The sequence below is a fragment of the Crassostrea angulata genome, chromosome 8, assembly GCF_025612915.1.
Source record: "Crassostrea angulata isolate pt1a10 chromosome 8, ASM2561291v2, whole genome shotgun sequence".
Taxonomy (NCBI): Eukaryota; Metazoa; Mollusca; class Bivalvia; order Ostreida; family Ostreidae; genus Magallana; species Magallana angulata.
Genome location: NC_069118.1, coordinates 5,626,486 through 5,901,941, shown reverse-complemented (window position 1 = coordinate 5,901,941; position 275,456 = coordinate 5,626,486). Strand labels below are relative to the sequence as shown.

The window sequence follows — 275,456 nt, the reverse complement described above, 5'->3', positions numbered from 1 at the left end:
TTTTAGAATTCCAATGTTAAAGTCCTCTTTAGATTTTATAGAGAGGATATGGAGACATTCATTCTGCCCTGTCTTATGTGAATATAACTGTGGTAACTATTATAGATAAAGACTGGCGAATGTAGAAAATAGATATTAAAATTCTTCGCATGCATAGTTATGTACATACTAGTAGATAAATATCTATATGGTATACATGTAAATGTTCATTACAGTTTAACAAGGAGTTCAACAACTGCTACTCTTGTCTTGAATATAGTAAGAGTGGATGGATGGGGAATATATCGTAGAATTATGTCATATAATGGATTACCAATTATTATACCGAGATGTCTGAGTGTCTCAGACCTGACATTGAGTCTGTTTGTATTGTATTTCTCTTCATTTTATTGTGCATTGCACTCGTCGACACGAAATGGGTCTATATATAAACACTACTAAAGGAAAATAAGTATTGAAAGTTTCACATGTATGCTAAGTGCCTTATTTAAAGACCTCTGGTTTTCTTATTGTGGAATTTTCACCCGCTAACGAACCTAAATTTAACCTGAATTGTCTCGAGTTAATGTAATTCTGTTACTGGACACGCTTGATAATTGCGGATGACATTTTCAGACCCGATCGACATCAAGTTCAATACTTGTACATTAAAAGGCGCCGACACTTACCCAGCAAGGTAAGCAGCCACCCAGCCAGACCGCGCGTATTGATTACAACCTTTTTACTCCATTGAAGTTCTCACTGACCAAAAACGTAAACACACAAATCTTTTATTTAAAGGAAAAATATTTACAGATTAGAAAAACGTAAAGCGCTTTCTCTTTCCCCCTCTCGTTCGTGTCAATATTTGCTGAAGGTCCGCCATGCACAAGTGTTGCTTTTTTCAAACACTCTGAATGGTCAGTTGATCGCTATATTAACAGTTTTAGCAGGCTTCTAAAGTTATCATCTTGCGCTCCATTAATAGCCATTTTTTAATGATTTGGTATTTGAGAATAATTAAAGTCACTTAAAACGTTAGAATACACAGGAAATAAAAGATTCACTGAAATTGACTCTGAATACGTACCATTGGCCATCAGTGAAAGTTGTGTATGATTAAAATAAAGGTAATCTATTTTTCAAATACAATTAGTTATACTACATTTTATGACAAAAACTGATACTGAGTAGATAGAGCTATGTTATGAACGATTATTCTTTGAAACCGTGTTTGCATCCAAATTTACCAGTTCTTGTCATTCGAACAATGCCATCAGCTAAATTTGCTGATATTGATGTCATTTTTGTTCCTTGCTGAGAAATACCGGTTTATGCTTCCAATGGTAAGAACTAGGAAGAACCGGTCAAATCTTCCCACTGTAAGAAGGACTGGTTAACACTTTCAATGGGAAGAATTACCGGCCAAATCTCCCCATGGAAGTACCGGTTAACACTTTCCACTGTAAGAAAGACCGGTTAACACTTTCAATGGGAAGAATTACCGGCCAAATCTCCCCATGGAAGTACCGGTTAACACTTTCCACTGTAAGAAGGACCGGTTAACACTTTCAATGGGAAGAATTACCAGCCAAATCTCCCCATGAAGTACCGGTTAACACTTTCCACTGTAAGAAGGACCGGTTAACACTTTCAATGGGAAGAATTACCGGCCAAATCTCCCCATGGAAGTACCGGTTAACACTTTCAATGGTATGAAGTACCAGTAAAATATATCCACGAAGAGAAGAGCCGGCTACACTTCCTATTGAAAGAATTACCGGTCATATCTTCTCACGGTGAGAAGTAAAATATTAAATTGAAATTTAATATAATTTAATAATAACTGAAATTTAATATAGTTAATTTTTTTATAATATTCAATATCTTCTGTATAATCAACTTTTTTTACGTCTTGCTTTTGAATTTTTAAAATTCTAAATTTCTTTTCTTGTTTACATGGTTTTGTTGTTGGAGGGGAATGGTTACAGACATGTGCTTACTCATAGTATATAAAGAATGTGAGAAAGAGATCTCGATATCTCAAACTTTCCAATGTAATTATATCTAAAACAGTTTAAACAATTTACTACAGTAATATCTCTAATAACCAAACAATCTCACTGAATCATTAAAAGCAAGGAAATATGACCGGTGTTGATACCAGGGGTTAAAAAATAACGTTAAGTGAATAGAGGATGTCAAGAGTAATGCACAATTCGCATCTATCATAACCCATTAAACACTCGAAGCCAAAGCAAACACTACTCCGATATTACAGACAGCCAATCGAACGCGGCCTGTCATAATCTATGTACGGCCTGTATTTAAGAGTCCTTGTGCTACAAAAGAAGCACATCATTCCGATACTAGTTCTCGTTTAAAAACTTATTTTAAGACCCATTTTGCTTGAGTGGCTTTGCGTAGGTATTACTATATTGACTATAATTATCTACCAACATTGCATTGTTTGCATCTCTTTAAGGTGCAGTATCTACCTTGAATATTTACTTGTCTGTTAGTGTTATGTATATTCTCAAATTCTGAAATTTTTCGAGAATTCTTTAAAAATCTTCTCTAGAACCATACAGCCAGAAAACTAAAACTTGTGTGGAAGCGTCCTCACGTACTGTAGATTTAAAATTGTGAAAGTCATGACCCCCGGGGGTAAAGTGGGGCCACAATGAGGGTCGACTTTTTACATAGGAAAATATCGAGTTAATCTTTCAAAATCTTCATTTCAAGAACCATTTGGCCAGGAAAACTGAAACTTGGAATATATAGAGCAATATCTTTTCAATGTTTTTCTAAAAAAAAATTTGCCTAGAAAAGCTGTAACTTTAGTGAGAGCAACTTCAGATAGTGAAGATTCAAATTTGTTCTAATCAAAAACTTTAGGAATGGGGTGGGGCCACATTGAGGATCCAGTTGTACAAAGGAAAACATTTTAAATATTCACAAAAACTGAAATTATTTATATATTCTTTTACTTATATTCAAGCATTATTACATATTGCTGATTCTTTGAAAGTGTTTAAACTTTGGCCCCTGGACAATTATTGGGCATCACAAGGGGTTTAGAGTTTTATGATGGTATATATCCTGTATATAAACAATTGTTTAGGGTCTTTTTGAGAACTGCAATGTTGGATGTGATGTGATTAGATAATCATTCTGTTAGAAAAGGGACTTTTAATCAATTTTTTTTTACAGGATTTACATGTATTATGTTATATTGTCCAGATATTTTGTATTATGACTCCATGAAGCTGATTTTATCATGCCTATTAAATTGTTGCTCATGTGAGTGATGTGGCCCATGGACCTCTTGTTTAAAATTTATTTATTCATTTATTTACAGACTATACAGTATGCTTCGCTATTCATTCATCGGGCATGCAAAAAGAAAGCGAGCTGAAAAGGAGAGTTGGTGACACAAATATAAAAATATTGTTTACTTCGTGATTTTCTATTTTTTCTACTGTGTCAAAAATGATTGTTAAAATACACACTTATGCTTAGATTATGAATAAAATATAAAAAAAAAACCCAATAAACTATGTTTCGTTGTGAATTATATATCTAGCAAAGGCCAAAAACAAAATAGACGGAAAGAGAGCGCAAAAATAAGAATTAACGCCAAACTAATTAGGCAGAAAAAAAATCGATCATCGAAATTTCGACATAATAGGTCGTCTGGAGATTTGCTAAGTCTAAATATGTTAAAAGGATTCACGTATCCTTTTACAGATAATTTCAATCGACATTTGTATGTTTTGTAAACTATGTGTTTCTGTTTATATATGACCATAAAATGGAAAATATGGAACACAATTTCACATCGAGGTTCTACCGGTATATTCAATCTGAAACTCGATAAACACTTTATATATTAGAAGTTTAAAGGAAAAGCAGAAAAGAAGATCCTTTTTCGATTTTTTTAGGTTAAATGTTGCATGGCAAATTTTGTATGCTTCTAATAATTGTTGACCTAAATAAATGACAACAATAACTTGCTAAGAGAGTGGGACAACAATTCACAATTTTCTTTGTTCGGCTTTACTCCCAATATTTTGTGCAAACAGATTGCGTGCAGAAAAAGGAACAAGGCTTGCAAAGGTTTAAATTTTCCAAACAATAGAAATTAATGAAATTGGTGGAATATGATGACACACTTCTATTATCTACATGAAAGGAGGAATTATCTCATAATCAATTCTAAATATACGACAAGACTGGGCCAAAGGCCAGTAGGTTAGTATGTAGAATGGGTTAAAAAAAGAAAAAAATCTTTTAATATTGGTTTTATATAGATGTGCTATATATTGACCAGGACTTAATAAATGCATTACACGCATGCATTTATAATCAACAAAAATTAATTTCACTATAGAATTACAATATAGAAGGACATAGACAATGTTTCAATCATAAAAAAAACTTAGTAACTCGACTAGTGACATTCACATTTTGGCGAAGCTTTGAGAATGGCCATGACAATAATCATTATGGGTATTATCCGAAGGGGGGGGGGGGGGGGGTAAATGTGAAATTCCTGAGCTTGAATCCTATTGAATTCACACTGAATTGTTGTAATACAGAATATAAAATATATGTAGATTACTGAATAATCAAAATAGATAATTAAGAGGATTCCTATTTAACAAAAACGTTCAATGGAAACCCAGTTCACAACAAGAGTTATTATAATATTGCCTGTCGTTCTTTGCCCAAGGTTGATTGCAGTCACATGATCGTGCTATAAATTCTGTTAAAAACCTTACTACACTTAAAAAAATATAAACCTCACTACACTAAAAATAAATTTTCATGATAAAATATACATGTACTTCTAGTTTGAGCCGACCAATGATGCGAGTCGGACCCGGATCTTCCTGAAGCAAAATCGACCGTTCATTTCATTTCGCGGCTGTTTGATTAAGTCACAGAAGTATTTGATGGTCCTAAGTTTCGTTGATTTCGTTTTTGAGTCAATCCGCAATACAAATGTTTATCCAAGTAAGATATATTTTATCATATAGTTTGAATGAATTTATGTCTGAAAGTAACGGTGAATTTAACTACTTTCCTGAAAATAAATAAATTAATATGAGTGAAACCTCCGTAAAGTTGAGCATCAGAAAATGTTATGTTTCTTATTGTAATTTCTCTATATTCCGTTACTTACACATTGATCTTTTAAGAACGCATTACATAAATTGTTGAAAATATCTCATTTTCTACTTTTTAAGTTTACATTGTGAGGACTTTTTCAAAATTGATCACAATGAAATTATTTATTTTCAGAGCAAAGCTTATTTTGGCCTTTTCGCAACAGCAGATTTTAACAGTGCAGAACTTGCAAGATTTTCACAATTTGACAAACTACTACAGAACATGATAAATCAAAACTTTGGCTCCAGTTTGGTTCTTTTTAAGTGTACATAGTGCCTTGACTTTCACCAGTTTTGATTTAGAAGATAATCAAACACAAAAATGCAATCCAATGACTGAAGTTTCTAATTGTTCTTGAAAAAAGACAAATTTACGAGATTCAATTAGGAAAAAAAACATGAAAAGGTGGGAAGAGAAAAACAATTCGGCAACAAAGTTCTGTATGTCTGCCCTGGTGTTAACTTAATATTGTTTAAATATTTTCGTTGTGTCAGCGAGTACATAGTAATATTTATGAGAAATTTCATAAAGTGTTTTCTTGTCGCCGAATCATTACCAATAACACACGTCCTGTCCTTAGGGTACAGTAATATGTAGGCGAATCGTAAATTATTGCGTGTTATTCAATTAGTAACATCTAACATAATTATTGAGATAATTAAACGCACTTTTATCTTTCTAAAACGATTAGAAAGGTCACATCGCGACCTTATATGGCAATAGGACGTCAACGGGTTTACTAATTACCCAAAAGTCAAGGGAAATATTATGTCCTTATTACTGCTTTGAACAAAAATTCATTTCAAACACTTGATAAGTAAGAATTACTCAAACAGAGGGTTCAAGGATTTGAAATTAATAGTGTTGGTTGGATCTGCATTTGTTACGACAAAATAGCAACATAACAATATCCAAGCCTTGTGGTTTTATCAAACAACTTCTGTTCTGTCCTTCTGTCCTTAAAAAAATCGTAATTGTTATTGAGTCAAATACATAAACTATAGAAAATGAATAGAAATATTTACATTCTGCTCAGCGCGGGCTTAAACTAAATGAGTGCTAATTATACCTAAACGCCCCTAAAAAGTCATCAAACAAAACGCCATGTATCGATTTTCAAAAGGATCTTTTTACGATTTAAATCAATATTTAAATTTTCTCGCTGACATGGTTAATGTGCATGTCTACGATATTTATGGTTACTAGTACAACCAAACAAAACGTGTACTCAATTATTCATGTTTCATGCTCATTTCAAGAACAAGGTTGCGATATTTCTTAATGCACATGGTTTATTGCAACCTGCCATTTTGAGTAGATATTCCTTTATACCTGGGAGCACGAGAGTAGCAACAACATATAAAGGATATTAATTAGCGACATATATTGAAAATTTATTTTTTTTCATTACAAAAGACATTAACGGCTACATGTCAATCGTCGACTTGGGACAATATCTGCATTGCAAACAGTTCCTATTATTCAAGTGGTTCTAGATATTAGCACTTCTTTCATTTTGCTTACGTGTTCGGCATGTCTTTGTTTTACTTTATTCCCCTCCATCTATCATTGGTTATCTGTGGTTTATTACAAAATTCCAGGGTTCGATTTATATATGATTTTAAGTATTTCAAATTGTCTATTTCTACGTTTTATGTTTTTGTTTGTTTTTTTCATTCTGTTCATTCCTTTTTTGTTTTCCGAACATTTCACTTTTTCTCTTCGTCTTTTAATGAGAGTAATGTTGGAAACGACTCATATTGAAATCTCTTTTTGCTTTTTGTCTATCTCTAAACAATTATAGAATACTAAACAAAATCTAGCAAAAAATGCAGAACAATTTCAATTGATATTTTTTCTCAATTTTTACGTATTCCTTCCTTTATCAGAAATCAACCGAAAACAGCCCGTAATGGTTACTTTAATTGTTCATGAATTCTTTCATTGGCCATGCTTTGTGCTTCTACAAGATTATTTAACTTAAAAACCATCCAAAAAATGGTTTCCCAGGTATATTACGTAACCAGAGTACTGTAATAACAGATAGCAATTGCCTATTAAGACATTCTCCTTATTTCCAATTTCCGGTACATGGGCACTGCGCAGAGAGTCCTATTTCATTATGTAGGGCAAAGAAATGGGGAAAAGCTAAGAAGTATGTGATAACAATTTACATGATTGTAAACTTCACCAAGTCAATTATATGGTCAAAACATTTATGTACATCATATATGGATATGATTAGCTGTCGGACTAGACAGGCTCTATTGCAGATACAATGTCATTTCATTATACCTCAATGTGATTATTCTATAAAACGCAACATCTGATTGATTGATTCTAGACAATCACGTGCCAGGGCAATAAAACTTCATATTTCCCTGTCATCGTCATATATTTCATTATATCCCTCCCCCTCGAATTTTCATTCCATGCTTATGAAAAATCCCGAGAATGAGCATTCGAGGTAATTAAATGATTAATTCTATTAAAAATTGTTTTAAATCTTTTTTATGTCAGAAAAAACCTGTCATAGAAAGAAACCGGTAAACATTAACTACGTTATTGCTTTACTGGAATTAAAAAACGAATAGAAACCGATGTATTCTAAATTATCACATATTGTTCGGTATAATAAACAATTTATTTTATGATTGTGATGGAATATTCCCCCCAAAAAATCACATTTCTCTCGGGTGTTGCCCTCAGGGAATATGATTTTTCTGGGGGAATAAATCTTCATATTTCCCTCACAATCATGCAATAAATATATAATATCACCCGACTATATTTGTATTTATTATGTTTATATGTAATCATAATTATTATTTGGCATGCCCCATGACGCCTTAATTTGGAAAAATAAGTTCTATTCTATCTTTACTACAGTACATGTACTTTGAGTCTGTGTTCTCTGTCCTTTCTTTGTATAATTATGCCATTTTTTTCTTCTTGAAGAAGAGTGAGCCTTTCCCATTAATATTAATATTCCATTCTGTTTTTATTTATTAAATTGATCTATTTCCTCGTGTTTAAAGGTTGGGGGTTCATTTTATACAATTAATCACAGTCTCTGGAGATACTATGCACTTGTAATCCAAAAACAATGAAACTTAATACCCAAAAGTTAGCTTCAGAAGGCATCTTTTTTCGATTCTTCTTTCTCCATAATGTATGTTTGATATTTAGAGCTTAGGCTATTTGAAAGAACAATATCTAAAACAATATAGTTCATTAGTACTCTTCTATATCTCTTATCGTTCGTCTTTCAATAATAAAAAAAAACACCCCAGAAATGATATATACCCTAGATAGCGGTAAACGAGGGTCATGAATCGGAAATCATTTTTAAAAGAGTGCTTTCAAGGTGGCATGGCGGGAAAAATATCGACGGATTTCCGGGAAACGTCTTGGTCCGGGTTACAGCGATGCTTTCATGTTACATTAATTGGTTCGGTTGGGGAATCATTTCAAAGGATTAGTTTCACTAGATATATATTATTTACACTGACATAAAGGCCATATCACTTAACAGTGTCACGAGTACAGTTTTAATTAACGAGTCTAAATTACAAGGTTTTTAATTAGGTCAATGGGTCCTAGCTGTTGTATAAGGGTAAAAATAGCGCTTTCCAAAATGAAGTAAAAAATAAAAAACAATAAAAATACGTTATTAAAGAAATAAATAAATGAAAATCCGATTCCACATTGGTTGTTTCAAATAAAATATTATAGTGTTCCTGGTTTAAGAAGGGTGAATGGCCGTGACCATTTTAAGATTATACTGATCTCCTCGAGAAGAAGATATCCCTATAAAGATGGATACACGAAGATAGTTCAAAATACTCAAATTTTAACAAAAATATTTGGAATTTTTAAAAACTAAATAATAGTTAATAGCTTAAATAATCATACATAAAATTTTGAATAAGACATAATGGGTAATTTGTTAACCACGCAGCCACCTTTAGAAACTGATAATACTAGACTGTAAAGGGTATACATGTATAATGTTAAGGCAATCACCAATCAATTTCATTTCTGCCACAGTGACTGTAACGTTCATGTACTCTAGCTGCCTGAAAATCAGATTGAAGTCCAACCCCTTCTACTTGCGAATGGGGCTAATTTCAGCCAGACTGCTATTTATAGTTTGTGCGGACTTGACAGGATAATAATGATGAATCTAAAAAGTTATAATTCACTCACAATTAATACTACAAACATAAAGACTCTGAAGTGTCTGCTCTGTGTGGTTATTCACCATTGTCGATTCGATTGACTGAGGGAGCATGGGCACTTCAAGTTCTGACAATGTCTGCATGCAGATCATAATGTCGTAATGTGGACTAGTTTTTTGAAAAAGCGATAGCTTTATCGTTCCCGGGTTATGCTCTGGATAGCGGACACCGTAGGAGAAAAAAGTCAACATTCAAAAGTAATCATTGTTATCTCATGTATATCTCGGTTTGAAATCACGCTGTGACGTCACGTCATCATGGCCGCCTTCGCGAATTCGCTCCCCATTCTAAAGAATCAATTGCGGCTGGGGTTTCTTGAGTTCACTCTCCTTTATTATTTCTGGGAAGTCAAAATAAAAATTAAGTTTAAAGCCCAAATTGTTGACATGCATGTACCAGAGACACCACAGGAAACTGAGCTGCAGACAAAAGCTCAACTGCTCTGAATAGCGGGAAATGGGACCTTTCAACCAAACCATTCAAGACCATTAAGTCGTTATGAAAGGGTTCAAGTGTCTTACTTATACCGTCAATTACCCGAAATGACTTTCATTCAGCTAATTGTTCACTTGGCATACTAACCCCTTTCATTATGAAATTAACCCGAAGGTTGTAAAACATGCTTCCATATTTTTTCTGTTTCAACTTTTTTTCTTTCTTGTTTCAGATCAAAGTCCGGCGCTGAAAATTTTATGAAGGAAGAAAAACTTCACCCAGTCCCATTGCTTGATACGTTATTCACAAAGGCCTTAATTTAGAAGTTGATAATGGAATATAATTGATTGCAAGAACCCACAAGTACTTTATGATGATGTGATTTAGCTTTCAGATAACTTTGGGAATCGGTCACAAGGTCTACATGTACGTTTATAGATCGTAACGCGCTTCTTTATGAAATATATGTGATGTGGTACTTTCTGGAAACCAGACACGCACTACCATTCTTCCAAGTGAGAGAGAAAGGCAAATACATGTATGTGCCACAAAGGAATACATTACTTCCTCATAAAAAAAAGGGGGGGGGGGGTCATAATACTTGGAAAGGTCCACACACCATATTGATAACGCGTGGTTGACAGCCTCCTCCCCTGAGCCTCTCCAATCTTGCTATGATATTTAATGAATCATCGAGTCTCAAAGAAACGGTCCGGTACTTTTTTCATATATAACATATTCTGCATTTATCTCATACGTGTGGTGTATATTACCCGTGGGTTAAACCTTTGCTCAAATACTAGACTAGTACTTCCGGTGTTGTATAGCAGTGTTTCCCCCATAGTAGCTTTTCCCCCCGGAAAACCTACTATATAGTAGCCTTTCCCCCCGGGGGGGGGGGGGGGGGGAAGCTACTATATAGTAGCTTTTCCCCCATAGTAGGGTTTCTCCCTCATGTTTTTGGTTCAGATTTTATAAAAAATATTTATGGAAATCCAGTAAGGATTAAAATCAATGTTTCTACACTCCCAGGTTGCATACATGTATATCTGCATTCAGCTGTACAGGTTAAGTTTCGTTTTGCCGATTTATTATTTTTATAGACAATGCTGAAAGTTGAAGATGTGTGTAATGGAATTACACATAGAACTTAATTTAGGTAATTTATTGAAAATTTTTTACAAGTTATACACTTATATGCTTAATTCTGTGTTCTGAAATTGTATTAAATGAGAATGTTTTAAGAATTTCTTGATAAATATATCAGACTGTTTGTCTGTTTGTGAGAATTTCATCCAGGCTAAACCTCTGTTTTAGAGAAATTTTGTTTCCGATGTTTCAGAGCCCGATTTTTAAAATCGTATAATAATAATTATAGTGCATATTCTTTAGGGTCCAATGTCTCATAAACTAGAGATGACCATATCATAATATTTTTATAGTGGCAGTGGTTTACCACTTGAAGATGACTCTGAAAATTTCAGCCCTCAGGGTAGGGGCCCTTGATGTTTCATGGCCCTATGTTTAAAACCCCATTTTAATGATTGAATAGTGTTCTTTAAGTGGCATGGGGACCCGAATCTCAAATTCTAGAGATGACCAGTTAACCATATTTTCACAGTGGTAGTGGTATACCACTAGTAGATGACACCAAAAATTTAAGCCCCCATGCAGGGTAGGAGCCTTTGTTGTTTTCGAGCCTGATGTTTGAAATCCAGTTATAAAGAATATGTATTTTTTAGGGCCCCATATCTCAAAAACTCTAGATAACCACATGCACATATTTTTACGGTCATTTAAAAGTAAAAACATCATTTAAACATAGGTAATCACAGATTACAAAGCTCACCGAGACGAGGCATCAACTTTATGAGGCATCACCTTTAAAACCACCTTTATCATATGATATGAAAATCATAGTTAATGATCTTGGATATTCATGGATACTGTTTTGACACAATATCGTATATCATATGTAAAAAAATTGTATGATAATCCTATGTTCATTTCATACATTATTATAAGATACAATGTTTATCAATACAATAATATAAAATATGATATTGCATCCAATGATACTTACAATATATATCATTTAATACAATATAATACTGTAATAAATATTGATGCAATATGATTTTGTAACATATAATATGACATTGTATCGTGTTATACATTATTGTATTTAATCACATAATACAATATCATAATATCTAATATAAATACAATATAGCATTATTTGATACTATATCATATCACATAATACATCACAATATTGTAACATATGATATTAAATTGTATAATATAGTATAATTTTGTATTGTATGATATTGTATCATATTTGATACACAATATTGTATCATATGATACAATATAATTTGATAAAACATTGTTTCATATCATATGATACAATATCATCTGATACAGTACGATATTATATAATACAATATCATTTTATACAATATCATATCATATGATACAATATCATATTATACAATATCATATTATATGATATCTTATAATATCATATAATACAATTTCATGTATTATATAACAATATATTATATAAACCAATATCATATTATACAATATTGTATCATACGATATGCTATAATTATAATATACAATATCGTATCATATGATACAATATCATATATTGCAATATAATATGAAACAATATCATTCGATAAAATAATATATTATACAATATCATATTCTACAATATTGTATAATAATATACAATACTATACATAACAATATCATAATACAATATCATATAATAATGTACAAAAAAATTGATACAATATCATATCATATCATATAACTTTTTACAATATAATGTATGATATTACATTGTATCATATAAAACAATAGTGTATCATATCATAGAATACTATATCATAAGAATCATGTTAAATCATTTAACAACAAACACATCTATCAAGCAGGTTTGAGTGAGGTAGGAGAATTTTTAGCATCCTTGATAATGGAGATCAGGCTCTGCATCTGAAGCTACCTCTGCAATTCATTTATATTATAGTTAAATCAATTATGCAAGCTATTATCTATAAAACATGTAACCTGTTCCAAAAAACTAAACCTCATCCAGCATCCGAAACCTATGGCTCAGATTCAGCATTCAAGCCTGTCAGATGCATCAGTATCATGAGATGCATCATCCCTGCAAGTTTGGTGATGTAAGGACCAGTAATAACTAAGATATAATCATCAGAGGGCACCTGCTCTAAAAACTTTAACCAGCTCTTAAAACCTTAACCTCATCCAGCATCCGAAACCTATGGCTCAGATTCAGCATTCATGCCTGTCAGGTGCATCAGTATCATAAGACGCACCATCCTTGCAAGTTTGGTGAAGTTAGGACCAGAAATAACTAAGATATATTTTTTAGCATCCTTGATAATGGAGATCAGGCTCTGCATCTGAAGCTACCTCTGCCATTCATTTATATTATAGTTAGATCATATATGCAAGTTTGAAATAGTGCTATTACCTACATATATTAAACATGTGACCTGTTCCAAAAAAACTAAACCTCATCCAGCATCCGAAACCTATGGCTCAGATTCAGCATTCAAGCCTGTCAGGTGCATCAGTATCATAAGACACACCATCCATGTAAGTTTGGTAAAGTTAGGACCAGTAATAATTAAGATATGATCATCAGAGGGCACCTGCTCTAAAAACTTTAACCAGCTCTTAAAACCTTAACCTCATCCAGCATCCGAAACCTATGGCTCAGATTCAGCATTCAAGCCTGTCAGGTGCATCAGTATCATAAGACGCACCATCTATGCAAGTTTGGTGAAGTTGGGACCAGTAGTAACTTAGAAATGGCTATCAAAGGGCACCTGCAACAAAAACTTTAACCTGCTCGAAAAACCTAACTTCATCTAGCATCCGAAACCTTCGGCTCAGATTCAGCATTCAAGCCTGTCAGGTGCAAAAGTATCATAAGACACACCATCCATGCAAGTTTGGTGAAGTAAGGACCAGTAGTAAGTAAGATATAATCATCAGAGGGCACCTGCTCCAAAAACTTTAACCAGCTCTAAAAACCTTAACCTCATCCAGCATCCGAAACCTATGGCTCAGATTCAGCATTCAAGCCTGTCAGGTGCATCAGTATCATAAGACACACCATCTATGCAAGTTTGGTGAAGTTTGGACCAGTAGTAACTTAGAAATGGCTATCAAAGGGCACCTGCAACAAAAACTTTAACCTGCTCCAAACACCTTAACCTCCTCCAGCATCTGAAATTCATGGCCCAGATTCAGCATCCAAGTCTCTCAAGTCCATTAGTAGGTCCAGATGCATCATTCATGCAAGTTTGGTGAAGATAGGACAAGTAATAAGTTAGATACAGGACCTGCAACAAAAACTTTAACCAGGTCCGGACGCCGACGCCGACGCCGACGCCGAGGGTATAGCATAAGCTCCCCCCGACTTCGTCTCGGTGAGCTAAAAATACACAATCACTCATATATTTCTTTATCAAAATGATTGAAAATTACGTTTAATTCTGCTGCTTTTTTTTTAATTTACGAACAAAAATTTTTAAAAAGGTACGCGGGTAAAATTCAGTATTCTTCAAAACATTTAATCAATTCATAAGATGACTAATGACATAATAAATAATTTGATAAATAAATCAATGAACTTTTATTCATAAAAGGAGAAACCGAAAATCAAAAATAAATAACCAACCTAAGCGCATATACGACTTTTTTACTTGTTAGTTGATTAGAAGAACAAGCTTATATTTAAAAAAAAAAAGTCAGCTCATCACAATATATGTGTTGGTTGTTTTTTTTGGTTTTTTTTTTGGGGGGGGGGTTTGCTTAGTTTTTTTAATTACCCTTGTTTAATTGTTCGAAGAAATAATATGGTACACAAGTAAATCTTTATTGCATTATTATAGTATAAATTTTTAGGTAATTGAATCGTATATCTTGATTTATATGGCATCGTTTTCAAAATTGTATATTTATAAATCACGTTGCAAACTTAAAAGTGGAAAAATTAGCAAATAGTGAGTGACAATATAAACATAAAGTTAGTTCAGGCTCCATTTCACATTTTCCAAAGTAACCAGCAAAGATACCGACATTGTTCTGGTTGTGAAGACATTTCATTGTTTTTTAAAATGTTTACATCATAATATCTCGCGTTTCGTAGAAACGTGCTTAAAAATATGAATATGCGTAACTTTAAAACGAAATGGTAAACACTAACTTTACACATGCTTGTAATACATAATTAAAATACCCCTTACCCATGATTTAGAACCCCATCAATCAAAGTAAAACTAAAACATTTCAGTTTCTCATTATATCATTGCACCCTGTCTCCCGTTTCATATTTAGAAGAAGAAATATATTATTGTTTTTAAGATCGTCAATTCTTACGGTATTAATTTAAATTTGATAGCCTTTTGGACGAAGGGAGTAATACAGTTCCACTTTTTATTCCCTTCCTCTACAAAATTAAGTCAAGTGTCACCGTGTGCAAAATACCTATTTCGAGTGACATAATGTTTCTTGATTTAGTGCTAATTATTTCTAATTAGACCTTCACCGCCGGACATTAACATGTCACCTGTTATTGATTTAATTATTAATCCCGAGTAATCCTTTTAATTAATTATCTATTGTGTCAAGAGTAACTCTATTTATTTACACCTGTATGTATGTTTTACCTATAAATTAGTCGTTATCCACAATGATCGTCAGTTGGAGACTGGACCTTGTATTGTCCATGCCGACTGCATAGATCGTGTAGAAACGACAAGTTTGGATCGTTAATAAATTGTTATTCGACATACCGACTTGTGTATTTCTACCGGTCATATTTGGTGTAGAATTCCTAAGGGTAAAGATTCCCGGGGCTGCTACATATACTTTGTAGTAGTCGGATCCCAGTACCTACTCACAGCAGCGAGCAATCCCCAGTCCATGGATTTATTCTTTCCCCTAAGCCCTGCGTGGATGCATCCAGTCCGGCCGCGCTTCCCTCTACAACCGTGTGGACGCTGCGGATTAAGGCATGGATGGAACATCTGCAGCGCCATTTCATCTCAATGTTTCAAGTGCGGTAGAAAAGGACATTATGCGCGGATGTGCAGAACTCGGAACTCCGAAGCTGCCATTAACGTCGTCTCTTCTGTTACAACTCGCACTTTTGGAACACAGACAGAAGAAGTCGGGAAAAGAAAATCGGACAGAAAACAAACTCGGGATAGAGATCGCATCAAAAAGTTCAACAAAGATCGAAGAGAAAGAAACAATTTACGTGAAATGCCATTTGCAACCGTAAATGTTAATGAAATTCATAGTGAAATGATAGAAACAGAAATAGAACTAGAGCAAAGCTCGTTGCAAAGCAACGAGTGGGTCTTCCGTTCATATCGGAAGTAAAGCAGGAAGTTCCTGTAAGAAGCAGAGCTCTTAAACCAATAACAAGAGTACCTTAAAAAAAAAGATGAAAAAATCGAATTATTCCTGGTACGACTTAACAAAAACCGAATAATTTTACGTACGACTTAACAAAAACCTTTCCGATTTCAAGAACGACTTAACAAAAAAATCCGAATGTGTTACAGTACGACTTAACAATTAATTTTTAGGTACAAGTTAATTTAACCAAGAACTTGATACTAATTTCTTAACCAAAAACGCGGAATCAAAATTTCCGGGGAAAATCATTTTTTGAACTCGTATATCTCTGTAATGCATCGTCCGATTTTAAAACGGCTTTCAGTGTTAGATTCAGCTTAATAAGCTCTATAAAACACATATTCATTTTTGATTTGATCAGAAAATTCATTTTTTCGAAAAATTTGATTCCCTTCCGGTTTCGACCGGAAGTGACAGATTTTCATTTCCAGCCTTATTACAGAGGTAAATCGATTAAATCATAACCATTGAAAATTTCAAGCCTCTATCTTAAAGCGTTTTTGAGAAACGCCGCGGACAAAATGACTTTTTGAAACTTTTAAAAATGACGTAACGTAAAAACGGAAGTGACGTTTTCAAAGAAACTTCACAAACTTTGAGGTATTACAGTTGCACACAACCTCTGAAAATTTCATCAAAATCCGTTGTAAACTTTTTGAGTTATAAAGCCGAAAAGGAGTCAGAAAAAAAAATAAAAAGAATAATAATAACTAGAGCAAAGCTCGTTGCAAAGCAACGAGTGGGTCTTCCGTTAATGTCAGAAGTAAAGCTGCAAGTTCCTGTCAGAAGCAGAGCTCTTAAACCAACAACAAGAGTAACGAAAATAAAAAGAAGAAAAAATCCAATTATTCCTGGTACGACTTAACAAAATACGAATGATTTTAAGTACGACTTAACAAAAACATTTCCGATTTCAAGAACGACTTAACAAAAAAAATCCGAATGTGTTCAAGTACGACTTAACAATTATTTTTGGTACGAGTTAATTTTACTTTGAATATTACGCTATTTTTTAAACCAAGGAAGCGGAATCAAAATTTCCGGAAAAATCAATTTTAAAACCCCGATATTTCTGTTATGCATCGTCCGATTTTGAAACGGCTTTCAGTGTTAGATTCAGCTTAATAAGCTCTACAAAACACATATTCGTTTTTGATTTGATCAGAAAATTCATTTTTTCGAAAAAATTGTTTCACTTCCAGTTTCGACCGGAAGTGACAAAATAAATTTTTCTGTACATTTGCCATAAGTCAATCCGCAGATTTACAATCACAGAAAATTTCAAGTCTTTATAAACAACCGTTTACGAGAAAAGTGCTGGACAAAATCACTTTTTGAAAATTTTTAAAATGACGTAACTAGAAACCGGAAGTGACTAAATGACTAAAAGTTTGAAGGCTTCAAGGGACAAGAAATTAAAATAATCCCTGAAAATTTCTTGCAAATTGGTTGAAAAGTTTTTGAGATATAAAGCAAAAAAGAAGTCAGAAGGAAAAACAAGAAGAATAATAATAATAAAACTAGAGCAAAGCTCGTTGCAAAGCAACGAGTGGGTCTTCCGTTAATGTCGGAAGTAAAGCCGGAAGTTCCTGTAAGAAGCAGAGCTCTTAAACCAACAACAAGGGTAACTAAAATAAAAAGATGAAAAAATCGAATTATTCCTGGTACGACTTAACAAAATCCGAATGATTTTAAGTACGAATTAACGAAAACCTTTCTGATTTCAAGAACGACTTGACAAAAAAAATCCGAATGTGTTCAAGCACGACTTAACAATTATTTTTGGTACGAATTAATTTTACTTTGAACATTACGCTATTTTTTAAACCAAGGAAGCGGAATCAAAATTTCCGGAAAAATCAATTTTTAAACCCCGATATCTCTGTAATGCATCGTCCGATTTTCAAACGGATTTCAGTTTCGTATTCAGCATGACCAACTCTACAAACTTCGTAAACATTTGAAATTGAAACGAAAAATTCGAAAAATCGAAAATTTTAAAACACTTCCGGTTTGGACCGGAAGTGACGGAAACTAAAATCCAGCCTTATGTCCAAATAAAAACGATCAGTGCTTCAACACAGAAAATTCCAAGTCTGTATCTTAAAGCGTTTTTGAAAAACGCCCTGGACAAAATCACTTTTTTAAAATTTACAAATTGACGTAACGTAAAAAGGAACGTGACGTTGTAGTTGTAAATTTAACATCTTGGGGGCACAAAAATGCTACATCATCCCTGAAAGTTTCATGTAAATACGTTGAAAACTTTTTGAGATATTAAGCTTTGAAAAAGTCAGAAAAATAAAGAAAAAGAAAAAAAATAATAATAAAAAGAAACAATAGAATAACAAGAGGGTCTTCCGTTGGAAACGGAAGACCCTAAAAAAACAATAGAATAACAAGAGGGTCTTCCGTTGAAAACGGAAGACCCTAATAATAGAAAGAAACCGAAGAATAACAAGAGGGTCTTCCGTTGGAAACGGAAGACCCTAAAAATATAGACAGCAGGCGTCATCCAAGAAAGCAGAGGCGGACTTTTGGAAACGTGATCGAAAAACCCTCGAACGTCAAATATTAGAAAAAGACAATACCATCAAGAAACAGAGTGAAGAACTCAGTGCCCAATTAGACGATCTGGCGGAATCGAGGATTAAACAAGAAGAGCTCCAAGTCGCGTTGCAGACATTCAAAGACAAAGTTGAAAAAATGTATTCGAAAGAAGACCAAAACGCGTTACTCGGGAGACCAAGAGCTTCATACCGCCCTCGTACCGCACCAAAACATCACCAAGGACAACAAAATCCCCGTTATGCTTATTCGACCCATCCATGTACCGGAAGTGCTACCGGGAATGCAAGGAGCTATCGGAAACACGAGGACGTGTTTCGGGGGGCAAGAGGGTATTGTCACCGTGTGCAAAATACCTATTTCGAGTGACATAATGTTTCTTGATTTAGTGCTAATTATTTCTAATTAGACCTTCACCGCCGGACATTAACATGTCACCTGTTATTGATTTAATTATTAATCCCGAGTAATCCTTTTAATTAATTATCTATTGTGTCAAGAGTAACTCTATTTATTTACACCTGTATGTATGTTTTACCTATAAATTAGTCGTTATCCACAATGATCGTCAGTTGGAGACTGGACCTTGTATTGTCCATGCCGACTGCATAGATCGTGTAGAAACGACAAGTTTGGATCGTTAATAAATTGTTATTCAACATACCGACTTGTGTATTTCTACCGGTCATACAAGATTGGTCAGTTAGTTCCCTGGGAGAAGCTTATACATTGATGGTGATACATTGGAAAATTAAATTTCCAAACCGGCGTATTTTCACTCAAATGTGTTCTCACGTGTTCATAACGTCGAAGTCAAAACCGTAGATAAGCATCGATTAGATGAAAACGATTCGAGGTATTCCGAAATCCGTGTAAAAGGTGTTCCAAAAAGGGGTGAGAACAGGTGAATTAAACGATGATGACACATGCATGTTATGAAGGCGCATGCCTTAGTTCATATTTGGGGTTGAAAAAAATAAATGCCATGATTATCCTTTTAGTGAGAAATTAATATCATATCAGTTATTGCAAATTATTGTCACGAATGGTCCGCAATAAACATGGCCGGAAAGTAAAAATGGGGGAAAATCCACTATATAGTAGGTTTTCCGTTGGGGTAATCTGGCTATAAAAAGGGGGAAAGCCCACTATATAGTCAGCTTTCCGTGGGAGAAAAACTGCTATATAGCCATTTTTCCGGGGGGAAGAACTGCTATATAGCCATTTTTCCGGGGGGAAAGATGGCTAGGGGGAAAAGGCACTATATAACACCGGTCCAAACTATTTTTGACACAGCCCCTCGCTTCAACGCTTCAGTGACCTATTTTCGAAGATTTGCTAGTACTTTCAACATAACTATATCTACTACAAAAAGTGATATAAAATGGAATTTGTCAGACTTAAATTACTCACATATTATGTGATCAAATTTATCATGATAAAACCCTTGGCCTCATTGGATTTTATCACGTGCCCGACTGTAACGATCATCCCATAAAAGTCAAAGAGAAATTTCTTATCCCATATAACACTGGTAATTTGTTGGCTCCTGAAAAAAAAGTTTGTGCAATGTTCAATGTAAATCCAATAACGCAACAGCAACCAAACTTTAACATTACATTTTACTCCATAAAATCAGTGCACAGAATTATCAAACACCACACAGGACAAAGTGTGCATTGATCTACCTAAAAAAAAACTTCATTAACAACTGGGGTGGAGCTGGTTGTAAAAATATATAATCATGCAAGTAAAATCAATGATCTAAAAATCTACAATTTTCCCATCCATGAAAGCATGCACACTCTGTGCATTGTAGTGATGGCTGCCTTGTTTTGATAGTTAAAAGCTGGTAGTGTTCAAAAATTCTGTTTATGAAAACGTTTAGAAATTCCCCCTCTTCAGTAGCAGCATACAAAGAGGGTCAATTCTACCTATCAACATCCCACATCCTTTATAGTATCACAGATACCATTGATCTATAAAGCAGTAATAAGACAACATCTAGTCACAAGCACACACAACTTTCATTGTTGGCTAAGCCAATCAAAATTTGATAACAAAACAAAGAACAAAATGTACAGATGTCACGAGGAAAGTACTAAAAATCTTCACCATAATAAGAAAGGAATTGTAAAGACATTCTAAAAATATTTTGCAAAAACTACGGGTATTATACTATAAAAGTAGTTGATTCAGACCTCACTGGTTTAAAATGAATGTTGGTTCAATGTTTGTCATAGGACAGTAATGATCAGTTCATACATTCCACTCTGGACAAGCAGAGGATGGAAAACAGTTCCTTGTTTAAATATAAGATTTCTAAAAAACAGGAGATCTGTTGCATCAGTTTGATTTTGATGCAGGAATGGGTGGGCTTTGTTAAGGTACTAAAAACTATTAAAGAGAGGTAACTGCCTAATCAAAAAAATAAAAACGAAAAAGTCAAGGTCTGAAATATGACTAGGACATTTGTGTGTAAAAATAAAACCAAACTAGCACACGTTCAAGATCTCATACATTGTAAAATTTGATTAAATGAATTCATTTAATGACATGCAAAAAAATTCATTCTCCATTAAAATAGAATTCTGAAAACTAAGGACCAGGAGGAATGTTTGTGGAACAATTATCAGCTTGTCTAATTAGTAACTATATACTAATCAAAAAACTTAAAAGGCTGCTAAAGTATGTACCATTACCAATGTATTTACCAGTAACCAGCAATAGCCAGCAGAGTTATAAGTAATTAGTACATGTACAAAATACATGCACTTTTATATTATTATGCTTAAAATCAACTCAAATCAATTAAAACAGATGTAATTAAAAAGGCACATATCAAACTGTGTCAATTAATTAAGATGCATAAAGCTAGGATAAAAGAACCTTTTCCCTTTTTTTTTTAATCTCGTGCAGAAAAAAAATTAATTCTGCCTCAAGGGCAGGCAACAGTTGGAATAGTAAAAATTTACAAGCTTTTTGATATTAGATACCAAGTGTCATTGAACTGAACTAAAAAAAATTGTTTTGCAGCCGCCCGAAGAAATCCTACCAAAGTCTGCAACATTTACATAAAGACAGCAACATGACGGCATTCATCAATCAACGACTGGTCGTGGTGCAGCTAGTAATTAAACCATGATGGAAAGACTGGGCTTCACTGATGGAATTTTTGATAGATATTCTGGTAGATGTAGATGTAGGGGGGTAACACTTAAAGGTCCCGACCTCTTCAAATGTCTTTCCTCCATTCTTTCTCGTCGTGTTCACTGGGCCGAATAAATTCGTCCCCTGGATCATCATCATCTGCATAAAAATGCACGAAAAAACACATTTACTGAGTTATCTCGACGTTTATTTTATTCCATTACATAATGCAATCTCTTTCATCTACTATGGCCTGGAATCTGAATGAGGAAAATTAATGGCTTAAATTGTGAAGGAGAAGCCTATTTATTTTCATCATTTAGTTAAATGACAACACTAAAGCTAACGGGATGCAGGTAATGAAATCTGCAAAAAGACGAATAGCGAATTGAATAAGTCTTCCATGTGGCCTCCTTTTGTTGACATCTTTAAACTAAGGCCATTATAAATTTACACATCAATAAATTTAAATCAATTTGCAAATGAAAGACAGCTCTATGAATACTAACAATTAATTCATAAATAAAACCTGGTCAGGATGGAATAAAACTGCCAGAACTGATCTCTTTTTGTTAACGTGGTGTGACAGAGTTTAACGCAATGTAGATCCAGTGCAGAGGAGTGAATTAAACATCAATCATCCATTTATAATGGTACAACAATTCACTCTTGGTTTTTTTTTTTTTTCAAATATTCATGTCAGCAGAAAAAACCTTTTTTTAAAGCCGTCGGTGCTCAATGGTCTTCATGTATTTTTGACCACCCCTATGTACTATAACGTATCATGTATTTTATAGTAATGGGGTGATAAAAAAAAAGATAAAAAGATTGGGGTTTTGCCAGAGATTTTGGAGAAATAAAAATACATTCAATACTGTGGAATCATCACTGTTCCTGGGGGACCAATGTTCATGGCTTTCGCGGGTAACCCTTGCCCACGAATCTTCATCCCATGAATGTACTGTAAATTCCTTATTTTACACAAGTATTTAATTCCTCAAGTCTGCTGTTTTGCATCAAACCGCGTGAATATGAAATCACGAGCAACAAATTTTTGTTATAATTTCATATAGTTCAAAACTTGCTGAAAAATAAAAGCGAGATTATAAAGTTTGCAATAGTTGATTATCACAATTTTACGCTGATATTAACTCCTCAAATTTAATAAGGAAGCTACAGTGTATATATGCATTTGTTTAATATTTATTTACAAAATAGAACCTGCTACCAACAAAATTACGTCGTCATAGACCAAGAAATTTTTGGCTACCCAGGAACATTGACCACCACAAATAAAAATGATTCCACAGTATGTCATATTGATAATTAATCTTTTTTTCCTAAATAAATTCAATATATTGAGAGCCTGGGCACTTATTCCAAATCCATGATTGGAGTTTGAATTCATAGATTTAAATTCTGAATTTAAACTTAAATTTATTTTGAATTTCAACAATCCCTCCCCCTACTGACCCTCCTCCTCGGACACGCCCCCCTTCAGGTTGATGGCGTCGAGACGCTCCATGATATCATCCACCATCTCATCATCTTCCACGAAATCCACACCAGTGTACGCCTTGCTGGCCACACAGAAGTCTATGAACCTGTTGACAAGTGATGTAGATCAGTAATTGTCTGCTGAGCTGCTTCACACAATAACAAGGTATACCTTTAATTCCATTCTGTCCCCTTTTTTTACCCTCTTGCTGACTTTTTGTCAGCAAAACTTTACCGAACTGTTATAACATCGGAACTGCAGCAGATGAACATATCAAGTTTGGCCACACATTTAACTAATCATGCCTTTTCAAATGTACTGAAATCATTGACCACAGTTGGTCTGTTTGTCTGTAATATATATAAACTGTATACCAACTTAATTCTATGTGGCACAGTGCTAGTAGCCTCCTTGGTGTGAATATTTTAACTGCCAATCATTGTTTTAATATGATTTTATTATAATATATAAGTGTAATATACCCGGTAAGTTTTAATATAGATATCAAAATATCTATCTAGGGTTGGTCACTAGAATTATTCATTGCAAATGAAGCCTTTCGAATAAAAGTTGGTTTACCGTTTGTTCATAGCCACCCAATCATAAAGGATCACACAACAACTTCACCAAGATCAACATTTTAGCTTTCCATCTTGTTAAATCACATCAATAGTACGGTATGTTCAGGAACTATCATAATTATTCGCATCAAACCTACCGGTAGTCAAGTCGGGGATATTTGTATTAATATAAAAAAAAGAACACATGGTACCGATAATCTTTTTTTTATTATGACTTGTTGTTTTGTGTGATGTCATAGTTAAAATTTCTAGTACTTTCAAGTCAGGGAAGCTACATAGTGCTGCATTGATTCCCATATTACAATCAGTAAATACCAAGTTCTTACCCCTTCCAATACTTGTCCTGAGAGAGAGTATTTGGGTCCCCTATTACAATTAGTAAGGCTTTGGCACGGGTTAAGGTCACATTTAGTCTCTACAAGCAAAATCAATCACATTAACTCAAAATGATGAAATTCCAATAAAAGTAATAAATGGAGAAGCATGGTGAGTATAAAAATCATATAAAGCACTAAGTAAAACATGAAAGAGTGACCAGTCCTTCGCAGGATTTGAGAGCCGAGTATTTACCTTTGGGTTCCTGAGGAAGCCCAGGTTGTGTTTGAAGTCAAGGGAGAGGTACTCTGGGTTACATCGGACAGTGGACACGATGATAATCAGTCTCTCCTGACCCTGAAACTCCTCCACAGAGCCCACGTCTATGTCCTCAAACTTACCCTTCTTCAGCAACTGCCGAATCTTCTGGACCTGTTGTAGAGAAGAGTGAATGTAAGTGATTGTTTTTTTTAGAATTACACACACTAAGATTTACATAAAGAAAAAATTGTTTTTTGTTCATCTTTTAATGTGAATTACATGTACTTTCTTTTAAACAAAAGCATTCCTATAAAAAACAAAAAAATTTACAAATAATTTATTCAATGTAAACTAATCTAAAGGTTTTTAAATTTTTTTTTCTATTTTCTGTTGAGACCTACTAATATATGACTCCCATTTCTGTAACCAATTTTCTACGTGTGGTAGTGACATTAAGCTTACATTTTATTAAGAGTAACAACAACCATTACCTGTTTTCTGTAAGGAGTAATGATCCCTATCTGCTGCTGTTTTATCTGCATGCCCCCCTTCTTCTCTATCAGTAACTTCCTCACGTAACTGAACACCACAGCTGCCTCCTCGGGGTTAAAGAACGACGGACTTCTATCCTCCCTCTGGTCTTTTCCTGTGACCCCATGAAAAATTATGGGGACCTTTTTGTTGGGCAATTCCTCCCACCCACATAAACAGGTTCTTATACCTTCATCAGCTTGCGGCATAAGTTCTCCGTCGTAAAATGTCTCATTGGGATAGTGTAAAATGGCAGGGTGGGAGCGATAGTTTCTCAACAGTTTGGTGATTATTCTGTTGTCATAGTGATCAGCTGGCCCCTCCTTGTTCCCTTTGCGTTGGTACACCTGTACTTGGTTCATGTATCTCTCCAATAGAGATATTCCTGACCATCAACAAAGGAAATTAAATTTCAAATAGAAGAGACATTAGAGTGGAAATCCAATTCAAAACAAACCTCTAGAATCTGCCACTGGTTTACAAGAATATTTGAAATAATATCAACTGATAATTGTAACTGTTGCCACACTTTTCAGTTTGATACATACCAGTAAATGTTAATTTCATTTTCTATAGTATACTTTAGAATACTTTTTTGATTACCAGTTATAGAGGTTTATGAAATGCTTATCTGATTTTTTGAGCCTATTGCATGTCACTGAATCACATTTAAATTGCCTTGATGAATGATAAGACTCCCTCTTTTAAACTAAGGTGATCCAACATGCGATCACAAGTATAATCACCCACTGTTTTCCTTACCTAAGCCATATTCCTGGGCTATTGGGGACCTCAGGATTGGTCCTAGCTGTTGGGGGTCCCCCGCCAGCACTAACTGACCACAGTGGATCCCGGGGTCTATGGTCAGTATCCCTGCCACTGCTATCAGGGCCTCAGGCTCTATAGCCTGACCCGACTCATCAATGAAGACATGAGTGAAGTGACCGACAGGGAAATTAGCTGAGGCCAATCTGTGAAAACAGAAAGAGTTAGCAAGGCTTTACACTCTAAATAACTTCCCCGAGTTTTGTTCTCAGTAAGATGTTATTCAAACTATTATTCATATCATTGATTTGACACTTAACAGAACATCATGTATGATCAGAATTCTAATCAACAATAGCACAAAACTACTGATACTCATACTTTGTTAAAACATTTTAAAAACTTTGCAAATCAAACAATGTTAATTGACTGATGGTGTTCTTCAACAGTGTAAGCAATATTTTATGTAATCTGGGAACAAAAATGATTTTCATGGCTGATTGTGGTGTCTGACATTGTCTTAGGGATGATCTGTGCCACGTGGTTTGTGGTTTACCAAGTCCCACCTACCTCCCCGCGGTAGTCAGTGTGGTGATGATCACGCGGTACGTCTTGAGCTGGTCCACGTCGGGAAAGTAGTACTGACCACTCATCTTGCTGTAGTTACAGCAGTCTTTGACCTTCTCCGACACATTCATCCAAGCCCGGGAGGCAGCATTCAGACGTAGCAGCTGCTTCTTGGCGACGATTTTACTGTTAAGAATCCGCTCTGCCAGTAAATCAGCAGCATTGTTGGAGGGAGCACAAGCCAAGATGTGAGAATCTGACTGGAACTTATGAATCTAAACAAATAAATCATAACATACCATAATACAACACGTAGAATAGCAGGATACATGCAATGTAAAACAAATGGATTCTCATCACTTCTAACTACAAAAGCTCCAAATTGAAGTTGGCAAGAACATGTATATTTAAAAAATTAGACATTAACCATGGAAAGCAGTCAATGTGACAATGAACCCTTTCCACCATTATATTATACCTGGAGTAGAGCCTCTACAATGGTGACCGTTTTCCCCGTCCCTGGGGGTCCAAACACTATGTATGGGGCCGGGCGGGAGGTTCCTTTCACAATGTTGGTCACTGCCAGCTGTTGCTCTCTATTGGACTCTATCTTTGTGTCAAAGAACCTGTTTATATTTATGCAAATATGTACATTGTATATATTTTGAATGAATTACAGAAATACTGAAAAACTATTCAACCTTGAACTTGCCTAGAATGTAACCTAGAGAAAACTTCTACGATATAATGTATTGATACAGTATTGTCAATTTTCTTGAAATCTGTTGGACAAATCCATGGTGTTTAGCATACTGACAACAAAGTTTAATTGACTACACATTTACATGTAAATACTGTAAATTCCTTATTTTACAAGTACTTAATTCCGCAATTCCATTGTTTTGTATCAAATCGCGAGAATATATAATCCTGATCACCAATGTTTAGCTATAATTTACTATCGTTCAAAACTGTCCGAAAAAGAAAAGTGAGATATTAAAATTCACGAGGGTTGTCTCTTGTGATTTTACGTGGAAATTAATTCCTCGTGTTTAAATACAAATCTACAGTAATTCAGCTCAGGCTTTTTAATAGACCTAAAAGTTAACATTGCTGGCTAATTAGTGGCTATGTAAAATGTGATTGGTGAATTAAACTATTGCAGCTACTAAAGTTACTTCCCCTTTTGATAATTGACACATACTTCCTGTTAGGTGGGAGGGAATACATGGTCCGTGTGCAGATATTGCTGGGGGTGGGGAACAGTAGACTCTCCAGCCCCTCCTCCTCGGCCAGTTCACAGGCGCGGTACTGAAGCTTCAGGGGCAGGCGGTTAAAGTTGAAACGCACATTGAACTTACTCTTGTTGACAAAGCTAGACACAAAGCTGAAAGGGAAACCACATAGGAGAAAGTTATCTCCCATTTAATGTCAGCAAGGTTGTACAACTATAATAACTATATTTCTATCAGCTGTATTTAACAAAACAATCAATGACTTTAGAGTTAACCTTCGAAAGTTTTAATGATAGTTTTTGAAATATGTGAAGGAATATTTCTCATGTGGGTTAAGGTATAAATAATCAGCAACATTCACCGATATTCATTATTCATGTTTCAGAGCAATAAATTGTCCTTCTTTATTCAGGACAAGACTTGTTACCTAGGATGGAATCCCAGGGCCACCTCTTTCAGATAAACTTCGTGGACATAGCCCTGGTATTCTTTGCGACTGTTCCCTGACCAAACGTAGAGATGATCCCCCCTCAGGACGGACGGTCTGTTCTCAGCCAGTCCGGGCACCTACCAAAACAATGAAGATCATAGATAATATGGGTGTCCATTAACCTGTGTTCATCTACACATACATACTGTATTCAAGGTTATTTTTGCCCTAACATATATGTGGTTAAAGAGAAGTAACTAAGTCTTGCAGTTTCCAACTAAGCCTGTTAGCCCACACTTTCAATGAGAGCCAATGGGGCTAATATACATCTTGAGTAAAAAATTTCCTATATACAGCAGAGTTGGGGTCAATTACTTTGAAAAGTAATTAATTACTTTCAAATACATTGACAATTTTATCAATTACTTGCAATTACAATTACATTGATTTTTGAAAATGTAATTAATTACTCTCAATTACTTTGATAAAAATTAATTCAATAATGAGAAAATATTATTCAGAACCAAAAATGAACTCAATGGTACTTAATGAATTTAATGTTAAAGAAAAATTTTCTAAAAATTTTCAAGAAATCTGATCTGAACTGAAACATAATTGTACATAAGCTCTGTATATCTTAAAGCTGTTAATATATGTTCTCAAAATTTAAAAAAATAAAACTAAAGTATTTGAAATGTAATTAATTACATTTATTCACATATCAAAACTATGTTTATTTAGAAAGTACAACTTTCGGCAGTACAGCATATCAGTATATAAATAATAATTGCTATAATTCACAAGAATGAGATATTTTCTAAAATCAATGGTGGTTCTTGGGTATTAGAGGAGTTCACACCTCCACAAAATTAGATCTTTACCTATTGCCCTGGGCAGTGTGTTATGCTGTATAAACATTATGGGACATTTAATTATTGTATAATCAAAAGTCCATGCCAAACATGTATAAAATCTATTTATAATTATAAGACACCTATTTTATATTTTAAACTTGGAAAAAAAAAGTAATTGAGATGTAATTGAAAAGTAATTGAAAATACACAATATTTTTGGAATGTATTTAAATACATTCAATTACTTGTAATTGAAGACAGACTCAATTACAAATTACTTTCAATTACTTTGAAAAATGTAATTAATTACACTCAATTACAAATACTTTTTTCAATTACCCCATCCCTGATATACAGTATTTTGTAACGTTATATAATGTATTAAATTTCTTTTCAACATCATGGGCAACAAAACACTCCAGGGTTTTCCTGACACTTTGGGGAAAACATTCTGGTATATTGCCCTAGAGGCATGGTATATTTACATGTATGTTATTAATATATATCACATTTTTAAACAAATCAAAATCATTTTAAGAATATATCTACCTCATTAACAAGTTTATTTTAATTATTGATGAATCTTCATAACTTACAAATCGACGTTTGTAAAATGTCGATTGGTGCCTTTAATAAGTAGATAATTTAATACTGTGGTTTCATTAATTTTCGTGGGTATCAATTTTCGTGGATTTTCTGAAAACCACAGTTTCAAGGATACGTAATTTCGTGGCCAATGATCCTATCAATACAAAATGTTTGTTGAAATTGAATTTCAATGAACATTTAATTTCGTGGATCAACTTAACAACGAAATCCACGAAAATTGGTATTCAACGAATATTGATGAAACCACAGTAAACAATTAAGGTGGAATAACACATCATCACAAAATGGCTGACCTCTAATCGAAACATCATTTTTATTCAAAGGATTTTATTGACCATAAAATGTAAATTACTTCATAGCCGAGTGGATAAAGTGTCGGACTTGTGATCCGCACATCACGAGTTCGAATCAATAGGGTCCTTTATTGTTACTTATCAAATTGAATTTTTTAGATAATCATTTTTTATCCCCAAGCTACAAATTTTTTCGTCTTGACATAAGTACAGTTTATTTATCATTATATCTTTCATAACTAAATAATTTACCGTTACTGTTAATTTGAGTGACTTTTTCCAGGTGTGTTATTCCAACTTAAAGTAAGTACTTCTGGGTAGCAGACGCTCTCCAATCATTTTTATTTTCGAGGAACTGTTTACGTTTGCTTAGCTAAATTTTGAACCCGACCTAATTTATATACAGAATTCTTGCACGTTAGGGTGAAATAACAGTTTCAGGAGGGCAAAATATCTGTTTACTTGGAAATATAACTGGTTCCAAGAGGGCGATATAGCTATTTCTGGTGTGAATCAGCAATTTTCAGGGCATAGGAATAAAATTATCTCATTTGTGACATAATGAGAAAACTTTAAAAAATGTTATAAAATGTATAATACATGTATTTCTTTAATATAAACATGAAGTGCATTCCTTAATTAAAGTAAGACAAAATACATGTGCAGCTGTATATTTTAAAATTTGTTTGTAAAGTTGAGGGTATGAACGTTGTACATATATGAACCTTGTACATATACACGTACCTCAAGCAGTAGCAGGTTGCGTTGTTTTGTCATTGGAGCGTCCTTCATGTCGTACCGCCTGATGTCTACCTCCATCTGTAGCTCCTCAATGTTCATCAACATACTGAACTTTTTCTGGTATGTATTTTTATTCAAAGGATTTTCTAATATAGTTCTGAAAGTGAAAAATAAACAACTTGTGATTTAGTCATACATTTTGGAAATAAATGTATGTATACATGTACATGTATGTACAAACAGAATAATGTATAATTTATATATAGCAAAGACAACTATTTAAGTTATAAAAAAGGAAGGAAGTTCATCTTTGTAAAGTAATGACAAAAACCACTACAATTAAAGATGACGATTCTAGATTATGTACATGTAGATGTTTCCTTTCCATAAATCATACAAATTACAAGATTAAATGTATTAAAATAGAATTTACAAACAAAATATCACAAAGTTTTGTTAAAAATTATTGATAATGTAATAAAATATGTAGTTTTTCATTTTAAAAAAGTCAAATAATATCTATTTCACATGTATAAATTCTTAAGCAATTGTCATTGCACAAAAACATTTCCATTCTGAATACATTTTCTGCTTTTTACATAGTTCAACAAATTCACTACACACATGTAACACAGAGAATTATCTTCTTAAAATGAGTAAGATAGTTTTTGTCATTCTTATACCATAGTCTACCATACCTGGCAGTTGTCATTTCAAGTTTCTCGGCCTGGTTCTTACACAGCGATGTCTTAAATCGGCGGTTGATCATTGTCCTCATCTGGCGTGAGACAAGGTATTTCCCCAGAGACAAGGAGCGCTTCAGGTTATCCTCTATTAATCTGAAATAAAGAATCATACACATGATGATATACACTATATGTGGATTACTAGATATTAATCAACATGGGTGTAGATATTTTTCATCAAATCATTTTTTATCCATGACCTGAAATTTCTACTGTCCCACTTGAAGGGCAAGTGTAGGGTGAGTGCACTCTGAGAGAAGGATGAACGCATGCTGAATGGAATTTGGTGAGCACTTATAAGTGGTGAGCAAATGCAGACTGCAAACAGGCAAAACATGAGCGCAAAGTGAGTGGTGAATGCAGGGTGAATGATTTGTGAACCCAAGATGGATGTTTTACTTGGAGTGCCTCGGGAGTTATCATTACAATGGTTTCATCGGTAATCAGGAAGATTTAACCTTCAAAATTAAACTTTATGTATGTATTGCTATCAGCCCTAATATAATATAATCTGATTGAACGATAAGTGAACGCTGAAAGAACAGTAAGTGCAAGGTGAACACTTTGTGAATGCACTGTGAGCACTTTATGAACGCACTGTGAGCGCTTTGTGAATGCACTGTGAGCGCTTTGTGAATGCACTGTGAGCACTTTGTGAATGCACTGTGAGCACTTTGTGAACGCACTGTGAGAGCTTTGTGCACGCGTTGTGAGCGCTTTGAGCACAGTGAGCGCGAAAGGAGCAGAGAGGGAGTAGAAGCGAATGCATGGTGAACACAAGGAAATTGGGAAAGTAGAACGTTTCAGGGACTGCAAATATATATTCATTGTCAGAGACAAAGTTAGCACTAATACAACCATTACGATCACTGAAAATAATAATTCTGTTTCTGCATGTACTTTATAAAAACATACTGTTTATCTGTTTGTACTTCATTGATAAAAATGTCTTTTTGTTCATACTTTGGAGGTTTAACACCTGGTACAGCTTCCATCGTCTCACGATACTCAGCCACTCTGGTCGGAGGTTTGTATGGAGAGGTCGGCTTTAGCTCCTCTGTGATGTCACTGACACACTTGGCATTCAGGAAGCGGATGATGTGGAATTCCTTCCCGGACGATCGACGGAAGTGGAACGCGATGGGGACATGGAATGTACCTAGACCTCTGGCACAGGCACTCACCTCAATGACATAATGGCTTCCTACAAAATCCGATACACAAAAATACAATTAAAATTTTGGGCCAAAACACAGGTACATGTAATATGGTCCTAGCTCTTCTTATTTCTTTAGTACAATACAGAACCTACCGGTAGTACTTTCACCACATAGCTAACTTCCCTTGTCTCTTGAATGTACATACATGTACAAGTGTGTACAATATTTCAAACTGACATATTTTGACTTTTTAAGTCAAAAATCATTATACCTCAACATAAGGCTCACATTTTTTAGGAAGGAAATTTCACCATTTACTAATTAACGACATTAACTGCTTTTTCATCAACAAGCAGAAATCTTCCACTTCTTAATTGCATTTACACAAAATGCCATGACCTTACATTAACCAACGGAAACGGAAACCTACCACTGTTTATGGACACAGACTGTCGCCCCTCCGTCATTTTCTTGGCGTCGTCCAGCTTGAACACCCTCATCCTCTTCAGCATCTCACAGTGTAACAGCTGCACCACCTCCGGGGTGTGGTTCTCCACCCTCAGGCTCATGGTCCTCTCAGTGTTCTCCTGGATCTGAATGTGGTACGTCCCATTGAGGTACTCGGCATTCTCCCCAATAATGGCTATACCTTCTCTGTCTTTTACCAAATACTCCCTTCAAACAGAAAACATGCATATCAATACTGAAAGTAAACAATGAACTATCTTTTTTATCATGTACCGGTAATACAAAGATTTTTAATAGAAATATAATGGGCTTACTAAAATCTTATCATTGAGAGACAAACCAAAAGTAGACACAATTACGAGGGTCAATAAAAAAATATGAAGACAATGTGGCTGTCTATTATTTTTCATGAAAGTCATACTTAAAAGATTAATCTGTGCACCAACACTTATGTTATTGATATGCGAAGTTTTAGTTAATTTGATGAAACGGAATTTTTGTTACCCCTTTTTAAAAACATGTTTTGTCACCACACCGCACGGCAACCATCAAAACATGGCGTCAACAATAAACACGCACAGTTTATAGATATACCCCATCTTTATATCATGCTTAGTCTCTTGTGCCTTTCTCCTCACAATTTAAAATTGCACTGAACCACATAACATCTTATTTGCACACATTTGTTCGAGAATCACAAGTAAGTTCTTCAAAGTTTTCATTTTCTAACCATGTATCTCTTAGTTGACAGTAAGGATAACCCTGAAGTCGGTTGACTTTACTTATTTTTTGACCAAATATTTACAGATATTCTATTCTCTTTCGGACTGTTTTATATTCAAAATACAATTACCACCACCCCCACAAAATTTATTACAGTTAAACACAAACTTGCAAATAATTATTGACTTATTTTTTGCACCATTTAGCATTTTCACAGCTTGTGTCGGCTTTTTTCTGGGTTAAATCCATTTTGTTTGTACCTCTCGTTGCGCGGTGACGTCCGGCGACGTCGATGTTTTTAGTCAATTCTAAAGAGGACTATCTGTCTTTAGTTACTAATATTTGTTCACAAAACAATATATCCCATCATTTTTTGGAATATAGAACACCATGACTATAGTTTACTTAATTTGAGGTTTCAATATTATTTGGTTTTTAGCCCAATTTAAAGAGATATTACTTTCAACATTACATGGTTTATTGTTGACATAACACAAATTTTGACCGTGCGCCGTGACCTCATTTTTGAAGAAATAGATTTTAAATAATTTTTAGAAATAAAGGAATTTATTAACATTTTTTCTTGCAAATTGTTTGAAACTATTGCTAAATTATGTCTACTAAATTTAGTAATGATATGACGTTAAGTAAGATAGCTATGACAAAAGTCTTCGTATTTTTTTATTGACCCTCGTAAGTCATAGAAAGTGCGAAAATGATAAAGATAATTTTAAAAAGATTTTAATCTGATAATATTTAATAAAACATTATCAGAATCAGTTAGACACATACTGTAGACATATTACATTTGACTGTGTTAATGATGAAAAATGGCACCTGCTAAATCAAGTACATTGCAAAATGTAAAATATATAAATACTGGTAGATAAATAGGTACATTCAGAAATGCGCTAAATCAAATCCACGCTAACATATTCCGCCAAATAGCGTACACGTCAAATATAATAAGTTTACAGTAACAGATATAAATTTATCTAAGTAAGAACCTTTGTTTTTTTAACTCAGCAGTCATCACTCCGAGCCTGTGTTTTTTCCCCTGAGAGTGTTTCCCCATCTCCACTGATGAGGTGGATCGAGCACCACAAATCTTGCACTCATAGTAGTTGCCAACTCTCTTGATGTGCTCAGAGTCCATCCCTGACTGGGCCTGTCCCAGAGGTAGACTACTGGCTGAGGTTCGATGAACAATGTCTGGGGTTGGCGAGGATTCGTGACTGGTGATGGGGGAGGGGGAGTAACTGCGATTAATGACCACATGTTGGTTGACGGCTACCTGACCAAACCTTTTGTGGTGAGGACTCCTTCTGTTTGATCTTCCTACATATCCATCACTGTTATTGTTCTGGTTTCCTTCTACTATAGAATAAACGGAATAAATGGAAGTAACTAGTACATGTATTTAAAAAAAGTTCCTTAATCCTAATTAAAAGCAAATCTGTATAATGATATTAAAATTAATAAGACAAGACAATCATCAAGACAATATTTCAATATAAATATTTGAAAGCAACAAGGTATCTGTCAGTCAATAAAAACAGCTTTCTTCCAATTAAATGAATATCCCCGAGTACCCAAACTACGTCACCATTAGCAGAAAACCTTTCGCGTTTCTCTGTAAATTATTTCTTGTGGTTTTTATCATTTGCAATCACTAAATATAATTTGAAACAATATAATTTATAAAATTATTAATAAAAATATTTTTATTTTTATTCAAATAAGCCCTCTGAATACAATGTTTATCACGCGTGCCTATTATATCTTATGAACCTAACTCCGTCACCCACATGCTCTATGATATGGCAGGGAATGAAGACACATTAAAAATTTAGTTAAAACTCAATTTGTATCTAGGCCAAGTTATAATAAGTAAAAATGGTGCATACAATTTAAATTGTATTTAATTTCATTGAAATGAAATGATCGCCAGAATAAAAAACGGGTCCATGTAACAAAAATCACAAAGGCCTTTTCAGAATTTATGGATGCCGTTTGATTTATGTCCTAATATATATCAAATATTTTATATCATTAATTGATATATTACTTATTATTTATTTAATACATTTTCAGAAATGTAGCACATTCTAAATAACGATATACCGGATATATCTATACCCTGTATAAGGCAAAAGTATCGGCATGCGCGATTTGACGTTATCATCAAGAGTAATGCATAAAGGCTATTGCGGACTGAAAAAAAATGTATAAATTACCTTAATCAAATATGTATTACATGTAAAATGTTTCATCTTGACCTCTCTAAAAATGGCTGACCACCGTAAATGATCGAATGGGCCCGCAAGTCAGAAATATCGATATTTTAGTACACCTGTGAAAAGGTTTTAGCTGATTTCACCCAGTTAATGGTGCATTAAATGAACAAGGTTTAATTCTGTTATTTTTTGACACATTCTTAAATTTAACCGTTGCAAATTGTTGACATTTGATTAAAGATTTTTGACATGTAAAATATGACGTCATAATCGTACTTATTTCAAACGGCGAGGAGTTTCCCGAAAGTGACGGAGTTAGGGTAGTGATGGAGTTAGGGGGCTATGCGATATATGATAGCATTTTATACATGTACTGATTTACTGTGCAAAACCTAAAAAATTCATTAAAATGAAAATTTTCTTGTTGTATTTTACCACAGTAATTGTTACTTCCTTCTCTGTCCATTCTCTGTCCACACTATTAACATTTTAAGGGACCTGCAAACTACACATTTAAAGAAAAAATTCTGTATAATTATTTTATACATGCATGTATTAGAACTCTGTACCATTGGCATGATTGGAATGCTGGTCCCTCTCCTTCCTGTGAGAGTTTAGATATGGCGCAGCGGCAGGACCTTTGTAAATGTGTGGGCCCCTCAGGTGAAGCCGACCACAGGTAAACAAAGCTTGAATAAGAGGTCCAAAAGACAAAGGATTTGCATTGGAATTATGTTCTCGGTATTCATTTACATAAATGTTCTGTAACTCCTTCTTCGTCAGTCCAACAATATTGATATTTTTCTTGGCTATGAAGTCCAAAAAGTCAATCCCTTGGCTTTTCTTTTCTGCAAATGTCCTTCTTTTTGTTGACATTTTGTTCTCAAATTAAGACCATCAAATTTCATTCTGTTAAAAGGATTATAGCTACATACAATACTGTATATACATTGCATAAGGCCTATCTGCAAAAAAATGATTCACTATTTACATAAACTGATAAACAGATAAAAATCTATCATAATTTTTCTGAAATCTCTTATTAATATTTTACCTTTGCTCATTTTTCCTCGATTTTTGACACGAGATCAGAACGTTTAACGTTTAAAAATAAAAAAAAACATAAAGGTTATCTATAACAGCTGATCCAAATCACAAAATACAAACCCAGCAAGCCTCTACAAATAATTTAATCCAGCTGTGATAGTTTCATTTTCAAAAAGCAAAATCATCACGATTTTTAATCTAAATCTAAATATAGTTTTGCCGTTACAATTTTTGGAATTTCAGTGTACTTTCATTTTGCGGGAAATTTTACTTTTATACCTTTTGCTAAAATAAGAGCTATTTCATTAGCTCGTACGTAAGATGTGTCGAGGGACCCATTTTCATGAATTATTTAACCAAGTCATTAGTGATAACCTAACTATACAAATGGTAATCAATATTTCTAAATTCTACATGACTATTATTTCCATTATTAAACAAACTTACGGTAAACAGATATTTTAAAGGATTTTGAAAGGAATAAATTAAAAGAGGACAGTGTACAGTCAAAGACAGTAAACAGCTATAGTGAACTTAATTTTTCTTCATACAATTATTCAATCATTAAAACTTACGATGTTTCATGTGTAGATGCAAATTAAACAATTCTTTTGCATGGTCAAAGTTAATTCTAGATGTGTTATCCTATCGGTTCCCGTTAAATTTAAGAGGAACTAATAATATTACTTGCTGTATTGACACATTATCTATTTGTTCAGAGCAGACTGAAGAATAATTCTGGTTCACAATGCACGTTTAAATACATTAAATTTTACTTATTACATGTACCGTATTTGTTATTCCCTTTCCCTGTCGATAAGTGACATTTACATCCTTTCATTACAATTGCACGTATTAATTGATAAAAAAAATAGTACATGTAATATTAATTTTCTTCTACAAACCATTGATCATTGAAATTTTTTCGATTTATTAACAATCCATGGGGGGGGGGGGGGGGGGGGTTTAACTAGTTTCAGCATACATTTACAACCATGAAAGCAGCACATGGTGAATTTTCCCCCAAAAGTTATGTACAATAGCTATTAATGCTATCCATGCACCCCAAAAAAGGAAATATATGAACTAAATTTGATATCATTTTCTTGATTTGAAGATCAATGACTATGTCAACTAAAAGAAATCACTGAAAAATGAGCAAATACAGACAGAAATTGGTGAACATTTTATTTCGACATAACACAAAACACAAAATAATATGGACTGTTGAATCAGTCAAAAGTTCTCTCCCTGTCGAAACACAACCCATGCTTGTAGCTTCAACCTAGACCAGTCTGAGCATTACAGCTCTTCAGCCACGAAATGCTTATTAACCTCATCAATTGGAGGTTTGACACTCTGCTTGGATGATTTGCTTTATGTTAAATATTTGGCTTATACTCAAGAGACATTTTTCGTTATTATTAGGACTATACAGCAGTACAAGTTGGTCACTGATCGCTGCATGCTTTACATACATAAAATACAGACCAACAAATCAAAACTATACAAAGGAGAAATCATTTCTGTTTCTCATGTTCATGATTTAGTAGAACTTGTATTACACTTATTGTGTACATACAATGGTTACATGTTCTCCAATGGCTGACACAAGTTCATATTAAGCACTCGTTAGATAAGTCACATCTGAAACACGACACACCAAAGCAATTTTCTGTCTGTTAGGAATGTAAGAATTGACAACAGGTTGTCAGGTATCTACTGCCTCAATGTTCTATCTATCAACTAACCGTTCATATCCTGTCATAGTAACAAAATCCTAATTGGAAATGCCCAAAACTAGAAGATTCTCTAATCACATAGAAAACAATTTGGGTGAAGAACACCAATTCCTACTTGCCATTCACGTTTATTCAGAACTTCCTAAATATTCCACCAAAGAGGGAAAGAACGTGACAGACTCTACCGAAAATCACTGAATAACAAAACTAGACAGAGAGGTTAAATATCAAATCATATCTAATCATGAGACAATCATTGCACTGTAGGAGAATTCTGTATGATTCATTCACAATCATCGGTATGAATTTAATGTGGTGATAGCACACCTTAAAACAGGTAACACTAATCATGGATATCGTGTCAAAGATCAAGCTCTTCGACTCTCATCATAAATTATTAAGCAATTCTCTCATACTACTAAAAACACTACCTATAAATCTTCAGCAGAACACTGCTGAAGTGTAGACTGCTCCCACTCCACAAAAGAAACTCCACGTTGATATCCAACTGTTCTGTTAACAATTGAAGGATATATAAACTGGTGTAATCAATTGGTATATAAATCCTGGATACAGCACTAGGCAAAACAATATCTGTCACCTCACTCACTGCCTTAACTCACTGACAATCAGCTTGATAGATTCTGATTCCAGATCTTTATCTGTTTTACCGGTATTTCTTAAGCTATACAGACAATCTACACAGATATAATAAGGAATTGGCTGCCAATATAGTCATCAGAGTTCATCAGTCTCACTTGACTGATAGGTTTTGATAACAGTTTTGTATGAGTTATCAACCTCGTTCTTAAACTCCATCCAGAAAATAATCCATGTAACATTATTGGCACACTTTACTGCATATTTTGTTCTTGTAAATTAACAGAATCTGTAGAGAAATTAGATCAAAGCAGGTAATGACAAAAAGCTATGTACCATACACAGCTAAGTAAAAATCCAAGCCTATGTACAGTACAAATTTCCTAAACCTAGCAGCTAACAAAAATCCTCAGCTTGTAAATTTTATAATAATTTATGAATAGTGTATACCAAATGTATTAAAAATATCTACTGAACTGGAGTCAACCTTCCATTTTCATAAATGTTTCTACACTAATATCACATTCATATGGACATTAAAAACGAAATGAGATGGCAGATATACATAAGGTCTTTGACGAAAAAAGAATGACCGCAACATAAATAACCTTCTCTCATTTCTTCACTGGATTTGAAAACGAGAGAAAGGGAGAGAACAAGATAAGAGGGAGAGACAAGATGGTAAATCTTGTCCAGTAATCTCCCTTGGCATGTATAAATTTTTCCCTCCATTGACAGTTTTAGGAGAAGCACTAATTAGACAATTGTCCGGTGATTATGACTGGCTGATTTCCTTGGCGTCCTTCAGCCAGGCGTGTTGTAGACAGTCGGCTGCCGTCGATCGCTTGGTCGGATCAAACGCCAACATGGGGATTAAAAAGTCCGTAAAACTGCGAGCCTCCTCCTCGTCCCATTCATACTTCTCAACCAGCACCTCCAACAGCCCCCACGGTTTTAATTTTGGTATGTTGTGAAGTTCACCTGTTCAAAAGAAAAACATTAATTTCCTTGTACTGTTTTCATTAATTTTAGTGGGCATCAAAGTTTGAAGATTTAGTGAAAATCAAAGTTTTAAAGGAAATATAAGTTCTTGCCTAATGATTCTTTATATTATTAAACATTTCAATTCAATAAACATTTCATTTAATGGATCAACTCATCAACGAGAAATCCTCGAAAATAGGTTTTTAGACAAATATTGATGAAATGATAAGGACAGCTTTATGGACTTGGAGAAGTTTAAATAGGAATATTAGAACTTGGAAAGACCGAAGAGAAAACAGAACGCACCTCTCCGGTTGAAATATCTCCTGGATTTCTCTCCGCCTAGGCAGATCTCCCGAGGAATCGGACCCAACAGCTCAATTATATGTGCCAAGTGGTCATCATTGCGACTAAAGTTTTCGCCTGAATTAGGCTCAAATAAATAATCCCCTGTTGCAAGTTCAAATGCCTGCAAATGATGTGAAACGGAATTCAACGTATTGAAACACACACACATGTATCTGATAGTACATCATATGGTAACAATGTACATGTAGCATGATCATGTACTGTACTTGTAGTAGCTCAAACAATCTTTTATTAAATACTAAAAATATCATTTTCACATTACCTGTTTATCAAAAACAGATATGCATGTACAGAAATTAACTACTACATTATTTAACTAGGAAATCTGTTTTCTCATAAAAGAAACCCAATACTTTTTTGTATCTCGCTGTATTCCAATTTGATTCTATAATGTAGATTCCTTATTTTACGTGAGTACTTAATTCTGCAATTCAACGATTTTCCATCAAATCGCGAAAACTTAAAATCGCAAATGCCAAAATTTTATCATAGTTTCATGTAGTTTACATTTGTCCGAAACTCAAAAGCGAGATTTCAGAATTTGCGAGATGGGCTTCTTGCGATTTTACGCGGATATTAATACCTCGCGTTTCATTAGGAATTTACAGAACGGTAAATCGATTTTTAAAGAACATTACATTGATTTTCAGTATGTAACAAGTCTTACCATACAAGCAGTGCTCCAGATATCAGCTGGAGGACCGTACCCTGCACCAATCAACACCTCCAGGGCTCGATACTGCCGTGTCTGGATGTCGTCCGTGAAGTGCAAGTACTGCAAGCAACCAACCAAACACAACAATAATCTCTAACTGATGTTTGCAAAAATGATTCTTATAAACAGTAAAGAGATCAAGTAGATACTGTGCTTTCATTACCTTTCATGGATTTAGTAAAATTCAGCATCAAGAATATGTCAATTTTGGGACACTGAACTTAACAGTACAATACACTATTAGAAATTGTATTTCTGATCAATTAAAAATAAATTTCATGGATGAACTCAACAAAATCCACAAAAATTGGCATTGATTTTAATGAATATTGATGAAATCACAGCATCCAATTACAAATTCCTCTCTCCTTTCTCTTTTCTCAATGGAGAAGATTTCTCTCCTTTCTCTTTCATCAATGGAGAAGATTTCTCTCCTCTCTCTCTCTTCTATCTCTTAGCTACTCACCGTCCAGCAGGCATTGCCCAGATCTGCGATTTTGACAGGAATATCACAGATTTGTCTGACTGGGTCTGGTCGATTCTGGGAATTCTTATCTGTAATGACACAGGCATCATCAGAGACTAATTCACACACAGAATCTGACTCTTCAATCATTCAAAATAGGAATAAAAGACTATACCCATATTAAAAAATAAAATGTTAGCAGTATAATAATTCAGAGATAGAATTTGGTTGTTTTAGTGGTCGTTTGCACACTGGACCAATATACAAATGAAGACTTCAAATAACAGGCCTAAAGGGAAGGTGCTATGCACAAAGCATTAGTTCATATCTACATAAAATTTGTTGCAGACAATCTGGCCAGCAATAAATTCCAGCCCCCCATCATAATATTTTAGTTATGGACATGAATGCGCTACACTCTAACGATCAGACCTTAATTTCACATATACCAGTCCTTCCACTGATGTTCAGGCTACAGAGCCATAAAACTTAGACTAGCTCACTTACAATCTCAGTCTCACTTTTTTTACAATATATAATCCTTATGTACATGTAAAATTGAAACAGAGATCAAAAGTGAGCTTGTGTAAGTTCTATGGCCCGGCTCCCCGCCACAAGGTCATAAAACTTACACAGCTCACATTTGATCTTGGTCTCACTCTGCCTCTCAAAATATGGTTATTTTCATCCAGTGTAACTTTTGCCCTTCTACACTTGCAGTTTTGCCCAATTTAGAGTTCGCCCAGACATGTTTGTGTTTACTATGAGATAATTTGAGACATTGGAATTCACCCAGTCTTAGATTCACTCACAACGAGGGCAAAAGGAGCACAAAAAAACGGGGGCAAATATTTCCCTGTATACAGTATTCCTTTTGTATAGGAAAGACTTTGATTAAAAGTAAACTGGTCTAAGTTTTACGGCTAGGGGTATAGATCCTAGCTGATCCAGACCTGAGGAGCTGCTCTTTTCACTCGGGGAGGAGCTGTGTACTCCCGGGCTCTGAGACCTCCGCTGGTTCTCGTCCATGGACCCCTCCTCCATCTGACTGCCCTCACCCCCCACATTATTGGACTCACTACACTCCTCCTCCTGGGGGCTGGAGTTTTTGTTGGCGTCTTCCTGAGCTTGAGATTCACCATGTCCGTTACACATGAGCGTCTCCGCGGAACACTTGATATCTTTAGTCACTTTGTTTTCATTCTCACTGATCGCTGGGTCTATAATGCTCTCTATACACTTTGTTCGATTCTCAATGTTTTCAGAATTTTTCTCTTCTTCTGTTTTCTTCTTTGTGTCTGTGGATTCTGCAATTCAGTAAAAATGTTAAATTTACTAAAAGTGAGAAAACATAGTAGTGCAATTTTAACCTGTTATCACAATAACCAAGCAATGATCAACAATAAGCAATCAATGATCATTTCAACAATATTTTCCTGATTTGATAGATATTTCCAACGATGTTTCTAAATTTTCTGCAATATTTTGATCATTTACCTGTGATGTTTTTGTTTGTCATACACCTGTTAATTGTTTACTTGTGTTGTTGTCTGTTTACACCTGTTAATTGTTTACCTGTGTTGTTGTCTGTTTACACCTGTTCATTGTTTACCTGTGTTGTTGTCTGTTTACACCTGTTCATTGTTTACCTGTGTTGTTGTCTGTTTACACCTGTTCATTGTTTACCTGTGTTGTTGTCTGTTTACACCTGTTTATTGTTTACCTGTGTTGTTGTCTGTTTACACCTGTTCATTGTTTACCTGTGTTGTTGTCTGTTTACACCTGTTCATTGTTTACCTGTGTTGTTGTCTGTTTACACCTGTTCATTGTTTACCAATTTGTTGTTGTATGTTAACACCTGTTAATTGTTTACCTGTGTTGTTGTTGTCTGACAGGCTCTCGTCCCCGTTTTGCTGGTTGTTGTCGACGGTCATCTGGTTATTAGCGGTGGAAGATTCCGTGTTGTCCAGCGCGTCGGCTGGTTCTGGCTGGTTCCCCTGTGATGCAGCGTCGTTCATGTCCGGCTCAGACTGGGCCAGGCTGTTCATACTCTCACTGGTCATCATTTCTTTCTCAGCAGCCTAAAGATGAAATCAACAAAATACAGCCTCTACTTCATGCAGATATAAAATTGACCAACCCAATGACATTTACAAGTACATGCAGTAACAAAACTTAACCATTTATATAACTGCTTTAAAATAAATTATCAATCCATTTTCTTAATTAACATTACATGTTTATAAAAACACATGAAAATGTTGCACATATATGAATTTAACTTTTCTATTCTTAGCTTATGAAAAAAAGCTTTACCCTAGAAAGCAAAACTTTAAAGTATTAGCCTCAAAAGATATTAATATCATATGTATAAATAATCTAACCTCCAACATATTTCTAGCAATGAACAATAGTCACTGAACAATACTGGGAGGTGGTTTACTTACACGACAAAAACATAAAGGTGTGTTGACCAGACTTATCAAATAAAATGATAAATGAAATATTGACATGCAACAATTCAGCAACCCAACTTTTTCACTTAAATGATCATACAACACCAAAACGATTGGAGTGCATATATAAGAAGGTCTAAATAAATAGCAGGTTACAAAGTATGTACAATATCACCTAGTATAATATAGAGAGACTACATGCTGGCTACAGCAGTGATACCAGATAGTAAATTCTTGTACCATGTTAAGATTCACTCTAAATGAAATATCAAAAGTCAGAATTATTGTTCTTAATTTTTTTTCATATAGAATCATTTTATCTTTGAGGCCCAGTTTTATTCATGAAAATAAAAGTTATCTCCCTTTTCTTCCATCAGAATATTTTATTTCATCACACAATTTATCAAAAGTCAAGACTATCCCCTCAACAAGAAATCATTCTGCAAAGTTGTTTCAATCTCAATAAAAAATATAACAATGAATTATAAATTGATTTTCAATTATTTCCTTATTTTACTCTTCACTCTTACAGGACCTCCAAAATAATTATATTTAATTTAGGCATAATCAACTAACTTCCTGTGCTGTATAAACTTTCACAAGCTCTCACCCCCTCGGAATCTTAACATGTGACAGGAAGCATGTACGGTTTCTATAGCTACCAATAAATCACACGAGTCAGCAGTATCTATGGGAACCTGTGTTGCCACTTCCTCAATCTGCTGCATCTGCATCTCCAGCAATGCCTGCTGCTTCTTCATCTTCTTCTTCATCTTTTTCTTCTTGTTCTTGGACATTTTGGAGGGATCTGGAGCTCGTTCTTTAGGTGCTGTACTCACTGAAAAACAACAACTTATTCATTCAGAGCAGCTTGGACCCCCTTTCCAAAACCTGTGAAAACACCTGTGGTTCCTCTAAAGAGCTGCATCAACTTTGAAAATTTCAAACACTCAGATAAGTGTTTTCTAGCCTGTACAGCTCTATCATTATTTGAACTAAGGTCAGAGGCACCTCTAGTCTGTCAGATATTGATCTGTTAAAAGGCTAAACATGCAACTCATCCCTAGGATTTCATTGCCCCTATGTTAATAGTTAAAATGTAATATAGATTATCAGATCGTGATGTTAAAACACATTGTAGAAGACAAAATTCAGTATGGAGGAATAGAAGAATTAATTTACTGGCCTTAAAGGAATTGACTCAGACAGCAAGTAATACCCTCAAGGAGAAAACATTGCTTTTGTGATTCAGTTATGGAAATAATATTTCCAAACAGTTAAAAATCTTTTTTCTGACCTTAAGACAGAAATGGCCTAATGATCCATTGCGAACATAACACTAATAATCTACAACTCCCACATCCCATGAGATTTGATTACGTAATCTACATTCAGCCCGTATCCCATTTTATGTCCCACCCACCCACTCACCGGCTGAGCCTGGAAGCTTGGCCCCCAGCTTCTGCCACTCGCACGCGTCAGCTGCCAGTTTCCGTATGTAGGTCTCGTCCACACACATCAACACGTTCTCCGGCTTGATATCCGTGTGGATGATTCTACACTTGTCATGGAGATACTGAAGAGCTTGTAGGACCTGGGAATGGAACAGTAAGATAGACAATAAATATCTTAGGGGATCAACAAATAATGACTGGAAGTAAAATGAAGGTTAATATTATTGCTTCTTTATCAACATACTTTGGATACCCAAAAAATTCACACTTTCTTTCCCCAAGAATTCATGATTTTCTGCCCAATATGGCAAACTTATTTTTTCTTTTAAATTCGAGAAGATATAAACAGGGCAAAACTGAATGATCACATCGCCTACTTCATCCACGTAATCTAATGAAAACAGTTTATATATTGATTTTAATTTTTCAATTGGGCTCAAAAATTGGGTTTCTCAAAACTCTACAATTTATACCATTATCAAAGCACTGTTCTATGATCTAATAATAGCCTCTTCTTTACAAGCTTTTATAATATCATTATTTCTACCACAACTAAACCACTAAAACAATTCTTTCTTCTACAGCCCTCAATTTCCGACTGAGTAGGCGAGGAGTTACCTGTTTAATGATGTGTTTGACATTCTGTAGTGGAATTCCTTGATAATTTGAACGGATTATTAGTTTAAGTAAGTTGTTGCCCAGAACTTCAAACACCATGCAGACATCTTACACAGATGGTTAAGGAATAATCACCAAGCTCTACAGAACATAAACTAAGACGTAGACACGTCAAGATCAATACAAAACTAGAGCAGAGAGTTCAATGTATGCATTCAGAACAGAGGAGCACAGAACTCAATTGTACATAGAACCGAGGAGCACAGAGCTCCACCCAAATAAATGTATACGGAGGAGAGGAGCACACAGCTCAATGTATGTATATGGAGCAGAGGAGCACACAGCTCAATGTATGTATACGGAGCAGAGGAGCACACAGCTCAATGTATGTATACGGAGCAGAGGAGCACACAGCTCAATGTATGTATACGGAGCAGAGGAGCACACAGCTCAATATATGTATACGGAGCAGAGGAGCACACAGCTCAACGTATGTATACGGAGCAGAGGAACACACAGCCCAATGTATGTATACGGAGCAGAGGAGCACACAGCTCAATGTATGTATATTGAGCAGAGGAGCACACAGCTCAATGTATGTATACGGAGCACAGGAGCACTCAGCCCAATGTAAGTATCCGGAGCAGAGGAACACACAGCTCAATGAATGTATACGGAGCAGAGGAGCACACAGCTCAATGTATGTATATGGAGCAGAGGAGCACACAGCTCAATGTATGTATATGGAGCAGAGGAGCACACAGCTCAGTGTATGTATACGGAGCAGAGGAGCACACAGCTCAATGTATGGATATGGAACCCAGGAGTATAGTGCTCAATGTATGTATGCAGAACTGAGGGTTGAAAGGATACGAGTGCCGTTGACTCCAGAGATTTTGAAGTCGTCCAATAGCTGCACAGTACGCTCTCGAAAATGGTCATTCTCGTCACTTTCACGAACCTGTAAAAATTATAAAATGATAAAAACATAAATAAAAAAATGTATACATTGTCAATGTACATTGCCTTATATATATTGTATGAATTATCTAGCTTTATGTGGTGGAATTACCTGTACTTAATACTGACACTTCCAAAATAGGAAAAACATTGATAATTCAAAAATCATAGTTATTTATATGTTTTAATATACTTTATTTCTAATTCCAAAAGAAAATAAAAATATTTTCTGCTCATTTCAATCTATTCTTTAACCTCTTTCCGTGTGTTGGGGGTGTTTGAGATACAAATATCAATAACCAACTGACTGTAATTGTTAATAAAATATTTTTGGAGATGTGAATGACTTACACATTTGAGTAGTTTGATTTCATCCAGTGCTGTCTCTGTGTAATGCTGAGCACTCTTTACAACCTTTAAAGCAACAAATCTCTTGGTCCTGAAACAAAAATTCATTCAATCAAACATAATACTTTTATTTGTCCATTAAGTAGTTCAATTTGAACTTCAGCAGATCTATACACTGTCCAATGCCCATCACCCAGCACTATATTCAGACACCACCTGGCTATATATAGCCAGACATTCTTCTATATTCAGAGCATCAGTGTCATTAATTATCCCCATGTGATGGACGCTAAACACTGTCACACAGTACTTTACTCAGACATTACCTGTCTATTTATAGTAACGAGCACTTAAGTCATGTTCTAACAGAGCCACACAATAAGGAATATACCCTGCTGACACTGTCATTTTATGGCTATTTATAGTATTGAGTACTCACGACATGTCCCAACAGAGCCACACGGTGGAGAAGTGGCCCCAGCCCAGCTTTCTGATCACATGGTACTTGTTGTTGAACAAGTCTCCGATCTTCACAGGATGGTACCCTCCTGTAACAAAACAGAAGTCATGTTTATTGTATGTCAGCACTGTTATAATATTGCTTCAATTATCAAATTATACATCAAATCAATCTGGTTTTTTTAAAATCTGTCAATGTATGGTCATTTCTATGAGATTTGTATCGGATTACAAAAAGCTCCTCAAACTTGTACATGTACTAATTGCTAAACATGTACTGTTAATTTCTCATTTCTCTACAAGTGTCACAGTGGTTTTATTTCTACACGCGATTGTATCAGGTTAAAAAAGTTCCTCAAACTCGTAAATGTTTTCATTGCATCAATAGAAAGTTCTATGTGCCAGGAATCAATTTGTATTGCAAGAATGTAAATGACAATGGAGCTGTTTAATGATAATAGGTCTGACTTCAGGGTCAAAGAATACGTTAATCAATCCATCATACTGCAGAGATATAGATCAGTGCAGAAATAGATTGATTTCTCTCTGTCATGTTGGATACAGACAATCTTGTTTGTGCCACCATTTAAGTAGCATTAGATAAATGTTTAATGGGTCAAGAATAATTGTTCCATGTCTTTTTCCTGTAAAACCCAGGAAAGAAATTACTATAACAGGTCTGAGTTACAGCCTCATCTCAGTAGACCCCAGACAACCCCATTCAATTTGGCACACTCAGTAGCTGTTTCATTACTCTGGCCATTTCATGCAGCCTCTTCTGGTCCTTTCCTCTAGGTTTTATTTGCCCATCAATATAAGAAGAAGATGAAACCAATCTCTTTATTTAATCAGCCAGCACCTCCATCAGTCCAAAGATTGGAAGCGTTCCCATTGTGATATCTCAAACCAAGCAAATTAATTCACAATCCATCATTTGTGAGTTTTTTTATGACTTGGACTGGACTTGTATGGTCTGCTGACTAACAGTACAGTGTACTAGAATGCTATAAACAACAACCCAGAGGCCTCTATCATGGCATACAGATATGTTTATTGTGAGTCAAGCATTGGATAGAATCAGACAGATAATATGCTGTACAAAAAGATATGCATATAGAAAAGATAAAAAAAACATAAAACTTAGTCATCATTAACACACTGCATTGAGCAGATAAAGGAAGGCAGTCATCATTATCTGAACAACTTCAAAAGCCTTGTTGCTTCAACTTGCTCTTTTGCTTTACCATGATAGTCAACACTGCTCATTATCAGCACAACATTTTGCCCAATTAACATAGCGTATTTACAATCAATTTCTACCCAACTTTTAACATTATACAGAATGCAAGTCAAGGCCACTACATGTATCTTGACATACTTTCTCAAGTAAATGGACAATTTAATTTATCTTCTTAATTTCTTAATTTTTAAATAAATCAATAACCACTATCAATAAATATTTGGATATTCAAAGCCAAACACATATTCTCTGAAGACAGCTATAAGAAACCTGAAATATTACATATTAAGATTTTTGGACACCGATTCCACCTCTTTTCCTGTCTCTCTGCTGTCTATTTATATTTACAAACTATCCCTCTCCCTTTGTGAAGTTCGTTTAATTCCTTGGGGAAATCACTTTATCTATCAAGTACAAATTCTGTATCCAGAGCAAACCAAAAGATTAACATTGTTAACAGAAGGCAGCTCGGTGATCAAGATTATCTCTACAAAAAATAAACGACTCTTGAGATTCAAACGGAGAGGTCCCCCTCACTTCATTACAGTGTAATCAACTTCTGTCTTCCATTTCCACCGAGTAATCTCACCGAGCTAAAGTACACGGAGGGAACAGAGGACTGTTTGGTGAGATAGAGAGTAGTAATACATCAAAACTCTTATAAACTGTGCTACAATAACCAGTAAGCTCTGTAATTGTGTATACATATAAATCAGAACTGTCTAGATGGTGAAGTTAAGAGCTGGTTTGTCCTTTTCTTCTTTAGTCATTCTATCAGTCTTATTATTTCTGTCTGATCAAATTTTCAATCAGTTTGTCCACTGATGCTGATTTATCCAAGAAATTTCCCCAGGAGATATTTTCCAAGTTTGATGAAATGTCTTCAAAATAACTACGAAATGTTAATGGAGTCCCTTTGGTATGCACAATATTGATTCCCCGTGATTCAGAGCTGGGCAAGACCTGATTAAAGGTATAAATAATATCAAATTCCAGATGATAAAGACATTTGAGACCTTCATGAAATATTCATCAAGATATCAACTTGTCAACATAAAATCCACCTCTGCTGATCCAGTTAGAGAGAACAGAGCCCCTATCAAGCTGTGAACCATGAGTTGTGTCCCTTTCCTGTCTTCCTCAATTGGTATCAAGTACCAGACAGAGTGTTGAATATCTCTGGTATCTCCTATAAATAGTCCATGTTCCCCTCAGTTTCTGGCTGATTTCCCACTCTTGTGTTTGGACAGATCACTAGGAACAGACTGCGATTTAATCATTCGATTCTGCTTTTCTCTTTCTTGCAATGTTAAACTGGTGTCTAAATTGTCTGATTTCCTAGAAATCTCACCTCCACCCACCTTCGTTTCCCTGCCTGCATTCCCTTCTTTTGACTGATAACATTGGTCTGGATTCTCTTCAATATCTACGTCCTCCCTTGTGGCATTGCTGTTTTTCTTTTTAAGCTCTTGAATGATTTGGTCCTGTTTGTCATTCTGTCCCAGGACCTTGGCACTGGGTCGACCGATTCTACTACTGTTTTCATGGGCCTGTGGTGGATCCTCAGACCTTGGTGTTTCCTGTGATCCATTGTTTTCCTCACCATTCTCCTTTACTGTGTTTTCTTCAATGGATTCAGATTTAGTGACAGGTCTAGCAGTTTTTGTTCCTTCATTCTTAATCTTCCTTTCATTTTTTGCATGACCCTGCTCACCAGATTTCTTTGATGAAAACAGACTGGTCAGAATCTGCTTGACCATGCTTTTCTTTTTCTGAGGTTTTTGGCTTGAAAGAATTTCATTTTTTGTATGATTGATTTCCTTCAAAGTTAAACTGTTCTCCAATTCATTTGAAGGCACATACATGCCACTACCATAACTATCCTTCACTGGAGGCTCATCATTCAGCAGAAAAAACCCTGGGCTGGTTCCATAATATGGGGGCAAGGAAGGACTCACGGGGTTTCTGGATGGAGGGTGAAACAACTCTTCATGGAGGCCTAGTCTTTGCTTTGTATGGTTTGAAACTTGATGAGGTACAGCAAACACATGGACTGGCTGGTCCCCCGATTTATCATCAGGAGGGGGGTAGCTCTGACATCTGTATGTCATAAATGGAGGCGGGTCCTGTAGCTTACTCTTCTGCTCCGCTGCTTTCTTGCTGTTGTTAAAGCTTTTGGACCTGGCTGGTTTGACAGGCTTTGGTTCTGGAGGGACAATCTTTGGAATGAATTGCTGGGGTGTTATGAAATCTGGATGAATCAAGGGATGCCCCGGTGCCATCCGTGGATCACGAACAGTGGCGTACATCCTGGAGGGTGGAACCTTCCCTTTATTTTTCGTTTTCTTGTCCTTGAAGCTTTTGGAACTCTTCACAACTGGGCGTCTCCTTGGAGGACGGAAGATAAAATCCCCATAAGGTGGGGGCAGCTCCAGATTTCTCTCCGGGGTACTGCTGTAGAAAAAATCCTCTGTATAACCACTGGCCATGTTGTCCTGTCTGTAATTTTAACACAAGAGACAAAGCTAACTGAATTCCCTCAGAGGGCCAACAACTGGCATGGTCCTGCCTATGACGAGCTGTATAGAACTAACCACAGATTATCATACTGACCCTAAAGGCACCTTTCCCTTCCCCTAGAATGGTAAAAACCCCACGTCTGCTTTATTACTCTTTATTGACAAGACAATAATGCATAATCCCATAAAAAGGTTGGCCTGCTAAATTAAGGCTCATGGCCACACCATGTCCGACATACGAAGGAACACAAAAACAGATTGCCTGTGCAAGTGTCTATATATGATTACAACCTAGTACTGACAGTTGTAAACATTATGTTTTATTACAGTACAATATAATCTCTAATGGGAACAAGTTATTTTTACATTTCATCACAGATAGTTAAGTTTCATTAAAGAAATGAACTAGATTAAAAATAGATTCAAAATTAATTGACGTTTAAAAGCACAATCATACAGAAAATCAATTTTGTTTTATACTTTGGAGAAAATTTAATTAGAGCACTGGTTCTCGATTATACATGAAACTTTGGTATCAGTGCCTTATAATACAGATATTAGTCCAACCAATTAAAGACTATAATGATGGATTTGTTGCATTAACTAGCGCTGTGTGTCCCTCAGCATAATGTGGCTATCTGTGTGAGTGTTAACCTCAGCCTTACACCGAGGGTGACAATTGGTGGATTGATCTGCAGGTTTCCAATCGGCCCACTGTCATCAGTGTTTGATCTATGGAGTGAGGGTCTCCGGACATCTGTCACACAGACCACTACTGAGCAACATCCACGTCTAGAGATTGAATACAGTTACTTCACCAGATCTTAGAAGGAAGTGTTCCTGTTTATGACATCCACAGCAAAAGTACACACTTGTTCACATGTGCACATCCCAAGTGTAAATCATTTTGATATTTCCAATGTCAATTTCAGATGCATTAATGTTCTAGTTAATACCAAAATATCATAAATTATTTCATTATTTGTCAATAAAATTGCCTAAGCTACATGAAGTGTCTAAATTAATTGCTAAGAGGAAATGATGGCTATTGTGAAGATGGTTGGACAAAAAACACTTTACAATCTTAATTTACTTTTTACAATGTAACACAGTATAATAATCAATACGTTTCTGCATAGAAAGTAGTTTTGTTTGAACAAAAACTTTTTTTTGGACATGATGCAGAGTGACTTCTTTTTAAAATTTAATTGAGCAGTGCATTTTTCTTTAAATAATGCAATTATAAACTTTCAACAAATGTATTTTGACATTCATGAATAAACTATTTTGCAATAAAAAAAAAAAAAAGAACATGGACTTTGAATTTTCAGTCCACCCAAACCCTAACGCATGGTTAATTTTTACAGATTCCATAAATAGAGAGAGATACATCTGTTTCATACAAAGTACTTTACTACTGATACAAACACTATGTAATACTTTCTATTATACAGTATTACAGTATGTATCGATCTGATAATGTACCAATAATCTTTACACAGCGTACCTCTATGATCAGACTGATAACCTACCTATCAATACTTATTATACTGATGATGTACAAATAAACAAACACAGTACCTTTCTATTGATATTGATGAAGTATTGATCAATACACACAGCACACCTTTCTGATAAAACATGTACCCATCAATACACACAGTTTACCTTTCTATTGATACAGTATCATACCAATAACCAAGCAAACAGCAAACTTTCTGACACTACTTGCACATATCAATATAGTGTACTTTTCTTATAGTACTTGTACCTATCAATACACATACAATGTCATAAAGAGAGCGTACCTTTCTGATAGTCCTCAGGATCCTCCTGTTCATCGTCGTCTGAGCCCAAGATTTCCTCTTCCTCTTCTTCCTCATACTGCGGTTCTCTCCGGTGCTCCGCTCTGAAAACAGAACAAAACGCATGGAAGAGTTCCATTCCACATCGGCATACATTGTACATATACTGAGAGTGAATCAACAGAGAATTTCCGACTCTTGGCGCTGTGTATTCTGTGTTTACCCTTGTTTCATTGACATCTCTGAGTCAGCACATTAGTAGAGCAGGGAGCTACTACCAAGTGCTTCATACAGAAACACTTGAGGAAAAGAATTTAAAAACTTACAAAAATAAACACTGCTTAAAATTCCTGTGCACACACTGCACTGCATGTATTGTCCATGCTTAAAACATTGTGATGGATGAAAGCTTTTACATTTTTTCCCTTTATAAAGTTCTTCTCAAGTGGGAGATCTTGTTTGCCTTGATGTAAAATCATAAAATACAAATGTATGTATTTGGATGTACACTGCCTATTTTAGCTTGTCTATTTCACTTGTATGCATAAGCACTGCTATAAATTAATTCGTTTTTCAAACATTTATGAATCCTTCATGAATTCAAAGATGAATCATTAATTTCATTGCTGATAATGTTATGTTATCATAAGAACAATACAGGGAACAGATTGGCCCACAGTAAACTGTAATCAGTACATGTAGTACTTACATTCTGCACAAACCGTGCATGAAGACAGAAGGTAACATCTTCCTTTATCACATTGAAATCAAAACCCCGGCATATTCACATTTGGTGGGTGTTCTTGCATGTACAAGATAAAGATCTGTGTCCAATTTAAAACACAGACTTAATAATCCAACCCATAAAAGGATTTTTTCCCCAAACAACTTGATCCCATTACATAATATCAGCTAGGACTGAATTACTACATGCATGTATCAACAGATTACTGCACTGCAGTATCAACTTCCAATGTATCAATTCCAGTAGATCAGGGGACACTCTAAAACCCTAGAATTCTCACAATCACTGATATGCACAAAGTGTTGCATAAGAAATCCCCAAGTACTGTCACAGAATGAATGGACCCTAATGAAGAGGCCCATACAAACTCCCCATCCTCATCAACATGTAAACTTTATCATTCTCTAGAGTGCATATTGACATTGATGATTTCCTGTTTATCTGTAGTATACAACAGTAAATCTGGATAGATCTGTTTGTTTACATTCTCTGATGGGAAAGAATTGAGGGGGAAGGGTTCAAATGAAAACTTTGATTGTTGAAGATCGACCTGATTATTGAAAGGTTTGATATGTGTCGCCTCTCTCCATAGATTACTGGGGAACACATACAGTGTCCTTGATATTAACTGCACAAATCAAAATAATTGTCAGAGTGTATCTATGGTAATTAAAGAAAGCCCTGTGAATTTGATTACACACTAATGGATGAGTGCAGACAGAAGATTTTATGCAGTCAAGCAGACCTATACATCTCTACAGATCTAAGAATGGAAGGCCCTCTATTTCTGGAGCAGTAAATCTTGTTCTCTCGCTTTATCAGACACTATCATATGTATGAATCATTCTGTTGATATTACAGAAACCCTTTGAGGTAGCTAACAAGTCACTGGTTTGAAACTTACTAAAGATCAAGTCACTGGTTAATTCATGACATTTTAAACTTACTTTCTGAACTTCCTTCAGATCAATTATAAGCTTAAAAATTTCCACCACATTTTGAAATGAATTTAAATCAAAACTAGATGCTGTCATTAGACAGTAATACCCGCACCATGTGTTTGCCCCTAAATAACACTGTTTTATACCAGTTTAATTCAAAAATGAAGGCCACATGCAAACTCCGGTAATACATTTAAAAATTATAATTTTCATAACTGAAGGATGAGATCCCTGCCCATATGATAATACACATCGTGACATGAGCAGCACTTTATGTGCAATTTGGGGTAGAACTGTTTGCAGTGAATTTTCAGTTAATCAATAATCTTAACATTTTATGTCATAGGAAGTATAATGGTCTATATAATTATTACAAACAAAATTAAAAATTAAATTATGCCCCCTCCCCGTGGCGGTTGCCGGTTTTAGATTTGCTTCTGTGTGCCTACATGAACATCATCGTGTGCACAGATTTAGAGAAGGGGTGGGAGTGAGGGGTCCAGACCCCCCTCCCCATGAAAATTCGTAAATTACCAAAAATACACCTTGGACCCCAATGCTCTTACAGACATGTAAACGCTCTAACCCATTGCGCTTCAATGTTAGGTAACATTATTTGGGGGGTAAATATTTAATCAATAGTCAACATACTTTATTAATTGTTTATCTCAATAGGAAGTATACATGTACATCACAATATGCAGGTGTCCTGCACCACCTTAAAGCTGTTATTTACCTAATAAAATAGTGCAAGTGGATTTGAAGAATAGGTCATAAAAATACATGCATGTTACAAATGAATGATCTTTGTCTGAAGTTACGTACACAACACAGGTCTGCATGTCTCATTAGCGGGTACTAGTTTTACCCAGCTCTTCGATTAGATGGGTTCACGTGTATACATACATGGGTGTTGCTAAAACGCGGAACGGAAAACGGAACGGAAGGAAAACGGAAAATCTTATATAATGTTATTTACCTCATAGATTTGTTAAGTATGCTAAAACGATATACTTTATGTACCTTTTTAATTTTTTTTGAAAGATTAGCAATATTAGATTATTTATTCAAGAATATTTATTTCCTCAAAATTAACAGTACATGCATTGACCACTTTATTCTGTCCCAAAATATCCTCGATTCACTTTTTGCTGTATATTTATATATACCTCAGGGTTCAAGCGATTCTCTTTTAGAAGCATTAAACATTCTCATTATTCTTTCTTTAAAACGTCCTCTCTAGCTTATCAGCTGGTATAAATACACGGCTAAAAATAAAGAAGTCTACGGGGTTTTGCATTTTAACAGACCCGGATGATGGTGTTGAAAAATTGTGCAAGGTTCTCTGAGTGACTTCCAAATGGAGAAAAGATGTCAACATTTTCCATTATAAATCGTCCAAATGTGCTGCATGAATATTTTGGGATCGACAGACTATAGTCCCAATATATAATCGGAAAATCAAACCAGGCAACGTCTAGAGCTCTCTATTCGGATCATATGTATATAGCTGCTGGAATAAACAACTGCATGCTTTGTAATGCAAACGTGAACAAAATTGCATTGCTAAAAATACTAGTTTCACAAATTACTAGTTTCACAAATTACCGGGTATTTTAATGTTTACTGTATTTTAATTTTTTAATGTCGTCAGTCCTACAGTTTTTTTCTTCCATCTCAATGATACAGTATCGTCTGTATGATAAAAGATCGTCTAGAACACCAAAATTCAATTTTGATGTAAGTATATACATGTACATCATATTTGAAAATAATATAAAAATACTCAAAACACGCATAAAACGCTTTCACTAACTGCGTACGTTACGCTAATATGCCAGCAATACCATATAAGAGAAATAAGTAAAAAGTTATAGCTAATTTGCTCATTTAATCATGTTAATGTTTCACAATTCGTATACATTTGACTTTTCCGTTTCGTACTCAACTAAAGCCGAATGAATACAATGCTATAATTGATAGACATTCATATGAATATTAATAAGATAGCAACATGTTGATAATCATTCATTAGATATAAATAAAAGATACAAAGTAAATCGTTTCTGGCCAGTCTATACCCTTTTTAAGGGATAAACGTGATGATATTTTCCATTCCGTTCCGTTTTCCGTTCCGCGTTTTAGCAACACCCATACATACATGTCTGTGTTTTCCGTATGCAGAAAAGGATTACGGTAGTTAAGATCAGCTAAAGGAATTCATTATTGTGTTTTAATTGGATTATCATTATGATGTTGACCAATTTAGGTAAGCATAAATACATGTAGTAGCAGCAGCACAATATAATAAGATGCCAGCATGGGATTCCTGCCAGCATACATACACATGTATATAAGTTCTACTTTCACTTTCTAAATGTAATCTCCCTTTGACAGCATACTGTATCATCATCTTTTAATATTTAAATAAGCTTATCATCGTTACCTATCCTATCGCATTTGTAAAGTTTCTAGTTTAGTTTTTAGTTTCTAGTTTTTATTTGCAAAAGTTATTTTTTTCATTTGTCAGACTGCATGCACTGTTGAGTTGACCCCATATTGACCCTGTATAAACAATTTCTTATTAAATTTGGGTATTTCATATGTAAGTAAGTGTAGACACTTATATTTTTTATATGAGTAATAATAGGAAGGAAGGAGTATTTCTTTCTTTAATGTATTATAATGCATCAAATACAATGTAGGTCATGACCTTATGGGACTGTTCTGACCCCACGAAACAGGAAAATACAAAATATCTTCTAAAGTCATTATGATGCATCAACTGGTGTAAAGTACATTAATGACCCCCAGGTGTTGTCTTTAACCCCCCCCCCCCCCAACCCCCCCCCCCTCCACCTTTATGAAATAGGAAATGATATGATACACGTACTGTATATTTTGTTAACTTCTGAGATCTGAGATCCTCATCCCTAAACCGTTTAATTTATTTTTGCTCTTTGTGTCATTGCGCGTAAAATTGTATTGTAAGATTATGCCCCCTTGGAGACACCCTGACATTTCAGAACTAGAAATAATAATGTATTTTATCTTATTCATATGTTATACAGTAGTGCATGTTTGATCCATGTGGGTAATTCCTAGCCTAATGATGTCACTGCTTTGTTTAGGAGACTTTACAATTGCCCCAAATAGGTGAATACACATGGCAGTGATGCATATAACATTTTGTTTATAAATCTTAAAAATTGAATTAAGCAATTTCCAAAATGTTAATGTGAATCACGAGAGAAAAAGCAATCAAGAAATGATTTAAAATTTGCTACTGTACACATGTAAGAATGTATTAAGAAGACTGAATCTTTATATTAAGCAGGTTAGATTGGGGGGGGGGGGGGGATGAATGTGGAGTATAAACATTTATAATTTGAATCATTTATTGTTATTAATTAATTTTAACTTGTCAATGAATACTACTTATTGATCCCAAGGTAGAAATATGACCTCTGATCGTATCTCAATAGATCATTTGTCAATTATGCAAGGTGTAATGTAATTTTTTTTAAGAATAACATTTTTTACCAGTTTATAAAAGTTTTTAGACACCCAAATTATATTTTGATTTTAATAGATTATTCGACAAGGAAGGGGGGGGGGGGGGGAGAGAGAACAGTTTATATTTGAGTTTGTTTGGGAGTGGGGGTTCCAAGTCATATATTTGACAATTTTTTAATGTAATTTAAAATAAGACTAAGCCATACTACAGCCATGAACATGAATAGTATAGAACAAAACACAAACTAATACATGTACATGTATATATACATAGGAAGTATTACAAAACAGATGATTGATCTATATCTGGGTTCTTAAATTGAATCATATATCATGTACATATTATATTATTGTTTCTTTGTTCAAGGCATTTAAGATGGTATGTAGGTCATGATCCCAAGTGCTCTTCCTGAAATTATCAAATATCATAAAAACCATTGAGATCCCCACCTTAATCCAAAGATATTATTCCTCCTTAGGTCATGCAGGCGCATCAGATCATTATGGCATGTAAGTCATGAACCTAAGGGGTCATCCTGACCCCCTTAGAATCAGAAATTGTCAATTATCTTTAAATTATTGATGTTTGATGATCCTATCTCTATTTAATCTTTATTAATTATTAAGTCTCCTGAATGAAGTTTGGAGACTTATTGTTTTTGTACGGTTCTTAATACATGTATATATTCTTCATTTTCTTTTTCTTCTTTCCCGCTCTGAACTTGTTTCTCAGAGATGGCTGAACATAATTGTACAAAACTCTAGGATATGATAGGCCTGCAAATCTAGTTGTGCACCCTGGTTTGATTTTTCTCATTTTGGGTTAGACAACCACTTTTCGGGGTAGGGGGGGGGGGGGAGGGGGGGTGTCAAAAGGGTGTGGGGTCTAACATTGAACCTTGTAGAAAGAATCATAGACTCTATTGTAAATGGTAACTTGAAAACGGACAAAGATAATAATATAGGGTTTTCATAATCATATATTGGCTGTTACTGGCAATATATAGGGTTTATTAGATCTGACCCCTGGGGTCATCCCCACCCCCCAGGAATTTGAAATTACCATATATCTCAGAAACTGTTATAATCATGACCCCTAAACCATATATATTCATGTTTCTGATGTCAAGGGGCATCAAATGTTATGTAGGTCATAGGCCCTGTGGGTGGTCCTGACGCCCTCAAACAGCAAGTCCCTTAATATCTTCAAAACAGTTGAGATCCCCACCCTTAAACCATATATATTCTTGTACCTTGTGTCAAGGGGCATCAAACGGTATGTAGGTCATGGGCCCCGGGGGTTGTCATGACCCCCCTTGAACAGGAAGTGCACGAATATCTCGAAAACGGTTGAGATCCCCACCCCTTAACCATATATATTCTTGATCCTTAAAGGGCATCAAAAGGTATGTACCGGTAGGTAATGGGCCTCAGGGTTAAATTTAATTTTTCAAAACCGTATTAATGCACATCTATGGAACAGTTCCTTTCATATCCCAAGATATGATGTGTCTATCCATTAAATAATAAAAGGAGTTCTAGGATCTATGTTTTTTTTAAAGTGATAAACGTCAATTTTCTGCTACATTTTGACTCCCTGGATGAAATTTAAATTTTGAAAACCTTACTGCACATCTATAGAACAGTCCCTATCATATCCCAAGATATGATTGTCTATCCATTAAATCATAAGAGGAGCTCCTGGATCAATGTTTGATTTTTTAGTGATAAACGTCAATTTTCTGCTACTATTTGACTCCCAGGATGAAATTTAAATTTTTAAAACCTTATTGCACATCTATAGGACAGCCCCAATTATATCCCAAGAGATGATGTAGCTACTCCAAAAGTTGTAAGAGGAGTTCTGGGAACCATATTTTTTTTGCCAAAAAACGTCATTTTTTGTTGCCCACTGATCCCCTTAATTAAAAAAAAAATTCTGGAACCTGATCATGCCTCAATATGACACCCCCAATCATATTCTAGAAGATCATTTGGCTACTGCTTAAAAAAAATGACGTTTTTTAAACCAGTTTTTTTTGTAAAAAAACGTCATTTTTTAGCCATTAAATGACCCCCAGGACAAAATTGAAAATTCCGAAACCTTATTGCGCATCTATAGGATACCCTAAAACATATTCCAAAAGATGATTTGTCTACTTTTGAAAATGTAGGAGGAGTTCGAGGAAGAAGGTTTTTTGTGAAAAAACGTCATTTTTTACCAATTATTTGACCCCCAGGACTAACAGAGAATTTTTGAAACTTTTTTACAAAACAACATGATACCCCAAATCAAACTCCAAGAGTTCAGTTTGCTGGTTTATAAGATGTAAGAGCAGTTTGAGAAAGTAAAACGTGACAGACGGACGGACGGACGGACGGACGGACGGACGGAACAGGGTAACAACAATATACCCGAACTTTCTTTAGAAAGTGCGGGTATAATTAGTTTTCTATTAACAAATGGCATGCACACTTTCTGGGCTTAAATCGAGAAACATTTTTACTGCATACACACTGTTTATTATTCTATTTGCACTGCTCAATATTCTTACCTCTCATCCTTCATATTCTCATAAAACTGAGACCTCCATAGTCCATGAAAACAGCATTTCATGAGGAGAACTGCTTGTGGAAAAATCCTCTTTTATGAAAAAACAACACTGATCTGGTGTAAAAACCTGAGACTAATTCCACAATTGATCTTTGGAGCTCAAAGAAAATAAATTCTCTCAAGTCAGTTTCAAGTTCGCTCAATATTTCCTGCCAACAGGAGCTACTGTATCTATGACACAGTTTTCCGTTCCTGGAACATGTTGAAGATGAAGAATTTGGATCAGTGGAGCAGTTAACAGCAGACCATTTTCTGATAACACCTCTATTCCAAAATGATTAGGAGCTATCCTGTTGTTACATCCAAGATATTGATCTAATTCAGATATGTTGAGGGTTTTTTCTTTAAAAAATTTACTTTATTTTTTTTCTTCTGATAAGCACAAACTAAAAATCCTTGTGCAAACTAAAAACCCTAATAACACTCCAAGATGTTTTTTTTTTAAATCCAAATAATTTTTTATAGGCACCAAAGAATAGAAGTAAAATCAAAACAGAAGCAGTGCTGGTCGTTGAACAAGCAACAAGTTGGAATAGGCTCCACTTTAAATTCCTTTCTTTGAGTGCAAAGACCTGAGAAAAGAGGCTGCTGATGAATAAACAGTCTTGTATACAGTAATGACAGGAGTTTACATCTTGGGGCCCCTGAAGTGATTAGAAGAGAGCTAGCCTGCCCACTCACATGAAGTTTGATTTTCTCATCTCCCTAACTCTCTCCATCTCTCTATTGATTTTGGGGGGCCTTCAGGTTTTTTCCCTCTGTGATTACAAATAGGTTCCCAAACAACAAACAGAATATCGTATGACTCTGTCATACAGACCATCTTCACCCACACAAATCTTAGATTGTACAGGAAATTCAGAGATGGTCATTATCTACACGTACTTATGTGCTTTACAAAACATTGTTCAATGTTACATACTGTATCAATCTCCATAATATTGTTTTATTTTTTTCCTTATAATTTTACATAATCCCCACAATCCTCATAATACTTTGTTCAATAGAATGAAACGTAATTTTATACTACACAGGACTTTTTCAGCCTCATTAGAAATTTAATCCAGATAATCAACATTTACTGGTAATACATGTAACGTATTAGCTGTATCTTTAACAGTTTTATGTAATCTATTGTAACTTTTGAAAGAAGCTGGCAGGTATAATACTGTGTTTTGATTGAAATCAGCACTTGCAGTTTTATTTGTACCTACGAACTAACAATATATTTGTTATCAATATATGGAATCTTTTATTTCAATTTTCTACTTTGATTGATGTTTTCAGTCTCTCAGCAAGGTTTGAGAACTCTTAAATCTGGGAACTATTTGTATAAAATTTCACTTTCAACTGATGTTCTAAATTTCATGTTTGAAGTACTAGCACGTCCAATAGAGTTTTTAATAATACATGTACACTTAATAATAAATTTATCACTGATCATCAATGATTTTTAATTGGCTCAGACTGGCAAATTTTAGACCACCATATTCCTTCATAATAGAAATTGACTGGTTCGACTATTCCATCCTCCTTTCTTAATTTTACACTAATCTCCACTTCTCAGAATTTTCTCAGCAGTGCAATAATGCTACCATTCTGTAAAACACCTAGATATTGTGACAGTGGTCATAAAATTTCTTTGATTTATATATAGAGTATGAATAAGAGACGTACATTACCAATTGGAAGATATGAATTTAGAATACTAAGGGTCAGATAATTTACTGGTATTTTTGAGACCAGAACCTAGTACAGTTTGCTGCCATAGTTCAATTGAGGTGAATCATCCAAGATTTCAATTTCAGCAAGATATCCTGCGTCACTGTAATTACAATGGTGTTTTAAAGCACCCTGTTTGAAAACCTGCACTGAAACTCGTGTTTTCTTCTATAAACAAACAACGTCTAAAAAGTCGGTGTTAATAAAAATTAATAAACTAAACCCAAAAGAGTTGTCTTTCCTTATACTATAAATCTAGGTTCATATCATTTAGACAATTAACAACAGTGGATTCTCTTAACACTCTGTAAGGAAATAAGAATTATGGCCTTCACACCTGACAAATCCTTGCCAAAATTTACACCACAGAATAATAACAGATGGTCCAATTGATTAAAAGGAATCAAAATTAACGCAATCAGATGATATCACAGCAGAACAGGCAATTAAAGTTTCTATATTTGGTGTACATGGTGTATTGAACTGTATTCAGCCTAATACATAAAGCTCTCAAATCCCAAAAAAGATCGGCACATTGAATTCTACAGTACATGTACTATATTTTCTTATCAAACCGTCCCACTGACTGCCTGTATAACACACTGACTGACTGACTGGATCCTTACATTTACACAGCATTTACATAGCATTAACCATTACCAAATCATAAATCACATCAATTCAATTAGTTTGATGCGGATGAAAATCCCATTGCTGGTTCATTTATATTTTAGCCAAATGAATAAAAAACCCCAATACAGTCATGTTAAAATTCTCTGCCAAAAAAAAAGAAAGATTCAAATGAGGTGGTTGGCAATCCTGCCCACTTGCTGCAGGCCCCTTGGAAACTGAGCCTCTCAGAGATCAAGATCCAGGTCATAACATGTATGCATGCATGCAAAAAGTTTCTATTTTCATCAATGCTTTACTGTAACATGAAAACAGGTCTTAAAGTCTACCACTGTTATGTCAGATAATGTTGATTTTACATGGAGATTAATGAAATCATTAATCTCCATGTAACATATCACAAGAAATCCACTTGCTATAGTTTGGTTTTCATTGTTTATTTCCTACAGCCATAGCTACATTTAGTAGATCTGCATTACATTTTTCACATACTTGTGGAATCCTGACTGTTTGTGATAGCTCAATGTTGTGGATTCAAGGAGACCACTTACTGCTGAACTTGCACCACCATCCCATCAAACTCAGTTATGGCATACATGGCCTTTCTTTACCCAAAGGGTTTCAAACAAAAATTATAAACCCATAAACTTATTTTAAAATTATTTTTTTAACTACCAACGAACATTGGTCCAATTTAAATAAAATGATTACACACAGAGTATGTGTGTTCTTGAACAAGCGAATAAATCATACCCCCCAAAAAATTATTCAAACACGATTTTGATCAGGTATATACAGGTACTGGTAAATATAGACCTCCTATAGTATCCAGGTAATGGGCAATGATCAAAGCATGGAAATCTTACACCAGGCAATGAAGCTGTGTATGTGAAGAACATTTTTCTTTGGTGTATAAATTAATAATGAACCCACATATCAGAATTCATGATTTTTATTTTATTTATTTATTTTTTTTTTACATGTATTTGACTACAATAATATAAACAACAGTTTCCATGCCATTCACAGAGTTACATGGCATACATCTAGATAGCTGGATTGTACATGTATTTCATGTACAGGTACTTTGTTTGCATGAGCACTCCAAGCTTCAAACCATCCCACATTCTGTTTGTGACAACTAATAGCTCTCCCACTCAAACATGGATGATCCCGATGTCAAACTCAGACACCATCTTTATAATCAATAGATAAATGTAGGTGAACCTTCTTTGTGAATTCAGTCTTCCCTTCCAACCCCTACTACAGAACACAGATCTACAAATGAGCAGTATTGCTGACTTCCTGCATACTGTATATTTACTATGATATTGAGAAATTTAGACATATAGGTGTTCAATCAAAATCAACAAATCCCTTATCTTTAAACCAGATTCATTTTTAATTTAGGCCATTGCAAGTTTTTTCTTTGTTTAGCATCCATCCAAAACTCAAAAACCTATCTTTCTATCAGGAAAAAAAACCACAAACCTTTGAAAAAAAAACACAACATTTTAAGTTCAACAAAATAAAATTTGTTATATATTTTGAAGTATTTTCTTCAATTTGTAACAAAAATAACAAATACCTACTATATGATTGCCATTTTGAATGTTGTTATATTTGATTTCTGATCTGGATTTAAAAAATGCGATCCTGAGCCCGACATATGAAAAAGTGATCTAACTTTATGAACAAAAAATTGTGTTTTTTCAAAAATTTTTACATCTCAAAACCAATCCGTCCGCTGACGCTAAACATAGAAAAAACTTGGAATGGCCTTATGATATGTTTAATTCAAATCTCATTCTATTACATGACTGTACTTCCACCTGTGTTACACAAACAAGGAATTAATGTTGTCTGGTTTCGTTCCATGCAGCTTTGTCATTCTTAGGTTTGCTAAGGAAACAGAGCAAAAATAGATGTATAGACAGGAAAATCAAATGTCATTTATTTGGGTTTATTCTGTGTATTCAAGATCTGGATAAATCTTGTTTTTTATTGTATCTGGCAAGTGATTCATACAAAGTACTGAATATGATTGTGTTTATGTCACAATAAGTACAATGTACATGACATGTGCTAAATGTCCATTTCTTGTACACAGGCCTGCTTGCACATCTGGTTCCTCTAGACTTCAATCTCAAATTTTCAAAAAATTCAAACAAAACAAACCCAAAACTTTTGTGTAAAGCATAAGGTGTAGTTAAGTGTATGTAAAAAATATCAATGTGTGATGCCTAGGATGTTCCACGTTAGTTTACTCTGTAATATCCACTTATCTGCGTATATACACAAACTAAACAAAAAACAACATTCTACAACAGCTTCAGGACAGCCATGTATTACATGACCTGTTCACCAGACATTCTTGAACCTTCTGTGTTTACAAGTATGCACTCTGCATGTGCAGTTGCGCATCATCATTTATTTACTCTGTAGCACTAGGGGAAGGGGGGTAATTCAATTTAAAGACCAAAAGGCTAGTAACCTCTTTTGCATACCTTCATATTTCTCCTCTAAACAAATTTATCTGTGATACTGTAGTATATAAATCACAAGTAAAGTCATTCAATAAGCTTCATGTGATTTTTGAGGACATACTTGAACTTTCAATATGACCATGATGACTGATCTAATTCATTCATGATCTCTGGAATGCATAATGTAACTATACTTATATACTAGATCGTTCTCGTTGCGAGCAACGAGTGGGTCTTCCGTCCGATTTTGGAGTAAATGAGATAAAATCCTTCACTTTTAAAACTAAATTGTTAATTAACAACAAAAAAAAAATTAGGAAACAAAAAATTCGGCACCCAGGGCTTGAACCCAGGTCGCTGGGCACATGTCCACCACTGTAACGACTGAGCTAATCGGACTCTCGCTTCAGGAATTTGATGCTTAATATCTCGGGAACGCATCAATCGATTTTAAAAAAAATTACATATTCTTAATCAGTAAAAGAGTCTCTATCAACCCGTTAGAAAAATATATATAAAGCAAAAAGTTGAAAAAACCGATTTTTTATCTTTCCTTCCGGTGACGACCGGAAGTGACGGCGGACGATTTTATGACCATGTTGCAACAGGTTAAGTGGATGTCTATCTTCACTGAAAATTTCAGCCCTATATCTCTATTCGTTTTTTGGATCTCTAGCCGACAAAATTGACTTTTAAAAATCGTAAACGGAAGATAACTTCCGACCGGAAGTGTTTATCAAAAAATTGAAACGGCGGTACAAACTTCAGATACCGACACATCAACCCTCAAAATTTGAAGAAAATCGAATGAGCCATCTTCGAGAAATCGCCTGCACAAAATTTGTAAGACAAAAAAAGAATAAAAAGAATAATAAGAAAAGTGAAAAAGAAACAATAGAATAATAGTAGGGTCTTCCGCTGAAGACGGAAGACCCTAATAATATGGAGTGTAAATCTTAGCTTCCTGGCTACTCTTAATAAGAAAGTTACAGATTGGTAGGATTTGACTTCTTTGAGTCAGTGCGAGTTTACACCTCTCAGCAGGTCCATTACTTCCTTGTAACATTTTTTATATGTATACACCTTGATATAAACAGTCAGAGAAAACAACCCTCAAACAGCTCCATTACAAAATCTATTCTCTCTAGAAGTAATTTCAAACATTCATAAAAGAAAAATACATGTGTGTATACCTCATTGTTTAAGCTGTTTTGCCCATACCATCTGATTCATCATTCAAAATATACACAATTAAAATGTATTTTTTCAAATAATTGAGTGCATTAAAGAATAAAGACCATATCAATTAAAGCATCGTTGACTGTCATGCATTTCTGAAAGTGGTAAAATTTTCAGTTGAGGCCTGTATTTTAACAATTCTTACGTACTTTACCCAGCACACAGAAGATCATTGTCAATTAAGTTGTGAACTATGTACACCAATCGAGGATTGCCGTTACCATTGACATTCAAAACTGCTTTACAATGTTGACACATATATGAAAGTATACTTTTTAATTTTGCATCACCACTAACTTCAAAGTCTCTAGTGTTGACAGAAAATTTATTCCAATAAAAAGGTATATCTCATCAGACATTGGTTTAATTACTGTAAAACAATCTACACAAACGTTAGACTAACTTTCACACGATCATAAAGACTCAACTTGTCCACTGTGTATCGATGGGACACAAATATTTGGATATGCTAGAAAATAATACTTTACCAGTTATGTAAAATTTGAAACCATTTGAATTTTTATTTGAATGTTTTATCCTGTCATCTTATACAAATTATACTGGGTTTGATAGCCACCGCCAGATAGCTCAGTTGGTAGAGCACCTGACTAGAAATTCAGGGGCCCCGACTTGCAGTTTTAATCTTGATCTGGTTCGATATAATTTCTCTCATCCTGTTGCACATGTAACAAGCTCTAAGTAATAAAATGATGCCTCACTGTTGATTAATTTTACACCATAGTTCCTAAAATGGACTTTAATATTGTTGTCATTTGATTTTGAAGATACCCATGTGATTTCCATCTAATGTGTCTGAGATCAAATGTTTTGTGTGTTTCAGTGCATTATTTCCTCAATATTTCCTTCCATAGTTTCATGACATGCTCACTTGATATTGAATATAATTATGATAATAATAAGCAAGTGTTTTAAATGCCATGAAGCTCTACTAACTCGACCGAAATAAATCAATTTTTGATGATTCATTCAACCAATTCACACACTGCACATATCAGTTGGGTAGCACTGGAAAACAAATTCAACCCTCTAAACGGAATCAATACTAACAAAGGACGAAGAATTGATTGATAAAGAAGAGAAACGTCCCAAAATTCCTTATATTACTCACTGTTTTCTTCTATCTTCTGGATCCTTGAATTTTTGTTTAGCCTTTGAGCGCTTTTTGCGCGCAAGAGCTGCAAATAGAAGGGAAACTCTACGTTTAAACACCAGCAAAGGAATAATCGCAGGAAAGACCTTTCATAGATTTTTTCTCAAAGACATACCCTTTCTTGGAATCTTGGAACTCATCTTTTTTTCCTTACAAATTCATGTTCATTCCATCATTCATTGTAGAACGCATGCGTGTTTTGTTGCTAAGGTGCATTGTGGGACGAACTAACTTCCGTTTTGCAAATTCGAATTTTCTCTATACATAATTCGCCGCGTAAAAAATCTGGATCCGCCCAGCCCGAATTGTTTCGCAAAAACCATAGTATCAAAACCAATATTCACAAATGCCAATCACCGTAAAGTTTAATCATTGTGAATAGAGGAAACGTTGAATATATATTAAACGGGGCGGGGGGAGGGGGAAGGGTCACCAGTGGACCCCCCCACCACTTTTCACTGGCGGATTTAAGGGGGTGGGGCGTGGAGGGCGCACGCCCCCCCCCCCCCCCCCCCCCACGACTAAAATTTTCAAAGTATGCATGACTGTAGATGATTTGATAAATTTTACATAGAAAAGTTAGCATTTTGTGTTTCACTTTATTCATAATTATGCCTGACTCAATGTTACACCTCATTGATACACTAGCTGTGCTATGCTGACTGTAATTCTGCTGCTCTATAAACATCTATAAACATCTGATCCTAATGCATGTTGAGAGGTTCTGATAACAAACCAATTAAACTGTTGGTCATTTCATTGTGGTGGCTGCATCAAATTCCCCAGGGCCCTGAACTTGGGGCTTCGACCAAGAATCGACTGGAAATCCCAGCAGTTTTGTTTCAAGTGTTGATCCCTATTGCGATGCAAGCAGAAATTTCTGAATAACTGTATATTTTTTGAATTTTTATCTAGGTAAATAGACTATTTTAATTTAAGAATATTGAAGATTTGATGCATCAGATATTTCTAACAGCTAATAGGGGGTCTGATACCGTAACGTCATTAGAATGTTGTAACTTTGATAACCTGGTTAATTTTATGAGTTCATAAATGCCTAAAATATTTTGTTTTTAATCCAATACATGTATTAGGTATAAGTAACAATATGTGTCAAATTGTTATATATTGTAACGTGACGGACTTGTCAATGAAATTAAAACAATAGTTCTATTTACAGTTTATTTACATATTTACACATATACACTACAAGAGTAAAACACATCACTTATGATGAACTTAAAGATCTGTACTCTCCAAGTCTTACTCTCCGACTCCCCCTCTCTTTCTCTCGTTATCATTTTTATCCCCCTCCCAGAGTTTCTCAGCCATAAATCACACATCATAGCACTCCCTGGCTAGAGAGAAAATAAACAATTAAACCAATGATCCCCCTTTTCCCACAGGTCTGATAAGACATCAGAGACCCACCAGCTGCACAGATGGATGACATATTAATTAAGTGCCAGCCGGACATTTAACGGTTCACTCAAACTAACAAGATCTCTAATAAACATAAACATAAATTTGCCAATTTATCACATTGCCCCCCTTTTTCAAAGACATGTGCCCACACATGTTATTAACTGAAAAATTTCTCATTCTGAACCTAAAATATACATCTACACAAATTAAATTTTCATATTAACTATAACAATATAGTTTAACAATCAATTATTCATTTCAATGTGCATAAAACAACAATTGAACAGTCACTGTCTTATAATTTCTTATAAGTCCAAACGATCTACAGGACGACGCACGCGTTTTCCACGACCATACTCATCGCAATCGTTGTTAATAATTGAACTGTTCGCAGACTCATCATCGGAGTCAGTCTGATGGTCGTCAACATATCGCCTCACATCTGTCTCTCCGTGGAACGGCTTTAGTCGGTTGTAATGTACCACCCGCGGTTTAGAATTCGGTGATTTCTGTACACGATACACGAGATCTGATATTGATGTAATTACTCGGTATGGTCCGTCCCAATTTGATTGTAATTTGGGGCTCAGTCCGACCTTACGCTTGGGGTCATACAGCCATACGAGGTCACCATCTTTGTACGGTTGGAATTTTGCGCTGTAATCGTATTCCGACTTTTGTTTGTTGCTTGCACTTTTGATGTGTTCTCTTGCCGCTTCGTGTACATTGCACATACGGTCTTTGAGATCTGCCACATACTGCGGAACACTTGTTGCACTGTTCACAGGTAAACTTCCGTACACAAGATCCACAGGTAAACGCGCTTCACGTCCCAACATCATCATGTTTGGAGAATAAGACGTCGTCTCCTGGTCAGCACTACGGTATGCCATCATCGCCAACGGCAGAACTTCATCCCAGTTTTTCTGATCTTTTTCTACTAGTGTAGCTAGCATGTTTCCGACGGTCTTATTGAAGCGTTCAATCATACCATCCGACTGCGGATGTGATGCAGTAGTTCGGGTTTTCTGAATTCCTAATAATTTTGTCATTTCGCTGAACAAAGCAGACTCGAAATTCCTCCCTTGATCAGAATGCACTTGAATCGGAACACCCAGACGACATATAAACTCGTGCACAAGTTTCTTTGCTACCGTTTCCGCTTCCTGGTCCGGGATGGCGAATGCTTCTGTCCATTTAGTAAAGTAGTCACCAATGACCAATATATACCGATTTCCCTGATCAGTCATGGTCAACGGTCCCATTATGTCGAGTGCAATTCTCTCCATTGGGGCACCTACATTGTAAAGCTTCATCGGTGCTTTGTAGGATTTCGATGGATTTTTTCGTGCAGAACACTGTTCACACTTCCTACACCAATCCTTCACATAAGAACCAATTCCAGGCCAATAGAAGCGTTCTCGGACTCGTGATAACGTTTTATTGACACCTAGGTGACCGGCTGTCACCGCATCATGGAGGGACTTTAATATATCCGCACGATATAACTCTGGAACCAGAAGTTGGTACGTAATCCGTTTTCCAGACTCGTCCTCCCATTTTCTGTGCAATACACCATCACGCACTTCAAGCCTCTTCCATTGGGCCCACAGGGTTTTTACTGGGACACTTTCCATTGATATTTCTTCCCATTTCGGTTTTTCTTGATTGTTAACAAACCTCTTCAGAATCTTACCAATATGGCGGTCTTCACTCTGTGCTTTTGCTATCTGAGTCGAGGATATACCAATCAACCAGTTTTGATTTCCAGCCCTTGTCTTCCGAACGACGTCACATTTACTCTGAACGCGGGAGTTTTGTTCAGTTCGTTCGCAGTAAGCACAGTCCTGACAAGGTCGACGGGACAGTGCGTCCGCATTCAGATGCTTGGCTCCTGATCTATGTTCGATTTCAAAGTCATATGTGCCCAGCACTTGAAGCCATCGAGCTAACTGGCCTTCAATATCCTTGAAGTTTAAAAGCCAACGGAGTGATCCATGGTCTGTCCTCAGACGGAATCTTCTGCCATACAGGTAACAATGGAAATGTTTCACTGCCTCAACAATTGCGAGTAGTTCCTTCCGGGTTACACAATAATTAGTTTCTGCTTTTCCCAGCGCATGACTAAAGTAGCCTATGACTTTCTCCTCACCATCCTGCATTTGCGATAGAACGGCACCAATCGCTCTGTTGCTCGCGTCTGTATCTAGAACGAATTCACCTCCCTTAGGATCCGGATAGGAGAGCACGGGACTTTTCATTAACTTTGATTTAAGTCCTTGGAAAGCATCATTACATTCCATAGTCCAGAAGAATGGTTTATTTTCCGTGAGTGCATTTAATGGTCGCGCAAGTTTAGCAAAATTGTAGATAAATTTGCGATAGTACGAGCACAGTCCAAGGAAACTTCTTAACTGTGTGACATTCACGGGGACCGGCCACTCACGAATAGCTTCTATTTTTCCCGGATCTACTCGAATTCCTTCAGTGGTCACAACATGTCCGAGATACGAAACCTTTTTCTTGAACAAGTCGCATTTCTTAGGACTCAGTTTTAGTCCTGCTGCGCGCAGCCGCGACAATACATCTCTCAGTCGATCTAGAGTAGACTCAAAATCCTGACTAAACACAATCACGTCATCTAGATAAACCAAACAAGTTTTCCATGACAGTCCCTCAAGAATTTTATTCATGAGTCTCTCGAACGTCGCTGGCGCGTTGCAAAGACCAAAGGGCATGACCTTGAACTGATAAAGTCCATTCTCGGTTACAAATGCGGTTTTCTCGCGGTCCTTCTCGTCTACTTCCACTTGCCAGTAACCACTTTGTAAATCCAAGGTACAGAACCACTGTGAACCTACCAGAGCGTCAAGTTTATCATCAACTCTCGGTACCGGAAAGGAATCCTTTTTGGTCACAGAGTTCAACTTCCGATAGTCTACACAAAATCGTAGAGAACCGTCCTTTTTACGAACAAGTACAATCGGCGAGGACCACGGGCTTTCTGATTTCTCTATCACGTCCTGCTTCAACATTGATTGGATCTGAGACGTAGCCTCTGCTCTCTGAGCAAACGGCATACGACGCGGTCGTTGTTTTACCGCTTCCGCTCCTTGGGTGTCAATCTTATGTTTAATTATTCCAGTTCGCCCTAACGCTTCTTTGTTCGCCGCAAAAACATCTCGGTTTTCACTGAGAAAGGCCTCCAGTACTTTTGACTGGTTATCATCCAAATTTACACATGACTCTGCCAGAAGCGTTTTTAGGTAGTCCGGCACACGCGAATCAGTTTGGACTTTCGGACTCAATGTGGCATCAACAGTCACAGCCTCGCAATGACCAACCAGTGTCCTCTGGTAGACTTTAATGGGCTGATCCGACACATTGAGAACACGGATAGGCACATTCTCATTCGTTGGATTCACGACAGCTTTTCCTATCACCAAGTTGTACTTTTCAGCAAATTTCTCAGCGGGAATCAGTAGACCAGATTCCGGCGCGCACTCTCGATCGAGAACTTTTCCTTGTAGAACCATCTCCGATCCAGCGGGAATGACATTTGTTTCATTCAGAACGACTCTGCAGCAACGGATTGAATTACAGGATAATGTCAAACATCGAATCACCTTACCGTCAAGGTGAAATTGCCCATTACCCAAGTCCAGGACACAATTCTGGGCTTGCAGGAAATCAAACCCAAGAATTCCTTCTATGTCCTCATCAATATCCACGATCCAGAAATCGTGCTCTACCGTTACATCGGCAAGAGTTAGAGTCAATGTCGCGATCCCCTTAGTGCCTATACACTTCCCATCTGCCATTCTCATACTCAAATCGGTTGATCTCAACGAAGGGAGCGGATTCAATCGTTCAAAAACAGAACTGTTAATGATTGACACATTTGCACCTGTATCAATTAAAAGTTTCAATTTACACTGGTTTTGCTTACCGATCAGTCCAGTAAGGAACATTCCTGATCCATCCTTAGAAATGCGGGATGATCTCGGTCCGGGTTTCAATCCTGATTTTCCTGCTGCGGATGATTGCTTTTGGTTTTTGCAATCACGACGATAGTGATTTCCTCCGCAACCCCAACAGCGAATTTCTTTAGATGATTTCTTGTTTACGGGAGTTATTTGATGTTTCTTTAGGGATTTCATTTCCTCTCGCATATCCGACAACTCTTTTGAAATTTCTGCGATACATGATTGAATGTCGTTTGTACAAATTGACGTTTCAGTTGCGTTAACGTGTCGTACAGAGGTTGATAATCGTTTTTCTCTTTGTTTTTCGGCTTGGTTGAAAGCATCAAGCTCGACGGCCAATTTCGTTGCTTCATCTATATTCCTTGGACGAGCCTGCTGAATTCGTAGCCTCATATCAGAATCTGTGAGGGCATCAATAAAGTGATCCCTGCACAGGGTCTCCATTAGGTCAAATGGAGCACTCGGATAAGCTTTCCTACTTAGGCGTTTGATGTACTGCCCAAGTTCTGGCAAAGTTTGATCCCGTTTCCGTACATGGTTCTTAAGTTGAACACGGAAAAGTTCAGTTCTGTTCTCGGAGCCAAATCGACGACTGAGCGCTCTCTCGAGTTCCTCATACGACCGTCGCTTTTCCGCCTCTAAATCTGCTAGGACTCCCTGGGCCGCTCCTCTGAGGGATGAAGCCAAAAACATGGACTTCTGTCGAGAATCCCATCCATTGATTTCCGCCACAAGTTCAAACTGAACTTTGTAGTCTTCCCACGGATCAGAACCATCGTACGCTGCAGGTTGAACTAACGGTTTCTTAAAATCTGGCCCACTAGAGTTACTATTCGAAACACTAAAATGTCTTGGACTGGAGTTTCTTAATGCCTCAGTGGTATTTCTTATTTGTTCTTGCAATGTTTCACAATCACGCTCCAGTCTTCTTCTAAGTTCATTAACGTTTGGTGTTGATGTCATTGTCCCGATGCCAGTGTCGCTTCTATCCCGGCGAATTCCAAATAGCACAGTAGGTGTATCTGTGTCCGTCATTTTCACTTAGTATATATCCCACCGCTGCCACCAAATTGTAACGTGACGGACTTGTCAATGAAATTAAAACAATAGTTCTATTTACAGTTTATTTACATATTTACACATATACACTACAAGAGTAAAACACATCACTTATGATGAACTTAAAGATCTGTACTCTCCAAGTCTTACTCTCCGACTCCCCCTCTCTTTCTCTCGTTATCATTTTTATCCCCCTCCCAGAGTTTCTCAGCCATAAATCACACATCATAGCACTCCCTGGCTAGAGAGAAAATAAACAATTAAACCAATGATCCCCCTTTTCCCACAGGTCTGATAAGACATCAGAGACCCACCAGCTGCACAGATGGATGACATATTAATTAAGTGCCAGCCGGACATTTAACGGTTCACTCAAACTAACAAGATCTCTAATAAACATAAACATAAATTTGCCAATTTATCACAATATATATGTAATAAGGCTTTTGTGTAAAGTGTACATAACTGAAAAAATACCACTATTTTGAGCCTGGTTTTACCTTCAAAATACACGAAAACCCAGGAGCTTCCGGGGGCTTCGCCCCCTGGGCCCCAACCAGGACTTTGCCCTGGACCCACGGGGGTCCTCAAGGCGGCCCCCAGACCCCTTGCCTCAATAATTTTATCCACCACCCCCCCCCCCCCAACTACAAATCCTGTATCCGCCCCTGCTTTTTACAGATACAAATGAAGATTCCAATATTTCTTTTATTTTTCTCATTTCCACCTTGAATTCGAAAAGTATGTAAGCCCCATCCACACGGACACACCAACAAGTCAAATGTTAACTGAAGAAACTGGCTTAATTGGTCGCTCCCTTTTTCCGTAAAATGAGACGCTAATTAACATGAAATTGAACATTTGACACGAATATTATATGATAATCATCCAACTCCAAACTCATATTTCTTACGTGCTTGCCAAGCCAAGACGTACTTAAAGTTTTGTTTTTTTTTGGGGGGGGGATGGTGTTGGGGTTCCATGCGCGGATCGAGAACTTTTTCAGGGAGATGAGACTATATATAGGGGAAAATTCAAATATCTGAATTTCTGAAAACTGAATATATTTGCTAAAGAAAAAAAGGACAAATACAACCTAAAAAATATTGAATTCATTTATGATAGATGTCAATTTGTTTTTCTTTGAAGTAAATAAAATCAAGAAGTAAATAAAAAATAAAAAATAAAACACATTTTTTTTCCAAAGATATTGCGGGTTTTTTTTCTTACTTTGGCTCTTAACAAGTGCTGTTAGGATGACATTGTCACTTTTTTTGATAGTCCGAATTATCTGACAATTTTGATAGTTTATACTCAGGCTTGCGAGGAAGTAAGATATAAAAACGTTAAGAAAGCCAGAAAAACGTCAGATATTTCGGACTTATTTTGTGTGTGCAAGCCTTGCGTGGGATGAGAATTGTGCCTAATTAAATCCTTTATCTTTTTATTCCCTCATCATAGACATATAAATGCAACTCCGTCGTGGCTGTATCAATTACTTTCGAAAATGAAATATGGAAAATACGTACATTTGAAAAGTCAGCAGGTGCTGACGATAATGAATAATTAATAATAAAAATTATTTTGCTACTCTCGTCTGTGACAGTTATACGTCATAAGATTTTGATTTTCATTCAGTCTTTCATTTCTATATATAAAAATAAAAATGGAAACAGAGACTCACCTTGCATCAAGCCCTACTGACAAATGATTTTCATATCTTACACATGATTTTATGTTGGCATACACAGACTTTATCATCTTTAATATCTAACAACCAATACCAGTTCTTGCTGATGAATTAAAGAACATTAAATCTCTATCTATTTTGTCAAAAGTTCTTTAATAATCTACAAAACAGCAAGATAATTTTTCCATTTTGTAATTCTTCGACTGATTAACCAATGTAAAATAAAAATTGCATCTGTTGTACTATATCCAGCCTTACATGTAAACTCAAATTGAGCGTCCGAAATTACATTGCACAGTATGTCAAACACCAATTACATAACCTTCATGCATTCAATAGAGATGTAAATATCAACTTACAAATGTGTAACCTCTGTAATTATTACAGTCCTTTAAATCTTTCTTTTTAACTTGAGTTATGATTAATACCTTTTTACCATTTTTTTTAGGAAAGATTGCAGAAGAAAAAAAACGATGTTGAATAAGCCAACTAAATATGTATGAGGAAAGATGCCCGTCGAACGCGATGAAATATTCAATTAAAAAAAAAATCCATCCCTGGAGACTTGTCCTTTTTCAAACGCTGTTTAATGACACGGGTTATCTCCTCTGAATTTAATTAAAATTTCAAATTTCTACGAAAAGGACAACTGTATAAACTTGTTCGGAGCAGGTGTTGTTATCCGAGGAAGACATCTCTCTAAAGCGGTCGTACAAATCTAAAATATCTTGTCAGTGTACTGTCATGTTGTAAATTTTGTATTTACACCCACCCAGTAAATTCAAAATTTACAACATGACAGTACACGTTTTTCTTTTTGTTGACAAAAAAATGGTACAATTCTTTTGGAGTTCTCTTTTTTTAGATACCCCATATATATGTTTTCCTTGGTATCAGGGGTACTTACGCATAAGTTTTCTTTTTGTTGATAACATTTTGCTTTTTTTATTTATTTATCTCGTTCATCCATGCATCATGTAACAATAATAGTAGATAATATTAACTTTCTTACTACATTTATCAAATATCTAGCTACGTACTGATGTAATTTATTACTGTATAAGTAAAAGATGAGACGTATCTGCAATGATATTGTATTTGTTGCTTAACATGTAGGGAGAGGGCGAATTAAGTTTTTACCCCATTGCAATATATAATGCAATAAAATATGTTCAAATAAAGTTTTCTTTTAAAAAATTTATACTTTCGTTTTGCGATAACCAGTAAATTTCTATGAAAATAAGTTTGAGCGCTATCTTACAATTTTAAACACCGTAATAACTTTTCGAAGGTGTACACATTTTTCACCAAACCATGCATGGTTTGTATTCACAAAAACTGTTTTATATAACGTTTACATTGATTACAATTAAGTACTAGTACTAGTATATATTACTTACAACAAATTCCTAGCTACAATGCGGTATAAAAATACATTGTCAAGTACCTGTGTAAATATTGTTAACATTGTCTTATATCAATTAAATGCACTAAATGATTTTACAGTTGAATTCTTATAACATCATACAACGATTTACCTCACCTTGTTTTAACATAATGCGTTTTTGCATGACTTGGTATAAAGGAGCATGGTCAGACCATTCATTAAAATCGTCAACATGAAGATAAACAATAACATGAAAGCAATTAATTCTCTGTTACTATCGCAAAATCATTTACACGAGCACCAATATTATTTTTAAAAATATATCTACCTTCCTTGTCGCCAACTGTCGACCATTACAGTTGAACGATACATGTACGTACAAGGCTAACAAAGTTTTTATCTCTCTAGAAAGATATTTACAACTGTATCATGTGACTGTCTTAAACAGTACAATATTTGAACTACACGTTCATATGTTCGGGGCAGATTATATAAAAACATTGAAAATCCATGTCACGCAGGATTTCTAGAACACTTCAACTTTTTTTTACCCCAGTGCATGTACAGATATAACGTTCACAATTCAAAAAGGCTTAGATAAGTACTCTGTACATCAAAATTCTTAGCCTTGTTTGAGTCTAAAGTGGGGAGGGGGCAGATCAAGTGTTCCACAAATTCTGTGGTTTTCTTTTTTTTCTCGCCTGTTAGTAAAATTTAATATACATTGTCAATGTACTTTACATGTACATGTACCATACCATTATTTCAATATTGTTATTAAGTATATGTAATAACTCATGCCATAAGATGCATGTCTTGTGCAAATAAAGAATAATAATCAATGTTTTGAAATATTCGTACTTGAAGTTGTAAAGATTAACAATTTGTAGAATTAGTACTATTGTAGAGTATGACGACCTAAGAAGAGAAGATTATATAAATGCAATAATTTGTACACAGAAATTGTACATGTGCTTAAAATTTTAAATAAAAAAAATATATGTACATAAATAATAATATTCATTATATGATCTTTCGTTTAAAAAAAACCTTGTCAGAATCTACAAACTTTTATTTTCAGAATGTTTAATTGGTCTTAATCATTTAATTACAATAACTCATTAAGAGTTTGTCAAATCTAATCGAACACCCTCCTTTACAACGACACGAGTTACTACACAAACAATGCAGAACAATTACCCTAACCAGTTGTTTGACAAAAGTTTTTCAGAATCAATCAAGATTTTAGTGAACTTTCCTTGAGAACTAATCAGCGAGAATCTCTGGAGCGTGTCACCTTTGAAAGGACCGAATTGACTCGTGAGTGGCACGCGACCCCGATAATGGGTATAAAACTACCCGGCTCATGCGCACTGCCTGATTCTTCAATACAGGGTTATCAGTGACTATCACTTCGAAGATTGGAATCTCTAGGGTGCAGGAGTTTGAAATTCCTCTCAGGTGAGTTCTTGATTTATCTTTTATAAGTTTTACATTAAATAATGTGATGATGGATGGAAATCACTTGAACACATCGCTAGTTAAGGTCTTCCGTTTCCAACGGAAGACCTTATTGTTTTCGTACTGTTTCTTATTATTATTATTATTATTTTTTTCCACAAATTTTGTGCACGCGATATCTCGAAAACTATTCGGCCGATTTCAACAATTTTTTCACAGATGATTGCCAGTGGTCATAATTCTAGAAGTTTTTTGAATTTTTGAAATCGTCACTTCCGGTTCCGATTTACGGCCGATTTTGTCAGTTTTTACGACCCATTTTGTGCAGACATAAACTCAGAGACTATCAGAGATATAAATATGAAATTTTCAGGATAGGTAGACCATAGTTTGAAGATGTGCAGAACGTATTTTTTTTGCGCCAGTGGCGCCATTTCTTTGAGCTCGCCTAGGCTCGAAAATTGGATACGAATTTTGCATCAAAAATTTCATACATTTTGATCTGTATCTTTTTATCAGTTAATATTTTGTTAAGACATATATAACAAAAGTGGTAGATAATGAAAAGTTCTTTTTAACAAAATCAAGAAATAGGGGCTGGCCCCTTAAATTAGGGGCCAAGACACTCATAAACTCTATTACAAATAACTTAAAAACGATAAAGATTTTGTAATGCATTATAAAAGCAAAGCTGTTGATCGTACCAATATCTATTAGAAAAAATCATTGCCACGCCCATTTATTACGTAATTAGAGATTTTTAGGGGCCAAAGTACTGAAACTTTGACGCAATATATCTAGAGAAGGAGACATATTTTGTTAAGCTTTGTAGAAAGAAAATGCTTGCGTTGATGATTTTAATCGATTCCATCAATCAAAACACCGATGTCTGTCCCCGTTAAGGATCTAGAGGGCTGGCCCCTAAAATATTCAATCATTTGTATCTCAAACATTATCAACAATTTTAGATGGGTGTAAGAATAAAAAATATCATTATCCATGAGAACTTTCGAATGAACTCATGAAAAAGGGGCTGGTCCCTTTATTTAGGGGCCAAGACTGTCGTAAACTCTATTACAGATAACTTAAAAACGATACATATTTTGTAATGCATTATAGAAGCAAAGTTGTTGATCATTACAATATCTATCAGAAAGAATCATTGCCACGCCCATTTATTTCGTAATTAGGGGTTTTTAGGGGCCAAAGTACTAATATTTTGACGCAATATATCTAGAGAAGGAAACATATTTTGTTAAGCATTGTAGAAGAGAAAATATCTGTATTGATGATTCTAATTGATTCCATCAATCAAAACACCAATGTCTGTCCCCATTAAGGATCTAGGGGGCTGGCCCCTAAAATATTAAATCATTTGTATCTCAAAAATGATCAACAATTTTAAATAGGTGTAAGAACAAAAAATGTTAGAATTTATGATACCCTTCGACTGAATTCAAGAAAAAGGGGCTGGCCCCTTAAATTAGGGGGCAAGAAACTCGCAAACTCTATTATAGATAACTATAACTTTTTTAAAGGATATTGACAATCGTATACATTATCAGGGAGTGGAGGGGGGGGGGGGGGTTTGAAATTCCATTGATATTTTAATCGTATCGTTTAAAAATTGAACGGAAGACCTACTCGTTACTCGTAACGAGATCGTATCTAGTTTAATACTTATGATTTAATTCGAGAGACAAAAATCACAGACCGACAAATAGAATTGAGAGAAATAAATCTAAAATGAATACATGCAGCAGCAATTAATGTATGTACATATTTGATGTACATATTCTCTCTGATTTAATGCACGTGCTGTACAAACATGCAGCGATCTGAGCGTATATGCAATTGTGTTAAACTTGCCTTTCGCGCGCCAAGCTTAAGATGGCTCTATACACCCACAGTTTATTCCAATTTTCAATAGAAGACCACAAAAGATAAAATGATCAAATATTAAAATGACGATAGGGACACTATAGGTATTTCAAAAGAATTTTTTAATGTTTTTAGTGTTTTTGTAAAAGAATTTTTAAAGAGTTAACTATTAACAAATTGAGTGAAAATCTTTTGTCATATGATAGATATTTCCTTCGGACACCTTAAAAAATATAACACTTCTTAACATTCAAAAATGTTATTATTGCAATTTTTTTAGTATTTCCCTTAAACATAATTTTTCATATTTTCTTACTCTGTTGACAAATCATCTGAAATAGCTGCTTGATGTTATGAGAAAGTGTATTTTAATAAATGTGACATAAAAAAATTGAATGAAAATCATTGCAAATAAACACAAAAAATATTTTAAATTTTATTTGGTATGAAAGTTCCTCAGGTAAGATTTATCGTTCCTTAGTCATAAGGGCCAAACACTTTAGGGACTTTTTTATTTCTCAGTTGAAGAAAATTTCCTAGATATCATGTTGGAATGATAAATACATACATATTTCATTAGGGGCCTATATAAGTGAATATATAAGATTTTCAATGAAATACTTTCACCGGTTTAGAATTTTCTTTCACAGTATTCAACAAAAAAAAATACGTTTAAGAAAATTTTGGAAAGCTAAAAATTTTATTGACCTCAATGGGATTCGAACTCACGACCTAGAGGATTGTAGAGAATCCACCAACCCACTGCGCTACGCTGTATGATATCAATGAGGGGATAGAAACTATTTAAAAATTATACTTGGTTTTATTGTTTATTTCGATAAATAATACGACACATTGTGAAGGTGTCACATACCACATTACTTGTAAGTAATGAATTTTCCAATTACGAAATTCAATCTATTGAGATTCATTTAACAAATTTTTTAAAAGAGTGGTCCCCACACAATTCGCCTCAGTTTAAATCAACCAGTACCGGAATTGCATGCTTCCAGATTTACTTTTTTTGCGTACTGCGTCATCAAAAAGTGTTGTATAGAGCCACCTTAAAACGATAAGTTAAGTCGATGTATGTGTAGCGTTGATCTTTATTCTGGTCAAGGTGGAACAAGGTTTAAAAAAAAGAAAGAAATTGACAGCGACAAACGGTAACACGAGGTTGATCAAATAGATTTCTTTTCTCGAACAGCTGTAAAAGAAAGTATGTAACAAAACAGACGCTTCGTCCCTCGACCTTAAATTTGTTAAACTGTTTTATGTACACCGATCAAAATAGTTCAATATACATAAGATACTCTAAAATAATAATGGTTCCTAAATTTCAACTATGGCAGACGTTTAATTTAGCAAAAGCAATTTACAGCAAAGTTACGAGTAAGGCATAATTGTTTACTAAATCGAAATCATGATTTATACAGTTATACAGAAGAATTTTTGTTGTTTTAGCGACTGTTCCTGTGAAAAACAAAATTATTTATTTATTTTTTTTTTTGTAAAAAAGAAAAAGGGAATATTTTAATGCAATTATTGTCATGTTGGATGTGTTGCTCCGCATAGATGATTTAAATGTTTAGGGAAGTGAAAATTTAACATGTAAGACATGAGCAGCAACAGTTTTCTGATGTTTAAAAGTTTAGTCTATCTTTCAAAAGATTAAAATAACTCATTTGTTCTAATATTATCTACAAGACAGTATATTTTATGAATTAACAGTTGTTATTATAGTTTTTCATCTATATTAAGATGGGGGCCTTAATTATTAAATTGTGAAAACTTTTAATTATTCAAAACTTTCTGTTACATGCATACGATACATCGTATTTTTATTCTAAATGATAAAACACGCACTTGTAACAAATATTTTTACAACAGTTATTTAGTAGAGGGTTTTATGTATAGGTTTTGTGTGTTACCCAATCCATTGACGTGTCAATTAAATATGTATTAATAAATAATGAACTATTTTAAAAGAAATAAGAGATGAAAGATTGCATAAAATGAACAGAATGGCAAATGCACCAACAAAATTATAGAATAGCTAATTTCATTTTCAGAAATTTATATTTTATTAGTGGCGATTTGATGCAAGACTGAAAGAAATAGCTGTACATCGTATTGTGATGTGCTTTTCTGAATCCGTGCAATAACTAAGGATTGACAATGTTAGCCACGGAAAACAAGACAATATCCGACATTTCGAAAACACCTGTAAATATGACGTCACAACTTACCTTGGATCACATAGACAGTTTTCGCCATGCAGTTACGGCGGGGCCCCGTCCAGTGGTCCCCGGGGGGACAGAGATGAACAATAACAATTCAGTGGTGACTACACAGAAAGACTCGCCTCAGCTTCACGGGAGTTATCTTCCCCTGTCCCAGGGGGTCTCAGGCAACGGGGACTTTGTATATAGTGCTCATCAACCTTATAAATATACTCCATCGAACAATAATACACGTGCTTCACACCACGAAAGCAGAATAAGCAATGTTCAGAAACAAGAAAATGGTCATGCGTTGAACAACCAAACAAACTCAATCGAACACGTGTCAAATGCTCATTCTTATTCTGTGAACAACTTAAGCGGGACTATTGTGCCAATCTTCTACCGTGATACGAGTACAAGCGAAGAAGAATCTTCGGGAAATAAAACCTCAAACAGAGAACAACAATCCCTTTCATCTGACCTGGAACAACCTTGCAAGAAAAGGCGAATTTCGGATCCCCGGGAAGCAACCCAAAATCAAAGGACTGAAATGATTCAAAACCAGCCAGCATCAGTGGTACACAGTGAACAAAAAGACAAGACAGACGTTTCTGTATACCCATATCCGTCATTAGGGAGTGAAAATTTAGACAATTCAGAAAAACTCCGGAAAACACCTGACCCATCTCCAAACCAGGCTCAATTCTACAATAACTATCCATATTATCTACCTTTTTACCACCCGCCTCATCACAGCTTGCCGACTCCGGACTCCCAACAGGTGCCCCAGGTAAACGGGACGACCTTCCTGACACCCAGTCGCCTGCAGAGTCCAATCATGTCGACTTACCAGACACCAAAGGTCAGGGCGAAGCAGACCTGTCAGAGACGGCTGTCCTCACCCACCGACTCTGAGAGGTCATGTGACAGGTCATGTGATGAAGGTAGAAATTTCAAATTTGTGATATTTATATTTCACATTTCCTGGAATTTAATTTTATCAGCGTAAATTAAAGTAAGCATATGCATACATGTACTAACACCAAATATTGCGTCGACATATCTCAGATTCAGAAATTGACGTCATCAGCGATGCCAGAGACACGAGTATCACGGTTGAAAGTAAAGACAGTGACGTTTCTATGACGTCATTGAAGTCTTCTAAGTCGACATCCCCTTCCGACAATAGCAGCACCGGATCACCCTCCACAATTAGCCCGGAAGACGGTTGTCGCAAAAAGACCAGGACTAATTACACACCTTTGCAGGTGCAGACTCTAGAGAAGGTGAGTCAGTATAGAAATATTTGTATTCTAATTCTCATTTAAAAAGTGTACAAAGATTTATTCTTGTATGCAATTCGATGTAAAACTTCATGTAAAATTTTGTAACATTTAAAGATTATAATACATTAATTTTCTATCAAAAAACAGAAAGTTAGCGTACATGTAAAGATAGAATGTTTTTTTTTTATAATTTAGAATGGATTCTAACACATAATGAATACATTCGTTAAAAACTTCTCTTGTTCCTGATTAGGTATTTCACGAAAATCCATACCCAGACGCTGAGAAAATGGAACAGCTCTCAAAAGAACTTGACATTCCGGAAAATAAGTTGAAGGTAATTCACAATGTATTCACTGCCCTCTTTGTGAGCACAATACATTATTATAAAGAATCAAGTAACGTGAAGTTGAAATAAGACCATAAAACAAGACGTCGTACAGAAAAATAAGGATGTGTATTTTGATTTTATTGTCAGGGTGTTTGATTGGTATTCTTTCTTTACTTTAGGTCTGGTTCCAAAACAAGCGCGCCCGCTGGCGCCGGAGGATGAACGACAACGCCCACCAGGTTCCCCGCTACATGGGCTTCTCCCCGATGATGTCGCCCATGTCAAACTTTGGGTTCATGGGCCACATGATGCCCCCGCCTATGTCCCCCGCACAGGTGGTTCCTGGCCATTTTGTCCGTCCTGGTCCACCCACTTCACCATCGACTACGTCACAGAGTCCGAAACAGAACTCACAAGTGACCCCACCCCACCAAACACGAGGTCACTTTCCCCAGTACATGCCAGTGTACCCCTATGGAATGTTTTCACCGTATTACTACAGCTGATTGTGAATTTTAAGCGAGTGCTTTATTTTTTTAATCTTATGAGCACGTTTTCTGTCCCGCCATTTTGTCAATAAAATAGTTAAGTCGCCTGTTCTTCGTCACTGAATTCTTATTATGTGTAAATATGTAGATATGTACAAACACCTGCTATATTCTAAAAGAGCTTTTGCTTTGTATATTTTATTATATCATTATTTTTTTACATCTTATATATTATATCTGATATCGTCGCATGAATGAAAAACTGTATATTTTACACTGAATTGTAAATAAAATTGTATACTGTATTAAATATCTACAAAAACTTACTACTTTTCAGTATCTTGTCAGTATAGTTCATATTATACTCGGCGTAATGATTTGATTTACCGGTGATTTACCCCTGCACACAAAAATACACTGATACGTGTGCGAAGTACAAAAGGGTCTTCATTGATTAAAAGAATTGTTTTAACAGGCATAGCACGATCCCTGTGTCGATAGAAAAATATCGCCACTAGTATATAGATATATTCAAAATAAATGCCATAAACTATATGGTTTGTTAACAGTTTTTATTTTCATAAAGTGGGATAAAAAAAAAATATATTGCAACGATACTGGGGCAGGATTGATATACAAACAAATTCACAGAGGAGCAAGTTTATTTTTTTATTGCAGCTGCTCTTTACATACTTTGCAGTTTACTAGCTGCCATATCAATCTCTTTATGCTCTACAATTAATTACAATTTTATTTCGATTTATTTCGAAAAAGTGATTGGCGGGTACTTCTTTTGAGGTGATTCGTAAGGAATAATTTTATCCTTAAATCTGAAATTCATTTGTAACGTTTGTCATATCTATAAATAGTTTTTTAATAGCCTAAATTAAATTGTCATGTAAACATTAGTTCATAATACATTTATATATCATATATTGCAATAATCAAGAGTTTTGCAACTAAAACAATATCTGAAACTTGAGCAGGGAAAAAAACCTCACATTTTTAAATACACGACAGTGTCAGTTTAACTCCACCAATTTTTACATTTACAAAAAAAAAGATAAGCAGCAAACATATTAACCATTTTACTGTTCCTAGCGTTTGTCACATCATTTTAGGTCTAAAACTAGAATTTTAACTTTAAGATTAAAATTGTGTAAACAAATACATGACATGAACTTTTTTTTATATTGTTTTGTATCTCGCTTATAACAAAACGACTGACAATCATGTTAGAAATGCCATACTGTAGCATTGTAAGCATGCATTTAAAAAAAAAAGAAGAGAAAATGATGTACGTTAGACCAAAATAGTGACCACGCCCCCCTAAACGCCATTATTAAAAATAAACAATTTAAGGCTTGAAAATACAATCTATGTTGTCCTTTAACTCCACTTTTAAAAAAATCATGTCGTTTTTCAAGAAAATACGATAAATTTGAAAAAAGTGGAATATTAAAGATTTCATTTACCGCGTCGGCGATATGCGTGTTACCCATTTTACCGAATTCATTTTTAGAAACGTTTTTGTGACCTAGACGAAAAACGCACATTTTATGCAATCAACAGCCATGATGTCCACAATGTTGCCCCTATCCACGGCTCTACGCCAGTTCTCGTCGAGACAGGTTACTTTGAACAACTCTTTCCTCGCAAAAGTATGTGCAACCCACGTTAAATCGTTTTCGACGTCCCATCATCGCAATGCTGGACCCCCGACCAAGGCCGGTGGAAAGACAGTGTACGTCCGTGACAAACCTGTGATGAACATTGGGACAATCGGACATGTTGACCACGGGAAGACCACATTAACAGCTGCAATTACCAAGATTTTGTCCGAGTCCAATCAGGCTCAAGCCAGGAGGTACGAGGAAATTGACTCGAGCCCAGAAGAAAAGAAAAGAGGGATTACAATAAACTCGACCCTCGTGACCTACGAGACAGAGAATAGAAAATATGGTCATATTGACTGTCCCGGACACAAGGACTACATCAAAAACATGATCACAGGTAATTTTAAGAATTTCATCTTGTTAGTATAATGTAAATTGATAGTTGGTTGTTTATATAACAGAAAAACGGAGAAGGCATGGAACCGCCCGAATTTGTTCGGAGACGGGGAATATCGATCCCGAATTAAATTCTAAAATTTGCAAAATGTATCTTTGGTTTTAATGACCACTTAAAAGAAAAAAAAGAGCTTTTGTTTAACGGAGTTGTTGTTTTATTTCGTATTTTATCACCTACAACTACAATTATTGTTCTGAAAACTCCAAAATAATCTGTTATTTTCCTACCAGGTACTGCTCAGATGGATGGGTGCATACTAGTGGTTGCTGCAACAGATGGTGCGATGCCACAAACAAGAGAGCACATCCTTCTTGCTAAGCAGATTGGGGTTGAGAGAATGGTGGTTTTCATTAATAAAGCTGATGCTTCCGATGAAGAAATGTTGGAACTTGTGGAGATGGAAGTGAGAGAACTTTTAGCCCAGTATGGCTTTGATGCAGACAATACTCCATTCATAAAAGGCTCTGCCTTGTGTGCCCTTGACGGCAAAAACCCAGAGCTTGGAAAAGAGAGAATAAAAGAACTCTTGGAGCAGTGTGATTTTTATCTGCCCGTTCCAACAAGAGATCTTGACAAGCCCTTCTTTTTACCTGTGGAACATGTGATGTCAATAACGGGAAGAGGAACAGTAGTCACTGGAAAGCTGCAAACTGGAGTGATCAAGAAAGGCGAAGAAAGTGAAGTTATCGGATTCAACAAAATGTTCAAAGCCCAAATTATTGGAGTTGAAATGTATCGACAAATTCTCGAGCAAGCCCAGGCCGGGGACCAGGTGGGATGTTTGATCAAAGGTGGGAAAAAGGAAGATCTTAAAAGAGGCGTGTTTGTGGTGAAACCTGGCACCTACCCCTTGAACAATCATGCCGAAGCTAAGGTGTTCTTTGTCTCAGAAAAAGAAGGTGGTCGATCAAAAGCTTTCATGAAGAACTTCTACGCCAATGTGTTCAGCTACACTTGGAACATGAACACTTACTTTGAACTGGTCGACAAAGACATGGTGATGCCAGGCGAGGATGCGAAAGTGAACCTTAAGATGCAGAAGAAGATGGGTTTGAAGGAGGGGCAGAGGTTCACCATCCGTGGAGGGGGTAATGATGGGAGCGTAACTGTGGGATACGGTGTGGTCACAAAGATAATGGATGAGGTCAACTTTGACGACATGCAGGCAGAGCTTATATCAGCTAAAAAAGCTAAGAAGAAGCTTGAAAAAGCCAACAGCTAAATGTCTAAATATTAAACTTTCATCTTGGACTTCTTTAAATATATTGTATTTTAGAAGAGACGAACATGACCTTTGGTCCGCATTTTTTGTACATTGTGTAGATGTGACTGATTGTATGATTGCTATTTTGTCTATATAAAATTCATCCATGAATTCAGTGCTAGACTCGAAGTCTTGATTTTTTATACTGAAAATAATGCTGTTAAGGTACATGTAGTTTACATTAAATTACCATTGGAATTTAAATCATGAAGATAAAGAGAATAACTTAAGGATGGATATTAAGAAAAAAGAAAATGAATGAAAATATGTGAAGATCTGCTGACTGTCTAAATACTCTTCTAACTTGGTGTCCAAGTAACGCAGTGGACAATGCACTTCCTTCTCATCGCTGTGACCCAAGTTCAGTCCCCGTGATGGACAGTGGTTGTATGTAAAATTTCTGTGGGCACTCTGGTTTCCTTCCACATCAGTGACCCCATCGCGCTAACATCGGTACCAACATAAGATATTAATATAAGTTGTCGAACATGTTTATCAGTTGTTGTAAAATGAGTAATGCTCATTTTTTCTTCTAATTTTCTAAAAATTTAGGTTGTAAGTTATTAGTGGACTAAATAAAGCTTTATGAACTTATTACTGGCTATAAACCCGAGACCTCCTGTTTCTAACCCTTACAGCTTGGGGAGATGTCATAATACCAAAGTCCCATTAGTGGCATTAGAGTTGGAAGAGTCTGGAATTCATTGTTGGACTGGGTATGTTAGTGTAACAGCACTAGACTAGTGATGTTTGGCCCCTGGTTAGATTCCCTGTCCAGCCACATTTTCTGCATTTATTTGTACATTAGTTTACGTTAGGAATACTTTGAAACGCTGATTTTGTCTACTCCCTAACGTAGTTTAAAAAATCCCCTAAAAGCATGAGTTACATATTATGTACATAATAATTCTGCATTCTGTGACCAAATAACTTCATTATTACAAAGCCTTTGTTTGAACAGCGGATAAATAGAGAATATATTAAGATAACAAGTAAATGTGTGTTGCTTAACTAGTCTCCCCTGGGTTTAGGATTGATAAGACAATTTTCACAGAGAGATACCGGTAATTCTTGATACACACACACAGAATTTGCTATAAACAAATAAAAACCTTCCGTGTAACATCAAGGAGGCTGGGTGATCAACAAATTAACAATCCAATCTATCTTCATTTTTAGCTCACCTGAGCTGAAAGCTCAATTGAGCTTTTCTGATCAAAATTTGTCTGTTGTCTGTCGTCGTTGGCGTTGGCGGCGTTGTTGTAAACTTTTCACATTTTAATCTTCTTCTCCAGAACCACTGCGCTGATTTCAATCAAACTTGGCACAAAGCATCACTGGGTGAAGGGGACTGAAGTTTGCTCAAATGAAGGACCACACCCTCTTTAAAGGGGAGATAATTTAGAATTATTGAAAATTTGTTGGTATTTTTCGAAAAACATCTCAAAAACTATTTGGCCAGAAAAGCTGTAACTTGTATGGAAGAATCCTAAGGTAGTGTAGATTTAAGTTTGTTCAAATCATGGTCCCCGGGGGTAGGGTGGAGCCTCAATGGAAGATGGATTTTTACATAAGAATGTATAGAGAAAATCCTTAAAATTCTTCTTCTTAAAAACTATTAGGCCAGGAAAGCTTAAACTTGTGTGGAAGCATCCTCAGATAGTGTTGATTCAAGTTTGTTTAAATCATGGTCCCCAGGGGTAGGGCGGGGCCACAATGGGGGATGAATTTTTTCGTAAGAATATATAGAGAAAATCTTGTAAAATCTTCTTCTCACAAACTATTAGGCAGGAAAGCTCAATTTGGAGGGAACTATCCTAAGATAGTTTAGATTCAAATTTTTTTTTAAATCATGGTCCCTGTGGGTTGGGCGGGGCCATAATGGGGGATGCATTTTTTCATAGGAATGTATAGAGAAAATCTTTAAAAATATTCTGGGAAAGTATTTAGTCCAAAAAGCAGTAACTTGTGTGAAAACTTGGGTTGTGCAGATTAAAATTTGACCAAACTATGATTTCCTAGAAAAAAGTTGGGCCATAAAGTGGATGGGGGGGGGGGGGGGGGGTTATATAGGAATACAGAAAAATCTTCTTACAGCTACAACAACAAAAGGGGTTTGATATTTACCATAAGATATGTGGATAGAAATTTACCATAAAAATATGTGGATAGAAATCGGCAGATTTTTAAAAATTTTTGAGCAAAATCTACTGTACTTTGTTGTCAAGATATTTTGATTTTCATACTGTAATGCTAATTTGATCAGAGTTAAGGCAATTGTTGCTCAGATGAGCGATGTGGCCCCTGGGCATCTTGTTAGATATGACATTTAAGCTATCAAATATTATTTAGAAAAGATAAAATCATACATTCTAGCTTTAAAAAGAACATTTTCTGTATAACAACAGACTTGGCCTATAGGGCCGGTATTGGTTTCTGTATTTACAAAATCATATAAATTTCCCTTCCACGTCTTGAATTTAGGCCATACCCAGTAAACTTTTTTTTATAGTTTACATTCTATAATACGATAAATATTCTTTATATGCGTTCATATATTAGCAACTATTGAAAGTCTCTGACCCACCCCATTTTTAAATCTACATGTATAAACCTTCCTCCTGCATTTTTTGCAAAGAACGAACTGTATCTACTTGCAGTACTTCTCCCACAATTGTATTATTTCCTATAGATGTTCTGGAAATGCAAACGCAACAGTGTTTGGCCGGCATGATTTTTTTACGTGGCACCTGTCTCAAGTAACACAGAGTGAATGAATCTTCTCCTTAAATAAAGCGTGCTTACACTAGTGTATTATAATAGTTCCGGTTGATTGCTTTTATATGTAGTGAAGTTGAATTCTTTCCATTGATATCTTTAATTCAAAGAGCAAATGTGCATATCTATCAAAATATATAAGATTTTTTTTTAGGGACAGGCCGCTTCTGAATGATATCTAGGCAAAAATTCATGCAAAAATATACCAATTTACAAAGAAAATTCTGCTTTAGCCAATTTTGAAGATCAATAATAATTAAAATTACAAGATCAATATGATAGGTTGAAATGAAAATTCGAAAATTTTAGAAATATGTACGATAGAAAATAACCCCCCCCCCCCCCCCCCAAAAAATGGATTTTTAAAAGTGATTTTTTTTTCGGGAAATCCGTCTCCCCTATAGGTGAATTATATTGTTATTTGCAATAGATCCTTTTTATGATTTTTTAAAAAATCTTCACTTAAAACTTTCATCTAGTATCGCTAGGCCTTTTCCGTCAATTCGACTTGACGGAAAAGGCCGAGGGATGTTCCGATTGCTTGGAGAGATTGTTATAATTTCTATTATTATACCTCCTGTCAATTTATCTCTATATATTCAATACTCATCTATTTTCGCCTAGTATACAGAGGGTTTATATAGCGTTAACATACTATGCCGAAATAAAGCACGGCGAACGTTTTCAACAAAAATGTTTTAAACGCCAACAAAATACGATATACGCATACTTAGTTAATTTCGTTATTGTACTTCGTATGCTGTAAAGTTATTCCACTCCAGTCAATCAGGGTTTTTTTTTTCATCAAATATTTAAAATATTGTGGATTTCTAATTCCTGCATGGGCGGTTTTAATGATCAGTTATTAGAATGATGAAGATAATTCAAATATCAATGTTTAATTACATGTAATGATGCAGTTTCGCAACAAGGTTTTGCCAACTTCTCTAGTTATACATGTACATGCATGTTTCTTTGACATTTATGCATAATTATGTAAAATTAAAAACACTTTGAAAAAAAACGAAGTGTGTTTAATATTAGACCAAGTCCGTCCACTTTGAAAAAAAAAGTTTTCAGAGTGCGTTATATGAGAGTACACCTTCATTTTTATCATGGAGACACTTAATTAACGCACTTTGATTTTATAAAAGTTCAATATTTCAAAGTGCGTTGACACATGGCTGTCAAAATGTTATGTTGATGTTGTTAATTTTTTGTGTGCGCGAGAGATCTAGAGCTTAAATAATAGTTACCCATACATATATGATAGGTCCTTTTTAGTTTGTGCTGATCTTTTGTGTTTCTGTATATTAAACAAAAGGTGTTTTTATAGGTAGACGATCAGTGTTTCAGCAGAAAAATTATTACTCATACTATATCTGGCAATGAACTTTTAACTTAGTGTAAAGTTTATTGTCGCTGAAGTGTAGTACGAGTCTAGTATGAATACAAGCACTGTTCTCACAATCATCTGTATCGAGATTAATATACATATTACTTTGATTCAAAATGTATCGAATAATTTTTCCTTAATAACCCCTTTACAATGACTCGTTGTTACAAACACAGACTTTGATTCATTTCATTTACATGTATTTATTTGAATTAATTGTTGTTTTCCTGTACATTTTACACATAGATATATAGAACAATTTGTTCACTATGAAGCAAGGTTAATTAAAGGCACATTATAAATATAGATATGAATTGTAATTTTATGTTCTACTTTGTAGAATTTCAACATAATGTCAAACTCATTATGAACTAAAATTTAGCTGCCTTCATCAGCGTCAATGATCAAGAGTTGGTTCAACGCTGAAGAATGTTAAGCGTAATGGAACAGTAATTTGGAAAATCAATAGATTGTACGGGACGTGCTGTTTGTACTCTGCTTGGTCGCTAGTTTAGACTTTACAGCCAGAGTCGCCGGGAGGAAGTCGCCGGGAGGATGAATTTGGCGGTTCTCCTGATTTTGGAACTTTTTTATATTGGATTTTGTTATATCGTATCGGACAAGGAACAACCGGGTAAAGGCTTTTATCTTTTCAAGTAAAAAAACAATGCAAATATTAATGATATGAATGGTAGAAATATTTAACTGAAAAAATGAAGCTACTCTACGATTATAACTTTATCTCCGTATTCAATTTCTTTAAAAGAAGATGGGGGAATAAGATGGCGCAAATGCCCATTTGGTTTAGTAGTGAGATACAATTTTAAATTTATTTTTCCCAAATTAAATCTATTCAAATATATCATAATACAACTTTGCAAAAGCAAATTTTCTAACTATAGTCAGTTTTTAAAGCTGCTTGGTCCGATTTTTTTGTAATTACAGTATCTAAATTTTTTCCATACAAATCATATATCTTAGAAAGTTATGGACTTTCTCCTATTTACACAAGCAGAATCAGTCTCCTTTCAAAGTTAGAAATATTGAAAGTAAATAAAAATAATTTCTCTTTGGGCAAACGAAAAAACAAACCAAAATGCATCACGGGAATGTTTAGAAAAGGAAACCGCTTGGTTTCGTCCCCCGAATGATTGGGGTTATTCAACCCGCACGCTATGCATCGATTGTAAAGAAAGCAGACTTTAGAAATATTAGCGAACAAAACGTACACATGTTTATTTGTAATTTGTCTGATCATTTCGACCTTTATTTAAAGCGATGTCAAATTCGTAATACAACCATACCCGTCTCGTCGTCAGGGGTGAAATTGAACATGAGGCGAAATAACGCAGTACCTTTTAATGTCGTTTGTTTTGTTTGCAAATTTTGTACGTATTTTTCTTCATTGAAATTTGGCATAATTGACGGGTAAAACTACTGCAATGTCTATCATTATACATATACTAAGCATAGCCATCGTTTAATAGCGTGCATAAAATTTGATATAAAATCGGACCAAGCAGCTTTAATATATTTAACAAAAAATAAGAAAAAAAAATATTATCGGAAATTTTGGTGGTATCGAACCTGTAACATAAAAACCCTAGATATATAAGGTTAGCTTATGCCAGGTACTCTAACCACTGAGCCATTTCAGACACAACAAGGTGGGCTTTTTAAATATTATGTCTGACTAAGGCCACGAACTACCGGACTTGTATTATTTTTTCAATACGTTCAGTTGTTGGGATACAAAATGATATTATTAATATTTTTTTGCACGTTTTTGTTGATTGAAATCGGTTTGTTTTCCAATAGACCTTAATTAGACTATGAGAAAAATATGGAGCACAGACCCACTCTATAAAAGAAAATGCCTTGAAGTTCTAAAAATTGACAATATTTGCAGGTTTTGATACGTATATGCCTGTTTGAGTCAACATATTCCAAGTATTGAACCTACCTATAGGTTACAAATCAATGATTCGTTAAATATATATTGTTTTAAATGATTTTTAAAAAATCCCATCAGATTTATTGATACTTTAATTTTTCAGTAGCCTGTCCGACCGCGTATGGGCATTTTACACGCATTATCCACCCATCTTCTTTCTTTTCATATATTTATTACGGGCCGCCGGAAGGCGGTCCGTTATTTGATACACATTTAAATATTGTTACTGCGTTTCTGCGGGATAGTTCTTTTTTATTAGAATTAATACTATGCTTATTTTTATGAATTAAAAGTCAATTTGCATGTAGAAATATGTTTTATGCCTTTTAGAAAATATCACATATTTTTTCTTTTACTCGTAAATGAAAAGTAGGTCAAACTTAGTAAATTGTCGTATTTGGCGCGTTTTTATCGAGACTATAATCAGTTCGGAAAATATCGGAGTTCTTCATTCTTTTCAAAACAATGCATCAGGATCGGTATGCGGGACATACTAAAGACTTAAAGACCTGAATGTCATTAAATTTTATATGAATGATATTTTTGAATTTCTATGTGCCGTGTCAAATAAAAAGAGTTTGTGTGTGTATTTATTATATTTCCATGTAAAATGTGGTAGAAAATTTCATGAAATGACATTATATCAATTATTTATGCAAGAATATGACAGAAATGAAAATTTGAATTGACTGGAAAATTTGAACTAATAAATTTTTATTTTATTATGAGGTCCCTTGAAATCATGCTAATACATTAAGTTTTCATTCAATACAATGCAACCAAAATAACCCAAAATGGTTTGAAATACATAATCTCCAAGAGAAAAATGATGAGTTGCACTTTGTATTAGAGTAATGTACAAATCAATGTGTTCTCCATTACTTTATACTATGGCAATGATCATACAATTTCCGTTAGAAATGCTTACAGTAACGAAATCGATTCTTTAAGATAATAGTAAAATGTTAAACTTCAAAACAAGTTGCTGAAAGTATATTAAAATTTACCATAAAAATTAGAACAACCAACTCTTATTTTCTTCTTTGTGGTGTGTTTTTATGTAAACAACCAATGATTCATACAACAATTATATTTTTTGCGGCCCATTTGACGCTTGCGTCAATATGATTTCTTGTTCATCTTTTGTTATGCAAAAGATCACCAAAGCAGAAAACTGAATAATCATTCCTGATTCTGTCTTGCGTTATCTTTTGAATAACTCAGCAGATTTTAACAAAACTTAGCACGTTCCTTCAACCTTTGAAGGGTTGGGAGTAGAAAAAAATTAGGTTATTCGCATTTTCTTTTCAAGAGCCAATTAACCATTAGTACTCTTTCACAAGCATTCTTACATGTATATATGATATATTCAAGTTTTTCTATTTATCCCCCACCCCTTCAGAAATCAGAAAACGGTTCTACTGGGGGTTAAAAGCTCATTATACAATTATAAAACAGAAGGCAAAAACAATTCTAAAGTCTAGAAATAAATCTTTAAGAACAAGGAAGCAAATTAATACATGTACATGTATATGTACAATGAATATAGAAGTCATAAATATATTTTTTATATGACCCTTGGTGTAAAACAGCATATTGGGTGGGGAAGGGTGTCTAGAAGAACGGAAAACAAAGGTTAAATTAACAACCAAGAATTCATTTGACAAAACGCTGGCATCAAGACTGTTCAGTATTGGTCCAAATACGACAATTCTTGGAATCATATGCTGACCATATTGGGGAAGGAATTGGTCAAATCTTACATTGAAAGAAGAAAAAAAAACATTTTTGAAATTCACTATTTGAGAAAACCTAGCTGGTTTGAAAAATCAAAGTTTATATACACCTCTACCCTGAAACTTCTGTAAGATAAAGGTAATTATCTTTATAGGGAGAGTGGCACGGGTGTCGAATTTCAATTAAAAATAAAAATACATTTATTGAAATTCCCCTGAAAAAAAAAATGGATGGATATTGAAGCATGCAAGTAAATGAAGACGGTTTCAAGTGTTTTATACCCAAACCCCTTTAGGACATGACCAGTGCTCGTCTTACGCTGGTGGTGAGGAGGTAGTCACACATATTTAAGATATTCTACTGATGATAATTGTTAAGGGATTGCTTTTTTGAAAGTGGTACGATTTTTTTTATCCAAGACACGCAGAGTTCAGGAAACGGTCACAACCTGAGATAAAAATTTTAGCAAATAATTATAATCTATCATCCGGAACACCTTGGACCTTTCATAGAAAACATATGAAATATGTGACAACTTTTTAACATGAGGACGCGGTACTCTTTGTGAAATTGGCAATGAAGCAATCTGATACGTAGAAGTGTGTTTGAACAGGGACCGTCTTTGTCTGACATCCACGGGTGACCACGACCAATCCTCATAATGCTGATGGTCATGTCCTTTTACTCATCAATAGGATCATCACGTTTTTTGTTATCATGCATGATGGTATTCAGTGTTGTACTCATTATGATGATAATCAAGTGAACGCCTTTTTGTTATCATAATGATCATTACCTACGTCGTTTGCTCATCGTGATGATCATCATATCTTTTAATAATCATGCTAATAATCATATATTTTTACTTATCATGATAATCATCAATTCTTTTATTCATAATGCCGATCATCATATGTTTTACTTATCATGATGATCATCACTTCTTTTATTCATCATGCTGATCAATCATCATGTTTTACTCATCATGAAGATCATCACGGCTTTTAATCATCATGCTGATCATATATATTTTTACTCATCATGAAGATCATCAGACATTTAATCATCATACTGATCAACATATGTTTTTACTCATCAAGAGAATCATGTTTTTAAATCATCATGCTCATTATCATCTTTTACTCATCATGAAGATCCCCACGTCTCTTTCATATATCATTATTATTCATACGTTTTTTTAATCATCATAGTGGTCATCACGCGTTTGACTCATCTTGATTATGATCACGGATTTACTTATTATGATGCATGATCGTCACGCCTTTAACAATAATAATTTTGCATCCAGCGATGAGTGGTCGTCTAGATTCTGAATGTTGATACATGAAGAAGGAAGGGATATTTTAATAGAAAATTGATAAAAAGGGTCTCTTCTGCAGATTTTGATTGTGCTTTTGTGTTTGATCAGTTTAAAAAAGAATGTAGAAACTTACGTATGCATTGATATACACATGTATTTTATGCATTAAATACGTTTTATTTGATTAATAAAGCAAGTTGACTACTTGAATCTGAACGGTCATAGGTCAAAGTTAAACATTATTGCTCATGTTAGCGATGCTACACCTAGGCCTTTTATTGCCGACATCATGGAAATAAGAAAATTAATTTTTGATTCACTAAAAATTTATTTTAAGTGTGTCCGTTTGTGGAATGCCAGAACGGGGGACGACTTGTCCGGACGACCTGTCAGTGTGATTGTCCACCAAAGTACTATGGGTTCTTCTGTCAGAACGGTAAGTACTTGATGCTTCACGTGCTTAGTGTTCGCGCACCTGTCATAGTCATTTACTTGTTTCCGCAATTTTTGAATTTAGATAAATTTAAAAAAAGGTTCTTTCACGTTTCTGAAAAAAAAATACATGTACATGCAGTGTAGTACATGTATTACAGTAAAACTAGTTTGGTACGAACACAGATATATAGCGAAATCTTTTGTACCATAGCAGTATGTTTCTGAACTTTATCTGGACGAAAATTCAACTATTATGAATGCGTATACATATATATTCATTGAATATATCAGATTCAAAGTTTCAATCTCATCAATCTAAAGCTTATCTTTAACTTTTAAAAATCAGTTTGAATTTAACATGATACACGTTGTATGAAACAAATATTTTTACTGTTACTCTATGGTAATTTATCCCAATGTCACCAAAAGTCCGGATCCGATCCTCGCTTGACTTTTTCAACCTTGAAAAAAAGTAATATATATATTTATGAAATATGAATATTCTTTGTTCGTTAATCCACCGACCACACAATTTACGTAATTTAAAAAAATAGTTTTTTTTTTATTTGAATTCAAATATATATTAAAAATTCACACGAAACAAGCCAAACATAGATCATGCGTTCTTTGTCTTTGCAGATTACGAGAGAAGTCTGTGGCCTGGCGGGACCTATGCCCTCCCCACGTCAATGTTCGGCTGTCCTGAGACCGAGGCTAGAGGTTGGTCAACATCCTATGTCAACCTGACCCTCCCCGAGTCCTCACAGCAACAGGAATGGAACATGCAGAACCCCGGACCTCTTACCGACGTCATCGAGCCGAACATCCTAGGGCCTTACCATTACCGCGCCCTGCAGATGAATTTCTGTGTGAAAATGCCGACCTACTTCGAGGATATAGAAGGCAATATGACATCCACTGAATGGCCCAAAGGGCAATATTGTTTATACAACTTTACTGGCAGTTGTCCCAAGGGTACGGAAGTATTTCATGAGTTTTGTGTTTGATAATACCAGCATACGATTTTCGACAGTAAAATAGATATTACAATTTTCATACCAAATTTGTTTAACACAAATGTTTTTCTGGGTACACGTGCTTTTCGGTTTTCTATCAGCTGGCTTACCATCTTAAAAACTATGACTATCATACGTTCTGTCTCTTTGTCGATTTGAACATATAAATTGATTAGTTTTGTAGTTATCACTGAACACATTAGCCGAATTGCTTCTCTGGGTTCGCTCTAGGTTCAACATACATAAGTGGCCGCCTTACATCATTTTATCATTTGGACACCAATCATAAATAGGTTTTCCTTGTCATAAGTGTTATAACCGACCTTTGAACATCCCGTATAGGGTTAGATTTATCCCGATTAATGCAATGGAGCCTATAAAAAATTTACTTGCATAGCCCTGTCACACCAAGCTGCGTCCCCACGGCGTGTTCACGGCGTTGTAAATTTCATGGAATCGCCGTAGGATCGCAAGGAAAATTCAGAAAAAATGTACAGTTTTATTTGAAAATTTTACAAGTGGAGATGTCACGGCGACCTCACTCCGCTTCTACGGCGTGTTTATAAGAACGCCGAGCCACGGCGCGTACTTTGTGCATGTTCAAAGTGCGCGCCGTCGCAAGGCGTTCTTAAATGTTCAAGGCGATCCCACCGCGACGGACGAAGATGCCGTTGTATTGTTACGGCGCTGTAGGAGACTCTACTGCGTTTACCTTGGCGTTTTACATTATTTAAGGACGCAGCGGGATCGCCGTGAGAACGCAGCTCCGGTGTGACAGGGGTTTAAGTGCATTCGTTTTCATACTTATTAATTATAAAGACCAGGTAAGAGATTGTAGCCTTGACATAAGGTTCAAAGTCAAATGGAAACTCATCGTCAGAGAGAAGAGAACTATGTTTGAGAGAGAAACTTTGTTGATTGTAATTTCACATTCATTTTTAATTTAAAGCATGACCCAAGTTAAAAATAGATAACGTATGCACGTTTTCACTGCTTTGAAGTTCTATGGAAAATAAGACACATCGATCAAAAACGTATGACATTTTATCAGTACTTGCTTTGTACCTTTAACTGTATTTACGTTTTATTGCAATATTGTCTTCATGTATCTAAATGATATTGAAATTGCGCTTGGAGAATAATGCATTTTATGGAGTTAAATGATTTTTATTTTCATCTTTCTTTTTCTCGATGAAAAAGTTGTTGAAACATGTGTTGAATTTTGATAGGTACATTTAGTTTACAAATACTTACTGTTTTAAATCAAATGTAACAATTAGAAATGTCAGAAAAAAAATGACAATCTGACTGACAGATGTCAGTACAAATTCATCTTCTTGTTCACATACATGTACACATATAAGTTGTTTGATTTTCCCGAGCCATACCCTACTTTTATTCCATATATTCTCATACACCGAGTGATTTCAATTTGTATTTCCAATATTCTAAGTACATGTTATGTACTGTAGATTATTTAAAATTTTGTAGGAATATCCAAATAGTACGTGTTTAATTCTAAAACAAAGTTTTGAAAATTCTACCCTTTTCTATGACTGCTTTAAGGACATTTGAAAAGCAGGAAATATCAACGTTTTGTTGGTACATTCACATACCAAAGGACTATAATCGTTTAGTAGAGTTAAATAAATATCAATTTTTCCTAATCTTAACTCCTCTACATTTTCAGAGCATGATTATATATGGTCTATCATTTTCTATGGTGGCATATCTCTGCCCCTTGTATGCAAGTTATTTTTGTATTAATTATGTCGACATGCAAGATAAAGATGCTGACATGCAAGATAGTTATGTCAACATGCAATATAACTATGTTGACATGCAAGAAAATTGCAATCATTTATAACTCTTATTTGATTGCAATTTTCTTGCATGTCAACATAGTTATGTTGCATTTTGACATAATTATCTTGCATGTCAACATATTTATCTTGCATGTCGACATATTTGGTAGAAAAATAACTTGCACACAAGGGGCAGAGATATGCCACCATACTCCTTGTGAAAAAAATATTAGTAGCAGGTAAACAGTAATGTACGAGAGTTAATAACTTCACTTAAAATTTTTAGTCACGATTTTATTTACAGACTTTACCAACGGTACCTTGACAATTAGAGGATACCAGTTTACTGAACAGGACATAGGGGGTCAAATTCCGGGGAAAATGATACAAAACCAGACACTCCTACTCCAGTTCTGTTGTAGAGAAGATGGGAACCATTCGACACCAATTGAGCTTCCCAAAGAATTCCCTTTCATCATGTTTCAGGTACACGCATTTCTGTTTTAAAAAACCAAAGATTGCAATATAAAACGTTTATCGCTTACTGAAAATTACTTTAAAGACGTGTAAGAATCTTAAGAAAATGTGTTCAAATGGGCATTGTCACAATCTGAGCTAAAAAAAAATGAAATTCATTTTCCATGTTTGATGCCTTTTTAATTATATTTTACTAGGTATTTTTTACAATCATCTTCAGTTTGGTTGTACGTTGGTGAGGTTCATACAAAAAAAAATAATTTTCTTTTTTTTCAAAATAACATTGTTTTAGTCAAATGGATTAGTTTCTAGTGATTAATAATCTCAGTGTGCTATTAAATCAATTTTTGTTACATGTCAACAATTTAAAAAAAAACCTCAAAAATCCTACCACAAAAACTCAATATTACGAGCTTTGTTTTAAAAACTTAAATAGTCTCTCCAACCTGCTTGTAGCGGTACAACCCACTGATGGATTTTGGTTGACCATCACAAAAAACCTTACGCATTTCATAACATGGCAAAAAGAATTTATATGTACATTTGGTGCAAACCCTGACAATGTCTCCTATGAAAAATGTTACAATGACAACAACCCGTTTGTATTTTTTCAGAGTCAATCTGTAGACAGATGTCAGGAGATAGAGTCAATGACGTCACAAAGGGATTTCTTCTATATGACCAATCAGAACAATAACTGGGAGTTTAAAGGGGCGTTACCAATGTTCGACAAAACAACACTGAATAACTCTGTGGGCGTGCCATATTGTTACTATATACCTTACGGTACTACCCCCCTCCCAATCCCAAATATATGATATTTCATAGGTTAACTTTTATAATGTATCTCATAGTAAACATATCAGCTTTGCATTTTATAGAAGGTTTGGTGATATAATATTTTTTTTCTTTATGGTATTTTCGTCCATAACTGCAAGGTAAGTTATTGATTAGATATAACAGTTTTGTAGACTTTTAGATTTTGAGAAAACAGTTATTGCTCCTAGACTAGAACCACGATAAAGGAATATTCAGGTCTCATTCACGTTGAAAATTGCAACGTATGTTTAACACATTTGTCTGGTAACGTATATTGAACATATTTTGAACATACGTTGAGCACATGGATTGTTCTACGTATGTTGAATATGTTTAAATAATATGAATTTGAACAATATGTTAAACATATGACAGTTCCAAACATGCTCGTTTTTTTTTTATAGCTAATTATGTTTCAGATCACATAATTATTCAACGTATGTTCAACGTATGTCGAACATATAAGTTTTTCTGTGTATTCTTATAATTTTTGTGATTCTTATGGTTTTGAATGAACAAAGTTTGATTAATGAACAGTGACATTCAAATAATGTTAAAGCAATGCATACATGTTTCATTAATATCAACATACGTATTATGATGTATGTGTCGAACTAAAAAAAACCCAATACATTTTCATTCTTTTAAATCTAGAGCCATTATGATTTTTTCGCCTTTAAATGTAAAATATCATAATTGTACCAGTTAATCTTACATTTGATTAATCATTATTTTCCCCCTTTTTAAATTTTATCACGCCTTTAAACTGAGGCTCTTCATTCAGAGCGTCGGGAGTGTTACTACGAGTCTGACATCGGAAACTCCTACAGTGGCCGCGCCAACGTCACGGCAACCGGAAGAGGATGTCTACAATGGGCAGGCTCATCGGACTCGTTCTACAAAAACGACCGCAAGGCTTACCATGAGTTTGAGAGTAATTACTGCCGTGCATATGAAATCGGCAGTTACAAAACAAACGAACCCGTCTGTTTGGTGCAGCACCCCTCCACCGTGAGAAGCTGTGGGATACCTAAATGTGGTGAGGTTTTTCTCTTTGTCTCTGTCAAACTTCCACATAAAATTGTGCTTATTCAATTATTGAATATTCATGTGATTTGATTAAAAGATAGATAAATAAAAGAAAATAAATCTTATTGATGAAATAAAAACTTTTATTACGTGAAAAACATGTGAAGTAAGTTAAAGGTAATGACAGGCAATGTTTTTTCGTGGGATTTAGCAGTTTGAAGTGATATAAACAAGCGCCTGAAAATTCATTAAAAGTATTGTATTTAAGATTCAGCAGCATGTATTGATACATTTAATCTTTCCTTTTAAACTTGTGTAGGAATTTTGACAATAGATTGACTTGAAATCGCTACGAAACCTTCTCGCGACACATGCGCGGAAGGGACTTTGATGAGGTTTTAGAAAGACGTTGAACATTACTCAAGTTCTGTCCTCAGTTGATACTGATTAAAGATTTGAATTGCTGGTTTTCCTTAGGTGAGGACAGAGATTTGAAAGAATTTGGAAAATTCAAACCTTTTCGAAGTGTACCACATTACAACACAATGAAACCGGAGTACGCAGTGGATGGTTCTATAGGTGAGTCCGGAATATTTGGAGTAATAATCATTTTTCAAATCCACCACTGTGTTTTATGTGATATGGGACACCTGTCGATAATAATAAGTAATAATACTAGTACATTATAACCAAAATACTTTCACCGATTTAGAACTTTTAATTTTTACGATATTTGATCCCCTAAGAAGTTTTTAAAATGTTTGGAAAGTTAAAATTTTTAAAAACACCAGCGGGATTCAAACTCACGACTTATAGATTTGTAGTCAACGCTCTAACCCATTGCGCTACGCTGTTAGGTGACAATTTTGGGAAAGAAAATACTTTTAAAATTACTCTGAATTTTCTAGTATTGTTTTAATTCAAAATATAGAACGTCACAATACTATGTCCCTTACGACCTCACATATGCAGGATTTTGCAGGCAACTTGAAATCCCTGGTCACAGACCGTCCCCTATTGAAGCCCTGGTTCCAGGTCAATCTTCAGGAGTTTGTAGAGGTCCATGCCATCCTTATCTACCGATCTGTCAGTAAGTCAGCAGTGTTTTTATCACTGACGTCTGTAAATAAATATTCTCGTATTGGACATCCCCACAACGTCACAACTCGTAGTGTCACAATATATGTAATTTTATTGCCCAGTCCTATAGGGCGACATATTCAAAATATCATTTTACATTTTCAATTTTTTAGGAAAAATTCTAATAAATTCTGTAATTGATTTTAAAGTGATTTTTCGACATCTTAATTAATTCGAACAACTAATTTGAACAATTAATAGTAGAAAAAAATATTCCCAGTATATCAAGTTGTTGATATAATTTTTTTTTTAATAAAAAGTTATAGAGTGATAATTCATGTAAGAAAACTTGTAATTGTACGAAGACTTGTAATGGTAAAAAGATCACATTTTTACTTTTCTGTCTCTGTTACTCTTTTTCTGGTTTTAGCTAACTTTCCAAATAACCTGCGATATTTTGGAACATACGTCAGCAAGAATCCATGGGACTTCATGAACTATGGCGCCGTGCGGTGTGACGACCTCCGATTTCCGGGATATTCTAGGGTCTTCCGGTACCAGTGTAGACGTCCCGTGATTGGTCAATATGTTACGGTCCGGAACTTCGACTTTTCTCACCCGGGTAGCAAGCCGGGTATATTTTATCGAATGGAAATCAACGAGATGGTGATCCTAGGAAAATGTGAGTACATGTATGATAAAATTGTAATTCATGATAAACTATCAAGAATCAGATGACGAGCTTGTATCATTTCTTTAAATCAGTCTTAATGCCAATAAAGAGCTTGAAAAGCGACTGAAACAATAAGTCAAAATTTTACTTGACTTATTCGCGAGGATTTAAACTGTTAATGTCAAAATTTTATCAATTGGGTCAACTTTCTTGATATAGCTACCAGTTGTGGAAGGCCTCTAGGTATGGCCTCGGGTAATATCTACAATTACCAACTCGAAGGTTCCTCTGAAGACGCTGAAGGATCTGTAGTAGAATCAATAGCGCTGGCTCATCGGGGGCGATTGTACAATCCGAACCCAGGATGGTGCTCATCTCCGGAAGACGATTCTCCATGGTTTTTAGTAAGTATCAACGCCAGTATTTTTCAAAACCATGAAAATCAAATCATTTTTTAGAGAAAATGATTGACTTTTATGATTTGTGAAATGGAGACTGTTAATAGATAATTGCATTTATAAAAGTAATTTCGCTTGTAATTTATAGTTTTGTTTTTTTTAAATACAATTTCTAAGAATGGAACTTTAATTCACTAGCGTACAAAACAACAGCAAAAATTGAACATGATGATTCAGATTTTTATATAATTCAATGTTATATCGACTGTTTGAAAAATAAACAGTAAATAAAGCATATAACAGTACCAAACTGTTGCACTTGCAGATCGACCTTATCACCCCTACTATTGTCCAGGGACTGATGGTGCAAGGTTGGACTTCCGGTAAGGATTCCAAGTACATTCGGTCATTCCTGGTGTCTTACGGGACCGAGAGAAAGTCCCTAAGGCTGTACGACGACTTCGCGGGGATCGTCAAGGTGGGTGGTAAGGAGTGTTACCTCAACGTCAAGAACAAAAAATGAACAATATATATCTTTTTATTCATTGTTTGATACATACATTTATATACTTCTGTTCTTCATCTCAAATGTCTAAAAGTATCAGCAAAGAAAGTTACAAAAAATACAAAAAAGGTTCTATATTTTTCTTATTTCGCGGTTTCAAATCACAAGTGTATAATTTTACTTTTGTCCAATTTTCAAGGATAATAACCTGGTTGATGTTAGAACTCAATTTTGATTTATTAGGCGATACATCTTGCTCATAAGCCTCTTGTCATATGGTGAGGGTATACTGAAAATTTTTTTTTTTTGGCAAACAATTATTAAAAGATAATGTAAAGAAAAACTTTGGTTGTTGTAGGAATTACCACAATCACATTTTCCAATGAGAGGTATATACAAACAATGTAAAATCGCCCCTTTTGTATAATATTGATCAAATTTCAGACGTTTGTCATCGATGTCAGCGCTGCAGTGATTACGCCACAGACGTTTATATTTCATCATGAAATCCTGGCCCGTTACATCAAAATAATTCCTGATACAACGAACGGGCAACAAGCCTGCCTGAAGGCGGAAGTAATTGGCTGCCAGAAACAACGTAATGCACCCGAAATGTTGGATTTCTTTGAACAAAGATTTTATTTTTTGTTCCCGACGGCTGTATAAGGCGTAATATTTTATTAATGAATTAATAATACATAGAGCAATCATGGCTTTGATTTGTACGAAATCCCATAGTTACCGCGACCCTTTAAAATTGGTGCATTTTCAATGCACATAATCAAACGTAGGTTTATGGCATATATAATTTGTTTTATGATAAATATTAGATATAAAGAAAGTAAATAGACTTAGAAAAGAAAATATACCACACTTGGGAGACACGTGAATATCGTAAAAGAAGAATTTTAACAATGTTGTGATGTCATTCCATTCCAGCAGTCTAAAAATTTACGTGTGATAATCCAATATTTGTGAGCTTCTGAATATCAGACTGTTACCCTAATAGGCCTCGAAACTGTCTGATAAACTGTTCATACAAAACTGTTTTCGGCAAAGATCCATTACTTACTTCACTTCTGAAATAGGAAGACAAAAATCTTCCAGATTTTGAGAAAACTTAACAACTTAATTTCTACAGAGACATTTTGTTAGAAAATCGTAATTACAAAGATTATTTCAGACCAAAACATGTTTTTTAAAATAAACTTAAATCATGATTCCAACGGTGAAACAGAATGAACATTTATGCCACCCCCCCCCCCCCATTGTTAAAATTATTCAGGAATAAATTCAATATTTATTTGTTTTATACGATATAAAATGGTTTGAAGCAGTTTACGCTTTATAAACTGCGAAGCGGTTTATAAAAAAGCGTAAACTGTTCCAAACCATTTTATATCATATAAAACTAATAAATATTGAATTCATTGCTTATAATTTAATTTTTTTTACTCTTCATTGTAGATAAAAACGGTCATTTGGTTCACCGGTCATTTGACATTTAAAATGACGTAAAATTGTACAAAATTCAAAAGTAACGTAAGGCGTATTGATACCTTTTTGACTTTAGTCTTACAATGACGTAGGCAACATTTTTTATACGACATAATATAATATTTAGGCAATCAGAAAGCGCGTTACAAGCAGAATTAAATTATTCCCAAAAATAACAACATTAAGACCAATTATTTAAAAACATTGCCTTAGGTTTATAAATATCTTGAACAACTTAATTGCTGGCACGGATCATACTCACTTTACACTCTTTTTTTATTTAAACAGTGCAAAGAGACATTCAATGTAAAGAAGAAAGTATGGATTTCGGGTTTGAGGAGCTGAGGCGATTTTCCTTTTGGTTGAATGGTTCACCTTATATTCTGTACAACTTCACGTCGGTCGACGACTGCAGAGAGTTTTGTCTGTCCAATGGGTGCACGTCTCTGAATTTTAAGGATTATTCTGCCGGAAAAACTTGTTCCCTGTTTGATGGTGACCGGTACCACCCGACACGACAGTCCGCGTTGGTACTGACCGGATCCAGTCTAACCTACGCCTCCCATCGTCTGTGTTTTAGTGGTAAATTTATGTCTGTCGGTTGTCACAAAGTGAGGATAGAAGTCGTTACTAACTTGAAAATGACAATATATAAATAATGCCTGTTTGGGAGGGTAACAGTTGAAATTGACACCCGAGAAAACCATTGTCAACCGACGCGAAGCGATGGTTGACAATGGTTTTCGAGGGGTGTCAATTTCAACTGTTATCCTCCCAAAAAGGCACTATTTATTTTGTTATACTGAATGTCTTAATTTTAAAGAAACATCACTGCTTTTAGATAGGAATAACGTGAATTCTAAGGCAAACCGTACGCGCATGATTTTCGCGCATGTAACAATTCGTAATGTTACCCGTTGCTAAGTGCGTTGCTAACGCTGAGGGTAATAGAACAGATTATGAACTGCGTCTAAACCAATCAGATTTCAGTATTTAACATGAAAGTATAACAAGGAGTATTATTATACGTTTATAGGATGCTGTGAGTTAGAGAGCTTTTTATCAAACCAGAGGCATGAGTTATTCCCAAGAGCTTGTCAGAAAGATTGTAATTCAAGTTAATGGTTTGTCAAAAGAGCTTTATCTCACTCACAGCCACTGGGTGTGTTTAATTATACTTTTAATGTCTCGTTATCAAATTCAGTAAGTTTTAATCGCATTAACAGCTATCGTGTAAATGTTTTGTTTGGATGAGTTGTAATTAATTGTGATAAAGAAATATAAACAATTTCAATGATATGTATTTAACATATAATTGATTAACACAGTACTTAATTGATTAGAACTCGTTCTTGCAGTATAGTTTATCCAAGGCTGTAAATGAGATTGCTCCTTATCAAAACCGAGACATGAATTATTCCCAAAGAGCTTGCCCGAGGGAGATTAGAATACTAGTACCTGTCAACGGTTTGATGAAAGAGCTATAACTCACTCACAGCTTTTGGATGTAATTTATTATTTTTACATTTCTTTTTTAATAATTTTTATATAATTATGTTCATTATTGCTAATGGAAGCAAATTTAAAAGCCAGTTTTCTCTCTTTGATTCTAACAAACGTTCAAATTAGTGTACAAATGGTTATTTAGAATCAATTTACAATGAAACAAATACTATTTGACTTTTGCGAAACCATGGGGTCGAAAAATGTCACAAGTGTTTTCTCCTTATATCACAGAATAATGATGTATACAATAATTGACTTTATTTTTTAATTTAAATTTATCTTTAAAGGGGCATGGTCACGATTTTGGTCAAAAATTATTATTTCAATTTTAATGTTTATAATGCTTCAGTAAGGCATTTATAATAGGCAACCGAAATTTGAGTGTCATTTGTTGAGTTATAAGCGAGTTACAGAGCTTACAATTCCTCGCTACTTAAACAAAGCTGTTGTTTACATTTTGAATGTTGAAGTGAAAATTCCCGTTTTAGACCTAAAAGGAATGTGTTTATTTATGCTTAAAATGAATAAGAATATAGACAAATCATCTTGAAAAAGATTGTTACTGGAATATTGAACCTATGTAAGCAAAAACAGGGTACGAACCTTGTTTACATGACAAAGAAATGTGGGCCCTGTATCTTGCTTATAGCTCATCGCCGGGCATCCAAATTTCATTTGATTATTAGAAATGCATTCATAAAGCATTGTAAATAATAAAAACAGAAAAATAAAATTTGACCAAAATCGTGACCATGCCCCTTTAAACATAAGATATGCGTAATTTACGTAGAATCATAAAACGAAACACTTTTGTAGCTTTTGCTTGGTGTAGAGTTAATGAACATTTTATCTCTTTTTAGCTCACCTGAGCCAAAGGCTCAAGTGAGCTTTTCTGATCACAATTTGTCCGTTGTCTGTCGTCGTTGTCGTTGTCGTCGGCGTTGGCGTTGTAAACTTTTCACATTTTCATCTTCTTCTCAAGAACCACTGGGCAGATTTCAACCAAATTTGGCACAAAGGTGAAGGGGATTCAAGTTTGTTCAAATGAAGGGCCACGCCCTCTTTAAAGGGGAGATAATTGAGAATTATTGAAAATTTGTTGGTATTTTTCAAAAATCTTCTTCTCAAAAACTATTCGGCCTGAAAAGCTCAAACTTGTGTGGCGGCATCCTCAGGTAGTGTAGATTCAAGTTTGTTCAAATTATGGTCCCCAGGGGTAGGGAGGGGCCACAATGGGGGGATCAAGTTTTACATAGAAATATATAGACAAAATCCTTAAAAATCTTCTTCTAAAAAACTATCAGGCCAGAAAAGCTCAAATTAAAATGGGAGCCTCCTCAGATAGTGTAGATTCAAGTTTGTTCAAATCATGGTCCCCGGGGGTAGGGTGGGGCCTCAATGGGGGGATCAAGTTTTACATAGGAATATATAGAGAAAATCTTTAAAAATCTTCTTCTAAAACATTATTAGGCCAGAGAAGCTCAAATAAAAGTGGAAGCTTCCTCAGGTAGTGTAGATTCAAGTTTGTTCAAATCATGGTCCCCAGGGGTAGGGTGGGGCCACAATGGGGGGATCAAGTTTTACATAGGAATATATAGAGAAAATCTTTAAAAATCTTCTTCTAAAAAATTATTAGTCCAGAAAAGCTCAAATAAAAGTTGAAGCTTCCTCAGGTAGTGTAGATTCAAGTTTGTTCAAATCATGGTCTCCGGGGCTAGGGTGGGGCCACAATTAGGGGATCAAGTTTTACATAGAAATATATAGACAAAATCTTTAAAAATCTTCTTCTAAAAAACTATCTGGCCAGAAAAGCTCAAATTAAAATGGAAGCATCCTCAGGTAGTGTAGATTCAAGTTTGTTCAAATTATGGTCCCCGGGGGTAGGGTGGGACCACAAGAGGGGGGTCATGTTTTACATAGGAATATACCGAAATTTTTTTTAAAAATCTTCTTCTCAAAAACTATAAGGTCAGAAAAGCTTAAATTTGAGTGGAAGCATCCTCAGATAGTGTAGATTCAAGTTTGTTCAAATCATGGTCCCCAGGGGTAGGGGGGGCCACAATTAGGGGATCAAGTTTTACATAGAAATATATAGACAAAATCTTTAAAAATCTTCTTCTAAAAAACTATCTGGCCAGAAAAGCTCAAATTAAAATGGAAGCATCCTCAGATAGTGTAGATTCAAGTTTGTTCAAATTATGGTCCCCGGGGGTAGGGTGGGGCCACAAGAGGGGGGTCATGTTTTACATAGGAATATATCGAAAATTTTTTTAAAAATCTTCTTCTCAAAAACTATAAGGCCAGAAAAGCTTAAATTTGAGTGGAAGCATCCTCAGATAGTGTAGATTCAAGTTTGTTCAAATCATGGTCCCCAGGGGTAGGGTGGGGCCACAATTAGGGGATAAATTTTTATATAGGAATATATAGAGAAAATCTTTAAAAAAAATTCTTTTCAAAACTTTATGGCCAAGAAAGCTCAAATTGTAACCATCCTCAGATAATGTAGATTCAAGTTTGTTCAAATCATGGTCCCTGGGGGTAGGGCGGGGCCACAATGGGGGATAAATTTTTATATATAGAGAAAATCTTTAAAAATCTTCTTCTCAAAACTATAAGGCCAGGAAAGCCCAAATTTAAGTGGAAGCATCCCAAGATCGTAAAGATTCAAGTTTGTTTAAATAATAGTCATGGGGTATGGTGAGCCCACAATGGGGGATGAATTTTTACATAGGAATATATAGAGAAAATCTTTAATATCTTCTTTTTAAAGACTATTTGGCCAGAAAAGCCTAAACTTGTGTAGAGGCATCCTCGGATAGTGTAAATTCAAGTTTGCAAAATCACAGTCCCTAGTGATAGGGCTGGGCAGTTTGAATTTTTACATAGGAATATATAGAGAAAAATCTTTAAAAATATTCTGGGAAAGTTTTCGGTCCAAAACTCAGTACTTAGTGTGAAAGCACAGGTTATGCAGATTTAAGTTTGATGAAACCATGATTCCCTAGAGAAAAGGGGGGCCACGAAATGGAGGGGGGGGGGGGGGGGGTAAATTGGAATAGAGAAAAATCTTCTTACAGGTACAACAACAAAAGGGGCTTGATATTTACCAAAAAAAAGAGGTGGATAAAAATTGACAGATTTTCTATTTTTTTTAGCAAGATCTACTGTACTTAGTTGTCAAGATATTTTGATACTGTAATGCTAATTTGATCAGAATTAAGGCAATTGTTGCTCAGGTGAGCGATGTGGCCCCTGGGCCTCTTGTTTATGGTTACATTTTTAAAAATTGTATCGCTCTAAGTGAGAATGTTGGCTGACGTTTTAATAAAACTTAGATTGAAAATTTAATTATTCATATGAATAATATGTAATATTTACCTTTTTAATACTATGAAAATTTCATTTAATTACAAACACAACAAACATTAAAAAAATCACCCTTAAAACTTTTCATTTAATATTGAACCCTTTCCAGGCGTGACGAAGCCTAATCGATGCAACTTTTTTATAAACCTGACAAAGGAGGACGAGGCTGTCATTAGGTCCCCCGGATTTCCATTTAGTTACGGACAGGGTTTAAACTGTACATGGATAATTGACGCAGGAACTTCTAAATTCGTCAAAATAGAAATAGTGTACTTAAAGCTGGCAAAACCAACAACGGTGTTGGATTTGAATAAGGTAAATTTAAAATAAATTAAGGTTTATTTTCAAACTAATAAACAGTTACATGTATAATGATTTAAAATCAATATATTCGGTTTTTAGTAAAACATGCATACCAACATCCTTGTTTTAGTTGATACACATAATACCTATCTTGAAAGTTAACAAATATCACGATAGCAAAATTATCTTCTATGAGAGTCTTGAACTTTCCAATATTAGGACATGCACTCTATTATGAATTTTAATTTTTTACTAAAATTATAGGTTTCATAGTCCTGTTTGAAAGATTTCAGGCAGGGATGTAGTCGTCATTACAATATTATGAGTATTCTACTCCATAACGAAACTTAATTAAATCCATAAATGTATAAGACTCTTCGACAAGTTTGTGTATGGGCTATGGTACTCAGGAGACTGTCAATGCATATTTGACTCTTAGTTTGCTTTTAGTCCTAAAGAAAAGTTGCAAAACTAAAATAAACACAAAGATAATATACAAGATAAAGATTCAATGAACCTTTACAAATTAAACTAAATTTATACAATTGTTGTTATTTTCCTTATTTAGAATTTCAGAAAACATTTTGTATATCATTTAGTATGTCGACAATACATATTTTGTGTTTCAGTTAGGAATGTTTGATGTCAATCCAGGTAAATGCAAAGACAGTATCTCTGTCAGGGATGATTCGAACACCTTTACAATCACAGCAGATACTGAAGGTGATTTCAAGGACTCGATGTTCATCACAAAGGGGCAAACAATCTCAATGACGCTTGAAACTTGCTTTCAATTATCGAGAGAAAATTCAGAAAAGATATTTGAAATAATAGCTTCAAAATCAGGTAAATGACCTATATTACATGTACTGTTCTTACTGATTGTTTATAGAAATACGTTACAAATCAACATTGTATTGATGATTCTATAAATGGTTATCTGCTTGAAGGGACATAGTCACGATTTTGGTCAAATTCTATTTTTTCTGTTTTTATTATTAACAATGCTTTAGTAATTCATTTCTTATGATCAAAGGAAAATTATGAGTCAGTTGTAGAGTTATTAGCAAGATGACGGACTCACAATTCTTCGTCCTTTAAACAGGGTACTTGTCATTTGTTTTTGTTTACACAGGTTCAATATATCAGAAAAAATCTTTTATCTTCTTATTCATTTTAAGGATTAATAAACAGTTCCTTACGTTTAATACATTCATTTCAGGTCTAAACCTGGAATTTCCTCTTCTACATTCAAAATGTAAACAAAAACTTTGTTACATAGCAAAGAATTGTAAGCTGTGTAACTCACTTATAACTCAACGAATGACACTCGAAGTTTGGTCGCCTATTAAAAATGCCTTACTGATGCATTGTAAAGATTTAAATTGGAGAAATAAATTTTGACCAAAATCATGACCATGCCCCTTTACATGTAACATAAGAACTAAGATATGAATAATGAAAAATGACACTTTTCCATTTTTAATTTTCAAATGATATACTATTGCATTACCAATTGTAATTTAAAATATTAATGCTATTTTTGAATAAAATATACAACCTTTCACCTCAAAACGTTACCATGCTCCTATAAAGGTATCTTTAGACAAAAGTTAAATAAGAATATTAAATATCAAGTGTTGTTTTAAGATAAACCGGGATGCGGAATGTTAAAAGAAGGATGCACAATAAGATGTCAGATACCTTCAGCCTATATAGCAACTGATCGGTTTCCCTCACCATATCAACCAGGAGAAAGATGTATTTGGCGAATTGACGGCAAGTTTGGACAATACGTGCAACTAAACATACTGAATATTGACGTCATCAATGGTGGAGCGTCGTGTGCCAGTTCATACATAGCTGTCTACGACATCGACTTGACTCACACGGAGAGACTGCTTGGGAGATACTGCAAGGAAAACAGGCCTTACAGTGTCATTTCCTCAAAATGGCATCATATGAGGGTGGAGTTTCGTGCCGCCCCTGACCAGAGGCAGGGCCGGGGATTTCTAGCGGAGTATTCATTCGTTGATTTCACTCAGACGTTGTCCTCTATCACGAATGAAGGTTTTGATCCATAAGTTATAACATATCTGAATTTATGGTCAATTTAATTTATCTTTACTTTGTTATAAAAATTTGGAGCAATGCATGGCAAATATTTTTGTAATTAGTTGCTAAACTTTCACCAAATTCAAATAACTCTAATCGATGGCAATTTTTTAATTCAAAGTTTTTATGGTTTTGATCTTTGTTTAAAAGATTTTAAATAAATCTTATTTGTGTATAATGTATATTGTTTGAATTATCAGATTGTCCTGTTGGTTGGCATTACAACGACAATAGTTGTTATAACATTTTCACTAATGACGTTGGAATCACATGGCCGGAAGCGGATCGAAAATGTAATCAACAAAATGGCAGCCTCGTCAGTATAGCCTCAAAACAGGAGCTGGAATTTGTGCATTTTCTCGTGACGAGCAATATAAAAGATATTGCGGATAGGAAAATGTTTATTGGTTTGTTTAGATAGACATGTATTGAATTTTTCAAATTTTGATCCTGATTTCAAAGTGTGATGGGTAGTAGATATATAACTTCTTTTATGTCAGGACTGCGTAAAGTGTATTCAGAAGACAAGAAACAGTTGGAGTACTTTTGGTCTGATGGTAACCCACTAACATTCACGGCCTGGTGAGTTCCAGTATCTTAAGTTTTTCAATGGGATTTATTTATGAAGTCGCTGCTTTGTACTGTAACCTTTCATACAAAATCATGTTTTACTATAACAATGTAATTCAAAAGTCATCATTAGTGGTAACCTTTAACAAAAAAATTTGATAGATATTTTTATCTTTCTATGCTTAGGTATCGTGATGACGTAGTAATGAACAGGCAACCTAACGGATTGTACAATGAGAAGTGTACAAGCATCAGCTTCTTCAGTATTTATTCCATGAATGATTGGCATGACACGGCATGTGCCTATGATAAAATAAGAAACTACATGTGTGAAATGGACATCAGTAATACAACAGGTGAAATCGTTAACATAAACGTCAATAATTTTTGAAGATATCACACAATGCATCAATAAGTAATCCATGTAAACAAAAATCCGACGTTATTTTAAGTAAAACACAAATACGTTTCAGCTACCATGTTTTGAAGGTTTGATAAAAAGCTATAAAGCTTTATCATTATTTTCTTCAAACATCTTGAAAAGATCAATCAATGATTAGGACCATTTAGTCAGAAAAAAGTGTATTAAGTGATAATAAGTAATATTTTTATATTTACGTTTAATAAGAGATCGTAAGCCGGATAACTTGGTTGAAAAATGGGAATGGTACAGAAGCGTATGCTGGTGACGTCATATTCACTTGTGATAACATGGAGCACATTAATACGTTGTTTGTTTGTGACGGAATAAAGGATTGTAGTGACGGCTCGGATGAAGAAAATTGCAGTAAGTGTTACGAGAGAGACACATATTGGTTGTCAGGTTTGATATGATTTAGTTCAAAAGGTTTTCTTTTCGATTCATTCTAAAGCATACCATGTTTTAGCCTATTCATCAATGGATAAATATATTTTTCTGACCATACACATTAACCACAAGATCATTCTGTTTTATCGAAGTACTTTGACTGTTTGTAACAGGTGCCCGTTGTAAAGACACGCAGTTCCGGTGTGGTGATGGTGGATGCATCTCTCTCAGTCTACTCTGTGACTTTGTTGCTCACTGCAAGGACGGTTCAGATGAATCCAGCTGTAGTAAGATTGCTTACGTAGCTCAAAGTTCAATCAGTTTTAGTTCATCAACAATTGACACAATCTTGTATATTCTAATCGGTGTTTAATTAGATAGTTTCTTAAGCAGAATAATTCTGCCTTGCAGTCAGACAGGCCTGTAATGAGAGTCAGTGGGAATGTTCTAGCGGTCAGTGTATTCCCGTTGTATACCACTGTGACATGAAGCCAGATTGCGTCGACGGAAGCGATGAACGGTTCTGTGGTATAGTATATTGTAGATGAACGGTTCTGTGTTATAGTTCATTGTAGATGAACGGTCCCGTGGTATAGTATATTGTAGATGAACAGTTCTGTGGTATAGTATATTGTACCAGATTGTCGCTGTTGGTCGTCTTTTCTCAAGTTGCACTATATTATTGGCAGATAATTTGTTAATATGTTCAATACAGTAATTTTGCTCTGGTTAAGAAAACTTTTCAATCGGGTCAATATCAATATACAAATTTGGTGTGATTATCTTTATTTCGAACTCCTCTAACGACAATCTTTTGATAACCTCTAAAGCTACTTATATAGTTTGCATATTTTTGTGTACAAACTAGGCTTGTATTATAGTGGGTTGTGAACATGGTTTCGAATGCTACGATCAAACCTGCCTCCATCCGTCAAAGGTTTGCGATGGCTTCATCGACTGCAATGGATTTTTTGCGGAAGATGAATCCCAAAGCTGTGAAAACAACATCCGGAGGTCATGTAAAGCCTGGTGGAGTCTGGGAAGGCGGGAAAATGGAGAGTATCTTGTCAGCCTTGGTCTGGAAGGTAACTAAATTGGCTTCATTTCAAAGAATCTTTTATTTTGAACTCGATGGTCTTTTTTGTTTTTGAAGCTTAATTAAAAGAATAATTTCATTTTGATGCAATGAATTTCACAATTTCTAACTAGACATGTTTTCGTAGTCGGTCCTCCTAGTATCCATATTGTTTGTATTTTTTTCTTGCATAATATTGTACTAGGACTTGATATTGAATTATTTTACATAAAAGAAACTCTTGTTACTGAAAATGAAAAAAAATTCTTTATCCCTCAATTAAATTGTGTTTTGTCTTAGGAAGGAAGCAAACAAAGGTGGAGTGTAGATTTAACATATCTGAGCAGACTGTCACAGTACAGACAATTATTCACCACAACCTAGAAGAAACCATTGTCGCTAACACAGAAACTATTGACACGGCTCTAAGATACGCGGCGACCAAGAAACAAATCTCGAACCTCAAAAAAGACAATAAGTGTAGTCAGTCAATCAGGGTACGTTGTCATTACACGAGCAATGACCAGGACAACATCTGGATAGGGGACAACGGAAAACAGTTCCATACGACCTTAGGTGAATCAACGGGAGGCTGCTCATGTTCCTTTGTCAACAAATGTGAAGAAGGCAAAACTAAGTAAGACTTTTCTTTCAGCTATGTCCATTTTACATTTATTAACCAGGGTAGGTGGCAATCGGTCAAAGTGTTTCTACTACAGTCACATGGTGACATTCTGTATATGTCGATAGCTCCAGGAACTACTAGTACACACAACACATTTTTTGCAGTTTTAAGCTGACTTCGTGTAACGTCACCGAATAAGCACTCTGTTGTATTTTTATTAAACTTAAAGATTGTTTTTTTTAAATTAAAGATTAAGTGAAAAAAAGTCAGTTGTAAATTTTTACAAATAGATAATTTATTCCGGATTTTCCCCTTTACACTGGTAAATACTTATGCAGAAGTTAATTAGAGTTTAACCGATACTTTATCCATAATTCAGTAATTTAACTAATTTAACAGTAAAGTACTCAGCAGATAACTGTAGTAAAATACAATGTTCAACAAACCATGACTGTTTCGCTTTACTAACTTGCTAACCTTTTCCCAAAATTACAATTAACCAATTAACACATCTTATTAGAATCGTAAAACCTCTCAAATCCTTGATGTCTTTCCTGGTTTTCTGTTTATATACGTAGTAAAATGGCATATTGAGATGCGACCAATCAAACACTTCTCGTATTAACCAATGGAAAAAGTGGGGCGATTTTGTTCCAAAGGAAATATTTTCACAACTACAAGAAACTTAAAGATTAAATTATCATTTATCTTATGGCTTAACTATTTCTGCCTTTATTTAAGAACAAACAATAATTCTACCATTAGATAATTCAGATGCGAAGTATGTCCCCACTAACCCACATGAAGAAAAAACTATTCCAGGGTGTAATTAATGATACACCTATTTTACTAAAGAATATCTGGTTTATTTAAGGAATTATGAATAATTTTTTGAGTATTTTTAGTTAATAATTTTGGTTGGGGCGTGGACAAATCCAATTTTGACCATGCTCCCAGCGAAATGATCGCCTCAAAATATTCAAAGATTGATTCCTTATAACTTATATTTATATTATTTCCAATTTTTACACTTTGGAACAACATTTGTTTAAAACCACTTTATTTTATGTAGCACATGCTATGTATTACTACGCGGCGCAGCCAATACTGTCTTTGATTAAACTATAAGACACGCCCATTTTTTGTCACTCATGTTTAATGAAGTTATTGGGTTTCAAGGTTCAAAATTGATTCGTAATGTTATCACAGACAAAGACAGTTGAAAATGTAAATGTTAAATTTTTATGACATTTGCTATCAGGTTACAATTAAAATCAGTGTAATCAAACTTGTATTTAGGTTTTACAGCGTAGCAAAATACGTATTTGATACAAAGTATCGTCAGATTAAAAATAGCTTATAGAAAGTGAAGGTACGGTTGTTTACAACTTGTAAATTATGTTCATCTTGATCGAAATGCAGAATTGAATTCCTAACTTTTATAGTACCTATGAATTATTTCAATATAAGATGATTTTTAATTGATTGGTTACTCAATTAGAATCTATATTTTAGATGTAATTGCAATTCAACTGTTGGAGGATGGTACCGCGCTGATTTCACGGAGGTGCGAGAAGATTTCGGTGTGATTACTGACCACTCCGTTCTACCAATCAGAAGTATTTTTGCTATCCGCCCGACGAGCGTTGATAGATTCGTCAAGTTAGATGTTGGACCATTGATCTGTTCTGACGGTAGACATTTTGATCCAGTTAAGAATACTATTAGAAATTTGTTTTGATTTGATCAGTTAAATATGTTGTTTATGTTATTATATTATGTTTAATATGTTATAAAAACATTTTGGTAGAAACTTACGCTGTTAGTGATGACTTTCTTTGCCGGTCGGGAAAGATTGTACCGATGTCACAGCGGTGCATTCTTGATTATGACGTTTATGGTGATGTCACCGGATGTAGAGACCTGTCTCATTTGGACGATTGCGGTATATATGATGCATATTTTTTACATTAGTCTGACGTAGCAATGATTTCATTTTAAATTTACTGTCATAACTTTTTTACAGAGTTCAATCAATGCCCGACGGGATTCTTGAAATGTCCCAATAGCTTTTGTATACCTCCGAGATTAGTATGCGATGGCCATAAGCAATGCAAACATGGTGTTGATGAACTACTGTGTGGTAATGAAGCGTTACGATACCCACTCTTATAGTTTGAAAATATTTTGATGTTATCTGTCTTAAAAATATCGAAATAACCTGCCAAATTAGTTGTGCCCTTTTCTGATTAAGATATTTTTCTTAAATGTAACAGTTTGAGTTCCTGTCATTTTGTTATCGATTTTTTTTTCAACTAGGATAAAGAAGTTGTAAGCAACAGTTTCTGAATTAGATTTTATTTTTGGTAGGATGTGTTCACAACATTAGAACACTGAGTTGTTTCTGTTGCAAATTTACGAAAATATTTATTTTCCTTTAGAATCCTGCCCAGGTCTATATAGATGCAGGAATAGTACCATTTGCCTTGATCCAAGTAAACTGTGCGACTCCATTCCCCATTGTCCGTACCATGACGACGAACTGTTGTGTAACATTGAGTACCCAAAGGAATGTCAGTGTCACGGTCTCTCTGGCGTTTGCAAAAACATAAATAGCACAAGTCTAATCAAGCTTCCAAAAGAACTTCGGACTCTAAACCTAAGTGGAAATGACTTCAGTCATGATTTACCAAGTTTGGAACACATGCTTAATTTAGTTGTATTGAATCTTACTAATTGCAGGCTGAGTTCATTAAAATCCTATTCCTTTGTTAATCAAAAGAATCTCTTAGAACTAGATCTGAGGAATAACAGAATAATAAATATATATCCATATGCATTAACCGGATTAGAATCCTTGAAAACTTTGAACCTGGAAGGAAATAAACTTTTAACGAGAATATCAGACCTGGGTTTTGTAGGATTACACAAATTGCCGAGGATTGTCATCACGAATTCCGGTTTGCAAAACATTGGAAAGGATACATTGGTAGGACTTGTCAGGGTCAGCCATTTAAATCTTTCTGCAAATGACATCCGTTTTATTTCAAATTATGCATTTTACAATCTGTCTGAGTTAACTGTTCTGGATTTGAGAAGAAACAAAATTGAACAATTTTCATCCAAAATATTTTTCGGACTATCAAAGCTCAAAAAACTATATACGGACTCGTATGCCTTTTGTTGTTTGAAACCATCGTCTGTGCAAGAATGCTTGCCCCATCCCGACGAGTTTTCTTCATGTGACGACTTGATGAAAAACGACGTGTTGTCTGCGTTCCTGTGGATCATTGGATTCAGCTCCTTGTTGGGGAATCTTGGCGTCTTCGTCTTCAAGGTATTTTTTGACATTGACACTCTGAAGAAGGGACATGGCATCTTTATAACTAACCTGAGTATATCTGATTTTCTAATGGGCGTTTACATGATTATCATAGCTTCGGCGGACGAGTACTATCGAGGGCGCTATGTTTGGAACGACTTAATCTGGAGACGCAGTACTACCTGTAGAATAGCCGGTATGCTCGCAACTGTCTCTAGTGAAACTTCCGTCTTCTTTTGTGTCTTATTACGTTAGATCGCCTGATTGCAGTCAAGTTCCCTTTCGGCCAGTTTAGATTTACGAGACGCAAGGCTCTGATTTGTGTGGCAGTAGTTTGGAGTATCACCATTTGGTTAGCTGTTATTCCATTGATCCCAGGAAGTTACTTCCAAGGAGAATTTTACTCCCGCTCTGTCGCGTGCCTTGCCTTGCCCCTCACGAGAGATCGGCCCGCTGGATGGGAATATTCTACGGCGGTATTCATTATTCTGAATTTCTTGCTGTTTGTGACTATCGCTCTGGGACAGTGTTTGATATACAGGGAAATATCACAAACTTCATCTAGTGTCAAATCCACCAGAAGAAATCAGGACATGGCCATTGCTCGAGGCCTATTCCTTGTGGTCCTCTCAGACTTCCTATGCTGGTTTCCTATCGGAATTATGGGTAATATTATGACCTTTTATGTCCATGTGCTGATAGTAGCAACGCTATTAGTGTATCAGAATGCATTCCTGTTTTCCTTTGTTTATTTCTGCAGGATTGCTTGCTATAAGTGGCCAAGTCATATCGGGAGAAGTGTATGCTTGGGTTGCTGTTTTCATTCTTCCAATAAACTCCGCTCTTAACCCCTTCCTATATTCATTTGCTAATGTAAGAAAGAAGGTGAGTTCAATTCAAAACAGCTTATGTCTTTAAGGTATTTTTATTTTTCTACTATCATTAAAACATTGACATCGAAATGAATATTGTATTCCAACAATTCTTGAAGCTAATTCTAAAAGATATATGTCTATCATAAGAAGAAATTCCAGGTTAAAGTGATTTTATCTTGCACATTTCAAATGCTGGTTTCATGAGTCAACTTGTACAATAATTTGCAGTTTCCTAAAATCATATCGATGTACATGGCAGTAAACTATTCTAGAAATCAGATTTTTATATTTTTACGCCAAAAATTAAACTTTTTTGTACTTAACACTTTGTATAGTATATCTTTCAAAGTAAACAAATGACTTTATAAGGCTTTTTAAAAAGAATTAAGTCAGTTTGGATATCGTTTGGAAATTAAACATTGCGTAATGATGAATTATGAATAATATACCATTAATTTAGGTAAAATGAGATATCAGGTATACATGTATCATAGATAAGATTAGATATCGATATTCATATCATATGGATAACTTAAATGTTATTTTTTGAATATAGGGGGGCATATTATTTAATTTAGAATGTAGCCCAGTACTGTCAGTATTTTACATTTTTAAATGTATAAGATAAAAATAATGTTTTAATTATTTAGATTAACGAAACTATAATTAACTAGCCCAGTTTATTTATACGTTCCATTTTTTTCCTAATATTGAAACATGTTCAATTATCATAGATTCATAGATGTTAAAATGCGAGCTGACCATTTAAAAAAAGATCAGTGCTTGTAAAATAAAAATTAAATTTTGCTTAATATTTATCCCTCCCTTCTCCGGATAAACATATAAAGATCAATATGTTGCAAGAAGTTTACTAGCAGTATTATTATAAACTGTCATGTTTGTGTATTATTTTCAGGTGGAAACCAGGCTCTCTTCTAACAAGTCATCTAATAATCGAGGTATGTTTATTTTAACTGCATTTACAATCAGAAGTATTCCACATTTTGAAACCAAAACACTCTTTATACGTATAACCTGCAGATTTGAAACTTTTGTACAAACAGGAGCTAGACCAAATCAAAGTTTAATGTTCATGTGAATTAAAAAAAAATACTCTTTTAAAAATACTCAATATTACATTTTGATTAAATTTGCTTATGTTTTCAAGTTCAAAATTTACAAAAGAAAACATTATTGGTTGTGAACATCAGAATCAAACGGTCAACAACAAGATTTTTATTGATTACAGTAAAGCACGCTTATAACAAAGTCCCCGGGACGAGAGATTCATTTCGTTATAAAAGTAATTCGTTATACGCAGCAATACACCACTTTTTGATGACGCAGTACGCAAAAAAGTAAATTTGGAAGAATGCAATTCCGGTATTGGGTAATTTAAACTGAGGCGAATTATATGGGGACCGCTCTTTTGAATATTTGTAAAATGAATAGATTTATTTAATTGGAAAATTCATTACTTAACAAGTAATGTGGTATGTGACACCTTCACGTTGTGTCATATTATTTATCGAAATAAACAATAAAATCAAGTATAGTTCTTAAAATAGTAGTTTCTTTCCCATCATCGACATCTGAAAGCGTAGCGCAGTGGGGTAGTGGGTTCACTACAAATATGGAGGTCATGAGTTCGAATCCCGTTGAGGACTTTAAAATTGTTAACTTTCCAAAATTTTATAAAACGTATTTTTTGGTTGAATACTGTGAAAGAAAATTCTAAACCGGTATTTCAATTATAATATACTTAAATCCACATTAATATCGACAGATGTTCCTTACGACCTTAAGGGGATGGGAGGGTGGCTTTGAATTTCTCTCAGGTTAGGATACATAAATCCTATTAGTTAATTTTTCCCTTTATTTATTTGACCTAGTTTTGCATTTAAGTGAATATATTCTCTTATATAGGCCTATAATTAATATATATATGTGTATTTATTATTCAAACATGATATTAAGGAAATGAAAAGTACCCAAGGTGTTTGGGCCTTGGGACCTAGGAAGGATAACTCATACCTGAGGAGCTTTTACACCAAATAAAATTTAAAATATTTTTTGTGTTTATTTGCAATTATTTTCATTCAATTTTTTATGTCAAATTTATTAAAATACATTTTCTTATAACATCAAGCAGCTTTTTCAAATGATTTGTCAACAGATTAAGAAAATATGAAAAATTATGTTTTGGGGAAATAGTTCAAAAAATTGCAATAATAAAATTTTTCAATGTTAAGAAGTGTTATATTTTTTTTAGGTGTCCGAAGGAAATATCCATCATTTGACCAAAAAATTCTCTCAATTGCAATTTGTTAATAGTGAAGTTTTTAAAAATTATTTTACAAAAACACGAAAAAACATTAAAAAATTCTTTTAAAATACCTATTGTATCCATATCATCATTTTAAAATTTGATAAGTATATGTTTTGTTGTTTTCTATTGAAAATTGGAATAAACTGTGGATGTATCGAGCCGCGTACCGATGCTAAAATACGACTGGAAAACGATATTATTTTAATCATCGCAAAAATACTTTGATCGGGAGTATTTTTTAAAATCTATGTTACAGTTATTGACACCAATGTTAAACATTGTATTTGATGCATCTTTGTGACGTCATGTGTACTTTGTCATCACGTGACGGGCAAATCCTAATATTGCAAATTATCTATTTGAATCCCATCGGTGCAGGTGATTGATGACATTAAATCATACATATTTTTAAGAAAAATCCCCTGTTAAGTCATATACTTTGAAGTTCTTGCTTGGGAAAGAAATAAATATTTCGTTTATGGGAGATATTGTTGAAACATTCCACAAAATCATCAAAATAATGCACATTCTTACTAATCAAAAGCGATTTACAAAAAATTAAGGTAAATCCGTAGGTTTCCCAAGCACGATTTACATTGGTCCTTATATTCTCTACCAATTTTAAGTAAAGTATTCTAAAATTGTGTTGATCTTTCACCTGCGCCAAGCTGGTTTTATATGCATTAAAATTTCTGCATTCAGTTGTTTACGCGTAGCAGGGAGAGTCTCCAAACCACTAGTTTATGAATAGTCTTTTACTTAAAACGAAGCTTTAAAACTGCCGATTATTATACCCCCCGCAAACAAAGTTTGGGGGGGGGGGTATATAGGAATCACCTTGTCCATCCATCCGTCTGTCCGTCTGTCTGTCTGTGCAATCGTGTCCGGTCCATATCTTTCTTATGGAGAAACATTGGAAGTTCTTACTTCACACAAAGATTGCTTATGACCTAAGGGTATGTCATGCCCTTGACCCAAGGTCATTCGGGCAAGGTCAAGGTCACTGGCAGAAAAAATGAAAAATTCGTGTCTGGTCCATATCTTTCTTATTGAGAAACATTGGAGGTTCTTACTTCACACAAAGATTGCTTATGACCTAAGGGTGTGTCATGACCATGACTTAAAGTCATTCATTCAAGGTCAAGGTCACTGGCAGAAATAATGCAGAATTCGTGTCCGGTCCATATATTTCTTATAGAGAAACATTGACATTGGAAGTTCTTATTTCACACAAAGATTGCTTATGACCTAAGGGTGTGTAATGACCTTGACCCAAGGTCATTCGTGTCGAGGTCACTGGCAGAAATAATGCAGAATTCGTGTCCGGTCCATATCTTTCTTATGGAGAAATATTGGAAGTTCTTACATCACACAAAGATTGCTTATGACCTAAGGGTGTGTCATGACCTTGACCCAAGGTCATTCGTGCAAGGTCAAGGTCATTGTTTCGAAAATGCTAAATTTTGTCTGTGTCATTTCTTGTATTAATGGATATATTGATGAACAATATTGATGAAATATTGATGAACAATATCTCCCATAAACGAAATATTTATTTCTTTGAATATATACCTTGTCAGTGAAATAGATTCATCCAATATTTTCTATAATAGCAAAAATACACGCGTTATGATTTTTTTCTTAGCGGGGGGTATCAATTGTGAGCTTGCTCACAGTACCTCTAGTTTGATACTGGTTTTAATACATGTTTGAATTACTTCCTTATGTCTTGCATAAACGACAGCATCTACGTAAAGAGAACATGCGGTATTATACTGGTTTGATATAATTCACTTTTAACGTTAAGATACATTCCCTGAGAACTATCTACAGGAATGCAGATCGTGACGTCAAAGTCAATTATGACGTTATATCGTATGAAGTACAGACAAGTGACTTTCTACATTATAGTATTGAATCGTGATTTTTTGAAGTATACAGTCTCATAACTGCAGTGGTGTGTGCATACAAATTGAGTAACGCGCGTTATGAAAATTTGTATGTAAACATCGCTGCAGTTATGAGACTGTACACTTCCAAAAATCATGATTTAAATGCTTATATTTACATTATTTTAACTTCATGCCTTGTCTGCAAATGTGATTTATACCTTACAATTCCTATCTTATCCGAAGGGTAAGTTCATATTAATGGAAGAGACACAGTAACAGCTGCAAGCGTGAACTTTGATTTTTGCTTGTGACAGTGCTTAACGTTTGTGACGTCATAATAAAACTCGTCATTTTAACCTTTGAGTACCCTGTGAGCATTACAGTGTTATAACTGCCGTAGCTTTCAACACACTTTACAAGCAAAAAATATGTGGATTGTAAATATATCGCTGTAAAATCCATCGGGAAGCCTTGACATGCCCGCGTATCCCTTTACAACATGTAATAAAGTCTCCGAGGAATGAAAATTCATTTTAAGAGTGTTTGCCATTACTGTGTTTTTCTGTATTGTTTTAGCGACGGCGGATAATTACGCGGACGTTTGTGACAACGATTCCTTCATCATTGGGAGACACGCCCCCCTCGCTGTGACTCTGGCGGACCGTATGAAGACCCACCCCCTCACCGTCGACGAGATGAAGTTAGTAGTGCTGCGACTGGCCGAGGCGATGAAGTTCCTCCACGAACGTGACATCGTCCATGGATGTTTGGACACAAGTTTGGTCTCACTGGACATCGTGGAGGGGGTATAAATAACTTTGAAGTTCATTAACCCTTTGATTAATCTGAATCTAGAATTTGATTTGTCCATGTGAAAACATTTGAAAATTGCAGTACAATACATCAGATATATTTGTCTGATTTTTTAGATGCTTTAACCTAAGGTTTTTTAAAAAAAAACAAAAAACCACTAACATATTTAGATAATCTTTAAAGAAATACATACAGAAATTTAAAACCAAACAAGTTTAACCGCTCTATCTCAAAGATATTTGTCATTATGATTTTTCTATTAACATTTTTCTTTCTTCTAGAAAATAAAAGACCTGGCTTTAAAAATTGCGCCAAAGACCGCTTCAGAAGATGAGGAGATTCCTAACGACATCAAACAGCTAGGGGAGATAACTCTCTCAATGTTAGATACTTATAAGTCCACGAACATGCAGACATGTACGACTTCTTGTTGAACTTCACGGTAATTGGAAAAAGGTTTTCAAATAAATCAACGTTCTATAAACACTCATTTTGATATATATAGAAAATTTTCATTAATTTGTTGTTGGAATGATTGAAACTGAATAGAAATATTATATTGACTTCTTTTACATTAACATGCTTTTACTTGACATTCCATTTGAAACCTTTTAAAAAGTGACCCCAGTACCTATGTTCAATTTCATATCATTTTAAAGAAGAGGCCAAGGACGTTCTATATGCCGTTTTCAAATTGACTGTAGGTTTTTTCATTCGTCAGAACCAGGAAAAAAGTTAGAAATTTATAGCCGGTTTCCTACATATTTTATTGAAAATGACGGTTTAAAACACAGCTTTTCACCATTTTCTTACAAGTAACCCTGGTAAACTTAAAAACAAACGAGTTATTGTTATGAAGCACCATTAAAAGAAAATTACAGAAATATACAATCAGGTCCCTTTCATTTACTATATCTCGACCTTACGTAATTTACTTTTATTTGGACTACTTACTTGATGAAGGGGTATGGTTACAATGTGAACTGAAAATAAGTTTTCTCATTAATATGTTTCATTGCCATTCAACAATGTTGTATTACAAGAATTAAAGAGTATGAAAAATATAATCTGTAAATTTTGATTTTTTTAACAAATGTACCAAGCCAATGCGTTTTGTTACTTATAAGACCTGTTACACAAGTAATTTTAATAAGTTTAAGTATTGACTTTGTCAGGAATCTCCCTGTTTGTGATGTGGTTTATTTGTACAAGTTTTTGATCTGTCATTAATAAATGACATTATTTCGTCAATGACTATTTAGTTGTTTTTTTTAGGTAAAAAATTAACAAGCTGCAGTTCATAGGTTTAACGAAAGATTTAAGTCTTTTAATGGAATAGGCTTTATTGGTAATTGTTAAGATCAATGTATGGGCATAAAAGACATTTGACGAACTTTTTGAATTTTGTTGTTAAACCTGTACATAAATGCCAAACAGTAACGGTATAGTTTAGTTCTCAATGCTCAGACGGAAGCGATCAGTTATTTCTAAAGTTATTATAAGTAAACAGTTTTTCTTAACTTCTTTCCTGGATCTTTCCGCCAAACTCGGAAAACAACATTGGGTTGTTTTCTTCCGAGGTTGCCGGAAAGTCCCGAGAAGATACGATTGCCAGAAAAGTGTACCATTGGTTCTATGTATCTTATTTCAAAATTGAAATTACAGTTAAGACAGAGTGATTAAAGCACGAAAATGAAGTATGCCATTGTCGATGTAAGCCCACTTTAGATTCACCATTCTGAATTAAGGCCCCATATCCTTACCATTTTGGCTGAATGCTCAAGTGAAATAGTCTGATTACTGTTTTACCGGCGTCTCTCTGTAAACTTTTATACATTTTGACTTCTTTTATGAAAACCACTCTTGGCTACAATTTGGAAGGAAGCATTCACAGATAATGTAGATTCAGCTTTGTCCAAATCGTGATCACGAGAGAGGGGGTCGACTTTATTCTTTTATCACAAAGGAATATACAGAGTAAATTTTTTAAAAATATTCTCAAAAAACTAAACATTGCATGGATTGTGGATTCGTAATCATTCAAACTATTATCATCAGTTATATAGAGTGGGGCCCAAATCGGAAAGGAACCCCAGATAGTGTAGATTTTAGTTTGTCAATGTCATGATTTTTATGTATGGGGTTGGGTCACAGGGTCGAATTTTAATCGAGAAAATTTTAACATTTATTCTAAAAAGATCAAATGTAATAATATATGGTATATGTATATGTACTTATATGCAAACATTTTGATATAATGTTGAATCTCAATTGTTAAGACGTGTTACCTTGGGCAAGAAGTTATCCATTCCCAAAAGAGGTTCAAAGTTTCATTTTAAAGTTCTTCTTAAGATCTCTAATACACATTATTTGGAATCACTATAAAATCATCCTATTACAACGGGGCTCAATGTCAAACATAAGAATATCGGAGGAAAATAGTAAAACCTTTTATACAGAATCTGTTCTAACACATTGTCCATATATTTTGTATATGACTCCATGAATTTGATTTTGATATTGTTGCTCAGGTGAGCGATGTGGCCCATAGGCCTGTTGTTTTTATTATGCGAATCTTAAGGAAATTCGCCGATGAAAAAAATCGTTTTAAATAACCCTTTGAAGACGACAAGGATAGAAAAAAGGAATTAATCTGTTACCAGTAATACTATAAATGTTCTTTGATTATTTAGCGGTGAACTTTATCCTTCTTTGTGAATTAAAGATAACACAGCAAGTCGTCGGGAAAATGTAATTTCTCCTTAACTGAATATTTCTTTAAGCATGTTATGAAAAAGTATTGATATTGAAGACCAAATCACGGGTAGAATTTGGATAGTTGTCCGTCTTATCCTTGCGATTTATTGCATTTCGCACTCACCTAAGCTTGGAAACAAATTATACGTATTTTTCGCATTTTCAAATGAACTCGTGATATTACTATTCTTATCTTTAAATATAAATATCAGAACTACATGGAAATATATTTTCATCACCGTAGAGTTCTTAATAGAGATTACGTTTTTCACCTATTGTATACTGCAGGCAGTCGGAATACCTTCGTAATTCATGATATTTTTTATACATACTAGTACGTCCACACTCTAGAGGAAACAGTCTCTCAGTTGAAGATTTTATTTTTACATGGACACGGGCTTATAAAATGAAACCCTGTGATATATGTGGGCTAACAAATGCACAATGTAAAATGTTTTGAGTATATGTTCAATATGTAAATATTTATTTGTAGCATATGCGTAAATGAAAACAAATCTCGTATTCAACTTAATCCTTTGAGACACATTTGTTTGATATTAAAACAACATATATATAAACACAGGGACTGTCCAATATTGATATCATAAGTATTTTTACCATAAAACTCACGTCCTATTATTACTTTATCTTTTTATATTTTATCTTTTGGTAGTAATGATATATTATTATGTCATCATTTCTTGCGATTTGTTTCTTATTCTAATTTGTCTAAATAAATAAATAAATGAATATATTAATTAACACACATATCATATATGAATATTTCAATGATGAAACCTAAACTAGCATCTACATTTATCACCTTGTTCTGACCTTCCCGTTGCCTCCCACGACTTTGTTTTGTAACCAAAAAATGGACAGACTGAGTAGAATGCGAGTTACTAATGTTAACATTGATTGATAGGGCAAAGGTACCACGCCAGTCATTAATCTAGATTTTCGTGTTGCTTCACTGCGTTTTCTTCGATTGACAAATGGGTGAATAAAGCATATAAGGTTGCTCAGAAAAGGGCAGCGTCCATAAGATAAAAGGATGTCTTGTAAGTTACACAAGAAGAGAAAATCAATTCTTTTGATAAATAATTGGGGGGGGGGGGGGGGGGATTTTTTGGTCAATCTAAAGAAAACCAAACAAAGCGGAAAGAATATGACAATAGTGGCGTATTCCTAAAGAGCAACTCTGTATTAACTGCTTGTGTTCTAGATTATTTTATATTGTTTACCATGTTCTTGTATATAAGACATAAAAAATGAACCAATATGGCAGCAGAACCAGTATAAAATGTCGTTTTTAATTTATTTGTTCCACGGTATTTAAAAACCTTTTAAATGGAACGAATTTAATTTTAATTATGCTATACAAATTCAATAAATGAAGAAAGGTTTAATATGCAATGTCCGCTGCTCAGTCCATTAATGATGTCGTATGACGTACAAATAAATGAAAATATATTTCTTAATTGTTATCAGATAATATCATTGATATTTTGCATACGGCTATATTTTAAAATGATCAAGTTCATTGGTAGATACATGTAAGATAATAATAAAATAAAAAAAATTTACACAATTACAATCTGCAATTTATAGTATGAAAGTGGTTCTGAACGAGTTTTGGTAAAGACCAATTATAAATACACTATAATACTGTTCCTTTTAAGTATGTTTACTACAGTTTTTATTCTTTTTTACTTCTTTGTGTTAAAAAGCCATTTTTTTAAATTCTGAATATTACCTTCTGATGTTAACAAGGGGTCATTATCCTGATTACGTGTGTATGTACATACATACTTTGATTCATATTGATGACATACATCAATAGATGAAGAACTGAGTGTCGTTTTCCTGTACAGTTTCACACAGACATATTCAGAACAGTAGCTTGTTATGGAGATGGGGTCAAATGTGGGCACAATATAAAAATAAATTATTTTCTTCCTCCTGTTCGGAATTTCCATATAATGTTACTCATTATGAAATATAATTTACCAACGGTGCTCTTCTACATAATTTTAACATGTAATGGAACAGTAACTTGAAAAATCAATAGATTGTACGGGACGAGCCGTTTATACCCTGCTTCGTCGCTAGTTTAGACTTTACAGCCAGAGTCGCCGGGAGCATGTGGTTACCAGTCCTTTTTATTTTGGAACTCTTTCATATTGGAGATAGTTACATCGTATCGGATGAGGAACAACCAGGTAGACCCATCAATCTTTTTTAGTAACAAACAATGCAGTTTTTTTTTCACTATGTATAGAAAAACATTTCATTCTGCAATATGAAAACAGAATTTTAAAAAATGAACCCCCACAATTTTTCTTTTATTCTGCCAATGTTTATTTATCCTGTATTACTCGAACATTTGAAACTTTAGAAAATATATCCAAAAATGTATACAAATTAATGTAATTTTTATTAATGATAACATGTAGTAATAACGAACAAATTCATTTCAGTTTGTCCGTTTGTGGAATGTCAGAACGGGGGACGACTTGACCAGACGACCTGTCAGTGTGATTGTCCACCAAAGTACTATGGGTTCTTCTGTCAGAACGGTAAGTTCTTCGTGCCGCGCACCTGTCGCAACATTAATGATGTAGTTATACGACGGTTTGAGTGTTGTGATTTACGTTATATGTGTGTATTATGCAAGTACATAGAGCATGGATATAAACTAAACTATTCATATGTGTGTTAAATAATAGCTGGGTGTTACTGTGAATATGTACTACAATGAAGCAGTTAAAGCAAACTGCGTAGGTCTCATTGGTTTGAAAACAGGAACAAAAAGAAAGCGCCTTACCTGAATACAATGTAAACTTTTAAGGCTGAGTTCATTATATAACTGTATAATTTATAACTTATAATACAATTTTCCTCATGTCCTGTTCTTAAATTTTTGACAGAGTTTTGAAAACAATGTATAAATTCATTCAAAAATAATATAAGTTCAACCTAAGGGCAGTTACAGTTTCTAGCACACATCGCAATGATAACATCTCCTTAAATGAAAATGTTCAGATCTTTATTTCGAGCCAAGATATGTTGAGATGAATTGATGCGAACACAATTCAAGAGCCCAGCGTGACGACGGTCATTAGTTGATCGTTCATACAGGTAGCAAGACCCGAGATCAAGATAAATAACGCGATCTTCTCGTCAACGAGAGAAAGAGAGTTATTTACAATGGCAAAACTAGAATTCATCATCTATTGCAGCACCGGGTTTTTTTTTGTTGATTTTAGATAGTAAACGCACCACTTATTTTTTTTTTATGTTTATTTTGAAAATATAAATTTTAACACTCCATTTATTACTTGATTAATAATCTCTGTGGTGTTTACATTTACTTCATACATGTATAATTTAATATAATGAGATTTCATGAAAACACATTATTTATATCAAAAGGAAATTACAACTACATGTTCATGTATTTTTATATACTGTGAAATCATTAGAATTCGCGGTGGCTCCATTTTCGTGGTATTCGTGATTAGTCCTCATCAACAAATTAACATCCTCGACGAAAAGTATTCATAAAAAGTTTAGTTTTTCTTCTTAAACTGAAAACCGACGCATCCACGAAATTATACCCTCGCGAATAAGCAAAAATAACACAATTCACGAAAATTGACTCACAAAGTTAAATGATTCCACAGTTTCTATTAGTTTGGGAAAATTAGAAATGACGTCGATGTGGATATTTATTTTAACATTTGATATACTGAATACGATGTAGCTCGCTGTAGAACCATATATATTTCGTAACTAAGTACGTTATTGTAATTTGAATTTATTATTTAAAATCAGGCGTCCGTCGTAGTCGGTGTCCGAGACATTATACTATTTTTTTTGTTGAGAAACAAGCATTCAGTTGTTTAAATACACATGTATGTGTTTAAGTCCGAATCCATAGAGATTCGGTTTTGATAATATCATAATATTATATTATAATGAAATTAAAAGGATGTATGTAACAAAGGTTTCTATTTGTATTCAAATAAAGGGAAAGATTTATTGTAAGAAAATAACAGATACGTTGGTCCAAATGCGTTGAAATCGATATGCTGATTTTGATGCAAAAGACAGATCAAGAGACATACTACTAATGCAAACATGTTGTAGTATTGTTCGACAGGCTATTTAAAGAAAACTTAATCTTTCCCGACATTTCAATGATTCGATATTTTGATAATGAATTAATATTTTGCATGAACACATGTATATTCATATCTTTATTTGCATTAAATAGAAAGTTGTCATTTGTCACGATAACTGTCTGGAAAAAAAAATAAAAAAGGATGATGGGAAGAGAAATCTACGAAAGCCGAGAAGGATCATTCGAGATTCGAGATTCAAAATACGAGATTCGAAATACGAGATTCGAGATTCGAAATTCGAGATTCAATATCTAAATTAACCAATCAAATCATGGATCTGAAACCTGTATCCTAGCAACATCAAACTGTTCTAAATAAAGATCATTCGTACATGCTCTTTTCTACAAATAAATGTCTTAATAGCTCTTATAAAGTGGTTATAAAATGGTTAAATTAACATTGATGAATTAACCCCACACAGTATAAACAATTAAATTAGAAATAACACTGTTGGCTTTGCGAATCTAAGTGGTTTTGTTTGCCCTGTATGTATTTCCCCCCGAACAATTTTAACCCGAAGTGTATTCGCCCCAACTGTGTAAAAATCGGCTCGCGAAGAAAGATCTGTTTAATCTAAATGTTTTAGCTATGAAACGAAACTCAATGAAATAATCGACATGTCAAAATATAGGTTATGATAAAGTTTTAAACCATAAAAGATAAAATGATTTACAACCTCAAAGACAAAAATCCAGATAAGAATAGTGTATTGTAGGGTATGGCAATGCCATTGTCGATATGAGAGAGAGAGAGAGAGAGAGAGAGAGAGAGACAGACAGACAGACAGACAGACAGACAGTGAGTTTTGTAGTGTCAAATTCAGTTTTGATTTAGAATTTGAAATCGATTTGATTTGTTACAAGCATATATAGACAATAATTAAGCCTCTAAAAGGAGAAAAGAGAGGAGGTAGCTAGGGTAGGGCAGACCAACTAGCAAGCTTTAATTTTAACGGTGTTAGCGCACCTGTGATTTACATCGACTCTCTCTCTCTCTCTCTCTCTCTCTCTCTCTCTCTCTCTCTCTCTCTCTCTCTCTCTCTCTCATCACCTAGGATTTCCTTTTCCGTGAGGGGGTTTGGGGTATTTGTGATGTCTTACATTAGCTAGCGAAAATTATAAAAAAAACATGAAATTTTCTTTAAATTGTGTGCGGATGTTGTACTTTAATAATCTGTTTTCAGTATATACATTTCAAGAGGGGGGGGGGGCTATAAAGTCCTAATTACATGTAGTTAGCCAGTTATTCTGTCCCCACTTTGTTTTCTCTTTGTTTTCCAGGTTTGTTTTATTTGGCCCGGCAAATTAATATACAACTTTCTGTGTAACTCCATAACGATGCACTGTAGATAAATTATGAGTAGTTTTACTTTTGATAAACAGGTACATATCCGCACTTGATTTTTAATTTGACTCTTATAATCGGATTTAATATTCCAATAAATATAGGGTAGGAAAGAGTAGACGGGACTTTTTTGCGCATATCCTACTGTACCATTCATTCAACACAGGTATTAGCACTCATCGAGTTCGACTTGCTTTCCTTTTTTTCATCTACTGGATTTAAAGCTATCAATTTTTGAAAATATTTTGAATTTATGGCCTGATTATATATAGAAATAAGAGCTGAGCTGGTGCATCTATTTATCCAAATGGACCAAAATATAACCAAATGAATCTAAAAATTGACTCTTTTTCAATTCTAATCGGGTATATCCTTTAGAAAAATCTTGAACCACACACATTTTAGCAAATAAAACGACAATTGTTTCATTTTTTTATGGGGAGGGAGGTGGTGCCGGTAAAGGACATGTATTGCTTGTGGCAGTTGTGCTATACTCTCATTTGTTATAATAGGTAATACTACATATTGATATAAAATGAAAGTTTCAAATTACACTGTACATAGCTTCTATCATGCATTTTGACCCGTGCGATAGTTTAAAACAATTTTCAAAGCATTTAATGTAATTCAACCGATCATTTTTGAAATTTAATTTTCTGGATCCCCGCCTGATACGTCAGCCTTCTTGTATATTAGAATTACATGTACGTTGACCATATGTACACATTAACATAATCGGCTATGTTATTGGACGATAACATTTTTTATCAATGTTTTTGCAGGATATGTAACAAATAACAGTCTATTTGTTGGTTTTTGCACTGATTATTTGAGGTAATTTGCCGCCATCTTTTATGCATTCCACACACCACTCACAGTTTCTTTACTTGGTGTTCTGTGTGTATGGCGACAAATTGGTAGATTTGCACTACTCACCCCTTGTAGCTTCATCCTGATTATATTCTATCTGGCTAAGTGTAATGTAGTAGTATATTAAATACACACATCTTTGTTTGCAGTGCTTATTTACATCTTTAGAAATTTACTTACAAAAAAAGTAAACATTTGTATGACTTATATGTATTTATTGTCAATTTTGGTGCGGGGTGGGGGGGGGGGGGGGGGGGGTAGGAAAATACAGAGAAACTTAACTTGGCTGTGAAACATATACTTTTATTCTTTCTTGTTGATATATCAATGAATGAATTATAACAAAATACATGTACAACAATTAATTTTGAAATATTCATGCACAATCAAATTTTTTAAAAGTTTTACTGTTCTCTGCACAAGAAATCGGCAATGTGAACAAATTGGCACCCTATCATCCCTACCTTTAATTGTAGACAGTAGGTATCCTTCTATATTGAAAGCAATTCCAAAAGTAAGACTCATTATAAGTTGTTTACTGAGGAAAAGGAAAAAAATTGTATTATTTAATAATTCCGTATGATGTGATAATATCTCAATGATTTGTTTATAATCATAGTACAAGTGTATCACTGTATGCATACATAAAAACGATAAGTAATGCTTATATTTATTAGTGAAACAGGACAGATTATTTATATTTAGATTATTTAGATACATGTACTAATCTTCATGCGGGGATCTAGAAAGGAGGGGGTCAGGGGATCTGGACCCCCTCCTCGGGAAAATTGGAGCTTATTAAATTTACATAGTAAAATTTTTAAAAATTGGCCTAGGACCCCCTACAGAAAAATTTGCTACGCTTATGAAGTTCTCTACCATAACCGCATTTTTACACAAAAGGGGTGAATAAACCCGGGTTTTAAACTATTACTGGTGGTGAAATACCTCAGGGTTCAAACGCATCAGGTGGAAATGCACCAGGGCAAGCAAAATCACTTAGATCCGCGAAGCACACTGCATTATTACTAGTCTACTTAGATATTCTGTGTAAAAGTAAATACACATAATTATTTAGTTAGGTAGGGGGAAGTGAACATAGCATTTATTAAGAGTTATTAAGACATGTATTTGTAGGAAAGAGCATGTACGAATGATCTTTATTTAGAACATTTTGATGTTGCTAGGATACAGGTTTCAGATCCATGATTTGATTGGTTAATTTAGATATTGAATCTCGAATTTCGAACCTCGAATCTCGTATTTCGAATCTCGTATTTTGAATCTCGAATCTCGAATGATCCTTCTCGGCTTTCGTAGAAATCGAACCATTTTCAAAGCTCTGTAAAAATGTTACTGATAAAATGGAATCTTTGATTTGTAAAGAAAAGAAAGAACCAATTCATAGATAGTTTATAGAGAATGCATATGGGCCAGTGAAAAGCGGTCATAGCAGAAACAAAGATAAGTGATTGTGAACTAGTACAGAGATATTACTGTGGAATCATTTAAATTCGTCGGGGCCAATTTTCGTGGATTTTGAGTTTTTTGCTTATTTCATGGGGATGTAATTTCCTGGATACGTCGGTTTTCAGTTTCAATAAGATATCAAACTCTTCAAAATTTATTTTCGTCGAGGACGTAAATTCATGGGGGAGGGCTACCCACGAAAACCACGAAAATTGAGCCAAAGCAAATTCTAATGATTCTACAGTATTCTAAAGAAAAATGAGTTCATAACTACATGTAGGTGTAGCAAAATATTATGACACTTTATCAATATCGTACAAATGTTTCAAACAGTTTCACTAATGCTATTAACATTTTTATGCCCTCTCTATTTCTTTTGATGACTTAAACATCAGTTTTACATCATTATCATATGGAGACGACATCGGTATGCATATTTTTTTAATTCATATAAATTGTTACAGTCGCAAACTAAACGGGAAAGCGTGTTTCAAGTTTTATAAGTTCGTGACTTGTATTGGTAAGAAATGTGACACAAAGAGTACCGATATATGCATCAAATACAGATCACCACTAATAAATACAAGTCCTAATAAAGTTTGTTCAAACAATTTCCCTTGCTAATTCATAACACGGTCCAAATTAGGCTTAAACGCTTACACACACTAGGTTCTCAGTCCTGTTGATGCAATTGTCCATGGCATTAATAAACGTGCCAGCCTGTATAATGCAGTTAACTAACCATGACCTTTACAACTAGAATGGCCACATTCGCAATTGATGTACCATGTAAGCTATTTATGAAATTCTTTAGGTACATTAAACATAATAATACACATAGAATTAGAACTTCACAGGTAAACACCTTTTTAGGCATTTATGCACAAACAAACAGATATATTGCTTATTTTGCCAAAAAATAAAATATCGTAGAAAATTGTTGTCAAAAATAATCGCTCAGTTATCGTATTTAGCAAATAAACATTAAATTTACCGGAAATTTCAGCAGCTTTTGCACCCATTGAGATGGAAATATGAAAAAATCTAACATATACACGAAAGCAAAATATCTTCTAATTTTTTATTTGGCATGACATACACTTAATACAAGTTTTCTAATGCATAATAATCCATATCATATACATTTTGTTATAAGCATTGAATGCTAATTTTCGATGTCGTCGTTCCTATAACACACCAAGTGATGCAGACAAATTGTATACAGCGCGTTAGCGCCGGATGATAATTCGTCTGTACCGATTGGTGTGCTCTAGGACCGACGACGACATCCAATAATAAGCATTCAACAGTTTATTTTATCTCTTTGTTGTAATTTACAACATAGAGAATATTACAAACATATACACAATTTATACTTTATGCGTGAGAAGAGAAACAAAATAAACAATTATAATGGTTCTATACAAAATATATATGAAGTATAAATGTACAATTTTTTTTATTTAGATAAATAAATTCGAATTAATAACCGGGAGGTTTAGCCTTTTCGTTAACAATACTTATAAATTTACATAACTTGCTCAATAAGCGCACATTGTTTGAGGAAAAAGCTCGTTAAATTTAACAATATTTGGTCTAAATAGATAACATTTTGGTTTATTATACTTTCATGTTAAATACTGAAATCTGACTGGTTTAGACGCAGTTGGTAATCCGTTCTATTACCCTCAGCGTTAGCAACACACTTGGCAACGGGTAACACACCGAATTGTTACATGCGCGTAAATTATGCGCGTACGGTTCGCCATAGAATTCACTTCATTTCTATATAAAAGCAGTAAAATTTTCTTTAAATTTAAGACATTCAGTATAATAAAATGAATAGTGCCTGTTTGGGAGGGTAACTGTTGAAATTGACACCCCGAGACAACCATTGTCAACCGACGAGCGTCGGTTGACAATGGTTGTCTCGGGGTGTCAATTTCAACAGTTATCCTCCCAAACAGGCACTATTTATACAATATAATTTTCTCTTCGTTTTTCAACACAGTGCAACACAAAATATACTGAATTTCATCTCCAATGTCTCTTTTACATAAATAAAATTATATAAATAGTGCCTGTTTGGGAGGGTAACAGTTGAAATTGACACCCCGAGAAAAGAAAACCATTGTCAACCGACGCGAAGCAGAGGGGTGTCAATTTCAACTATTATCCTCCCAAACAGGCACTATTTATTTTGTTATTGTCCTCCCAAACAGACACTTTTTATTTTGTTATACTGAATGTCTTAATTTTTAAGAAAATTTTACTGCTTTTATATAGGAATAACGCGAATTCTCCAGCGAACCGTACGCGCATAATTTTCGCGCATGTAACAATTTGTAATGTTACCCATTGCTAAGTGCGTTGCTAACGCTGAGGGTAATAGAACGGATTATGAACTGAGTCTTAACCAATCAGATTTCAGTATTTAACATGAAAGTATAACAAAACCTGTTACTTCTTTCTATGTCATTCCATCTACGGTAGATCAGCTTCAAACAATAAATTGCCTATTGGTAGTACCAATAGGCAATTTATTGATTGAAGTTTGAAATCTAGCTAAAACTTGTTTCATATAATTATTTAAATTACAATTAACATACGGTTAGCATCTAAAGTCTAAATTAGTAAACAACTTATACATAACACCTTTAGAAGAATGATTGGAGATTGATTCCCAGTTTTGTTGAAACTGATCTGTTAGCTTTTGTTTTAAGATTTTGGTTATCCAATCATGATTAACTACTTTGGTATTCATCCAAATATTACTATTCCCACTGTCATCTAAAATTGATTTCAAGTTCTTTAGCCATTTGGATTCTTTACTATTTACATATTTAGCATAAAGTAAACTATACATTATGTAACAATATTTTGACCGTTTTCCAATATGACTACAAGATATTTAAAGTTTTTAACAATACAATAGTAATAAAAACACTATTTTTCATCCGTCCCTTTGTAAAAATAACTATTTTTGGTTTTTTTCAATATTTACTTCAAGTTTCCATTTTTGACAAAGTGGGAAAGTATTAAATATCGTCTTCAAGCCATCTCAAAGTAAAAAGTGCAAGCATATTTATTGCACTGAATATGCATGGTTTTTTTTTATTTTGAGTACTTTATCATTAGGATGAACTTGCAAATTGAATCTAGAAAAAGTTCTACGGGAATCCACGACAATTTTGGGAAAATAATTGTCACAAAAATGTGACATCAAAGCTCATAAACTTGGCTCTCTAATGAATATTTAACGACCGTTTGGTTAATCAGGGAGAAATCTCGGGTATCCTGTAATTAACTAACACTTATCTACAGGTAATCCCTTGTGAAGTTTCGATCGTCAACTTCCCAAAACGTATGCATGTATGTGTTCTATTGATTGGCAAATAACCTAGACGGTTTTAGATTATGATTACAATTGATAATTTCCCTGAAAACATAGATACACAAATTCAGAGAAATTTATTCAATCTCAAATAAAATGAAATTAAAATAACTTAAAGTATTATTAATAGCATTTTCAAGACACAAAATTTCTCAAACCTGACACATTAAACATTTAGAATAATTGATAAGAAAATTAATGAAAGCTCCAATTCCAGTGTCACTCTGTTAAGAACGTTTCCTTTCAGTAGCTGTTTTTAATGATGATGATGTAAATTTTGCATTGAATCGTTGCTTAAACGAATATGTAGCTTTTAAGGGGTTTATTCCCATTTAGCCAACATTATGAAATTCTCAATTTTCACCTGGCTAACATTTTGAATTTGGCACCTGGGTGATCAGCAGGCTATAGTCTCAATTCACATTTAATGTGTCCAATCAGTAATATGTGAATGGATTTGATTTAAAGATGGTTCTTTACCTGCATCCCATTGCCATTTAGCCAACACAGATCTACCTGTATTTTACGTGTATTTTCTATATATCAAATCTTGGCTAAGAGGGAAAACACCATACTAGGTACTAATTATCAGGTTGTAAGGGAAAAAATACATATAATCAAAACTAATCACGAGCTCTTTAATAATGAAGACACTAGATCGATGAGTTAACATTCACATGTTACAATACCTTGACTGCCTGAATCAAATAAACCTGACCACAGCAACTCCTTTCACCCGCAAAGGTTAGTAATCTGATTAGTAAGTTTGCCAAATAGAAGCATGTCTAAAGACACCAAGATTTGATATAGTTGAATCATTTCATGTTTTATAACAGTTTCCTAATATACGAAACAAAATTGATGATACCTTTATACCATTTGTAACATTTACAAATGTAAAGGTATCATACATGTAATTTGGTTTCGTTTATTAAGAATCAAGATTATTAAGAATTTTGAAAGAATGTTAGTTGTTAGACATTGTATTTTGCAAACGTAACTTTGAATAAAGATAGTTTTGTTTAGTGTTAACTACACAACTACAAAAAAAATTCCATTTAATATTCAAGGTTATGCTATCGAAGTACGATGTCTAACAACTCATGTTGTTATAAACATGACGTGTATGTTGAATAGTTTGGTTGTGTTTTCAAATTATACCAAAATCATACACGAATTTTGTTGCCATTTTCCAAAAAAGTAGTCCCATAACGGTATCGTCGACATTACTAACACTTTAAATTAAATTACGATATTATTAGAGCAAAATACCACCGACATTCGGCGGTTTCTCTAAGCAATAATGAGCTATTTTTACCAAAATAAAAATGTTTTTCCAACATGAAAATCAAGAAAAGTGAGCCAATTTAACGTAATAATTAAAACGCTTGAGACGTAATGGAAACTTTACAAATTTGATTATGCAAAACTGTCTTTTAAAAAATTAAAGGTGAAGTCTAACATTATTTAAAGCAGATGAATTTGCTATTCTTCGGACTGGAAGAATTTATTAGTGTTTGTGCAGTGTTAAGACTGCAGACATCGTATGGATAGCAATGTTTTTCTGTGAAGAGAAACATGCGGACATCACTTTAAGTTTTGAAGTTACAAAATTCAAAATAAACATTAAACCTTGTCTGATTTGTCTTTACAGATTACGACAGAAGTCTGTGGCCCGGTGGGACCTATGCCCTCCCCACTTCAATATTCGGCTGTCCTGAGACCGAGGCTAAAGGTTGGTCAACATCCTATGTCAACCTTACCCTCCCCGAGTCCTCAAAACAGCAGGAGTGGAATATGAAGAACCCAGAACTAAAGACCGACGTCATCGAGCCGAACATCCTAGGGCCCTACCATTACCGCGCCCTGCAGATGAATTTCTGTGTGAAAATGCCGACCTACTTCGAGGATAAAGAAGGCAATGCGACATCCACTGAATGGCCGAGAGGACAATATTGCATATACAGTTTCAATGAGACGTGTCCATCAGGTAAAAAAAACTTCTTTATTTTTTAGCAAAGGTACATGTACTTGATTTCCCATTTCACAAGATGTGTCAGTTTATATGCATTAAAAATGTTACAGTTTCCTTACATTTATCAATTTGTGTCTGTTTGGACTATGAAGACGAACAACATGGTTTTATGAGTTTTGGTGTTAATTACATAGCACTTTTCTATCAATCACTACACTGAATTAATCACGTCCTTCACTTATAAACCAATCATACACGACATTCCCCTAACGTTTAACTGTAAACTGGTCATTAAGAATGTAAACCGGATGACAGGTTTGAGAATTCCCAATTGGTTAAAAGTCTTTAATAATTCAATTGCATAAACGATGAACAACGACATTAATACACTGTATCTATTATCAACTACCACATAAAGTAATATACGGCTAATGGGTGGTACTTATTAAAGCCCAGTTTGACCCGGACCTTACACAAGTTTAAATACTGGAACTGCAGCTCCATCAATCTGAAGAATTGTTCACAGTTATATATAAATCATACCATAATGCCAAGAGTTTCTGGATTTTGAAATTGAAAACGAAAAATAGGTATTAGTATACTGTTATTTATTTAAAATTTTGCGTTTTGGTCTTAGAAAATGCAAAGTATTTTTATGCCTCCTCATTCTCCTACCTACACATCAAACAAACTCACAAATGTGTTCAAAATTTTATTGATCAGAATATGATTATATCTTGATCAAAAGAATACATAACTTTTCTTAAAATCTGCTTTATTATTATATTATTTATTATTGAACTTAAGGCAAAATATTGACTATTGACATTGTTAAGGAAGCAAACGAGAGATCGCATATCATATGTTCTGTAGAGGCAGTAAAAGGCGAATTTTATTTTTATTGCACTGTTCATCTAATTCAAAATTAGAACCTTTTTTTCTAGTATTGTTGTCTTTACTGAATATTTTATTAAAATTTGTTTCCTCATCAAATTTCTGCTGGGGATGAATATTATTTCAATACGGTAATCTCAAAAATGGTAAGGTATATGGGTAAATCATTTTCTTCGGGCTGTTTAAATATATGTACAAGACAGTGATTTTACACACTCAAAATTCACACACCAAAATTCAATCAGTAAGCTTTAACATGTGAATTGAACATTTTTTAACTTAAAAAATTCATTGGGCCAAGTTACCCCCCCCCCAAAAAAAAAATCCATCACAATTGCAGATCAGAAAAGTTGGAGCTGAATTTTGGTATCTTAAATTTAGCTTCTTTGCGTTTTAATAAAGAAAACAATGTAAGAGTGATAACAATTTTTGTGTGCAAAAAGGCCATAAATTCTTAATTTTTAAAAAAAATTATGTTCTTTCAAGCATAAAATCTATGTTCTTTCAAGCATAAAATCTGCTATAGGAGATCAAAATTTGATATGGTTTAACTGTAGGGGAATTCACATACATAATCATGAACATTAATTTGCTTGGGGTTTTCCAGATAATAAATACATGGCTATAAATTTGATGTTCACGTTGGCTGAAACACATTTTAGCTATTTTAGAAAATATGATAATATTACATTTGATGTTTTAAAATATTTACACAATAACTCTTCTCGGGCAGTAAAACTTATGGAAAGTAAAATTTACAGATGACAATGGTCAAAATGGACATTTTTAATGTGTTATGATAATTTCTTTAAATATTCATTTTAAAACTAAAAGTCAAGTTTTTTTTAACAATGTGCCTGCATGAACGGTTCACTTGTTTTGTAACGGAATGTAAAACAAAAACAAAATTTGATTCATGTAGAAGGATGAACATAATTTGAAGACATTGCATGATAAGAAAGACAGATGGATGCATCAGTATTAAAATTCAATTCAAATATAAAGTGAAGACAGGAATGCAATATCAACATTTGTTTAATAAGTTAGAATCATGTGTGTGAAGTTGGAAAAACCAATTTTACAGTATTACATCCCTCCCAATAGGTTTTGGATTGCGCAATGGAAAATTAATTAATATTATATCATGGCGCAATATTAACCGATAATTTTAATCTAAGCATAACGAAGGGGCATTATGAATTACGTTGTCATCTATCATGACATTTCGACAAATATAAACATATTTAGCAAAGTGGAAACTTACTCTTGCTCAGAGGGGTTTTGACTCAACCTTGACTTATCGTTTCAACTTCCCATGACGGTGACAAAGCACCCTCGTCTCTTTGGACAAAAACTTTTAATTACAGTTGGATACAAATCGTTTACATTTTATATTGCGACTTAATGACATATAATGTGATCCTCATTAACTTTTCATTAATTAATGAAAAATCAGATGGAGGAAACAAAATCAAAATACTGTGTTATGTTGGTCGAGGCTTCATCAATTCGTTCTTAATATTGTCCAAATATTTACAGACTTTACCAACGGTACCTTGACAATTAAGGGATACCAGTTTACTGAACAGGACATAGGGGGTCAAATTCCGGGGAACAAGGGACAAAACCAGACACTTCTACTCCAGTTCTGCTGTAGAGAAGATGGGAACCATTCGACACCAATTCAGCTTCCCAAAGAATTCCCTTTCATCATGTTTCAGGTGTATATTGCCGTCTTAGTATGTACATAAATGCAGCAACATACCTAGCAATTCAAAAATTATTTTAAAGCATTCATAATTTCATTTTTAAAGGTTCTACATAAATGAACCTTTTTTATGACCCTTTAAATTTGATTAAAAACCGTTTAGGCCAAATACTGGCAATGGCCATTTAATCAGAAAAGAAATATAGCAATGGCAACAGCCTGTTTGTACTTTTTGCAGAGTCAATCCGCTGACGGTTGTCAGAAGGTAGAGTCAATGGCGTCACAAAGGGATATCTTTTATATGACCAATGAGAACCAGGACTGGGAGTATAAAGGGGCGTTACCGATGTTTGACACAACAACACTGAATAACTCCGTGGGCGTGCCATATTGCTACTATGTACCATATGGTAATCTTTGCATAAAAAAAAATAGAATGTGTATTATAAGTAAAGGGTAAGTATTGATTTAAGATAAGTATATATCTTGGTTTGATAATTTAACAAATACAAAATGTTTTATATCAATATTTAATTCGAATATCTGGTTAAACGATCAATCTCAGGACCAACGCTCAAAGTCTTTCCCTTTTTGAACAACAGTCTCTCTGTATATCTCCGTGCATTGTACATTCTAACAGGCAGCGATGATATTAATGGCATAGATCGAATTCTACGTAACCTTTTAGAACTTAGAATAAGGTTTTCATCGTGTATATTGTTTAGTATAAGGTTGACTGATATTAAATGGGTTGAAGTTTTTTTTAACAAAGGAAGAAAGGCAGGGAAAAAACATGAGAAGATAGAATACCTTCGATCTTGGATCTGAGTGAAGAGAGTCAAGCTTTCACTTTGTTGATTGTTGACTCTGACATTTACATGAGCTAATAATAAAATTCATTAATAAAATGTGACAGATCACAGCTAGGAATTACCAATGCTCTGCATGAATCGTGTCTATCGACATCTGAACCACAATCATTTGTGTTTCAAAGCTGTCTTTGAAACCATCAGGTCTTTAATCAATCACTGCATAGTTAATGACTTTTTTGCTTTGAATCATCGATGTACACTGCAAGTACACAATGCTTATCACAGCCGATAGAAACAACCAAAACCCCAATGTATAGTTGTAATTCATCAAAAGACTCCCTTGGGGATTCCAGCTTTGACTATATTTCAAAGCCTATTCTAGGCCTTTAAATAGCCATTAAAACTTGACAAAGACTAGTGACATTTTCTCGTGTGTATGTTCTAGGACACTTTAAATAACAGTAGAACACCATTTGTTATCTTGAATATAAAACAAATTGTCGTGACTCAATAGTCTATGGAAATGTAGGACTGGTTTATAATGTGACCGGTTAGGTGATTTTAACCAGGTCAAACGTTTTTCGATAATTCCAACAGAACAAAATTACTTCTTTTTTTCAACCAGTTGGTTAAACACGTATGAAAACTTTTATAATGGTTGAAGTAGCAAAACATATAGAATAAATTTTGAATAAGCCGCTAAAAAAATAATTTTATCTAGAGAAAGTAGATGACTGTTTTCTTTAAATGGAGATTCAATTTTCATCCATAGCAGAGATATTTAAAAAATAATATTAATAGAATAGCTGTGTACTAGTAGTTTTCAATTAAATATATTTGTTAACAGAAAATTATATATATATATATATATATATATATATATATATATATATATATATATATATATATATATATATATATATTGTTTAAATCATACAGCATACGGAACACATTATTTCTCCCTTCTGATCTTACGGAGTATTCATCACTGTTTTTCATCAGAATTCAGTCGTATTGTAAATTGTTTTTTTCCTGGGTTTATACGGTATATATTACTATTACTAGTATTAACTACCCAAATCAAAAACGATTTGCAACCCATTTTTTCTTTAATTATGTATGCCTTCAATGACTTCTAGTTTTTTTGAAGATTTTTTTCACCGTGTTTATATACCCGTTAAATGATGAAGGAAAAACAGCATGCCGAGAAAAACACTCTGGTTTTCAAATCAACAGATTTTGCATTGCTGGTTTCAACTTCATCCAACCTCTCCTTTCTGCACATTTCTTTTTTTAGTCCTTCGTTACAGTTGTTAACCCAGTAATGCTTTAATTAAAGTAGTCCTTCCCGAAGGAATCTGGAAAAAAAATGATTATTTTATATCCCCACATGAATCTTAATCATTCAAAAGCTTTAAAGTCATTGAAATGATATTTCTCGATCAGTCGTCACTGACCTAATTAAGTTCGAACATGTAAAATAATAAGAATCGCCAATTATATTTTGAAATATTGTAATATGATATGTAAAACTACTTGAAAGTCCGGGCGAAAAGGCAATGAACGTTTAATTGCTCTTCAAAAATTTAAACTTCGGTGTATTAAAAATAAAACTGAAAAAATAAAAGGGTAAAGCCCTCATTCAATGTCCAATGTTTTGAACGAGATTATTATCACAATGACACTGAATTTCATCCATTTTTCTGATAATTTTATTCTAAATAAGACTCTATCTATTACCGAAGGATGCAATCAAATAGACCTTAAATTATGGTTATCGACTTGTGACACTAAATATAAGCAGCAAGGGTGTCTTATCGTGACACGACGGATATAAGGAGGTGGAAAAAAAATCTAGAAGTGTTGGTTTGCCATTGTCTCCCGAAATGGAATCTCTCGATAGATTAACCTCTTTAAATCATTTTGTTTTGTCTTGAATACGTGATTAACGTAGTCGACTAAACCTGTCTACATACTGTGTCTGTCTGGCTAAGCCTGAATTAAAACGCATTGAAAAACTGAAATTTCAGTATTTGTAACTCAATTGCAATATCGATTTGGTATAGCACTAAATAAATATTACTTGTTTAATACTGAATGACAACGGAAATATATTGGGTTGATCATCCTCATATTAAGCCAGTCAGTAACAAACCTGATAGGTGTTTTCTTTACCCAAGGACAATCAAGTGACATATCTATTTCACGAGAAGCGATGCTCTTCAAAAGTCCATGTATATGAAAATGGTTTACATCTTGCCCAATTTAACAGTCAACCTCTTCAAAATTCTTATTTTCACCTTTCAAAAGCTTTTTTATAATCTTCGCTGCACCCTTGTTCACTTACAAAGAATCGTTGTTATTTAATTTTAAACGTTTTCTTTTCTCGGTTCGAACAAATTTTTACGCTACCATTATATTCTGCTCAAGACACTTAAAAGGAATGGCAAAGGGGCGACTACTCGAAATATGTTAAGAACTTACGGAACGCAGTTTCTGTATTAAATATCATAAAATATGTGTAGGTAAAAGTAGGTGAAACATCGGCCATGTTGCCAAATATTAAAGCTCGCCCTACGGACAAAAAGGTATATATTGGGCAGTCACGTGTCATGTTAAAAGCAATGAGAGAGGGACACTTCATTCCATGGGAAATTTTTAATATGGTATCTGGCATGTATGGTATCTTCTTCGCCTCTGAAACTTTTTTGTTCAATCTATACTCAGAGCGTCGGGAGTGTTACTACGAGTCTGACATCGGAAATTCTTATAATGGCCGCGCCAACGTCACGGCTTCCGGGAGAGGATGTTTACCATGGGCAGGATCAACGGAACCATTCTACAAAAACACCCGCAAGGCGTACCACGAGTTTGAGAGTAATTACTGCCGGGCGTATGAGTATTATTCGTATAAATCAAGAGAACCCCTGTGCCTGGTAGAGTATCCGTCCGTAAAAGAAAGATGTGGGGTTCTCAAATGCGGTGAGTACTTTTAGAACCTTTCGTTAATCCCCAATTCTCGTCACAAAAATACAAATAACATGATTACTTTCCTATTACGCAACATTGGTTTAGAACTCAAATAAACGTTTTCAGATTTTACAACCAAGCTTATGCCGCGTCGCCTTTAAGTACATGTTCACATTTTATTTGCTTCGGCGTGCTTCATTGTAGACCAACCTGTACTGTTGTACAAATGTACATGGAATCTAATGATAATAATACATTTAAATTCTATACCACGATTTAAGTTCAGGGTTATTCTTTAATGTTAAAAATCGTTTACTTGTACATGTGCATTTTAAATGATTGATAAAAACTTGAATGTTAGAAGTGAAGTTACAAGAAATAAATCATTGTTAAGTAAACAAAGCTCGAGTCTTCTATTTGTTTACAAAAAAATCGAAGTACAGAAATTACCAGTTTTATGAAAAATGACTCTTGCCAATCTAAATAAACTGATCCAATGTTTCAACAAATGATATCATCAACAAAACAAAATCTAATTGAAACTTATACCAATGCCACACTTAAGTAAACAATAACAAAATTCAAGCTTTGTTTAAACAACAAATAATTTTGAACTCTGTTTCTTGCCTGTAACACGATATTTAACAATCAATAAAAATACCCCACATTTATCATTCTAGATGTTAGCTTATGTAAAGTTAGCAAATATCTCGATATATTTAGATAGTTATCATGATCTATGTTGTATTTGCCTTGAATCTTTGACGAACCTTGGGTGTTCGTATCTTCTACAAAACGTGATGTAACAGTACAAGTGCGTATAAAAGTGGATAGGAAGCGAGACATGTTAAAACGTCCGTTTTTTATACAGTGAATGAATGTAGCATCAGCATCAGAATTGATCTGCTACGCGATTATTTGTAGTACTTGCCCACTTTGAAAGTGATGATTGGGGCTTTAGTTTTGGGCACCTACAATATTTGTTTTGAAGATAATATGTACATGTACATTATAGGAGTTTTGTATTAAAACTGTATTATTGACTTGTTTTCGTTTAAAACTTTTTTTGGTTTTAGACATGTTGACTTTTCTAATATTTTAGTCGAAGATAAGGATTTGAAAGAATTTGGAAAATTTAAACCTTACCGAAGCGTTCCGTCGTACGACGGTCGGAAGCCTGAATATGCAGTTGACGGTTCTATAGGTGAGAGAGAGAGAGAGAGAGAGAGAGAGAGAGAGAGAGAGAGAGAGAGAGAGAAAATGTAACTCTGGCTTATCTATAAGAGTTCTTTCAACTGTTGAGAAGTTTTCTTTGCTGTACAGCTTTGTCTGTTAAATTTGATAGAAATTTGATTTACGATAGCAAGAAAAATTAATCGAAATACTATAATATATAAATAGTGCCTGTTTGGGAGGATAACAGTTGTAATTGACACCCTGAGGAAACCATTGTCAGCCGACGCGAAGCGGAGGTTGACAATGGTTTTCGAGGGGTGTCAATTTCAACTGTTATCCTCCCAAACAGGCACTATTTATTTTATTATACTGAATGTCTTAATTTTAGAGAGTTTTTATATTGCTTTTATATAAAAATGACGTGAATTCTACGACGAACCGTACACGCATAATTTCCGCGCATGTAACAATTCGTTGTGTTACCCGTTGCTAAGTGAGTTGCTAACGCTGAGGGTAATAGAACGGATTATCAACTGCGTCTTAACCAATCAGATTTCAGTATTTATCATGAAAATATAATAAAACAATACGATATAAATTAACATGTTTTTTCTCATTTTTTTTTAAATGAAGTTAAACAAGACTTGTCATGGGTGTTTGGAGAACCCTGAACAGCAACACAATCCACACTTTGTCCTATAGATTAGCTCTGTACTTTACAGATACATTTAATTCCCTGGTCACAGAGCGGCCAATGCTGAAGCCCTGGTATCAAATCAATCTGGAGGAGTTTGTAGAGGTCCATGCTATTCTCATCTATCGCCAAGCCAGTAAGTCCACAGTTCTTAAATAGAGTGAGTCTTATTGAAAAGCCAACAATTGCGTAAGTTCACAAAAAATGAATAATGCAGTCAATAAAAAAAATTCAAAGCATGAACAACAGAAAAGGTTTTACATGGACATTTTACTTTAATTGATATGATATATAATAATTATTGTTAGAAGAAACACAAGAAATAAAATTTGAAAATAAAATGGGTATCAATTCCCCGCAAAACGGTAGTCATGTTTTAACCTTGTCTTTACTTGGGTATTTTTGGTTCATAGCTTACTTTCCAAATAACGTGCGCTATTTTGGAACATACGTCAGCAAGGATCCATGGGACTTTATGAACTATGGCGCCGTGCGTTGTGACGACCTCCGATTTCCGGGATTCTCCATGGTGTTCCGGTACCAATGTAAACGTCCCGTGATTGGTCAGTATGTCACGATCCGGAACTTCGACTTTACTCACCCAAGAAGTAATCCGGGAAAATTTTTTCGGATGGAAATAAACGAGATTGTGATTCTCGGAAAATGTGAGTTTATTTTAATTTGATTTTATATTTTAAAAAAAGCGTAAGAGTAAGTCTTTTCTAATGTTTAAATGTGTTTTGATATGTTTGGGTATTCTGTCAAATTAAAGCATTCATTCGTCAAAATAGCAATGAATAAATGCTTCGCTGTGGTTATCATTAATATATCTATTAATTCTTAGGATGTTTCGTTTTTATCTGTAGCTCGGTTTGGTACTGGTAAGGTTTTGAGGTTTTTGTTTTTTCCCCGACTTCAAGTTTTTTTTTAAAACCCATTCCCGATTTGTCAAAATATCCCACCCGTCCCCCGCCCCACGGAATCTGTGTCAAAATGTTTTCCATACCTTCATAAACCACCTCACCCTTATCCTTACCGCTTTGATAACTGCATGAGGAAAAAATACAATTATGCTTGTATAATGTATTAATATGAACTTCGTCTAGATTTGTCCTGAACTGGAAACTATTTTCTACAATATATCAGTCGATGTTTACTTTCATTCACTACTAAACGAAGAATATCGTTGTTTATCTGTCTTTTGATAAAGCTACCAGCTGTGGAAGACCTTTGGGCCTGGCCTCGGGTAATATCTACGACTACCAGCTCGGCGCTTCTTCGGGCTACGCGGAGGGATCTGACGTTGAATCTATGGCGCTGTCTCACCGAGGGCGATTATATAATGCGAACCCTGGCTGGTGCTCATACCCAAATAAACAGCCGTCGTGGTTTCTAGTGGGTGTCACATTAATGTTAACTCAAGTTTTGAGTTTTAAACATTAACTTAGTAAAGTTAAGTCTCGTGTGATAAAAAAAAACACATATTAAAGATTAATATCTTTATAACAATCATTATGTTGATATAGACATGCTACTAATACATTCTCCAAAAATACTTGTCAATAATTTTAGCACTCAAACAGGTGACAGAAATTGAATTATTTATTGAAAAAATGCAGAAGTTACGTTTATTTTTATACTGAATATATCCTACTCGATGACGAGAAATAAAAAGCATTGTGTTTAAAAACACTGAGTAAATATCTGTGACGGTTGTAGATTGACCTGATTGTCCCAACGAGTGTACAAGGAGTAGTCGTGCAGGGCTGGACTTCCGGGAAGGAATCAAAGTACATCCGGTCCTTCCAGGTGTCTTACGGGACCGGTAGACTGTCAATGAGTCTGTATGAGGATATCCCGGGGACCGTTAAGGTTGGTGGCACGAGGGCAGGATGGTTGTGGGCCCCGGGGGGAGGGGGGGTTGGTACGAGGGCAGGATGGTGGTGGGGGGTCAACTCAAATGTCTCTCCGTGTTCAATGTATGGTCTAGTATACATTATTGTATGATATTTTAACGAATATATATATATATATATATATATATATATATATATATATATATATATATATATATATATATATATATATATATATATATATATATTCCCCTTTTTTCTTTCTTTCATTAGCTTGTTATTTATATAAATCATTTATTAATACATGTATATTCTTTATAAGTTAGTAAAATGTCAATTTAAAACTTTGAAAAGTGTACACTTTTAGTATTATAAATATTTATACCTTTATCAGAGATGGAGAGAACTAGTAATGGCTATTTTTGCCTGTAGTTCAATCCATATACTCATATGTACATGTATATTTTTGAATAAAATATTTCTTAAACTATGATCTAGTATTAGGTGTCCAAAAATATCTATGCAGCTAAATTTTGTTGAATAATTCAATATTCAGAAATTAATACCTCGGGGGAAAACGGTATGAAAAAAACACCAAGATTTCTTTGTCAAAATGCCTCCTTTATCTTCCGAAGGCAAAAACGCAGCTATAACTAAAAGGTTAACAGGAATTTTGAAGGTCCTCAGATGATTTTTTTGATAAACTGTGCTACTTGTGTAAGGACACTTTCGACTGAAAAATAGGTAATCGATTTTTCTCCATTGCATACTGTAGCTCCGTGCGGAGTTTGTTTTTGTTCTCGGTCATTTTTCCGGATAATCACAGATGACGTATCCCTGAAAATATCTTTGAATTTTACTCGACACCGATTTAAATTTTTTTTCTGTGATGGGATTGAAACGGAATAGGGGTAGTGACAAGAAGAGAAACACACCCATGAAGTTTAAGTAAAAAAGCATACCCGTATACGTAATAGAGTACACCCATTGAAATGGACTGACCTGGTGCCCCCTTGGAAGTAAACTCTCCCAAGGGTATATAAGCAGACACATCTAGCAGAATAGGCAGAGTAGGTCTGAAACCCACAGCTCTCAGAAGAACCCGCAAGACCTGGAAGGTTATAGAAACCTGATAGAAGTAATTTGTGAGGTTGTAAGTAGACAGACTAGGGGAAGGAATACTCCTCAGCGGTAATTGGAATTGGAATCTTAATTGGTTGTCGGGAGGTATGAAGTCTATATGACTGAGGCGCCTGACTTCCTGTAATATTAAGAACCCTTTACCAAGGCACGCGGGGATAAGTATCCCAGTTAAACAATAATAAGTGATTTAAATACACCTCCAATCAATTGTAAATCAAGTTTAATCATTGTACTCAGGAAGAGTAGAAGTAAAATTAATATATTTATATCCCTTAAAAAGAACCCGATATTTTGTTTAGGTTAAACACGTTACAGGATCATTAATAATCGTAAAAAGTGACGGAAATAGAAGCCTGGGGCATATACATTTTGGTTGTTGGTGGGGACAAGTATTGTTGATGCAAAACTCTTGTGATATTTGTTTTCACAACAGGTGTTAACCATGCAAAAAAGAGCATTTTAATTTTTGCATGCAGTGAATAGAGTGACACAAAGATAAAGTCCCTACTAATGTTTTTATTGTGTCTTACCTTTGTTCGAAGTCAAACTTTCAACCCTTAGTTGCATTCATAATTTTACATAATGTAATTTGCAATTTTAGTGCTTCAATTTTAAATCAGTGAATCATGAACCTTAGAACATGCCAGATCAAATAAAGTTCAAAATGTTATAAATATGTCGAGCCGAAAAACTGCCTTAAAACATGCCCCGAGTGATGTTTTTAATTCCAATATCAAGATTTTAGACTACTTTCAATCGGGAGATCTGTAAACAAAAATATGGGCATTTATTTTTAAGCGTGATATGTATGTCTCCATTTTAATATAAGTGCTAGTTTAATGTTCTTTGAACAATAAATCGATGCAAACCATGAACAGAAAATCCTGCATTTCACAAAGTTATAAAGTTATCATCTGCTCACGGGACACTTACAAATTGATCCAATATAATTTCAGACGTTTGTCATCGATACCAGCGCTGCAGTGATTACACCACAGACGTTTGTATTTCATCGTGAAATCCTGGCCCGTTACATTAAAATAATTCCTGATACAACCAACGGGCAACAAGCATGTCTGAAGGCGGAAGTCATTGGCTGCCAAAAACAACGTAACGTACCTGATTTGTGATTGGTTTAAAACATATTATATTATAATAGACAATCTTCTGAAATTGTTTGTCACTTCTACAGTAGCTATTTACATTTTTTGGGTATTGTTTATATAAAATATTCACGCAAAAAATCTCGCATGGAAATAAAAGTTTGTTTAATGGTAGCTATCAGAGGTGTTGGACATTATTAAAAAAATGGTATACATCAAATATTAAGCCCTGATAAGTACTTTAACTTGAGACAAAAATTCTCATCCTAATTGACATGATGTTTACATACAGTACAGAGAGACATGCGGTGTAAAAACACAAGCCTTGATTTCGGGTTCGAGGAGCTGAAACGGTTTTCCTTTTGGCTTGAGGGTGCCACTTTCTCCGTGACCAACATCACGACGATCCAAGGCTGTAGACGGTTCTGCCTGGCCACTGGCTGTACGTCCCTCTACTTCACCGAGTACTCCGACTCTCATACCTGCTCCCTGAATACCGGTGACCGGTACCACCCCACAAGGCAGCCCGCCTGGGTACTGACCGGGTCCAGTCTTAACTACGCTTCCCATCGTCTGTGTTTTAGTGGTAAATTTATATTTGTCGGTATATGATTGAACGTACATGTACCTTGTGGATAGAAAAAGCTAGAGTATCATATATTTCGCTCTATAAATTGGGTATGTGGTTTTTTTCTTCAACGTGCCTTCACTGATATAATTTTCCATATATATGAAAGCAAGTTGGCCTACACACACCTAAATTCAGATAGATTTTGAAGTGTATGAAAAGATATATATATATATATATATATATATATATATATATATATATATATATATATATATATATATATATATATATATATATGAAAGTAACTTAAATGTCTTGCAACCATGTGTGCATATATTTATTCGGCAAATTACATTTTCGCCTTTTTTCCAGGCGTGATGGAACTAAATCGCTGTAACTTCTTTATAAATCTGACTAAGGAGGGCGAGGCTGTCATTAGGTCCCCCGGATTTCCATTCAGATACGGACAGGGCCTGAACTGTACATGGACAATTGACGCAGGAACCTCTAACTTTGTTAAACTAGAAATTGTTTACCTAAACCTGGCCAAATCAACAACTGAAATAGAATTGAAGGAGGTAATTACAAATTGGACAAAATTAATAATGATGAAATAAGACATATATCTTAATATATTTTCATGTTTTAATATAAATCAAAGTAGGATATGATATGAAAAACGACCAGTACTCACGTATTTTGAGAATATTACAGCGAACTACATTGAAGCGTTTAACAGGTCGGGTACACTACCTTATATGGATAGCATTATTTAACACGTGACAGTATTTACATCAAGCAGATTGTCCAATCCACTGAATGAGTTGCAATGCATGACGGTCTACAACGTGTTTACGATTCAACAAACGCACGTGGTTTTGTCTGTTTTATTCACAATATTTAATTGCTTGCCGGAATGTTTGTACATCTTGAGTTTTACTTTAGAAGGTAGAAAAAGAAAGATTACGTACCATTAACTTTGTTCCATGCTCACATTGAAAAATACTGTTGTTTTAGTTGATCAATTGTTGCTTCAAAAAATGATCAGTATCAAACGACTGACAAACATACGCATACAAGTACAAACAGATTTTGATAAGAAAAAACTGCACAATTGTGTATTGGTGACTTTATCATTGTGCACTAGAAATAAATACAGGTAACTGTATATTTATAACAAACGTGAAAAGCCACGGTAGTAGAAATGCACAAATAAACAAACGCAGAAGCGCAAGCTATGCAGCATTTATTATTTTGTCCGGTAAGCATTCTGATGAATGTCCCTGAAGAAAATATCAACGCGCATTCTACTAATGTTGTCCCAAATATGGGGTATCACGTGAAAAAACGGTACTCACAGCTTCTAATTCAATAGGACTTGCCTCTCTTTTGAATATTGACAATGGGGTATTTAAAGAGGTTGAAAATGGGTTGATATAAGCCCTCATATGCAATATTTTTTAAATGTGAGCATAGAAATTGAAGTTCAGACATAATTGTCCATATTAATTTCATAAATTCTGAAAAATCATTCAAAATGAGTTTCCAAAGGACAATTCAAAATGGTATATATTTTCAATACGCTTTGTATACACTGAAACTTGTAGTAGCACACAATGCCTTGCAACTCATTCACCTGATTGGTTTGTCGATAAAAATAAACAGATGGCTAATATAGTATGCACATTTATGCCGACGTCACAAATTATAGTGGTCTCGACCTGTTTAATAGGCCTTTACTCCAGAAAAGTTGTTACGTAATGTTTTGACTTACCTTTGTCCAATCAGATCGTAGATGGCGGAGTTGAGACATTACCGCTCGTGACTTAATTTGAGAGAGAGAGAGAGAGAGAGAGAGAGAGTTTACTGGTTAATGGGGTAAATTATAGATGACGCAGATGAGCGAACTATCTATGATAATCAACAATAGTATTAGAGTGACAAATCAAGGTCTAGAATATCTTATAAATTTATGAAACTTTAAAGTGTTTTGAAATTCTTTAACCAGGGAACAACGATGTCTATATATAGATAATGGGATGAGGTAATGTCAAACATGTTGTCAACGGCGCGCGGCCAAAGAAATTTTCACAATCGTTCTTTAAAAAGCTACGATCTGATTGGACAAAGGTCAGTCAAAACATTACGTAGAAACTTTTCTGGAGTTAACCCCTATTAAACGCTTTAATGTAGTTTGCTGTAATCAATAGTTATAAACTTGCAAACAAATTAATTAAGGTCAGTATATAAAAATTACATGTATATCCTATATTGGTATAACTTTAAAGCGTTTAAAGAAAATTTCTTTGCGGCCGCGCGCTGTCGACAACATGTACATGTATGAGAATGACGTAACTAACCAACTAAATTTCCTAGCATGGAGTCCGAGAATACGGGCATTAAATATTTTGAAATGCGAACGAATGATCACTTATGAATTTAGATGTAGTGAAAAGGAAAGGCAACGCAAGCGGATGCTTAGTGGAAAAATTAAACAATGGCGGACAAATTCGTCCTAAGGTAAAGAATGTTTCACATTGAGTAACTTACCATGAAGAAAGTTTTTACACAAAGTAAATTTACAATCTATGTTTAATTCCAGGAAGATTCGGTAAACTTTGATTAGAATACTAACGGTAACACTTGTAATAAAAACAGTTTCTTAAATATTCGTACACGTCTTCGATGTTTGACATTACCTCATCCAATTATATATATATATACACACACATCGTTGTTCACTGGCTAAAGAATTTCAAAACACTTCAAAGTTTCATAAAATTATAAGATATACTAGACCTTGATTTGTCACACTAATACTATTGTTGGAAGATAGTTCGCTCATCTGCGTCATCTATAATTTACTCCATTATACAGTTATCCCTCTCTCTCTCTCTCTCCCTCTCTCTCTCTCTCTCTCTCAAATTAAGTCGCCAGCGGTAATGTCTCAACTCGTTATCATTGTTATTATTCAATTCAATTCATTTAGTGACAATTATCATGTCAGCATACAGCCATGCATATGACTTACCTAAAACAAAACATTAAACATAAGCGCGTATTAAAAATTAATTAATAAATCTACAGTGGACAAAACATTGGATGAACAAAACTAAGCTTGTGCAAAGGTTATCATTGGTATTCATTAAATTGTATAAGTGTTCATCGTTGACTTTCTCTCTAGCGTTGAAACACATTGTTTTAGAAAACAACACAACCTCCCAGCAGCTGTAATGTTTTTTGTATTGACAACTTACTAAATGAGATTGAAATTTGTATTATAATGTGTTTAATATTTAATTAAATATAATTTAATAATAATATTAAATATATCATTATAATTCAATCTACATCGGTCATATCTTGAACAATACAATACAAAGTGTTTCTCATTTTCAACAAACAATTTGCAGAAGTTACACAGACCAAGAGGTTTAGAATTCCTACCAGTTTCAATAAATAATGAATGGGCACTGATTCTTAGTTTGTTAGGACATATCTGTCACATTTTTTAAAAGATTATATATTTAATATTGTAGTTCGTATTCATTTTGGTTTACAATTCTGTTATAAAAAGACAATTTTCCAGAGTCAGCTTTACATATATTGTTTAGTTGTTCAAGTATTTTGTTTTGATAATGTTCTTTTAACTTGTACATTAAAATCTTGTGACAGATGTTCAAAGTAGTGATATCTAATTTTTGTAGCAATGAAGACAGTGTTCATTGCCAAAAATTCTTGAAGACAATTTTTTGTCTTGTAGTTCTTTGAATGCAGATGTTTCTAAGTAATATTTACAGTCATTTTTGTATTCCATATCTTCCAGTCTGTTATAGAATTTGAAAATATTTTCAATACATAGATATTACAAAGAAAATTGTCCCAATTCACATAAAACAGCAAGATTTGATGCCTTTCTATGTACCCCTAAGATGTCTTTAAAAATCAGGTGTGATTTTTAAATGGAAATTGTGCTGAAGACATTGATGAATATCAATATTGCCTGAATTAACAAATATTCTGACCATAATGAAAAAATGCAAAATCGAAAGCAAAACTTTTTCTAGAAATATTTCTTTCTGTCTTAGCGAAAGTTCGGTAATTTGATGCAATGAAAGCAAATGATTTCATCGGTTAACTCTTTTTTGTATTAGTTTGTCGGGGCAGAAAACTCATTAACAGAACACACTCATCTAGTAGATCAGGTTTTTTTCAGGTTTAATTTATTCAAATATTTAATATTCGAGAAAGAAAGTTGAGGCCTAAAAGGTTTGAGTAACTGACGTGTGCTGAATGACTTTAATCATTTATCCCATATCAAGAATAATCCGTTTTTCAGTTAGGAATATTTGATGTTAACCCCGGGAAATGCAGAGACAGCATTATTTTTAAAGACAATTCGGACACCATCCAAATTACAGCAGAGACACAGCGTGATTTCAGAGATTCCATCATCATCACAACAGGACCAACCCTGTCAATAACGCTGCAAACTTGCTTTCAATATGCAAAATGGGATCAAGAAAACATACTTGAAGTAAAAGCTTTTAGAGCGGGTAAATCACATTTGTTGATATCAGTAAGAAACCTGTCTAGCATTTCTAAACTGTCAACTGTTACACTTTTTAGCTCACCTGAGCTGAAAGCTTAAGTGAGCTATTCTGATATCATTTTATCCGTCGTCCGTCTGTCCATCTGTAAACTTTTTACATTTTGAACTTCTTCTATAAAACCGCTTAGCCAATTTTAACCAAATTTGGCACAAAGCATCCTTATGGGAAGTCCACTATAAATTGCAGAAATGAAAGACTGATCTTTATTCAAAGCGGAGAAAACCTCAAAACTGTAGGAAAAGGAGGGTGCATTTTAAAGAATCTTCTTCTCAAGAACTACTGAGTCAAATTCAACGTAATTTAGCATAAATCATCCTTATGGGAAGGAAAATATAAATTGCAAAAATTAAGGGCTAATTCTGTTTCGAATTTGAGTAATTTACGAAAATATGTATAAGACAGAGAGAAAGGGGGTCAATCAGTTTAACTTCGGGCTCGGTATTTCAAATATCGAAAACCAGTTTAGAGGACCAGTCTATGTTAGAAGCAGCCATCTCGAAGTTGAACGGAGATGAATTTAATTTGGTTGCTGTGCAACAGTTTTCGTGCGAAGGAAATATTTGAAACACCCAAAATATATTTGTGCCGTTTATGTGAAGTAAATTGAGGTTAAGTATTTCATTGCGTTGACATTTTCATTTGTGACGGTGGTTTTAGCTTGTTTTGATTTTCGTATAGCATTTTTTTAACTTGAGAGAGACCATCGTCTTTATTTTAGAATTTAAAATTTTTACGTGTAGACCGGTAAATCAGACAGCTGATTGTTTACATGTACATGCGCAAAATCTGATGCACTGGCAACATATTATAGTGTAATTTGGTACGATCTCTACGTAATGGTTGATTAATGCAACATGTTTTATTAAGATGCTCAGTAATTTCAATCTAAACGGAGATTATTCTCGCTGCTAGAAATAAACATGTATAAGTATATATATGATGAAAAATAAATTGAGTTTTTTCTTTGTTTAAGTGCATTTTCTCTTGTTTTAATTGTTTACAAATTTCTATAATTTTACTAGCTTCAAGTTATAAGCAAGATACAGAGCTTTGCGCACAATGCTACTGTATGTTGGTACACAGGTCATGCTTTAGTTCATTTATATTTTAAATGCAGCTATGTTGAATAGGAAATACCAAGTTTTAAAATCTTAAGTTGAATGTAATAAACTCATGTGAACAAAAACATGACTCAAACAAAGCTATGTATCTTGCTTATAAATCTACGATTGACGCTGAAATAGAAATGTCTTGCTAAAAGGATGATATGCTGTAACTACTTTCTGGTGCCCCTTCTTCAACGAATTACATTAAATCTACACAAATTTTTCAGAGTTTTCGAACAAAAGTAAGTGAAAACGACGTCTTTAACAGTTTCCATAGTCCTGACACATTTTTATTATGAGGATAAAAGCATTATCGGTGTTCTTAAAAAAATTATTGCAACGGAAAATCATCTTTGTTTGTAGACATTTGGTGTTTTTAAATACAGATGAAAATAATGGTCGGGCCTTGGTACAATAGAGCGACATGCCTGCCAATACGTTAATTTGAATTATAGCTCTTTAACATATGTGACAACATTTTTCAGCTAAGTTTATTCTTCAATCAAGTGAGTAAGAATATGAAAAGTCATACGAAATGAATTCATGCCTGGTAAATGACAATCGTTTATAATGAAGAAGGCCAATTAATGAAATTTTGAATGATTTTAATTTGAGGAATTGAGCACATTCATTGGTGCATTGGGGTACACTTTTCTTCTTTCACATATAGGATTTTTTAAAATACGGTAAGATAGAAAATGTACCTTTATGCTCTCATGTATTTTAATCGTTTTATTAAGTGATTGGGGGGGGGGGGGGGGGGGGGCTAAAATAAAGGGAACTGCATGGAAGTTAACTGTGAACACCAACTGAAAATTTTGTTATTTATATTGCAAATGATCTTATTTTAGGTAGAAATGGTATTCCATAAAGGTAAATACGTCAAAGATTAAGTATATGCAAAAATAAGTGTAAATTTCGGATATTCATTTTTGGTTAATCTACCGAGGGGCCACATGGCACAATATCCTTTGAACGCCCAAATAAAGCCAGTGTTGCTCAGGTGAGCGATGTGTCCCATTGGGCCACTTGTCATTATATTCTTATAAAAAAGTACAATGTTGGTAAATATTAAAGAGCTAGATATATGCAGATGTTCAACTCTTAATTGACAAAAGCTGATCCATTTCCAAATTATGTTTTAGAAAAACCAGGGTGTGGGATGTCTAAATCAGGGTGCACAATGAGATGTCAGGTGCCCTCGGCCTACATTGCGACGGATCGCTATCCTTCACCGTATCAGCCGGGGGAAAGGTGTATTTGGAGAATTGACGGCAAGTTCGGACAATATGTGCAACTAAACATACTGAGCATTGACGTCATTAATGGCGGAACGTCGTGCGCCAGTTCATACATAGCTGTGTACGATATCGATTTGAGCAACAAGGAGAGACTTCTTGGGAGATACTGCAAGGAAAACAGGCCATACAGTATCATCTCTTCAAAATGGCATCAAATGAGGGTTGAATTCCGTGCAGCCACTGATCAGAAGCAGGGCCAGGGGTTTCTGGCAGAGTATTCATTCGTTGATTTTACCCAGACATTGTCTTCTTGGACCCACGAAGGTCGAGCTTTATGTTTACTTTCCGTAACGTAAACAAATTTTGTAAATAAACATGTAATTTTCATCCTTTTGGTCACTTGGATTTTGATATTTTGGAATAGATTTGTACTTGTTGTAATAAGTTTACATTTTTTTCAGATTGTCCTGTGGGTTGGCGCTACAACAACCATAGTTGCTACAATATATTCACCAGTGAGGTTGGAATCACGTGGCCGGAAGCGAATCGAAAATGTATCAAACAAAATGGCAGCCTCGTCAGTATAGCCTCAAAACAGGAGCTGGAATTCATTCACTCTCTCGTGACCAACAATTTAAACGACATCATAGATAAGAAAATGTTCATTGGTTTGTTCGAACATTTGTTATTCTTAAGAATTTTGTTTCGATTACAAATGTTGGGGAATATGAATTTGGGGTAGAGGAAATGTGACGCCTCTCTTTTCTTCAGGTCTTCGAAAGGTATATACAGAACATAAGAATGAATTACAGTTTGTATGGTCTGATGGAAACCCACTTACATTCACAGCCTGGTGAGGTTTACTGTATACAGGGTAATTTCGCCCCTTTTTTTTATTTTCGCCCTTCTTCACTTGCAAACGAGTTCGCCCCGTCTTGAATTCGTCCAGTTTTACGAGTAAAAGTACTCGACCCGTCCTTAATTCCCTCCTCTGACACGAGGAATAAAGGGGCGAAAATAAAACGGGGCTAATGTTTCTCTGCATACAGTATATCAACATTTAAAGATTCAAAGGTGCATGCTGTCTATAATTAAGGGTCCTTCACATGTTATCAAAATATCAAAAGCTAATAGTATGTTAAGATGGTTCGATGGTCTTGGCCATTTTTACACTCTATTGATCTCCTGTAAAATAAGAGCTCTACAGTGTATATAAGAATATAGAAAAAAAATATCCCATGCAATTCAAAAGGTAAAATAAATATGGACTTTTCCTTTACTAAGTAATTGTAGTTTATAGCTGAAGACATCATACATGTATCTATGAATTTAAGAAAGACTAGACTTTGACCCGTGCGTGCACGGGTTGACATTGCATATCGAACATTTAGAAATAGGTACATCGATACACCTTATTATTGACATTTACATAACAAAGCTATAAGCCTACAATAATGCTATTAATTTCACTACACTTTCCTTAGTTTGAATAACCTAACTGTGTCTCGGGTAAAGCCCCTCCCTTACTTATACCCGTAAAGTAGCAGAAAATTGCAGAATCGCTCTGGAACGATTTTGGAGAAAGTTAATGAATGATGTTGCCTTGAAAATAACAGTCAAATACATCACAACAAACCTTTTTGAGACTGCAAATACCTTTCAACTAAAAATTTTATTCCATAGAATGGAAGAACTCAACACCTTTTCACCAACGTACACGTAATCGTATATTCTTTGTAAAACTGGGTCTGTAGGACATTATTCATTTTCACGATAAAACATATTCTATCATCTCTCTCCTAACAAATATAATGTAACATTTTTGCATGTAATCAAATATTTTTTGTCATCACGAAGATGAAAGTAAGTGCTTAGTTGAAATGTATATTTGTTATTTTATACTTTCTCTCATAAGAAATCATTAATTTATATGAATAAAATATATAGCAAAAGTCCAATGAAAATTTACCCGTATTTGTATTATCATTTCTGAGTTTATTCAGGCAGATGTGATATTGTGGAAACAAATATAAACTAAAGATCCCGTTAGTGTGAATGTATTGCGCAAGTGCAAGATTGTAAAATCCAAAAAATCCAGGTGATTTCCGGGATTTTTTGAGGAATTTTCGTTGATTATTAATTAGCGAAGCTTAACTGAGAAAAAATAAAAACAAATTGGTAATCTTCAAGTACCAAAGATGTTTAAAATATATAAAACAAAAGACAGTATTCTTCCGATTTCTCGGTATCAAAGACTAAAAATTCGAGTCTATTATTTTAATATAGTAGTATAGATTCGACAGTCAATTTAACGAAAACCCAGCCTCTTGAAAATATTAAATATTGGATTTGAAAATGTCCGAAAACAAGACTTCCCAAAGCAATTCAATCGCCATTTTGTGACGTACTGACATAGAAAGTAGCTGTCAATAGCTGACCACTGATGTTTTATAAAAATGTACATGTATTAAAATGTTGAACAAAGAAAATTGATTATTTTTCTTAAACTGGAAACGCCCGAATAAATTATTAATGCTTCTATTTTGCGGTATCTATTGATGTTAAGGTATCGTGATGACGTCATCATGGATCGACAGCCTAACGGCGTCTACAATGAGAAGTGCACAAGCATCAACTTCTTCAGTATTTATTCCATGAATGATTGGCATGACACGGCATGTGCCTATGATAAAATAAGAAGTTACATGTGTGAAATAGACATCAATTATACAAAAGGTATGTACTCGTTGACAAATCTTACCTTAAACCACAACTTTATGCCGCGGTACAATATTCCGTAAAAGCATTCAAACTTCATATAATGATTATGCATTTATAATAGGCAGTTACTATTTTTTTTCTACATTTATAAAAATCAACATTATTCACTATTTTTTTTCAAAAAGTATTCTGTTGATATCCTTACTAAATTAAACAACGTGTGTTTCTGTAAAAGAAAAAAGTCAATAAAATAGTAACGGTGACTAGGTAACAAGGAGGCTTTTATTTAATTTTTGATTAATTTTGTTTTTGAATTATGATCGTTTAATTTTTGTTTACATTTGCAAAGAGAATATAAGTAGAATCAACTGGTGGAACAATGGGTCTGCCATGGAAGCGTCTGCTGATGACGTCATATTTACTTGCGATAACATGGAGCACATTAATACGCTGTTTGTATGTGATGGAATAAAGGATTGTAGTGACGGCTCAGACGAAGCTAATTGCAGTTAGTGTTCTAAGTACAAATATCTGATGCAAAGCCCTTTAACAAGTATTTTAGGATCCACTTATAGCCTTGTCAATTATTATTTTTAAAAAAATATTTTTATCAATTTTGTACGTGGAAGGAATCGATTATTGTAGTGTCATTTCGATAGCGGTTAATTTGAATTACTCATGATCAATATTATGAAATTATTTAACCTGTAAAGTGGAATATAAAATTTTAATATCTTTGAATAGGTGAAAAAACCCAATAATTTTTTCCTGATTTATGGTTCTGTGCCATTCTAAAATAGGCTTGCTAAAGGAAAAAAGATTCATGTGTAAAGGAGAAATACAAGTATATTATATCGATAATGGTACTACATACCTCAAATCTTGTTGCGGCATGCAAGTTCTTTGATTTTTTTGTACCAGGTGCCCATTGTACAGACGCACAGTTCCGGTGTGGTGACGGCGGCTGTATCTCCCTAAGTCTACTCTGTGACTTTGTTGCCCACTGTGTGGATGGTTCAGATGAATCCAGCTGTAGTAAGAATGTTTTTGTAGCTCAGTAATTACCATATTCAGTCAATTAACGCTAATACGATTGTCAGTTGCTATAGTTCAACACGGTTTAATGTAATGTCTGTTAACTATTTAATATTTTAATTTCGAAACCATTCACTTTCATTGAATAGTCCTTTCTTTCGTAAAAGTAGTTCCAAAATTTTAATCACAAACTAGTATTTATATTTTGATTGAGATTAGTACGTCATCTTTTGTGATGATGCTTAGTTATCCCACAGGTGGCGTTTTAGAAATGTCTTATATTCATTGCTGAGTTTTACGAACTTGCGACTATAAAAGCTCATTTATACAATGTAATAAGCTACCAATTCTTTTAACTAGAAAATGAGAAAAATTACGACTGTTTTGTAAGTTCTTCTATAAAACGCAGACAAGTATTCTTGCATTCATATGGAACCCCAAAATCCTGATTATCACCCTTCCATCCCCTGTCTTCTTCTCCCACTTATGATACAATCATGTTAAAAGAGAATAAATGTTCTTCGTTATCTCGTGTTTCCTTGCAGTCAGACAGCCCTGTAATGAGAGTCAGTGGGAGTGTTCTAGCGGTCAGTGTATCCCCGCCGTGTACCGCTGTGACATGAAGCCAGATTGCGTCGACGGAAGCGATGAACAGTTTTGTGGTATAGTATATTGTATCAGAAAAATAGAAGTATTAAGTTTAATAATCCTGAAGTTGTCCTGTAAACAAACTACAGAGACATAAATATCAGAGACTGGCAATTGATCGAAATCTTGCGAATTCTCGCGGTCCCTATTGTAAAGTATCCCCAGTTTAAATTAGTATATCTTTCTAATAAACAAATATATCGATATATAAACAGCTAAACCCTATTACAAAAACATTCAAAATATTATATATTCATGAGATCAGCATTAAAATGTACTTACAGTAGTTTTAGTGATGATATAAGTTAATCCTCACTATAAATAACATGGCTTCAACACTTAGTGCATGTAGGCTGCCATTGTGTGACATCATCAAGTAGTTCACTTGGCGCAATAATTTGAACATTTGCATTTATGAATAGCAAGTATAAGTAGATACTGTTAAAATAATAGTGTTATTAACTGAATCCTTAATGCATTACCTGTAGATATGTTTTCTACTTCTATTAGATCTTTTTAATTGGTACTATTTTACTTTGCCCCAGAATAGAAGTAATACAGTCAGTGTTGTTAGCTTTATGTACAATGTAGTTCCACCCAAGGATAGAGTCCCTATTCCAAGATATGATTACTTTATGTATAAAGTAAGTAATTCATCAGTTTTAGATATAGAATTAGTACAAAACAGTTACTAGGTAGAATTGAACACTTTTAATTATTCTTAATTGATTTATTTATAATAAGTGATTACTGTCAGGAATTGTCATGAGAATAGAGCATTTTGATTGGTTAGTGACTAGCTGCAAAAGTTATATAAGGGAGGCAGCTGCTCAGTTTGGTCAGATAGCTCCACCAATTATCTCAGCCCTAATAAGTATGATGAGTTCTACATACCAAGATAATAATTTTTATAAAGAGTTTTTATAAGTTATCACAAGTAATTTGCTTTAGAATGTAAACATAACTTGGCAACCTGTTGTTCTATTACCATCTTATAAAACCCTGACAATTATAGTTCCTGACACTTTGAATTACTGACAGCTGAGTTCCTGACAATTATAGTTCCTGACAATGTAATTTCTCACAAAGTAATTGCTGACAACCCCTTGTAAACATGTATTTAGTCTATTTATAAGTCTACTCTCATAGTAGGCTAGCTCTCTATATTAGGAAAGTTATTCCCCTTTGATTCCCTTTATCATTTTTGCCATGGTGACCTAGGGCTTAATTAGCTATCTCCCACCACTCACGAGACCCTGTATGATATTGTGTGATTTAGACCAACACAGTTTTGTGTACCAGCTGTTGAATTGTTATAGAAACTTAGTTGTGATGACATTAATAAACTGTTACAAAGAATATGAGTTATACATGTCTGAAACATCAACAGCAGAAAGGAGGACAATGAGGCCAGCCTGTTACAGGACGATGAAAATTAAGTTTTAAAAAAGATAGCGATGACAGCTTGTATCATGATAAACATGGTGGAGTCGTTAAAAACACAAGCAAATATAACCAATTACCTAAAGGTGGGTGACTGTTTGGTGACTAAGGTGCGCTCCCCCCCCCCCCTTGAATCCGCAACTGAGTAAACATGGTAAATGGTATTCAGCACAGGGACTAGGAAAAATCTAAACAGTTCGTGCCCCGCGAAAAATCCTATATAAAAAAATCGAATCCTAATCTCCTGAATATTTTTAAACTCAAACTCAATTTGAAAAATTTTGTATAATGTTAAATTGGCTTTAACAGAGATTTTGCAGATGTTTTATAGTTGGCCTATATTTTGTCCATATGTTAATCTTATTTTTCAATTTTTTGTTCCAAAAACGTCTAAATCTTAAGCACATATTTCATAAACACATTATACTTCTGGTTTAAATCAATATATCAACATACATGTACTTATTGTACTTTTCAAAGGAAGGTTGGTCCGTAACACTTTTAACATCAAATCACGCTTGGCAGAGTTGCCAATCTCTGTATTTATGTCTCTGCTATTATACATACATGTATATTACATGGCTTCGAGGGTGACATACCAGAATATTTGCCCCGAGTACCGGTGACAGGAAAGTCCTGGAGTGTTATGTCGCCAGATGCCGAAGGCATAAAATCTGTGTTAAGAATATATTTACCTCATTAACAGGTGTATTTCAATTACAAATGCATCTTCGTATCTTTCAAATCAGTTTTCTTGTAAAATGATTGAAGCTTTCAAAAAATAGATAGTTTTAGTTTTTCGAATTAAACAGTAAAAATAAGTTTCTCTGAAAAGCTGACACTGTCATGACATTTTTATTTTCGATAAACTGTTTACGTTTGCTTAGCTACATTTCGAACCCATGTAATTACAATGCAATAAGCAGAATCATTGCACGCTAGTGTGATATAACAGTGCAATATTATTACTTATTAGGTTTGTTACTGACTGTTTACTGAAATTTGTGGGGTCGGTAAAGTTCATAGAAGGCGAGGATGAGCCGAGCCTTCTATGGACTTTACCGACCCCACAAACTTCTGTAAACAGTCAGTAACAAACCTAATAAGTGTTTTGTTTTGTCGAGGACCTACAATTGATATGTTAACAAACAAAAAAATAATATATAGCATTTAAATTCATAGCTCAATTCTTTAATTTTTCACCTTCCTCGTCAGTCGTTTGTGTAAACATGGATGCTATTGTAGGATCATAATATTACGTCACGGGCAAAGGGGGGTCACTCTAAATATTTTGGGGCTACAAAATTAAAGGTATGGTTGAAAGTTTGTGTAAAAAATCAGCTAAAATAACGTTACGTTCGTCATGTTGCCGTATAAATTTTGACGCTTGCCGTGTAAAGAAATTTATAAGGCAACCACGTGACGTGATTCATCCAATGACGTCGAGACATTCTAGTCCGAGGCAAAACAAAACCATTTCTTGTGAAATATAACTTTTTCAGGGAGGGCAATATAACTATTTTCGGTGTGATTTAGCAATTTTCAGGGAATAGTAATAAAATCATCTCATTTTACATGGCTTCGAGGGCATTTTTCCCGAAGGGTAAGAAAGCCCTGGAGTGTTAAGTCTCCCAAGGACGAAGATAAAGGGCGAAAAAACATTCCAGGGTTTTCCTGTCATCGAGGGACAAATATTCTGGTATTGTTGCCCGAAAAACACGTAATTTATGTTATAAAACATTTTTAAACGAATCAAAGTGATTTACGAGGTCAACGTATTTATTTCATTAAAAGTTTATTTTTTAACATGTTCATATTATACAAACCAGTGTTATATGTTTTGTAAAAAGTCAATCATTGCTTGTTAATTACAGTTAATTAAATATAAATGTGCATTAATATTCATGTATTTAAGCTGATAAAAATAACCGAAGGCTGCTTTATTTTACCCGATAGGGACAAGCTTGAGAATTGATGTTTTCAGCACGCTTACGCTTGAGATGATTTATTTCTTTGTAATTATAATTTTTTTTTGTAATTAATTGAATAATTAAAGTACATTTAAAACAAATCATTAACGTTGTCCTGACATTTTTTTTGGGATCTGTTGAGGCCTTTTAAGTTTCCAAAGTTTCTGTAAGCAATAGCAAATTGAATTAAAAATTATGAATTTGAACAAAAACAGGCGTGTTTTTTTAGAGAGTTGTGAAAATGGCTTCGAATGCTACGACCAAACCTGCATTCATCGTTCCAAGGTTTGTGATGGCTTCATCGACTGCAATGGATTCTTTGCGGAAGATGAATCCCAAAGCTGTGAAAACAACGTCCGGAAGTCATGTAAAGACTGGTGGAGTCTTGGAAGGCGGGAAAATGGAGAATATCTTGTCAGCCTTGGTCTGGGTGGTAAATGTAGTCATAACATATAGTTTGTAACCGTCATTTATGTTGAGAATCTTCAATACCTATTCAAGTCAACCTTTTGTAATTTCAGATTTAACAATCAATATATTACATTGAAATGCATTTACAAGTACATGTTTATCTGTTTCTTGATGATGAACAGTCTTTTAAAAATTCCTATCCCCATCCCCAGCCCTGTAGTATAATTGGGACGGAATATAACTTAAAAGCTTTCATATTTAGCTTGTCACATGAATATTGTTTGCAATTGAAAGAACTCTAGCTGTTAATGCTTATATATATTAAGAAATTATAAAATTGACACCATGAGGCGAACTAAAACTGAAAATGACGTGGTTTTTCTTTGAATTTGGACCAGAATCTTTATATATATATATATATATATATATATATATATATATATATATATATATATATATATATATATATAATATTATTTTTTAAAAGTAGAATAGATAGTCAAATTTGGAAGCGAGAAGGAAGCTGTTTCAATAACAGCCATTTTTATTTTACTGTTTTTTTTCTTCATTTCCCTATCAAATTTCTCTGGAATCACCATTGTTTGTGAGGGACCAATGTTAGTATATAGCTTTCGTGGGTAACCCTTGCCCACGAATTTACATCCTTCCTTAATCTATACACAATCATTTGTTTAATTTTAATAAAAACAATCCCGATTTCACTACCAACGAAATTACGTCCCCACGAACCAGGGAAATTTTCGCTACCCCACGAACATTGACCCCTGCGAATAGAAAGTTTTATTCTCCATGTAGGTGGCAACCAAGCCAAGGTGGAGTGTAGATTTCACTTATCTGAGCACAGTGTGACCGTACAGACTATTTTCCATCACGATCAGGAAGATACCGTGGTCGTTAGGTTGGAGACGATAGACACAGATCTGCAATACACGGCCACAGACGAACAGATCTCTAACCTCAAACAGGTGAACACGTGTAGCCAGTCTATCGAGGCACGCTGCCATTACACGCACTTCAATAAGGACATCATGTGGACGGGGGATAAAGGCACAGAGTTCCACTCCACAGTCGGGGAACAAACGGAAGGCTGCTCATGCCCCTTCGTCAACAAATGCGAAGAAGGCAAAACTACGTAAGACTGACGTTTAGTTAAACACGTTTTTCTTTTCGTTTATATTCTGAAATATATAAGGGCTACATTCTATGCAATCCAATTTGGCATGTATGCGATTTTTCAAAAACAAAGAAACCTTTCAGAGGTTTAATTGAAAATGAGGCTTATTTGTAATTTTAAGTGGAGGAACATCATTTGGGGAGTATTATATTTTTTTTTCTGATGATAACAAAACACCACTAATCATTGTTAACATCATTAATCTGATATTTGATAAGCCCCTGAAAAAATCCTGTAAAATGCATTCTTCATGCATGAGATAATTGCAATACGCGTTTGTAATTAGCAATACAAAATGCTGATGTAGGCTATGAACAGTCTTAAAGAAATTATACGACTCGTATATCAATATAATTTTCTATGGAGGCAAATAATTGGAATAATCTATTCACTAAAAAGGGCATTTGAATTGCTAAGAAGACCATAAATTGGTAACATGGCAGAGACTTAACATTTAATCGAACAACGCTTGTTTAAACTGTTTTAGTTGTAACTGTAACTCAACACTTGGAGGATGGTACCGTGCTGAATTCACGGAGGTGCGAGAAGATGTCGGTGTGATAACTGACCACTCTGTTCTACCAATCAGAAGCCTTTATATCGTCCGTCCTGGCGATGAGCCGTTCGTCAAGTTGAATGTTGGACCTTTAGTCTGCTCTGAGGGTAGACAACCTTTCATAAAAACAAAAAATCAAAATTACTTGTAAATGTTATAACGTAAGTTTAATTTACGTCGATAATTAATGATAAACAGCACATTTAATTAATTGTAGAAACTGATGCAGTAAATGTGGACTTTCTTTGTCGGTCTGGAAAGATTGTTCCGATAGCACAGCGCTGTATTCTTGACTATGATGTGTATGGTGACGTCACAGGATGTCGAGACCTGTCTCATCTGGACGATTGTGGTATTTTTCTTAACTCTGAAAATATGTATATATATAATAAGAATACAGTCATTGCAATTTGAAATTAACAAATTCTTTTTTTTTATTTTTAGAAGTCTGTGAATGTCCGATGGGATTCTTGAAATGTCCCAATAGCTTCTGTATACCTCCGCGATTGATATGTGATGGTCAAAAGCATTGTGAACACGGTGTAGATGAATTGCTGTGTGGTAGTTACTTGTTTTAAAATCATTATCTTCATTTTAAAAGTATATTGTTGTTTTACAGCTTTATTGATAAGAACTTTAGAGGGAAAAATTATTATAGATCTTTCAGGTTAAAATTTGTTGGTCAGTCATAGGGTTTGTTGCATGGTCCGTCGCATATTCGCATTTCTTTATAAGAAAACTATTAAGAAAGTTTAACAGAAACATAAATACTTCATAAATATCTCAAAACTTATTCGAATCAGGTACCAGTGTCAATTTTTAAGCATTATTTGTTAATATCGTTACAGATGCATGCCCAGGTCTGTATAGATGCAGGAATAGTACCATTTGCCTTGATCCAAGTAAACTATGTGATGCCGTTCCCCACTGTCCGTACCACGACGACGAACTGTTGTGCAACATTGAGTACCCAGAAGAATGTCAGTGTCACGGTCTCTCTTGCGTTTGCAGAAACATAAATGGCACAAGTCTAATTAAGCTTCCAAAAGAACTCCGGACTCTAAACTTGAGTGAAAATGACTTCAGTCATGATTTACCAAGTTTGAAACACATGCTTAATTTAGTTATATTGAATCTTACTAACTGCGGACTGAATTCATTAAAATCCTATTCCTTTGTTAATCAAAAGAACCTCTTAGAATTAGATCTGAGGAATAACAGAATAATAAATATATATCCATATGCATTTACCGGATTAGAATTCTTGAAAACTTTGAACCTGGAAGGAAATAAACTTTTAACGAGAATATCAGACCTGGCTTTTGTAGGATTACACAAATTGCCGAGGATTGTCATCACGAATTCCGGTTTGCAAAACATTGTAAAAGATACATTGGTAGGACTTGTCAGGGTCAGCCATTTAAATCTTTCTGCAAATGACATCCGTTTTATTTCGGATTATGCATTTTACAATCTGTCTGAGTTAACTGTTCTGGATTTGAGAAGAAACAAAATTGAACAGTTTTCCTCCAAAATCTTTTTTGGCCTATCTAAGCTCAAGAAATTATATACCGATTCGTATGCCTTTTGTTGTTTGAAACCATCGTCTGTGCAAGAATGCTTGCCCCATCCTAACGAGTTTTCGTCGTGTGACGATTTGATGAAAAACGACGTGTTGTCTGCGTTCCTGTGGATCATTGGATTCAGCTCCTTGTTGGGAAATCTTGGTGTCTTCGTCTTCAAGGTATTTTTCGACACTGACACTCTGAAGAAGGGACATGGCATCTTCATCACCAATTTAAGTTTATCTGACTTTCTGATGGGCGTCTACCTAATTATCATAGCTTCGGCGGACGAACATTATCAAGGGCGCTATGTTTGGAACGATCTTCTCTGGAGACGCAGTGTGACTTGTAGAATAGCTGGTATGCTCGCAACTGTTTCCAGTGAAACTTCCGTCTTCTTGTTATGTCTTATAACGCTAGATCGCCTGATTGCAGTCAAGTTCCCTTTCGGCCAGTTTAGGTTCACGAGAGGCAAGGCTCTGATTTGTGTGGCAGTAGTTTGGAGTATCACCATTTGGTTAGCTGTTATTCCTTTGATCCCAGGAAGTTACTTTCAAGGAGAATTCTATTCCCGCTCCGTGGTGTGTCTTGCTTTGCCCCTCACGAGAGATCGGCCCGCTGGATGGGAATATTCTGCAGCGGTATTCATTATTCTGAATTTCCTGTTGTTTATGACTATTGCTCTGGGACAGTGTTTGATATACAGGGAAATATCACAAACTTCATCAAGTGTCAAATCCACCAGAAGAAATCAGGACATGGCCATTGCACGAGGCCTATTCCTTGTGGTCCTCTCAGACTTCCTATGCTGGTTTCCTATTGGAATTATGGGTAATATTACGATGCTTTTCTTGTCTTTGAAATTATTTTTACTATTATGCCGTGTATACCGTACAAAACACTATATAGAACCTGTTAAATTGTTATGTGTTTGCAGGATTGCTTGCTATAAGTGGCCAAGTCATATCGGGAGAAGTGTATGCTTGGGTTGCTGTCTTCATTCTTCCGATTAACTCCGCCCTAAACCCCTTCCTATATACATTTGCTAATTTGAGAAAGAAGGTAAGATACATACACACAAAAATCTCAAGGGAATCAAGGGCCATAAGTAATTAAGATATTTGTCTAAGTGGGAAAATCAAACATGCTTCGTGTATTTAAAAATATAGAAAATATTATATTCAATTCTTCACTTATTTTAAAACTTTTTATGAGTACGCGTAATGTTTTATTTCATATTTACAAAATATTTTTTTCTAGAGAAAAACGTGTAATTTTCATAGTATTGGGCTATTTTATTGTTAACCTGTGTTAAACTTAATTCTACTCTGGCATGTATTTTAGGTGGAAACGAGATTCTCGTCCAAAAAATCCACCAATACTCGCTGTAAGTTACTTGTATTAACTTCTATAGATTTAATGTTGTTTTAAATTGTCATTGTTTACCATCCCCCAAGCCTTTATTTAAATTAGAGACGAATATCTGCATTAGTTCATCTTGCAAATGTCAGCAGTGAGCACTTGGGAATGATTTCTGATTTGGATTTAGAAAAAAATATTACAATTTTAATCCATTTTTTGAAAAGTTTTAATAAATATTGTTAAAATGAAGTATTTTTCTCAAAGTATTATTAAAACTGATTCCCAAAGAAATTACTTTAAGTCTCTTTTTGTGTACATTAATAAAAGTTGTACTGTTTAAAATGTATAATAAACAGGATTTAGGGTTCTCTTAACAAGTGATAATATGTTAACCTTCAGTGATTAAACATTTATCCTTCAGCAACATCGGACACTTTCACAGACCTTTGTGACAGCGAGTCCTTCATCATCGGTAAACACGCCCCTCTGTTTATGAACCTAGCGGACCGTATGAAGACCCACCCCCTCACCGTGGACGAGATGAAGTTAGTGGTGCTGCGACTGGCAGAGGCGATGAAGTTCCTCCACCAACGGGACATCGTCCACGGGTGTCTGGACACCAGTCTGGTCTCAGTGGACATCGTGGACGGGGTAAATATATACTAAACACCAGTCTGTACCCCTCAGGACAAACAACTACTATCACTGACAAAAGAACTTAGGTTCAAGAGTGAATCTGTCAGAAATTGCCCTGCAGGATTAGTTGAAAGTTATATGCTGTAATTTTTTGGGGGGGAAATATGATATAAATTTATTTTAGATAATTAATCTTAAAACATATTTTACGAGATCATGAAATCCCATCGATCTATAAATTCCCATCAGATCAAAATATAGACTTTTTATATGAAAATATCCACTACCCTTACCATTAAAATCCAAATCTAGTTTGAACACTTGAAGCTAGTAATTTTGAAATGCATAGCACTTCTTCAGATCCCCAAATCCCCAAATATCAATATCCAACACTTCTACTTTTGTGTAAGATTTTGCTTATGTTTATTTCTAGAAAATAAAAGATCTTGCGGTAAAAATTGTACCAAAAAAAGCCGTAGAAGACGAGGATATCCCTAACGACATCAAACAGCTAGGGGAGCTAACCCAGACTTTGTTAAAGAACTACAAAAGAGACTCGGTGGAAACTTGTAATACCTCCACTGAATAATGGGAAAGCTCCATGCAGGACCGCAAGATATTTTCATGTGGATGATACGTAAACAATGTACTATTTTACCATCAAAAGCACTTCTCTTTTAGTTGATGCATGTTATTATTATAATGTAGGCTATGTAAATTGTACCATTGCTTTGATGAGAGTAATCTTGGAACTCTTCTTTATAATATTTAAACACATTGTGTCTTAAGTTTGAATAAATGTCCAAATTTGAAAATTATTTTAGAGAAAGGACATGGTTAATGAATCCACTTTACCACACACAACCAGGACCACCAAGTTGGAATAATTATAATGCAGTGCATTACATTGTCATTTAGAACGTCTTTCTAACATTGCAGCCACTAGAATCAGTCAGGCGCTTATTTTCGAGATGGATAATGTAATGAAGCCAAAGTATCTCCTAGGTCAAGACGATGATTCTAACGATCAGAGGAATGAGACTAAAGGCGTGCAACTATTCATTGTAAAATTTATTGGTTCAATGTGTGGACGGATAACTTAGACATCACTATTAACAAACACTATTCACACATGTAAAATAATCTAATTTTTAAAGTTCTTGTAACTTTTTATCACTTTTATGTATAAAGTATAAATGAAATGGTCACTTTTAAATACAAAGACTACTGGCAACTGAATTAAACGAACATATATACAGTAATCTTAAAATTCATAATCATATCACAGTCTAATACATCGGGTACATACATAGGAAAACAACAAAATATATCTCAAGACATTTTTATAAAACATAGTACATTATTGTCTATTGGTTGAAATCAGCACAAGTATATGCCTCAATACGATTTCTATAAAATTATATCACATTATTCACAATTCAAATAGAGAATCGTCATTTGTCCCTTACATCTGCAAAGGTATACCAACAAGAGTAAATGTGGGAGAATAATAATTTTAAAAATTAGAACTATTTTATCAGTAATGATGGTGAAGCACTTTGGTAGACCTACGAGCCAGGAACGCGTATGAATACACGTATAACTAAAATCTCAACTTAAAACCATTCACAATTTGTACCCATGTACATTACAAGGATAGTAATGAAGTCAGTGGCCGTGACCTCAGAGGTTGGCGCCTACAACTCGCTCTACAAATATCAAAACGTTTCCAGCAACTATTGTGACATCATCAGTAGGCAGTCTCCCGGCGCCCAGAGCCCGGCCTGTTCTCTATCTGTAGTTCTTCTAGCTGTACCACGGTTCTATGGGCGTCCAGTTCAAGCTCGTTTAGCAGTTGTTCGGCTATACGGCTCCTGAGTCGGCCCCCAACCTGTCAATTAGGAATCTTGTAAGAATTCACGTGGCATACATTAAATTTTGAGGAGTATCGCTCCGATGAATGGAGGTTATTGTAATGTAACGTAAAATTGTCATGGGATACTTAGGCCACTTTTTTAAACAAAAAAAACATGTTTAAGCTTATGATTGATGTTTGTCTGAAATGACTTGTGGATATAGAGTTTGAATAAGACCAAAATATGTATCGTCTAAGACCAATATCTACTGCACAGATTCTTTTGCCATTTAAAAAAGGGGAATAACTCAATTTTAAGTTAAAATATGACATTGAATTATTCCCCTTTGCAAATCTAAAAATAAATCACCTGCCTGTCTCATTATATTTGGAACTTTTTTTGCCTCAGAACCCAAAACAATTTTTTTTTGCCAAACACAATACCTGAAATTCTATTTTAGAACTTGCATAAACTAATCAAATCTAGCCTGCTCTTAATAAAAACTGTAGGTGCACATCTTCAGATGATGTAAATATGTACAAATTTTCAGCTTATTCTATGCAGTATTTAAAAATTTTAAAAGGGGGCATAACTGTGTCTACAGACAGAAGGACAGCCAGACAGACAGGGTAAAACCAATATAACCCCCTAAACTAAATATTTCGTTTGCAGGGATATAAATACATTCAGTGGTTTAAGAAATATCGGAAAAAGGGGAATTTTTATATATATTCTGTTGCAGAGAATACCCAGTATAGATACCAGTACTCTCTAATCATACACATTATTTACAATATTACTGATAATATGATGTATTCGTGTAGAGTAAAATGTTAGCCATCAATAGTACTACACTGCACGTGTATTTTATCTTTCATTCCCTAGTAAAGCTTATTTTATCTAGTTGTAGGCATGTGTATTTCAATCTTTGATTACTGCAGTATTATTGTCATTCTTTCCTATAAAAAATTATTAAAAAGTTAAAGTTTTTTTCTCCTGAATTTAGTATGGATAGAATGGAATAACAGAGGAACATGTATTAAATTCTGAAATATTTTGAAATTTTGAAATAATTCTAGATGAACAGATGAACATGTAAACAATTAATTTCAAGAATACAAAACCCACAGCCATATGTTATAGATCAAATACAAGAACATGAAAACATGGTATTGAAAGAACCATTGAAAATTACGAAAAATGAAATATCATATTGTAATTTCTAAACAAAAATAAAATTTGTTTATAACAAAGTTCGTCATGCAAGAATAATAAAATATTCAATGTTAGATATTCTAGCAAACTGAAGAGTAACAGAGTAATGAATATCTAATTTAAAAAAAAATATCATCTCAGATCCGTTTTTCAGGATGTTAAGTTTCAGTTAATGTTAACAATACTCACTCATCGGTACAATTTTGCCCTGATAACATGAGCCTATGGAACAAGATAAATAATCATACAATATTCTGGATATTGTCAGCCTCTTACAGAGTCACTGGGTTAAAACAAAATGTTCACCTTGCATGTATACTTAGTCTAGTAACGAAGAGGTGTACAGAGAAAAGGGGTGTGCAGAGGAAAACTATCCCCCCCCCCCACTTATATTATTATAAAGGGAATAGGGCCCCAGTATCACAATTACCTAATGCTTTATTAATGCAATAAAAAGGTTTGTATGTCTGTTACAAATAGGTCAAAAATAAAGGGACATCACTATGTATTATAATAGCAATGACACAGAGCGCTTTGCACAGCATATATCATTAGAAATGTAGTTATGTTTATCATCTAAACATTTTGATACCAATTTAGATTTGGGGTTACTTTCAGAGAAATTTGTCCATTTAGCACAACATTTTGATGAACTAATATTGGCTTGAACCCCTCCCCCTCTTTTCTATATGTAAAAATACGTGATTTGTTAATATTTCCCTCATATTTTGGTTGTCTATTAATGGTTAAGTACTTCTTCGGGATATTATTCATATCAAACAAACAATTAGATTCTAAGCGAACATTTCAAACCACAGCCTGTCATTAAATCGATATGACTACTGTAACAGCTAAATCTTATAGTGAGAAAGCACAATATTTCTAACAGTTACTGCATATTCACACTCAAATCTTAAAATTTTATGAAAAGATATATGTTATATAATAATCATGCACTTCATATGATAATTAACTGATTATGCAGATAAACAGAACTATGATATGATATGACTGCCTCATCATGCTGTCAGATGAGATGTTAGTGGTATCATAGCATCATAAGACAATTATATATTCACACCCAGGTAAATACAGGTAGTTGTTTACTATCACACACCCCCGGGGACCTACACAAACCATGCATTATGTAACTCTGCATGCAGCAGCTACTGATACCTGTTCACTGATGGAGTGCCTCAGTTTTCCAGCCACCTAGTGACATCATCACATAAAACATTTAAACAGCAAAACCAAAAACTGAATGTCTATATTATAAATAACGCCCTAAATCATCAACCTTGATGCCCTCACTTCCCTTTCTTGATCAATTCATAAGACATTGTCACAAGAGACATTGTGCCAATGATTTTTTATTATATATCCTTATATGTTTGTCTACTTTGGTATATTATCTGAACCTCGTTAAGTTTTCATTGCCATCCTCTCGTCGGTTCAATTTCAACATCTTATTTCATACAAATAGTGAAATGCAAAAATTCTAATGACATACATCTTATAGGACTAGTATGCTATCATACAGGTATTGACTTAAATATTTAAGTTTTAATTTAATACATGATCAAGCTCTAAATGTTAGTGATATACGGTATCTTACAAGGCATAATTCATGTTTATAGAATTTTTCTCTTGATATATGTTTTGTTTTTTTAAATGTTTGGTAACTAAAATTTTACGATTCAAACATGCATTCATCATGACTTGTAGTTCAAGCTTACAGTTTTTGGTCTCTGAATCTTCCTTTCATCCAGGTTATTAAGTTCCTCACTGACCGGCGGTCCCCCTGGTGCCCCGGGGGTTAGACTGCGATTGGCCGGCCACATGACTGGGGGTGGCCAGTTAGCTGTGGGGGTGTTGTGACTTCGGCTTCTCTGGGCGGACTGGATTCTTGATCTCGCCTTGGCTGTTAGAACATAGAAACATCAGTAAATACATGCACCTATTTCATATATATAAATCTAATCAATAGACATTTGATTCTGAAGGCAATTGTAAGTTTGCCTGTTTGTTCACTCTAATCATATCTGAACATTTTAAATTCAATACCTCAATTACAAAATGAAAACAATTAATATATATATTAACAAAATTATATATGAAAATGATATACCTGCATCATGCAAGTGAATGAAAATATGATTCTTGTAGCACATGCACTTTATGAATTTTAGTTCATGAAAATATCAAAGCAAATAATATTTAAATTATTCAACATGGTATAACCAATCATAAGGACTAGGGAACTACTTACAGGGTGCTGGAGATATGGCCATAGAGGACTGAGCCCTGCTGATATAACAGCTCTCTAAATCATACACCTACAAAATTGTGGCATATATTTAAATTACATGTATACCTCACTCATAACTTAAAATACATGGATGACTTATGTCACACAAAAAAAGTTTACCTCCAAATCATGACTTAATTCAAATCAAAAGGTTTATTTTCAAATTATGCAGACTTGCCTGAGTCTGAAGGTCGTCCACTCTTGTAAAGGCGTCCAGTTTCAGAGATCTTTCATGGTTGAGTTGTTTCCGAACACCATCGATGTCCTTTCGGATCTTCTCTTGATGCATCTGTTGCATACGGATGACTTTGTCTTGTTCATCCGACAGTATACGTAGCCTTGTATCACGGTCCTTTAACTCTACCTCCTGTATTTACATAAATTGTTAAGTTTAAAACATTTTAAATATAAAATGCAAGCATCAATGAAGTGTTTTTTTTACTATTAAATAAATGCAGTTGATGAATAGTTATTTTGACTCACCAGTTTCTCAATGTTGGCCTGTTTGGCCATTTCGAGCTGCTTCTGGCTGCGAGCTCTTTGCTGAGCCTCGTGAGTCTTCTCCTGTTTTTCTTTCAGCTAATCAACAAAAAAACAGACGTAAAGAAGTCACCTTTCATAAACACTCATAAATTATAACAAAAGATGTGCTCTTTTCTAATGATACCTTTTTTTCTATTCTTCTGTAATCAGAGAAATAAAGTATTCCTGTCTTTACACTTTTTCAAATATCCACTTATTATTTATTAGTAACAGAATGAACAAATGAAGCTAAAATTTACACATAGGTAAGCCTGACCTCTCTCTCGAGTTTCTGGCGGATGTCGTGGCACTCTTTCTCAGCGACCTTGAGTGCGTCCTTGATCTGCTCAAGTTGCTGGTGGAGCGAGATCCTCTCCTGCTCGTAGATCATCTCCGCCTGGATTTTCTCCTTTTGACTGAACTCTGCCTGCTTCTTCAGACTGGCCACCTACAAGCATCACAATACGTGTTATCATCCTTCATCTGATTAATTTACAAGACATAATACAGGTACTGTACTGGTCAGCCAAACCTTTATGTGTAACAACCTAACTATCCTACAAGTGTATATTACCAAGGATATAATGTTTTACAGCAGGGTTTTTTTTTTTATGATAAGAAAATAGTGTTGAAAAATAAGAATTGAGGAAAGTTTAGCAGCAAGAAATAATTTGCAAAGAAGCTCTGGCAAACCTTGCAAAATTTTGTACATAAGAAAAAAGCTTAGTGTCTTTATCAGTGACACTTTAATTCCAATTATTGCATTTTCCCTCCTATTCTAGTTCTATGATTTCAGACATCAATGATTTCCTTACGGAGTGCTGGACCCTGGTCATCAGGCTCTGCTGCCGCCATTTCTGGACGATCTTCATCTTGTTGACCAGCAGACTCAGGTTGTAGTTGGTGTTCTCGTGCTCCCGAAGCTTCTCCGACTTAGCCAGGTATCTCTGCAGCAGGTCGTCATCTGTCAACAAAAAATGTCCAGGCATTAAACTTGTTATTCCATTCTTGCTTAATTATTTGATTTCATATTCTGTCCCTATAAAGCTATAGACTGAAGCAATAAAAATCTCTACCCCTTATTGATATTTTTTGATTTCTAAATATTTTGTTTCAGTGAGGCCTTAACTTTTTCTACACTTAATGGTTAATCTCAAGATTTAATTCTTTCTTTATCATTTCATGCAGTGACCTTACCCCCTTTCTTCTCCTTCTCCTTGGCTTCGTCCATTTCTCTCAGAGCCTCTCTCCTTGTCTCCTCCATTTTTTCACAAACATCATCAAACAGTTCATTTCTTTAAAAAAATAAAACATAAATTTTACTTTAAATTTAATATAAAGGGCAAAACTATCACACATTATTGTATTTGTACAGTAAATGTGTGCTTTCTATTAAATATCTTTCATTTTAAACAAAACATATATCTGATTCAATTGAAGGACTATACTTTGCATATAATTTTTTTTTCAATCTTTTTGACTCAGAGAAAGAGTATTTTTGGTGAAAATACATATCTCCAAGCACAAATCAATTTTCAAGAAATATTTCAGACTTTATCTGACTAACATATCAATTCCTGCTCAGGACAACATATATACTGGGCGTTACCTGAATTCATCCAGTTTATTTTTGACCACCCCTGAGGCCTCCAGCAGGTTCTTGATGAGATCTCGGTATTCCTCCTTCACTCGCTCCCGACAGTCCTGTTCCATGCTCATCGAGCTTTCTCGCATCTCGTGGATCTTGGCTCGCAGCGCTGTCACCTCTGCATCAGAGAAGGAAATTATCAACACATGATGATTTAAAGCTAAATAAGTTTTGAAGTACAATTTTAAAAGCTTAGTACGAAGTTAGAATTTGGTTGTGTTTAAGCATATATTGTCCTAACAACAAGAGGCCCATGGGCCACATCGCTCACCTGAGGAACAATAGGTATGATAAAATCAGCTCAATGGAGTCATAATACAATTATGAAAAAGTCTTAACAATTATAAAAAATCATCTGGCTGATTAGTTTCTGAGAAGATTTTTAAAGATTTATCCTATATATTCCTTTGTTAAACTTTGCCCCCCCCCCCCCCCATTGTGGCCCCACCCTACCCCTGGGGATCATTATTTTCACAACTTTGAATCTACACTACCTGAGGATGCTTCGACAGAAGTTTCAGCTTTCGTGGCTGATTAGTTTCTGAGAAGATGATTTTTAAAGATTTACTCTGTTTATTCCTATGTAAAACATCGACCTCCCATTGTTGCCCCAACCTACCCCCAGGGGTCATGATTTTCACAAATTTGAATCTACACTACCTGAGGATGCTTCCACACAAGTTTCAGTTTTCCTGGCTGGTTTCTGAGAAGAAGATTTTTAAAGATTTACTCTATATAATCATATGTTAAACTTCGACCCCCCATTGTGGCCCCAACCTACCCCCAGGGGTTATTATTTTTACAACTTTGAATCTACACTACCTGAGGATGCTTCCACACAAGTTCCAGCTTTGTCGGCGGATTAGTTTCTGAGAAGAAGATTTTTAAAGATTTACTGTATATATTCCTATGTTAAACTTCGATCCCCCATTGTGGCCCCACCCTACCCCCGGGGGTCATGATTTTCACAACTTTGAATTTACACTACCTGAGGATGCTTCCACACAAGTTCCAGCTTTCCTGGCTGATTAGTTTCTGAGAAGATGATTTTTAAAGATTTACTCTGTTTATTCCTGTGTAAAACATCGACCTCCCATTGTGGCCCAAACCTACCCCAAGGGGTCATGATTTTCACAAATTTGAATCTACACTACCTGAGGATGCTTCCACACAAGTTTCAGTTTTCCTGGCTGGTTTCTGAGAAGAAGATTTTTAAAGATTTACTCTATATAATCATATGTTAAACTTCAACCCCCATTGTGGCCCCAACCTACCCCCAGGGGTTATTATTTTCACAACTTTGAATCTACACTACCTGAGGATGCTTCCACACAAGTTCCAGCTTTGACGGCAGATTAGTTTCTGAGAAGAAGATTTTTAAAGATTTATTGTATATATTTCTATGTTAAACTTCGATCCCCCATTGTGGCCCCACCCTACCCCCGGGGGTCATGATTTTCACAACTTTGAATCAACACTACCTGAGGATGCTACCACACAAGTTTCAGCTTTCCTGGCCGAATAGTTTCTGAGAAGAAGATTTTCAAAGATTTACTCTATATATTCATTTGTTAAACTTCGACCCCCCATTGTGGCCCCACCCTCAGGTGAGCTAAAAAGGTTAAGTTTACAATTCAATAAGTTGGGTTCTGGAAGAACAGACTTTGAAAATTTTTGTAATAAACATTGACAAATTTTTAACTTTTTTAATCTTTAGCATTTTAGATCGGTGTACAAACATAGAATTGTGAGCAAATCTCTGTATCTTGCTTATAATTCGAAGCTTAACACTCAAATATGGTTAGTAAATAGAAATTGTAAACAATTAAACACAAGAAACATGCACTACATGTATAACAAATAAAGAACACAATTTATTTTTTCGAAATGAATCATATATATACATGTATATACCTACATATTTCCGTCAGCGATATCAAACTCTATTTAACTGAATAAACTCGAGAAAATGCCGAGCATCTCAACAAAACCTATTGCATTAATCTACCATTACGCAAAAGATAATGCCGAATTACCGATAGAATGAATTGTATTTCAGTACCACTACATCAGATTTTGCTTAATTTGTGCAGGTAAACAGTTAACTGTTTAATTTACCGTAGTTGGTTTTGGAGAAGAAGTTCAAAATGTAAAAAGTTTACAGACGGACAAACAGGCGGACGGACAGACGGACGACGGACAAAATGTGATCAGAATAGCTCACTTGAGCTTTCAGCTCAGGTGAGCTAATTAAAACCTACTTTGCTAGAGCCGTCATACAATTTACCAGTATATCTTAAACATGCCTCACAAATAGTTTCAATTTGTTGAAATAGAAAAAGCTTGATTCGAAGTCTGACCTTGTAAGAGGTCGTGGACATGAGTTCCCAGCAGGCACTGCACGTCCACCATTGTGTCGTGTTGTACCGCCTTCAGGGCATCTTGTAAATGTTTCACCTCCTAAAGCAAAGTGTCAAATCATTCATATCATAACTTCATGTACATACATTAGATTACAATGGAATTATAGTTAAAAGATACCCAGGTAATTCAAAGTATTTATCATGATTAATTTCCTTTTCAGCTAGCATTCTAGAACGTCAAATTTTTCTAATATAATGGAGTACTAATATATCAAGCATAAACTACCTGTTCTTTAGTGTAGAGTAAGGTGTGATGGACTCTCAGAAGATTTTCATAGTACATTGTGTAACTGTTAAAAAATTAAATTAATCATGAATCATTGAGCTTGCATGCATTCCAATATACTTATTAGATAACAACTGAACATAACAAAACTACAGTAAAGTGATACTATTTCAAACTTGTTTAAAAGCATGTAAAAATAATTTAATTTTAAAATATAAAAAATATTTAATGAATGGGCATAGAGAGGTTGAATACTGCTAACAGTGGTTTGAAATTTAAGTTTACTAGGTCACGTTCCTTGATGTCCAAGATATCCAAGTTCAACTGTATTTTTTAATTTTTACTAAAACATTTAAAAAATAAATAAAACTCCTTATAAATACCTATCAAAGTTATGCCTCTCTCTGGTCATGATGTTTCTGGCCAGCTCCCCCACACACTCATTCAGGTCGTCATGTCCAATCAGGAAGTCTCCGTTCTCCGTCTCGTTCATCTTCTTCTTCAGTTTTGTGACAAAGTCCTCCGCTATCTGAGGCTTTACAATAGTGAAGCTCTCCTTCATGACCTGCTCAGAGAGGCAGGAACACAGGGTATTTAGTAATAATTTTCGCATGTGATATGATGATGTCAAAAACTTCATATACAATTGGATATTTCATTGGCCAATTGAAAATGGAGATAATGTTGCCTATTGGTCACTCTAACACAACCGCAGATGGAAGGGTTTTTTTTTAATTTGTAAGTGGATGAAACTTTTCTACTAAATAATTGCTCTTAACATACAATAATTGCAAAAAGTGTATGATATAAGATATTCATAAGAAAATGAAATAAAAATGTGTAATTACCTTACAACATTATGACTGTCACAGTAAAGACAAATTAATGAAATCTCATTAGATATGAATCTCCGTTTATCACTAACCGGTCTTTTCCACAGATCTGTGGCCAGGTTACTCTCCACTCGCACCCTTTCTGCCGTCGCTAGTGTCGCCTCTTTATCAATCTTTTTACGGATCTCTGAGATCATGTGACATTCAAACGTCTCCAGTAATTTTACAAGCTACAATGGACAAGCAATACCCATCTGTATAATTTACTTTGAATAATTATAAGAGTTGCATCATCTATTACCTGAAGTTTTTCTTCCCCAAAAATATTATCATAACAATAAATGGCATCTACAAAACATAATGCCATAGAAATTAACACAATTATGTATATGAGATAGAAGGATGGAGCACATATTTTACTCTCATCATTCAGGTTTATAAACTACCGGGTATGTGTTGACATTTAAAATATTGATTAATTTTTCAGAAAACAGAGAGATAAAACAGACCTGTTTCGACTTTATTTCAATCTCTGAAGCACCTTTAGGCATAACAAGTGGGTCAGTTTCCATGGCAATGCCCTCATAAAGTTCACCCTGACCCAGTCTCCTAGCAACACTTTGTAACACTGGCAATAGCACCTCAGTTTTATACACTTTGCTGCAAAAAACAATATCTCATACAGAATTTCAATCAATTTTGACACAATATTTGTACAATGTAAATAATCAATCTTTTTTCAAATTGTTCATAATTGCTGAGAATTCCTAGTCAAACGCGAGGAATTTATATCCGCGTAAAATCAATTTTGACACAATATTTGTACATGTACAATGTAAATAATCAATCTTTTTTCAAATTGTTCATTATTACTGAGAATTCCTCGTTAAACGTGAGGAATTTTTATATCCACGTAAAATCACGAGAAGCACGCCATCGCGGATTTTAAAACCTCGCCATTATTTTCTGAGGGTTGGGAACTATAATAAGAAATATGGAAAAATGTTCCGTGTTTGCGATTTTATGTTCTTGCGATTTGATACAAAACAGCAGGATTGCGGAATTAAGAATTCGCATAATATAAGGAATTTACAGTACCAGTACTCCTTGAAGAGTGATGGCCTATCAATGTCCTCCACAAACAGTTTTCTCTTGCCCCAGTCATACTTGGCATGCTCAAGACACTTCCACAGAATCAGGAAGAACTTCAGGAGTTTATAGGACTCCACTGGTTCTTTGGTCCGGGACAGACTCTTGACGGCCACTTCTAAAAATGATGACAATTTATAATTTAATTCACAATTTTCTTTCCTCTATGATATGCATAAAAAATAGGTGGGTTATTTTTTGGTTTTTTTTTTTTATAATTTTCAGTTATCATCTGAGATCAAATATTAATTTTTTTTAATGCAAAAGAAACATATCAAGCTTTCTCTTATGAAGAAATCTTGGGACAATGATTTAAAACTACATGTACATGTTTTATTAATAATACATGTACAAGGTATTACATCCAATTTTAATCTAAAGCTTGTATTAGTACTCTGAATCTACCACTAAATCAAAAGGAATATATATATTATATATAAAATTATGTAAACTAAGTGACAATTATTTCTGTCAAGCAAAGAAAGTTAACATGCATTAATTTAAGGTTTCCTTCAGAAATAAAAAAAACTTTGAATTTAATTGAGTATGAAATTTTCAAGAAGCAGGAAATGAGTACAAATGGTTTTACTAAATGACTATAGGGTATAGGTAGAAAAGTTAGAAACATAAAAATTTTGATGAGTAAAATCTGAACTTCAAAATATTTCTCCTAATGAATAATAACCAAATGAGGCAGACTGTAAAAACAGACAGAATAAGAAAGAAAAATTGAATAAAATTTTCAAGGAGTTGATACATAATGTCGATAGAAATCCTCAACCCAGCTAGAGTTATCTGTCCTGACAGTTTTCACCAGCTAGAGTTATCTGCCTTGAGAATCTCTAAGATCTGCTTTGTTTGACCACAAGATGAATGAGTTATACCTCTCTTACGGGCATGCTTTCTAAACTCAATCACAGCAGTTAACGCTGTCCAACCTAGGGGGTTCATAAAGTTATTAAGTGGTTACATGCAAGTCATAAATACATGCTTACTATATACAATAACTAGAGTAATGTGATAAGGCTAAGACATGCAACAACAAGCATATAGAAAAAAAATGTTCTAAACAAGGATTTAAAGAGGAGGCAAATTGAAAAATAACAAATTGAAAAAATAGAGTAACAAGAATAGAATTCCAGGGTCCCCCGCCGGTCAAGCAGTATACTAGTATCGAGTCTATCGACCAAGGCTGATTTAGGAACTTGACCAAGGTATTAGTGGTATAAACATTTGGTATAAATTTAATGAAAATCCGTCAAAATTTGTAGGCATGAGCGCGCTTACAAGATCAATTTTTGGAAAAAAACAGAGTCATGATTGTGGTCAAAGTCGCAATAACTCCAACAAAAAGTATCGACCAAAGCTGATTTTCAAACTTGACCAAAGTATTAGTGGTATAAACATTTGGTATAAATTTAATGAAAATCTGTCAAAAGTTGTAGGCATGAGAGCGCTTACAAGGTCAATTTTGGATAAAACGGAGTCATTATTGTGGTCAAAGTCCCATAACGCCAACAAAAAGTAACGACTAACGTTGATTTTCGAACTTGACCAAGGTAATAGTGGTATAAACATTTGGTATAAATTCAATGAAAATCCGTCAAAATTTGTAGGCATGAGAGCGCTTACAAGGTCAATTTTTGATTAAAACGGAGTCATGATTGTGGTCAAAGTCCCATAACGCCAACAAAAAGTATCGACTAAAGCTGATTTTCGAACTTGACCAAGGAAATAGTGGTATAAACATTTGGTATAAATTTAATGAAAATCTGTCAAAAGTTGTAGGCATGAGAGCGCTTACAAGGTCAATTTTTGGATAAAACAGAGTCATTATTGCAGTCAAAGTCCCATAACTCCAACAAAAAGTATCAACCAAAGCTGATTTTCGAACTTGACCAAGGTAATAGTGGTATAAACATTTGGTATAAATTTAATGAAAATCCGTCAAAATTTGTAGGCATGAGAGCGCTTACAAAAAAGTGTGACGGACGGACGCACGGACCCACGGACCCACGGACACACGGACACACGGACGGACGGACGCCCGCCCGGCATTTCTATGTCCCCGCTCCGCGTTGCGGGGGGGGACAAAAATGGGGGGGGGGGGGGGGGTATGATGTGAAAGTGCCATCTTTGAACAAAAAGTGAGTATGATAAATCTATGCAATAAAACTATTGGGCCGTTTATGTTCACATGCAATACTGTTCATGCTATTTTGTTAGTAAGTAAGCAACATGTAGTGTATACATTTATTGTGCAGAATAATTTTTTTTTTATAATCTTAAATGAGACAAACAAAATTCCTTCACACAACATGATATCGTGGAACCTCCATTGGTTTATACCTGCTTTAGACGAGATACTCCCCGTCGGCGTCTGTATGTCCAGCCGACTTGGCCCTCTAGAGGGCGCCACTGACCCCTCTTTCTTCTCAGACCTGGCCGTCTCGAGATCATCAGCATCACTGAGATGCGAGATGTCCTGATAGCCTGTTTGGAGGACATCTTCCATTAATAGACTGACTCCCAGTATCTCACCATTGGCAACATGTCTGTCAAAGAAAAAGAATGCTATACAGAAACTGAACCAAGTGCATATAACTATAAAGTACCACTGTGCATGAAAAAAATCCTGAACATGCAACATTGTACAAGATTTACTTTGTGACATTTGTAATTGCTTACATAATGTTCATCAAATACAAACTACATGTACATTTAATACTGTAATTACATTCAGCTTGTGTATTCTATAATTTAGTTATTTAGGGAAAAAGTGGTTTCTACTTAATCAAGTACCGGGTACATCACGTAATGCCGTGCATAAATGTATATTACGTAGTCAGGAACAATAAAAAATACACGAACTCAAATCCACGCTAGATTTCTGCCAAATATTGTACATGGTAACTGTAAATAAGCCTATAATTAATTAATTTGCAATCTTTGTTAGATAATTGAGATCTTTGTTCTGACCTGTCGACGTCCTTGAGTCCTGCCAGACACAGCTGTATATAGTACTCCGTCATGTGCCACTGGTAGTACATCAAGGGGAACGGACCGTTCCTACAAAACAAACACGTCGTACATCTCTTTTCAAAACAACAACCATCTTACAAATCTTTACATTGATGAAATCTTACTTGCTTTCACTTCACACACAATATATTATGCTGCATTGACAAGAAGTATTTCATAACTATGTTTTGATTGATTGTGGTTTGTAAATCTCGTGTTAGTATCGATGAATCTTCTACAAATCTCATTTTGAAAAAATCTTGCATTTAGAATTGAATTATGTGTCTTATTAAGCAAAACAAAAACACTACGACAAATAGAGTTGAACTTCGATATCTCAAATACCATGGATATGTCAAAGTGATTTTAAGTCCCCAACACTTAAAATTTAAGTATTTTACTCTTGATATCTCCAATACTTAAATCTATAAGTATCTAAAAGTTTTTAACCAGTCCCATCTAGTTCGAGATAGTGAGGTTTGACTGTACATGTATAAACAAAGAACAAGTATATCCTCACCTTCCAAGAAATGATCTCCATGGGAACAGTTCGCGGGCCTGGAAGTCGCGCGGCTCCAGGGGCTCAGGGACGCTGAGACACACAGCCTGTAGGGTGGGCCTCTGGACATTGCTCAGGTTAGGCAGCGCATGGTATATATTGTTCTTCAAAGACTACAAACATATAGATATAGTCTACTATAATCATTTAAAGCTTTGACCTCCCACATTGGTACAGGTAATATAATTTTGGTTTGTTACATTTTCTTTAACAATTCTGTACAAAGATACAGACACAGCCTATATACTGCTGGCTTTTAAAGATGTTAACCTCCAAAACAGGTACAGGTTTTGTATTTTCAGAAGTTTAAGATTGAAAATTTATGTGTAATTAAAATTTTCCAAGCAATTCTGTAAAAAGATACAAATACAGTCTACTGCATTATACAGTCTACTGCATTAACAAGCTTTTAAAACCTTGAATTGCATTATTATAAACAATTCAGCATCAAAACCTTTGGATATGAGCTACACTTACATAGAATGACTGGATATTAAGACAAGCTACACTTACATGGAATGACTGGGCGTTTCCGGTGGAGAGGAATGTGTCCATCATGCAATGTCGGACAGCAGTGTCAAACTCCAGAAACATGACGTCTCGCCGCATGGCCAGGAAGTCAGCGATGGTGCGGGGGTCTGTGGGGTGGGGAAGGTTCTCAATCTGCTTCTGTATCTCACGCAACTCAGCACCTGAAAGGTTTTTCAGATTTTTTACTCTAAAAAAACTCTAAATAGTTCACACTAATATCGCACAACTAATTCATTATATAAATATTTTGCTTCCTTTTTTCTTTCAAATATTAATGTTTTACATTACCTAGTGAGTACACTTTCACAAAGAGTTAATTAAATTGCCTGAATATACGGTACTACTTGCATCTAATACATAATTTGTTAAACTTAGCTAGTACCTTGACAAGAGGCTTATCATTAACATTTCCTTTGTACACATCTCACTACCTACCTATTCCCTCAGTTCCTCCCCAGTCAGCCGAGACAAACTCCATCCTCTGAGATCCGAGTCGAGCGTGCGAGCTACCAAGTCGAGAGTGAGCACACAAGTACTGCAGCATGTCGTGAATGGATGAAACGATGGAGAGAGAGAAGGACAGAGCGCGTACAATCTTATCATCCGCTAGGTTCTTGTACATGACCAGAGCCTCGGTGTGGTGGGGGATGAACCAGAGGTTTAGTACATGCTGGCCATTGTTGGTTAGGAGCTGTCTAGGTCGCTTCTTGTCCTGTCTGGTAAACATGTTTCACAGGTTAAAATACAGTGAGATCTATCTATCCTGACACAAATATAAAATGAAAGTTTGTGTTGCACTAAACAATATCTACATGTAGATTAGACTGTGAAAATTGATATCGATGAAATAAAAAAATTTTGAAATCAAAATGCAGTTTGATAAGACGGAGAAACAGATATCAGTTGGATTTCAGACAAAGTTTAGGTGGATTTCTCCGCATAGTAACTTGCACAAAAGTTTATTTCAATTGAGATATATTAATATATGTAATATGATATTTGGTCTCACTTTGGGTCTGGAGTAAGCCCCTCTAAATTGTCTGTTCCCTGCTTCTTCTCATGAGGATCTCCAATCATGAAATAGGTTTTCCTGTCAAATTTCAAAAACAACATGAGTTAAAACAGATCCAAATCAAAGTAAAAAGAAACTGGAGAAAGGCATCCTTCCACAAAATTACAGCAATAAATTTCTGTATACAGTCAAACTTTGTTTAATATCTCAGACTAGATGGGATTGTTTAAAACTTCAAGGTATCCAAGTATTCAAGATATCGAGGGTAAAATACCTAAAAAATAAGTAGTTGGGACTTACTAATCCCACTTCGACATATCAACTGAATTCAAGATATCAGTGTTCGAGATATCGAAGTTCAGTTGTATTTACCTGATGTTGGGGAAATCCTTGAGCAGCCTGAGTATGCTGTTGTAGTAAGCGATCAGCTGTCCCCTCAGACTGTACTGAGTCATCCTCTGGTTGAAGCGGTAACAAAACTCTTGGATCAAGTGTCTGAACGATACAAAAATCAATGATACAAACAATGATACAATCATAAAGTGATTTTCCTCACTGACATTCCTAACAGAATTTCAATGGCACTGCAGAAAATGTACTTAAAACTTGTTATTTGAGATTTTGGTAAAAGCTTTTATATTATTCCCATTGAAAAACCAGAATGAACTGAATCTGGATATAACTAACAAAAACATATAGTACAAATACAGAGGATATGCTTTGTAGTGAATTTGCTACAAAAGGACTTTTACAATTATCAGGCATTTTGTTTCACCTCTTTGCTTTCTTGGATTCCTCTGGATTCATCAAAATATGTCTCATTTCATTCCTCTTCTTCACAAAATCATTCAGCATCAGGTCTCTGCTAGGGGTCTACAAAGTAAGGCTCAGAATGACTGACATGATAATGTTTACATCACAACCAGATTTCAAATTTCCATATTGCCTGTATAAAAAAAAATGTCCTCTTCAAAAACTGTTAATTACAATTATATTATATCACATTTAGACATGTATAATTTATCCACTTTTACATCATCTGTTTCCAAAGATAGTGATTTAGTTACAGCATGTATATTTCAGCTCAAAATAAAGTTTAGATATTGATTTCTACTGATTTATTATCCTTATGGCACACTTTAGCACAGCACTCACTTTTTCTAGCTGTATGGACACAAATGCATCAGGGGATCGGACATATCTGAGGCTCTGGTCATGTGACAGCTTGGCCCCCAGGGTGGAGCCACCTGTACCCCCAGAGAAACTGGTCATTTGAGTGACTGAGCTCTTCTCGGACTTGGTCTCTGATGGACTGGCCCTCCCACTGCTGTAGAAAAGAAACAGAGGGCAGCTGTTAAATACATGACATCACATTCCACATACCGGGTATTTTTGGCTTGTAAAGTGCGTTGAAAGCTATGGCAGTTATAACACTGTAATGCACATAGGGTACTCAAAGGTTAAAATGACGAGTTTTATTATGACGTCACAAATGTTGAACGCTGTAAAATGCAACGTCACAAGCGAAAATCAAAGTTCATGCTTGTGGCTGTTAAGGTGGCTCTTCCACGAATATGAACTTACCCTTAGGATAAGAATCATAAGATATGAATTTTAAGTATAAATCACATTTGCAGACAAGGCAAGAAGTTAAAAAAATGTAAATATAAGCATTAAATCATGATTTTTTGAAAGATAAAGTCTCATAACTGCAGTGATGTGTGCATACAAATTTTCATAACACACTAATGCACGTTACTCAATTTGTATGCACACGTCACTGCAGTTATGAGACTGTATCTTTCAAAAAATCATGATTTAACGCTATAGCATAGTCAAATATTTTGAGAAAGCTGACTTCGATTAATTTCTTCCTTTTTTGATATAATCATTCTTTTTTAACCCATCTAAAATAAATTTTCTGATTTTAATTTGCCTAGATTTTTTTCTCATCCTTTCTCAGGGGGGCTGTGGGGTTAACTTGGTTAAAGGCCACATATACATGTGATGCACTCCCCTTGTGTAATACAGTAGATATATGATGTATGTCTGTTTCAGTAGTCGAGATTTCCAACCCTTTGTGTATGTCAGGTTCCTCTATAGGTACACAGGAATTATTAGATTACCTACCCTTTGTGTATGTCAGGTTCCTCTATAGGTACACAGGAATTGTTAGATTACCTACCCTTTGTGTATGTCAGGTTCCTCTATAGGTACACAGGAATTGTTAGATTACCTACCCTTTGTGTATGTCAGGTTCCTCTATAGGAACACAGGAATTGGCCTGTAACACTGCACTAGTTATGGCATTCTTCTGAACTATCTGCACTTGGAGGATTGTCTTCAGATTCTCAAGCCCACTGCCTTGTAACATCTGTAAACAAAAAAAATTATGAGTTCCCAAAAAAAAAATATCAATAGATTTATCTCTACTCTGACTTAGAATAATCTTAAACTGATCATTGTCCAAATATGATCATATAAGACATTTGTCAAGAAAGTATAAAATACTTGTCTTTTATAAAACTATAGGAAATGAGCAAGATATATTAATTTATAAAGAAGTGTATTGAGCTAGAAGCTGTGTCCATGCATGACAAAGTCTTTATTATATGGGTGCCCTTTTTAGTCATGCATAGAGAGTTTATAGATGGAAAAAACACAATCTTACATCCTCCATAGACTCCCGTGTCCTGAAGCTGAACCGCCCAATCTGTGCCTCGTCCAGTTCATTGATGGCCAGGGACTGCTGGAGGGGCACACTCATCCTGGGGGAGGGTAAAAATAGAAACAATTAGAGGGGCATACATATCCTGAGGGAGGGGTATAAAAATAGGACAATTATTGAAAAATATTTGACCTAAACCTTTGTATAATAGAAGTGTCATTAAAATGAATACAGGAATTATGCCGATATATATAATCATACACATGTGTAATATGCCGATATATAATTTTACACAATCATATGTAATATCAAATTTTTCAACAAAGGGTTATAGTTTAAAGATTTATTTTTGCAGGAACTTCTGTCATATACATGTATTAACATAACCCATTCTCCTAAAGATTAGCTCAACATGAAAATGCATAGTGATCTCACAGAATATTTGAGAAAAAAAGTCATATGTATGGGAAATTTATAAAAAAAAATAACTAACACATGTATTATAAAAAATATTGTGTATTGAAGGACCTACTTATAGACGGCTGAGTCGTCCTCCTGTACGTCAGTCATGCTGATGGGCGGGGCTTTCCCTGCGTCGTCCTTCATAGAGGCCGACTCAAACTGTATAGCCCTGATGTACATGTGGTAGTCACTGAAACCCATCTCAACGGCCTGCTTCTTGTACACCTAAATTTACAATATAAAAATGAATATTTATGGGTTTGATTGACAATAAAAGTACTGAAGTACTGAAAGCCGGGCTCTTTCGGTGTGTTTTTATGCATACTTTGTAGTAAAGACTAAATCTCTCTCTCTCTCTCTCTCTCTCTCTCATGCTTTTAATATCGGCAAAGCGCCAGATAGCGATCAAATTTTGTAAGCGGCTATTAACAAAAATATGTTCAAGGCAGTTGCTGCCTTGAATTTTGCAACAAGTCCCCATTTCTCCTACGCGCAGCAAAGTAGTTCATGGAAATTCATGCGCATTGTATATGTCCAAAATGCATAGTCTTGTTTATAAAACACGTTATTAATAAGAAAACTAAAAAAGATAGACAATTCTCTCAAAATTAAAAAAAAGAAACAAAATGCCAACACTTTTGGCAAAACTTGGCTCTTTGTGTAACTATTTGGTATAGCGGAAGCTTTTACCTTGACGCTGTTTGGTTTTTTGTTTACTTTTGAAGTTGTGCTATTTATAGTAACATTGGCAATTTGCCTGCCTACAGCCAGAACTCTGCTTTCAGCAGAGCACGGCTAATAAAATATCACATTAATTTCTTTTGGACCTATAATCTGTAAAACTTACCCCTGCCAGAATGCCAGTTTCCAAGGCAGCATCCAACAACCTGTGTCTACAGGTCAGGGTCTGAAATTGAATGTTGAATTTTTTACACTGCATTACTGAATCACATAGAGAAAACCGATTTGAACATATGTGCTAATTATAAATCTCAAAAGAAAAAAATTGACAAAATAAAACTGCTACACACGCTGTATCTTTTTTCAAGGAAATTCATTAAGTTAGCTTATGAACACACAAAGAAAAATACAAGCAAATAAATCATATGCTTCTGCTATTGTAAAAGAATGGATATGAAACCATGGGCACTAACCTCCAGTAGCCTGTTGACGGCCCCCATCATGCTGAGTTGTCTGTCCCTGGTGTTTTTCCTGGTTCCCTCCTCCTCCTTCTTGTCCACCATCGTTCGGGCCATCATACACATAAAGATCGGGTCCTCAACGTACACCTCAGCAAACAACTACAATACACATCAGACAAATTAGATAAATAAAGTAATTAAAACAGCTACAATATGCATCAGACAAATTTTATGCTGTGGTTTCGTCAATATTGGTTAAATACCAATTTTCGTGGGTTTTGTTGCTCTGTTGATCATCATAGATAGAATCCAAATTTGAATGGTTACCTACAGATGTATACAGAGCTCTTAGTCTGAAGGAGACTAATACAGTCTAAAAATGGCCACAAACATTAAGCCCTCTTAAACACCTCGCAATGACAAAAGATGACATATTGAATGACTCTACGTCTTCACCAAGCAATGCAGTAAGTACTCACATCTCTGAGAAAGTACTCTCATCTCTGATTTAGTACTCACATCTTTTTGGGCCTGCTGGTTGAAGTTGGAGTCCAGTTTATCTGAGGTGTCCCACTCCTTACATGCCACCGCCATCAGTCGCTTCTCTATCATCACAGTACTGTACACCGACTGGGGCTGATGGGCATGGATCAACTCCTGATTAACACAAATACAGTCAGTAATCAATATTAGAGATTTCATCATCATCATCATCATCATCATCATCATCACTTAGATTGATAAGCATGGACCAACTCCCCAAAATGCAAAACAATCGCTTATCAATATTGGAGATTTCTCTATCACCAATGAATAATAAACTTTTTAATTATCTTAATTAATAATTCAATCATCACTGTGCTTGTACACAGACTAAGGCTGGTTGGGAGACCAACCACTAATGAACACATAACAGTCAATAACTAATGGATAGTAGAGATTTCTCTATCACTATTTAATTGTAGAGACTTCTCTATTATACCCATATTGTACTTGTTGGTGTAAACTCACCTGTAGGGCATACTTGAGTGCTTCAGGGACTCTGCTGGCAATGGACAGGGAAGGATGGAACTCCAACATGTAGATGTTCCTCAGTGCAGGTCTTCAAAGAGAAAATACAATAAATGAACAATTCAAAGGATCCAAATCATGGAATTCAAATAAATGAATAAAGCGTGCATCTTTCTCCTTAAATCCAAATTAAACACACTAAAAAAATTCAAATCCAATTTAATTTGTGTGAGGCCACCAATTTCGGCAAACTAAGGAATCATATTACATTTTACATGACTTCCATCAAGAGTGCTGTTTTTACCTGCTGAGATTGACAGAGATGGGCTGTTTAGGAACCACTCCCAGGGGCAGACCAAACTCCTCCCCTTCCCTGCACACCTTCTGAAGGTACTCTCTCTGCTCCTCAATCTGAAATCATAAGTCTGTCTCATTAAACTATTCTAACACCCCAAGTCTGTGATTCAACTATTCATACACAGCATAAGGAAAAGTCTTTGCATACCCTTGTAACTAAAATTTTCAAATGCAACATAACTTTTTGTGATAAAATTGAGGTCCTGGTTGGCTATCATTTGATGTACATTAGTTTCCATTATATATAAGAATATTATTATTCAATGCAAATTATCTCATAAGTTTGTTAGAATGTATGAAGTCATTTAACAAAGATATCTCTAAATCTATTCAGTATCTAATGCCCCACTCTGACAAGGGTACCTGTTTGTCCATGATGTTTTTGATGAGTGTGGTCATGTGCCTGAGGATGACACACTCAGCACGAATTGTCTTGATGAAATAGTCGGCGTCAAAGTCAAAACGAGGCCGCTTGTTCATCAGGTTCGACATGACCTGTGCCATGGCCCGCTTCTCGTCCCGGTCAAAGATGTGTTGATAGGCCTCAAAGTAACAGTCAAGAAGCTGAAATGAAAAAAAAATCAGGACCATGAATATATGAAGAAAGGATCAAAAGACAGCTTTATATATATAATTAGCTACAGAATTTGAAACTATTTTTTTTAGAGTTCAGGATATTCAAGAAAGTAGAATTTAAGACATATTTGATAAAATTTCATTCAATTCTAAATCATATCAATAGCAATCCACATATGCATGTTAATATTTTGAATGCATCTTCATTTTAAATCAATATACGACTATGTCCATAGTGATACATAGCACCCAAGTCCTACCTCTCTCTTACACTCCATGAAACAGGTCAGATTGTTCCATAAGTCCACCAGTACTCCAAACCTGTCCACCTCTCGGTGCGAGTACTCCCCGATGTCAAAGTCTCCCGGACCCTGATGCTGTTGTCAAAACATTAACAAATGTCACTCCATCATAATATTTTAATACAAAAATAAGTTTAAAAGCATGCTCAAATGTTGAAATAAAAGCCCCTTACTGTAGATTCCTTATTTTCCCCATTCAGCCGTTTTCCATCAAATTGGAAGAACATAAAATCGCAAACACCGAATTTTTAACATAGTTTCATGTAGTTTACATAAAAACCGAAAAATAAAAGCGAGGTTTTAAAATTTGATATTGATATGCGTCTTGCGATTTTATACAGATATTACCGGTAATTCCTTGCATTTAATTAGGAATCTACAGTATTCCCTTAATGATGTTATATGTGGGGATACTAACCAGCCGCCTCCTGGCTGACTCCCCGCCCCTCAGGACCTTGGACTTCTTTCTCATGTCCCGGTCTTTTTCAACATAATGGGTGGCTATCAAAAGAATCTCTTCCTCCATTTTCCTTTAGAAAAAAACCCCAAAACAATTGTAAAATTTATTGAGTTTTGAATATTATAGACACCCTATATCCTAATAATTGAGGATTATGGAAGTTACTCTAATCAAATTACTAAATGTCATTAACACTGAGCATTGAGGTATACTTACTTAAGGTCTTTCTCGGCCGAGTCGTACACAATGTAGTACCCCCTCTGGTCCTGTACATGGATGCGACCTTCCTCCACTGTATAGAAGTCATCATGGTTCTCGATGTCAGAAAACTCCATAAACTCGGTCTCATTCAATCTGACAAAGAAACAAAACAATTCAATAGAAAGCTTTTCCTCCCTGAAATGATGCTGTAAAGTACCTGTTTGTCAAAAGAATTGGGAACATAATATACATGTATTTATATATCATTCAATATAAGGTTTATACGGCAAAGCAGATCCACAAACAATTATGAACTACAAGCTTTGATTATTCTAATTAACTTTTTTTCTCAAAGGTTCCCCCGTAACTACAAAATATTGGATTAAACATTTTAGCTAGATTGAAGTTTCCTTACTTAAAATCTGCTGGCGTGTTGTGCATGTAACCATGACAACCGATGCCGCCACCTCCTCCCACTGTTCCATCATGTTCGGTGGCACGCCTGTGGTTCTGTGGACTGGAAACAGGAGAAAAACAACATCAAGCAGAATAAAAATATAAAATCTACATCAGATGAACAGTTCAATTTCTGTGTGGCACGTTCAACACTTACCTAGTCTTCTTCAACCCGCCAACTTCCTGGGACAGGCCGGCATCATTAATGGTCAGAGTCCTCTCTATAGAGCGGAAGTAGTTAAATACACTTAAGGCCTGTCAAAAATCAAAAACACAAAATTATTTCATGAAAGAGTTAAAATTAATATTGTACAGGTATGTTACTCATGACTAAAAATACACTTCATTACTTACATGACAAACATCTTATTCTCTCTATAAAGCAATGTAGGAACATACTTCAGACACAGACAAAATAGGTCACTGACCGTTCTCTGGAGGTCCCTGATCCTGAGGTGTCTGAGGTGAAGGAAGGCCAGGAAGGCCCCCTGTAGAGAGGCGGGGTCCTGGTTCTCTTGCTCACCCTCATCTAAACCTGTAACACCCCACAGAAACAGAGATCAGAAATACGTAGCACATCACACAAAAAAGCTCTCCTCAAACAGTGCTTCAAGATAGCAATGTAAATACAAGCCAACAATTAAAATGTTTCGTTTTTTGAGCTATATTACTTTAATTTGTATTATTTGGTTTCAAAAATAGATTTTGTACTTTTTAAACTTTCAAAGTTTTGCATTCATTCAACATGCATGCAAATCAATATTTTACTTTTCCTAAAAAAATTTCATAAGGCTTATAGTTTTTCTTTGTTGATATCATTGAAACACCTCAATTTTCAACCTTTTCAACGAGCAAAATTGTTTCAAAGTAGTGCATTAAGTGTGTTTGATCAGTTTCACTTTTGACACGTCACATACCAGCTTGAATCTCAATGTGCTTTACTTTTAATACACTTTCTAGCAATAAATCTGTATTCATATTATACATGTACATGTCATACCTATGAATAAAAGCTAAGTTTTTACTGGCAAAACAAAACACATGACAACACAGACAGACAGACAGACAAACAACACTTACTCCACCATTGTGTCACCCCAGCACAATGAATTAATTTTTGCTGTAAACATAATCCCAGTATGCAATGCAATAAACCCTAGTGAACTTTGCAAACAACATGTAAAATCTTTATCTGGCCTATCATGGACAAATCTGCATGTTTAAAATAATTCACAAACAATTAACATCACAATATTCTAGCATTCCATGGCCTATAATTGTATTTTGCTAAGCAATTGTTTTGTCAAACCTTTAATACAAATGTTTTGAGCTGTATTATCCACTGAAAAAAAGATAATAGTAGTGTAACCAACAAACAGAAAAGGCATGAAATGAAACATACCCTTGTAAACTGTTTCCCTGTAATGGCTGATGTTTAACAGCAGTGTATTTTGCATCAACTTATATTGACAACACGGGTATAGTTATTATGTATCAAGCCTTCGCCAGTGTCTGAGAATATACTGTATACCGGGTTATTTTCGCCCCCATGTTATTTTTGCTCTTCTTGACTTGCAAACGGTTTTACCCCATCTTGAAATCGCTCAAACAAAGTTAAGGTTAAAGAAAGATTAGACTAAGACATTGGAATTTGCCGAGTTTTGAATTTGCCCGTTGATGACGAGGACGAAAAAGTGCAAAAATAAAACAGGGGCCAATATTTCCCTGTATACAGTAATACAGGTTACCAGCACCCATCGTGTTATTGTTATTAAATAATCATACCTGTATCCAGATCTATAAATTATCAGTTACGTACATTAATTAAATTTTGTTGTAAATAGGAAGCAAGTTCTATAGTCATGTTGTTAAGGTTTATTGACCATTTGAGTTTCTATCTACATTTTTTTTTTCCTCACCTCCATGCATATTTGATGTAATACATTTGGTTGTTAAAGAGTAGCAAGTCTGATACCATTTGTTAATTTCATGATTATTGTGGAATCATCATTGTTCGTGGGGGACCAATGTTCGTGGCTTTCGTGGGTAACCCTTGCCTATGAATCAACATTCTCACGAACGTATGTATGAGCATTTGTTTAATACAGTATAACTTGTTTAGTACAAACACGGATATAGCGAATTCTCGGATATAGCGAAGTTTTTTTGAGTTCCCAATCAAATTCTTAACAAATCTTTGCAAAATTTTACGGTTTTAACGAATTTGGATATAACGAATTTAGGGATACAGCAAACTGATTTTGAGTCCCGTAGAGGTAAATAATAACAATTTTATAACAAAGTTTGCAATACCATTTAGCAAAAAAGTTTGAATTAATTTATTTTTATATAAATTTTTCGACTCACAATCCAATTATTAAAGGTATCAAAGTAATGTAATTTTTATTTTAAGCCTCAATCAGCAAAAGTTATAGTCTGGTGAAAGAAAACATGTATACATTGAATTTTCTATAGTTATTATGAATTCGTTATACGAATATAACGAATTACGGACATAACAAAGTAAATCCATTGGTTCCTAGGACTTCGCTATAACCGAGTTTTACTGTATTCATAGATTATAACGAACTTGCTACCAATGAAATTACGTCTCCACGAACCAGGAAAATCATGGCTTTCCATGAACATTGACCTGCACAAATAAAAATGATTCCACAGTACATTTTTGTGTTTTACATATTATTCTGATTTCTGTATTGTAATGCATTGAATAATATCGACTCTAACATTCATCCATCCTTCTTTATGCATGTATTATTTTGTTCTACAGTTATTAAAGAAGACTATACTCCATGTCAGAATTTGTTTGTGTTGTATGATACCTGGTAACTTCACGATAAACTCCTCATGTTCGTACCCTGTAACACCAGCACACTTACATATCATATGATTATAGAGGCTTACCCAGTAAAAGGGTAATGCTCTATGTAAACAATTTATATAGTTACATGCTTATTTCACATAAAATAATTTTTGAAAAAAACATTTAATGGGTAAAAAGTCTATCATTACTTCTTTTGATAGGAAAGCAGCTAAAAGATAAACCTTTTACATGTAGGATAATAAACATTCTGGATACAATTTTAATTTCATTGGGTGTTATTAGTTCACACAAAACAATGTAGAAAAGTCAGAGCATGCATCTTACCCAGCATCTGGACCGTGCTCTTGTAGTCGTAGCTGTCCTTCCGTCGCCGAGCACTGACTGCCCGCGCCGACTTACTTCCAGATCCGCTTACTTCCTCTTCCTCTTGGAGATTGTCATCAAGGTCGTTACTGAAATACACATTAATCATGAACAGAAGGCTTAAGATTGGACAAGAACTTGAAATTCTTATACATGCACATACATACATGTATACAGATCAAAACTTGATTTCAGTAAGGAATCAATTTTGTAAAATTTATTTCAGACTTTTGATAACCGATAGAATAGATATAGATCTTCATGAAAATGTCTTTCCAACTACACATACACGTACATATATTTCTATTTGATTTAATTTAAACTAAATTTTTTATAATGATTACATTATAATGTTTCCCCTACCCTATCTATGTGTATAAAGAACCAAAGAACATCCCAAAAATATAGATATATATATAGATATCTTGGGAATTAAAACAAAAGCAACTTGACCTCTGATTATCAAGAATGTCATACTAAAAATATATATTATGCAAAAGAAACAGAGAAAGTGGTTAGAAAATACAGAGCAATTCTACAAGAAAAAAGCATGTGTAGGAGTTAAAGGCCCTGGAGAGTCAAAACAAGGCGTTCTTACTCTGAGTAGAGGTCGGGGTTGGAGTAGATCTTCCTCCAAGTCAGTTTGGTGTCATAGGAGCGCGGGGCGGTGCGGTGAGTAGTCACGGAGGCCTCCATGGGGTCAGAGGGCTGCTGAACCATGCTGGCGTGGTCTCTCAGGGTTTCCTGCACTTTCTACAACAGTAGTGTAACATGCAATAAACCTACATGTACTTTTATTTACAAAGCTTTTATTTCACATTCAACCTGATGTCAACTTGATGAAAATAATGTCAAAACTTTCTCTGTGACAGAGTCTATGATGAAATGATTTTAAAATATTGCAAGTGACAATTAATGTCTGGTTCTTGAAAACATTATAAATAAACCTGCTCAAAAACATTTGATTGACACAAACCTGAGGGTCGTGAACTGCTGTGAATGACTCCATGTATCTCAGAATTTCATCCACATTGTTACGATGTCTCAGTGCCGTCCACTTCTTCTCTTGTAGGGGGTCACGCTCACTTTTGAGGCTCACAAAGGGGACCCAGTTGCTCTCCTTCCTGAGGCAGTGGGAGGGGGAGTCAGAACCCCACCCTTGCTGACCAGGCTGTTACAAAGTTAAACATCAATAAAAAATTGAATTATCAGAGATTTCAGCCTTATTATTTTTCAAAAAGGTGTCTTATTGTAGGTTTTGTCTAACAAAGAGGTGGATGACCATTTTCTGTGTTGAAACTAAACTGAAGAGTAGCTTTAGTAATCCAAAGATATCTACCATAGTCCAATCTACACTTTGCAAAAGTTTATCCCCTTGATGGGGTTAACCTAAAGGTCAAAAGGGAAAAAACAACTTTTCCCTTTTTTATGCAACCAAATATTTGGGCATCCTGTGAAGAAATGTCTTGGAATTTAATTTATTCCTTCGATGTGTGGGTTGCCCCAACTTGGGGCAATTAAAATTTACAGTAGAAACAGATTTCTAATATCAAATGACAAAGTTACAATCCTCTAAACTACAAAGGCTACTATGAGAAATATATGGATTTTTCCCCAAATATGGCCGCAAAGTGGCATAATTTTTGTAAAGTGTGGATTGGTCTATTATATCAAATTAATAAACTTCTTTGAAATAAAAAATGGAACCAAAACAGGATTAGCTTTACCTCCAGTCTGTCATATGTCTTGAATGTCTTCATGATTTCCTGTCTGTTAAAAATTGCATGGAACTTCCTGTTTACGGCTGCATACATCTCCATCTCGTCAGCAGAATTGTGGACTGAATTCAAATCCTGTAAAACGATCAACAGACCAGTGACCTTATCATGACCTGTCTTCAGGCGCATTGCTATTTTATTGGACAGATTGAGCTAAATGATCAGAAAATAATTTAAGTTGTATGTGAAAAGAGTACCTTGGAGTATATATCAAAATACAACTGTTATCATGGTTACGATAAGTGAAACATCAAGTGTACAACATGTATACTTACATAGTTGATTCCATAGATATTGAGGAGGAAGCTGAGATGAGGTTTGAGTGTATCAAAATCCACAGCGTTTAATGGCAGTCCTTGGGTAGACTCATCAGTGGCTATTCCTCCACCTATAGATTCAATTGAAGCCTTAATACAAAATATTTTCTATTCTTTTAAGTTTACATGTAGACAACAGCAGACATTCGATTTATTATAGATCATGACCAACGGATTTTAAATTTAGTCTTATGTTATGAAAAAGCCATTTATTTCAGAGCTGACCTGATGCATGTACTTTAACAACATTTTTTTTTTAAACAGATAATAAATATCAGCACTGCAATTTGACTTTGAGGGATCAAGGGTTTCGAGATATCAAGATAGCAAGAGAACGATAAATCAAGAGTAAATTTGCTTAGTTGTATAAGGAAAATAAATTGGGACTGGAGACTCACTTCGAGCGATTGAAGTTCGAGCCATCAAGAGTTACCTATGATGAGTCTATTGTACTTAAATAAGATAAAAATCTTACTTGTTGCGGCAGCAGCCATGGTGAATGCTGAGGATGGCAGAGGGTTTGTGGACAGAAGTCCTGGATTGATGGGCGGGGCAGTTGGAATGGGACCATAAGCCTGCTGAGACACTGCAGAACTAGGTCGCGATAAACCAGATTTAGGGCGCTGAGTATTTCCTCCGAATGCATCGTCCCCATACCGAGATGCCATCTTAGAAGCTGAAGTACCCTCCTCCTGTTTAGTTTGAGATGCAAAATAATGTAAGTGAAGGTTTAATCTAGCAATAAATGCATGTTAAAATGGACAAGAAAGTCAGCACAAAGTATATTCAACTTTTAATGAATACCCACCAAGTCATCTTTCTCTTTCTCAGGAGCTGTGTCAGCTTTGTGTGTCAAAGGTAACCACTTTAGAACCTGTCAAATACATTGTCAAATTCAAAATCCTTAATAAACGGTACCATAGATTTATCATTAGAGCATAGAAAACAAAGACTGCAATGTAACATACAGACTCCATATGATAAAATTTAAAAGTACCATTTGCTTGAAGTTTCAAAGGACTTAATTCTTACCCTGAGATAATGATTGACTCGCTTCATGGAGTGGAAATGACAGACCAACCATCGGAGGTAGATTAGAACATCGTCGAGTTTGATCTCGTTTACAACCTGCTCAGTCCCACACAGAAGGTCCTCTCGAGCCACACTCAGTCTCTGAGCTCGCTGCACACTGTCGTGGTACTCCGCCATAATGTGACTACAAAATCAAACCCTTCTTGATAAAAACACAAAAAATAAAGAGACTGGGGATTACATCAAAAATTCTAAAGCTTCTCGTTCAAGGTTTCCACAGAGAATATTCTAACTTAGGTGTGGTTTTTGTGTAGTGGTAAAACAGCAGTTCTTTAAAAGAAATTAATTGAGTTGCTTTGTGTAGTGGAGATACAGTGGTTCTATAGTACATGTACTTACTTGAGTTGCTTTGTGTAGTGAGGATACAGTGATCCTATAGTACTTACTTGAGTCGCTTTGTGTAGTGTGGATACAGGGATTCTATAGTACTTACTTGAGTCGCTTTGTGTAGTAGGGATACAGTGATCCTAGAGTACTTATTTGAGTCGCTTTGTGTAGTGTGGATACAGGGATTCTATAGTACTTACTTGAGTCGCTTTGTGTAGTGGGGATACAGGGATTCTATAGTACTTACTTGAGTCGCTTTGTGTAGTGGGGATACAGGGATTCTATAGTACTTACTTGAGTCACTTTGTGTAGTGGGGATACAGGGATTCTATAGTACTTACTTGAGTCGCTTTGTGTAGTGGGGATACAGTGATCCTATAGTACTTACTTGAGTCGCTTTGTGTAGTGGGGATACAGGGATTCTATAGTACTGGTGTGCTCACAAAACCTCTTCCATCTCAGCATGTGAAGATGTTTACTCTGGACTAGCTGATAAATCCTATCCATAAAATACTGAAACAGAGCACAATATAAAATTACAGTGTGTTTAGTCTTGTGGGGTGCACATGCACATTGGCCGAAATTTAATTCAAATCATACAAGTTTGTGAAAGCATTTTGGTTCACAATGCATAGTTCCACTGCATATAATTCAATCCTGGACAAAAGGGGTGGGAAATCTTGTTTATGTTATAAAAAAATAAAATATCAAATAGTGTTCAGTTTTAAGGATATGCAAGTCACACTTCACAATTCAAAAATAAATTGTATTACATCTTATCGATCTATGGTGTTTTCTTTGCTGCAATAACTTAAAATTCATTTTATAGACCACAACCTTTGCAAGTAGTTTATGTTGACTTTCCCAATCTGCTGTAAAATTATGATTTGAGCTAGATTATTGACTTGATCATTACATGACTGGATCTGATCTATTAGCTCTCACATGTTTACATTGTTTGACCTGAACTGTAAACCTAACAATAATCTAACCTAGTATAGAAAAGTCCTTGAATTTTAGCTGGGCTATTTTACACCTGTCCAGTTCACCTGATTTATCTACGATATTCTCACCTGATGTAGGAGTAGGGGCAGGCTTTTAGCTGAGTACTCAGTCTCCTCCGCCGACATCATCTCCTCCTTCATGATCTCTGCCTGACTCTTCAATGGCTGGGCTTCACTGACCTATATTTACATGAATTGTATGGATTTATTATATGAATTCATTTTTTGATAAAATTTCATATGCACTGGTGTAGTTATTTATTTTAGAAAAAATTACTTATTATCTCATTAATAATGGTAGATGAATATAGAGTCTCTGGACAGTCCTTGATAATTCATAAAATGAAAATAAACAAATTGGATTCTTGGCTAGTAAGGATGCTCATGCATTGACTTGAAGATGGTAGATGATTAGAGAGTTTGCTTTGCTTTGTTTTTTCCCTACCTGCAGCAGTCGATCTATGACCAGTTTTCTCTCTCTACGAAAGTAGGACACATCCTTAGGCATGGGTATTGAGCTAAAATTAAAAAATCAAACACTAAAAGAAATTATCGAAAATAACACACATGTATGTAAGATAGATTATGCGGTAGTTGACAAGATTCGTATTTTTCCCTATGGATTCAAAGTGCACGGTACCAGATTTTAATGTAAGCTCACATACACCCATGTTCCTTATGAGATGTTGTGCTACCTGATCATTTTGACAGGTATGTGGTCTATAACGTTATAGGTGCGACTGTATGTTACCTAGGGAAGTGGTCCACAATGTTATAGGTGAGATGGTATATTACCTGATCATTTTTACAGGTAGTGGTCCACAATGTTATAGGTGAGATGGTTTGTTACCTGATCATTTTGACAGGTATGTGGTCCACAATGTTATAGGTGTGACATTATATTACCTGATCATTTTGACAGGTATGTGGTCCACAATGTTATCCTCTATGTCCTTCCTGAGATCCTCCAGGTCAATAGATAGCTCTTTCTCCATTTCCTGGACCTTTTTGGACCCTGCCACCTTGTAAAGCTCAGATATCTCCAACATTTTGATGGTGGAGACTTTAACACTGCCTTATATGGGGTTAAATTTATCTTTATCTGTAAACAAAAGGCCTACATTCGTTTAAATCATGCAAACTTGCAATTTATTTTGGACACATTTATTTTCAAATGTTGATTTTCAAAGAAAACACTGAATATTTTTGTTAAGCATTAAAACGCACACACTATTTTATTATGGTAAAATAATATCAAACTTTTTATCATCTAATGGCGATTAATAAATAATGTCGAGGAAATTCGAAAAAAAACAGCAATTCGCGCGTAATGAAGAAATTCGCCAAACATTAAAACACCAATGATTGCATGACAAGCATTAACATCTAATGGTATTGTAATGCTTTTTCAAAGCTTTTCGTCAATTTCATTACCTCATTTTAGGGGAAAATCTTGATGTTTACATGTTAAATAGAGCGGTTTGTTTCTCAGCAACGAAGCTTCGTCCGAGTGAAGACGATCTTTGAAACTCACAGCGCACTTTGCTGTACAGCAAAGCGCCTGAAAGACTTAACTTCAATATGACCTTGTCCTTATTTTATCGAATGGCGGATCATACATTTTTTTAACAGCACTTAATATTTTTTGTTGCTAAAGTTATTTAATACTTTACATCCAAATTTTATGTCAGCGACTTACGTCGTACCTTTTTATTGAAAAATATTAGTTGCACATGTACATATTGAAAATGTGTATCTTTATCAATGCTATCAGTATCTGATCCATCCACTTTCTTGGAAAGTGTAAAAATGAAAACGATAAAAGTAATTGATCAAAATATTTTAAAATACGACCCCCCCCCCCCCTCCCACACACACACACTGACACACGCGAGCTAAGACAAGGATAAATTGAGTGTACATATGTGTATAGTAGACTGGGTTTTATGTAACTTGTCAAGGCATGTAGGCTGGAAGATGACCTGAGTACATGTATATAGATAATGTTTTATTTCATTTTTTAAGCTGGGACGAAATCATAGTTTGTCTCCACATTAAAATATTATGATCTCTTCACATAAATGCAGTTCGACTTTATCACAGGTGCCTGTCTAAATACAGAGCCTCAAGACTTTACTCCCTTTTTTCATAAATTATCATTTTATGACATACATGTATCTATAAACTAATTTATACATTCATTGCACAAAATTATTTAAAACATTTTTTTAAAATAATAAACTATCTGTATAAATTATATATAGAGAGGGTCTGATTTAAAAAAAAAAAATCTGTAGACTTTTTAATAAGAAATACACAGTAAGTATGAAATCAGCTGTTATTTAGTGACTTTAGACAGCCCATATGACATAAGTAAGACTATGTGTACACAAAATTATTTAATCACCCAGGCACTGATGACCGTTACACGCAGGTACGGAATTCACATGTAAGTGGGTGACTGTTGTAGTCTACTTGTACATGTACATCTATGATCAATAAATTATTTATCCTGTTTCCTGTGATTAGTATTAACGACGACTCACTCTTTATATTAGTACATGTATCATATGCGAAAACATTAAATCATTATTATTGTATATATAGATACATATTGAAATACAGGTATTGAAATTTTTTTTTTTATTGATCGGCATGAATATTAAAATCGTGTATTTCTGTAGAAGGAATGTACTCCAGATAAGGGCCCCTGTTAAATCCTTTTTATTGCCCCATCTGCACCAGGTATTGGTCCACTCTTTTAATTTAAGTGTTGAGCAGAGTTGACCGAAAACCCTTGGATTGATGTAGATAGTATTGCCCGAAATCAAAGTGAACCCCGCTTCAGTTAAATGTATCGTATCATGTTTTGGCGGAAAATATTGATCCCATATCGATGGATTGAATTTAACACATGTCTCTCATATGCGCAAACCCCTTTGAAAGTTTTGATTCGTAATTGAAATGATGGCGCTTTCTATTACGTCCGCAATACATTATCAAAATACATTCATGTATGTAAATATTTTAAAGGTCTCATTTAAAGAACTTACAAATACTCAATCTCAATACACAAAAAAATAATTAGAAAAGAAAGATATTCAGGAGAATTGATAAGTGATGAATATATTGCAGATCACGTTGGAGATATATTAAACGTCTATGTCATAAAGAATATCCAAATTGTGTACTATAACTATGGGTTGAAGGGTTGCCTAAGACTCGGTGCTTTAGCAAACCAGTTACATATAATTTTAACTGAAAATCTCGCGTCCATTTTATTGAGTTTATTAGTGGAATTTTATTTTTATAAGCATTCTGAAAGGACGATCCACTTGGTTTTGTTTGATGGATGCGTGTCATTGTTTGCACCATGTTCTGACCGACCACCATCAATGAACCATCAACAGTTAGGACACATATACGTGAACATTGTCACTATAAACCGAACTGACCATAGTTCAAATCGCTGTACATGTGCGTATATAAAAAAGATACGGACAACGGGCGGACAACTGTGGTCTGTGTTTGTGCTCATCAACAATCGGAAGCAAGAAACCAGAAACAATCCTCTAACACATTGTATTGATCACTTCATGTACAACAATATGCTGTTTTCTTTAAACATAAAATATGGGAGTTACGCACAAATATGACCTTCCGCTCTGACGTCAAAACACTGTACATACGAAGAAGTTGAAATGAATAATGTCCTTTTTATTACAATTACACGTATATATGATCTGCAATACATAAACAAACCAATAATTTATCAACTTTCCTCTACGTTATATATAAAAAATAGTTATAAATTTTCACGTGTTTAGCATACAATTTTATCATATCTCTTCTTAAGTAAACGAGATTCAGCTTCCCTTTTTTAATAAACAAATTTCATTAATGGAGTATTTAGGGATATCTGTTATTAATTTCATATCGTTATCAATTTGTCAATGAAATCTTTTTTTAGTTCTTAAATCAACTGTTTATCCCGATATTACATTTGTATATGATTCACAAGACTTTATATATTAATATATGATTCATAAAAAAAACTTCAATATACACATTTTACGTTTGAATATGGTTTAATGCTCATGTATAAATGCGAAGTAAGAATCACATGGTGGACAAGAATATATTTGTATTCAAATAAAACAATGACAATTGTTCATGCTGGTAGTTTTTTAGTATGCTCTTACGTGCTATGAAACATCGCACTTTATCAATTTCAAAGATGACACGAAATATTACATGTACATGTTTTTACTAAAAATATTTCATTATCCTTTTTAGTAAATACTAGTACATAAAATAAATAAATCACGTGATATCTTGTAAGATTAAAAATGTTGCGAAATATATATAAAATCATGAAATAAAACGATTTTGATTTTAAGGTTCAAAAATACCTCAAAGGTCTACGTTTATGAAACACATGAGTTTTGAATGAAAACAATAAATTACTAGATCTGCTAGGCCTAATCTCAATATCATAATATAATAATGGTCCTTATTTCAGCACATATTAAAAAACAAAGCAGTCTTTATAAAAATGTTCTTTAAAAAAGAATAAAAATGGTTGACATGAAAAACACATTCTCTATCAAAGTCTGACGTCATCAGTTGAGGTGTCATTGTCTTTGATGAGCGGAAGTCGTGACGGTGAAGCGGGTCCGCACGAGTCGTCCGTTCCGTCGGACGAGTCCGTTTTATCGGTGCTCTGATCCGTCGCGGGTTCCTCCATCTCCACCTCGCTGTAGGCGGGAGGTGTGTCGTCATGATCGTCTGCTAACTGGAAGCTGCGGTCGTATGCTTTGTCAAACTCCCACTGTAGACTATGGGCGAGGTTTATTGACGGAATATTGGCCCCTATGGTCCCTATGGTCCCCACACTGCCTAAGTTTTTCTCCATCATATCAGATGGTTCGGTGTTGGTCCTATGTAATGGGGCACTTGTCACATTTCCATTGGAATTGAACGCCATGTTACACATCCCAGTGTTGACTGCTGTGTTGGATCCCGCCTTGCCGTGGAGGAGGTCGGGAAGACTGGACGCGCGGTCGGAGAGTCCGTCCGTCAGTTCGTCCTCACTTCGGAACCTGACCAGCCCCTCCTCTATGACGATGTGAGTGTGCTTACACGGCTGGGGACCGTTCCCATTTTGTTCAACAATCACATTCTTACTCTTCTTCCTGGAAGATTTTGCGTCACTAGATTCGTACTCACTATCGGAAGCACTCTTGCAATGAGAGCTGCCAAATGAAGCATTTTGGTCCATTTCCATAGCACCATTTTCTTGACTAGAACAGCAGCACTTTTTCATGACGAAGCAGAACACATAACACGTTTTGGAGTCATTTCTCCTATTGTATTTTATCGGTTGTGACCCAACGTATATCATTATTGCACACATGATAATTTCGAACACTCGCAATAAGAACTGATGCACGTACCACGGCCATGGTTCAGGCACGTGACCATCAGTAAACACTCGGAACACGTAAAACATTCCGTATAGTTCCAGAATAATACAGAATATTCCACAGGCCGCCGCGATCAACGTCACAGAGATCGCAGAGTTCAGCGTCGATTTGTTTCTGGATTTCTTTGGTCGTGGAAGACTTCCCATGGAACTAACTACCGACTTCCTAGAAACGTCCGAGGGGTACGAAATCGAGTGTTTCTTCAGAGTCCTACGTCTGTTTATTGCTGATTTACGTAAACGTCGAAAGATGAACACATATCCTGCGAATAATATGATTCCCCACAAAATGTAAAAGAACTGGCATATCAAAAGCATGACTTTTGCGTCAGCGAAAAATCCAACTACAAAATCGGTCGCGATGGAAAGAACAAAATGGAATGCAATTATACTGATTAGCACTGAAGACTTTTGAATTTTGGAAGACAACATTTTCATTTTTGTTGCAAGTAATAATGCGTAGAACAGAATACTGAACGCTGACGTCAGACAAGGAAACGCTGTACTGTATAAAAAGTAGGATAAAACGGGATGATAGGTTTCATTCATATTGTAAGGGTCAATCAGCAAATACAGAGCCCTCAGAACACACTGGAAGATGATCAAAATGTTCAGCACCATAAAATAGTTTTTACTCAGCAAATGTTTGATCTTCCACAGTCTGATAACACTGAGCAGACTTAATCCGGCAAGAATTAAAAACACAGATGCAAAGAAGTAGACCAAAACGTCCCATCCCCACTGCCACTCCTTCAGAGCTACATCCCATTCTGGGTGAGGTTCTGCAAAGGCTTTACCCTCAGGCTCTGGTTCACTTTCTGGATCTGATGTTGGCTCAACTTCTGGTTCAGGAGAAGATGATCCAGATTCTGGGGTTGGTTCTGAGATCAATTCTGGCTCAGCGGTTGGCTCAGCAGTTGAGTTTTCTGGCTTGGGATGTGGCTCAGATGTTACCTCTGGTTCTGCAGAAGATTCTGGCTCACTAGTAGGTTCTGGTTCAGATGTAGACTCTGGTTCACTGGTAGGCCTAGGTTCTGAAGTAGACTCAGGTTCACTGGTAGGCCTAGGTTCTGATGTAGACTCAGGTTCACTTGTAGGCTTAGGTTCAGCTGTTATCTCTGGTTCACTTGTAGGATTGGGTTCAGCAGTGGATTCGGGTTCACTTGTAGGTTCAGGTTCATTTGTAGGTTTAGGCTCAGCAGTAGACTCTGGTTCACTTGTAGGTTTAGGCTCTGATGAAGACCCTGGCTCACTTGTAGGCCTAGGTTCAGCTGTGGATTCGGGTTCACTTGTAGGTTCAGGTTTAGCTGTAGATTCTGGTTCAGCTGTAGACTCAGGTTCAGCTGTGGACTCGGGTTCACTTGTAGGTTTCGGTTCAGCTGTAGATTCTGGTTCAGCTGTAGACTCAGGTTCAGCTTTTGACCCAGGTTCAGCTGTAGACTCAGGTTCACTTGTAGGTTTAGGTTCAGCTGTAGATTCTGGTTCAGCTGTAGACTCTGGTTCAGCTGTGGACTCAGGTTCACTTGTAGGTTTAGGTTCAGCTGTAGATTCTGGTTCTGCGGTTGATTCTGGTTTTGATGTAGGCTCAGGTTCAGATGTTGATTCTGGTTTAGGTTCTGATGTAGAAACTGGTTCACTTACTGGCTCTGATTTTGATGATGGTTCTGCTATCGGTTCATTTGTGGGTTCTGGTGTGGACTCTGGTTCACTGGTAGGATTTGGTTCTGTTACTGGTTCATTAGTAGGTTCTGTTTTAGGTTCACTAGTAGGTTCATATGTAGGTTCACTAGAAGGTTGTGTCTCAGGTTCTGAATAAGGTTCTGAGGTTGATGTTGGTTCTGGTTCACCTATTATTGGCTCAAATGTGGACACAGATTCAGATGCAGTGGAATTCGCAGTGGAATTTGCATTTTCAGTGATGTCACTGTCACTGACATTTAGCACATTATTCTGTGTATCCCTTACTTGTCTTCTGTGGTTTAAGTTCTCTGAGATAAAATATGTCTGAAATATGCTGATCCTTTCATTCACATCCAGACCTGAGGGAATTTTTGCTGAATCACATCCATCACACCAGAACAGAAGTAAGAACAGGGCTCCAAAAAGGGAGACCCTGATGTGTAGACGGTTCATCGTCCAACAGGGGTGGAGATTTGATGTCAAGAATCGGTCCAGGTTTTACACTTTATCCTGCACTGCTATCCATGGCTCATACCTGTAAAATACAAAATAATTTACCATGAGTCTACCTGGACAAAATTCTGAATAATACAAAGCATATCTTAATCCAACATTTAATGTTCTTCATAGCTTAAGTTCACTGTTCGTGGTAAATGACTAAACAACATAATTGAATTACTTTAGTAGTTTGGTAAATGTCATTTTCATAAAAAAGTTCAAATCTGTTGATCTTCAAACAGATGGGAAATCGTATACTCTTCTGTACAAATTTATCAAGCGTTTCATGTTATTGAACATCTGTACTGTTTTGAGAAAGCTGTCCTCTGTATGCATATCTTATTAACCTTTTGAACTTTATAATGTTTAAATTTGGTTATGTATGATGTTGCTTTATCAAATGCTAGCTGACATTACATAGAATAATTCCTTAATGGTTATTTTCTAAGTTAAAAAAAAGATTCAATCCCAGAGTTTTGTACTCCTGCTTTTTGAATTAAAAATCTGATCCATTAGGCAAGGCTAAGTCAAAATTTGCATGTCCAATGGAAAAAGTTACTTTGGGAAAAACATGTGAATCGATCATGGCCAATTAATCCATGAAAATAACATTGGCCAAATTTTTCTAGCATTATAATACATGTACTTGTATACACTAGTAATCATTATTACCGAAACAAAAAGATGAATTCTCCAAATATTACTGTAAGCACTGACTGAGAATGAAATAGAGAGCCCTATCGATCACCCTTTATGTTCTGTTTATGTGAACATTCAGCCCTGATATTGAGCTATAGAGTTATGTGTTTTATGTGGACTGGTCATAAACCGTGGGGTCGAGCAATCAGGGCAGACAGGTAGAAGACAGGAACTTAAGGCAGGTGTTATGTGCACAAGGGGAAGTAATACTGTGACTTGTCATTTCAAAGAAACTTCAATGTCTATTACTGTAGACTGATGTATTCCTTGCGTAAATAGATTTTTCTCAGTTTTATAAAACAAAATTTCACTTCCATATCAGTATTTACTTTACATGGATATATGTGAACATAAATGTTCATTGTCTCCATTCTTTATCCTCTTATTTGCTCAATAAAGACCCTGGATATCACAGGTATTCCATAATTGAAGAGATTTTAATTACAATAAAAAACTAACAGCTGACATCTTTAATAGAAAAGAGCTTTTTTTTCACATTCATTTTGAAATAATTTTAACAACGCTGACACAATATTTGACAATTCCCGACTGAATGGTGGTAAAAGAAATCTTTAAAACAAATTATATCACTGACTATAAATCCCAATATGTTTCACGTGTATGATACATATTAAAAAGTCATGTCTTTTACAGTAAATAATGACTGTTTAAGCATATACTCATGATATTCAAATAGACTCATAAAGCAATCTGAGTTCAAAATATATTTTGTATGATATACATGTAGATAAAGAACATGCAGCCAATTTAACCCCCATAACCACAACATTTAAATCAACATACTCCCTCTGACAGAGGCAGACTGTACAAACTGACCCCCACAGAAGTCATAAATCATCCACAGAAAAAAATCTACATCAATTATATTGTAAAAGTTCTGGGATATCATAAAATCAGATTGCCTACCAGTTATAAAAAAAAATCTAAATTCAAAATTAAATATCACTGCACAGAAGAAAAAAATTATCAACAAATCTAGATTTTCAACGTAAATATAGAAGCAATCAGCACAACTCCATCTATTTTAAGAATCATTTTCTCCTTCAAGTAATTTAGTCGCAGTATGAAGCATTTGATTTACCTTCAAACAAAATTCAGTCTGTATGAGTTCCAATATGTGCTGAGGTTTGACATCTAATGTAACACTCCTCCTATTGATTCAAGATTATCAGAAAACTAGCTACCAAGTTCACACCAGTGCAAACAAAAATCCCCAAAAGTTGTGGTCAATTAACACTAAACCGTAAAAAAAAAGTTTGTGTATTGGCGTTCTGTACTGTAAATATACTCACTGATTCATTGACCCCTTCAATAACTTGTTGACCTCAGTGCGATTAATCTTGAATGATTGATCACAAATGGGAGTCATAAGCTGTACAAGCAAATTTTTTCTCCTCAAAATATAGAATATGGTAGAGATCACACGGGTCAATATCAGAGATATAACTATAAATTTTACCTCCCAATACCAGTGTAACAAAGGGAATTAATGTAGATTTTTATGTTAATTTTGCTGTCAATTTCATCAATAATATTTGACCCTAGGATAGAAAAATCTCGTAAAATTTGGATCACATGAGGACCTCTGGGCATGTGCTATAACAGGGGACGTGTTATCCAAATGGCGATCATACAAGTCTAACTAGAACCTAAAGACATTTAACCTTTATGTCAACTCTAGTTAATTTGTTTACCAATATCACATATGAAATTGAGCACAAAAACTATATATCTTATGCAAACATTCTTGAACGAATTTTCAAAAATAAACTTTGCACTCTTCAATGTTAAAGTGATGATAAAATAAGCATGAATACTATATAACATTTAATTACTGAACCGACATCTGTTTACTATTGCTGAGAAGCGTACAAACAAAATTCCTGACTCTTATTCAAAGGCTGCTTCAACAGTGCATTCAACTGTTTTATTCTGATCATTCTCCTTTACAAAGTACCCATATCTTTTCCGCTTTTTGAATTCTCTGCTTTGTTTCCATCATTAAACATCAAAAATACTTTTTTTTCCTTCAAATAAACTTGCATAAAGTGTTTTTTTCTCTTTTGATAAGAAGCAATAATTCAATAAAACACTGCGAATCCACAAAGTTAGAAAATTAACTTATTATGCAATAAGTGTTAAACATTTAAACTCATACCTGTTATATCATATCCATTTTTTCAATGAAAAAAAGAATCAAGTCAGTATAAACTCCTCCAAAGAGACTTTTGGCTCTATTAGTAATGCACTAGTATATCACTGTAGTTGGTAGTACACAGTCACATTCCAACATCGACTAATAAAACAGGGATTTTCAGTGTACTCCGTAAGACTTTGCACAAATACCGCCATAAAAAATCTTGTTTCATCATCATTGACATGTCTTTTACAAATGGTGGCCATGTTCTGGGAATGTTCAATGCAGGCCTCTGGCCAGATATACCATCCCTGCTTAATAGTACTGTACGTCCATGTTCAGTACTCTGACAGACAAAAGGAAGCCTCTGCCCACTAATATTCATAAAAAAAAACCTTCTCCCGTGGATCTTAATTAATGGGAGTCGTGACTCTTGATTTATGTGGTTATAGTCGTAATATTATTCAACTGTCATGCAGTGTCAGATTCCTCAAAGGTAAACAATGGGGAACAAAGTTTTAAAATACTAGGTGTATATGGAAATTAGTTTTAAAAAAATATGGAATATTTTGTGGTCTTTGTGCCTAATTTGGTAAAAATAAATTTTATGCCTTATTAAAACAAGGAAAAGAGAAATTGAACAAAAAATGGCCTTCATTTTTTACCCTAAAAATCAAAGCAATTTAGATGAATATTTTCACCTTTCATTTGAAAAGTGAAAAAAGTTTTTTAAGATTTTAAAATAAACTTTTCACCAGCTATTCTTCTTTTAATTAATACCTTAACTTAGAGTATTCAGTTAATTAAGAGCTAAATTAAATATGTGGTCACTTTTTTCTGACAAAATCCTGAGACCCTTAGCAGCAAGAGTCATGATATAACATAGACATATATACATCAACAGAGGAAGGAATTATTCATGCAGGTCACAGAGAGGTGATGTCCCAATGAAAACAAAGGATATATCACCATTACATGACTTCATGAAGTTCCCTGTAAATCTCAATAGACAGATTCACGAATCAATACACCTGCTCAATCTAAATTACATGTATATATGACTTCTATTTGCTGCAAACAAATTCAGGGTACAAGAACCGCTTGATTATAACTGCACACATTGATCTAGAGGATCTCCCCAGCAGCAAATTAAGGAGATGACCCCATAAATATTCATGTATTCATGCTTATTATATCCCTGATTGTACTGACATGTGTGAGAATTATGCAAGTATTATGACCAGAATATACATAGACCCATGTCTCTCTCAGTTCATTATCACATTTGACCAGACTGGCGGGGTTATTTCCCTTTCAATTCCACCATGATACAGCAGATTACAGCAAAACTCACAACAAACCTAAGCTATCAGAGAATCTGACCGTCAGACCATGGACAAAACTTTTCTTATACATGTATTTATCATAATTATTAAGACCGTGAAGTTATTTATTTACAAATATAAATAAAATCTACAATAAGTATTGGTGCAGTAACAATAACTATTACTGGTAACCTAATTAAACTGCAGGTACATAAATCCTGGTCTGAAAAATTTTAGATGGACGACAACTTTTCCCTGGTTGTCAAACCAAATTTTTTCAGACTGGGAGCTAAAGACCTGCAACTATATAACGATCAAAACGAAGAGAACTGAAAATGCATGATAACATGATTTTAAGACCTTAAAATCTGTCAATCAGCTAAGATACGTAAAGAAAGACTTGTTTTCATGTTTTCTTTTAAGTCCCTTTTATATAAGTCCATTTGAACTAAAACAAGAAGAAATGCCAACAGAAACAGAAAGGCTACACAGTTTAGAATAAACATAACTTCCATCTACTTCTAAAAGTGAAGAAAATATATGTGGTTTATTAGCGGATTCTAGCAGCATTGGTTCTCGTGTGTTTGTAGAATAAGTATACATTCATAATCTACCTGTCTGCTCAATATCCATAATTCTGACAAAAGTTATGCATCATACATAATATAACACAGAAATTATGTGTTTAGATATACATCATTTTATATATGTACAAGTATTACAGTATATCTATATATAAAGATGGATCGAGTCCACAAGTTGCCCATAAATGATCCCTACCGGTATAAGTAACCATGCAGTATTTATCTGTCATATGTTTGTTAACATTTTGAAAAATATATAATTTCTCATCTAATGAAATCAATGATAAAAAATCTTTTTTTTAAAGGTGAATTTTTCTGAATTTAATACTTAATATTTCTCTTAATTATTCTTTAGGGTACCCCTTCAAATGCTACACACAATATATTACATTTATTACATTACATACAGTATTCAATATTTTGCTCTTGTTATTATAAATAAAAATATACCAATAGATTAGGAAGTTTTACTACGTTTTTTCTTCTAAATGTATACAACATTTCTCTTAATTAGCTACCATAGTTTACAAAAGTAACTTGTCGCTGCATATAAACAAAAGATAAATCCCTAAGCTTTAGAAAACTTAATTTCTCGGTCGTGTTGTCAAATTAAGCAACCTTCAGAATACATTTCCATACAAATGTACAGAACAAAATCCCCTTCTCTGTTATCACCTCACAAACTCCTCTTTTCCTGGACATCTGGGAGATGTTTGTTCTTTGTTCGCCTATATCCATCAATCAAAATTGGTAAGCTAGACCGCTGAATCTGTCGATCTATCACTCTATTTCTCCTTTCAATTCTTACTTTTCTCTGAACTAAGGTAATCACTTCACCGTCAAATCATATTTATATTATAGACATGTACATGTATTTCATCTGCCTTGTCAATTCATAAATATAGATATCCAACTTATAATTGAAATGCGTATACTTACAGAATAAATTCACGATCTGATTTCTTTTTTCCTTAGGTGACCATAGCATTCCTCTTTTCTGTGGATTCCTGAAAGTTTAAACTTGGAAAATGAATTACTCCTCCAGGCTTTCATGCATGACTAGTTAATACCTACCGAGTATACACACTTAAATTGCTTCCCCATTAAGAATCTGAAACTTTAACCTGCCTTGTAACAAATCACCCTTTTCTTAGCTGTAACGTTGTGGCCTTGTGTAACCTAGCCTATTTGACCTTTGACACAACACTGTACAAATCACAGAGGATAAAGGGGTCCCAGGTTACCATAGAAACTAAGTTTTGCATAGGAAATAGCAACCCTGACCAGATCTGAGAAGTAATTAGTTCATCATCAATTGGTTTACACATTAACTGAATACCTTAATTAGCTTTGTTTCTTTGGCATTTTTGTCTATTATAATTTGAAATAGTATGTACTCAATTATCTGTATGTAGCATAGTAGAAAATATTAAAACAATTTGGGAAATCAATAAATGATTTGTTTTCAAAAATTACATTGCGAGTTCAAAAAGACTTAATAATCCTTACTCCATTTAAGTGTATGATATAAAAATAGGACAATAAACAAGCTGAAATCACACTGCATCAAGATATATATTTATCATAATTTCTTGAGAATATATAAACTTACTTCGAACATAAATTCCTTCAGTCCAAAATACACGACTGCTTTAAATATAAACACTAGAATCAAGGAGTCTCATTTTTCACCCCGAAGCAGGACCCACAATGAATGACATCAGAGGCGACTAATTCACCCCCTTAATCAGGACACTTCATTTCCTGTTGGAGGGGTGTTACCTAACAGAGCTTGAATGCATGATGTGTCCCCCATAACACTAATCATCTATAACAAACCTATTACAACATGTACAGATTACATACAATTGCCCAGTTAAACTGTTGTTATAATTATAACATTAAATATCAATCCACAAAAAGTCTCCAATCTGAACAAGCAATAAGTAATATTTTGTATTTTTTATCTGCAGGCACATTTAATACGTACAATAGAATTTTCTTTCTCATTGTGTAAATATTTAACCAAAACAGCGGACTTAGTTAAAAATCACAAATCTACACAATGTAATATTTATTATTATAATATGTACACTGCAAGCTTATAATTTGTTAGGAAATTGACATAATTTGGACACTAATATCCCCCATTATGGTAGAATCAGAGTTTTATTTCTATTGATTTAAAATATCAGCCGTGTGACACATCAACAGGATATGGAATATAATAATATTTCATGTTTATGGGACACATTTTGCACTCATCAAGCGGTAATCATTATGTCAATAAAACCATTATTAAAGATTACATCATCAAGATGCAGGCTAGTGCAACATCTCATGAATGAGTCTATTTAAAGCTAGAAAATTTGGCTGCACTCTTGGAGTTGTAGTCAAGTGCAATGTTTTATTCCATGTATCAGTGTGCAAGTGAGTTTGAACTTGATGAAAGAGTCATCTGAAATTGGGATTGAAATACGACTTATACATGTTATATTTCACTTGACACTGTGAATTTCTTATTTAACACAAGAACTTAATTCTGCAATACCACTGCTTTGTATCAAACTGCAAGAACATAAAATTATGAGCACCATAAATGTACATGTATATAGTTCAAAACTGAAGAAAATAAAAGCGGGATTTTAAAACTGTGAGGGTTGCTTCTCACGATTTTATGCAGTTATTTCTTCCTAAATCTGTTTAATAAGAGATCTCCACTAAACAGTGCTTCTTGCCTTTGACACAGCTTACAGCAAAGTTCCAGGGGCAAACAAATTTATAATGTAATTTGATGTATCCAATTTGCTTATAATACTTAATTTACAAGGCTTGGGCAATAAACCTGACAAATACATTATGAGATTGAATTCATTATAAGCAGGTTTGCTGTAACAGTGATTAACTATATATTTTATGTAAAGTGATTAAGAACCCCAAATAATAGCCATCTGATGTAAAATTTGCATGGGACCTGATTTTATTCATTAATTCAGTCATAATTCATTAATTCAGTCATAATTTCCTGATTATCCACTTAGTACACATGTACCTGAGGACACATATCTCCCTCCCTCCCTCCCTCCCTCTTTATCAGTTTATGTCCTCTCTCTCTCTCTCTCTCTCTCTCTCTCTCTCTCTCTCTCTCTCTCTCTCTCTCTCTCTCTCTCTCTCTCTTGTCCTACCCCCACCCCATTTTAAAAGTCACTGGTCATTTTGAACTTTCGTCATACATACATCTAAAAAATATGATCTTTTTTTCCTAAAACACTGACCCCATGAAACAAAGACCATATAAAATCAGCAAAATGCAATAAACTGAATTGTCAATGATGTGCAACTTATAACAAACAAGTAAGAAAGCTCACAGCTGTATGCCTTACCATCACATGGCGGTGAACCTCTCTGACAGTGTGTGGCTAATTAAACCTCTGGAGGATGGTGTGTATTGCTCTTGATTAAAACTCCTTAGTCACAGATTATCCCTGCAGGCACTGTACACAAACTGAAAGAAAAACCCAGGTGATTCAGTGATTTAGGCAGGTGAGCCAATGAACTAAGGATGCCTATAAAAGCCTAGCACAATTCTCATCACACATATTATTACACTTATACAGAGGACAACAATCTGTTTACCCCTATACCCGAATGACGTTCATCCAAAATCTGTAATTTAAATAAATCATGATGTCATCATTCTTGAATTACTGTTATATATATAACTGTATGGTCCAATACCAATGGATGGGTTTTAAATTCCTTTCCAAATAAATAAACAATTTGATAAAAGGCATTTAAAAGCTTTTCCTATCCCTCTAATGCAATGCCACTGACAAAATTTTAATCCTTTTAATCTCAATTTTAAGATGACATTTTTATTCAATTTTAAAGTACATAGACTTCCAATCTAATGAATTTCATTCCTATTGAGTGATATGTGGTACATTGTGTATTATATTTTTTACTCCAGAAAAACACACGATCTCTGAATCAAATTTGTCGTCTTTGTTTTTCAGCTTCTGAGTTTTATCTAGAGAACTTATGTCTTTGTACTAGACTGCATGCAGTAGCTATAGCTACCTGAAACCTCTGCTTCTCAACCAAATCATACAGTTTACCTGTAAGTTTATATACATTGTAATTCATTATTCACCCCTGGCAGACCCCACCCAGATAGAAACTTTCTTTAATTAACTTTTAAGTTCAAGTGCTTCCTAAACCTCCTTTTGAAATGACACTCCTTTTTGGTCCATATTTGACTTTTTGTGAACAATATTGAGTGATTACATATACCTGTATAACATTTGTTAGGTCCTAATTGACTCATTATACCTGACAGGTGGGATATGATCTAAAACTGCATGCACACAAAGAAATAACCAACTGGGTATTGACACTGTATAAAATGATTTCCTCATGCTGAAAAAGGTGTTTCAAATAAGACTACACCCAAAGGTTCATACAATTGCACAACAAAAATAAAACAAAGTTTGAGAAAAGATATCAAACATATATTTCACCTCCTTTTGCATTGTATGTACTTCATTACAAATTTTTAGCATGGAACACATGTTTTAGGTAGAGCATCTCTGACACCTACCTTGATCATCTTACACACCTGATATAATTACTCAGGTATATAACAATGTCTAAACAGTATTTGGATTTCATCTAGAAGTTGTCTTTCAGAGGTCTTAGTTCATGTAACAAGATATTGAGATACATGTACTCACAACAAAATGTTGCTATCATCAAAAGTAGCCTGCTTTTTAACTTTGTAACACTGCTGCAATTGGTTACAACACCAGCTAATGATCTTTATTCAGTATAGATAGGGTTTTTACAATTTTCACCAATATAAAAATTTTCAACTCACATGTTACGTGTTTATGAGGAAATATTTTATTCTCTGAAAATTTTAGAAACAATATGATTATATTTGTTATCAAATAAACCTCATGTGTTCCATACATTCCATTATATCTTGAAAGTTTTCTGATTGTGAGATCAAGTCTGCATAGAGGAGAATAGAAAGAGGAAACAAAAAGTTTCTGTCTTACTATAAAATGGACACTCAGAAGATTAACCCCAAGGAGAGAGAGTTGGAGAAATGGACAGAGAGGAGAAATACAAACCAGTTTAAGGGTTTTTCCATTACATTATGTATAAACCTACAGTGTACATCACTATTGAAAGTAATCAATATTTAGTCCCCATTTAATGCTAGTCAGACACCACCCAGAGTTTTCAGAACTGCCTCCCCACCTAATAGAATTATCAGTTTGAAGGAAAACATCAATGGCACCTATCAGCCCCTGTGTGAGAACTTATACACTGCAGGGATACCCTAGCCTCTGCATTATCAATTCGCAATTTCAGCAGAAAGTCTCGCTGCATGGCAATTTTCATTCTGTGATAACTGGGTTGATGAATTTCTTCTCACATTTTTCAGATCAGTTCAATTACAGTTATCAGTTGATGGAATGCTTTAATTTTGAATGAACTTACTGCTGTAGACTGCATCTGTTCTAAACTCAATACAAATGTACTAATGCACATCCATGTCAAATTACAAGACATTCCCAATACCAACCAATCAAATATTACAGTTCACAAAGCAAATAGATGGACAAGCCACCTTTTCAGTATCTCAGGTATTTAAATTGGCATGGCCTTTGGTCATGGAGCTTGCTTAACGACCTTTTTGCTCCTTAATTATAGTTTGCTGTACGGTTCTAGTAATTTGGTGATAAATTGAGGTACAGTGTATCTAAGGTCTTTTTTACCTGTTCTATAGTCTGTCCCAAGATATTTATGCAGCACATTTGGACGATTTTTAATAAAAATACACTTACATGTGAAAGAAGTGCAATTAAAATAGTTGAAAGGGATATTTTCCAAGATAATTTCATTGACACATTATCATCTTTCACTCGAAAAAATTCACAGGAACGAAAACAGATTCCTTACAGAGATTTATAATGGGGAATGTTTACATCTTTTCTCCATTCGGAATACACTCGGAATACATCGCGCAATATTTCAACGTTATCATCCGGGCTTGCTGCAATACAAAATACAATAGACATCACATTTTTTTAGCATTGTATTGAAACCTGAAAAGCTAACAGGGGCCTTTTGACTGAGAAATCTTGGAAATTTTTCATACTTTTGAATGAACATCGTTTGAATCCTGAGGTATTTATAAATATCAAGCAATTAAGCCAAATGTGAATCCAAAATATCTTGGGACAGAGTATAAGAAAGTGGGGGTGGGGTGGGTGCTATGGGTTGTGGAGGGTTGAGGTGAGAGTTTTGGGCTGTGAAGGGTTGCAATGGGTTGAGTGTTTTGGGTTGTGAAGAATTGAAGTTGAAGGTGGGGGGTAATGGGTTGTGGAAAGGGGGTGGGGTGTGGAGTGTGGGTGTGGGTGTGGGGTTTGGGGGTTAGGTTATGGAGGGTTGGGTGGGGGGAGGGTGGTGGTGAATTACAGTTAAGTCGTACCCAACCCGACTCGCACCCAAACCAACTCGTACCCAAATATTTGAGTACGACTTCACTAGTCAACTCGTACCCATGGGGAAAAATATACTTATACTAGGAAAATAAAATGAATGGCTTTTATTCGTATGTTGTTATGTTTTGTATATTATCGATAACATTAATATGCAAATTGTATAACAAATCTAAAAGAATTTGTTATAAAAATCTGGTATACTATAGTTCTGTACTTGAATGCGGACGGATCAAAGAATGATTATGAGCAGGTTAACTATCATCAATTAAAATTAAAATTAATTGCTTTATGTGATTCCGTTCAACCGATCAACCAATGAGTTTGTCAGCACAAAATAAACATGCTGCTCATAATTAAGAAGAAACACACATTTTCATCACTTTTGGAAGATCAACATGGTTCGAGAGAGAGGTGTTTCCTGCAAGAAAATGGTAAGTAAATCACTATATTAGATATTGTTTTATAATTAAAACATATTTTTTTGAGTAATCAAATGGATTAGGCAACAGGCAAAGTTAATTTAAAGTTAAATAAAACATAAATAAAAAACATAACCTATGAATAAAAACTATTGTATTTTATTTTCCTAGTATAAATATATTTTTCCCGTGGGTACGAGTTGACTAGTGAAGTCGTACTCAAATATTTGGGTACGAGTTGGTTTGGGTGCGAGTCGGGTTGGGTACGACTTAACTTGATTCCGTGGTGGTGGTGGAATATGTTTTTTATTTTACCATGTTTCTTCTCAATGATTTACAAATTTCAAATATAATTCACATCTAAACATCTACCAAACACATAATCCTAGTTAATGTCAAAATCACTGTTAAATATATAAATAACCCATTTAAAATCATCAACTGTGTCCTACATGATCTAGCTAGGATCTGATAACATAACAACTGTATTTTATTCCGAAAGTAATAAATCATAACTGTCTGCCCACGTCATGCTTAGAACCACAATGGATGAACCACTGACCCAAAAAAATCAAATAACATACCCCAAAACCTAAATACATGTAAAAGTAATATAGTCATATGGTATAGCTATTGGGAAAAGTTTTTTCGTCTGGAAAAGTCATGCTACAAGACCAGAAAAAAAACTTTCATCTCTCATAAAAAAGTTGTACAAACACATACAGGAACCGCCGACATCTACACATTTTTGTGAGTAATTAGGTGCACAACAAAAGAATACCACCCATTTTTTTTTTGCTGGTTCAGTAAATTCAGTCTGGGACTCTTAGCGGCAAGGGGGGGGGGGGGGGTTGCTGGAAGGAGAGTGAGCTTACCTTTGTCTACTACAGCAATAAGTCCTGTCCATGCAGCATAACTATACAGGTGACTTATTTAATTCTCTCACGATCGCACCATATGATGTCAATCCTCTCTACTAAACCAATTCAACACTCTGTCAATCAGAAAAAGAAAAGTGATAATAAATCTCTAGAAAAAATTTCCCTGTTGATCGTTATTCAGTCCACCAGATATTCAGATGAATATTGAATAACATTACAAAATAATTTAAATGCACATGTACAATTGTACACCTTTTAAAGTTTTTATATTTGTTAATAGCAGCGATAGCATTTTAAGAATGCATGTACATCTGTCAGATCAGAAACGTTAGTTGTACATGTGATTAACATAATGATTATGAAAAAACGACATAAATATATAATTAATACTGTTTGCATGCACAATCAAAAGGATATGATGTTAAATAATCAAAAGTTGATATCAAGAACCAGAATACCATTAATTATATGCAAAAAACTCCATTCCAATTCATCATATTTAAATCATCAATGAAACTCGCTTGCCATCAATATGGTTGCGCTGCATTTTATGACCCAGTATCACACAGATTTGCGGTTGTATGCTCCCTGAACCCCTGCTAGCTTATCTTTTGAGAACATCTAATACAAGTACCTCATGTATGAGTTTCAAGGTCATTAGGCCCCCATAACAACATTCTGATCCACCCATCAAGAATGTTTCTATGCATTCAGAATAAATATCCCATGTTAAATATCTAAAGTGTGTTATGACATTCCAGCACACATGCATAACTGCAGGACGAAGTATTGATTTTTAATGTTCTTTCCATTTCACCATTTCATCAATTTGAAATTAAATTAACTGACATATTATTCTGAGGCAAAACAATGTATAATTTGATAGAAGTGCAATAACATTATCTATATATATAATCACATTAGGGAAAGATTAAAAAGAAAATATTCATGGCCCATCAAAATTTTAACCTGCAGTTTTGAAAGAAATGCATTATATATATAGCTTAGCCAGCAATTAAGTTTATCCTTAAAAAGTTTTTTGACCACTAGAACTGTGTACAGTAGCAGAAAACTATAAAATGACTCCCATACTCACGGCAAAATCAGCTGCCATGTAAAACCATCATTAATATCCGATCACATTAAATTTCCATCACAGAAATCTCCCCCAGGGTGTAAACCAATTATAACCAGCTTCTATGTATTGGTAGATTTACTTAGTCACTCCCCATGTAATAGGCTTCTACAATCACACAACAAAACAAGCGTACTAGAGCTGGCAAAGATACTGTGCAAAAATCCCTCGACTGTATATAACTTCATGGAGAAGCCAGGTCTACTAATCAGTAAAGCATAACCTTGAATAGTGCATGCATGTACACAAAGGAGATTTAGTTAATCTCTGGCCCTGTCCCTCCCTCCCATTGGGCAGAATGGATGAGGGTCACAGTAGGAGGGGGTGTCAAAATTTTGTGTGTGTGTGGGGGGGGGGGGGGTGAGCTCATCAGGAAATCCTGTTTAATCTTGGGCCCACCTTTCCTTGGCAGTATGGGCAGAGCTTTAGCTGTCCAAGGAGAGGAAATACTTGTCTCAGCCAGGATAAAGAGGTGATGGAATCCATGGAGAAGGCTTTATAATCAGTGTAATTAATTCAGCTAGCTTATCAACTTCATAAAGACCCATCTCCTGAGAATCCATGTTTATCACATAAGTTGGCATGTTTCTTATCTCTGATTAGGTCTTTGTTGTGATAGGTTGTGAGATTTTTATGTACATAAAATACATCAGGTGTAGACTCTCAAAAAGCATGATAAAAACATGCTGCTGTAATTGTTGTTAATTATGCATCTATCATGTTATAAAAAAGACAGATAGAGAAAAAAACAAAAGGAAACATTTTGACTGAAATTTAACCCAAGTCGTTATCAACTAATTAATATGATGCTGCGAATACTGTTGATGAAACTCCATTCCCATGGGAGAACTTTAGAATGAGGTATGGGATATGGGAGAAATAAAGACGTACCAGACCAAGATTTTAACCCGGGCCCCCTGAATCTCTAGTCAGGTGCTCTACCCACTTAGCTATCCGGCGCCATGCAGTATTCGAACCATGCAGGTACACCCTTGGAGAAATTTTGAGCCACCATGAGTCAATCTGTACACTGAATCAAACTATTGTGTGTAATGAATGAGTAAGTAGAGAAAGTGATGACAGTGTGTATATATATATATATACAAATCAATCAAGTCCGCCACCTCTGATTGGTTCACCCCACCTGAAGCAGCCCGATCTGCGCGTTATATTTGTTTCAACTCATAAAAAAGGTGTTTTAACATAAATCACTCTACATGTACAGAACTTAAGTGGGAAGCAGTGAAACTTAATTATCCAGGAACTTAATTATCAAGGAACTTACCTATATAAATCTCTTACACAGTTAAATTTATTGGTGGACATACTTCATTGCACATCATAAATGTAAAAATCACTTTGTTTTAAGCATACATCTATAAACTGTCAATAATGTCGAAAACAATTTGACTGGTAATAAATCAATTAATGGTGAACTGTAACAGCTCATTGAATAACTCCTTAGGCCTAGCAGTGCCCATAATATTCCACATGCATCCAGATTTCAGGGCGAATTTCCTAATTAATTTAAGAGAGCACACAGTACATGACCTTATACTTATTTCCCCTCATTAACATTCGTCTAATTAAGGGGACAGAATGATCACGGCCATTTTTAGACTATAATAATCTCCTTATCAAGAAGAAGAGCTTTGTACAAGAGGAAACTACTCAAATGTAAATACTGTATACAGGGTTATTTTTGCCCCATGTAATTTTCGCCCTTTTACACTTGCGAAACAGTTTTACCCCATGTTGAATTCGCCAAGGGAAATTTTCGTTTAAAGAAAGATTATATGAGACATTGGAATTCGCCCAGTCTTAAATTTGCCCTCTGGCAACGAGGGTGAAAGGGGTGAAAATAAAATGATGGCGAATATTTCCACGTATACAGTACATGTGTCAAAATCTTTACTTCATAGTTTTAAAAACCATACCTTAAATTTTAAGGTAGCTCTGATGGCTATATAATTATATATATATATCAGTTACTTGTTGACTACCTAGCCACCTTAAAAACTAAAAAATTTCAAAATATTCACCTGGAGGTTGTAAAATATTTCCTGATATCAAAATAATACTTTCATGCTGCCAAAGAAGACTGTTATTATTTACATGCTTCGACTGGTTTAGATTATTGATATCATAAGTTTATATTATATTTCATAAAAGTTCAGGCTGTATTACTTCCCTTTATCATTGTAACTATTCAGGCACTTTTGTTGTGAACTTTGGATCAAATTTTCTAATGTCATTTGATTATTTCCTTAGAATTCCAATGTTTCAGTTTTATACTTCCTGCAAAGCGTACAAAATATAGGTGGACAAAAGGCATAGATGTTATTGAATAGACCACATTATGTCAGAAATACAATGTTAGTAAGTATAAAAGATCAAATGAAATGTCCCAAATTTTCAAATTTCCTCCATACATTGTTTCTGGGTAAATAGGTAAGTCACACAATCATAGGTTTCTAAAACATACAGGGTAAAATGAGGAAATATTCAACATTCCATACACTGTCAGATGAATTTTTAAAAATTTTAAATTTGATATTTCTCCACCCATTTTTTAAAACAATGTCCTGCTGTTCATTGCCATCATTATTTATGATCGCAATGTATTTGCTGTTTGCACTGTCATTATTTGACCACTTTATTGTGTTTTTTAAAATACCTCAATCCTCAATCAGTTATAATTTTAACCAAAACCAAAAAATCATTACGCATGTCAATTTTTCTTGTGCAAGGATTTTGTAACACTAATAATTTATGCTTTAATTAATTACCAGGTAACTTCCTGGTATGATACATAAACTTCATATATGCTAACATATGATAAATATAATATTGCATATACATGTAGCTTATCAGTGAATAATGTTGCAATTAGCGAGAGACAACAATTTTCACTTAAGATAAAATCTAATCTGCATATTTTTGGTTTTTTATGCCTTCAGTATATGTATATGATTAAAGTTAAATTATTCAGCTAATTAGTGCATGCTTTTTTAACTAAGCCACGTACTGTTACTGTGTTTGAAAGCATTTAAGATAAATGATGAAGAAAAGGTTGAGGAAATGAATAACAATTTTGAAAACCAGTTTTGAAAATTTCAAAATAAAGATAAATATATATACTGCTGTAACCTGATTAAATCATTTGAGGTACCGGGTATTAGCTAGAAATTTGTCATCGTGATAGAAAAATAACATATTTACACAAATACTGAAGTCGCCACTAGAACCCCATGAGGATCGACATTCATTCAGTCACTCAGTTATAGAAAAGACAAACATAAATCTTATATTTCAAGGATTCAATGATTCTACAGTGTAGCTATAACAATTACTCAGAGACTATATATATGCATGTAGTATATAGAGCCACGGAGATTTCTGCTATAATACCTGCGGATCATCCTAATGTACAGGACACTCTCTAGCAAAGTTCAAACACACTTCAAAATTGAAAACAAAAATATATTAATTTGCAATAAATTTAAGTACATCATGCATTCAATATGAAATAGACATGTACTACAAGCAATATACATTGTTTTGAGGACTTAGGAACATATATACACCTTACCCTGTAGATATATATTATATTAAGTAGCCATGAGTATACATGTAGATCTTGTTTGCACTGTACATACCTGTGGTTTCCTCTGTATAAATCTGGTTGTATAATCACAGAAACAACGGCCACATCTTAACTCAAGTCTTCAAGGAGCTTGCTTGTTATATAACGCTGTATTCTGAAGTAGATTATTTCCTGTCAGGTTTGAAAGAAGCTGGTGGCTTGTGAGACAATTAAACCTCCCCTCTTTATATCAAGACTTCCCTATATCTTGGTTTCTTCCTCCAGATGGCAAGATGTTCTTCTGCTTAATTAAGAGATGATATTTAATTTGAATATCTAATTAGAACGCTTTAATGCTCCGACATGCTTGATGTGAACATGCATGAAAAACTTGTTTCCCTCTATAATTGTATTCGGTTTACATTTAAATATCATTCTGTATTTCATAAAATTAATCTACTGTACATCTGTTACACATGTATATATGTTTATACTTACATTTACAAAGTGTTTTTCTTTTCATGCCAATATACAAATTAGTACATGTATTACATATTTTTTTTTTTTAATTTAGGTTTATATACTAGTATATACTGTAAGGCAGTAACATACAAGAGATACTTTTTAGGCACTGATTCCTGTAGCATGCAAGGTTCTTCAAAGAGGAATAGGGCTCTACAGGATGGGAGATATGAGGGACCATTACGGGATTCTAACTTGTGACCCCCAAATCTTTAATCAGGTATGTGCTCTATCTATAAAGCTCTAGAGTTTAATGTGTCAGCAACTGAATCAATCAGTCTGAATGTCAGCCCCCCCTTTCAATAATTTATCCTAACCCTTGAAGACCAAATCCCAGATTCTGTCCCCTGTCAGTTCCAGGAGTTGGTCATGGCACCAAATGTAACAAGACAGGAGAGAAAATGATGGACCAGACCAGGATTCAAACCAGGGCCTCCTGAATCTCTAGCCATGTGCTCTACCAACTAATTTTGTCCTAGGTAACAGCTAGGTATAAAGGGAAAAAGCAAAACTTCTTTTTTATGCTACTGTGGCATCAGATTGGTTCGAAGTATAAAGAAATAATCAAAATATCTTCAAAATTTAAGAAAATTAGAGGAAATGCAGCAATAAGCAATGCCAATTTTATTTTAATTCAGCAGTACTGGCTGCTGGACATTTTGATAGCCTATCATTTTATTGAAAAATAGAAACTTCATATTTCAAACAGATCGATGTCTATATAACTGCAGATAGCTACTTCTATATTTATTATCCTTTCAATTGAGAAAAAAGGTAGTGACCTTGAACTGACCTTGAAGCGAAAACAAAAGATGGTCAAATATTAAACTGATAGAATCATTTGGTTTAATACATGATCTGATTTACTGTGTAAAAATTCCAGGATTTTTTTAATATAAGAAGTATGTCTGATAACGAGAAGACCCCTTCCTTAAAATAGTCGATGCTAACCTGTCCAAAAGGGTAAGTAAATATATAAAATGTTGCGGAGATCGTGCTAAACTTAGCTGTATGTCACAATTAGCAAGGACCAACTGACCAGCAATAGGCTGAACAGCTATGGTACTTGTCCCAACCGGTCCCCGGAAAAGTCTCTTACCATTCTATTTTTTAAACACTCCAACGATGTCAACGTTTGGGCGCAAGGGAGAAAACTCTTAGATAAATTGACCTTAATAGGTAGCAACCGAGGCAAAGATTACAGTTGTCTTTCTTAGAGAGAGAGAGTGAGAGAGAGAGAGAGAGAGAGAGAGAGAGAGAGAGAGAGAGAGAGAGGGGGGGGGACGGAAAAATTTGAAAATTTACGAATTTCTGCGCACTATTTGGGAAATGAAACTAGGTGTTATTTAATGCCATTTATCCAAAAAAAAAAAAAAAAAAACAGTACCGCAGTATCTTTCTGTAAGATTACTGTCAACAATAAATATATTATACAGTTGTTGACTGGGGTCGAGGGCAACAGCTGATCTGTTGGACCGGCTCGCAAACTGTTGCCCAAAGCCGAAGGTGATTACATTATCATGTAATAAGGGTTATTCATTCATACTTTATTTCCTCTACATAGAGATTGAACATAGTTCACATACATAAATTTTCTAACGAGTCACATCAAAGATATACATTTACACGAGTTATAATGGGGAAAAAATAAAAAAATAAATAAGAAATATCAAGACTACCGCGCTTCGTATTAGTTTGAAGTTAAAAATACGAAATGCTTTATTGTCGGATTCATGAATGGTATGGCGCCCCAGCAGTACAAGGAATAGGTCGTTTACTGATAACCCACACAATACCGCAGAGAGCCGCACATCGAAACAGTTTACGATCACGTCCCACCAATTTTCGCGAATCATCGCCACGGACGGACAGGAACATGGAGTATGTTGAAAAACGTTGAAGAATGAATTACTAGTATTACACAGAATACATGTATATAGAGTTCGATTTCTCGGCAGTTTTCGGGTATCTTCCAAATAGATGACGAATTTGAGTTTATATAAAGTTCTATGAAAAGTGTGAAGTCACGATCGTGAGACATACGTGTTTGCCGCTGGGAAACATGTGATGCAGTCACTTTGTCACGTACAATTTTTCTCCAGGAATGTTTTTCAGAAAAAAATCCATCGTCCAGAAATGTCCACAAATGATCAGTAAGATCATATGATTGTATAATACTCATAATATCAGAGATAAATCCCAACTGGTTTGTCGAGAGATCGTGGAAATAAGAAAATAATCTTGTGAGGAAAATGTTCTTTGTTAACATTTTTGGGTTGAGGCGACACAGTCGGCCTAGGAATTGCAGCTTTCGAACGACTATTTCTGCACATATGGGGAGTTCATCGAAATACGATTCACACATATCTGATCTGCTTAATTTGGGTAAGTTAAGTGAGTTTTTGCAAATAAAATGTTGGAATGTATTCAGCTGGTTTCTGTCTCTAAACGACAAATTCTTCCAGAGTTCGCACCCATAGAGTACCAATGGTAGCACAATTGTTTTGTAAAGATGAGTCAGTGTTCTAGGATTTAGGAATGGTGAACCAAGGTCAGATAGTGCAAAATATGACTTCTGTCCTTTGTTACAAGCCTCCTGTATTCGATCAGAGAGTTTACATTTTTCATTTATAATCATACCTAGATGGTTGTAAGACCGGTTGCACGATACAATCGCTGGACCTAGATGCCAGGACATGTTACATGTGTCTAGTTTAGCTCCTTGTGCACGGAACTGCAACAAACGCACGATTTGGATGCGTTGAATGTAAATCACCATTTGCAAGCGTATACCAAAATGCGATGTCTAACAGTTTTTGAAGCGCAAGTGGAGTGACAGCAATTAAAGACAAGTCGTCGGCTAGGGAGGGGCAGCTGCTGGGTATATTAAGTATACCTGTGTTTGGGCTACCGTACTGTAACGTTTGAATAAGGTCGTTGATGTAAACAAGATAAAAAAAAGGTACATTGTAGACAGGACACCACCCTGTCTAACGCCTTGGTCTACCGGAAACCATTCTGTACGGGTCTGGTTCACTATGATTAATTGTTAATTTGTTAACCACCTAGCATCCTAACATAATCCAGAATTGAGAAATTTGCACGTATGTTGTTATGAGCGTAACTGCTGACAATGGTGTTATTGGTGAACTGTTGACATGATATTATGGGCGTAACTGCTGACAATTATAATATGGGTTTAACCGCTGACAGTGATGATATCGGCGTAAATGCTGACAACGATGTTGCGGCTTAGTTTCTCTTTCTGTGAACACAATCTTTTGTTTGTTATAATCTTGTAATTCCTTCCCCATTCTGTTGTTTTTTGTTGATATTTGAGATTTGTGGGATATTAACCAGTAATATAAAGTCCACAATGAGGAAATTAAAAAAAAGAATTCATGAAACTTCGCACACAACCTTCCGTAAATTCGTTTGTCCTCACTGGTTTATGGTATATGTTCTATCGTTTTGTTTGACCAACTCGGTGTCCTTCAGAACTCAAATAAAAAGATCCTCAAGTACCTATATAACACATTTCTTGTATAGAGTACTTAACTCTTAATTCGGAATGAAATGAGAAAATTAAATGACAGAACATTGAATGTTTTACTGTGACATAAGTCGGGGTATCACCACGGGTCACTGCACACTCAGCTTTCTTTAAATTCTAACTTTACCACCCAAAAAACCTTATGTATTTAAATTGATAAGTAATTGTAAATATTTGGTTTGGCATTTTTTTTTCTTTGCAAAGAGCGTTGAAACCTTATCCGTATAAATATAGACGTGAAGAGTTCAGATATATATACCGAGAGGAATCCGTTAAACATATAGATTTGTCCAGTTTTATGAACAACTATACGCCATAAAATCGTCCTTCAAGTCCGCCTCAAGTCGTTATAAACCTAAAACTTCACATTTCTCGCAGCAACCTGTTCATGAATCATAAATGTGTTAATGCCGTCCGATTGCTGCGTTCATGAGGGTAGTATCCCAGGGTTGAGAAATTTCAGCAAACATGGACCAGGATCCAGAATCGGGGAAAACCACCGGGAAACCTTGTGAGAATGTTCGGGAGGAATTCCGAGTCCAGAAGTTCGGATTCAGTGACGTCCAGCCTAGGTATTTTGTGACAGCGCAGGTAAGTTTAATCGTTTGCATGCGGTGTATTTTATTGCTTACCTATTTATTACCACATCTGCAGTAGACACTGGACAACAGAAGCTACTGAGTAATTAATGCAACAGTTAAGTTAAGGTTGCAATGGCACTTTGTAATTTTAATCGAAGGAATATGGTATAGTGTACTATGACATTCTATGCTGTAACATTTGCGTATTCTCGCTGATATATGTACGTGTAGACTAGTACTAAGAAACAAAAATGGCAAACTTAAAGATATAAAAAATATCTGGTATGCATGTCTGCATTGTTCAAGCTTAAGAAATATTGACACAAATATTTGTATGGCGGTTTTTGAATCAACATTTCCCAAACTTACACAATTCTCTGTACTATGTTAAAATGTTAAAAAATAACCCAAAGAGAACGTTTAATGTGTGTAATGATTTTAGAATTAGTGCATTAATTGCGAGTCAAAATGACAAAATAATGTTTGCAAGTGCTGATTTAGTGTTTCAGTCCCGCCCTCTTCTGTGTATGGACAGGATTCTGGGCGCTGTTCCACATGACCGTAATTTGCCTGCAGTTCTACTTTATTGATGACCACCCAAATCCAAAATGGCTGTCCTTCCTGACCAACTGGGGCTACACCCTCCTGGCTCTGTCGGCCGTGTGGGACTGTGTCTGTACGCTGTACGTAAATACCACAAGGAGAGAATTACTGGCAAACGGTACGGTCAATACTCAGTTTCATTATCCATGTAGCATGCAATATTAATCTATTAACGCTATTGCAACTTCTCCGACCTTTCAGAGAGAGAGAGAGAGAGAGAGAGAGAGAGAGAGAGAGAGAGCATGTTCCGAGTTCTTCCGGAAATGACCGAGAAATTGCAATTGCGCTTAAGGAATATCATTTTCTTTATGTAAATGTGGAATTTGCAATTGGAGCTTTGTTAAGGTCAATTCGTTCTAGATTCAGTCGATTTTTTCATTCTCCGGGAAAACATTCATGATTTAGTATCGTCAACTCATTAGGTAAATTCTGTCGAATGCTATGTACAAGTATGCAGCTCTTGACCACGAGTATACAAGCCCCGTTGTGTTCTAAACATGAACTTAAGTTAAATGCTGCAATTTAAAATCTAACACTTAACTAAACAGTATTGCTTCTTTAAACGTCTGGGCCAATCTTTAAAATCACTGGCACATAGTTGTGATGGGATCACTCTCATTAAGGATTTCTATTGAGTTTTCAGCGAGTCGGGTATCAAATTCTTCCTGCTTTGCCTTTATTTACATAGACCCCCGACCTGTACTTTAACAGTATTTGTCAATGCACATGATTACTGCATTTATATATGATGTCAAACTAACATACTTATCTAATGATTTCACCACTTGAAAAAAAAAACCCACCCAGACTTTGTCTAAATGGAATTGATTGTTCGATTACGTGATATGTTTCACAAAATTCTTGAAGGTATTAGCGACAAGGACATCACGTGACACGCCTAACACAAATTTTTTTTATCAGTAAAACATTTTCTTACGTATTTTCTAAGTTGCTTTTATTTTTTGGCTTTTATTCAAGATAAAATACGTTTAGATTTAAAAACAAACCAATAAGTCACATGTAGGTGTCCATTCTTAAAAATAATGAATAGAAATCTATCCATTCTTAAAAATAAGAGACAAGTAAAACTATTAACTTGTTGAACGGTTATATACAGGTATGTTGAAACAAGAATAAGAACAAGAACCACATTTACAAATAAATAAAAAGATTTAATGAATGACACAGTAAGTGCGATACAGCCGAGAAACACTGAACACCAGTAAAAAATACAGTATGTATGGTGGCATATCTCTGCCCCTTGTGTGCAAGTTATTTTTCTATTAAATATGTCGACATGCAAGATAAATATGTTGACATGCAATATAGTTATGTCAACATGCAACATAAGTATGTTGACATGCAAGAACATTTCAATCATAAAAGAATTATGAAAAATCTCAAAAAATCTCAAATATCGGCCACATGTGACATACAAGATGCTAGATGCTACTTATTTATGCCGACGTGCAACTTATTTATGTTAACATGCAAGATAAATATGCTTACATGCAACATATTTATGTCAAAATGCAACTTATTTATACGAAAACGTATAACCGCCTTTTGATGTTGTGTTAAACCTCTAAATGGCAAATTAAAATTAGTGTCATCTTCCTATTAATTGTATATATTGTCAAAATTATGTCGACTTGTACAAAGAAAAAAATACAAGTCGATATATTTTGGATAATTTAACCGCTCATTTCACGCTCTGTTGACTTTGATTAAGTCAAAATATTATTTTGCGTTATAAATTTGTCGCATTTATATAAATGCGCAGAAATTTGCTCTTTCTCTTTTATATTGAAAATTAGTTATGTTGAAATTGTACAATTTGTGGAGCTTTTGCGTCCATATTTTGATGACTTTTTGCCTGTTTACAAGGAATGTCAACTTCAGTTTTTCGTCGTAAGTTTGAGAAACAATTTAATCCAATTAATGTCAATGTAAAGCAGTAAACATGTAATAGCTAACTGCAAAGCTCCATAAGCATGAGAGACAAGGGCGTAGCACATTCTTTAGTAATAAAAAAAAGCTTGAAAGTGTAAATAAACGAATGCAAAAATAAAACAAATATGATACTACCAAGATTTAAACAGGTTTCTTTTTATTTCAGTAAATACTTTAATCAATACATTTTTTTAGTTAAACTAAATTTGTAAAACAAAATGAAGGAACTTTTTGTAGATTTTTATTAGGTTTTAAATAATACATGTATAAATACTTGATTAGTTTTATCTATTCCCAATTAATGATGATTCTACATAATTCCAAGTGCTTTTGAAAGATTAACAATAAAATTACTGAGAGAAATGTGCATTTCCGAATGATCTATATATTTCTTTAAGTTTAATTTAAAAGTAAAAAAAAAGACTAAACCTTTGGGTTGGGAACCATAATAGCTTAGATGTTAAATGGATAGTACCTGAAGTAAAAAATGTTGCTCTTTAACTAAAATAAGTTAATTTCAGTCCGTATATAATATGGTCTTAACCAGAGCTTTAACCCCAAAGCATCTAGGGAGTTTACCATCTCTTCTACATATCATAACCAGAGTTGGGGTCAATTACTTTGAAAAGTAATTAATTACTTTCAAATACATTGACAATTTTATCAATTACTTGCAATTACAATTACATTGATTTTTTAAAATGTAATTAATTACTCTCAATTACTTTGATAAATGTAATTAATTACATTTCAATTACTTTAGTTTTATTTGTTAAAATCTTGAGAACATATACCTATATTAACAACATTAAGATAAACAGGGTTTATGTACGGTTATTTTTTTTAAGGTTGTATAGTTAAGTTCAGATCAGATTTCTTGAAAATTTTCTTTAACATTAAATTCAGTAAGTACCATTGAGTTCATTTTTGGTTCTGAATAATATTTTCTCTATAGTGAATTTATTTTTATTCACATATTAAAACTATGTTTATTGAGAAAGTACAACTTTTGGCAGTACAGCATATCAGTATATAAATAATAATTGCTATAATTCACAAGAATGAGATATTTTGATTCCCTTGAGTCTTTAATCAGTTCAGTTCAGTCTAAAATCAATTGGGGTTCTTGGGTATTGGAGGAGTTCACACCTCCACAAAATTAGATCTTTACCTATTGCTCTGGGCAGTGTGTCATACTGTTTAAACATACATGTATGAAACATTATGGGACATTTAATTATTGTAAAAACAAAAGTCCATGCCAAACATGTATAAAATCTATTTATCATTATAAGACACCTTTATTATATCTTAAACTTGGAGAAAAGTAATTGAGATGTAATTGAAAAGTAATTGAAAATACACAATATTTTTGGAATGTATTTAAATACATTCAATTACTTGTAATTGAAGACAGACTCAATTACCAATTACTTTCAATTACTTTGAAAAATGTAATTAATTACACTCAATTACAAATACTTTTTTCAATTACCCCATCCCTGATCATAACATAATATCGGTAAACTAATAATTCTAGTCGTTCAAATTTTAGTGAAAATTCCTCTCTGACTTGGATAAGTCGCAACATTTAATTTTGGCGGCATAGTTAATGCGCATTATTTTAGCGCAACATTGCGGAATTCGACTTTAACAGATTAAAGTGCTTAACACGTCAAACACATGTCGAAATGGTGTCAATAAATAAATTTTATTGTCATAATTAAATTGCTGAACTTTAACATAATCATATATGACAATATATTTATGTGAATGTATCGCGTTCTAACGCAACGATAAGAGACGGTTAAACGTTTCCGTATATTTATGTTAACATGCAACTTCTTTATGTCGACATGCTACCTATTTATCTCGACATGCAACATAGTTATGTCAACATGCAAGATAAATATGTTGACATGCAACGTATTTATGTCGAGATGCAACTTCATGATGTTGACATGCAACTTATATGTTGCATGTCAACATATTTATCTCGCATTTGAACATAACTAAGTTGCATGTCAACATATTTATTCTGCATGTCAACATAACTAAGTTGCATGTCGACATAAATAAGTAGCATGTGAACATAACTAAGTTGCATGTTGACATAAACAAGATGCATGTCGACATAAATAGGTAGCATCTAGCATCTTGGTTGTCATATTTGGGCGATATTTGAGATTTTTAAAGATTTTTCATAATTCTTTTTTTATTGCAATTTTCTTGCATGTCAACAAACGTGTGTTGCATGTTGACATAACAATCTTGCATGTCAACATATCTATCTTGCATGTCGACATATTTGATAGAAAAATATCTTGCACACAAGGGGCAGAGATATGCCACCATAAGTATGATATACATAGTATCAGGGCATGATAGTATATACTCCATTTTTTGAACACGAATCAAAATTTATCCACTTTTTCATATAAATTACATATAAACACAAAACACATCAGATATGATCAAATCATAGATTTAGACCACTGCACTATATTAAAATCACATTTTGCAGGTTTCTAAAAGTTAATTCTCGATCATCCGGACTGCATTCCCCCTGAAAAGGTTTATAGATCGTCAGCCGTCCACACCCTGGACAAATTTCTGCATTTATCTGAATCTGTTACTGCATCTTTGTTTTGGTTGGCTTTATAGTTTTATCAAATTATTTGATTTGTAAGTCATATCATCTAGTACTGTTATCAGCATCCCCGCATTCCATATCCAAAATATTACTTAAAACAGCATCGGTTTAGGCAGTACCTCTTTTACAACGTTGAATATTGTTAAATAAGGAATGCTCTCCTGAACAGAAAATAAGATGTTGGTGTTGCTTAGTAGAAGAGTGAATGAATATGAAATTTTCACAGCAGAGCTTTATAGAACACTTGCACATACCTGAAACTGTCAAGTACCAAGTAAGTGAACAACAGAAAGTTCTACACAAGACGTCAGGTTTAATTGTTCAAATTTAAAAAATGTATCTATCAGCATTGTCAACAGGTTTACCTGATACTGTCAGTTCTTAAAACAAAAGAGGCAATGTTTTAAGTCGGATATTAGCATCAAACTCTCCATTCTATGATAGAAACAGTCCGAAATATCTGACGTTTTAGTGGCTATCTAAAACAATTTGATATTATACATGCCAAAAAAAACCGTCAGAACCGGCGCCATTACGTAAACTGGTTTGCCGCCTCTAACTGAATTCGGCATTCTTGGCTCGATTTTAGATATTTACGAGTTGAATCAAATGTTTCACTCAAAACCAATTTAAAATAAGAATGTTTATGCTATATTATTGCGTTTAAATATATACATCTATTCAAAATCGAGCTTAGAATGCCGCTGGGGCTTCCATTTGGAGGCGGAAAATTTCCAGTTTTTGTAATGGCACCGGTTCTGACGTTTTCCTGGCATGTAAAATATCAAAAGTCAGGATAACGTCAGATTTTTTTTACAGTGGTTGATTTGATATACCGATGTACTCGATAAGATCACCTTTAATTCTTTTAAATGCATACTCATCTGCCATTCAATAGTCTCAGTCCAAATATAGTTTAATCATACTTATCTAAACGATAACCGAAAATAATAACGATGTTGACCAGTTAGAATTAATGACGTTTCTACCACGAACCAAAACCACTCGATGAAACACATACTTGATTCTTCTGTTTCTGTTTCAGATGCATCTTCAAACCTTTCGTGGTATTTGAAGATACAGTGGATTTTGTTTAACGTTTCCACGGTAACCGCTGTCGTCATCACGCTGCTGTTTTACTCACTCTTAACTCCAGGTCAGTATAACAATCTAGTTTAGTGTGCATAATTTCTGAAAAAACCCTTGAAAAGTACTTGAGTCAAATTAACATGATTGACATACCGAACATAATACGTTAACTTTAAACTCAACACGCAAACGTTAACGTTTAAATAAACGTACAGACATACAAATTTAAAGTTGACCTGTTTTACAAAGTACATTAAAGTGATATGAAATTAAATTGTACGACGATTGAAAAACATGCATAAATGAAATCTTGAGAAAAAGTATTAAAATTTAGAATTGAATAAACTTATCATTTATTTTTATTTTACTCTCTTCAGATTTTACAGCCAGCAGCATACTGAAACACGCCATTAATTCAGTGTACGCAGTGCTGAGCCTGACAGTGAGTGCTAAGCCCGTGCGCCTCCTACACATTTACCAGGCCGTGCTGTTCTCAGTGGTGTACAGCGTCTTCTCATTGGTCTACCAGAAGGCGGGGGGCGGGGCTATCTACACAGTGCTGGACTGGGACAAAATGCCCAACACCGTACTGCTGTCTCTGGCAACTGTTCTTGTCGTGGTACCCATGGTTCATCTAGTCATGTTTACTATTTATAGATTACGTGTGTTTGCTTGGAACTCTTGTTGTCGGAAGAGACAAGTTTGTGATGACGCCGACGTCGGCAGAAATGCCAATTTTGACGGTTCGAGGTCAGAGAATACTAAAACGGATGAAAGGCATCATGACAGTGCTATGTCAAGTTAGACTCGATGATCACTGACAGGAAACAGTTCTCTGAAAGATTTTAACGCTGATAGTAGTCATAGTTGATTTCATACCGGAATGTACACGGAGATGTAAGACGGGGGAATGATGTGATCTGAGAGAATGGAACACCTGATTATGACTAAGACGTATTTTTCCTTAAGGGCATTAAATGCCAAACACTGAAATCAGTGAAGCTGTAATGCTGGAATATGGTTGTTTCATAAAATTGTTGATTGTTGATTTATTGTATAACATTATGATTTATAGAAATTTCAAGAAAACCACGATAATCTTTGTTATGAAGACCCATCATGAATGTGCATCTATCAACAGAATACTTTCCCCTTATTTTTTCTTCAATGGCCAAGTCTAAGCATTATCCAAGATTTATGTGTATATATCAGGGTGATAACAAAGTTATCTACTTATATACTAAAGTCTGTCCCAAGTTATTGCTTCCATCGCTTTTTGATGATTTTTAATAAAAACACACATACCTGTGAAAGAAATACAGATGAAATCGATAAAAGGGAATATATCCAAATTATATTCATTGACACGTTATCATTTTTCACTCATAAAAGTTAACAGGAATAAAAACAGATTTCTTACGTAGATTTATAATGGGAAACTTTTACATCTTTTCACCATTCAGAACTCATTCGGAAAACCGCGCACAATTTTTCAACGTTATTATCCAGGCTTCATTATTTCTGATGCAATGCTAAATCCCCGCAGACTTTCTATTTTGGTTTGTGTATTGAAACGTGAGCGGTAGAGGGGGCATTTCAAAACAGGTTTGGACATTTTTCATATCAGTGGATGAACGTAGTTTGAGCACAAATGTATTTATGATTATCGAAATATCAAGCGAAAAGTTGTGGAAGCAAAAACTGGGGATAGAGTATTTTATAGTGTTTCCAATTCCATTTACACTGTTTAATTGAAGATCACTGCGCGACCGTCAATGACTTATTGAACAAATAAATGTATAGGCGAGAAGGTTGACCTCTTTCAATTTCGAAGACAGGGCTGCGTTCAAGATCGTAGCTGCTACTTAAGGCTACGTAGGGCTACGTAGTTGAACGTTAAGCTAGCCTAGCCGCTACGTAGATATTCGTAGCCTAAATATTTTATGCTAAGCATCAAATTCAAGATGGCCACCTTAGTTACTTTTTTATAACAAACATGAAATCTTTTTACTTTGTGATATTTTGTTCATCCTTAAAGTTATAATGAATTTTAACATGTATATAATCGCTTAAAATTAACAAATTATGTCGATGTAATTAACCTTTAGTTGAATATTTCCAACTTCAAATCTTAATTAGACCTAGCGGCTAACCTAGCGGTGCGTTCAAGAGACCTAGATATCTGATTTTGAACGCAGCCCAGATATAACAAAGTCATACGCTAGTGATCACGATCTTAGGGGAGATAATTACTTTCAAGAAAAATCAAAGAAATGCTGCATTGACTGAATCTATTTACAAGTTATTTATTATGCAAATGTCCGACATGCGTCTAAAAGTAAAGCTAATGACGCTGGTCGGCGAGTATAGGCAAGGTCACGGGATCTGTTGACACTAAATATAGTCACTGCTTTCTCTCTGAGAAAAACAACTACAGATGAAATGTCTAACCCTACATATTATTTCTGGGAACAGAAATTCAGTATGTAATATGGGCATCTTTTGGCACGTTGGAATTTGCAGGAAGCAGTCATGTTCAACTTGTGAGTATTAAAATATATGTTTTATGAAGCTTTAAGTTCATTTATGAATATTTATTGTATAAATTAATCAAAAATATGCATTACGAATCAAACGCCTTCCGCCAGATGTATAATGAAACAGACATAAACTCTCTGTTTAGAAGGCTGGATGGCTGTGACCAATTTTATACCATATTAATCTCCTTATGTAGAAACGTTTTCTATAAAGATATAAAAACATCTCATTTTCAGTTAAAATTATTTTTGGGTTTTCCCCATATTTGATAGTAGTTTATGGTGAAAAATAGCATATTTAAAGATCTAAGAAAAATCCGATGCGAGTTGTGTTGGTCATCCAGCCTCCTTATATCCATGAACAACGTGTAGTGAGCACTTTAAGAAACGAATGCAAGCATTTAAATTCCTGATCCTTTGGTAAATATCGTAGTCTCATCAATTAAGATCGAAAGATTCAATAAATCTTGCTACTGTTATGAATGTAAAAATTCTCGAATCGATCCGAAATTTTTTATCTATGCGTCGTAATGGACTTATGGACGTCACGTGATCTTGCTTTTATATCAGCTCCACTTTCAGTGTGGTGGATATATTATCTTCTTCATCCTGTTCTACATTTTCCAGTTTGTGATCTTCCCTTTATTACAGCTCCACTCTAAGTGTGGTGGCAATAATTTTCTTGATCTTCCTGTTACTTTGTGTGAATTTTCCTTTATTACAGCCCACTCTAAGTTTGGTAGCTATAATCTTCTACGTCCTGATCTTCCTGTTATTTTGTGTGATTTTTCTTTTATTACAACTCCACTCTAAGAGTGGTGGCTATAATCTTTTTCATCCGGATCTTCCTGTAACTGTGTGTGATCTTCCCTTTATTACAACTCCACTCTGAGCATGGTTGTTGTAATCTTCTTCATCCTGATCTTTCTGTATTTTTGTGTGATTTTTCTTTTTAACAACTCCACTCAAAGTGTGGTGGCAATAATCTTCTTTGTCCTGATCTTCCTGTAACTGTGTGTTATCTTACCTATATAACAGCTCCACTCTGATTGTGATGGCTTTAATCTTCCTGATCACCCTGTTACTGTGTGTGACCTTCCCTTTATTACACCTCCATTCTGAGTGTGGTTGTTATTAATTTATCTTCTTCATCCTTATCTTTCTTTTCATTTGTGTGATCTTCCTTTTATTACCACTCCACTCTAAAAGTGGAGGTTATCATCTTCTTTGTCCTGATCTTTCTGTTACTTTGTCTGATCTTCCCTTAATTACAACTCCACTCTGAGTGGTTGGTGGCTATAATCTTCGTGATCTTCCTGTTACTTTGTGTGATCTTTCTTTTATTACAGCCCACTCTAAGTGTGGTGGTTATAATCTTCTTCATCCTGATCTTCCTGTTACTTTATGTGATCTTCCCTTTATTACAGTTCCACTCCAAGTGTGGTGTCTATAATCTTCCTGATCTTCCTGTTACTTTGTGTGATCTTTCTATTATTACAGCTCCACTCTGAGTGTGATCTTCCCTTTATTACAGCTCCACGCTGAGTGTAATTGTTATAATCTTCTTCATCCTGATCTTCTTATTCCTGTCTATATTGAGATGTCGGATGAGGAGGACAGAACACAAGGAGCACGATCTCTACAACCTGTTCTTCTCCAGATCAGGTATGTACACATACAAAAACTGTACGGGGTCTCAAATGATCTTCCTTAATATATAGTAACGGATACGTCCGGCTGATATGAATGATAAGTCTTTTTTGTTAAACAAGAAATTAGAATAATCATTTTTGCGTTTTCTCCATTTATCCAGAAGATAATTTCGACAGCAATTTCTTTTAACCCTTCACAAATATGCTAGATAGAATAGAACGAATTTCAATAAAACAAAACAGAATAGAATTAATTTCCAAATTAGGACCTCATCGGGTATGACATATAACAATTATGATTCATATAAATACACATAGAACAGTGTAGAAGATATAAACCTATTGGCTTATTGTTCGGTTTGTATATCAAATTTCTTTTCAAAGGTGAGAACAGCTCAGTGCCGAGTTTTCAGAACAAGTTCATGTTAATTTTGTGAGCGCACGTAGAGTTGGTAGGTTGTTAATAGCATCTACTTCATTCTGATTTCTTAACCCCACTTTAAATACCTGCTCGCTCGTGCTCTTGTAATAAGTTACAATAACAGGTAATATGTCTTTAAAATTGATTGAATCTGATTTTAAAGTTCCTCGCCGAGCAGTGAAGAATTGGTCTTAACATGTTTTAATAATTTACAACCTTCCCATCTGCTAATTTTCTGGATTTTGTTATATAATTAAAGTTTAGTATTGGCTTAACTGGTTCGTGTTTAGGACGGCGGGGATCCGCGCCCGTAGGTTTGTTATCGGACTCCATAAAGTACTGAGGGAACGAGTTGACCAATCGATACCCTTACTTCCGGTGTAACTCCTTTCACAAAGATTATAGTAAGTCTTGGTATATGTTTATATTAAACAGTTGATTAAACTATAAAAACTACGCGACAACATGGTTTATACCAATATTTAACTCAAATCCGCCATTTTTTAAAACTGAACTAGAATTTCTAGCCTTACAAAAAGGAATTGAATAAAAGAAACAACTTGCTGTGCTAATATGAAGATTAAATTACATTAAAAGATTATAACCAAAACTGTTTTTCAAAAGGATAGCTCCAAAGTATTTTTATTATAACTTTTTCACTGAGGAATAATTTGTTATAAAGTATAGAAGCAAAAATGTGCATTGCAGAGTTGTTTATATATACAATACTATAATCATACCAGATGTTACGTAATTAGGGGTTCCAAGGGGCCAGAAGTCTTTTGAGCATTAATAACTGAAAAAAGAGAATTATTTTGAAAAGCAAGGTAGAACAAAAATTGCGAAGAATTGTGTTTTTAACATAAGCTACCTTTACATTTTTGGTTCATTGCTCCGGTAAGGAGTTAAGGGGTCGGCCTCTAAAACACTATTTATATCTTTAGAACGGTTAAATAGTTAAGGTTTTACGTTTCCAACGGAAGACCTTATAGTTTTCGTACAGTTTCTTCTTATTTTTTTTCGACAAATTTTGTGCAAGCGTTTTCTCGAAAATTATTTGTCTGATTTCAACCATTATTTTACAGATGATTACAAGTACGTGATCTGAATTTTGATTTTCTGTCATCACTTCCGGTACCGATTTTATTGCTAATTTTATAAACCTTTACGACCCGTTTTGTGAACAGTTGATCTCGAAGAATATCAGAGATATAAATATGAATTTTTCAAGATAGGTAGTCCATATTTTGAAGTTGTGCCTATTGCTTTTGTTTAACGCCAGTGGCGCCATTTGTTAGCGCTCATCTTGGATCGAAAATTTGGTTCGAATTTTGAAAATTTTCATACGTTTTGATATGTACATGTATCTTTTTATAGGTTGAAACTTTGTTAAGAATATTTTACAAAAGTGATAGAGTATTAAAAGTTGTTTCCAACGAAATCAAGAAAAAGGTGCTGGCTCCTTAAATTAGGGGCCAGGAGACTTGTAAAGTCTACTACAAATAACTTAAAAACGATCAAGAATTTAATGCGCATTATAGAAGCAAAGGTGTTGATCGTAACAATATCTGTTTGAAAAAATCGTTGCCACACCCATTTATTATGTAATTAGGGATTTTTAGGGGCCAAAGTCCTTAAACTTTGACGCAATATATCTAGGGAAGGAGACATATTTAATTAGGAATTGTAAAAAAGAAAATGTCTGCATTAATGATTCTATTCGATTTTACTAATCAAAACATCAATGTCTGTTCCCATTGAGGATCTCGAGGGCTGACCCCTAAAATATTCAATCATTTGTGTCTCAAAAATGAACAATAATTTTAGATAGGTGTAAGAACAAAAAATACATGACCTTTCATTTAATATGAAGATATAGGGGTTGATTTCTCAAATAAGGGGCCAGTAGGGCTCTTAAATCTTTTTAAAGTAACCCTTTCCTGGGCGATCATTTGTTATAAAAAAGAGCTTATAAAGCTGAATTTAGAATTAAAATCGGATGATGCATAACAGATACACTCTATGTGTGGGTTGAAAAAATATTTTTATTCCGCGCTTTTTATTAAGAAAATAGTTTAAGGATCAAAGTTAAATAAACTCGTACCAAAATTGATTCGATAATTGTTAAGTTGTTCTTGAAAATATTAGGGTTTTTTGTAAGGTCGTACTTGGAATTGTTAAAATTTGGGTAAATTCCTACTTAGAATCATTCGGATTTTTTCTAAAGTCGTACCATGATTCATTTGATCATATATATATATATATATATATATATATATATATATATATATATATATATATATATATATATATATATATATATATATATATATTCAGTTATAACTGCATTCCACCTGTATCTCAAACGACCGTGAAGTGAGCGACCAGCGCGCTAGTTTCCCTTCGTCATCGACAGCAAGATTTTTGTTTTGCGTAGATGGCCCAGTAGTTAGCGCGGTGGCCGCTCACTGCTAGGAGAATGGGTTCCAGAGGTCGCGAGTTCAAGCCCCGGTGTATATATCATACAGGAACTTTCAACTTTATTGTTTACATTAACGGAAGACCCACTTGTGTCTTCGCAACGAGCTTTGCTTTAGTTTTATTTATTGTTTAATTCCCAGTTTGGGAATTTTTTCAATTTAACCAAATAATTGTCTGATTAGGCTTTGCTGATTTTCAGGCACGTAGCAATGTTTTTGAAGGATGTTGATTTATCCGATATTTTGACGAGCGAAAAAAAACTCAGTTCGCCAATCTTTAGAATCCTAATCCGGGTGTGTTTGTGTGGAGGTATTGCAGAGAACATGTACCCACAAGTTCTTTTTTATTTCTAATTTTGTTAATTTCATTTTTATTCGTTACATTTTCAGTAGATAGAATGTTTTATCGTTAAAATGACAGATGTCCTAGGGACCCGGTTTAACGATGGAATTCGTCCCATATACTCGCTTCGTAGTAAGTAAAAAAATTATATCGCGCTGTATCTCGCCTAAATTTTCATATGATTGGTCTCAAATACCTACAGGGTTACTCATTTATGTAATCCCATATTACCACATCAACTGTTTTTACAATGATATCGCTGTCACTTTTAACATCACGTTTGAAAATTCGCTGTTCATGGTCGCCATGTTAACGATAAAGTTCTGAGACATTCCGATTGCGATTTTCGACAAACTGGCAGGCAAATTCAAACGCGTATTTTAACAAAATGCCTTGGTACGACTTATTAAATGGATATTTTGTGGACAAAACTACATATGCATGTTCGAAAAGGTTTTTAATGTATAAAATGTGTTTTTCCTCTGCAGATTGTTATGCAAGTATATGGGACGAATTCTTACTGTGACCTGAGAGAAGCCTGGTCACCGTAAGATAATTCTTTCTACATGTTCAGTAAAGAGTGGGGGCGCCTTCTTCTTCTACGTTCCTGTATATGATCTAGATCTAGAATCGTGAAGCAGTTTTGTACGCTGTCTTATTTTCTTGTGATTAAAAATACGATAAATGAAATGCTACTAACATGTATCTTTATACGCTGACAATTGCAAATGTTTAGTGTAATCTTATGATTTATGATAATTTTAATGAGTTTTTGTTTGGACTTCATGACCCTAAAGCAAACATTTTAAGGTACGCATTTAAGTAACAGGATGCTCTCTCTCTCTCTCTCTCTCTCTCTCTCTCTCTCAATCTTTTCATTAATAATGCAAACATTTAAACAATGTCAAGAATATACCAGTAAAAAGAGTGTTTTGACATGCTAAGGACTGCGAACGCTAACGCCCGTTTCCCGCCTACATTTTACATCCAAATATTTCGGAATTTCTGTCAGATATTCAAACATAGGTAATCACAGATTACAAAGCTCACCGAGTTGAGACATCACCCTTATGAGATAACACCTTTATGAGACCACTTTTATCATATTGTATGAAAATCATACTTTATGATCTTGGATATTCATGGATTCTGTTTTGACACTATATAATATATCATCTGTTAAAAAATTGTATGATAATCAAATGTTCATATGTTAATCAATACAATAATATAAAATTAGATATTGCATCCTATCATATTTAGAATATATATCATATAATACAATAAAATACCCTAATAAACAATGATAAGATATGATATTGTAACGTATGATATGACATTGTATTGTGTTATACATTATTGTATTTGATCACATAATACAATATTATAATATATAATACAATATAGTATAATATTACAATATCATATTATATAATACATCATAACATTGAAACATATGATATTAAATTGTATAATATAGTATGATATTGTATGTTACTGTATCATTTTTAAATTACAGAAACCCATATCATATTATACAATATCGTATAATACAATATTATAGAATATACAATATTGTATCATAGGATACAATATTATATTTTGCAGTATCTTATGTAATAGTATCATGTGATAAAATAACAAATTAATAATACAATATAATATTTTACAATATTGTATCATAATATACAATACTATACATAAAAATATCATGATACAATATCATATAATAAAATATCAAAAAATTGATTCAATATCTCATCGTATCATATAACTTTTTATAATATAACATATGATATTATATTGTATCATAATAAACAATATTGTTTCATATCATACAATACTATATTATAGGAATCATGTTATATCATTTATCAACAAACACATCCATCTATTTAGCAGGTTTAAATGAGGTAGGTGATTTCTTTAGCATCTTTGATAATTGAGATCAGGCTCTGCATCTGAAGCTACCTCTGCGTTTCATTTATTATATAGTTAAATCAACTATGCAAGCTATCATCTATAAAACATGTGACCTGTTAAAAAAAACTTAACCTCATCCACCATCCGAAACCTATGGCTCAGATTCAGCATTCAAGCCTGTCAGGTGCATCAGTATCAAAGACGCATCATCCATGCAAGTTTGGTGATGTTCGGACCAGTAATAACTAAGACATCATCATCAGAGGGCACTAGCAATAAAAACCTTAACCTCCTCAAGCATCCGCAGCCTATGGCTCAGATTCAGCATCCATGCCTGTCAGGTGTATCATAAGACACACCATCCATCCAAGTTTGGTGAAGTTAGGACCTGTAATAACTATGATATATTTTTCAGCATCCTTGATAATCGAGATCAAGCTCTGCATCTGAAGCTACCTCTGCAATTCATTCATATTACAGTTTAATCAACTATGCAAGTTTGAAATAGTACTATTATCTATTAAACATGTGACCTGTTCCAAAAAACTTAACCTTATCAAGCATCCGAAACCTATGGCTTAGACTCAGCATTCAAGCCTGTCAGGTGCATCAGTATCATAAGACGCACCATCCATGGAAGTCTGGTGAAGTTAGGACAAGTAATAACTAAGATATAATCATCAGAGGGCACCTGTTTCAAAAACTTAAACCAGCTCTTAAAACCTTAATCTCCTCCAGCATCCGAAACCTATAGCTCAGATTCAGCATTCAAGCCTGTCAGGTGCATCAGTTTCATAAGACACGCCATCCATGGAAGTCTGGTGAAGTTAGGACAAGTAATAACTAAGATATAATCATCAGAGGGCACCTGTTTCAAAAACTTAAAACCTTAACCTCTCCAGCATCCGACACCTATAACTCAGATTCAGCATTCAAGCCTGGCAGGTGCATCAGTATCATAAGACGAACCATCCACGCAAGTTTGATGAAGTTAGGACCAGGAGTAGCTAAGATATAATCATTTGAGGGCACCTGCAACAAAAACTTTAACCAGCTCTAAAAACCTTAACCTCCTCAAGCATCTGAAACCAATAGCTCCGATTCAGCACTCAAGCCTGCCTGGTGCATCAGTATTATAAGACACACCATCCATGCAAGTTTAGTGAAGTTAGGACCTGTAATAACTTAGATTTTGCTATCAAAGGGCACCTGCAACAAAAACTTTAACCTGCTTAAAAAAAACCTTTACCTCCTCCAGCATCCGAAACTTATGGCTCAGATTCAGCATTCAAGCTTGTCAGGTGCATAAGTATCATAAGACGCACCATCCATCCAAGTCTGGTGAAGTTAGGACAAGTAATAACTAAGATCATCAGAGGGCACCTGCAACAAAAACTTTAACCAGCTCTAAAAACCTTAACCTCCTCAAGCATCTGAAACCAATAGCTCCGATTCAGCACTCAAGCCTGCCTGGTGCATTAGTATTATAAGACACGCCATCCATGCAAGTTTAGTGAAGTTAGGACCTGTAATAACTTAGATTTTGCTATCAAAGGGCACCTGCAACAAAAACCTTAACCTGGTCCAACAACCTTAACCTCCTCCAGCATCTGAAATTTAGGACTCAGATTCAGCATCCAAGTCTTTCAAGTCCATAAGTAGGTCCAGATGCATCATTCATGCAAGGTTGGTGAAGATAGGACAGTTAATAGCTAAGATACAGGACCTGCAACAAAAACTTTAACCAGGTCCGGACGCCGACGCCGACACCGACGCCGGGGGTATAGCATAAGCTCCCCTTGACTTCGTCTCGGTGAGCTAAAAATTAAGTTTTTCTACTAAAAAGTATAATCAAATCCTAATCAATGTATATCAAAATAAAATTTGTAATCAAATTATTTATTTTTAAACAAAAGTTTTGCTAACGCGTGGTCTTAAAATTTTTCAATGAAATCGGTCTCTTTGAGTGAGGAAAATATTATTTAGCGGCCAATATGTGCATAAAAACTTAATAATAACATATTTACGATATATATTAAAGTAAAATTTCATTTTAATTCATATCTGTTAATTATTTTTCGAAAATTTACACAGTAAAATTCTTTTTTTGGAATGTAATTCGGTCTGTAGACATATGCCCCCCCCCCCGTGAAACAACAAACCCTTTGGTAAAAATATGCTAAATGACAATAATTAAAGCCCCTCAAAAGGAATTTTTGTTTCACGGAGGAGAAAGAAGTTTTAAAAAACATTTCCGTTTTCCGTTATTGTCTATCATGAAATGAGCTATTTTAACCCAAAATACAAAGTTATCTCTCTTTGTTTGACCAAATCATTTATATTTAATGAAAATATACATAAATGTTTACATTATTATAAAGAATAACTTTAATTAGACAACTTTCAAAAAATGACTTTTAGTTAGGCGGCTAGACAATGCTATCGTTCACAGTCCTTTCAGTATGTCCTTATTCCCCTTTTATTTATAATTTTTGGAAGGAGTAGGATGTTGTTAATGGTTTTAAAGCAATTAAATTAGATACTTTGTACAATGCTTCATAACACTTACCGTCCATATTAACCAAATATTGATAATTTGTTTTTAATAAGGTTAGCAAGTAAATTATAACATCGTTTGTCGCAGAACATCAAGAATAACTAGGATTCTTCTAAGGGACTTACTTTTTTTACATGCCATTAATACTAGTAACTTTACTTGCATTACGAATGGATGGATTTCAAATATTCTGAATGACTGAAAAACAAAACATAAATAAGATTGCTTGAACTAACGATTTCAAAACAGCATACTTACCAATACCGGTATCTATACTACTAATCTACTATTAATATAATAGACTCGAATGTTTGGGCTTTAATACCGAAAAATCGGAGGGAATACTGTCTTTTGTTTTATATATTTTAAACATCATTGGTACTTAAAGATTACCAATTTATTTTTTCTCAATCAAGCTTCGTTTATTAATAATCAACGGAAATTTCTTTTAAAAATCCGGAAATCAACAGGATTTTTTTTATTTTACAATCTTGCGCATGCACATTACATTCATCCTAAATCACAGGAGGCTCTTTTGTTTATGTTTCCACAATATCACACCTGTATAGATAAACTCAGAAACGATAATGCAAATACGTGTAAATTTTCATTCAAAATGTGTCATATATATTCTGTTCATCAAAGAAAATACGAGAGATAACTTTAACTCAGTGCATTTATTATGAAAAATCTCGAGAGTTCCAAATGTCAACATTGTGTGTAAATTTGAAGCGAGTAAAAATGTTGCTGAAAAGTGTTGAATTCTTCATTAATTTGAACTGAATTTTTAGATAAAAGGTATTTACAGCCTCAAAATGGTTTGTTATGAATAATTTGACTGTTATTTTCAATGCAGCTTCATTAATTTTCGGAGCGATTCTGCAGTTTTTATTCCCTCGCGCAACTTAGGGATATAGCATCGCTACCGTGCGTGTGTGTGTTCGTATGTATGTATGTATGTATGTATGTATGTATGTATGTATGTATGTATGTAATGTATGTATGTGTGTGTGTGTGTGTGTGTGTGTGTGTGTGTGTGTGTGTGTGTGTGTGTGTGTGTGTGTGTGTGTGTGGGTGGGTGTGTGTGTGTGTGTTTGTGGGTGTGTGTATGTGTGTGTGTGCACTCCACTTCAATTTTCTAGTAAATTAATAAAAAACCTTCCAATAGAATTTCCTCAACCTTTGCACAAATATGCCTCATTGTAAAAGATTAAAACAAATGCACTGTCATATTGATTGGTCAAATTTTTATGCAAAAACTTAGATAAAATTACACCATGGTAAAGGAGGGGAGGGGCATACATTATGACAAAATTTGTTCAAAACTAAAAATATTTATCATAGATTGCACACTTCTGTAAAATAACAAATAAAAAATGCATGTGCCTTTCCAAACCATTAATACTATTACAAACTAGAACTTTTTTTGTCTTCCACAAAAAGTAAGGGCTTTTCGACATCCCTTTTCCCTTTTTTGATGAAAATGTCAGGTAAAATCGTATCTATTTTTTATTTAAGAATTCTTCACCGCCTTGGTATAATCAGTTGCCTATTAGAAATATAACCTTATATATAATGCGATGTCAAAAAAAGATAACTTCAGCACTTTAAAAGTAAATATACTTTTAATTTCTAAAATAATATTTCCAAAAAAATCATAAAAAAGTAAGCATTCCTTTCTCTAATAGAAAACGTGGTATGCCTAGAGTATTAATGGTCTACGTTCATTGAGCAAAGCGAAATAACTCTTTGTAAATCACTTTTTCAACTTTTAAAAAGTTGCAATATTCACACACTTAATACTCCTATAAGAAGTCAAAAAATGTCCCTACGGACCATAATTTTTAAATTGTACTCTTTACTCAAAAATTAAAACCGAAAAGATTTTAAAAATCGGATGAAAAATAAAAAAGATACAGCTAAAGGGTTGTTTTTAGCTTTGACCCCTCTAGATCCCTTATCTATCAAAATTTTTATTTCAAAACATTTTCCGGTCTACAAATTAGGTCCTTCAATATAAATATTAGATATGGAAATATTTACTTAAAAACTGTTTGAGAAAAAGTGGCACGCGTGAATTCAGTTTAACATTAAAACGATTTTTTATCAACTTATAAAACCGGAAGTTCTCAATGGTTTCAAACGAAACTTTAAATATATGATGATTATGACAATTTTAACATTTTTCATTCCTCATTTAAAAGATTTGGTGGTTATTTCAATTTTCAGTTTTTTCATCCCCCCCCCCTTTTTTCATAGTTTGAAGTCTAATATCTCAAAAACAGCAAGAGATACAAAAAATTTGTCGCTTACGATTTTGTATATCATACTATGTAGCATCTAAATCCTTAATTTCTTAGTTTATAATCAAAAAATAAAATAGATACAAAGGTCCATTTAATAGTTTGTTTTTTGCATGTGTAAACCGAAAGTATATAGACCGTAAGTCCAAAAAGGGACATACGGAAGAACTAAACAATTGCTAAAAGAATCTAACATTAAATTTTTATTTTTCTGTTCCGTTTTGAAAAAATCCATGACGAAACTTTGTCGAGAAGAATAATGATAATAAAACAGAACGAAAACAATAGGTCTTTTCGACCGAAAGTCGAAAAGCCCTAATTATTATTTCATTAAATCAATGTTATAATCAATTTTGTATACGAGTTATCAATTGAAATTTCTGAGTAGGAGTTATCAATCTTCCGCTTCACTTCATTGAAACCAAAGTGAAAATAAGCAGTTCAAATCAACAACTTGATATTTTTTGGATTTAGATCTAGTACAGGTAAGGAAAATGTAGTTTTTGCAGTAATGGAGGGTTAGTAGAATGTGGTCTTCTCATTAACATAACTATATATTGCTTAATAACAATAACTCATGTCGCAAGGGGATGCTCCGCTTAGTGGTGCCCTTGTTTGTCTTGTTACGGGTATATGGGAGGCATTTTAAGATCAATTCTATGTAAGAATCAAAATTCGGTGGCCACTCATAGTCACGGATTTTCTTCATACTTGACAATTTGATAGACTTTGGTGAGTAAAAAAGCCTAAAACCATTTGTTTGTTGCTATGTGGTCCCGTTGCCATGGTAACCGAGGGTAAAGATGTAAAAATGGCATTTTAATGCTTATTTGAGAACATATTGTAAGTAATGTGTAGAACTTGGGGTTTCCAGGGTAGAATATATTATTAAAAAGAGTTGTCATTTTTCAAAAGAAAGAAAAAAAATCATGGAGAAACGCATATTTGTAGAGCGTTTCCATGGTTACTAAACAGAAATTTTAAAATCTGTATTCTTCATCTAATTTGAATAAAAAGTGCAAATCTTGGATCTTTTGGTAAACACTATTATGATTGTGCAATTTAAAACTTAAATATGAAAATTGAGAACCGTTGCTTTGGTAATAAGCTTAAAAATAAGGAAAATTATAATATTTTAGGCATCTTTAAATGGATATTATTCACTTATAATGAATAAATATATAAAATCAAATGGTGTGAATAAATAAAGTATATCCTTAACTTTAATGACACTTGAAAAAAATCTGAAATTTTCTATGAATTACTGCCCTTGCTATGGACTTTTCAAAAAGTAAGAATTGTTGTGTGATTTTTTACGCAACTTATTTTTCCATAGCAAAAACACTTCAATGTTGCATAACAAAGGTTTTTGTGGTGTATAATGAAAATTTAGATATATTTTAACAAGTTCCAACTAAAACATTTGCATATAAATTCTAAAATCAGGAATGAAAGCATATCGAAATAATCTTCAATTTCTCAGTTTTTCTTAATTTTTGGCCTTGTTGCCATAGCAACGGATGTCAATTTTCATGATAAAATATATATTGCATGGACATTCATATGGATGTAAAAATTTAACAGTTTCCCATTTGGGCTTAAACTGCAGAAAACTGATTTCAAAAATTTGTAACGGTTTCCATAGTAACATTTTAAAAGTATTGGTTTCTCCATCAATTTTCTTATAGAATTAAATAATTGAAAATAGGAAATGGCTGTTTTATGTCTTTGATAGTTGACATTAGTAGGCAAAACCTTCTAATATGGCTTCAAAGTAGGCAAGTTTTGCTATTTTCCCATCTTTAGCCTCGATTACCATGGCAACGGTTACCCACAGCAACCAACTTTTAGTGTTTTTTTGCGTTTTACACCTAGGTGTGTCCATGTATGAAATGTTAGGAAAATTGGTGACTATGTGTGGCCAGACCCTTTTATAAATCATTGATTCTTACATCGAATTGATCTTAACTGTGGTGAAGGCCTGTATTGAGACACAGTTAGATTATTCTAACTAAGAAGAGTGTAGTGAAATCAATAACATTATTGTAAGCTTAAAGCTTTGTTTTGTAAATGTCAACAATACGGTGTGTCGATGTGTCTATTTCGTTTATGTCCGATATCATATGCAATGTCAACCCGTACACGTGCGGGTCAAAGTCTAGTGTTATTTAAATTTGCAAACACATCAATGAAACTGTTCTACTGTCTTTCTATTAAGCCTTATGGCATCGTTAGCTTTGACATGGCTAGTTATTTTGATGTTATTTACAAGCTTTTACTGTTAAAATTTCTTGATAGAAAATTGTGCAGTGAATTTTACATTGGTTATTCAGTAAGATATAAAAGAAATCAAGTTTTTTTTATACAGTTTGTGTTCATTTCTTTGCAATGGTTTGAAACAATGTGTACTTTCAATGATACTCATTTATTACATGTACATTTGCTTGTTTATATTTTTGCACATATTCCTTTTGTTTCAATCAAGCGTCCTTTTGTATCGTGTTTTAACATTAAATACTTAATATCAGTAAATTGTTTGCTTTTAAGAATTTGCGATGCTGAAATACTTATTCAGCTTTTATTGGATTTCAACAATTTTCAAGTCCTTTGTTGCGTCATTCACAAAACATCAATTGAAATGTGTATTATATTTATGCTCATCGAGGAACTGTAATCAAATCGTAACCTTAAAATCTCTGATAATTTTGATATTGTTTATTTTTTTTTTATCTAGTAACGTTTATAATTAAATGTATATACTTATTTTGATTTTACTTATTTTGTGCGTCTGATGTTTTTTTTCGCACAAAAGAATAGGTGTTGATCAAAGGAATAAATGAATAAAATAGGATTTTTAGGGGGCACCCCATCGTTGGAAACCCACGGTTGAAAACGCTTCGTTCCCTTTTCCATCACCCGCGGGTCCGTTTAAACGTTGATGCTCGTACTGAAGCACGCAAGCTGATTGGTGGATCATATTGTACCATAGCTTGGCGTGTTTTCTATAATTAAACGTGTGGGTTATCTGTTCATACCCCACACTTTTTTTAAACTCCGCCCACTATCGTAGGTAAAAACAACGTCAAGAAAAAAGTTGAACATCAACAAACTTAGTTTGTCGAATACATCTCCGTTGTCGCTCGAGACAAACAAACCGGTGTAATGAAGTAAAATGACCCCCGTAGAATAATGATCGGGGGTAATTTTTCTACGTAGAATAATGACCCCCCTAGCTGAAGAATAATTGGATTTTTCTGAAGAAAAAAGACCCAGGGGTTATTTTTCTTCATGTTCAACATGAAGAAAAATGACCCCCATAAAAAATTGACCCCCCCCCCCGTAAACATGAATAGAAATTGGTTACACCGTATCCAAGATATGACTTTGAAGTTACATTATTTTTCACTCTGTTCAACTGATTTTGAAGTTATAAACACCGATCTAGTAAATAAATCGCTGTATATAGTTTTTTTTTCTATCCGTAGCAAGCACATGCAAAACACTCTTACAATGCCACAAATTGATTGTTAACAGTTACGTTACTTCTCTCGTCGACAAACGGCGGGAAAAGATGCATATAAAAAAAAATTCATACACAATGAGGATCTTGTGTGATAATTAACGAACATTCATGAAAGAATAATTGTTGTAATAATATAAGCAATATTCATTGGTGAATGAATTGTCAATCGAAGAATGATACATGTATATATCTTAATGGAAAAAGACTAAGGGGGCAGGTAACGTAGGAATATGAATACTTCTTATTTACATTTCTTGGGGAAAGTGATTTTTAAAAAAGCATTCTGAATTAGTTTTGTTTTCTTCTACGTAATACATGAACATCAATATTCTATACATTTGTTGTAATGTTGTATTTGTGATCATGGATAGACTTTATTCTTTTAGAGCAAATTTGTGAAGAGTACCTGACTATAGTAAATCTTAATATATAATAAACACTGATCGATTATAATAAGAAAAGAATGTTTCCAATAACGTTGATAAGAGGTTAGGGCCCATGTTAGGGGTTTATATCCCTCTTGATTTTGATCACACGATCTTTATTGTATCCAACGTTACCAATGCTAATACAAACTATTAATGCATTAATCATCTTGATATTAAATTAACTTATTAAAGTATGCCGAGGATAAAGTAAAATATATTTTCTGTACGAGTACTTTCAGTACTTTGACGATTTTCCTTATTGGTCGTTCACCTCTACTGGCGTAATGGCTCTAACTCCAGCTTGGTTATAATGCATAACAGTGGAGTAAACTTTTCATAATTTTGGTTTCATCATTAATTCTGGGTGATGCACTTGTATACCCAGCAGTTTGCATTGCGAAAATCTTCAATGCAAGTATAATTCATGAACAATATGAAGAATATAGAAGATGCAACGGCGAAGACGCGAAGACGAAAGTGCTAAGTTGAAAAGGCGAAGACGTGATACTACTACCGCTTCTTCGTCTTTGCAACTTCGCACTCTCGCCTTCGAATCTTCGCACTTTCGCCTTCTTAGCTCACCGAAACGAAGTCAATGGGAGCATATACTATACCCCCGGCGTCGGCGTCCGAAGCTGGTTAAAGTTTTAGTTGCAGCTCCTGTATCTAAGCTATTACTTGTTCTCTCTTCACCAAAGTTACATTGAGGATGCATCTGGACCTACTGAATCTGGTTCCTAACTTTCAGATGCTGGAGGAGGTTAAGGTTTTTGGAGCAGGTTAAAGTTTTTGTTGCAGGTGCCTTAAATAGCAATATCTAAGTTACTGCTGGTCCGTACTTCACCAAACTTGCATGGATGGTGTGTCTTATGATACTGATACACCAGACAGGCTTGAGTGCTGAATCTGAGCTATAGGTTTCGGATGCAGGAGGAGGTAGAGGTTTTTGGAGCTGGTTAAAGTTTTTGTTGCAGGTGCCCTCTAATGATAATATCTTAGTTACTACTGGTCCTAACTTCATTAAACTTGTATGGATGATGCGTCTTATTATAGTGATGCACCTGACAGGCTTAATGCTGAATCTGAGCCACAGGTTTCGGATGCTGGAGGAGGTTAAGATTTTGAGCTGGTTAAAGTTTTTGTTGCAGGTGCCCTCTAATGATAATATCTTAGTTACTACTGGTCCTAACTTCACCAATATTGCATTGATATAGTCTTATTATAGTGATGCACCTGACAGGCTTGAATGCTGAATCAGAGCCATAGGTTTATGATTCTTGTTGAGGTTTAGTATTTTGGAACAGGTCACATGTTTTATAGCTAGATAAATAGCTTGCATAGTTGATTTAACTATATTATAAATGAAACGCAGAGGTTGCTTCAGATGCAAAGCCTGATCTCCATTATTAAGGATGCTAAAGAAATCTCCTACCTCATTCAAACCTGCTTGATAGATAGATGTAGTTGTTGTTAAATGATGTAACATGATCCCTATGATATGATAATATTATAAAATGTCGTATCATACGATATTGTATAATATGATATTGGTTTATATTATATATTATCATATCACATGGAATTGTATTTTATGAGATTTTATTGTATCATATGATACAATGGGTATAGTATGATTGTATTATATAATATTTTACTTTATCCCATGATATTGTTTCATTTGATATGATACAAGCATATTGTCAGCATATTGTGGCTGTTCCAGTGGCCATTCTGTTAATTTCGCATCACTTGTTGAATAAGACAGAGCCTTTTAAAAAAAATCATATTTGCAGGAAGGAAATACATGTTTAAACAACGTAAATATAAGTATTGAATCATTATTTTTTGAAAGATGTGGTCTCATAACTGCAACAATGTGTGCAAACAAATTTTCATAACGCGCTAGCGCACGTTATACAATTTGTATGCACACACCGTTGCAGTTATGAGACCACATCTTTCAAACAATAATGATTCAATGCTTAATTATACAATATAATATTATATGTTTCAATGTTATGATGTATTATTGCAGTTTGATATTGTTTCATATAATACAATATTGTATTATGTTTTATAATATTGTATTGTTTGATCAAATACAATAATGTATAACACAATACAATGTCATCGTACGTTACAATATCATATCTCACAATATTTTACGGTATTTTATGGTATTATATGATATATATTGTAATTATGATAGGATGCAATTTTAATTTTATATTATTGTATTGATTAACATATGAACATATGGTTATCATACAATTTTTTAACAGATGATATACGATATTGTTTCAAAACAGAATCCATAAATATCCAAGATCATAAAAGATGGTTTTCATATAATATGATAAAGGTAGTCTCCAAAAGGCGATGCCTCATAAAGGTGATGCCTCGTCTCGGTGAGCTTTGTAATCTGTGATTACCTATGTTTTATAATTGCAGAGATCTCCATCTTTTAAAGGGTTCCGAGGCATATATTTTGAAAATCTTATTTTTGTAAAATTAATTAAATAAAATTTACCGGGGGATGGGGTCCGGACTCCCTCTCCCCTTTTACTGAGTGAAATTATTAATATTCAATTTTCCGCGGTGGGGGCGGACCCCCTATCCCCCTCTAGATCCATGCATGAGCAAGGATTGTTGCATAATGAAATTACATTGTTACTGTGTTTGGTCCACGGTAAAGAGACGGCTGGAAGTGGATTTGTACACATTATGGCGGACATTAAATTTTGTTCGGAGTAGATAATGATTAGGCATAGCCAGCACTGGTAAACATATATGTACGAAAGCCCATTAAGCTCATTTTCGTAGGTAAAAAAAATATTTTTTTCGCGAATAAACGCGAAACTTTCGCTAATAAACGCGATACTTTCGCGAATAAACGCGAAACTTTCGCGATATAACGCGTTACTTTCGCGAATAAACGCGAAACTTTCGCGAATAAACGCAAAACTTTCGCGAATAAACGCGTAACTTTCGCGATATAACGCGTTACTTTCGCGAATAAACGCAAAACTTTCGCGATATTACCCGTAACTTTCGCGAATTAACGCGAAACTTTCGCGATTAAACGCGAAACTTAAATATAAATATTGTTATTTCATAGAAGAACCCTTATGAAGAATAGTTACTGAAAACAAATATATTAACTTAAATAATATAAAGATGTAAATGAATTAAATTTAACCTTATACAAATTAACATAAATTCAAACGTAGGAAATCTTTAAAATCTTAGTACTGATTTTCAAAGGACAGAATGCTTTGTGCTTCTCACATTCTAATGGGCGCTGTATTATTGAAAATGAGGCAGCAACATATTTTAATTATAACAATTTGAATTTGAATTAAACGTTTTATTAGGTATCATTTTAGAATTTAAAGGATATCATTGTTTTTAAAAACGTTACAATATATTGTATATCGCTGCGACATAACTTAACGTCTTATGTCTAGTTTAATATCAGAAAGATAAGTCAAGCTTTGAATAGAAATTTTCAAGCCTTTGTTCAAATCTAGATGACGTAAATTCGTCCTCCAAATTTATCACATATGTCATTTGAAAATTAATACTAAGATTTTAAAAGGTTTCCGACGGTTGAATTTATATCAATTTTATAAGAAAAGGATCATCAATGAATGCCTGGCAAAGGGGTCATTTTTCTACGTAGAATAATGACCGGGGGGTCATTTTTCTGCGTAGAATAATGACCGGGGGGTCATTTTTCTACGTAGAAAAATGACCCCCGGTCATTATTCTACGGGGGTCATTATTCTTCATTACACCGGCAATGGCTCTGTCGTATAGATTTTTCTTTTTATAATCTCTTCAAAGTAGAGAAATGCGTGTGAAACGAAAGAGTATTCTGTATAAAGGTTTAATAGAAAGTCAATCACGTGATATGAACGCGTTAGAATGGTAAACTTGTTGAACAGAGTGAATAGCGGTAGCCAATTGGATTTGATATTTACCATTCACGGTTTTGCGACATGCATTTCTCAAATATTTTATTTTTGCTTATTAATTGAATTTTTAAGGGTAAATATGTACATGTAACTTAAAGCATACCTAAAGTTTTTTGTATCCTGGTTTAAATCAACCTGTTGACATGATTTTTCTTTTCATTTGGATAAACACCTTTTTATTTTTTAATACAAAATTGTGCATTTTGAATTTTGCTGCGATTTTCTTCAAGTCTGCTCTTCAAATTGAAGATATTTATGAAAAATTGTGTAAAGAACTGAACAGAATCCTCGGTAACTATATCCTAGTGTAAGCACGCTTTGATGACAAGAATCGTTCACTCGGTGTCATTCATTAAAAACATGCTTTGTGTATTTTTATGTGGGGGTTATCATTTTTATTATGAGAACAATATATAATGTCAGGAGCCTGTAAACAGAACAAGGCCTCGCCAACAGACAACAGGTGGTACTAATTTTTTGATAAATAATCTGATGATCTGATCCTGTTTGTAAGCCGTAGGATATAGACTTCTTGAATTTCATTTTTTAAGGTGGAAGGCTACATCGTCAAAACATGTCTGACTTCCGTTCGAAACGCCATTGTGTTCCGGATTGATAACATTATGTCGTGGTACAAAATAGCTATACACCGTTTAATTGAACTCTTCTAACTAAGGAGGTGAGATAGGACTGAAATCACCAAAACGCTTAGAAAATAAGTCAAATTTCTTTCCTGTTCAAAGCTTTTAACTAACATTGATTATCAGCTGTTTTGTACGGAAAACGTGGAATCTAAATAATATACAGTTTCCCTGCTCTGCTGCTATTGGCAATACATTTTTGTCATGTCATCTGCAACAGACGATCATACATATGTGGCGGATTATCGATATAGGTAAGCAGATGTCAAATTTTCATTTGAACTATATATGTATGATGAATATAAAACGAAAGTACCGTAGTACGATCTCTTGAATTGATCCTAACTTCCCAAATTTAAAAAAAACATTTGCAGTAAAAGACTTTCATTGAAACTTTGACATTAAACTAATGTATTTTGGTTAAAATAAATACAGCTAGGTAGCAATAGCAGTGGAGGCCCGGATTTGCAGGCCAAATGAGGAAAAGACAGAATTCTGAAAAGGAGCATGTTTTTCATTTCCACACATGCATGTGTATCACTATGGACATCTAATGTATGTATTAATATGCGTATGGTTGTTGTTTATAATTGCTATTGTATAAAAAAAAAAATAAATAAAAATAAAAGGCAATTTAACTACTAATATTTTGTTTTAAAGAGTTAAATATATATAATGCATTCATCAAAAATATAATTTTTCAGCTTCAAACATTATCATAAGCACTACTAATCTTATATCTACATATTTAGCATAGACTTGTTCCTTTTTTAATTTTTCTTCGTGATTTTTATCAATTAAAAAATTGATCCCAAGATATTTGAGACCATGTAAAATAAAGAAAGACAACTCTTAAACAGGATCTTTTATACCAAGATTTTTGCAATAATTAAGTATTTCCTTTAATTTTTCAATTTCATTCAATTTCTTTTCTTCATCCTATTAACCAACGAATATTGTTTATATTTTCAGGTTTTTGTGGGATTTTGTCCAGCAGTTTGCCTTAAAAGAATTTTTTTATATTTTAGTTTCATATTTATGTGGATTCCAATAAAAATCATACAAACTTCATTCATGATTTTTTTTGTTTTTTATTTCTAAACTTATTAACATTTCACTTTCATAAGATTTTTAAAACAGAAATGTTTAATAATTTGATAAATATGGGGTTATCTGGAACCAGACTGATATTTTAAAAATTCTCTAGAAAATAGTGTATTGTATTTTGAGGTCTATTATTGTTGAATACTGTGCCTAGTATTGGTAACAAATGCATGCAACAAAAATCTCCTACACTTATTTGGTGTAGAGATCCACCTTAAATAACTTGCATTTTTTACACCAATGCCATTTTTCTAAATGTATTATCTCCAAAGACTGATTGTAAAAGACGTATATACATATAAGGGATTGGCAAATTCTTTACGCTATGTTAACATATTATACTTCGAAAAAAATATCATGCACGGTTTGAAATAAATTCACAAATTTCGCTTTCTCCTCCTACATTGAGGACCACACCGCGTAAAACATCCGTACAAACGAGAGACATTAATATAAGAAATTGCTTGTCAATCGTTGTGAAATAAATAAGTTAAAATTAAAAATATCTTGTAAAAACATTGCTTTAGAATAAAGCAAATAAATTTGTTCTTGTTAATACGAATCTATCAATAAATTTTGAATGCTTATGTTCAAAACTGAATGGGATATGAAGAAAATAAATACCCGTTTCGAACATCATTGTGGACACAACATATATGAGAATTTAATCGTCGTAAAGTATGATCCTATACAGAAATTAAGTTAAATATCATATTCCTTTTTTTAAAAGGATATTGTATTAATGTGTTCAATAGAATAAAAGAAAATTGATGCATGGATCGAAATGAAATCGCGTCACGCGATACTTTTGATAATTATTGCTAATGCCAGTATGTCCTTGGTTGTAAATAAACGCATTTAAAGTACAGGTATTGAAATATATAAAGTAAACTGGAAATTAAACTTAAAGATAATTAATGTAAAAAAAATGTCCAAAACTCATACTAAGTTGGGACTGGCATTCAGAAGTTGTTCATATAGCAAATAGAATTCTGTGGTCGGTTCGCTATTCAAATTACCGCAAACATGCTAATAAACGTTGTTATATATCAAAGTAGGTTTGTATATTAGAATATCTATCCATTCTAAAGTGGTCAGTTATACTTTCCCAACATTCTTGAGTGTCCAGTTAATCCATGTAACTTCTTGTACATATAACTTTTATATTTTAGTATAAATAACCTGTAAACAGTGCTAAAAAAATACGTTCATTAGACTTTGGTTCCAAGACATTTTATCAAAACTGTGAAAAGTCACTTACTTGCTAGGACATTGTGATTTGTGAGATTTATTCAGCAGATTAACAGACACTTACGTTAGGATTCCTAGTGTAAGTTGTATTTTTGTGTGTGTGTATGAATAATTTATCAAGTTTAAAAATTTAATCTTTGTGAGTGATCTTTGATCGAATATAGGGCCATAGAGTTACTTTTACCCATAACAACGTATATTTAAAATTTCATATACATTTCCTTCTTAATTAAAAGAAAATGTAAAATAGTAAAAATCATTACTTGCTGACCTGACCTGAACATTGACATGGTTAGCTAGCCTGGCGAGAAGGTAAGGAAATCATCATATTCTGTTCCATTGAGAATAGTACTCAAGGGGCTGGCTAACACCCTGTATCCCATATTTAGGCCTTCATATTTGGTGAGGATGGGAGAAAGTCTAGTCGACTCTTAAAAAAAAATTGGGTTTACACGACCATTTACAGGCTTTGCTAGCATGGGGAAACAGGAAATTCCGCATAACACAGCTATATGTGAATATCTATCAAAGGGCTGGCCAACACCATGTTTCCTATGTTAGAGCCTTCATATTTGGTAAGGATGAGGCCCCGGGAAAGCCCTGTCTTTTATTGGTGTAGCGATTAATAACAAATTTAAAATAAATTATATACACGACTTTTTACACGTTTCCTTGTTATATGAAATTTATTTTATATTTATTTCTGATTATTTCCTCTGAAATACGACATGTTCATTGATTTTAAACCATATGTTGAAAATGAGATTTTTTTTATCTGTGGAGGAAATGTGAAGCAGATACTGGTCGTATTTCTGTTTTATTTATCAGTGGATTTTTAAATATGTTTAAACTGGTTTACATGTAGGGTAGACGTGGTCAGGAATCCTTAATTTCAGACATTTCAGAATAAAACATGGACAACTTACACAAAACATTTATTAGAATAGACCGGGGTGATCTGGAAAGCTTTTGAAAGATTGCCCCTTCTTCGCTTTTTCATACACGTACATGTGGGTCCAATTATATATCTCCAATCTCGGGTGACTCTCGTAAACTACGAGGGTATTGAAAGTTAATGTTTACCAATGCAAAGAGTCAACAATTGATTTAAAATCGATCATGTTTCCCTCGAGTGAGATTTCATGTTCTGACACCCTCCACCCGCATTTCCATTATAAAAACGAAAGTGAAAATTTAGGCCATAGTTTCGCACTTTCATTCCATATCTGATAAAAAGGGTAGTGGTACTAAAGTGTCACATATCAATGTAATGGATATGACCTAACCTTTCCACAAATAAATGAAATAAATATTCTAGCAATTTATACCCCTCACATAATCATGATCACCCAAACCTCACATTTACCTTTTTTGTAAAATTTGACCGGGTCTTTCCTGCGAAACTGGTTTTTCCGGCAAAACTGTCCCATGCAACCTACAAAAAAACCAACATATTAGTATGTTGACATGAAAGTCAAGGTCGCCTTCAATGTAAAAAAAAACGAAACGCGCAAGACACAAATTGACTAGTTTTGTTTATTTCTTAATCAACACTTTGCATCCAAATATTTTTTAAGCAGCAATTATCCCCCCCCCAACCTGCAATATGCCTCTGGTTCGACCATGCAATTACTCAATGATTTGCAACTTTTTTATGTAAAGGAGGCGATGTGTATATGAAATTAAGTAAATTGACATAATATATATGAGATCTAGAGGTCGACCCCCTCCTCCAGCAAACAATTTTTTTTTTCAGCCCCCTCCTTTTATTTGAAATTTTCTTGTTAAACGCTCTCTCTCTCTCTCTCTCTCTCTCTCTCTCTCTCTCTCATACCAAAATATTAACCATGGATATACAGGTGTAAAATGTCCAATTAGTTAACGGGACGATGCCTGGATTCAGAAAATTTCCCGCAAGGGTGTTGGTTCTGAGAGATAATTTTGTTTGGCATGGGGAGGAGAGGATTGACTACCCCTCTACATAGCTAGATTGTACGATAAACATTCATAATATACAATTAACACATCCACAAATTGGAACGGTTGTATGATTGAAAGGTTACAGACATAAACTTTAGTAATAGATGTATATTTATATACTTAATACATTTATGTGTATCTATATATACATTATTAAACACCAATATACAAATACGTATAATACATCCGCATTTTAAATCATTATCACATTATGAGAAATTATCAATTGGCTCAGAAAAACAAACTAAGGCAATGTCTATTAAATACATTTTATGTGAAGGGGAATCTTAAGTTTTGGCAACTACATGTACCCAGTTTAATTTTACACTCATACAAATTCTGTTTTTAAGTTTCATTTTTGTTAGCTGATTAGTAAACAGCAAGTTTCAACTTGGAAATAAATATATTACTCACAGATTTGTTATATCTAAAACAAAACCAGTTTTTCACGATTTAGCGGTATGAACGCATAACCAATGCTTTTGATGTTCTGTAAAGAGGTTATCAAGCTTGTTGTTTGCATTATTAATAATATTTTCAATTTTCCTCCGACCAATGGGGTCGTTATTTTATTACTAGTTCCCGTGGTGCTAATAGGATGAAAATCATAGACTCCCTCTGGATGGTACACCAGTCTATCGCAGATCAACTTTTAGCCTGTGCCAGCACCCATTTTTATCTTTGTGGACTAAGACAAATGTAGTTATAAAGTCTTGTCCAAAGACACAACTCACTTAAATGGCCACACCGGGGCTTGAACTGTCGACCTTTTCATATAACACTCACATAATATACAATACATCATATGGCAGATGAATCGTTTTGAAATAGCACACCATGTTAACTATTGTATATGTATTGATAGATAACACAATTCGACCAAAGTACCATATTGATTTTAATATTTGTGAACTTTGTTCAGATGGCTAAAGAACATATTACATAACCTTTTGTTCATTTATCGATTTTCATACATTATACAATAAATATAAAAAAACGTACTACAAATAAACAAATGTAATTAAATGTGATACCTAAAATTATTAATTTCTGCTCATTTGTGTTTACTTTTAACATTTAATTTTAAAAAAGGTTAAAATGACGGTTGGGTTAATTGTACTATATGAATTTCCTTGTACATTCACAATAATAAATCCTTCATAATGTCAATTAATTTCACAAAATGCCACATTTTGACAAACAAATATGAATTTGTAAGTTACTTCCTGTTGTAAAATTCCAATCATAACCATTTATATGAAATTTGCTATTTCAAATAATTATCTACATATGTTTGTAAATGGTGTGTAAACGCAGGGTCGATCGGACACAGATCCACCTAAAGATATTTCCATAACAACTGTATTACATCAAATTCCTATTTCCCCCAGGCTAAATATGTATTATAGTTGATGGTCGTGTAAACCCAATTACTTTTCCGGGTTTATTGGACTTTCCCAGGGCCCTATCCTCACCAAATATAAAGGCTCAAATGTGGGACAAAAGGTGTTCACCAGCCCCTTGAAAGATATTCTTATCACAACTGTTTTTTTAAATGGAATTTCCTATTTTTGTCGGGCACACTTAACCTGTTAATGGTCGTAGAAACCTAATATCTTTTGAAGGACTGTACCTAATTGGGACCCAACCCTCACCAAATATAAAAACCAAAATATGGGATACAGGATGTAAGCCAGCCCCATGAAAAATATCGCCATTATAACTGTTTTATGCAAAATTTCCTATTTTTGCCAGGCTGGTTCAGCCTTTTAATGGTCGTGTAAACCCACCTCCTTTCAACGGTTGACTTAACAGTTCAGTGGACCTATCCCCACAAAATCTAAAGGCCCAAATATTTGATACAAGTTATAAACCAGCTCCTTAAAAGATCTTCCCAACACAACTGTATTAAACAAAATGTCCTTTTTTTGCCAGGCAATCTAAGCCCAATTCCTTTTGAGGGTACAATGGACTATCCCAAAAGCATTATTCCCGCTGAATATGAAGGCCTGAATATGGTATACATCGTTATAGCGAGACCCTTGAAAGATATTACTGTTATATTTGTCAATATATATCTACGCTTAATTTTACCAAAAGGTCAGCAGTAGATGGCCCAGGTCCCCAATTCCAAAGAAACACATCTGTACGGCTCCAGGACATGGGTATAAAGGCGATGAACAGTGCTCAGCTGTAATTGAGCAGGGGCTCGTAACATAAAGAGTACTTTAGTCTAAGACAGTGCTTAAGTAGGACTTATGTACATTTTTAGACTTAAGTCCGTAACTAAAAGAGTGCTTAGCTAAGACAATTTACCCAAAACGTAGGCGGTCAGTAGAGGTGACTTAAGTATGTCTTAAGTATTGTTTT

At 34.5% G+C, this 275,456-nt stretch overlaps 9 protein-coding genes and 2 long non-coding RNA genes across 25 annotated transcripts; 6 read left to right on the top strand and 5 right to left on the bottom strand.

The window, feature by feature from the left end:
* Positions 1 to 20,475: 20,475 nt before the first annotated feature.
* Positions 20,476 to 37,361, bottom strand: LOC128159733 (putative helicase MOV-10). Of its 3 annotated transcripts, none has more exons than XM_052822917.1 (17): positions 37,204 to 37,361; positions 36,606 to 36,945; positions 34,807 to 35,173; positions 33,039 to 33,283; positions 32,412 to 32,652; positions 31,401 to 31,541; positions 30,706 to 30,859; positions 28,203 to 28,342; positions 27,745 to 27,927; positions 27,019 to 27,166; positions 26,544 to 26,815; positions 25,971 to 26,179; positions 25,169 to 25,593; positions 24,672 to 24,848; positions 24,428 to 24,516; positions 23,496 to 23,626; positions 20,476 to 22,181 (listed from the first exon to the last, which is right to left on the bottom strand). In XM_052822917.1, the coding sequence occupies exons 2-17, from the start codon at positions 36,910 to 36,912 to the stop codon at positions 22,108 to 22,110; spliced, it is 3,303 nt and encodes a 1,100-aa protein (XP_052678877.1). In that variant the 5' UTR covers positions 36,913 to 36,945; positions 37,204 to 37,361; the 3' UTR covers positions 20,476 to 22,107. The 3 variants fall into 3 exon arrangements, with proteins under 3 accessions (XP_052678877.1, XP_052678875.1, XP_052678876.1); XM_052822915.1 differs by having other exon boundaries at positions 34,807 to 35,176; positions 37,204 to 37,360; XM_052822916.1 differs by having other exon boundaries at positions 34,807 to 35,176; positions 37,091 to 37,346.
* Positions 37,362 to 38,254: 893 nt separating this feature from the next.
* LOC128158405 (SRSF protein kinase 1-like) lies at positions 38,255 to 62,025 on the bottom strand. Its single transcript, XM_052821205.1, is given in 18 exon segments — positions 38,255 to 40,406; positions 40,716 to 40,878; positions 41,446 to 41,553; positions 41,960 to 42,048; positions 42,913 to 43,266; positions 43,833 to 44,040; positions 45,078 to 45,253; positions 45,847 to 46,009; positions 46,488 to 46,594; positions 47,361 to 47,448; positions 47,799 to 47,886; positions 48,235 to 48,343; positions 50,846 to 51,993; positions 52,668 to 52,825; positions 53,637 to 53,644; positions 53,822 to 53,922; positions 54,528 to 54,569; positions 61,576 to 62,025. Coding segments are annotated over 18 exon segments (3,378 nt in total). The 5' UTR covers positions 61,638 to 62,025; the 3' UTR covers positions 38,255 to 40,200.
* A 2,342-nt stretch (positions 62,026 to 64,367) lies between these two features.
* Positions 64,368 to 69,313, bottom strand: LOC128158406 (uncharacterized). Its single transcript, XR_008239978.1, has 3 exons — positions 68,998 to 69,313; positions 68,841 to 68,907; positions 64,368 to 65,888 (listed from the first exon to the last, which is right to left on the bottom strand). It is a non-coding gene; the product is annotated as an uncharacterized LOC128158406 (long non-coding RNA).
* Positions 69,314 to 79,780: 10,467 nt separating this feature from the next.
* LOC128157960 (paired box protein Pax-6-like) lies at positions 79,781 to 86,427 on the top strand. Of its 2 annotated transcripts, none has more exons than XM_052820633.1 (5): positions 79,781 to 79,890; positions 83,862 to 84,940; positions 85,065 to 85,282; positions 85,536 to 85,619; positions 85,793 to 86,427. In XM_052820633.1, exons 2-5 carry the CDS (start codon positions 83,950 to 83,952, stop codon positions 86,117 to 86,119), a joined length of 1,620 nt encoding a protein of 539 aa, XP_052676593.1. In that variant the 5' UTR covers positions 79,781 to 79,890; positions 83,862 to 83,949; the 3' UTR covers positions 86,120 to 86,427. The 2 variants fall into 2 exon arrangements, with proteins under 2 accessions (XP_052676593.1, XP_052676594.1); XM_052820634.1 differs by having other exon boundaries at positions 79,792 to 79,890; positions 83,844 to 84,940.
* A 1,197-nt stretch (positions 86,428 to 87,624) lies between these two features.
* Positions 87,625 to 89,554, top strand: LOC128161270 (elongation factor Tu-like). The gene is made up of 2 exons (XM_052824522.1): positions 87,625 to 88,114; positions 88,405 to 89,554. Exons 1-2 carry the CDS (start codon positions 87,661 to 87,663, stop codon positions 89,394 to 89,396), a joined length of 1,446 nt encoding a protein of 481 aa, XP_052680482.1. The 5' UTR covers positions 87,625 to 87,660; the 3' UTR covers positions 89,397 to 89,554.
* A 4,438-nt stretch (positions 89,555 to 93,992) lies between these two features.
* On the top strand, positions 93,993 to 129,202 carry LOC128157705 (uncharacterized). The gene is given in 33 exon segments (XM_052820299.1): positions 93,993 to 94,246; positions 98,962 to 99,060; positions 99,699 to 100,034; positions 102,185 to 102,366; positions 102,972 to 103,143; positions 103,961 to 104,220; positions 104,688 to 104,784; positions 105,188 to 105,295; positions 105,716 to 105,967; positions 106,178 to 106,362; positions 106,682 to 106,834; positions 107,306 to 107,459; positions 108,647 to 108,940; positions 113,340 to 113,545; positions 114,163 to 114,379; positions 115,184 to 115,603; positions 115,849 to 116,055; positions 116,149 to 116,230; positions 116,405 to 116,574; positions 116,847 to 117,005; positions 117,200 to 117,313; positions 117,438 to 117,554; positions 117,908 to 118,111; positions 118,402 to 118,738; positions 120,242 to 120,420; positions 120,537 to 120,671; positions 120,753 to 120,869; positions 121,168 to 122,283; positions 122,286 to 122,714; positions 122,809 to 122,933; positions 123,840 to 123,882; positions 127,721 to 127,950; positions 128,239 to 129,202. Coding segments are annotated over 33 exon segments (7,131 nt in total). The 5' UTR covers positions 93,993 to 94,167; the 3' UTR covers positions 128,392 to 129,202.
* Positions 129,203 to 132,550: 3,348 nt separating this feature from the next.
* Positions 132,551 to 178,200, top strand: LOC128157704 (uncharacterized). The gene is made up of 32 exons (XM_052820298.1): positions 132,551 to 132,936; positions 133,195 to 133,293; positions 143,634 to 143,969; positions 146,388 to 146,569; positions 146,795 to 146,966; positions 150,096 to 150,350; positions 151,441 to 151,542; positions 152,237 to 152,344; positions 152,622 to 152,873; positions 153,419 to 153,603; positions 153,928 to 154,080; positions 156,164 to 156,317; positions 156,603 to 156,896; positions 157,254 to 157,459; positions 161,221 to 161,437; positions 163,746 to 164,165; positions 164,303 to 164,509; positions 164,613 to 164,694; positions 166,408 to 166,577; positions 166,912 to 167,070; positions 167,484 to 167,597; positions 168,143 to 168,259; positions 171,888 to 172,091; positions 172,886 to 173,222; positions 173,752 to 173,927; positions 174,038 to 174,172; positions 174,265 to 174,381; positions 174,669 to 176,216; positions 176,323 to 176,447; positions 176,730 to 176,772; positions 177,169 to 177,398; positions 177,817 to 178,200. The coding sequence occupies exons 1-32, from the start codon at positions 132,858 to 132,860 to the stop codon at positions 177,970 to 177,972; spliced, it is 7,134 nt and encodes a 2,377-aa protein (XP_052676258.1). The 5' UTR covers positions 132,551 to 132,857; the 3' UTR covers positions 177,973 to 178,200.
* Positions 178,201 to 178,436: 236 nt separating this feature from the next.
* LOC128157706 (uncharacterized) lies at positions 178,437 to 211,582 on the bottom strand. 9 transcript variants are annotated; one of them, XM_052820304.1, is made up of 55 exons: positions 211,482 to 211,582; positions 210,954 to 211,149; positions 210,493 to 210,565; positions 210,117 to 210,227; positions 209,432 to 209,556; positions 208,657 to 208,840; positions 208,433 to 208,498; positions 208,100 to 208,316; positions 207,583 to 207,695; positions 207,257 to 207,382; positions 206,506 to 206,700; positions 206,128 to 206,282; positions 205,491 to 205,618; positions 202,750 to 202,856; positions 202,479 to 202,576; positions 202,281 to 202,382; positions 201,881 to 202,018; positions 201,623 to 201,734; positions 201,163 to 201,279; positions 200,690 to 200,890; positions 200,274 to 200,380; positions 199,970 to 200,060; positions 199,478 to 199,615; positions 198,971 to 199,117; positions 198,664 to 198,723; positions 197,887 to 198,041; positions 197,358 to 197,454; positions 196,927 to 197,060; positions 195,842 to 196,013; positions 195,462 to 195,559; positions 195,059 to 195,181; positions 194,684 to 194,764; positions 194,110 to 194,390; positions 193,657 to 193,835; positions 193,105 to 193,256; positions 192,543 to 192,632; positions 191,913 to 192,118; positions 190,448 to 190,501; positions 189,513 to 189,681; positions 188,924 to 189,074; positions 188,507 to 188,644; positions 187,965 to 188,146; positions 187,582 to 187,645; positions 187,293 to 187,392; positions 184,894 to 185,050; positions 184,482 to 184,579; positions 184,100 to 184,248; positions 183,562 to 183,732; positions 183,246 to 183,341; positions 182,941 to 183,129; positions 182,724 to 182,790; positions 182,191 to 182,375; positions 181,631 to 181,666; positions 180,644 to 180,676; positions 179,133 to 179,274 (listed from the first exon to the last, which is right to left on the bottom strand). In XM_052820304.1, exons 2-54 carry the CDS (start codon positions 211,094 to 211,096, stop codon positions 180,644 to 180,646), a joined length of 6,861 nt encoding a protein of 2,286 aa, XP_052676264.1. In that variant the 5' UTR covers positions 211,097 to 211,149; positions 211,482 to 211,582; the 3' UTR covers positions 179,133 to 179,274. The 9 variants fall into 9 exon arrangements, with proteins under 9 accessions (XP_052676261.1, XP_052676262.1, XP_052676263.1 ...); XM_052820301.1 differs by lacking the exon at positions 180,644 to 180,676 and having other exon boundaries at positions 178,437 to 179,274; XM_052820307.1 differs by lacking the exon at positions 181,631 to 181,666.
* Positions 211,583 to 213,874: 2,292 nt separating this feature from the next.
* On the bottom strand, positions 213,875 to 235,201 carry LOC128159426 (uncharacterized). 3 transcript variants are annotated; one of them, XM_052822519.1, is made up of 6 exons: positions 235,086 to 235,201; positions 231,388 to 231,534; positions 230,286 to 230,404; positions 225,860 to 225,981; positions 223,416 to 223,483; positions 213,875 to 217,747 (listed from the first exon to the last, which is right to left on the bottom strand). In XM_052822519.1, the coding sequence occupies exon 6, from the start codon at positions 217,663 to 217,665 to the stop codon at positions 214,654 to 214,656; it is 3,012 nt and encodes a 1,003-aa protein (XP_052678479.1). In that variant the 5' UTR covers positions 217,666 to 217,747; positions 223,416 to 223,483; positions 225,860 to 225,981; positions 230,286 to 230,404; positions 231,388 to 231,534; positions 235,086 to 235,201; the 3' UTR covers positions 213,875 to 214,653. The 3 variants fall into 3 exon arrangements, with proteins under 3 accessions (XP_052678479.1, XP_052678480.1, XP_052678481.1); XM_052822520.1 differs by lacking the exon at positions 235,086 to 235,201 and having other exon boundaries at positions 231,388 to 231,664; XM_052822521.1 differs by lacking the exons at positions 223,416 to 223,483; positions 225,860 to 225,981; positions 230,286 to 230,404; positions 231,388 to 231,534; positions 235,086 to 235,201 and adding an exon at positions 219,512 to 220,010.
* A 2,239-nt stretch (positions 235,202 to 237,440) lies between these two features.
* Positions 237,441 to 247,776, top strand: LOC128160398 (protein rolling stone-like). Of its 2 annotated transcripts, none has more exons than XM_052823712.1 (4): positions 237,441 to 239,678; positions 240,245 to 240,389; positions 245,923 to 246,033; positions 246,344 to 247,776. In XM_052823712.1, exons 1-4 carry the CDS (start codon positions 239,556 to 239,558, stop codon positions 246,769 to 246,771), a joined length of 807 nt encoding a protein of 268 aa, XP_052679672.1. In that variant the 5' UTR covers positions 237,441 to 239,555; the 3' UTR covers positions 246,772 to 247,776. The 2 variants fall into 2 exon arrangements, with proteins under 2 accessions (XP_052679672.1, XP_052679671.1); XM_052823711.1 differs by having other exon boundaries at positions 237,444 to 239,678; positions 240,170 to 240,389.
* A 20,884-nt stretch (positions 247,777 to 268,660) lies between these two features.
* On the top strand, positions 268,661 to 269,822 carry LOC128160400 (uncharacterized). Its single transcript, XR_008240277.1, has 3 exons — positions 268,661 to 269,005; positions 269,187 to 269,306; positions 269,724 to 269,822. It is a non-coding gene; the product is annotated as an uncharacterized LOC128160400 (long non-coding RNA).
* Positions 269,823 to 275,456: the final 5,634 nt, after the last annotated feature.

Bases quoted from the DNA above. Each gene is read 5' to 3' on its own strand.
- LOC128159733 (XM_052822915.1), bottom strand. From the start codon at position 36,912: ATGTCAACAAAAAGAAGGACATTTGCAGAAAAGAAAAGCCAAGGGATT. The intron at 32,653-33,038 runs GTAGGTTTCCGT...CGGATTTTGTAG, and splicing joins GTCTGTGTCCATAAACAGTG to GAAGCCATTATGTCATTGAG. The intron at 30,860-31,400 runs GTATGGTAGACT...TTTCACTTTCAG, and splicing joins CTTGAAATGACAACTGCCAG to AACTATATTAGAAAATCCTT.
- LOC128157960 (XM_052820633.1), top strand. From the start codon at position 83,950: ATGTTAGCCACGGAAAACAAGACAATATCCGACATTTCGAAAACACCT. The intron at 84,941-85,064 runs GTAGAAATTTCA...GACATATCTCAG, and splicing joins TGACAGGTCATGTGATGAAG to ATTCAGAAATTGACGTCATC. The intron at 85,620-85,792 runs GTAATTCACAAT...TCTTTACTTTAG, and splicing joins TTCCGGAAAATAAGTTGAAG to GTCTGGTTCCAAAACAAGCG.
- LOC128161270 (XM_052824522.1), top strand. From the start codon at position 87,661: ATGCAATCAACAGCCATGATGTCCACAATGTTGCCCCTATCCACGGCT. The intron at 88,115-88,404 runs GTAATTTTAAGA...TTTTCCTACCAG, and splicing joins CATCAAAAACATGATCACAG to GTACTGCTCAGATGGATGGG.
- LOC128157704 (XM_052820298.1), top strand. From the start codon at position 132,858: ATGTGGTTACCAGTCCTTTTTATTTTGGAACTCTTTCATATTGGAGAT. The intron at 167,598-168,142 runs GTAAGAATGTTT...GTTTCCTTGCAG, and splicing joins TTCAGATGAATCCAGCTGTA to TCAGACAGCCCTGTAATGAG. The intron at 173,223-173,751 runs GTAAGACTGACG...AAACTGTTTTAG, and splicing joins TGCGAAGAAGGCAAAACTAC to TTGTAACTGTAACTCAACAC.
- LOC128157706 (XM_052820301.1), bottom strand. From the start codon at position 211,096: ATGTTGGAGATATCTGAGCTTTACAAGGTGGCAGGGTCCAAAAAGGTC. The intron at 195,560-195,841 runs GTGAGTGCTGTG...CTTACTTTGTAG, and splicing joins TGTCCATACAGCTAGAAAAA to ACCCCTAGCAGAGACCTGAT. The intron at 179,275-181,630 runs GTATCAGTAGCT...CCTAATTGACAG, and splicing joins GGCACTCCATCAGTGAACAG to GTTGGGGGCCGACTCAGGAG.
- LOC128159426 (XM_052822519.1), bottom strand. From the start codon at position 217,665: ATGAACCGTCTACACATCAGGGTCTCCCTTTTTGGAGCCCTGTTCTTA.
- LOC128160398 (XM_052823711.1), top strand. From the start codon at position 239,556: ATGGACCAGGATCCAGAATCGGGGAAAACCACCGGGAAACCTTGTGAG. The intron at 239,679-240,169 runs GTAAGTTTAATC...GTGCTGATTTAG, and splicing joins GGTATTTTGTGACAGCGCAG to TGTTTCAGTCCCGCCCTCTT. The intron at 240,390-245,922 runs GTACGGTCAATA...TTTCTGTTTCAG, and splicing joins GAGAGAATTACTGGCAAACG to ATGCATCTTCAAACCTTTCG.